The sequence below is a fragment of the Copadichromis virginalis genome, linkage group LG16 (assembly GCF_057382275.1).
Source record: "Copadichromis virginalis isolate Kocher_CV1m ecotype Utaka linkage group LG16, C_Virginalis_male_GT1.1, whole genome shotgun sequence".
In the NCBI taxonomy this organism is placed as follows: Eukaryota; Metazoa; Chordata; class Actinopteri; order Cichliformes; family Cichlidae; genus Copadichromis; species Copadichromis virginalis.
This window is the reverse complement of record NC_140633.1, coordinates 31,137,468-31,425,825: the sequence shown is the minus strand read 5'-3', so window position 1 is coordinate 31,425,825 and position 288,358 is coordinate 31,137,468. Positions and strand designations below refer to the sequence as shown.

Here is a 288,358-nt window from a genome sequence, read left to right as displayed (position 1 = left end):
TGGGAAATGACCAGTGTCTGGGAAGCCGGCTCAGATTAGAAGCGACGTTTCTAATTGATGGCTAAAGAAATCCCTGGCCGGATGACTGGGAAAAGTCACTTTGGAGCACATGTAATTGGAGTGATTGGACTTCTAACAAGAATCAGTGGATTATCTCTCCTGAGTTGATGCTTGCGCTAATGCAGACAATGTGCTTAATGAGAACTTCAAAATGTGAAAAACAACAACAACAAAAACCTCAAAAGTCAGAGGTTGGCACTGTTATGCCATATACAGTATGGAGCTGAGATGATTTCATCTAGATGTCCAAGAGAGGGGCCCAAGTATGTTCACCAAAAGTACTTTTATAGATGTATTATGAACCTAAGACCACGTATCATTAATATGTATTTTCCTCTTCTTGTATTTTTGTATTAAGTGATGTGAGTTTCTTCAGATAAAAAACATGAGGTATGTCAAATGTAAATGGCAAAGTCTGTAGCATGCTCCATATATGCCTCTATCTTCAGTATCAATGTCAAACCAACACAAAAGGGAGAACACATTAATATTCAAACAGTTACAATGAATTACAACTGAGTCTGCTCCCCATAAAATCTAACATGTTCTCGGTTCATATACAACATCCTGGCATCTAATATTATGCATCTGTACTGGAGCGTGAAAGTGCAATTTTAACCATGGTTCTCACACTATTCCAGAGTTTAATGGATGTGTATTTGCTTTAATCCTAAAAAGCTCCTTTGAGACAAATATCACTTTACTACATGAGGTCTGTTTTACCAAATGCTTTAGATTGAGGTTAGCATTAAACTAAAAGAACAACAAATGTAGCCACTTTTAATTTTACTCATTTTACTTTTTTTTAAGTTTTATCATTATTTATAAATTCTTGCACCGCTAAAGTTCATATATATATTTTAAGCCAATAAATAATAGTTTCTTTTAATGCTCTGTGTGAATCACGCACTATAAGAAACATAATTCCTCTTAATAATATTATGAGGACATTTGTCTAATATAACCTACGACAGATAATAATAAGAGAAGCATTATTAATTATGTGATTGGAAACTTTGAAACTGTACAGTATGAGGTCTGCTTAGGAGCAAAAGCTGAAAGCCATGCAGTAAGTAGCCAGGAGACAAAATCAAACTGCATCCATTCATTCAGGGAATACAATGTTTGCTGTCTTCGTACTATCTGTGAGTCAACAGGACAAGGACAAAGTTTCACAACATTACAAAATAATAAAAGAGTAACTTTTGCTTTTACCCCTTTAATTGAACCACAATAGACTGAGGAAATATCAGTAAACAGTGCAGTATAATATTTTTATTACGATTAGGTAAAGTTTAACATGAATAAAAATTCATTTCATTTCCAGTTTTCTTCTTGCGTTTATATCAGCAGTAATGCTTTGTGCTCACAGTGTCACTACACCTTTAAGACTGTCTGCGGCGAGCTGTGGATGTTCACTCTCAAATCCATCACTGCTTTCTGTCAGTGGTAACAAATTTGCTGCTCTTTTCTGAATGTCCGGTCATTAGTTGACATTGTGGCGCAGGGCAGCGGGATCTCTGACATTCTCCAACTGGTGCAAAAAAGTTGAAATGACAAAATAATAACAACATCTGTCTTGTGTCCAGTGGTATTGACATAACATTACAGGTACCAAATTGTTTGTGTTGTGAAGTGTGTCGCGGAGATACCTCAAGCTTATGACTTTTAAAGCTCCAGACGGTGACAGGGTTTTATAGGAGATGATGGCTGATCGCTGGCTGCTAGACAAATATGTAATGACATAACTGGTTTTGATTGAATTCATTAAATAAGCTGTCCTCAGCAATGCTTGTTCTGGTATTTCACTGGTTTGACATAGCCACTGCAATATTGTTATGTAAAAATATTGGAGCGCAGCCTTGAACGTCAGAGCATAATATTTCCCCACTTTTCCAAAGTGGGCCCTTAGAGTTAGAGTGCCAGCTGTGGTGTGCTCTTTGGATTGGATTTAGGGGCAGTTTACACTCCACTAACCCCAGCCAAAACTGTTTTCTGTGACAGCATTACAATTACTGGTTCGTTGTCCTCCTAAAATCCCTTTCCTTTGCAGCTTTAAAAGTGGAGCACACTAATCAGCAAAAACCTCTGTTTAACTCTCCCAGTGTATAAGCAGCGACACATACAACAATATATCTAATCATATTTACATATTATTTTCTTCCTATAATAGTAGGACTTACTACTAGAGCCAAATGATTGTCAGGAATTTTTTTAATTTTAACAGACAAAACTTACACACATTTAGTTAATAAGCATTCCAACATGTGAAGGGCATAAAAAAAATCCTGTCTACTGTCCACTGCAGGAGCTATCTGTTTTAAGACTGCCTGCACCTGTGCTTATGTTCCCATCACAGGAAGCACCCCTGAAGGACTTCTTTCAGGGCTGTTTCCGGGGTGAAAAGAGTACTTACTCCAGATGCTTCTGAGTTGGTTCTGAAAAACTGCTGGCTGACACTCAGTGATTGGTTTAACTTTGAGAAAATAACCACTACAAGGACCATTAAAAAAAGGAAAAAGCTAGCAATAAAAAACACATATTTTGTTAGCATCATCTATGGTATTACAAGCCAAACTGAAAGATTACTATGTCAACCCAGCTGGCTGGCCTTGGCATACACCATATTGCAAAGCAGAATAACCAGTAAAGTGTCTGAAGGACCACAGCCACTTAACATAGAAAACAAATGCAAGCCATAGAACAGAAACGCAGGGACTCGTGCCTTCAAAATACAGTAGCAAGGTACTGACCAGAAGATAAATGATACTGTTTAAATTAACCGTCCATGCAATTCATTTTAGAGATGTCCATGGTGAGCCTGTAAACATACAGTGGGCCATACTTAGACACAGCGTTGGTTTAAAATGCATTTAACTGAAAAAGGCCTAATAATTTGGCATTAAATGTGAGCCTCCAGATTGATAAACCCAAGTGTGATGTCACTGATATTTGCACAATTTATAAAATCTGAGGTTGTAATTTCAAAAGTTAAAAAGTCACTCGTGCAAAGTTGCTGAATGTTGCAGCGATCAATGTGGACCCTGCTGCTCAGTGCACAGGGTTAGTCCATTTGCTTTTAAACTGCAGGTGAACTCTCCCTCTCATATATATATATTGAAATTATTCTCATTTCTACCTGCGCTCAAAGGTCAACATTCACATCTTATTCAATGAGTATTTACTGACCTTGTCACCTACTTTATATTGTGTGTGGACAAATGAATTAAGATTCAAGGGCCTTGGTAATGGAAAAGTGTTTTAATTTCCCCCTGACATTAAGATGTTGTGCCTCATAGGCATTTGGTGGCGCATTACTTGGCGCCTGCTCTCTGGCTCTGCCATTGCCCCCCATGTTCCACTTAAACACTTCAATCACAGCAAAAGATCAAAGGAGCTGTTAAACTAATCAAGTGGAGACACAAGAGATGAAACTCCCCCTGTATTTGGTGTTTTTCCTATTAGCACGCTCCCCGTCTCTCTCTCCCTTTGCTCCCTTTCTATAACCCTATTAACAAACACTGTAAATCTGAGGAGGAGGTTTGCTGGCTCAATTGTCTGCAACACATATAGAGCAAACAATGATCCCAAACAAATGGCTTGTGCATTCTCTATAAGCTGCATTATTGAAAAAAGAGTGCGAATCATCTTGGGAGTGTTGCTGCTCTGCAGTGCTTATAGGGGACATTACCCCATCATCCTCTGCACCAGGCACACGGTACTGTGTAATACCTTTATACACAGAATGTACTTACAGCTATTAGGGGTGACAGCTCCATTAAAGCCAAGTGTATTTATTTCTGCAACAACCAGTATTTCCATCAGATTAAAAGAAGGCAGGTACATTCCCCTTTGTTATTAAATTCCAATGACACAAATAAAGGCATTGGCAGCGCTGATAAAAACGAAATGAGTGTTTGACAGTAATACATTTTCAGAATTTTGATCTACATCACCTCTCAGCTAGCTTCAGAAGCAGACCAGCGAAATATTTCCCTTTTTTTTTAATAATAAGCACAGAAGACGAGACCTAAGCTGAATTTGAAGCTGTGTGGTTTCACAATAAAACACTTGGAGGTTGAAGGACACTCTATAGCACTCCTTAAGAGTCCATACTCCAGCTTAATAATTCCCCTGTACAGACCCTCTGCCACTTTTCACCAGCTTTTAGAATCCATATTGGATAATAACTTGTTATCGAGCAGCTGAAAAAGAGGTTTGTTTGGGAGAAAAGGTCACGGGGTGATCTTCTGCTTATTTTCTTCCAGAAGAAAACACTCTGGGAGAGCTAACCGTCTAATTTGCTGTTAACTTAAAGAAAAATGTTTAAGAGATGTTTTTAGAAGCAAGGACAGAAAAAACAAGCAATAGAAATAAACTGTGCACCCATCGATACCATTTCTACATGAGTAATATCATTTTTATTCAGGTTCAGTAATTCTCATAAACTCCTGAGTGTTCTGCTACATTTAATAAAGCAGGAGATATGCTTTGAATATATTATTGATGCTGCAGGCCATTGCTCTCATTCACAGGAGCACATGATGACATCTTTAAACATTCGTTTTGAGAGCCTCATCAAGCCCAGACATGTCATTTTTTCAACTGTGACCTATATAGTGATATCTTGCGCCAACCTTGTAAGAATTCATTTTGGTTTAATTCAGAAGTGTAATGTACTGGAAAAAAAGGGTTAATTTGACAGGTCTTTGTATTTCGATCACTAATTAACTTGTTTCATTTAGGAGCCTAAATAAAGCAAACAGTCAGTGAATATATGCTATTGCAGAAATAAATATCTGCAGAAGAAATGAAATGAAGCAATTAATGGCAAACAACAGAAACTCATTAGTTTAATGGGAAAATAACAAAATAGAATAGTGCCGAGGGTGCTTTTATGCCATTGTCCATTTGTTTGTTTTGGCTCATGATAAATGTGCCTGCATTAATAATATGACCACATTTTTCTCTTTGTTCTTTAACTTTGTAATCACAACTCAAGCATTTGCTCTTTTATTGAATGGTGTCAAGATGAGATAATTCATTTCTGAGAATTTCAGTCATCCAAATATTGCATTTATACATTTGAATGAAGGACTTTCAGGACGCTGTCTTCCAATCTGAGAAAGCGAAAACGAAGAAAAACAATTAAAAGGAATAATTACGAAAAAACTATATAGAAGGGAAAGAAGTTTCAATCTGATTACAAAGGAGGGAAAGTAGCTCCTGACAAGGCACATAAGCTCTTTGGAGCCCTGCTTTGAGTCTCCTTCTGCCAGTCCTTTCACAAGGAAGTTAATGATGCTGGCAAGAAGATGAATCACCTCAGACAGCACACAGAGCAGCACTGACAAGTGAGCACTGGCGAGTCTGACACCTGCAAGTACCAGAAGAAAGACTAATAGTCATGTCAGCTGCTACCTGTAGGAGTTGAGCTATGTCTCTCTGAGCTGAAAGAAACTGTCCCCATGATTGTAGGTGAAAAGCAACCTGAGGGATATGGCTCACTGGACTTTAACAAAACATTAAGTCCTGCTGGTCAATGAGAGGAAGTCCTGGATGACTTCTGCAATAGATTTCAAAGGTAGTTTGAGGAAAAGTACATTGTCATGGAAACTCCATTAGGCATTTCACTGTATATATATATATATTTAGCTGTGCTTATTGGACCATAGCAAACAATATGGTACCAACAAAGTTAAACAGCCTCATAAATGAGACTTTGTTCACTCAGGATAACTGTCTGTCAGAGGAGACTCCATAATAACAAGGAATAGTTTCTAAATGATTGAAAGCTTGACTTAAATTAGTATGTACCTTTCACATTAGTATAAAATAAGAGACTATAGTTAACCTTCTTTTAGCCCCTCTGACTGTGGGTCACTCATTAATCTGCCTGCACAACTGTTTCACATTAAATTATTTACTGATATTAAATAGGTAGCATTTTCTAGGAAACCTTATCCCGGCACACACAAGTGCCTTTTTTATATTATCAGTCTAAGCCTTTGAGTGCATCTGTTTACGACGTTATCTCTCTCTCTCTGTCTCTCTCTCTCTCTCTCACACACACACACACACGCACGCACACACACACACACGTGCGCACGTACAATTAGCAGGTATGAAAGGTGTTTATATTTTGTCACAGCCTGCCTCGTAGACTGTGACAAGGAATGAGGAAACAATACCAGGTGGCGATTGAGAAAACTTGACGGTATGTATGAAAACACGATTAACCTACAATAACTTGCATTTATCAGCAAGTCGGTAGTGTAAAGCATGTAGGAATAGGTTGCGGTATATGTGGGAAGTGAAAGAAAAAACCCAAGGAGCGTGCCGTAGCACAGCTAGTCAGATTCTGAGACAGACCGCAGGGAGGATGGAGCATTTATCAGTTAGCACACTGGGCCAAAATGTATCTCAACCAGCCAATTACCCTCCAGTCAGCTCCTGCAGGACAAAACACAGCATGGCCAAACAAAAACAAAGACACCTTGTGCTCAGGTAACCTAGGGGTCTTTAAAGTGTATAATTTTCTTTTTTTTGCAAAGGTGGTCTTTGAATGTGAAAACAAATTCTTTCATAGTGTCAACTGCCAAATATATAATAAATCTACGGTTTTTAATTGGTTGCATCATCCCTTTTGTTTCTTTGATCTTTCCTAAATGTATTTTGCATATCTATACTGGCAAATGAAAATTAACATTTTACACTAATGTTTGCGTTCACACAGCCAACAGCTGAGCAGTGTTGAAATGTCTTATTCATGCTCTGAACAAGGTCCTTGGAAACCACTTAGCTGCATCAGCTCACTTTTGCCTCTTATTTGTATTTCTGCTGCGACTTCCAAGAGTCGTTTCTTATAGTATTCTAATAACAGACTAAAGCCTGACCCAAACTGAACCAACACAAGCACGAAACAGATTGTCAGAACCACTCTGTGACAATCCTGTTTTATCTGCATTAGAGGATGTCATCACAGTTAAAATCACAGCAACATTTTAATGAGAAATTCCTTCGTGTCATCTTTTAAAAGGGAGCCATTATCAAAAGAAGTAAAACAAATATGACAGCCTCGAGATCGTCCTTTCTCCCCGGACCCTCGTAAAGTCCCCACAGGGATGGCGTGATGTACGATTCAAGGCCGGCTCTGGCCCAGGGATGCTCCACTGAACCATGCTTTGATCTATCATGTGGCCTTCCCATATTAATGATGAGGTCACAGCGTCGAGGGTCATGGCATTGCTGATAAAAGCGCAAAGCCTGCTATTTGTTATGAGCCCAACTTGACTGATCATAACTCTTTTGATGAAAGGGGACATGATTTCACACCCCCATGCTGTCACTCCCAAGAGATGCCCGTGTTCCTGATAATATAATGTCATTTGAGGATCCCAGTGAATGAGGCCTATCATAGGGAATGTAGAACTAAATGAAGTGGTTGTTATCACTCATAGGACAACGATTATGGTCTTCCGGGAATAGTTTGCAACTCCAACCCTGCAGATGCACACACGTACTTAGACATGCACTGTTGAAAGTGTGTAAGCTGTGATTTGTATGAGCTGAATTGTAGCTCTGATCAAAAAAGGCACAACAGAGTAGAACATTAAGCTTTATGGGATTTTAGCATTTCTTCTTCCCCTCATTTCCGCTTTTTGGGGTTATTTACTTGCTTTACTTGAAACGGGTTGTAGTTTTTTAAAGTACTCAGAAGTTGTTAATACTCATAATTTTGAGTGTTTTATTGTCATGCGCCGTGGTGCGCGGGCACGAAAGGATCCAGGCGCAGACTCCGAGCTAACAAAAAGACACTTTATTAAAACAACGAAAGGCGACCCGGGGAAAGTAGAGAGCAAAACAGAAACTAAAAATCCGGGGAAACAATGACATGAGGAAGCCAGGATCGGGACGGCGGGGGGCTGCAATAGAAAGGGGAGATGATTACTAGGGAGCCAGGAAGCGGGGAGAACATATCAGGACTGAGTTAGAGTAGGGGAACCGTGGGAGCTCGGGAGGGAAGTGTGGCAGTCCGTGGGGGCAGGAAGTCCATGGGGGCAGGAAGTCCGTGGAATGGCGAGTGGGCCAGGTGAGCACCGCGAGATCCAGTTGAGCCGGAGGACAGGCAGGTAGCAGACGCCGAGTAGAAACCTGGACAGAAGTAGGCAGGTTAAACAAAGTTCCAAGCAGAAGAGAATGCACACTTTTCGTGGAAGTCTGGTTACCACTGTGGGGATGACTACGGACTGGCGTGGAGCATCCGTCAGCGCCGGATTAAGTGGATCTCCGTGTAATCACCGGGATGGAGAGCAGGTGTGCTGGTGATGGCCCAGCCCGGGGGTGTGGCTACCCGAGCATCACGCATTCCACAGACACAGGACCACGGACCATGACATTTATGTAGAAGGCCAATATCACTGTATTCTATTGTATTGCCAATTTCATGATAAACACTTAGATAAATCATTAGTAATAGGAATTCATCTTTATGGAAAAATATAGTCTGAAACAATGCATCTGAGCGTATGATGCTAAACACAGTAAGGGGGGGAAATGAACCTTACAAAGACTTATCAAAGCTCTGCAAACTCTCCTTATGAAAGCTGATCAGAATAAATTATGTTCACTTCAGCACTGAATAAATTCTTGTGAGATCAAGAAAGTCTGTGCCATATCCATTATGCAAGAGGCAAGTAAGACTGATTGCCTGTCATCTTATGCTTAATAAAAAGCAAATATTGGCTGTATGTATGAGTATTTGTGCAAATTGTGTGTTTGTGCTGCGACAAGCAGCAGTGTACCTTTACCACCATCAGGAAAAAGCTCCACGTGGTTTGCTCTGAGTCATTTAATTGACTGTTACCGTGCAAGCAGAATCACATGCCACTTGCATTGATGATAAGATATGTTAACCAATTTTGAATTGAAACATTTGAGTACATTTTTATTATGATTTTTCCAAACACATACGAAACAAAACACGGCTGCTCCAAATTTACAGCACTCAGTATTGGCATAGCAAATCTAGACAGAACAAAGCAAACACTCACGCACACACACTTGTTTTTATATCTTAGTGACCTAATGCTGACCTTAACCTTCAAAAATAAATGCCTAACACTAACCCTTAGCCTGAAACTAACCATCTTAATTGTAACCCTGACATTAAAACCACATTTTAACTCTCTAATACGCCGTCAAACTTGTGGGGATGGGTCTTTTGTCCCCATAAAGTACTGTTGGCCCCCACAAGTATAGTATTCCAAGTTTTGGTCCTCACAAAGATACCAACCATGGTATACACACACACATGCACGCGCGCGCACAAACACAAAGCAAAAACATTTTCCAATAGAATAAAAGAAACAAAATAGTCGAAAGCATCATATTTTGCTTTTTGTAGTCTTAATCTGGAGGTTAGCTGTTCCATGCATTAAATATATTTAAATATGCTCGATAGTGAGAGGTTCTTTGCAAAGCCAGTTCCTTTTTTAAACCTTCTTACATGCCACCTTAACCTCCTAGGACCTGCTGTCTACATATGTGGACATCACATTTTGGGTTATTTAGACCAAATTACTCAATTTTGCTCTACAAGGGCCTGATATCCACTCATGAGGACATTATACTGCCACTGTTCTATCAAAATTTTAAATGAATATCCTCATATGCGGCTCTTATTTTCTTAAAAACAAAAATAAGGTAAAAACAAAAATCTGGTAATTCTTAATTTTTACATTCATCGCGCACCAATATGCCCAAATATCAAAGAGAAATTAAAAATGCATGCTGTGGAAGAGTTCAGGTCTCAAGGAGGTTAAATATGTTTAATAAAGTAACCACCAACTTTCATCAAAATAAGTATGCTAAGCGGCTGGCATTCTAGTGATCAGCTAAAATGTCTGCTCTAAAACTAAAAACCTATCTGTGTACGTGGTTAATGTGCAACTCGGTGAATGACTGCCTGTCAGAGATCAGACTCGCTTTGAATCCATTTCCTAAAGGTTCACACAATTTCTGTATAGCAGGAATGAAGCAGAGGGTGTAAATTAGAAGGGCGTAAAGGGAGTACCCCATAACTAACGCTATTCAGACATGGAATGCACCATCGCTGGCTGGCTTCATGAAAAAGACATAGCTAAAACGGTGACGAAGAGGGCTGAAATATGCAGCACTCTTTGCCATGTAGCTGAGATTTGTCTTCAAGTCACATATAATGCATGAGGCCAGTTTTCCGGCTGCAACATGATGGACAAGCGAGTGCGCCGTTCAGGGTGTATTGAATTGCCTATTAAACATAATAAAATTCTACATCAGTTCATTGTAGTCTTGTGATGCCTGCCTGTAAGTGCTTCTGCATGCAGTCCAGACACTATGCTGAGAAAGTGATTAATAAATGTTACTGGGGTGTCCTAGTAAGAACGCTATTACAACTTTTATGGAAAAGTGACCAAGGGTTGTTCAGACTTGAAGCGAACATGTTCAGATGCCCTCAGATTAATGGAAAGGAGTTCATGTCTAAATAGGGAAACAATCAAAGTCAGCAGTGGGGGACCAACTCCAGCTGAAAGCTTGCGACCTGGTCACAGGTCACAGTGATGGGAGAAATAAACATTTTCTTTTCTATGGGTGTGGATCATGAAAACATGACACAGAAGGAAGTCCTGTGGGAAGCTTGCATGCTCAAACGGCTAAATGCTGTGCCGCCATGCTTGGGGAGACTACATAACAGTTTGAATTGTGGGAAAATGACAAGTGATCTCGGTGTTTTAAAGTGAAAAAACACTTTCACAGAGGCTGTGAAGTAAGTGACAACTAAATGATGTTGTGCTTGGTTATAAACATGCTGGACTTTTCCCTCCTCTTCCTGTTTCGATGCTGATATTTGAAGGCTGATGTCTGCTAATGAAAGGACAAACCTTTAATGACTCGCTGTGAATGTCAGCAGGGACAATGAATTAAGCCGTGTCACTGCACCATGACCTGTTCGTACTTGTCATCAAACAGGCTTATTACAGTTTGTACACATCACTCATGTTAGTATATGCGGCTCTTATTGTTGTGTCTTGAATGAGATCATGACCATGTAGTTTTTCCATGTCTCTCAATGTTTTCTAGCTAGATTAGATTATGCAAGCCTCCTCAAGGGCATACAGTGTGTCTCATGTGGTTGCCTGAGACAATTTTAAAAGGTGCATCACTGAATGAATTCAGCTACCAAACAAAATGTTTTTCCACCTTAATACCCGCTGCGAGTATGAACCTTTAATGTTTAATAAACTGCATTCATTTGGATCGGTATTAAACTTAGTCACGAGCATCATACCAATCACAGAAAGTTGTTTCTTGAGCTATTCTCTATATTACCTTTCTTGCAGCACAATCTTTCAGATTTCCCATAAACTGCAGCCTGTTCTCTCCCCCTCAGGGACATATTGGGGTTCATTGAATGAATCTCAAACATCAGAGCAATCACTGTCTTGGTTGAGTGGCATTTCTCTCTGCACTCTCTGTCTAGCAGCCTTGTTCTGCTTCATTTGAGCCCACATCCGGCCAGAGAATGATCGTGGCAGCCAGAGGAGTCTTCCCAGCCGTTTTGTGGGCGTCTGGACGTCCTGGGCTCCTCTGTATTCATTAGCAGGCTAGTCACAGTGGTGCGATGGAGCGTATCCTCTCAGTGGCTCACAGGGACTGTCAGCAGAGTGACGGAGACAGATCGCAGGTGGAGAAGCGAGGAGACCTGCCATAGATTAACTCGTCTGCCAGCAGGGGGACTCCATGGTACCATTTGTTTTCAGCTCAACAGATAATTTTTCTAATTAACCTTTAAGTGGATTGCTCAGTGTTGTATTCAGCATGAAAAAAGACCGCTGAGTACCTGTCAACTGTTCTTATATTCTTTGGTATTAGGAAAATAAGAAATGCTTTTTCAATTTCTGATGATTTTCCAAGCTGTATGTCACGACCGATACATGCACACACACACTGATTAGCAAATGTATTACCCAGTGAAAGGTTTATGCCACAGATGCTATAAATTAACATGTGTGCAAGCTCTTTAATCAAAATGATGCTTTTAATAATCAAATCCATACGAAAAAGCAGAAAATCTGTCTATCTATATTGTATTACTGAGGCAGTAGCACTGAATGAAACTGAATACATTATAAACTTTCACACTGAGTCTAGTCACCTATCACATACAATTTTGTAAGACAGCATGCCTGTGATTAGCGGAGAGTTCAGTTCTGTTGTTTTTCTTGCCTGTGGAGAAAGGGCGGGTACTGTGTGTGGACTTAAGACATGAAACTATGGAGAGTTAACTACAGTTGAATAATGTATTGTTCCCATTTTGACTATACCACAATACACTAAAATCTGTGTACTCTTCCCAAAGAAATCTTGAGAAAAAAAGGGGATTGTGTTGTCGTACTTTTGACAAGTACAATTTGCTTTCTGCACTTTCTGTGAACTGGAAGAGAAAACAGATTCCATTCTCATGCCCATCAGTATCAGAGTATCAATATTCTTCATGTATGTAGTTTAGTTTGTTCAGTACTTTTGTGGCCAAAAGTAGAAGGTCACAATGTCAAAATGTATATATATCACATATATTTCACCTCTGTAATATTCTGGATATTTATAACTGAGCTATTTGTTTATGTAAGAGCAATTTCTTATTGACTTCTTATTTTGCAAACTTTTTGTAATATATTGTATTATTTAATTTAGTTCAGTTTGTTACTGTTATTGTCTCGGAACAACTGTAACCACATAATTTCCTGACGGATTAATAAAGTATTCCGATTCCTTTGTGTCAAGCATTCAAACTTGTGACACAGGTACATATTAGGCCTTTGAAGGTTATCTAATTTGACATATCATGATGTTACGATGCTGCCTAGCAACAAGCGAGCATTGCGCTAGAGTGACCCTCTTTAAGCATTTATTCCCTCACTGTAACATCTAGTTACGGTAACATTCACAAAATTTTACTCAGACATTATACACTCCCTGGTTGCCTGGCAACCACCTAGCAATGGGCTAAAATGACCTGTCATTTGAAAAAAAAAAATCCTGTCATTTTAATTTCAAGGCAGATTTGTAGCCACAAAAGCTGAATTATACATTATAGGTTCACCCTGTTGCCTAGCGACAGCTTAACAATGGGCTAAATTGACCCATTTTTTATTTTTATTTTTTGCATTTGTGTACCTATAACATCATAGAAAAGCACTGCATCATTTTAATTACATGATCAATGGCAACTGTATTGGTTTACTTAAATATCCAACTATTGGTTTACAGGTGTAAGGCTAATGTTCATATCATCCACAGACTGATCAGACTAACAAAAGATGGTGTTTATTTTCTGAAATCATCCGAATACAGTGTACCATTAAAGTTTGACTTAACTCTTAGAGTATAACCTGGAAATTCAATTTTAAACTTGAAGTTAACAGTCAAATGTTGTCCCCAGGCCAAGAGATTTCCTCCTTTGCAAATAAATCCAAAATGGGCATCCTAAGATTATTCCCTTCCAGCCTCAAGACACTGTAGCTTCAACCAAAATCCACAACCTGGACCGCCTGAGGTCACAATATTAATAGGTCAAATTCCTATTTCTCACTCATGTTTATTTCTTCTGTGATATAAAAAAAATTACTTATTTGTGTTGTCGTTTTTTCAATGCTACACTGGCTAGTTTTTTTTTTCCTTTATGCTAACCTAAAATTAAGCTAACAAATAAGCTGGAAACAGTGTTTAAAGATGCCAAAATATCACACGACTGTTATTAGGATTTAAGGTGCTTATCATAATTATAAATGCTTTATAGACTATTCAGACCAATCAAAAACAAACCAAAAAAGAAGACATTGTTCATTACTGGACTCTCTTCGCAGCATGCTGTGAAAGTTTAAGTTATCTGTCAGAGTAACACCAAGTGGACTCAGGACATTCAGTGTCAAACTTCATATTAACCATCAAATGTTGCCCCCAGGGCAAGAGACTGCCTCCTCTGCAAATAAATCCAAAATGGCCATCCCAAGAAGATTTCCCCAAGCCTCCAGACGTTCATGCTTTAGATTAAAAAATGTGTAATTCCATAGCCATCTGGCTCGAGAAAGGAATTTAAGAGCTGTGTGGATGCCAGCCCGATGCCACATCTTGGAATGGGCTATTGCTTTCCAAATTGCTCTGGGCTGTGTCCCTTTCCATGTATTTGTGCAATAGCATTAGCTTGTTTTCTGTCTGCCCTCTTTATAAAGTTTAAAAAGTAATCTTTTCTCAGAGCATGGCTGTTTCTGATAAGGAATCTAAACTAGGTCAAGGACTCAGAGTAAAGTCATTGAACAGTAATTAAAGCACCCGCTGATGCTACAGTTCAAAATGTCTCCACCATGAGCTTTGAGATAGAAATCCATTCAAGGATTTGGAAAGCTTTTGTTTCACTCTCCTCATGAGTAAAATTACTTCATTCTTTTTTTTTTTGTCAGGGAAACTGAGTAATTAAGTGAGCAGAGTTATTATCGAGCCACTGGAGTGAATCGAGAATTCTGCCTGATCACCTACGTAATGTGATGCCCAGTCATTCAAAGGGGTGGCAGTAAGTTGAAAACAATTTGGGGGCTGGCTGATCAGCATATGAGAAATCCATTTTCCAGAAATGTACATTTTACATTGTGACATTGTGAAGGATCATCTTGGTACACAAATACAGTAAGTAGCAGTAAAAAACAGTCCCTTGTGATTTTAATTTCTATATTATCCTTATATCGGACTTCTATTGTTAGTAGGCCTACCATTAAAACATGTGTTGCACTACCTATAACTTAATGGTATTTTTTATTTACAGTACACTGAGCCAAATACACATGTATGTAAATTTACTGTATCCAAAAATGAAAAAGTAAAAAAATTGCACATACAATAAGTCTCCTTTTTAAAACCAGACTACTGCTAAGAAGTTCTGAAAGTCATGAAAAGAAAAAAAAAATAAACAGAAATATATGCAGATCTGGAGAACAATACACGAACTAATATTCCCACCAATGGGACCACCACTGCCTTGTGAAATACATAATCCCTTTCTGTAAGAAGATGATATTTGGCAGCCACCTCCATCTACTGTAACATTGTGCCTATGGTCTTTTTGCTTCTTTAGGAGAGCCACTGGCTGAGCATTTGAAGTTTTAATCTGGCGCTCCAGAGACTAAGGTCACCTTTCACTATCCCCCCCCCTCTCTCTCTTTTATTTGCTCTTGCTTAGTTCTGGCAACCCTGCCATTTCACACACTATTAAAAGAAATCTGCTAATGCAAGGAATGAGGTCCTTGGCTTGTGGAATGGAAAATGATAGCATTTCTGAATTCTGTCTCTCTAAAAAAGACCCTGGGCGTCTTGTGCAGGGTTTATGACCCTAAGATTAGTCACTTTTTGGTGCTGGATGTACTGCCTTGGGCTATTTCTGCCAGAAACTGATTTTCATATTGATGTGCGACGTTGAACCCTCTCCAGTCCACATATTGGCTCATGCATCACCTGGACTGTGCAGCTGTCAAGCCTCAGTGATAGCAAGTGAAGCAGACAATTCCTCTGTTAATAAATAAACAAGTGAGGGTGCAAGTACGTATAATATTCCAGGCTCGAGGCATCCAACTACGCACCGCACATTTCATTAACATTAACATTGCATGATGTTCAATTTCAATTTGTCCTGATTTCCTGTTACAAAGCATAATTATGGCATGTTTATATATTACTTGTGTCAAGAATAATAATACCACCACATCTTGAGCCGCCTTCACTTTGTCATTGAGTATTGTAGTCTTCTCTCCTGAGCAAATTTGTTTTTATTGGGCTTTTCCTTTTAAGCAACAGAAATTGGAATGAAAAAAAAAAACCCCAAAAAGATACATGCAAATGGATAAAACTTCTTACCAGTCTTTACTTGCACTTATATATCTGTGTGGATATATAGCAACATGGCTAAAAGTAAGACCAGGTTACTAACACTGTATGCGATATACTTTATACTACTGGCCTTTTTACACTTGTCAAGGAAGAGAAAAAAAGAGCAGTTGGGGAATTACATGGAGCACAGCTTTGCATGCATTACACAGAGAAGACTAAGGAGAGATTATCCAGAGCCAGATGTGTCTCTCTCCAAGGAAAAAACACGCAGTCCGCTAAGAAGCAGCAATATCCTGCCGCTAGTAAGCGTCAAACAGCAGGGCGTTGACGGTCGGCTGTCTGGAGCATCGTGCCGGCTGTCTTTGAATTTGCAAGATTTCAGGTTTAGGAAGCAGTCGTCTTTTAATGTTGTCGACACATCCTCCATCATACTTTAGACAAGTGTTTTCCAAGTTGACTGATAGACGGTAATGCAGCATTAACTTCTGTTTGCTCACAGGCAAATGTCATCTGTTTATTTCTGAGAAAGAAAATGTGGGGTTCAAGTTTGTCTATGAGCAGAGCAGCTTTTTCCCAGCAAAAGAGACCGTCATGCAAAGAGTCCGGAGCATTGCAACACTGAAACCCTTAAACTAGATCTGTACACACTATATTACTTTGGGTTCCTAACATTGCCATGCCCACTTCCTCTGGTTTAATTGTAATAAATGTGTTTGATGTCTTCGATGAGCATTTCAGTGTTATGACATTCTGTAGTTCATGAGCTATGACTCCATAGCACAGAAACCAGCATGCTTCTCTAGGTGCAGAATTGTGTTTTATTGAACCAGGGCTTGTCAGCATTTTTGGTGAGCTGGTAAAATATAATTGTGTCATCCTTTATAAAGCAGTGTTGGGTTGACAGCACCCACAGAAGCTTCATTCCTCTGCTTTTTATTGGGGTGTGAAGAAGGGACATTCTCTTGGTGATGAATAATGTCTCTCTCGCATGAAGTCAAGGTAAAACACACTCACAGTGGTGGTGTGCTCCACTGGATGTACATGGATCATTTAAAATGAAATCAATTCAGCTGAAGAATTAGAGCTGGTTGCCGTAATGGTTTTTATCTGACACCCATCAATACCTCTATTGATTTGCAAGTAGGATCGAATCTTGTAAGGACTGAGTGAAAAAAAAATTAAAAATAGATACAAATTTGGCACAAAAATATCAAAGTACTATTGCAGCAAATGCACTTAAGTAAAGTGACATCTGTTAATGATTTTCTCTGTTCCCTAATGCTAAGTGTTTGAATGTTTAATATACCAAAGTCAGAAATGTTTTAAATCTAAATCTCTTCATGTTTTTGTAACAACACTGAACTTGTGCATATATTCTCCAGTTGGTTCTCTGCTTATGTGTAATTCAGAAAAAATCTAATCACATTTTTCTATACAATTTAATCATTTCCTCTCTTAAAGAAACAAACATCAGATGACAAATATACCCCAGAACACCTGCACTACAATATATCAAGATCAGCGACCATCTTTGTGTTCAGGTTCTTACCGGGGCTATAAACACCTGTTTATGGATACAAAGAAACAACAGTTTCACATTTCTTTATAACTGATTTTGTCAGAAACACTATGAGGCCAAATAAGGACCAGAGGATCCTGTTCATAAGTTATTAAGGCAGGGAGGGGTCGCATCAGGGACTCCCGCTTTAAATAGAGCTCCAAAGTTTCCAACTTCATTTCCTATGCACAATCAAGCTCAGACCCAAGAGATGGAGGATATTTAAGGTCCGATGAATGGATGTGAGCCAGAAACGGCATTTAATAAAAGCAAAAGACGAGATACAAGTTGATTAATGCAATGAGGAATAATAAAGCCATAGCAGATCTGCGGGGAAATGTAAGGTCTTATTTTCTTTTTCTCTTGACAGGGATTAAGTACAAATATCCCTGCTACTGGTATTAACTTCTGGCAGGATTGCTCTGTTTCATGATCAGTTTTTACTCCAAGTCCTGTATCTCTTCACTAATACAGCTGCAAAAGAGGGAGAGAGAGAAAGACATCATCTTCAGTAATAACAGTAATAAAACATAGCTGATATCATCTACAGGGTTCAAACGATAAAGGTGTTGAAAGGCCTCTGTCGATACACTGAAGTCACTGATAGTTAGGATGGCAACATTCAGTATCTTTAATTTGGCATTTTCCAAGCCATGACTCAATGATTTCTCAGTGTTTCCTGCAGATTTCCTTTCTTATCCTTTGCAACAGCATCGCTAAACCTCTAAACATTACTTATTTATTTTCCATTGAATCCCAGACTAATTAAATTCTTGCAGCTCTTTCAGGCAGACTGACCCACATCACCAGTGTGGCTATAGAGCCCGGGATATATTAAAGTTAAACATATGAGTGTGCACAATCCATAGTTATAGTATTATGAACATTAAAAGTATGCAAATGTTTTTTTAAGATAAATAAAAAAATAGTTCTGCTCTAATCATGTCAGAGAAACCTAGTAGTTAATAAAAGCACAGCTTGTATATCAAACAAACCCTATTTGAGCAACAACTTCAAGAGAAAATCTCTTATTCTGCATTAGGTTTCCTTTTTAAAAAAAACTCTTCTTCCACTTCCCACACAATGACAAGCACAGCCCCAAACCCTGAACCTTGTGAGGGGCATTTAGTGGGGGTAAACGTCACAGAGTGTAATTAAAGAGGAGCTTGCCCTCAGGAACTCTCCCAGTTGACAAAGCGAGTAAGTGACAGTGTCTGTTTTTTATTTTTTTCCATCAAACCAGCAAATATTGACTTAAAAGAGCATGGCTTAGAGAAATATCAAGTTGTTTCACAAAATTGTTATCACTGTTTGTCAGACACATATAGAATTCTTCTAAAGTGGCCCGTTTTTCATTTCAACTTTTTTCCTCTCGACACAAGTTAAACGACTGTGCTAGAAAAAAGAAAGTCTAAACTAGTATGATTTATGAAATCATCAAATGTGTGTTATCTGTAATTGATCAAAAATATGAACAGAAGCGGTCAATTAGTGGCGTGTTTGTCCTGCTTTATCTGTCCCACTAATGGCACTTCTGGAATAAATATGGTGCCATATCTTATCTGTGGCAATTCTCCATATTCACACCCACAGGAACGGTCCTGTACATCAGGCTATAAGGCCTTGAATCGCTAGATTAATGAGACAGACAAAGGTAAACTTGATTAGAGTAGAGTCACCCCATTCCACCCTTTCTGATTTGTAGTTAATCGCCTTGGATTGATTTAAGCTTTTGATTCTATAAGATCACTTCTGCGCAGCAGAATTTGCACCGACTTGAAGAGAAGAGAAATTTTTCAGCAGGAATTTCCACCTTGTTTTCTATCGACTGCTAATTGACGTTAGATAAAATTCCAAACTAAGAAAAGTCCCGGGAATCATCAATCAAATAGCCATATTCTGCTGTACTCAGACCTATGGAGGACAGCTGCTATATAACAACGGCTGCTAAACAGGACTAATTCTCTAGAATGAAATATGCTGCAGAGGACGGCCATTTACAGGACCGGTATCAGAGCTATATTTCAAGGCCCAGCCGCAGCCTCTGCCCATTAAAGTGTGTGTGATGTATTTTAGGGCCGGTTTATGTCCTGCTCTTTTCTCAAAGAGGGCTACACACTGACATAATGGCTGATAGAAGATGCTTCTGGGCCAGCAGTGGCTCTCCATACAGAGTAAACCAGAGTAGAGGCTATATTATTAAAGAAGATAGACATCTGAAGAGTCAATTTGGCCAAACCGTGTGAATTCAGATTAGAGAAATACCAAAAATGTCATCGCTGCTTTCGTTTTTATTTGCCTTTACAAATAAATGCTAGCACTGGTATCATAAATGTGCATTTAGTGGCTGGGATTAGGTTTATCCCTACCAGCTTTAGTATTCTAGGATACACTAGCATCAGCAAGACTGTTGGAAACCATTTTACAGCAGAATAAAGGTACGCATATGGAAAACAATGCACATTACTTGACCTCCACAGTTGCTATATTTATGGGTTAACACTGCTTCTGTATGTGCACTTATCAGCACCTATTACACGTGAAAACAAATGGTGTGAAGTTATGGTCAACAAAATAACAAGGTAATTTCTTTATACGCGTTAGGTGCAGTAGGTGTGACGATGATATCTCCTAGTGAGCAAAAACAATGCTGTTTTTTAAAATCGTTTTTCTGTTTTACTCTGGTTTAGCTTTTAAATTTTACATGTGATACTTTTTAGCAGTGATATATTAAATTCATTAATTACAGGAGAATTAAAGCAGCTGTGAATGAAGCATATTCTCTGCCTAACAACACGTGCCAAAGACGTTTGCTGAGCCAAGAAAATAATTTTAAAAACAGCCCTACTAGTGGGTACAGCACATAATTTAAGGCATACCAGTAGTCACACTTTGAACACATGGCCTGTTTCCTCATTGCCCCTAAAGATTGAAGACACAACTTAGAAGTTCAGCTCTGATTGCCCGCCAGATGGCCATACCGGAGAGATCACTTTTCTGAGAAAGACTTTCACCTAGAGGCTTCCTCAATCATGTTAAAATTTTACTGCAGCATCTGACATCTGACCAGCGTGCTGCATGGCCAATATGGGAAGAAAGTAGTTATGGAACCCACAGCTTTCTCTGCATCGTCTGCATAATAAAAAGCCCGTGAGTTTCATAAGCAAATAGAAATCTGCATCACGCACCCTTCAAAGACGTGGCTTGTCATTATGGCATCAGCTAATAAGCAGGTGGCAGGAAGTAAATAAAAACAATATCCAGCTAATAATATGACAATACCCAGCTGTTCGGCACTTCTGAGTATAATCAATCACCTGAACAACAAGGTGATCTATAAAAATTTCATCACATTTATCTAGTGGAGAACTTCTACCCTGATAAGACACCAACTGCCACATGAAGTAAATAGTTCTTGAAGAACATTAGTGGCAAGCAGTGTATTGAGGTTGATTATCTCTGTGACTAATGCTCTGTCACTCTGTGGTATGAGAGGGCCCAGCGAGGACCCCCAGTAATGGAGCCTGAGCAGGTGCTGAAAGCCCATTGACATCAGGGGGGAGTGCACTGACAAGAATTTCTGATGAATTTCAATTACTGATCTATTAAAGCTAATGAGGTAAATGAACAGCCAGAATACATTTGCCAGATAGCTTGAGACAAGACCTCAGCCGTTCCACTGGATTTTGTGCGTATGTGGCCACAGCAGATGGCATAACGCCAGTGTAGAAATGAAATAACTGGGCGAGTGGGGGCTGAAAATGTAACAGTCAAATAACCACTGGTAGCTCGGGAATTAAATGCTTAATATTAAGCACACTGATATGGCTAATAAAAGTTTCCACCGTTTGCTGTCATGGCCTTACTGAATGTAGGGATAGCATGCCACCAAGTGGAGTTAGTACAACATAGCATAATGCAGGTTCACCTGCATTTTGAGAGTTGCAGCACCATCTGCAGGCTTTATTGTGAACAGCAGTTTATTTAAATAATAAAAAAAGATACCCTCTTTGAACTCATGTTTGAACTAGCTAATCATGTGACACCTCATGGATATCAGATTGTGCACAATGATAAATATTGATCAGCTAGTCACATTCTTAATCAGAGTTCAGCAAAGACCTGCCAGCTCAGCACAACTCAATATGTATGATCTATCAGTGATAATTAATGTTATAAAATAAATATTCTTTTTTTGTATTTAGTATCTTTTGGAATTTTTTTAATCCCATTTGAAAATACATTGTGTCAACTAAGACTATACCAAAAGTTGTCTTCATTTTGCTAATAAATAAAGTGCTTTGTTATTTTTTTATACTGTAAGATAAAAATGAAAAAGGTTAAATCTGCTGCAAACCATAATGTCATATTAACACTGATTTAAAAAAAAATATTACGGAATAGCTGCCTAATTAGGCTACAGATGCTGCATATGTGAAACAACACTGGCATCCAATGTTTCTTTAGGTTTAAGATTCAACTGAGAACAAAACAACCTTGATGGCTGAAAAAAAAAAATTGTAAATATAGAGCAATAACTGGAAAACTTTGTAAAGCCGGGTGATTATTTTCTGTGGCTCTATCACAAGAGCTGACATTTTCCACACATTAGAGCTGTTCTAACTGTAAAGATATAGATTATAGAGACTTTATCTTAAAAGGTCATACCGATACTAAACTTGCTTACAGATTCGAAAAAGGCCAACGTTTGATCAAAGCGACTTAGTAGCTAAACGTATGTGTCTTCTTGTACAGCCACAACTTTTACTCACTCGAGATAAACTGAACTATATTGATTTTATTCATTCTTTCTGACAAACTTACAGAATAAAGATCCAGCGGAATAGATGGACACTTCTCCACAGCATATATTTAAGCATGAACAAGAATGCAGCTCAGATCGCTGTTGAACAACACTTTGCCATCCTTCTCTGCGCTGCACTTTCTCCTTAGAAGATCTAACATGCCCGCTCTGATCTCTGGGGTGAAGGACTCGTGGAATTTGTCGCTTCCTGTCATGAAACTCAGCAGGCGTTCTCCATGGCAGCTGCCTGGATTGAAGCACTCGGTAATGTCGAAGGCGTTGGGAGCTGAATGCTCATCGTATTTCAGACCCAGGCTCTTCAGACAGGCAATGACCTCTGCTGATGAACGGTACTCTTTAATGACACCTACACACAGCTCCTTGCTGTAAGTCTTCCACAAGGTGTTCCATCCACTGTTGGCTGGATAGTGTGATATTGAAAATCACATACATTTCTGAATAAAAAAATACTTCAAACAAAAGTAGTCAAGAGGATTTACTCAAAATATAAAAGTAAAAAGTAGCTCCTTGAAGGCCAGCTATGTGCAAACCTAACAGAACTTCATTATAAATATAATAACTCAATATTATTAATGGAATATAAACTTTAATTCAACTTAAATTTAAACCTAAAGTAGCTGTTTTTAAGTTTCCCCTTCAAATGCATTAAATACAAAACAAAAATGCTCAGATATGGATTTTATATACAAAATATAACCCCAAGAGGGCACCATTGTTCCAGCGCAAAGAGAAAAATATGTTTGAAACAAGGCTCATCTCTGGTAAAAACAGGAGCATAAAACAAATATGTTCTCAAAAATGTATAGTATACTTTATTTACATTCACACAATCTGAATTTGACACCTTTAAACTGTTATACTGCGGACTAATTAATTAAGGATAATTAAAATCAAGTTCGGCTTACCTGCTTCGACGATGATCATAAGTCTGCCGTTAGCTTTTAGAAGGCTGTGGTAAAAGCTGATAGTTTCACAAAGGTTTTCCACATAATAGATCATCTGTACGGGGGAACATTATGGGGAGAACTTTCTAAAGCTTGAATGAATTAAGTGTTATCATTTACAATAAATCTGCTAGGACATTTCGTCAGAGGTTGCTTGACAATTTATCACACTAATTACACATTTATCTGTCAGAATACACTCTACTCCCACTGCGGTCCCCACTGAATTCAAGCAGCAGTACAGGATTTAGTGAGGACCCAAATATATCTCATTGTTAACAGAGTCAGACAAGGATATTACACTTTACAATACTTATACTTTATAGTTTGCAGTAGATTTTAGCTCACCACAATCCCACCTTAGGCGAGAAGACAAGACACCATAGAGTGACAAAGCAAATTCTAGAATTCCCGCTATTCTTTTGCCATGAATCTGCAGAAGGAAAACTCGTAATACCTGAATCATGTGTATGAAATCAAATTTCTTCATCTCGCCCTTCGTTTTCACTTGCTTTACATAGTCCTCGCTGCTCATGATGTTCCAGCCAAATGGGATCTTCTGAAGACTGGCAGTCTTTGCTACCAAAGCTTTAAGATGAACAAAACCAAATAGCCATCAATAACATTGAGATCTATGCTTATGTATATGCGATACATCAAAACACTGATTACACTGAGATAAAACGCTGGCAGACATCATTTAAGAGAATGAACTACTTTAAGAACATATAAAGAAAAGTAAAAATAAATATGGGGAGATGCGATTGTAGTCTTCTTCGTTGGTGTACATGAGAAGACCACAAAACAAAGAACCAAAAAACAGCTGATGCATTCACATGAAAGTAACATCAGCAGACGTATCAGTAGTTTGGGGTTTGTTCCTATGCATAACAACAGAGCAGCCACCAGGCCCAGGCTCTTCCAGCAGCCACCAGGCACAGGCTCCTGCAGCAGCCACCAGGCCCAGGATCCTCCTGCAGCAGCCACCAGGCCTAGGCTCTTCCAGCAGCCACCAGGCCCAGGCTCTTCCAGCAGCCACCAGGCCCAGGATCCTCCAGCAGCCACCAGGCCCAGGCTCTTCCAGCAGCCACCAGGCCCAGGATCCTACTGCTCCACCAGGCCCAGGCTCTTCCAGCAGCCACCAGGCCCAGGATCCTCCAGCAGCCACCAGGCCCAGGCTCTTCCAGCAGCCACTAGGCCCAGGATCCTACTGCTCCACCAGGCCCAGGATCCTCCAGCAGCCACTGGGCCCAGGATCCTCTAGCAAGGCACCAACAAGTAAATCAACAGTGACAAGACGGTGAACGGAGCGAGCAAGACAACAAGCTCAATGGGGCCTAAGAGAACACCGAACGCCGATGAAATTGAGGACATCAAAAAGTCATTGGACTTTCTAACTGAGGAAACATCAGCTATCAAGCTACAACAGAAATATATCCTAGACTTAGTCGAGGAAATAAGGTCGCTACGTAACCAGAATGCAGAGAAGGAGAAACGGATCGTCTATCTGGAGAGCAGGGTCGCGGACCTGGAGCAATATACCAGAATGAACGACGTGATCATCACAGGGCTGTACATAAAACCCCGGTCATATGCTCGGGCTGTGACTGCTGGCAGTAAAGAGGAGCAAGGAGATCTGGATGGGAGCTCTGCGGAGCAACAAGTAGCTGGTTTCTTGCAGTCGAAAGGGATCGACCTGGACTGTAATAACATCGAGGCATGCCACCCCTTGCCCAGGAGAAATGCTAGTGATAAACCAGCTATCATCATAAGATTTGTAAACAGGAAACACAAGAATGCACTGCTGAAGCAGGGGAGGAAACTAAAAGGATCGAACGTCTACATGAATGACCATCTAACCAAATCCAATGCTGACATAGCGAAGAAAGCACGATACCTAAAGAAACTGGGTAAAATTCAGAACACCTGGACTGCAAACTGTAAAATATTTATAAAGCTCAACGGTACACCGGAGGAAGCCAAGGTGCTGGTCATCAAATGCATCCAGGATCTGGAAAAATATTAACAGGTCACTTGACTACAAAGGCAAGGAGCGGGACAAACAATCTACAGTCATCAAAGCAGGTAATAGAAGACAACAACGGAAGCTAAAGCGTAACGTATTCAAGGATGAAACAATCAATTAATTCATTATCTGGGAATTATACATTGCTACCACAAAGGATTGCTAATCAGGAGATAAATTCACCAGTAAACACGGAATACAAAACACACTTCACAGAGCAGGACATTGATCCAGAACTGAACTTTTTTAACATCAAAAATACCTGCTACTATCATACTGAAGAACAATTCAACAAAACTGTCAAGGTCGACGGCAAAATATCTATAATCCACTTTAATAGTAGAAGTTTATATGCAAATTTTCACAAAATAAGGGAATATTTAAGCAAATTTACACATCCATTCAGTGTGATTGCAGTATCTGAAACATGGATTAATAAACAGAAAGGAGAGGACTTTGTAATAGATGGATATGAATTAAATCTTACAAATAGAAAGAATAAGAATGGCGGTGGTGTGGCCTTGTTTGTGGATAAAAATTTAAAATACAAGATGGTAGAAAAAATGACGGTGGCGGTAGATAATATATTAGAGTGTGTAACAATAGAAATTAGTATGGGAAAAGAGAAAAATGTCATTGTAAGCTGTATATATAGAACACCAGGTTCTAATATTGAAATTTTTAAGGAGTGGGTAGATAAAACATTCATTAGGACAAATCAAAAAGTCATGTTCATTTGTGGGGATTTTAACATAGATCTACTAAATCCAAACAAGCAGAGAGCGACAGAGGAATTTATTAATACAATGTATAGCTTGGGACTTTTTCCAGTGATCACTAAGCCCAGCAGGATTACAGCACAGTCGGCAACCCTAATAGACAATATATTTACTAATGAAATAGAAAATAGAACCATAAGTGGTCTCCTAATTAATGACATCAGTGATCATCTACCTGTTTTTATAGTGTATAACAGCAATTACAGGAAGGTTAAACAGCAAAACACAATAAAATACAAACGAGTGAGAACAGAAGAGTCAATAAACGCATTCAAAAGTGATTTACTCAAGCAAGAATGGGAGATGCTGTATAAGGAAAAAAATATTGATAAAGCTTATGAGATTTTTTTAGGAAAATTTAAACTGTTATATAATAGTCATTGCCCAGTAAAGAAATATAGTAAAAAACAAAAATATGCAGAGTGCCCATGGATTACAAAAGGATTGCAAAATGCATGTAAGAAGAAAAATACCTTATACAGAGAATTTATAATGAACAGAAGCACAGAAGCTGAAAATAAATACAAGAAATATAAAAATAAATTAACGAGTATTTTAAGGTCATGTAAAAAGGAATACTATGAAAAATTACTGATTATGAATAAAAATAATATTAAAGGGATCTGGAAAACATTAAATACCATCATCAAAAAGGGCTCGGGGCAGGCAGACTATCCTTCGTATTTCGCAAATAATGATAGAAATATTACTAATATGAGAGATGTGGTAAATGAGTTCAATAAATTCTTTGTAAGTGTTGGGCCAGACTTGGCTGAAACAATTCCTGATATAACAGATTCTGTAGAGAAAGAAACTAGACTCATTGACCGCAATCCTCATTCAATGTTCTTAACGGTGGTGGAAGAAATGGAAATCATTGATATTGTTGGGAAATCACAAACAAAAAACTCTACAGACTCTGACGACATTGATATGGAAATCGTTAAGAGAGTGATAGAGGGCATTTCCAAACCCTTAACACACATTTGCAATTTGTCCTTACAAACTGGTACATTCCCAAAACAAATGAAAACAGCTAAAGTAACACCACTGTTTAAAAATGGTGACAGACACCAATTCACAAATTATAGGCCTGTCTCTCTACTTTCTCAATTTTCAAAAATACTGGAAAAAGTCTTTAGTAATAGACTTGACAAATTTATAGATAAACACAAAATAATAACGGATAGTCAGTATGGTTTCAGATCAAATAGATCAACATCATTGGCATTAATGGAACTGATCGAAAATATCACCAACAATATAGATAAAAGACAATGTATAGTTAGTGTATTCATTGACCTAAAAAAAGCTTTTGACACAATTAATCATGACATATTACTTGATAAACTGGAGTACTACGGCATTAGAGGAGTGGTGTTAGAATGGGTAAAGAGTTATTTGAGAGACAGGCAGCAATTTGTGAAAATTGGGGAATATCAATCAGAGTGTATGGACATTGTTTGTGGAGTTCCGCAGGGGTCAGTATTGGGACCAAAGCTGTTTATCCTCTATATCAATGATATATGCAGAACATCAGATATACTACAGTTTATTCTATTTGCAGATGATACAAATATTTTTTGTGCTGGAGAGAACTTACAGCAGCTTTTGGAAATTGTCACACAAGAAATGATTAAACTGAAAACATGGTTTGATAGAAATAAGCTATCATTAAATTTGGAAAAAACTACATTTATGTTATTCGGAAATTGTAAAAAAGATGCAGGAGCAAAATTATTAGTAAACAATGTTGAAATAGAGCAAGTTTCGGATACAAAATTTCTGGGTGTGATAATAGATAACAAAATCTGCTGGAAACCTCACATAAAGCATATACAAGCCAAACTGTCAAGAAGCATCTCCGTACTAAGTAAAGTTAAATATTTTTTGCCTTCCAAATCACTCCGGGTACTTTATTGTTCACTTATATTGCCATATTTGGAATACTGTGTGGAAATTTGGGGAAACACATATAAAACTGCACTTCAACCAATATGTAAAATTAAAAAAAAAGCAATCAGGATGATTAATAAAGCAGGATTTAGAGACCATACTAACATCATGTTTTTGAAATTAAAAATACTGAAGTTTATGGATCTTATAAAATATAAAACTGCAAAAATTATGTACAAGGCCAGATACAATATGTTACCAGGAAATATACAGAGGATGTTCTATGACAGAGAAGGAGACTATGAATTGAGGGGGAAATTGAATCTAAGGATTCTTTAAAGCACGGTTAAAACCTTTTGTGTCACTATTTATGGGGTAAAACTGTGGAATAGTTTTACTATAGATCTACAGCAATGCTCAGGAATTAGTAAGTTCATGAAAATACTTCGAAAACTGATTTTGGAAGAATATGATACCGATAAAGATGATCACCCATTGTATGTATAAAAATATCAAATTATATCCAAATTATATCAATCACGGTAGCCAAGTTTATATAGGTTCTCCTCGTGTATCGTGTGGAGTATGTGATGATGGGAATTAGGTGAATTATGTGGGATCAATAAGATGTTGAGCAGGGGTAGGAATTAATAAGTATTTTCAGGTACTGCAACACAAATGAGTGCATGATGAATTTTAACAACACACAAAGTAACTACTTCTTTTGGCATTTTGAGAAAGCTCTAAATGTCAGCTGATAATGTTAGTACTTTCACTACTGGCACTAATACATCGGCTTTTCAGAAAGGTAAAGAAGAGCCTGAAGAGGAAACCCATCTGAAAATAGAGTAAAAATATTTCAACATGTGGTGTGAATGTGAATGGTTAATACCTTTGAAGTTGTCTGAGAGTTCAGAGCTGCCCTCCACAATGTCAGCAGTAATAGGAACAGCAGGGAATACAGACTGCAGCAGTGTGAGGATCTGAGCATCCACCTCACCTGGGGAAAAAAAAAAAAAAAAAAAATCAGGAAGTAAGAAGATTTTGAACACCTGTGGCTCCACATAACGCTTTAAAATGAAAATGCTCCAAAACATATAGTATAGAACACTTTAAAAAAACCCTGAAATTTATTTAGAAAAGTCAAAAATATATATAACGCAGATGTGTGTAATACTTCTTATCATTCTGATCAACAGAATCATTAACAGTTTGTTGTTTGATGTCATTGTGCAATAACCGCAGTGATCTATGACCTATATTGATCATATGTGGAGCCAAGTGCAATCTGCAATAGCTTTGACAGTGACTTTAATGTATTAATGCCCCCACAGACACTGTTATTATGAATTCTCTTTGTTGCACGCCTTTGAAGGGCATGGTAATCAGTTTAATTGGAGCTTTTTAACAGCGATTCTCAAACTTTTTCTGGCATGTCTCACTTCAGAAACCAAAAAAAAAAAAAAAGTATCCAGGATTACATTTTAGTGAAATAAAGGTCAGCATGACAACATCAGAAAACTCTTTTCTTCAAAAAACCCTGTTCGTTCAGCTGCTCCACTTTAATCTGTGGGGACTGCCACAGAGAACCACTGGTTTAAAACAAGTAAATATGTGATGGTCTTGAGTCTTTGACCCGTTTTTGAGTTTGTTATTTTGTTTTTGCAGAATATTAAGATGCTGATATTCAGTTTAGAGTGCCTCTGAGTTTTGTTAAGTTCTAGTTCCTAGCCCTTGTTTAATCATTTAGATCCCTCTCATGGCCAGTCTCTCAGTCTTGCTTCTGTGTCTTCTCCAACGTCTCCTGTGTAAGTTATTTGTGCCTCCTTGTGTAGTCCATCATGTCTGGTTATGCATGTTAAGTTCTCTCGCTCCCCCTGTTGCCTGCGTTTAGTCAGTCTGTGTCTCAGTGTGTGTTTCTCATAATTCCTTTGTTAGCCTCCTGTGCTGTGTGCGTTATGTTCAGTTTTGCTTCCTTGTCTCATTAGTTAGATTACTTTCAGCTGTGTTCCCACCTGTGTTCTGTTCCCTCATTTCCCCTTGTGTGCATTTATGTCTGCATCTCCCTCATACTCTGGCTGTTTGTTAGTTTCCTAGTTTTCCCCAGTTTGGTTTCATGTCCTCTGTATTTCCAGTAATAAAGCTTAAAGAGTTTTGAGTTCAGTCCTGTTTGTGAGCCTGCATTTTGGGCAGTGTTCCTGCCCACTTCACACTGCCACATGACAAAATAAGCCAGAACTACCACAGCACACATATACAATGGTCAGTAATGCTACTACAATTAATATTACACTTATTGTTATATTTGATCACATACCTCCACCACTTCCAACACCAAGAACGCTCAGGCTGCTTTTACCCTCTCCAATCCTGCATCAAAAATAAGAACGTTAATAAACCGTTAAAGAAAGTGTACAGTATGTGTGTCACAAGATGTATGCTGGAAAATTACGATCTTACAAAATTGCACTATGGAGCCTCTGTGTTATAGCTGTCTAATTTATTATGGCTGGTGCTAGGCTGGATCATTGAATAGATGGGTTGGCAGCTCAGTGGGTTGTACACAGCTCAGCTGCTTGCTTAATTTTTAAAACAGCTTCACTCCTGAATGGTGGTCTAAAAAGAGCATCTAAGAAGTGACTGTTTGAAAGCATGGATGTTTTCTTTTGTGAAAAAACTAATTACAGAGCTCAAAGCAAGAGCATTATGACAGCTGCTTTTCAAAACGATCAGCCCAAACCTCTAAACGATCACAAAATCTAAAAGGAAAATATGAAAATGTAAAAGCTGAAAGCCATACATCTTTTGTTATTAAGCATTTCACCTCTACTTACAATATGGAATTTAATCTATTGCAAACTATCAGACTACAGAATATCTCAAAGCATTTTTCATTTAATAAATAAGTTGGTGAGGTACATTTAGTTAAGTAAACAGTAGATGTTTGTGCTATCAAGTGAATAAAGACAAGTGTAAAGGATAAACTGCAAGTGTACTGTTGAATTCTTTCAGGGGGTTTATTAAAAAAATGACCAGTCTTGCTGAGCACAAGTTAACATTATTTCAATAGACAAATTGTGGATATTCAGGAGATCATGGTGAAAAGAAACTTTTTATAAGAGGGCTGTGCGGCAGTGAAAGAGACAAGAAACCCTTCTTCTAGTCTTCCCGTCTGTTTTAAATAGCTGTGTGACAAATATGGATAAAAATGTAATAACCAATCACAGCATAGCATCATCCATCAGGCTGATCCAATTTAGCACCAAATGGGTTGTTTTGACGTAGTAGGGACAATCTGAAAGAAATTGAGTTTTTGAATGAAAATTCAGATTGTGTGCGTGCACTGCAGCTTGCATGAAATTGTAGGCAATTTCTTCTGCCTTTAAAAAGACATTTTGAAGTTATCTGCACAGACCCTGGTGGGCTAAATTACCCCATTCCCTAAAACAGCACGTAACATAAGGAAGGCAACAATTTAAGCCTGGCTAACTAAATGGATAAATGCTCAAACGACTTTCCATAAACTAGCAGAGACCATACTGTGGTGGAACTTCAGGCGGTATAAAGCATCTACTGTTGACAAGTGGAGGACACAGATGCAACTTACGTCAAAGTTTTCCCATTCCAACCCTTGAGTACAGTCATTACTGTAGTGCTGCATGAGCAGTCTGTCCCCTACTCTTAGCTTGGAATATGGGTTATTACTTCAAGCATTTCATTTCCTGCTGTACCTTTTAAATTCTCTTGCTAGGAGATTGTTAACACACTGCACAATGGCCTTGTGCTCTCCTGAGTGTTCCAGATAGAACTGGAAAATGTGGACATTGTCACCCTCATAACAAGTGTGCTGTGCTTCTGCAGCCATGACTGATTCCTGCAATGCACAGAAATCAAAAACAACAACATAATCAAGTTGCTCACCACACTTTAATTATATAGTTACATCATAAGAATAAAAAAAAAATACCTTAAATAGCTGTAGCCTCTGTGGAAATCGAGTTCTTCCCCTTCTTTTGAGTTGCACACTTTACATTCCCTCCCACAAAGTGGGCTGGCTTCAAAGTAGTCTCTCTAAAGCACAAATAGTGGGCGTCCTGAACTGTTGGACTGGTTGTGGCGAATGAGGGCAGAGACCCAACTGCTCTCCCCCTTCTTTTAAGTTGTGGTGTTTCTCTTCTCTTCCACAAATGGGCTGGGCTTCAACATTTTCTCTGTAGAACAGAAATAGTGGGCTTTCCTCAACCTGTTCAATTGGCCTCACCTGCCCTTAACACTAACCAAACATATGCAAAGCATGCACCACTTTAGATGGTCTAAGATTCTGGTCCTAGATTTAGAACTGAAGAAGCTTCTTGAATGAGGGTTGCAGCATCTTGAAGCAACTTAAAGAAGTCCAGATGCTTTTCTTTCTAAGCTCTTTAGACTACGGTGACCTGGATGACTGAGAACCTTCACAGACACTGCTTTAGATGATTTCATACATTACATGTCATGGTTACATGGTTGTGTTTGCAGATCAGTAAGTAAAGTTGTCCTCAAGATGGTGCCAAAAGTTCAGCTATATCGTAGTGTCTGCAGAACATCTGCTGCCACAGCATACATCATCTTTACCATTTTATAAATATTAACAGCACAAGCTGTTGAGCTGAAAAGACATTCTGGAGCATAAATATATTTAAGCTGCAAAAGGTTGTAACAGTTATTGTAAACAATCCCCAAATCAGTCACAACGCCATGATTACGATGAATCTACTCATCTAGGAAAACAATTTATTTTTAATGTATAAACCATCTTAATTTCAAAATGCTATTGTGACAGCTTCATCTTAGAATCAGTTGTATAAGTAACTTACTTCAGCTTTATACACGTCCAGTATAAGCAGCGACTTTAATTCATCTACTTCTCACATTAAAATAAATATCATCTTCAAGTTTTTCTGTATAACAAACAGCTTACAACCTTTCAGCTTATCTAAAATAGATCAGCCTTTATGGAAAACTGAACTGCTTAATGTTCTGTTTACTTTTAGATTTTGATTAATACATGTTCCAATGAAAACAACATAATGGGGTTGGCAGTGGAGCACCGAAGCCTGCCAAATACAGCTCATTAAAAATGATACGACGGTGAAATCTAAAGCTAATGTCCGAAGCAGTTTACGACTTATTTGTGAGACTCATAACAAACAGTAGTTATAACCAATTCACTTATATACAAGCATAACCTTTGATTTTACAGAACTGTTAAGAAATGCTCTAACAACAGCAGTCTATGGAGTCATTATTTTATTAGTAAGTAGACAAAATATATAAATGGAAGCAGGTGTGTAGATATCCTCTACCCAGCTTATTATATACATCAAGTGCAAAATAAATCAAACAATGTGATCCACCTACATTTACTATACTGACAGTACATGTTTAGGAGAGCTGGTCTAGTGATATTGCTTCAAGGTTGTTGTTGAAGATAACTTTACCGTTGGACTCTACACTACAGTCTGGGTGCCGAAGCATCTCCAGGACACCAGCTCTGAGCTCAGGTGAAGCTGTGTTACTGAAATCCAGCACCTCAGTGAGAAAATCAAGAAGCAGCTCTCCCTTCTCATCCCCTTCAGTGAAACACTCAGTGATATCCATCTGAGATGGCAGCTCATAGCTCTGGTAACGCACTCCCTTGGAGTCCAGGAAGCTTTTGATGTCTCCAGTGGTCACACACTGACTTATGTCGGGTTGACACAGCTGTGCTCTGTAGGTCCGCCACAGCTTCCCCCAACCACTCTTGCCTGGAACAGATGAAAAAGAGGCTATATTACAACAATGACAATTTGACAAGCAGGTGTTTAGCACGGTCACCATCCTAATTTCTGTCTAGAATTGGCCAGAAACTGAATCATACTTGACTGAATAAGTATAAATGAATAATGACTTGCTGGTGGTACAATGCGGGGAGAATTCATCCTCATATGCATCAGAGCAATTTTTTCACCATGGAGATGCTTACATGGATCACGTTGCTACATCGCAGCTCAGGTATTTAATAAATTCAGAGGAAAGACTCAGAGGGAAGTAAGAAATAAGAAAAAGCTTTAGCTCCTTCAGGATTACACTCAGAGCCTTGTTTATTTTCCCTGTTTAAGGTTTTTGTCTTGAAGTTAAAAGTTGCATTTTTATGCATCTACACATTCACGGATTCACATACCAGGAGCAAAGCAGATGACACGAACCTCAGCATACACTGAAGATGTCGAGGAGATCGGTGTGTGCTAGCAAACTGTCTCTTTTGTTGTCTGCAATATTTATGGACTCATTAGTGCTGACATGGGGAAAAAGGTCAGACTAATATCAAGGCTTTTTTATTTTTTTTTTAAATGAAGGACTGGCTGTGAAGAATCTCATTTGGGTTGAGACTGGTTTTGGGCAGCATGGCAGCATGAGATGTCTGAGAGCAGGTGTCTTAGTAAATTGAGTTTTGGCCACTCTTGGTTTTCGCAGCAATAAATTTGAAAATTTTTACTGAATTAAGTGAAAATAAATAAGTTAAAACAGCAGTATAACTGCTGCTCTATATTCTGAAGTTATGTGCGTGTACTATATATCAACTGAATGCTGGAAAAGGTTTGGTTGTTTCTGTAAGATGCTGTTTTAAACCTTTCATCTCCAAATGTATTGCATGTATAAGCAGTATGTTCGTTAGCTATTTGCACCATAATTAAATCGCCCACATGAGAGAAAGAAAATATCCACTTACCAGACACTAGAATTATGAGAAGCTTCCCATTTTTACCAAGAAGACCCTGGAAGAATCTGACAGTTGCTTCAGGATCCTTCACGTAGTATAGCATCTGTCGATTTCACCACAGATAATGAGCTACTAACTGCATTCACAGAATGCCTAATTATAACGCTGTGCCAGGCAGTTGTTCTAATTGGATTTACTGCTGCCATTTGCCAGAAATGAATGTAACCCAGCTGTGTAAAAAACACAGGGTATGCTCATCGACACCGACCTGTATCATGTGAATGAAGTCCACCTTCTTGGTGGCCTTTTCGGCTTTCCAGTGCTCCTCAAACTCAGAGGCAGTCATCGTGTTCCAGTTGAACTTGATGTAATCTAAATCTGGTTTCTGTGACACTAAAACTGCAGACAGATAATTACTTAGTTATTTATTACAAGTTAACACCGAAATAAAGCTGGCATGAAATTTTACAGCTTAGAGTGGCTGATTTTTTTTTTTCAGGCCACAACGGAGCTGACACTTGTCACAATGATGAGAGCATTTCTGTAATTTGCACCCCCCCTCTAAAAACAACGCACTTGTTTTGCATCACACTTCATTAAAAACAATGGAGACCACTTGGCACAACCACACAGAGACCTTTGAGAATGATCACAACGCATTGAAATTAAAATGTTACAGTGTGTTTGAAACTCTTTGCTGTTCGTGCATCCACCACTGACTTCCAGCATGACAGGTATTCAACTTATCGTAAGTTCATGGATTCATTTACATGAGCTAATTGCATCTGCAGTCGTAGGCTGGTAGGTCTTTTGTGGGTGGAATGCTGCTTCTCCAACAGAAAATAGGAGGTTCATTTACTCTATCAATATGTCTCGGAGCAAAGTTTAAATGTCATACATTTTACTTTATTTCTCTATGTCGACATTACAATCCCCTTAGAATGAACCTTTCAATCATTCAAAGAGGTTTTTTTCTTACATATCATATTGCTATTTCTTACACACCCAGTCATCTGAGGGGTAAAGGCCATGAAGTACACCTCCAGGAGAATAGTCCTAATTGTTTCAAAACCAATTACCAATCACACTTTCACCAAATTCATAGTCAATAAGAAAGTCTGGAAATCCTCTGCAAAGCAGATCATTCGGCAAATTAGACCATCCAGTCTATAAGATGATAAGCTCACCCATCCCTTCTTGTAGAGGCTTACACTTCATGTTGCATCATTTGTAAAAACGCAGCATGTGTCTGCTATCTTGGGGAAACTTAAACACCTTTTGTTTTCTTTGAACTGCAAATCTAAGGGGACAATTATGATCAGTTCCACAAATAACAAAAGATTTCAACATGCTTTAAAACATTTTTAAACAGCAAAGGTGTCTCTCATTAGATTGTAAGTTGAACAATGGAAAGAACCAGCAACAAAAATCAACAATGAGGAACGGGGGAGTCCCTGCTTTATGCATTATTTTTAATCAGATATCGTGTCTATAGGAGTTTTGGGTGAATAATTGGTTGTAGCTTTAATGTATGCAAGGATCCTGGTCAGACAGCAGCAGACTTGAAACTCGTAACGATTCAGTGTTTTACTCACAGATGCTTTAGTCGGGTCCATTCTTACAGACATTAAGGCTAAACTCTACAACGCCACTGGTGGTTAAATGACTACTTCCTGCTAATATATGAACCGGTGAATTCTTAAGATGCTGTTTTTCACCAATAAAAATATAATAATATCCTGTTTTGCTTGTAAATAAATACTGAACCCCCATTTTGGACAGCTGAGAATACAATGATTCATTTTGTGTTGTGTGAGAGAAGTGTGTGCCTGTAAAGACTGTACCTTTGTAGTTATATAGCTGCTGGCGGCTAGGCTCCACCACCTCGTTATCCACCGTCACCCCTGGGTGCTTCTTATGGAGCTCAGAGAGCATCTCTAGGTCAATCTCACCTAAAGGCACAGGCACACTTTTTATTTGGAAGACAAAGTCGCAAACACAAATTTGACCCACTTTCCCACAGTTCCCGAACTGCTAAAAATAATTGAAAATAAAATTTCCACTTTTAGCCAAACAGATCAACATCAGTTGAAATGGTGCAGGAAGCATCTAACAGCATGTTTCAGTTTTGCAGAAAATCATACATTTTCTGTTGCAGTAATTACAGAAGTGAAAAAAAATGTAATTCAACACCATGAGAGATAGTTATCACAGCGATACCGTTTCAGTATCACGTAACCAGGGATTTGGCTCTAATTCTAACTGAAAGTGACAGGTTGCCATGTACAAAGGAGCTCATGTGGACACATGTTAAATCTTTTAGATTGAATAATATCTTTCAGGGGAGTTTCCAGTCATTCTAATGTATTTTGCAGCCGAAAAGAGAATCCGTAATGCTCCAATATGATTCTGACATGACAGCTCAGTAAATTAAAAGGATTGGCGGAGACATAACCAAAGGGTAACAGCTCTCTGGGGGCATGTACTGGGTTTGCTCAGGAAAAATATTAACCTTGCTGTATCACGGGCACTGAAAACAATGTGCAGTAAAGTTATAGAACAGCGAGGTCATGCTATCTGGCCTGGGTTGAAGATTAATCTCACAAACTGGACAGATGTCTACAAACTGCTGGCAGTGATAATAAGGGCAAAGTTTTGTTGTTTTTTTCCTGTTGCAACCATAAATGAAAAAAACTGCAGCAACAGCAGTAACAGATGGCTTACGCAATGTCTTGTCACTTTCGATGCTGCGCAGGTCGCGCTGCTTTTTAACGCGTCACATTTAGACCAGTGGTAACAGAATTTTCTTACCAGCTCCACTTCCAACTCCAATGACATTCAGATGTGACTTTCCATCTCCAATGCTGAGGAGAGAGCAGATAAAACACTTCAGAAAGGTTCACATCCTCCAACCTGTGACATGTGGGTCACATTTTTGGGCTTGTAACTGTCAGTTCTCCCTGACACTTGGGCATGTGAGATGTTCTGAAGTAGCGACTGAAGAAACTACAGATACCCAGGCTTTGATTATTGCTGTGGCATGTTCTGTCACTCACTGTATGATTTTTAATAACACCTTTTTAATTTACTCATGAGTCACATCTTTCCAGATTCCTCTCTGATCTGCTTTTTAGACCTGCACAGAAGAGGAGAGGGTCTGTTTTTCTGCTGCATGTCAATTGCCTCCTACATCAACAGAAAATAACACAGGAAGAGATGGAATTTCCACAGCAATCAGTCATTGTCTTTTACAATCACATATTGTTTGGCTGGTTAATCTAGCATGTACACTTGTGTAGGCAGTTATTTGATTCTGTGAGTGAAACGGTACTTACATATTCCGCTTTGGGCTGTAGTGCAGTCCTAATCACTCAGCAATTCTGACTGCTTTCAGCAGTATTAAGCAGAGCACATGTTGACTGATTGACACAGCTTAGTCACTAAATGGTCTGTGTGCTCCAGATCTTCCTTTTCACACTGTATTTTGTCACCTCTCGACATATTCCAAATCAGTCTGAAGGTATGAGTGGCTGATGCTTATCATCACAAGTGGCCCAACATTAAAACTAACCACGGGTGAAATGAATAATATTGATCATCTCGTTAAACTGTAATTATCTAGGGTCCAGGCATTTATGTGTATGTTTTTTAAACCTATATCACTGATCTAAACATTGCTCAACTGGTCAGGAATGCCATACAGAACATGACAGACACCCTAAAGTGGTTGCCCGGCCTTCAAACTCCCTATTTGCATAATCCATAAGGTGCAACAGAAGAATCCAGTCCAAGAAGGCTCCACAGATTAGCTGTAATTGCTAATTAATTGTAAATGCTCATAGGGCAATCATAGAGATCCATGCACAGAGATGTGTGTAGAGATGAGTCTTTGACACACGGGATACTTCAACAATATTGTAGTTTGGTTTTAATGTTGTGGCTTATTCTTAATGATATTTGAAAGGTTTCAAAATGACTTCATAGACTTTGCATAGTTAAGTAAAATAAGAAACGACACACAACAAAATATATACTTTATAATGCCTGATTGTATTTTTTTCAATTGACTCACATCTAATAAGATTACAATAAATGGTTGCCACCCAATTCCCACTTACTTTTAACCCTGACACTACCATGCATCTAGTCTAAGGAGCTTGGAAAGAAAGCAATTTTCTTCAAAAGAAACTTAAAGAAGTCCAGACTACCGTGGCTTAGATGAAGTCTACCATGACCTAGATGACTGAGAACCTATACAGACATATCAAGTGTCAAAGTTAATTGGCTGTTCTTAAGGGTTTTCCATCTATCAGTCCATTTTCTTTCACTTATCCAATTTGGGATTGCAGTTTTGGACTAAATCCAGATCACCCAGAGAGCACCCATGAGGATACAGGAAGAATATACACAATCTACACAACCAGCTGGTGGATTTGAACCCAGGACTTTCTTGCTGTCAGGAGATGATGCTAACCACCACAACACCAGACATGAGTTAACTTTTTATTCAATTATTTTACCCAATCTACATCTCAAATTACCATATTAAAAGGAGCTGAGGTTAAAGGTTATTAACGCCTCCTGACTTATGGTACTCTAGTTTATCAGCTTCATTTTTAAATCATATGTTTAATACAGTTAAACCTTACTGTATCAGGTTTTTAAGGCTTGCACCAAAGTTTCAGAGTTTTGACAGTAAATGATTGCTTAGCTTTAAATACTGCTTTGATTCTCAGATTCAGCTGTAGTATAATGCATGCCATGTTGAATGGTATGGTCGTGCAGAGTTGCTCAAAGCTGTGTGTGGTAGATTACCTGGCCAGTATATCTGGCAGTTTATTGTGGATGAAGTCCCGCATACACTGGTGTTCAGACGAGCGCTCCAAAAAAAGCTGGAAGGATTTCTGGTATCGGTCATCATCATTAACCAAACTCTTGAGGGAAGATGCCATGGCTCACAATCTGCCAAAAAAGAAAAAAAAAAAAAGTATTATTTCAAGTGAGCATTAACATGCTTGCTGTCATATAAAAACAATGACCTGCCACGACGTGTTACTCAAACACTGTTAACAATGACACATCTGGATCATTTTTGCTTTTTATCCCTGAAAAATAAGTTTTCTTACATTGAACTTCACCTAAGTCAACATCTCCAAAAGCTTTCCTGTATTTATTCTTCACTTCAGCTCCCATTGTACTTATCTATAGGAATACTAAAGCTGAGCATGCATCCATGACTACCAGATCTTAGCAGTCATTACAGAGCAGCCTGTGTATTTAGAGAAATGGCTTAAAAGTGAGAGCACAGATTCTGAGCCACTGCTCTCCGACGGATATGTTTCTTTTATTTTCCCAACACATCCCACTTTCCAGCAGTGAGAGCTGTTTGATGTTGGGTGCCCACTATTGGCTTGTGATCAGACACTTATGTAAATCTGAAACCAATGACCAATCCAGGAACTAAGACAAAGAAAAGAAAAACCTAAATATATGACAAGCCACCTACTATAAATGTGAATTTTCTAATTTATACATTTTTTGAGAGACCGTCCTAAAAATACCAGACCATGACATGTTTCTAGTACTTAGGTTTAGCAATAACATTTGAAATCATAAATCACTTTCATATGTCCATTTATCTACTTTCTTAAATGCAGCAGATGCTGACATTTACACTGAGCTCAGCTAACATAGCAATAGTTAATCCAGTCTACCTACACTGTTTGATCAATAACTGGTCAAGGGTCTTTAATCAACCCTGAAACAACACAAGTATTGAAACAGACAGCCAACAATAGCCGAAATCATGTTTTAACAACAGTCTGTTGTCAACTTACATGTAACTGAATCAATGTTGAACACTGCTGTTGAGTCCTACTCCCTTTTGCACCACTGATCAATATTAGAACAGCAGTAACATCACTACCAAAGGTCCACAGGACCATAGTGGTATTTCAGCTAATATTTAATACAGCACACTACAAAGAATACTTCAAAATATTAGCACAATTATAACATTTATCTTGGCTATAGATAAAGGATAAATATATTTAACTGTACAATTTAACATTAGGCTCTAACATGCAAATAACAGACAACTTCACATCAGTTAAAGCAGTTTATTTACTTTATTATCATCAGGGTTGGTTTAAAATTTTGTTTGTCAATTTACTCCTACATTTTCATCCAGACTCCCTTCACACCGTCTTGACCGTAGCTGTGAACTGCCTGGGTAAAGCAGACTTCACACTGCCACATTGACCAACTGATGAGTTAGACCATCTGGAAAAGAAAACACCAAAGCAAAATATTTATAAAAAATGAATAAAAATATGATAAAAATATGAAAGGAACACACTTTGTTCTGATTTGGGCTTAACTTTCTCCTAATTCACCCTAGCTAGCATTATTCTACCAGGTACAGTAACAGGCTGACTTCAGTATCTGGTCACTGTGACAGTCACAAATCTTTGTCACAGTAACAATGAACATAACACATAACTGGTAAAAAAATACATTTTACACAAACATTAGACAAATAACTGAATGCTTACCTGATGCACTTACAGGAGACATCTCTGGGGTTCTCAAATGTTGTCTACCACAGGATCAGCAACATTAATCGCTGACTTTTCAACATAATAATGTGGCAGAGGTGAAACCATCTTTAATTTCGACCAACTATAAATTGTTGACTTTTCAGCCTCACTGGTCAACTACAAAAACCCCTATGAATCAGTCCTATTCCAGTGTCGACACGCTGTTTGGCTTCACTGATATCTTAATGCTGATCCAACATTAAATTAACATTCAGATTTGACTCTCGACCACAGCCACGTTTCAGATGAAAAGTCAGTATTTCTTCAGTGACTTCTTGCTCTTCTAAAGGACCAAATATTCAATGACTGATCCGCAAATCCAGATAAATGTGGGCTGGGATTACCTCTGCGTCACCTGAGGCATGTTCAAACGTGCACCTGTTGCCAATGACAAGTTTCCAAAGCATATTACTAAGTTCCAGGAATAACCAGGAAACCTTCCTTTTCATGGGTGAATTAAAACAACGTTCACAATATAACGCTTGGCCATCGGTTTCAAATTAAACCACGTAAACGGGTGATGTTAGAAGGACAGTCTGATCAGCAGCACTGCGGTCAAGTGAGCCCTCACTTACGAAGTCACAGTGGGAAGTGAGTAACTGTGTCGTGGAAATAGACAAAATGCACACCATAAGAAAGTGCAAGAGAAGTGAGGACGGGTACATCATCGGCGGCTTTTGGCTGTCGGCGTCTTAGCGGCGGAAACACAACTACGCCACACAAACACGGGAGTCTGCTGCGTCCATCGACGCGTAGGCAGCTGCTAAAACAATTGAAAGCCAGCTGTTGCTCGCTGAACATGTGTCGCAGAGCCAGCTTTGCCATATTTGTTTATGATTTGTTAAACAGCAGGAAGATTGAGCTAAAACACGGCAGTTTTCACTTACATGTGCAGAACTGATGTCCGGATGTCTGCCCGGCTGGAATAAACCCTCCCACCAGCGTCTCCGCTTGGCTTTATGCAGAGCGAAGTGCAAAGGACACAGGGCGACAGTGCTGTTTGTCAGATTACGTTATAAAAGAAATACCGTGTCGTTATTTTACATTCAAGAAAAAATAGTGTTTAATGTGTTTGGTATGAAACTTGGACACTAAAATGCTTTTTTTTTTAAACCACAAGAGAAATTTTACATTTATTCTAATTTCATGACAGTTGTATAACCATGCACTTCCGTGTCAATAATTGTGTTTTTTTAAACAAATATTTTAGTAAGTTTTGTCTGAGTTGTTATGTAGGACATGATGTAAAAGTCTCTTTAAAGGGGGTTCCGTTTAGCATGAAAATGAGGATATATTATTTAATTTGAAGGAAAGGGAATTAAGTAAATGTCAAGTCTTGTTTGTGATTAAGAATTGCCATACACCGGAATCAGGACTAGAACTCAAATTAGACTGTTGTTATGCCACAGATCCCTTTTGATGTGCTTTAAAAGAGCGTACAGGGGAGGAGGGGAGGGCTGCTGGTCTTAGTGGTCTATAGCTAATAAATATAGGTCCGGTGGTCAGACATACAACTAGAACAATATTCATTTCATTGCAAGGACTCACATTTGTTTTTTTGTGGGGTTTTTTTTGGGGGGGGGGGGGGGGGGGGGCATCAGCATGTTATGCAATGAAAAACAAATGTCTGCAATCGCACTATCTAGGCAATTAATAACAACTGCATAACTGAATGAGCTAAAGTGAGCTGAACAAGATCATTCTTTGGTCAGTGTGACCCCTTGTCTGAGAAGGTGTAGTGAGGGGTTAAAGCGGTTCGGAACAATCAGAACAGTTTTCTGGCACTTCTAGTTAAAGAGTAATTAAATCTGATAGGCAGGCTAAGCATATCACTGTTGAATGACTTTAATTTTTTGTGTGCTGCAGCCTGTCGTTGCTTCCAGTGATGCCATGGAGATAACAGCTCAGGAATAAGAAATTTAGATATTGGAGCTATATGCTGAATTATGCTAAATTATGTGTTTGTCTTGCAACACAAATTGAAGTTTCTTTCTACTTTCTGTTATGTACCCTGCCTATCACCCTATGGTAGCTGGGATAGGGATAAGCAGAAGAGACTGGATGAATGGGCTGGTTTTGTGTTACATGAATAGGTTGGATGAAACATCAGGCTGTTTAGTGTGGGTTATACTGATTAGTTAAAAGTTTACAGTGATGCCTTGTGGTTTGCTGGTTACATCTAGAGTACTGTTACTAGGTTACATCAATTTATCTTTAAGGTGATGGTGCTCTTTAGATTCACTCACTGAATTCTACCTTTTGTACATTTATTGCACATTGTGTTGCAGAAAGTCTACAATTTATCAGAGTAATTTGACTCTGTTGGATGATTCGATCAGTCTGATTATTTCTTATTAAAGTTTTTGTGAAATGTAAAAAAATAAAATAAAAATGAAAAAAATGGTGGAACAGTATTTCCCAGCAGGTTCTGTTGCTAGGATCCTCCCAACCCATCCCAACATTTGCAGACCATATTATTACTGTCATTATTAAATGGATGATGAAAGCAGTACTTCACCTGCCACATAGTCTTTGGAAAAATCTTTATTTTAGGCCTTAAAAAGCACCTGTAAACTGTAGCTCTGTCACAAGACAACAAAAATGCCTTTTCATCTCTGGCTTCAAATGAAGAGTGTTTAAATAGGAAAACAAGGCAAATGAGTTAAACAAGGCTAAGATCAACAACTTGTCAAGAAAGATAGAAGCACTGACTTGATTTCTAATAAAAGAAATCCTTTTATTAGAAAATAATAAAGAAGCCCTTCTTTATTGTGTCAGTTGAGTCACTTACATCATTGTGTCACTTACACAACACAAGGATAGGCATTGTGTAAGCGAGCGTTGTGTAAGTGCACTCGCTAACACAGCTAATATCCTCGGTTCTTTTATCGTCTTGTATTAGTTGTGATCAATTAGTAGAAGTTTAAAAGGCTTGTTTATGAATTCAGGTTGGATAATTGGCACATCTTCAGCACAAGTATAATAACTGTGCATGAGATTAGAAGCGTGTTTATTGTCAGTTTGTTGATTTTTCTTTCTGTGCTGCTGCAGTAGTGAGATGAATGAGATCTAGGATAGAAAGTGCGACATTTATGACGTAATCGTTTCATTTTAGCAGTGATATTTTACAACCTTGGCTCCTCAGAGAGCATCGTGCCTTCACCTACCGACACACATAGCCTAATCACTTTGTTGGTTTGTGTGTCTCAGTTTGCAAATGTACCAAGAAATCATTGCATTTCACTGGGTTTACTTGACATCATTTACCTCTAAACACTGACTGAGGTGAATTTAAATCAGTACTTCATAATTTTTCCAGTTCATCATAAAAGAAAGTCTTGCATCCTTTTTTAATTTTTTTTAAAACATTGTGGAAGATTAAAATTTCATCTTGAACTAAATAATGCTGTCAGACGAAAATGAAAAGCACTGACCTTATAACAACAATTTGTCCTTATTTCAGAGACTCCATGTGGAAACCAGGATTTTTATTAATTACATAAGCTTGCACCAGCTCATCTTTTTGACCTCACAGTTCTCCGTGTTCCACCTTTGCACCCTCTAAGATCTCAGTGTGCTGGCTCATGTAATCACCAAAAATGGAAGTCAGAAGATTAGTGGGTGGACTGGCATGAAGTCCTTCTCTTCTCCTTCTTGATTAATTAGATACCCAGCCTGCCTAACTGTCAAATTCAGCACCAAATATTTATTAGTCTGTCTCACTTTCTCTGTCTTTCTATCCCTAGAAGGCCCAGCAAGACACACACTATTGTGCATTTTGTGCTCTGTGATAAAAGCTTCCTTCAGCTGCTCCCTTGCAACAAGGGGGTTACCACAGCAGGTAGCTCCACATTTTTGATCTGGCAGGGTTTTACGCTGAAAGCTGGATGCCCTTCCAACCCCAAAGGGAATTTGTTTCTCTGGCAGGACTCAACCTTTCACTCGCCAAGTGAACGTGTTAACCACCACACTATCGGAAGCACGCGATGCCAGGTCATAGTTAAAAAGAGTGTCAGCCGCTCATCTCTTCAATCTAGCTTTTAATGGTCCTTTGAGCTAAATAGCAATGTCAGTAATAACATGTTCGCAATGACAACACTGACATTTTTGTGTTCACCATTTCACTTGAATGTGTTACCGTGCAAGGATTTATATATTGGCTCTAAAAAGAAGAAATCTTTAGTTTGCCATTCACTTAGTTATAAGTACTGGATAAAATGCACTTTTGAGTTAGGGGAATGTAGAGAAACTTTTTACTTGGTTGTTCACTGAATCATTTGCTTTGACATTAAACACCACACTACAACATAGGGGTACACTTTAATACCCCTATTATTAAATAATAATGATAATAATAATAAATGGTTAATCAGTTGTCAATTTACCTTCAGTTAATAATTATTTGGGAGGCACAACAGCTGAGATCCAGCCTAACACTGACCCTGCGTTGGATATGTGGAAGAAAACAGATAGATGGCTGGATGTTTACTAATTAATAAACAGTTGGTTTATTACACAGTTGCAACTTTACAATGAGCATCCAGATAATGTTCATAGGTGATGTTGATAACTCTTGTTCTAAAGCATAGTGTAGCAGGTAGATGGACACGGAGTGGTACATCTTCATGGGTTAAGTGAAAACATTAACTTTCTGCTGCCACTACATTAAAGCATGGTTGAAAACACACTCGAGACAAATCTATACAATGTAAGTGATTAATTGTTAGTTTCAGTGAAACAGCTGAATCAGGCAGTAGTAGTTTTGGACTAGCTCCAACATCCCCAACCCCTAAACTTACAAACTAAATAACTTAGTGAAGTCAAAGATAGCTGCCCTTGTATTAAGTCTTCAAGAAATGTCATAATTTATCAGCTTCAGCAGCACTGGTGATTAAAACTGACTGTAGAGGAGTCTCATGCAATTAAATCCTGATCCTGATATAAACCTTGATGGGATTATCCTAAAGGCATGGAGAATACTGGTGGTCAAGAGACCTGTAATGAACACGATCTGAATGAAACTGGCTTCTTGTTTCAATGTCTGCTGGCCGACGATTCCTAATACATTCATAAAATCCTAAAAAGACTTTTTTTCCCCTGGAAAAAACATTAACAGACTTATTTTAGAGAGGCTGAACATATCAGAAACTAGATATCTCTAAGAACTGCTTCACTCCTCTGGGCTGCAGATTCACACATAATACATTAGTAATAAATGATAATAAGCATTATAATGGCCATTATTTTAAAGCATTAAGCACTGATGATGCTAAACATTCATTAAGCTCTGCTCTGCCCTGACAAACTGCAGGATACAGCATTTTATTAGAATCAGCCAGCTTTCATATGATAGATAAATAAAATTAATTAAACTAACCATTTTCATTCCGCTCACAAGCATCCACTGAAATGTGCAAATATGTCTTGAAAGCTACTAAAATGAGATGAATAGAACATGACAAGATCGGCCCACATCTTTGCCACAGATCAGATGGCCGTGACACAAGCATTTGAATTCAACTTTCTCTTAAACAAAAGTGACAGTCTTAAATAAATGAATTAGATGAGACAAAAGATTTAAACACTGTTTCCTTCGCAACCTGCGTGCATCCTGCGGGACTATCAGACTGGGAATCTGACTGGAGGGCAAGATGAATCTTATCAGCAGCTTATATATTCTAGGCTTTGCCTCTGAGCCTGTATCAGTAATTAGAATTTATCAGGACTCGATAGTCAAGGAGCCGATGGAGATCACAGGAGAACAAAAGCATCCCTCAAAAAAATATTTAAAAAGGTGCACCAAAGAGGAAAGAAAGCAGTGCATTGATTTCACATGGTTTCACAATTTATTTGCATTTTTGTCCAGCTCTCCATGTACACACAATAAAAACACAAGCAGCATGATGCTGTAAACAATGGGTGAACATACTTTTAGTTTTCTGGGACATAACCAGAGAGACGTCTCATCAAATCAGGCTGTTTTTTTCTTTTAAATACAGTAAATAATTAGTATGTCATGTTTTCAGAAAGGGGTTTCACTTTACTTTTATTCGTTATCCTTGTCATCATTTTCCACATGTTCCTTTGTGTCACTTTATCGGCCAAATATTAGAAACACTGTCTAAATTAAACGATTCTGAAATGTTCGGTAAATTGTAAAACAGAATCTTTGCAAAGGCCACTTGGAGAACGTTCTGCCAAAATGGATCTAGCATGCCTACATACAATCAGCTGTTGGAATACAGTCACGTAACAACCGTATTTGCACAACCGTTAAGATTAAAGAGTTCCCGATAAAATACATTCAGGAGGAGATCGGACAACACAAGACCAAATCTCCAGTTAGTCTTGGCAGAATGAGAAACAGCATAAACTCCGATCAGAGCCAAAATTAGCCAATACCAGGAACTTCATTCTCCACTGGGCTGTGTGAATATTGCACAAAAGGAAGGTGAAAAGTCTCGAATCTACCAAGATGCTATGAGTGGAAATATATATATTTTTAAAAAAAGACAGGGCTAGAAAATAAGACTAGAATAAGAAAATAAATAAGAAGCTGCCGGATTATTAAATTATGTGCTCATAAATATTTGGTATTTGCTATCTTTTATGTCTTCAGCCCTGTACTCATGGTACAAAAACAACAACAACAAAAAAAGACCTTGTATTTGGATGTAAAATAAAGCACTAAAATATGACAATTTATAAATAAATAAAGCGCATCTGCTCTGTTAAAGCACTGTGTGTAATCCAGTGGATAATTCGTCCTCTCTATGCTCCGGTATGTTTTGATGCTTAGTCCTTTCTTGCTTTGCATTTAGTGAAAAAGTGCTTAACACATTTATTAGACCACAACCCATAGAAAGGTTCATACCACAACTGGCTTAATTACACAGTAACGGTAATTACCAGAATAATATTTTATGTTTCTGTAACAGTTAAATCGACCTGTATGCGCAAACTTGTTATATGCTGACAAATAATTATCATTGATATCCACGAATTTTCACATTTAGTTAAAAAAAACAATAAAAAAGATCCCAAACTGCTTGTTATTTTTTTTGATAAAAATGTCAAATTACAGTTATTTCCTTGTGTTCCTGAACAGAGAAATTAGTTTTAGTGGTTGAATATTATGCTTCATTAATTTCTGATTTTTTTTAATCTAAAAATATGAATTCTTTTTATATTTGCCTAATAAATACTTATTTATTCGTATTATTCTTTTAATGGCAGGTGGTCTAATAACCTTTAAGCACTGCATATGAGGTATGGTCTTTATCATACTGGTATTACATACTGTAATTTGCATTATGTGCGATACCGCACTCGTCACCAAAATACTCGGACGTTTTTTGGTTTTGTACAAATTACTCCGCTCTGACTTACTTACTCATTTTTGTCCTCAGTGGTCGAGAATCCAGGGAGAATAAGGGAGGAGAAATTACTGCATCATTGTATCGTTAAACTCAAGGCAAGCCTGCATTTGGTTTTCACATATACACAACATATGGCATCATCAACAAAACACAATCTGACAGCAAAAACTTGCATTACAATTAAAACACTAGAAAAGTCATCGGAAAGGAAAACGGAATCAGCACTAACGTAGTGCATAGACCATCGTGTTTATTGTCGAAAATTCAAAAAAAGGCTGTTTTAGTTTACTCAAAAGGCTTGAGACGTTTCCTTTCACAAAGATCCACCACTGATGAGACAAAGTCAAATACTCCCACCTCTGTGGGTCTTTGAATATCACGAGCGACTGCTGACGAGTCAACCAGGATGTCCCTCGGATACTTGACACACACAAAAAAGAAAACAAAAAAAAACCCCTCCAAGAGCAACAGCTGTGCATTCATCTTCTTTCGCAGGTTTTAAATAGTGCTTCAACTGTGTGTTCATGTTGCAAGCATTAAAAAAAGAAAAGAAACTAGAGGTCCTTGTCTCATTTTTTCACTTTGATCAGCTCTGGTTCCTCTTCTTTGAGGAAGCGAGTGGCTCTAGCGAGATTTGTTACCCTTCAGCAGCAAATCATGTGTGATCGTTGCTATTCGCTGATCTATTTGAGACATTGCAAAAACCGAGCAAACAGTAAGTGACGGATGTGCTTCCTAACAATCTGAACACAGGCAGCAGGCTGTCTGATGCCGAGCGTGTCCTTGTGAGGTATAGCAACCTGGTTACATATCCATGTCACCATCATAGGCCAGGGTCAAGGGCTTCTGCGGTGGGGGAGACGTCTTAGTGGTTTTGGATGGCTTACTGAAAAAAAAAAAAGGACAGACAAGAAAGAAAAGCTAAGAGTTCATGTGGCTTAGTAGCACAAGGCAGCCCAACTTGATTTCAGTCCTTACAAAGAATTCCATTATCTGATAACAGCAACACAGCAGACAAAGTATAGAGTAGACTATAACTCATACTTGGCAGGGTTCTGTCCAAGGAAAGACACTTGCTTTCCTTCTTGATGTTCTCCATTCTCATACAGAATGCGCACAAACCACAATGAATCTTTTGTTTCTGAGACTGAACACCGAGTAGAAAACGGTACATACCAGACCAGGAACGATAACGCTATAATGAAGAGTATTAAGATGAATCCAACAGCAGTCACGGCATAAACCCACAGCTTTACTCTTCCATCTGTGCAATCAGAAAGCAGTTTTTAATAGAAAGTTTTAAATATATGTAAGTCTACATCTATTTTATGAATATCTTTTAGAACTTTTTCCTCACTGCTCAGAATAAATAAGTAGGGCTAGTCCTGACTACAGTTTTAGGCATTTAAAGTCTATTGAACATTGTCTTTCTTGTAATATATAATGAATTCGTGTAAAAACATGGACCTAAATTCCTCCCCCGTCCCGGTGAGCAACAAAGTTAGGTTCAAAGGTCGTAGCAGTACTGGTTGGTCTGCACACATGATTTCCATTTCAGTACCTGGGCCAACAGGTCGTAGGGTCCACTCGTTGTAGCGGTCTTTGGCCTTAGACGGCCCAGGTTTTAATCTGCCAGAGTTAGTTTTCACATCTGCTTTCTTATTGTTGTCCAACCCCGGAGTTCTGGTGCAGTAGTCCAAGAAACCGTGAGTGGTCATCACCTCAGTGTAACCCTTCTCACACCCACACACTCCACTCTGCATGAGGGGGAAAGAAGCCCAGAAAAACATCATTTACAGCGAGCTGACGATGACTGCAGTTGTTGCTTTCCAATTACTGCAAAGCACTGCTGACAAATGGGCTGCCACATATTTGGACCGTTCTGTTTTACTCAACAAAATATTTCTCACTCTAAACACAGGTTTACTTTTTCCAGCACTAAATTGTTCTCGTCGGGGGGTAGATTACACCGCTTCCCGGATCTGGAAACGGATAAGAATGCGCCCCGTCAGGCTAAAAACAGGCACCCTGAAACAAATGCAACACGTGATTTCACAGCGTTGCATTTGTGGGTGCAGTAACACGGGGGTACTCTAAGGGGCAGTAAAACTTCAAGCTAAATCTATTATTTGTCATTTTCATGCTGCTTGTGTGCAGTCCCCCCACCTCATAGGTGTAGTCTCTAACTGACATGGAGCCCACGTTCATTGGTATTAATCTGATTATTCTTTAATGGCCTGTTCTGCCAAATTAAAAATGTCATCTGTCAAAATCCATTTAACTCCCCACCGAAAACGTGGGGGCAGCAAAAAAATAAAACGGCAAAAAAAAAACAAAAAAACAGTGAGAATTACAGAGATCACAGCTGCCTGATCAAAGTGCAATGGTCTTACCGGCGTGCAGTGTGAGAACGGTTTTGTGCACGGAGGATGACAGTGTCTTAGCGTGGTGGGCCTTTTTTGTGGGAAACATCCCCCTGGAGAAAGACAGTGTGTTCTTATTTCTGTTCCTTTACCTATTGATTGCTAAATTAATGTACTGTCACATCAGATTAATGGGCTTAGTTGCCTATCAGAGCCCCCCACCAGTCTGTGAACATTTTAATTCCAACATGGAAAATTGCATGTCAAAATATCAAAGAGTAATGCCTGAGGTTGTTGCCTTCTTTGCAGAGGGAGGTTATTCCTTCTGGGCTCATATTTGCCAAAAACACTTCCTAGCAGTGATAAGATCACATTCAACCACTATTTACAGCACATCAAGCTCGCCTAAAGCTTTCATTCCCCCAATACCATTACCTTTGTTCTCGTTCTCTACGCCTGCTTTACTTCCCACAAATACAAATGCACGTATATATTTATATGGATTGAAAGCCTTGCAGCTCAGAGTCTGGCTTATTGATTACTTATGTTAAGAGGCAGAAATCAATGGAGGCTCCACTGAGACTAGGTAGATCAAATAAGGTGTTAAATTCAACTAGAACTCTATACTAAAGCCATGCTTTTTCTCTGAGTGTGTATTTATACGCATGTGAAAGAAACATGTGTTCCAATGGAAGACTGTGAAGTACTATCAGATGTTTTTGAGAGGGGGTAAAATAGCTAATCATAATTGTTACAGGATGTAACCCATGGACAGTATATTATCATAAACTCAAATGATTAACAAAGGCAAAAAGACATCGTATCCGATTTTGTATCGAGCCTTCTCAGATCTTTTCCAACGTCTCGTTTCCAATTATCTCGTGAACCAACAAGAAAATCATGATCTAAATTTATTTCTGAACCACCTGCTAAAGCCACCTCTGCTAATATTACCAGTGTAATAGCTTTCTTAGATGAATGAAAGCAGATTCACTTACTGTCATGGCAACGCTTACAAATTTCTTTTTGAGCGATCAAATTATCTGATATTGTAGCACATATCCGTGTGATCCAGACTGAATTGAAAAATGATTCAGTTCAGCATGGGGGAACAAAAACAGAACTGGGGCAGTTTTAGCTGCAGCCTGCATTAATATGATTTATATTTATACAAGAACATGTCTGCGTTTTCCCAGGAGCAATTCTGTTTGACCCATCTAAGGTGGCCAGAAGACCCAACGACTGTTCACCTGTAACATTGACGCCGTCTGAGCGCTGACACCATACTGTTCTCTCGTTGTTGCTCCATCCTCCTGTCCTCCACTGGTAACTGTGGCATTTTCCTCCTGTTGCAACAGCAGAGAGGCAGAGACGACGCTCATTAGCAGTTTGTGTTGGCCAAGCAGACCTGTCGTCAGGCCAAGATTGACGTTAACTACCACTCCTTTCTGCAACTTCATTATGGTAAGACATATTACGGTTTTAGTATGGGAAGAAAATGCACCTTTGTAACTGATGCAGTGTGCTGTGAGACAAAGGTGGTGAAAATGATCTCAAAATTGGTTGGAAATGTCTGAAAAATGCCATTTTTTGTTTGTTTTTTTGCAGGAAAGCTCATATTTTCCCAGAGGAAGCTACAGGGAAAAATTGATTTAAAGAGAGAAACAGTGAAAGGCACTTGAGCGTCATGTATTAAAGAAAATGTGCAGTGCTAAAATATGGGACAAATGATTAAAAACACTAAAGGAAAGGAAATAAAGAACAAGGTTAGGACAATTTATATATTCGCTGTAGCCCACAGTTACCCTGTTATGGTTTCAAAAACAACTAATTAATAGAAAAACAATCAAGAGGCAAAATAATTTGTAGACTATATATATATATATATATATATATATATATATATATATATATATATATATATATATATATATATATATATATATATATATATATATATATATATATATATATATATATATATATATATATATATACACAAATATATATAAAATCGGTGATGTGGGGAGTCTTTATCCTTCAGTCTTCTATCCTCTACCAGGCCTGGAAACTTGATCCTAGCTTGTTCATTCTCAACCACCCTCAGGACTTCCAGGTCATACTTGGCACAGATGTTCCGTAATACTATGCCAGACACTTGGTTATAGCATTCCATGTATGCCCTGCCTGTTAGCATCGTGTTCTCTAATGTGTGCCTTTCTGTTGTTTTCGTATATATTTCTCTTCTTTTGTCTATATGCACCTTGATCGTTTATATTTCTCCTGTTTGCTATTTAATTCCTGCTGTCTGCTAATTATATTTTATTTTGGGACAGCTGGTGTGGAGCACCCACAAATTCATTTTACATGTACAATGACAATAAAGGGACATTCTATTCTATTCTATTGCACCCTGCTGCTATGAGCAGGATTATCTCACAGGCATCTTCACGCAGCCTGCACCTGGTGTGCCCGGCTTTTATGGATCTTGTGCTTTGGGCTTGTTCGTGTGCTGCCATGATTAGTGCCTCTGTGCTATCATTCAGTCCAGCTTTGTCCAGGTTTTTTTATATATATGTACACATATATTATATATAAATATACATTAACTCAAACTCAGAGCTAAGTCACAAAGGTCTCTTGTGAAACACACATATCTCCAATTTGTGAATCAATAATCAGTCAAATGCATTGACCTCCATGTTTCATCAAATATTGGATAAGTGGAATAACATTTATGACCCTTCTATGGTTCAAATGCTGACTGTTTAATCGCAGCCTTTTTGTTGCAATTTGTAATTTTGAAGTGCTAACCTCCCATGACACAGTCTCAATGAGAACTTTGCAATTACAATCACCAGACTGCCATCTACAGCACAGATACCCATTTAGAAACCATTTGTAGTATCACCTTTTAGCCTTTTACCTTGAACAGAAAGGCCTATAAGAGTTCTGTCACACATACAGAATCATATAAAAATCTGTCTGTCTTTTATGAGAAGACATAAAGTTTACTGAATGTTTAACAGAAGGCAATATTCATGTCACTGATCCATTTCAGGGATAAGAAGCTTTTGTTTTTAATACTGAGTGTTGAAAATTGTAACAGATTCACTGTGTGCAGAAGGAAAAAAAGCAGTTTTTCTCACAGTAAATGATGACCTTCCATGTCACCATGGTGTTAATCTTCTCTTACATTTATTTATTTATCTGTAGATTTATGAAGACAATAAAGGTCAACTTGAAAGCCAGTGAAAGAGAAACAGCTTGAGTGGTTCAAAGGTTCGGGGGCATGTTTTTCAGCTTCTCGGTTACAGTTTAAAACCTGCAATAACTGATTTTTAATGCCTATTTAAGGACCATAGACACCAGCTGTTAAAGCAACACAGACATAGCGCAACATACTGGGAGGTAGGGTGGTGGTAGAAGCACAAACACACACAACTTTTGACTAGGAGACCATTAATTAAAAGGAGCCTACAGTATATGCTCATTTCCAGCTCCATATTTATTTACTTGCAGTATTCTAGAGTAACTTTGTAGAGTTTATGGTTCAAAAGCGGGAAGCCAACCTTCTTGTGATTGGCTGCCGCTCACAGACAGAAGGTGGGTGGGGCTCTTGTGTTCACATCCAGAGGTCTGGGCATAGATGGCACTATTAAGGATGGCTCCTCTCTATTAGTGCCTTCCATTTGAATCTGAGTTATCAGTTTAACTGAGTTACCAGGTAAGATTTTAAACAGGAAAGCTATTTCAAGGGAGATTTTCAACTTGGAAAGTCAGAGGAGCCCCAGCAACCCAGACTCAAAGATCCAGGATTGCTGCTATGAGCACAAAGATCAGTAAAACCGTAAAACATTTTAATCTGAACTGCAACTGTTTGATACTTTGCTACTTACTAAATAAGCCATATGCAGAGAATTGATCAGATTCTATCTATGAAGATAGAATAGAATCTCAATGGTGTTAAATAATTTTTTTTTAAAAGCCCTGCACTGTGTTGCTAGTGTTGCATGACTGGCTCCACCTTGCTAAAGCAAAACAAATCCGGTTGTTGTTTGCTTTTCTGACTTTACCAGGGGAACGCCCTTAGCTTGAGAGTTGCGTCACTCCCTACAAAATCTGACTTCCCAGGTCTAAAAGTTATGATATTAATGTAAACATCCACTTATTTGCACAGCTGCTAGAGGTCTAACTTTTAAAACAATAAAACAATAGGATGTAACAGAAGCTGGCACAAATGACTTATTTTCTCAGGGCGGACAGTCTTTATTACCTTGCTAATGCTAATTGAGAATATAGAGCTGGGCGATAGAACGATAACGATATGTATCGCGATATAACTTTTACTCGATAGAGAAATTAAGCTATCGCGATAGACCTCGCCGCTCTTGTCCTCTAAAAAAAAAATTAAAAAAAAAAAAAAAAAAAAAAAAAAAGGTCAGCCAATCCAAATTCAGTAGCGCAGAGCCGAACCAATCACAGCCGCAGCGTCACGTCGCGTGACTTGTTACGTACAGCACAAGTGCCAAGCCGCACGTGTGTTTGTTTGGGAAGCAGCCAGTGCATAATGGAAGAAATGAGTGTGCCGACTAGAAAAATCAACCGAGCGTGACCGAAGAGAAAACAGATGATGGTACCAATGCCGAAGAGATTGTCGAACGGAAGAGCCATAGAAGTTCCGTAGTGTGAAGGTATTTCGGCTATTTCAAGTCTGACAAAAAACAGAGTAGCCTGCACTGTAAATTGTGCCGAAAGCAAGTCTGGAAATACAATAAACTGGTGCATGCGTCACACTGTGCGCCACGTTATTGTTTCGGTGAAATGAATTTCTACAATACTGTTACTGTTAATTCTACTCTCTGCAGTGTTTAAATGCTTACATATACACACAGTTACTGTCCCTCCACACATACGACTCGGTTCTGCTTCTATGCCCCAGCTTTGTTTACTTTTTCCCACCGAGGCTTCTAGACTTCTGATTGGCCAACATTTCTGCACGGTTAGGAATCTAGCGCCACCTGCTGCTTTGGCATGTTCATAGCAGCGTTTTCCTTCATTTCTGCCTTTATGTGTGGACGGGATTATTTTTTAAAACGAAAACGGAAAATCTCCGTTTTCAAAAATACCCGTGTACGTGTGGACGTAGCCTCAGTCTCTGACTGGAAGCGCTAATTCGTCATTCGGCTTTTGTCAGACTAAAGTAACTGTTAAAACTGTTTGAAAAGCTAAGCTATACAACAAGGAGAGCTTGAGAATTTCCTTTTAGTTCTCAGTTTATTTGATATTGACAAAAGTTAGTCAGTTTTGTCTATTCTTCTGTAAAACAAACTAAGATTTATTTTTAGAATTAATATTTTGTTTCTAAGTGGAACTGACAATTTAGTCTGTTTCGTTTGTTCTATTTTGAAACTTAAACGCTTTAGCGGCTGCCTTTTGTGTAGTTTGCAATATTTGCCTTTATTTATCTGAAAAAGTCTCATGTTCCTTAAGTACATCTGCCCTGTTGAACTTATTATGGGAAATAAATATTTAAAAACAAGCTGCTGATTATTTCACATTTTACTTGTGAGCAACGGCACATTTAAATCTTACAAATATAGTTATTTGGCTTATATCGTGATAGATATCGTTATCGCCTGAAATGAAAAAAACATATCGTGATATGAAAAAATCTCATATCGCCCAGCTCTATGAGAATATTTACTTTATTTTTAGGAGTGGCGATCATGAGCTCTGTAATTGCTAGAGAAAATGCTGACTTTGTCTGTTAAGTCCTGACAAGAGAGATTGCAACATGCTCATTAAACGGAGGAGGCTGGAGGCACAACACCTTTCCAACACATCAAACCAACACCAGGCACTCAGCTGAACTGCAGCACAAACCTGAGAATTTAGCCACAAATATTTAGGTCACCCCTGAGAAAAGGAGGAAAAAAGGATTTGAGAGCAAACTTCAAAATCTGGAGTTGGAGTTTTATACGACACTATAGCACAATATTATTTTTTAACAGTATTTGTAGTGGAAAGAACATATTTCTGCAGTATTAATTAATTAATTTTCACTGACCAGTGTAAATTCATCAGCTGTTTGAGAGACTCTGTGATCAGTTGTTCTGATGCAGAAGTAACAAGGAATTTGTCCATTTAAATGACCCATTAATGCACACATGAGCTGCTGTGGAGAGGGAAGCATTGGTGATATATGGCAGCTGTTCTGAATGTTCTTAGCTCAATCCTTTACAAAGTAGTTGTTACCAAACTGCTAGTATTTGGTGCATTTAACTGATCAATTATTGTGCATTTTGGTCAACAGTCACTGTCAGGAAGAAAGAAGAAAGTCGTCTTTTGCCTGACACTGGTGACCTGATGCTGGTATGACTTTGCATGGAAAATGCATGGCATCCCGAGTACCTTTGCAGGGCTGGGTCTCAAAGACTTGATGAGGGCAGCTGTCCTGATTCTCCATGTCTTGAATAATCACGGCTCTGGAGCGCGCTTGGCGACCGGTGGTTTCAAAGCTCCGCCCCTCCAGGCAGGTCAACTGGCACGAGCTCCAAGACGACCACTCAGTCAAATGGCAGTCTCCTGAGGGGAAAAAAAGACAGTAAAACATCAGTGATAGCACAACTTGGTCAATAACACTGTCAGACTCTCCTTTCAGATACTTGCGGGTGGTTTATATTCAGCTTGCCAACACTATTTCAGGGATCGTTTTATTGGCTCCCCTGCTAGCTCCTGGAACATTAAAAAGAGATCGAAAACAACTTCAGCACACATCTGCGGCTGATAATGTAACAAATGCACAAACAAATTACTCAGACAGCCCAGTGGGTATTCAGAAGTAATAGACCAACCAGAGTTATAAATTATACAATACAAGCTATAACTCCAAGCTGGACTGTAAAGGTAAAACCCAATACTGAAATGTGTCTCAAAGGAGATGGAAAATTCATTTGGTTTAGTTTGGAATATTTTTTTTAAAGGATAAAGTCTGTTTGGTTTTTGAATGTCAAACACAAATATCTCTTGTATTTCTTGATAGGGTCACATTGTAGTGATAATATCACCCACAGCCTCAGCTACTCAGCCAGAACAACCCTCCGATTCTTTGCCCTGAACACCCATTAGTAACTGTCTGTGGATTGGAACATCTCATTATCTTTCATCTTTATATGGATACAGTCTATCAGCTCTTCACTCATGCTGCTAGAACCCTGGAAACATGCTGTAGCAATAGCTACAGTATACAGCAAACACACACACACACACACACACACACACACACACACACACACACACACACACACACACACACACACACACCCATCACAAGCATGTCAACAACTCCTCCTCTGGCCCCTACTCTGCGTCTGCCACCATCACATCAACACTTACATGAACACATACACACACATCTGCCCTTGCCATCAAACACTCCTGATCCCGAGCCAAGACTCAGAGCAAAGGCGGTTTGAGTGATGAATCAAGGAGAGGATCAGAGGAGAGTGAGAGGCATATGAACAAAAGCAAGCACTGCTCGCTCTCTTCAAAGCACAAATTAACAAAAGCCATACATGGAAGTAGCCATGCATAAGGAGGTCATTTTTTGAGGGGTGGTGATTTTACCATAATGACTCTCTCTTTAAAAAGAAAAAACAGAGAGAAAATCAAATATATTCTATAGAGTTTGTTCAGCTAGCATATGCCTAAAGACAGTAATGCTTCATTATAGACTCGCAGGGTGGAAAAGCAGACAGTGACAAGTGAAGCAGGTCAAAACTGTCAGCTGGCCAGTAACTCTCTTGGTTAAGGCAAATTCTACATTCACACTGTGGCCTAAATAAAAAAAACACGAGTTGAATGTCAGTTAACAATGATACACTGTCTGTCTGTTGCTATAGTGATTTTTACAACAATGAGCTTAATCAATTTCTATGCACAGACCCAATAAAAAATCATGACAAAGGTTCATTGTAGGGGTTCCCAATATCCTCACCAAAATAACAAACTAACAGCATGTCGTGCAAGAAGTCTACTATTATGTTGTTTATATTTTCCGTTTGAATTAATACATGCAGTGTTAATTTACTACAGACAACAAGGTTGAAAAGCTGCAACATGCCTTAATTTCGAAAAAGTCTACCAGAAAATTTGCATAAATTGATTTCGTTTAAAACAAGTTTTTGCATTTTAGGCTGCTGAGGTAGAGCACATAGCAGTGCCAAGATTCACCATCGCTTCTTATTTTTATGTTTTTCTTTTTGCTACATTACAGCTACAGACAGTTACTCTACCAACACTGGTGCTCTGCTATCGTTATCCATCACAGTGACCAACATGTGGTGTGATGTGCACTGCAAACAGCACACTGACACAGTGACATTTACTGTACTGAACAATGCAGTCTGGAGTCTCCAAAACATCACCTCACACTTTAGTGTAGATACACATGGTATAAGCAGAGGTATATTCATTTTTAAAGTAATGCAGTCCAGTAATGGGATTTGTCTAAGACTGAAATGTCAGCTGACAAACTTGTCTTTGATTGGACAGAAATCATAACTTTAAAAAAAATAACTCGATACAGTTGAACAGGTTCACAAGCTATGGCTAGCATTAGTCCAAGATACAGAATTATTTCATCACAATAATGTCAGAAATGATATAAAGACACAAAGCAGTTATATTTGAAAAAAGATGAAAAATATATGCTCATGATGAATTCATGCCAGCAACGGGGGAGACCAGTTACTGTACTTTTCACAAGGTTTTTTTCCCCTCATACTTACTTGATGAATGATAAATTTCAGGTTCTCAACAGTTTGCAGACTTCTTTGTCAGAGACAATGCTGATTTTTCAATAAACAACAGGTTTACAGAGCCATACTAAGGTACTATTATAGAGGTAGAATGGGGTTTGGCATAGTCTTTCTAAAATAAGCAATGCTTTTCTTAAAATTATGTTGGTTAGATGTTGTTCAGAAATCGGTATATACCATTCAGCAATAACATGGGCGTAACTTTGTGCTGAACATTGGGGGGGTGATTATACATGCTATTTTGTATAACTATGTTAACTATTTTGCTGTTAACTGAAATGAGTAAAGAAAATCAACAGGCTATTTATGCAAGGTAGTTCATAATTTTATTGGGGGGGGGGGGGGGGTTCTATTGGTTGGATCTGATTATTGGGGGGGGGCATAACCCCCCTAAGCCCCCTGGAAATTACGCCCCTGAGCAAAGGGGCCTTCAAAGGTGTGCAAATGACCCATGCATATGTGCACTATAGTATGTATTTCAAACCTGTTGAATTACATGCTATAGAATTACAACTGGTACAGATTTTTTTTTATTCAGTGCTAGTACCATAAAATATAATTTTTTATAATCCTTGTACATACAGATGTTTTTTCTTTTTCTTGATTTTAGATGTGCTAAGTAATAAAATCCCCCTAAATCCATTTACATCGGAAAAATAGTTTTAAATGATTAAATTAGATGGGTTCGTTTTTTAGAACCACACAACTTCTTCAGGTTTTTGTCGCCCATGTGTCAACATCATTTGAAGCTTGTGTTAAACTCAAAGCGACTCAGTGTACAAACTGTTATGCAAATAGGATAAAACGTTTTTTTTCCTTATATTTTACATACACTGTGTTTGCAGTAAACACTAAATGTATTGAAAATGCACTTTCATTCTCCTAATAATTGTTTTTTTTATTGGAAAATTATTACATTCACATTTGAACAAGCTTTCTGTGCGCAGAATTCCCATAGGCATTAAACTGCTGTGATAAGCTCTGGGATTGTTCTCAGCTATGTGATCTGCTAAATGCTTCAATTAGCAGATGATGGTTTTTCATGCCTTACGGAGTCATGTATTGTTACATAATGCAGTGCAAAGAAATAAAGTGTTCTCAGGTTATTGATTATAAAATATGTCTCTTTCATAGTTACTGAGCTCAGGCCCTGTACTGCTACTGTACAGGACGAAACTAGATAATGTAGAGCTACAAGGGTCATTAGTAAAGCTATGACTTTTATTGATTCTGCAATTATTTAGTGGCTGAAAATGTCAGCCAATTGGAAAAAGGGACAATTTATTGGCAGATCCTAGCAAATGAATTTCTGTTAAAAACAAGATTATTGACTGTGTTGTTAGACGGATTCAATGATTATGTAGTTGTTTGGTGAATATAAAAGGACTACAGTAATTAAAAAAAATCACTCAGTCATGTAATTTTGACATATTCGTGTAAAACTATCAAATCCAGTATATCCACTATGTTTGAATGCAGCTTTACCAGGGCAGGGGACAAAACAGGGCTGCTCCATCTCTTGTTGGATACGTTGCCTAAGTACGTCTCCACAAAGTTCCTCCTTCACTGGCTGACGAGGAGACTCGTGCCAGTTTCCCCAGTGGACAATGCATGATAGATTTCTTCTCCGAAGCCCCTCACCACATGCTGCGCCCTGCAGAGACACAATAAATCAACATTAATAAACATTTGCAAAGGTTTTCTTAATTTTATTTTAACCTATTTGTATATCGTTTTCTGTTGAAGCACTGCAGCAGGCTGGCGACAAGTCCAAATTGGAAAGCTGAATGTGAGATACTCCTTTAAAACTATGACAGAAGCAACAGCTACTGCAGCATATTCTTGAACTACACATATTAGATAAATGTGATGCTGAAAGTCTGCAGACCACAGGAAACACAAAAAGCTGTTAGGCAGTACAGTGCAAAGAACATCAACATATAGGCAGAAAAACCTGTCATACCGCTACTGTGCATGGGGACCAGTCACTCAGCACCCACATGTAGCAAGGCCTTATGGGGCATGGTTTGGTCTGGATGAGCTGGTTGGGACAGGGGCGACCCTCCTCTTGAGCATCCTGAAGGATTCTCCGACTGCGCACAGACTGACCTACACAACACAAGGCAAACATGCAAATGTGACAATAAATCGAGCAGAGTGCATTTGCATTGGATGCCTGCCTTTTATGTCCTTTTTTCCATTAATTGCTAAAACACAGTAACAACACAGTGGGATTGATCCTCTTAGTTCAGCTCATACTCTCAATTGCTTTGAGAGAGACAAAAATGGATCACTACACAAACATAAGACTCCATAAAACAACTGTTAATACAATGAGTGGCTGAAATGAGAGATGATGATTCATTTAGTAGTGAAAATAGGCTGTGCCTGCTCTTTAGCTCACAAAATATTTTCCTCACGACAAAGAGGAATTAGTGTAACAGCACTATACATCTGTGTCACTGTGCCACTTTATGCTCAGATTTTGCAGTTTCCAACAAAAGTGCTTCATTCAAGTGAGCCATTAATATTGTGTGAAAGGAAAAGTTTACTAAATGCCAGCAGGGAAAAAAGCAGCTTGTGCCTGGGTCCTGTAAGCCTCCATGAGCCATCCAGTTGGCAGAAGTTGTGCGTGCGCGCGCCTGTGTATGTAATGCCAGGAGAGATGCCGAGCTCCGAGAGCCGCAGGAAGATGCAGCAAAAAGGACATCCGGCTCTGCCATCTCAAAAATCAAACCAAAAACATTAACGCTCCCATGGCATCCTGACAAAACAAGATCCTTGCGTCGTCTGACACAGATACGACACAAATACGACACAAATCCCTCATCGAGGCAGAGAAATGCGTTTCACAATGTGTGAGAATGAAGTGATAGTAGCAGAAAGAGTCACAGCAATAGTGACTGAGCTGTGAAAGAAAGGATTTCGAGTTTATATTCCCAGATGAAAGCCTGGGCTAGTGTGAGCTCATTGGGATAAGGGGTTAACTGCAAGTAGAAAGTTAGCGAGTGACAAATTAAAATTAATAAACATAAGAAGAAGACAGTGCCGACTCTCTCTAATTAGCAGAATAACATGCATTCTCTTTGGGAGATTGACTTTGGGAAGCTGAAGCAACAATGTATGCATTTCGGTTTAATCATTTACTTTTGTATATTGCATGAGGTTACAACATGACTTGCACAAAGTGATACTAAGTGTGTCACTGGTTGGGGATTATCAGCTGCATGTTTGCACTCACGGAGTGGTATAGCTATATATTTTATTTAGGAACACTGAATCATTTATGGCGTCCACAAGTGTGAGCTATGGAGCTCACACTTATGGACGCATCTATTGTTAAAACATAATGTCACAAAGGAAGTTTCCAGTCTTAATTAAAAAATAAATAAATAAATAAACTTGGTGCATAATATAAAACAAAGAGGAAAAAGTAAAGTATACATTATTGAAAAAAAACCACAACCTGTGCACAGAGTTCCCCTGCATAATAAGGCATTGGATTACACATACGCGTAAATATTTTAATGCATTTAAATGTATTCATGCACTATTCAACATCTTGGTGCATGCCTGAGTAGATGGAATAATGAGGCGCTGCATATGTAGTCCACCGTGTGTCTGTTTATCAGGTTGTTGTTCCCATGAATTTAAGTTAAGGTTTTTAGCTCATGATGTTTTTACCTTGACTCCCACAGCTGTGCGAGCATTCTGCCCACGGCGACCACTCAGAGAGCACACAGCTGACAGGACAGTTGACTACGCAGCTCTCTGTTAGAATCCACTTGTTGATCAAACCAAACTGTAGAAAACAAGAACAGATCTGAGAGGAGGGCTAGCTAATTATTTCCACTAACAAGAAAAGGGGGAGCGCACACATTTCCATATTTTAAATATGCTACAGTTCATTTCAGACAGTGGAAAAGCAGCAGCTGAAAATAAAACCCTAACAAAAAACCTTCAGATGCTATTGAGCTGTTAATGTACATTATATTTAACACAGAGACAACATCATTGCTACATTCATCCCATTAAAATTGCATTAAGTGGATAGTGCAATATGATTCTGGATGTGCCAGAGATTACCCAAACATTTGGAAAATGTTTGGTTTGCTTCACAAAAATGAGAAATCTTTTTACGTCTACTGTTATTCAATTACAGTAACGTAAGAGCGCCATTTGTCTTTGCACAAATAAAGTCAATAACATTAAGTTCTGTTTGGCTTAGTGGCAAAGTTGGTATGAAATCAGATACAACATTTTCACTTAATCAAATTGGGCAACTGAGCTTTCAATAATAAATAAGTAATGAGAACAGAAGCAAAGCTGCTGCACTGCAATAGCTGTCAATATTTCAGATTTTGCAAACTATAAGTTAATTTTGTGCATTTTTTAAAACTTGTATGGCTTTGGAATTTGACTTGCACCCAAAATATGTATATATGTGTGATGAAACTTTTCATTTTTACATTAAACATCTTTAATTGTCTACACAGCGATTACCTGCTCACACTTCTGCACCTCCGTAACCTTGCCATCGCTGCGAATACAGTCCAGGAGACGAAAACGTGATCCCTGACCGCAGATGGCATTTTCACTCAGCTGGCATGTGCTCCAGTCTAGACGCACACAGCAACATATCTTCATTAGTCTCACTGTCAAACCGTCTTTTATGTCAACGCTACTGGTCTACAACAACAGCAACATTCTGCACAAATCCCAACAAGCTCACACTCGGCTGTTTCTTTGTTTAGGAAACTCCATGAAATCAAGATTTCTTTGTCAAGAGAGACCTGAGACCATTGCACAACCACAAGACCACAATAATAAAAAAGATTCACTCAGAACAACTATCCCAATCACCCAAACAACCAGACCAAATGAAGCAGTAACAAATATTGTACTCAGTAGTCTCTCATGGGGATGAGCGTCTCTAACTCAAAGCTGAGCTAACGTTTATTTCAGAAGTAGTGGTAATGAGGTGCACAGAACTGGGAACCAGTGTAACCATATTCAGTCTGGTGTACTGAAACCAAAGGATTTGCTGGTAGACAGCATATGCACTGCAAAGCCAGCTCTGGCAATTTAGGTAAAGGCAAAAGATTCTGGCTACACTGGGAATAATTAACAATTAATAGTTGTATTAATTATTCACTATTAATGAATAATTAAATGAAATAATTAATAATTAATTCACTTTATTTCAATCCTGGAATCCATTCTGGGGAGTCTTACTGATAACTTCTTGCATACAGGCATGTGTGTGCCTATAAAGCTCAAAACCCACATAAAATGAATCTGCAACTGTCTATTTGTTTATTATATTTCAGTTAACTAAAACATTTGAGTTGTTCTCTCTTTGAGTGTGTTATGCACCATCCATATTGGAAAAATGTAAAAAAAATTCACTAAAAATGAAAAAAGGAGAAAACAGCTGTTCCAAAAGGAATCACAGCTATTTTTCTCATAATACTTTTGTAAAGTTTGATAAATATTTTATATTGCTATTGCAATGATTACTGCTACTTCAATACAGGAGAAATCTGTGTCAAAAGGTCTAAATCTAGCTTTCTAGTATGGAAACTGTCTTTAGACTCGCTCGGTGCGCTGAATAAGGAAGAGTTAGGGAGGTTTCACAACTTTATGTTATGTGGGTAGATTCTAGATCTGGCTGGTTATCATCTGACAGTAATCCACAGACTGTGAAAAAGTAGATCGTTCTACAGCTTAAAAATGAGCATGCTACCACACTTGCAGAAAGTATGTAAAAATAGCTAGCCTACTTAACTCCAACCAGTGCGTAGCCTTACCTTTAAGCTGAATGCACAGGTGTTTACCTGCTCCTTATGTGAGAATGACTAACACTAAATTACAATATATCTGTCTTCTGGCTTTATGCATATGTTGAGAAATGTGTTTTATTGCTCTTTTTTCATCCCTGATGAAGCATCTTGCGATCTCCTTAATAAAACACTTTTATAAATGGGTTTTTTCATTGTTATAAAAACGTTATTTTTAAAGCAGTTTTATAATAAATAATAACATTTTTTATTAATATATTATTTAGCTGTAATACTGGCATTATAGTTGTTGGATAAAGGGACTTTGTTGTGTATCACTGTGTTACAAAATAACTAAAAATGACTTAATCTTGTCCCTTGCAGTATACCACGATAATGGATGCATTCTTATAGCAAGTAAACTTGACCTTTTGCTGGTTTTAGGTACGCACCCATCTTGTTTATGGGGCTAACAACAGGTTGTAATCATGTAACGTGAATTAGATCAGAAATGACGTGCAGATTGTCCTACCTGAGACTCTGTACTGGTAGGTGAAACATGTACTATTAAGAACACAGGACTCTGACTGGACCATCTCTGGACAGGGTGAGTTATCTGAAGCTGCGGGGCGCAGGATATGTCTGCTTCTGTTTCTTGATGTATCTTGGTCACATTGCTGCAGAATAACAACAAAAAAAGCAACAAAAAGAAAAAAGAGTGATGGGATGATCAGGCAGAAACAAAGCATCCTACAGCATCCGCTGTCTTTAGTGTTATGATCTACCAAGTTAAACATACTAATAGCTAGAAGTTATGAAATACATTGTTAATTTCAAAATATTTCAAATTTATTTGTGCCCCAACAGCATGCAGAAACTAATGATAAATACTTCTTGTCATTAGAAGTGACCTTTATGGCACTAATTTTATGTAGATTTCCAGTAGATTTCAAAATTTAACGTAATACCATTCAATATCAGCCGACAGCTGTACATCTCCCTAATGAATCCAAAGTGCTTACTTTTTGCAGTTATTCTCAAGGACAAACTTGTTTTTTTTTTTATTATTATAATCAGTAGCAAATAATCCAATAATTTATTCTCATAAAAAGAACATATTTTTGTTCATAACATGCTATGATAAACACATTTAATGAAAGAAAAGCAACCTGAATGAGCCAGCTCAAGGTGAAACCCTCGTTTTCTCTTGACATGAGTGTTATCAAATTACACAGCACAGAGCGTTTAGCGGCCTGATTTTCAGCACAATGTGTTAACCTTGGGCATAAGCTACCTAATAAAAGGTTTATGAGAATGAAAGCTGCAATTGTTCCTCTTCAATAGATCATTTCTATTGACATGATTATGGTTAATTGCTGTGAAAACATCAGTCTTATAAATAATAGAAACTATTTTGCAAATGGAAAACAAAACAAAACAAAATACCCGGAAATTTACTTAAATAACCCTTCATTTGTGTTGTGGTTTACAGATAATGAAAACCTCTAAAAAACTGATGCAGATGCTAATACAGGTAAAAAATTTGATATCAAATCCTGATTTCTGTATCATTCTCTGTTTTCTCTGTTTTTTTATCAGTATAAATATAAATGTTTTTCTTACCCAACATCCAACTCGACTGAACAGCAACACTCGTCAGCAGTAATTGACACATGAAACACATTTGCTATATGGCAGCTGCTCCCTTCACCCTGTTATAAATAATACATATAGAGACTGGGCATCTAAATAATCTTGCAAAGTCAGTAAGCTAGGAGAACTCATCGACTTTTATACCACACTGTTAAATAATCAACCTCTACACCACACAGTTAAAGGCAAATGAAGACAATTATTGAAAAAACTGCAAGAGTACAACATTTACTAAATAAGGAGCGTTGGCAAATCATTGGAGTCACAATACAGAGGAAGCGAAATCCATTAACAGAGGATTAAATGTGAACTGTCAGCTTGGTCTTTGGTTCAAATATTCTTCTAATAAAGGTCTTTGCATTGAGATGCATTTGTATCTCTGCGCCTGATGCACCACAACACACACGTCAGTCACTGCAACCTCCTAATGAGAAGGTGGTGGTGTGTGAATCTCATGAATCAGCTGCAGTCATTGTAGCTTTAATGTGTTCAGGCTCACGATCACAAAGCCACGTGCTTACATTTGTATGCTTCATACAGAGACTCAGAGATTAAGATTTCTCCTTCTTATTACAGCAACTCATTTACTATAAAATACACTGACTGTCCACTTCATTAGGTGCACCTTACTAGTACCAGGTTGAACCTCTTTTTGCCTTAAGTCTTAATGGCACAACAAGATCCTGGAAACATTCCTCAGACAGTCTGATCTATATTGACTTGATTGCATCATAATGTTGATGTAAATCTGTCAGTTTGCCCAGAAAATATCCCCCATGCCATTACACCACCACTATGAGCCTAAACTGAGCCTAAACTAAACAGGAAGCAGGTTGGGGCCCCGCTTTTATGTCGTTTAAGCGAAATTCTGACCATAACAGCAGAAATCAAGAATCATCAGATCAGACGTTACTATCTAAATGTGATGAGCCTGTGCAAATTTTAGACTCATTTTACTGGGCACTCAGTGTGGTCTTCTGTTGCTGTAGCCACTGTACGTCAAGTTTCAACATGGTGTATGTTCAGAGATGCTCTTCTTTAAGAGTTATGAATTATTTTGGCCCTGTGAACTGCTGCTCACTAGTTATTTTCTCTTCTTTTGGACCATTCTTTTTGAACCGTACAGATGACAGTGTGGGAAAATAAGTGAAATAAGCTAAAGCACAGCCCAACTAGGACCAGCAACCACTCGATAGTCTGTGAAATTTCTTCCCTTCTAGAGTAGATATTCCATGATCACATCTATGTGAGAGTAGGGTTCAATAATGAGGCATATAGTGCTTACAAGTCACTAGCACACCTGCTCTGGCATTAACATCAGCACAGAAACTGTGTGCCAGGAGCTTCATGGCAGGTGTTTCCCTGTTTTTTTACCCCCAATAATTTATGACGCACAAAACATTGCCTTGGAGAAGCAAAATTTCCACTTTGGCCAGTAATGCTGAAATAAAACCCTAGTTTCAAAAGAGCCTTAAAAACCTTCAAAGAAGTGTAATCAAAATCTACTAAAAACCATGCAGAGAAAATGATGTAGCAACTTGGTCATAATAGTAAAACCAATCTGGGCTTATTTCCACTGCTCTGCAATTTATGTCTTTTTAAAATAAACTTTGAGTTACAGTTCCATAAAAGTATTCGTTTAATCTAACTTAAACTAAAACAAGGCTGAGAGAAGGGAAGCATCAAACTGTTATTACCTAGTATGCTATCGTTTATCACTATGCTGCCTTTGTACCCCACACATCTCGTCACATACCTGTACATGCAGCACAATACCTTCATTCCAGCTGAGAGAGCAGAAATAACCTAAGGGTACAAAGCTTCTGCTAATTACAGTGGATGGGCATACTTTACATAAAATATCTCTGTTTGATCTAACATTATCACTTACAGAGGAGGTTTTCCTTTCACAGCATGAGGATGCAGAATCAGTGTCAAGCGTTATTTCCATCATCATCTCAAGTTGTTGAATTTTAGAGATTAACTTCAAGAAGCACAAAAATATTTGACCAAACTGCAGCGCAGTGGCAGTTTAAGGTTGACAGCAGAGACTGTAAATCAGCTGCATACCCCGGTGTGTATGAGTAGACTTGCTTCATCAATTCTTTACTTTATTACTACTTTTATGTAGGACAGGATAATGTAAGGCTCACATATTTGATTTAAAATGATTTAGATCAATTGTGTAGATAAAATGTTAAGCTTACTGTATGTTAACATTTTTATTTTATCCTATTTTTTCTCTGCATCAGTATATTTATGTATTACGTACCAGAAATATTCTTTCAAGTGGCTAAATTTCAGTTGAGTCAGTATTTGATTAAACAACAGATGCAAAAACAAACACCTACATCATGTGCAGAGCTTTCCTAGCTGTAAAAACAGGACTGTTTAATTAGCTCTCAGTTTGATGTGTTTTGCATTATTATTTCACCTACAGCATTACTGCAGTCCTTTAATGCTAAAGTGCTACTAAATACTGTAGACTGAAACACTGAATGAATCAATGTGTAGAGTAGACTAATTAGCTCGTTTCACCTCTTCTGACTCTAATGTTCCAGTCCAATGAACTGTTGCGTTTGACAGGAAACCTATAACACAGCTAAGAGGCCATATGACCAATAGCCTGTGGCTACAAACACTCGGGGACATATGTTACGTAGTTGCAGCCTGAGGGCTAACCTTCATTATAGAACAGAGGCGTATTAATAAAGTTCAATTTATCCACTTTACCTTAAACTATGCAGAAAATATTACAGAACAAGTACAGAACAGTGCTTCACTGTGAATATGAATATATATTTATATATATTAAGCTATACTGAAGTTAGATAAACACATGTAATGTGACATGTTACAAAAACACCTGGTTTCTAATGACACAAATAATTTTATGGAAGGCCATAAAGCTCATCTAAGCATTTGTGAGCCTGTTAACAGCAGATAGTTGATAGTTAAATGCAGAACTTAATGCACATACATGTTTTTTGCCCTTACTTTTTAGAAATAATAAAAGGCAATAATGAAATACGTTGTTTGATCAGCTGGGTATTTGTCCATTTTTACCTGCAGCTTATACTGTAAATGCTTCATATATATATATATATATATATATATATATATATATATATATATATATATATATATATATATATATATATATATATATATATATATATATATATATATATATATATATATATATATATATATATATATATTTGTTATTATGGATACAGTTGAGATGAAAACAACAAATCAAGCAACTTACTCCCTGACAATTTGTCAAATAACAGCAGAAACGGCCACTAAATTCTGTTTCTTACCACAGGGCAGTTGCTCCAAGGTCCCCAGGGCGCCATGACACAGTCATTGGGGCATGCCAGATAGCAGACCTGGGCTCTCAGTGGCATTTCCTCTTGATCACACAGACTATCCTCCACAGTGCTGTCTTCCCCATTCCCCGTTGTTCCTTTCTTTACACACCTATGAGCGCAGCAGATGCAGCTGTGTAATAAGTCTCTAGGGCCCCAGAAGCACAACTTTTTTTTGAGTTTTAAAACCCATTTCTGAGTTTATGACTCACACTAGATTACATGTTTATATGTTTTTTGGGTCAGGTAAAATTCTCAAGGTAGTTTGTTTTCACTCGAAATATAACTACAGATTTTTCCTCGTTAAAACGGCTTAATTACATTTCAGGAAGAGTAACATATTGTTTGTCAAGATGATATGGAATTGTTGTCCTGCAGCAGAGAGAAAAGATTCCCAGCTGGATGGTTGGCTTCAGTCGGATCTCCTGCTTAAACAAGTCTTTACTAGTGTGAGGTCATTATTTGTATCTCTCAGAAGTGGGTGAATTCATGATAACTGATGAACCAGTGACTGTTACCTAGTTTTACTCGCATAGAAGTAGTGATAATCTAACTTTTAAGTAATTTATTCAATAATGAACTCTAATAGCTCATCATTATCTATTATTAGTAGTCTTTTTTCATTCTTTAAAGGAGTAACAGTTAATCATGTAATAGATCATTCCTGTTACCCTGGTCATTCATTTGACAGTAAGTACTGATATTTTTACATCATTATTGTACATTTATCTAATATGATAAATGTACAAACCTTAAACATTCAATAATTATAGGTAAGGGAATTTAGAACACTTACATACAAAGTACAAACAAAATTTTGCTGACTATTCTCAGAAGAAGAGAATGTACATAAGGTATTGTAAAAACTCTTCTTTTTGAGTGGTTGATTAGCGCAAATTAGTTTCTGTTACTCACACTGAACAAGTCCAGATCAGTTTCTTTGGACACAATAACACAATTGCCCAAATCAGTGTCTATTCTCTCCGACGATGCTTAATCCAACAGCAATGTCAATACTTCACTCTTTTTCTCCGTGGCTTTTTAAAGTAGCACTAAAAGGCAGTGCACAAAAATCTATCGACACTCATTAGGAAGCTGTGGATTGTTTTTGACTGTTTATTTTCCCTTGGCATTGCGAGTGCTGGGGCCAGTGAGAGTGCCAGATTTAGGATCGTTGGCAGTCTTCTCTTTCCATTGTTGCAACGCTAGGCAAGCAGTCTTCTAAACCTAACCTACTCACTGACCTGATCTTGCGGCTTTGGACTCCCTCCCCACAGGCAGGCAGGTCGTCCACAGTGTTGATGGTACAAATGGACCATGGCTCGGCCCTCCACTCGTATTGGCTGCATTCACTGTAGCATGGCAGAGCCTCATACACCTGTATGTACATACACACACATACACAGGAGGAAAAGGACACGTATAATAAACAATAGAAGGAAAGCAACTAAGCATGTGACCTGAAAAACTAGACATGCATACAAATTAACTCATACACACAGTGACCCCACCTGCCCTCCACACACAAGCATGCTACAAAAGGAAGAGTTGGTTGTTACAATTATAGCAAAAATGTAGGAACACTTTTAGTTTTCACACCTAATGAGGTGTCTCTGTAGCAGAAACAGTATCTCACCTGGGTTTTCCTTTGGTAAAGATAGAAAAACACACCGCTTTGAGCTTTCAGGCTTAATTTCTTACATGTGGTAGCATTTACCTTCATGTTTTGTTTATTTTTACCATCAAGCACTTGTGCATTCTTGAGATGTTTTGAAGTCTGCGCCTGAGTTTTATGCCAGTCGATGTTCTTTATATTTTAGAGCATAAATGAGGCTTAAACATAATTAAAAGTTGACAAAATAATACAAATTGTGAGGACAGTCAGAGTAGCTAGAGAAAATGAAGGCTGTACTACAGAGAGGTGCTGAAAGACGTTTTATATACAGCTATAGATAAAAAGTCTTTTTTCCACACTAAAATAAACCTGCGCGTGAAATGGAGAGAACAGCATGGGGTGCGTAAAACGACAATGAGCATGGCAACGGGCCCTTCAGCTGATGATGTAATTGGCTCGCTTTTGAGGCTATTCACTTTTCTCCACTCAGCCACTGAATCTGGCATGTCTGTTGAACCAAGGGAGCAGCCAGCACAATGCTCCTGTAAACACATGTTTACTCTCAATCTATGTAACTGTCTGCCACAGTTAAAGGTGCACTCTTGAGGACAATTTGTGGAGAAAGCTATGACAAGCTGTAATGGGTGTCACCGTGGTGTGTGCGCTCACGAGTGTGTGTGTGCTGAGATAGAGACAGGGAATGATTCTCGAGTATTCCCTCCCCTGTGGGCCACACAGATGCCTATTACACACGTCATCATCTCCCATCTGTCCCTGCAGATGCCCCTAGCTTGGTAAACTGGCAACTGTTCTTCTCACACATGCTCCGCTACTACTGCAGAAACACAGCACCAGCTGAAGGGCTAATTTTTATCACCCAAAGAGTGATTTTTAAGCCATTTTCCTCAATTGCTACACTATTTATTCATCACTGATCCCAAACTTTTCAACCCGGGCTGGAGCGTCTCAGTTCAGGTTCACACAGGGAGTAAATTGCAGTTTAAAGCAGGTGCAGCGCAACAAAGAATAGGAACAGCCTCGCCTTTTTAGAGCGTATCGCTCATTCATATACATTCATACAGCACTCTGTTCTGTAATTCCCCCCCCACATGATTTCACACCAATGGCTAATTTAGAGTCAGTCAATAACTTTACATGTATGTCTTTGGACTGTGGGAAGATGCTATAGTACCAATAGGAAACCCACAGAGGAACAGAAAGAACATGTAAACTCCACACACACAGGCCCCAGACGACCGTGGGATTCAAACCAATCACTCCTGATATGTGGTTCCAATGCAAACCACTCCACCTTTCGAGTACAACTTTTGTCACACACACTTCATTACAGACGAAAGACAAACAGGCGGCTCTTTTATTCCTTTTAAAAGACTCCTAAAATCATTTTTTTTTAAAGATTAACAATACAATAATATCATCTGACTCAATTTCTTTTTAGAACACTTTAAAAAACTGTTCACGATATAATGAAGCCCTGACATCTTGGCAGTGTGAATTTCTCCAGTTAAAAAGCAGATGATGTATCCTCTAAATGCACTTCGGATAAATTACTTCTGTTCGTGTTGCACTCGCACCAATCAAACTATTGTTCTTTCTCTCGGCCGAAGGGCTAGAAAGGTCAGAAGTATATGTGACTTGGACAGATCCGGCATGCATTCTGTCTTCATTAGCTAAAGCAGAGTATACGTACAGAATGAATAGCACTGACCTGAGCCTGCGTGGATGTCCATATTAGCAGTGCATGACAAGCCAGAAGTTGGGGCAGGGGAGAGAAGAACAATGATATGATCATTAGTATAGATTTTGCCTGCAGTGACAGAAATGTATAGTTCTGCGTAAATTTAAAAAACTGCATTCTCCTCGGTGTTTCATTAATGAGGGTAAAGGATGATTAGGTACTTTATCATCTACAGTGAATCTAGGCGTCCCGGATAGTTTGCCAAACTGAATGACTAAAAATGCTGAGAGAGTTTTTAAAATGCTGCAGTTGGTTGTAACAGCTGTGCTCTGGCCAGACCTGCAGCTGAAGGCAACTCCAAGGAATTAATTTGTCTGGAGATGGTGAGCGGGAAGTCCGCGTGAATAAGCATATGCTCAGAGAGGCTGTGTGCTCTGTATCTAAACAAGGTTACTGAATATAAAGTGTTATCTCACTGACAAGTTTCTGTTTGGGTAATTCTGAATGAGTTTAATTAAAACATTCGAATAAAATACACAGCTTTAGATTTAAACATATAGTATATTCATTCAAAATGAATATTAACTAGACTTGTAATGCTTTTTTAAGCCAAATGATTCTTGAGATGGCAAATGTACCACTGCACAGTCATGGTACAAAGATTATATATTGTACCTTCTTTCAGTTATATGGCTTTAAATATTAAAAACAAATAACAGAAGTTGGTTGATCAGACAAGGTCTTAAAATTTGGTAAAAGCAACCTTAAATGAAGAGCAACATATGTCATATTACGCAGTGTCATTACTTATTAAACAAAAACTAAAATGCAATGTCTGAAAAACGATGTACACCCTTACTGCTTCCATTGGAAGAAGGTAAGAAGTAGTCAGATGTTGTTAATCAAATGCACTTGATTACTTGACAATCAGCCCACGCAAACACGTCTATATAAGCGGACATTTAGCACTTTGCTGGTCTGAAGCATTCAGGTGTGTGTTAACACCGTGCCGAGGAGGAAAGACATCAGCAATAATCTTAAAGAAGCATTTGCTGCTGCCCATCAATTTGAGAACTGTTGTAAGGACATTTAAACAATTTCTCCATCCTCCCACAGTGGCAAAGACAACTCACAAGTAGAAAACATTCAAGACAGCTGCCAGACTTCCTAGGAGTGGATGTCCCACCAAGTCCACTTCAAGTCAGGCTATGTGCCATAAAAGCAGAGATTGTGGCAATTTGCTGCCCTGGGGCATTCAGATGTGCCATAACACAATGCCACAATCTTTCCAGGAATCTCAAATTCACCGAAAGGTCAGACTGTGAAATGTTGAGAGGAACCACAAAAAACCAAAGCGCTACATCTCAGACTGTAGAGGCCTCAGTCAGCATTAAATGTCCATGACAGTACAATTATAAAAAGACTGAAAAAGTAGGGCTTGTTTGTGAGTGTTGTCATGAGAAATCCTCTTTTCTCTAAAAAGAACAAGGCTTAGCTTTGCAAAGTTGCATCAGAACAAACCACAAGACTTCTGGAATAATGTCTTTAGCCATTATGCACACAGCATCGCAACATAAAACACCCCATACTAGCCGTCAAGCACAGTGGTGAAGGCGTGACATTTGGTCATGTTTTGCAGCCACAGAACCTGAGCACGTTGCGTTCATTGACCCAACCATGATCTCCTCTTATACCAAAGTATTCTATTCTACAGTCAAATGAGAGCTTATCTGTATGACAGCTAAGTCTTGGCTGGGTTATGTAACAGGACAATGATCCCAAGCATACCACCAAATCCACAACAGAATGACTGAAAAACAAATTAATCAAGGTCTTGCAGTAGCTCAGTCAAAGTCCAGACCTCAACTTCATAGAAATGCTGTTGTGGAACCTTGAGCTATGCAAAAATGAAAGCCCACAAGCCTCAATGAACTGAAAGAAAGGTATAAAGAAGAATGTGAGAAATTGACAAAATCACAGAAAATGACTACATGCTATTGCTGCTAAAGGTTCTTCTAAAAGCTACTGCATCATAGGGTGCACTTAGATTGTTTTTCTTTTGGTAAATAAGTAAAGAAAAGATGGAAACTGTTGTGTGTTATTTTATACCTGAGGTGTTTTAGAAGCTCTTAAGGCTCAGAAGGGCTCTTTTTCCCCCCGATTATCATATCACCATACGTAAAACCTTGGAATTAAAAAAGGTTTAATTTCTTTTGACTGTATATTCTTGTGCTGATAAATCCCCATTAATGCCAATGCAGCAAGTTTTTCCTTGTCATTTTGAATCATTCTTTCATTTATGCCTTTTTCCCACTTGAATTGCATCAGAATAAGTAAAAATATTTAGCAGTGAATATAAAGTCCCATATTTACAGAGGAAAAAACAATCTACTTGCAAGACATGGAAATAAAACTCCATGGCTTCGCTAGATGCTAATTTGTACATGGCTCCTGCCCAAAAAACAAATACACACATAGCTACTGTACTCTAGAAGTTTACCCAGTGATGCGCAAGTGCACATAAAAAGACAACACACCTATACACGATCAGATAGATAAAAGACCAACACAAAAGGACTTGAAGCACCAGCAGGCCCTTCTGCAGGGATGGCATTTTATTGTAAACAGAGAGAAAATGGAACACGAAGCCTTGATGCTGAGCAATCTATTCTATAAATCTCTTTCATAGTGTCACTGTGTGCCTCCAACTTCAAATAGACTCTGCAATTATTGTCAGTAGGCCCATGGATGAGCTAAAAAACAATGGCACCACTGAGAAACACAGTAGGATCTATTCTGGGGTGATGATGACCTCTAAAATACACTCATGAGATGATAACTTAAAATGTGCCAAAATACAGTATAATAGAGCCTTGCTTTTGAAGACGTCAATTTGGGATTTTTCAGAAGAGAAATACAACACTGCTGAATGAAAATACAAACAAACTGATTTAAGATGACAGAAGATGAAGCTGGGATAGGAAAAGAACAGAACCAGAGGTGGCAAAAGTACAGACTTCTTGTACTTAAGTAGATACCTGGTTAAAAAATATTGCAGTAATAGTTGCAGTGCTGAAGCAAGTTTTTTACTCAAGTTAAAGGAGAAAAGTACAGGCTGTTAAATGTACTCAAAGAAAGTAAAAAGTTACTCTTTGAAGTATGATTCTACTAACTATTTTTGTGCAAAGGCAACAGAACCTTGTGCTATTTAAATAAATAACTAGTTTCTGTTGTCTACATTAACTCAACACCTAAACAGTAAAATGAGTCAGGAGATACCGGGGGATTCAGCAAGTGAGCTTCAGTAGGTTTTCTTATGTGATCTGCAGACCTGCTGCTCTTCGTGGATTTACACAACTGAATTCAACAAGATGTCAGTACTTTCACAAGCTATGGTGGCTGATGTTGATCCCCTAACATTGACACTATGCTGTTTATACTGGTTTTACACCAGACAGACTTATAACACTTTAATAAATTAATAGATAGTATAAATTTGGAATTCAGTTTATTAATCTGAGTCACAGGAATTCTGTGAATGTACTCTTTCAACACGCTATACTGTATAGCCATGTATAGTAGCCACAATAGAAGAGCATTGTTTAAGCATTGTTTAAACCACTGTAGTTGTTTTATGTTGCGAGCATCACAAAAGCACATGGCCGACAGAGACCTGACCATAGCTGCACTTAATTTTAACAGTTGGTCATTGACCATTGAGTTGGTTCTTATTATCCTCACTCTCTCTCTCTCTCTCTCTCTCTCTCTCTCTCTCTCTCTCTCTCTCTCTCTCTCATAACTGTCTTCCAATTAGTTTTCTTACTATCAAACACTTTCATGAACCAAAGCCTTTACAAGATTTACAGTCTGTCTAACATCCCCTTTGGACCCACTGCTGTGTTGGCTCTACTGCAGGGCAACGCCGTGACTTTCTGTAATTACACAAATTGATTGCCAATCATGCTTTGAAATAATCTCCTTTTCTCATTTATTTTGTAATCTATTACAAGAACCTAGCTCACCAAGACAGGAATACATTAGCAGAGACATTTTGCAAGTACTTAACCTTGCACCATAATAATAGATGTGGTCAAATATCTTTTTCCACATACAAGAGCCTCAGCATCCGCCCTTGTCTTTTGCAATTTATATCACTAGTGTATGTGAAGAAATTCTGTTTCAAATAAAAGAGTCCAACTGTAAACACTTCTGAAGCCATACATTGAGCTAAAAAGGACAAGTTCACACTGACTGTGGTGTTTAACCTTATCTATAACTTCTGCATATTTACAAAACTAGGAATATGTCTAAAAATTCACGTAATATGAGAATATGTGTATGTATATGGGAAATTTGACAAATAATTTGCAGACAGTAACCAAAACAGATGTGCATAAGCACCAGTCTCAGAGATCCCATGTGGGAGCAATGGCCATTCTTTCAGGATTTGTGGTCTGGCCAGCTGATGTCAGAACAAAGACCCATCCCTGTTTTGTCTGGCGGTCGTGGCATACAAATTTTTAAAAAGAGGTTGGTCAGTGGTTTTGAGGTTTCATTCCATTAACTAACAAAGGAACTACAAAAAGAAAACAATTCATTATTTATTATTATCTTTTCTCTATAACTTGCTTTGGACATGACAGCGGTTCTACCATGAGCTTCTTGTTCACTGCTGCATTTCCATTGCTTATAACACAAAAAACTTGCTACATAATTCCCATGCTCCGTTGTGTACGCAGCTGAAATGCCATGGATGATTCCAGGATGTGTGAGGGTAGTGGCTGGCTTCTGAAAAACATGACCTTTCTGCAGTATTTCCCATAAATATTGTAATTTCCTTCTATGTGAACTTTTCTTCTTCCACTTTCACCCATTAGTCACAAAAATACTACATCAAATAACAGTGCAAGAAAATAATTTATCTCACTACTGGGCATATTCCTCACAGTTTTGAAATGTTTATTAGTGCAAAATGGCTTTAGGAAGCTCAAAGAAACACACTGGAGGTGTGACAATGTGACAGCAACACCCTGTGAAGCTAAAGTAAAAGAAACACCTGGAAGTGCAGTGCTTAGCACCGTCACTTCACAGCCTTTGCCTGGTTGTCGCTGGATACTAACAGTTGTTAGGTTATTTAATTGGTACAGCTAACCTTTTTTATAACCCCATTTCTGAAAAGGTGTGTAAATATTGTGTAAAATTAAAAAAACAAAAACATAATGCAATGGTCTACATATCTTATAGATTCAATAGAACATTTTAACATACCAATAGTTCAAACAAAATGTACCACTTGGGGAAAAAAAGATGCAGTATGATGTCTGGCATTGTCTCGCAAGTTCTTCTAAAAAAAGATGTGTACAGCATTGATGGTGCTTGTCCGGATGTTCTGGGTATGAGCTCCTCAGGCACTTGTGCACCCCAAACTGGCTTTTGAACCCAGCATTGATAACAAGCTGGTTGGGCCCACTTACCTTTTTCCTGAGTTCTCAGGAAGTTATTGGTATCTTTCAGATTAACTTTTTTTGTGATTTCTTTTTGGAGCCAAACAAGGTCACCCAAACACATGAAATATCATTGGAAAGGCCACAGTCGTGATGTGTTAAATAGGGGACTATTTAGCACATCAGGACTTAGTGGGGAAACTCAAATAATTCAAAAGATATAGACCAAAAAGAAATGTCCATTACAGCAGACATAAATGAATAGGCTCGGTCTCAGGAGGGTAGTCCGAAGGACATAGTGTCCATCCATGTTTTACAAAAAGAATTTCAAATTTTAATTTGTGTGACAACAACATTTAACTTTTCCTCAGTCCATTTTTAAGGCGCTTAGGCCATGGACGACAGCAACATTTCTCTATCATGCTCACATAATGCTCCTTTGTATGATAACACTTTCACCTGCATTTGTGGCACAGTGAACTTTTATTGACCTGTTGCAAATGAACCTAACTATTTACTACTAACTACTTCCTCTTTAGTTCCACTTACTTTCCCAGCCTTTTATTGCCCGTCCCAACTTTTTTGAGATGTGTTGCTGCAATCAAATTAAAAATGATTTTTTTTCTTCAGATTTTTCATGAATTGTATCAGTTAAAGAATTGATATAGGGGTTTATGAGATTTGCAAGTCATTGTATTTTTATTTTATTTTACATTTCACACAGTGTCCCAACTTTCAATTTGCTTTTGATCATCTGGTTGGCTAGAGACTTTCGAAGGGCTTTAAAATGTAGCATGTTTGAGAATAATGGCAGCACTTCAAACTTTCTTAACAAATACGCAGGGTCTGGCTTACAGGGGGAGAATATCATTTACCCAAGCAATGCCCTTAGTTAATTACACCTCAATGGTCATCAGAAGCTCCATCAGAATATGACTACAAAAGTCTGTCTTTCTAATGAAGCCAATGATGAGTTCACCATCTGGCTGCAGCCAGGTAAGCACAAGATATCTAACATTAATCCTGCAGTTTGGGATCCATCCATTCCCTTGAGTTGCTATGGGCTGTGTTTGATTTTCAACAGAAGGATGAACGAGACTTGACTGAGGAAAATTAACTGTATACACTAATGATTCCAACAGAACGGGGTGTACCCATACACTGCATATAAAAATGAATGTAGGTTTTAGAGGTTTTAGAGTCACACTGTGAAACTTTGGTTCTCTTTAACCTTTTAAAAACATTCTTGATTTGCCTATGATCTCAACGACTAGTTTGAAATTTTATTCAATACAGGGCATTCATTTTGTCAGCTGTAATCAAAAGGACAATACAGCAGGGTATGCTTTAGGCCAGAATAATTTGCGACTGATGGGTCACTACAATGTCATCATGCAGTGTGCCTCGGTTCATCATACATAGAATTAAAAAAAAAAGACAATAGCTTTCTGTAAATGCTCAACTCAAGCATGTTCTATTTTCATTTCATAGTCTATATTAAATCTTTGGTGCAAGAGAATCGCTGTGTGTGAATGATATAATATAATAATATTCTAAATAAACTTCATGCAGTGATAAGATGAAAATGAGTTAACACCACCATACTGGCAAGGATAGATGCACATAGTATATGCCACAATAATATAAACACTCTCAACAAATTATTTACAGAAGTATGGAAATTACCAACATGACACACTCATAACTATAACATAACACCTGTCACGGCGATGAAGAGAGTCCCTAAGAACATTTACGACAAAGCAGAACAGCTAGTAACATCAAAGCAGCAGCTATCAATTTATTCACAGAGCCCGAAAAGTAAAATGCCTGAAAGTACAAACAATCAAGTGCTTTTACGGTAAGCATAGCCGATGCTGTACTTGCCAAATCTCAAATTTGCACTTGAATAAGGTAAGCAAAGCAGCTTATATTACTGAATAATGTCGCAATAATTGTGTACTTTGGGCTTTATTTTTGCTGCACTGTGAACAGTCATTATTGAAGATTTTCGAAACAACAAGACAGGGGTGCCTCTGTTACGGTAGGTCATACAATCTGGCATACAAAGAGCTCTCAAAAGCACTTATAGGTCGACACAGTACGTAGAAAATATTGCATATAATGGCTGATACAGTGTCTGTCACCACTGCACCCCTATTTACAACGGCCCACTTGTGTGTCTTCAGTACAAGCCAAGGTTCCTGCAAGATTTATCATATCAATATTGATTCATGGTACTTTTCACAACAGTACAAAGTGGTGACATATTACTGCCAAAAGCAGGTATAACCTTTGTTTTCAAAGTTCCGTGCCCCGGATGAGCATATGCACACAGTCTGCACAAAAATAATTAAATATTTGCTTATGGCTTCAATTTGCCTTCTGCTCAGTACATTGTACCACTACATCTTACATGCTGTGTAAACTGTTTTGCTCATTATATTTGTTGTGCAACCTTATTTGATGTGCAAATGAAGACAGACTTGTTTTATAAAATAAAACAAAAATATGTTAGACTATAAGATATATAACATTTCCTATTCGTCATATTAAAAACATTTTTCGTTATGCGGTTATCCTGAAGCAAAGGACATGATGACTCACAGCTGCTGGCTGTCACAGTAACATGAAAGGCTTTCTAGCTTGAGAAATTTTCAGGAAAAAAAATGACATTCTGAGATGACTGAATCTGACCTGACAAACCCAGCTAAAATGGCTAAAGGCATTACGGGCAAGTTTTGGCTGCTTGTGGAAGATGTATATCCAACACTGCTCGCAGAGTTGTGCATTCCCAACGTCATATGAACATGATGTGGCTCTCTCATCTCTGGGATATATGAAAGCAACTGTCTGTCAGTGTAGTAACCCCCGTGGGTTCTGCTCCCTTCATGCATCAGTATGCAACAACTGCCTCACGTTAAAAAGCTTGCATTTTTCTATTGATTACTCCATAACTGTAAGATAAATAACAGTAATATATTATTATTAATTTTAAAACATAATTTATCAAAAAAATAAACGATGGATGGGTAGATGGAATTCATATTAATTGTATTCAACTAGATGTGTATATATCTATAGCTAAAGACCACGTGTTGGTTTTATTCCTTGGGCAGAATCCTACAATTAGGTCCATAAAATTTGTGCTAAGAAATATAATTTTTTTTATATTTTACCTCAGCACACCACTGCAGTTAAGTTGAAGGAATTACAGCCATTTTTATACATAGGCCCTCATTTTCAAAGGCTCAAAAGTATCTTGACAATGAACTGAAATGACCAGGTTTAGGTGTGGGCAAATCGATAATCTGGTGCATTCTTAAAACAGGGAATGCACTGGCTAGCTTAACAACATCAAAAGGACTCCAGAAACATGGAATGCTAAAATGTATTGTTATGCAGTCTTGTTTATAACTAAGAACACTCCAGAGGAAGTAGGTATATTATTATAAAAGTCTGCAATGTGGATGCGATGGCAAAATGCAGACCACTGGTTACACTAAAGAATAGGAAGCCAGGCTTTTTCAGACATTTTCTGCAACCCCAGAAAACATTGAAAAGTCCTGGAAAACAAAAACAATCTTTGAAAACTCTTTGGACAGATCAAAACAAGATAAACTTGTACCAGAATGATAGGAATGAGAATGTTTTCAGAAGAGAAGGAACACCTTATGAGCTGAAATATATTCCATCATCTGGCAAACATAGTGGAGACAGTATAAGCATGTGTGTCTGCTAGTGGAACTGGACCAGTAGTATTCTTGATAATGTGACTGCATAAAGAAGTAGCAGGATGAATTCTTATGTGTACGAGGCTGTTCATTCAGATTCAGTGAATTGAAGGTTCTTTACAATGAAAATGGGTAACGACTCAAAAAACAAAACACAGCCAAACAACCCAACAGTTTCTAAAAGCAACTGTCAACATATTTAGCTAGCTTCAGCAGACAATGTGTGTTGGTAAGAATGTTAGATTCGATGTGTAGGTTGAACAGTATTTTATTTAATCTGGCTAGCAGGAGAACAGCACACAATGCAGGCTCTAAGGTAGGTAAAACTCCCAGAACTCCAATTTCCCAGCAAACATATGCAGACTCAATTATTTTTTAAACTTGTTTATAACTTCAGTTTTGGCATAGAGACAGTAATAACGGTCACATGTTCATGAAGTGTGATTAGCTAATCCTCACAACTTTAACGGGACCGTGGTTTAGGTTGAATTGTATAATGCATGAACAACAGACACATCTTTTAATCATTTACTAAGTGAACAGAGTTAATTATCCTTTCAAAATAAGATTTTAAATCTGTAGAGAAAATCTGATAAACTAACATACTTGAAGCCAATTACACCAAATGTATTAAAGATTTATCAACAAGAGCTAAGCCATGAGGGCAGACTAGATAAATATCAAAAACAAGTGCTGACAAGACTAGTAGAAATTTAATCCTGCAACAGCCAACTGCATCAAACATTTACATGTGTTACTGAAAAAACAGTGAGCTTGGGTATCATAAACAGTAGCACCATTAGAGCTTAGCTTGGCAGCAATACCAGCAGACACCATGACATTTCTCATCAGTAAATGTGTGGTTGAGATAAAAAACAAATTGTCAGTAAATTAAGGCCTATTTAAAACCGTGTGTCACCATTTTCATTTTCTTTTCTCTAAAGCAAGACACTGTTACCCAGTAGGATCAGCAGCCCCGTAGCTTACCGACAAATACATAAACACCCATGTGAACGGAGCCAAGAGATCAAGCAATGGCCAAGAAAGCACAACATACCTTATTTTGACTCTGTCAAAACAAAACAGAGTCTGGGAAATAACTGTTGACTGTTGTATTGTATATAGGATATGGTGGGTAAAATCTTAATCATTTACATCTACATATCATTTACATATACTTATAATTAAAATTCTGTCTTACCTTTTAAAAAAGTGGCATAGATTTTTAAAATAATTAAGGAATTTCTTTTGAGACTTTAAAACAACTGTGATGTTTGATGCATGCAACAAGCCCTATTCCCCTATCCTTCACACTGACATTCATACAGCACCTGCTGCATACATACAAGGCTTTCTCTCTAATAGACACAGTCACCCACATGGATTGATGCATCGGTGCAGTCTGGTGACAGAATAAGCCCAAGATTGAACCGCTGACAACTATTGAACTGTTTCCAATTCGCTACAAAAACAACACTGTTTGTAAAAACTTATAAATTAAATATAATTATTCATTCTTATAGACGGGATAGATGAAGCATCATCATTTGAGAAATGGAAGGCAATTTTATTAATTTTACATCTTGCTTGTTGTTCACCAAAAAATTCTTAAAACAGCATCCACAGACAAACCGCTTAGCACACATAGTGCATGCAGTGTAGACCCCAAGGCCTTAACAGAATGAAGACATGTGTTATATGGAAAGTGAATATAGTACGTGATGTCTCAGCATTTGGTGGTAAACAGTTGGAGTTTTGATGAAATTCAGATATCTCTAGTAATTATAGATCCAATTTGTGTTTGCCTTGGAGCTCAGCTTTGACATCTGTGAGCTCTCAGTGGCTATCTCTCAGGGCATCTTGTGTTTAGCAGTATGCTACAAATAGTGGTACTCTTACATCAATGAGAAGGGGTTCATGATTTCATTAGAAAGGTTTTTGGGTGAATTTATAATTATGTTTAAAAATGTGGGATATACAGTGGTGTGAAAAAGTGTTTGCCCCCTTCCTGATTTCTTACTTTTTTTGTATGATTGTCACACTTAAATGTTTCAGATCACCAAACGAATTAAAATATTAGAAAAAGATCCCCAAAAGTTGATTCTGTTCATCTGGTTTTCAGTTTTCAGTGAGAGAAACATTTCGTCACTCATCCAAATGACTTCTGCAGTCTCAGTTGAATGCAGGTTTCCCCAACCTTATAAACAATTCTTTTGTACAATGACTGAAACTAGCATCACTGACAAGATCTTCAGTGGTGCCTTCCTGCAGAAGGCACAGAGTCAGCTGCTCAATGAACGGGTGAGACAACATTTTTTTTTTTACCATTGATGTGCTAAAATCAAAAGAGGCGCGGATCTGACAGAGACTTACAATGTTTCCAGATGAGAATACTCTTCAAAAGGTGTTTGACTTCACTAAGAAGGCTCGTCTAGCACAGCATGAAAGTCTAAGACCAGGCAACAAAGGAAGTTTGACCCACTTGTTGTGTGTTGGAAACACCAGCAAAATACGGAAATTCTAAGCGTCCAGACGAGAGAAGGATGCCGCACCGAGGATGTGGACAAGTGGGTAAAAGATTTGTCTGACAGACAACTCATCCAAGCAAAGAAAAACATCCTTGCAAAAGGGTTGCTGTGACACAGAGAAAAATCCCGCTAGTAGAACTGATCACAGCCACAGAAACTGCATTGCTGAGACAGGCTGAAACTTTCATCTGCAGCTGCTCTGCTTCCACATCTGCAATGTTGTTGTTTCGAATTGCTAAGCCCCCAGTCTATTTACACCTAGAGGCCAGTGCCCACTCTTTCATCTTTTGCCATATTACAATGCTGTGATTGCAGCCATTCCCCAACTGTTTGGAATGGTACTCATGGCCATTGATCAATTGTCAGTGATCAATGAGCTTTGATCAGTGGTTGTTGATCAATGGTCATGACAGTTTGCATATTAGTGGCCACGTGTAAAAAAAGGGATTGCTCCCTAAACCTAATAACTGGTCGGGCCACCCTTAACAGCAGCAAGCATTTGCAATAACTCTCAATGAGACTTTTACAGCACTGTGGAACAATTTGTTCCACTCATCTTTGCAGAATTGTTGTAATTCAGCCATATTGGAAGGTTCTCGATCGGATTCAGCTTAGGTCACTCCAAAGTCTCCATTTTGTTTCTTCTAAGCCATTCAGAGATAGACTCACTGGTGTGTTTTGGTCCTACTGCAGAACCCATGTGCCCTTCAGCTTGAGGTCACAAACAGATGGGCGGACATTCTCCTTCAGGATGTTTGGGTAGAAAGCAGAATTCATGTTTCCATGTACCACAGCAAGTCTTCCAGATTCTGAGGCAGCAAAACAGCCCCGGACCATCACACTACCACCACCATATTTTAGTGTTTGTATGATGTTCCTTTTCTGAAATGTTGTGTTACTCATAACACCAGATGTAATGGGGCAGTCCCTTGCCCAGTCTCTTTCTTATGTTGGAGTCATGAACACTGACCCTAACTGAGACAAGTGAGGTCTGCAGTTCTTTAGATGTTGTTCTGTTCTTCTGTGACCTTCTAAATAAGTCATTGATGCACTTTTGGAGTAATTTTAGTAGGCTGGCCACTCCTAGGAAAGTTCATCACTTTTCCTGGTTTCTCCATGTGTGGATAATGGCTCTCACCATTGTTCATTGGAGTCCCAATCCCCTAGGAATGGCTTTTTTTTAACCCTTTCCAGACTGATAGATGTCAATGACTTTGTTTCTCAGCTGTTTCTTTGGATTGTGGCATGTTGTGTTGCTTTTTGAGATTTTTTAACCCGCATCAGTTTTTCAGATAACTTCTATTTAACCGACTTCTTCATTCAGCAGGTCTGGCAGTAAGTAATCAGTCCTTGGTGTGGCAGTGAAACTGATGTCAGGTTTATAAAAATGTGGTCAATCACTGTTAATTCATGATTTAACAACGTGGGGGTGATCACATTTTCACATAGGGCCATGTAGGTCAGGATTTTCTTTCCCCTTAATAAACACCATTTAGAATCTGCATTTTGTGTTTACCTGTTTTATCTTTGTCTAATATTTAAATTTGTTTGATGATCTGAAAGATTTAATTGTGACAAACATACAAAGAAATAAGAAATCAGGAAGGGGGCAAACACTTTTTCACACCACTGTATATACCTTTACTCCACAATTAAAAATAAGGGTATATATGAGACACTTATCATAATGGGGAACCCATACTAACTGTAATGAAAATGAACCAATAAACATCATATGTATGCAACTTTAAAATCTCTCCTAATTTAAAGCTCCCCCTCTTGTTTCTCCTATTTTCATAGCTGACAATATGTCGAGGCTTCAAGATGGAACTTATTTCAAGAAAATGAGAAAGACAGCCATGTATTGCCAGTGGTGACTTCACTTCAGTCTATGGCCAGGCACCCTTGACAGCAGTCATGTGTTTCCTGATGCAATGTTTAAAAAAAAATACTGTCAGTTCTGTATTTATAACTCCACATTCTTTGAGAGAAGTCACAAACACATAGTGTATTTCAAGGAGACATTATATATACATATATATACACATATACACACATATACACATATACATATATATATATATATATATATATATATATATATATATATATATATATATATATATATATATATATATATATGTGTGTATATATATATATATACACACACACACACAGCTGTATATGCAGCTGGATAGCGTAGTGGTTAAACTACACGCCTTTGGAACAGAGGATCGCAAGTTCGATTCCTGCCTGGGGCGTCTGTATCCAGTAAGGGTCCTAAGGCTAGACCCCCTATGCTAAGCAAGCCTACCGCAGACATGAGCGAGACAGATAAATATGAAGGCATGCCGGCTCGGACGTCGCCCGGATCAACAAGGTCCGCGTCAGGTGTTGAGGAACCAGGGCACCCTGACGAAAAGTGGGCTACTGGAACAAGAAGGCATCGGTGGGCAAGGGACGAAAACAGGGCGTTGTTGGAATGCTACTACGCAAGTAACCCCGGCGGAAGGGGCTACATGAATAGGATGAGGGACCTATGGATTCTTCGATACCCAACATCCACAATGACGGCGAAACAACTAGTAGCTCAGTGTTCCAACATTCGAAAGAAGGGACTGCTCTCACAGCTAGAGATTGACGAGGTACAACACAAATGCTACGGCAAGGAGGAGTCAGGACGCCAGGTCAGGGGGGAGATATCATCACCCCCACCCGAGATTGGGTACATAGCCCCAAGTGCGATAGGAGAAGGATCGTTGAGTGCGAGAGGAACTGACCTGAAAAATAGGATCATGGCCAAGCTTGAAACCTGGATCCCCCGTAGCCGGTTACCAAGATTACGTGAAGTACCCTCAGAAGGTCTGCTAGATGATGTTAATGCAGCACTACGGGCAATACCTACAACCACGATTACTGACACTAACAAGCTGATCTACAATACGGCATCAGTGAGATGCTTGGCTACAAGTTGAACAGCCACAAGGGGCAGTACCCTCCATGGAGAAGGAGGCTAGAGGGCAAGATCAAAGTAGCACGGAGGGAGGTTAGCCAACTAACGGAGTTGCAGAAAGGTGCGACAAATAAGGTGCCTAAGAAATACAGCAAGTTGTCCATACCTGAGGCCTTGGAAACTGCCAAGCAAAGACTCACAGCCTTGGCCAGCCGCTTGAGGAGGTACACCAGAGCGATAGAAGGCAGGAGAATAAACCAGCTGTTCTCCACAGAACCAGCAAAGGTGTACTCTCAGTGGCAAGGGAACAATAAGAGAACAGCACCACCAAGGCTGGAGACGGAGCAATACTGGAAGAGCATATGGGAGAAGGATGCAACCCATAACGGCAATGCTCAGTGGCTAGAGGATCTGAGGGCAGACCACAGCGACCTCCCTGAACAGGGTCCAGTAACCATCACAGTGGCAGATATCCAAGAAAGGGTCTCCAGTATGAAGAGTTGGACAGCACCAGGGCCCGACATGGTTCACGCCTACTGGCTGAAGAAGCTGACTGCACTCCACGAGCGTCTGGCAGCACAAATGAACCAGCTGCTAGTTAACGAAAGACACCCGGAATGGCTAACTGAAGGGCGGACGGTCCTGATCCCCAAGGACCCCAAGAAGGGACCGGTCCCCTCCAACTACCGACCAATAACCTGCCTCAGTACTACATGGAAGCTCCTGTCAGGCATCATATCGGCTAAGATGAACAGGCACATGGGTCAATACATGAGCGGGACACAGAAAGGAATTGGCAAGAATACCAGAGGTGCAAAACACCAGCTACTGGTAGACAGAACAATCAGCCGAGACTGCAAGACCAGACTGACCAACCTGTGCACTGCCTGGATTGATTACAAGAAGGCCTATGACTCAATGCCCCACAGCTGGATACTGGAATGCCTAGAATTGTACAAGATCAATGGGACCCTAAGAGCCTTCATCAGGAACTCAATGGGGATGTGGCGTACAACACTAGAGGCCAACTCCAAGCCCATAGCACAAGTTACCATCAAGTGCGGGATCTACCAAGGAGATGCTCTGTCCCCACTGCTGTTCTGCATAGGCCTGAACCCCCTCAGTGAAATCATTAACAAGACTGGCTACGGATACCGACTACAGAACGGAGCAGTTGTCAGCCACCTCCTGTACATGGATGACATCAAGCTGTATGCCAAGAGTGAACGAGACATCGATTCACTGATCCACACTACCAGGCTATACAGCAATGACATTGGAATGTCGTTCGGACTGGAGAAGTGTAGTCGGATGGTAACAAAGAGAGGGAAGGTAGTCAGAACTGAGGGGATTGAACTACCAGAAGGCAACATTGCAGACATAGAGGACAGTTACAAGTACCTGGGAATCCCGCAGGCAAATGGGAACCATGAAGAGGCCGCTAGAAAGGCTGCAACCACCAAGTACCTGCAGAGGGTCAGGCAAGTCCTGAGGAGTCAGCTGAATGGTAAGAACAAGATCCGGGCCATCAACACATACGCCCTGCCCGTGATCAGGTACCCTGCTGGGGTAATAAGCTGGCCAAAGGAGGAGATAGAAGCCACTGACATAAAGACAAGAAAGCTCCTGACCATGCATGGAGGGTTTCACCCCAAGTCCAGCACCCTGAGGCTGTACGCTAAGCGGAAGGAAGGGGGCCGGGGACTGGTGAGTGTCAGCACCACAGTCCAGGATGAGACAAGGAACATCCAAGAATACATTGGGAAGATGGCCCCAACTGACCGAGTGCTCAGTGAATACCTCAGGCAGCAGAAACCCAAGAAAGAGGAGGGAGACGAGGAACCATCATGGAAGGACAGGCCCCTGCACGGTATGTACCACCGGCAGATAGAGGAGGTGGCTGATATCCAGAAATCCTACCAGTGGCTGGACAAAGCTGGACTGAAAGACAGCACAGAGGCACTAATCATGGCAGCACAAGAACAAGCTCTGAGTACAAGATCCATAGAGGCTGGGGTCTATCACACCAGGCAAGACCCCAGGTGCAGGCTGTGTAAAGATGCCCCAGAGACAATCCAGCACATAACAGCAGGGTGCAAGATGCTAGCAGGCAAGGCATACATGGAACGCCATAACCAAGTGGCCGGCATAGTGTACAGGAACATCTGTGCCGAGTATAACCTAGAAGTCCCGAGGTCAAAATGGGAGATGCCCCCAAGGGTGGTGGAGAATGACCGAGCTAAGATCCTGTGGGACTTCCAGATACAGACGGACAAAATGGTGGTGGCTAACCAACCGGACATAGTGGTGGTAGACAAACAGAAGAAGACGGCCGTAGTGATCGATGTAGCGGTTCCGAATGACAGCAATATCAGGAAGAAGGAACACGAGAAGCTGGAGAAATACCAAGGGCTCAGAGAAGAGCTCGAGAGGATGTGGAGGGTGAAGGTAACGGTGGTCCCCGTGGTAATCGGAGCACTAGGTGCGGTGACTCCCAAGCTAGGCGAGTGGCTCCAGCAGATCCCGGGAAAAACATCGGAGATCTCTGTCCAGAAGAGCGCAGTCCTGGGAACAGCTAAGATACTGCGCAGGACCCTCAAGCTCCCAGGCCTCTGGTAGAGGACCCGAGCTTGAAGGATAAACCGCCCGCAGGGGCGTGCTGGGTGTTTAGTTATATATATATATATATATATATAATACCATATTTTGCATGGCAAAAAGTTACACAAGCTATGTTGACAATGTAAAAACGAATTTTTTCTTGTTTGTGGTCATTTCTAAAACACCGGTTCATGATAGCTGTTATCAAAAATGAAGGTTGGCTATGGTTTAAAACAATAACGTCAACAAAAGATTTTAGATATGTACTTCATTACAGTATACATGATATTTGGTTGGAGGCCTTTTGGCATAGATTTGGCAAGGTAGTTAAATTTTGGCAGATATTGACAGCATCTTGCAGTTGCTACAGATTTGCTGGTTTCACATTTATGATGTGATTCTCCTATTCTCCTGGTGTAGCCACTACCAGCTCCACCATCATCATTAAGTTTGCTGACGACACCGTCGTGGTGGGCCTGATCTCTGATAACAACGAGATGGCCTACCTGAAGGAGATTAGGAATCTGGAGAACTGGTGCCAGAGAACAACCTCCTTCTAAACATCAGTAAGACAAAGGAGTTGATAGTGGACTTCAGCACTAAGCAGGAGAGGAACTACCGGACCCCCGTCATCAACGAGTGCCCAGTGGAGAGAGTGGACAGCTTCAAATACCTCGGAGTTCACATCATGCAGGACCCGTCTTGGTCCTGTCACATCAACACTGTGGTGAAAAAGGCCCGACAGCATCTTTACCACCTCAGACGCTTGAGAGACTTCCGACTGCCCTCCAAGGTGCTCAAGAACTTTTACTCGTGCACCATAGAGAGCATCCTGACGGGAAACATCTTAACCTGGTTCGGGAACAGCACCATGCAGGACAGACGAGCTCTACAGAGGGTTGTGCGATCAGCTGAGCGCACCATCCGCTCCGAGCTCCCTGACCTGCACTCAATCTACAGCAGGCGGTGCTGGACCAAGGCCAGGAAGATCGTGAAGGACCTCAGCCATCCCAACAATGGACTGTTCTCTCTGCTGAGGTCAGGAAAGCGATTCCGCTCCCTGAAGACCAACATAGAGAGACTGAGGAGGAGCTATAAATATATATTTATATTTATATTTCTTCATACATCCTTATATATTTCTATACTGTGTATTTGTGTATTGTGTATTTTGTTGTACAGTTATTTTATTTTCAACTTTAATTTATATATTTTATCTTATTCTTTCCCAGTTAAATTTACCCTTCATTCTAATTTGTTGTTGTACAGTTGTTTCATTTTTAACTTCAATTTTTATATTTTATTTTATTCCTTCCTAGTTAAATTGACCCTTTTTAATTTTCATATTTATTTCCTATCTTATTCATAGCCTTTTTTTCTGTTTCTGTAGGTCACGAGCAATTGTGTAAGCATTTCACTGCATATCATACTGTGTATGACTGTGTATGTGACAAATAAAATTTGAATTTGAATTTGAATATTCCACCACATCCCAGAGACACTCTATTGGATTGACATCTGGTGACTCCGGAGGTCAATTGAATACAGTGAACACAAAGACATGATCCATAGCCTATGGTTTGTCAAGAAAATATCCCCCACATCATTACACCACCACCAGCAGTCTGAGGTAGATCCCTGTTTTACCGTCCAAATGCTGCAGCAAAAATTAAGACTCATTAGACCAGACAAGATCTTTCCAGTTTTCTTTTAGAAGATCTTCTTATCAGTGGTGAATTGTAGACTCAATATCCTGTTGATAGCTGCTAGCTGACAGGAGTGGCCTAGGTCTTATCCACTGGGACTGTCCGAGCAAATGACCCACCACAACTCACTTTGGGATGGGTGGGTCGATTTGGGAGATGGAATGTGTCCCATTGTGCTGGATGAGGACTAACTTGCATTATTTCAGTTAATGAGTTTTACACAGATATACTCGCTTTTTTTGGTAACCTGTAACTGAAATTATACTCAACTTGACCTTGGATGTTAGGTACATACTAATGATAGAAAGATGGATATGCGCCCATGAATGTTCACATTTTGGTCTATCTCTAATTAATCTAAACATAGTTTTGCTATGATTTATATACAGTCAGTGTTACAGCTGGATCCATACATGGATAAAATCAAAAACATTGGCTAGTTGTGACTGAACAACTGCTGTTTAGGGGTGGCGTTTATCAAAGTGCAAACAAGAGTGCCGAGTTTTTAGTATTCTTCAACATGAAGTTAATTCTTTACTTACTCATTTCCCACTTGTACACCACAGCTTGGGGACTTTTTTCAGTGAGAGTGATGCATGCATTATTCATCATGATTAACTTGTTCATGGTCATTCATTTATCAGTACAAAAAAAAAAAAAGAAAATATATACATACATATGGGCTTGCTCATTAACAGCACACTTTTGAGTTTACTTTACAGAGCAGCTTCTGCACAGCCTTTTTGACATTGTAGCCATTATTGCTCATTATTTCCATGGTGGCTCTCTCTCTCTCGCTTTCGTTTTCCTTCTTGCTCTGGCTCTTCCTTTCTCTATCTCTCCCCCTATCTTTTGCGCTCACTCAGCCGTGTGACAAGAAGATGATTTGTGGCATGCTGTAAATTTTATAACTGTCGAGCCAATCACTTCTGGCTGGGGCTCAAGGGGAAACATCTGCTGGTAGGTGTGAGGCTAGAGTTTGGCTACAGCGATTCACAGTTCAGAGTCAGCGACAGGAGAGCAAGTGTTTGTGAAAGAGGAGAGACCAATTAGGATTGAGAATTTTCGTTGTCGTGAAATACTCCTAACAGACATTAACTACATTTTTACAAATGTAAAAATAGAGAGCAATGGACAATAGTTACTTTAGGACAAAGCAAGGATAAACCAGAGGATAAATCTTTCTTTGACATCTTGTTGAGACCATTTAGAAGTTTCCTCATTTGACATAACAGGAGGAAGCACCCTCGCAGCTCTATGCCTACAGAACTAGCACCTAGGTTAGAGTATCTCTCCACCCACACTTTGGACAGATGTACTTCACTTTAAATGTCCAATTTAGCAATGTTAACAATGAGCCCCACTCCACAGTCTGGATAAATCCATGAGAACATGGGCAACAGTGAGCTCCAATTTAGGTGTTGAGGGTTATTACAGGGCATTACAACAGGGGCCATATAGACATTGTTAGTGGGCACTTAACCATCTGTACACAAATCTCCACTAGAACACATTAGAATATTTTTCACACAGCCATGCCTCATCTCCATACTGACCTCTACAAACTAAAGTGTCCTTTCAAGCCCATTCAGGCATAGAGGCAGCATTCATAAAACACTTCCCCTCTTTAAACCGTGACCCCACGAGAGATGTGCTGTCACAAAATATTCAGGGCTGTGCAAAAAAACCTGACTATGGAATATCAAAAGCTCCCATCTGTCCACTTCCCTCCTCTCTATTCTTTCTTTTTTTGTTACTTAATTTTCTTCCATTTTTATGTCAAGGAAAGGGCGTGTCTTGCAAGGCCATTGATTTGGCGACTCAAAACACCAGACAATGAACTGATCACCCCTGAGTCCCTCTGCCTAAAGGGTAATAAACCTTGTCATTGAAATGTGAGCAGAATTCATCAAAGGTATCCTAAAAGCCTAAATGAGATGTGTCAAACACACATGGAAACTGCAGCATGCACCGTACAAATGTTTCCTGTATAAGATAGTGTGTGCCTGCGTACAGCAAGGAGAACACTATTAGCACTAAGACGGTATTTGTTTCCACATTTAGCATAATTCTGTGTTGCATGTACTGCAGAAGTACACGTGACTTCCATTATTTGTTATTATTAATCTCTGGCTCTCTTTCACAGTCTGTCTTTTCTTCTGTCTTCTTCCCATCACCTCCAACCAGTCAAGTAGATGGCTGCTCCTCCCTGAGCCTAGTTGTGTCGGAAGTTTCTTCCTGTTAAAAAAAAGAGGTTTTCCTTCCCACTGTTGACACGTGCTTGCTCAAAGGGGGTTGTTTAATTGTTGGTGTTTTTCTCTATTATTGTAGTGTTTTTACCTTATAAAGTGCCTGAGATGACTGTTGTTATGATTTGGACCTACATAAATAAAACAGAATTGAAAACTGTATTATCCCTGAAAATGACCAAGTCTGAGAAAAAGGAACTTAAATAAGCAGCAAAAGAGCTGATGAGCACATTTCTGTGTGGTTTTACTGTGTCTCCTTGTGTAAATTTCTCCCTGAAAATTTTAACTGTTATTAATAAATATTAATAAAGATCAAGCAACAAGTGAATACGAATTCCACTTTGAGGACAGATTCATAACAAACAGTTACCTTTCAATATTTGCTTTTTCCTCTTGTATTGGATTCTATATACTACACTGGTGCTAGCCTTACCTGGTTCTTTAAATCCAGTTTGGGACATGGTCGTCCTCCATTGAAAGCTTTCTCTCTCAGCCACTTAGACCTGATCTTTAACCCGCTGCCACAGGATGCACTGCAGGGGGACCAAGCTGACCAGTCACTGAGCTTGCAGTCTATGGGGCAAGGGATGTGGCAAACCTCCACAATGTAGCCTGGAATTTAAATTGGCAGACAGAATGGGCAGGGATGATTCAGACTTGGTCTGCAGCTGCAGTGCAGATCACATTAATTATGTCAGACAGTCACGCTACTGGTGAGTGTTACCCCAGACCCTGGACTTACCCACCGTGAGACCGAGGGCTAATAAACTGACTAATGAGCATTTAATTCCTATGCTGTATAAGCTTTTTACAGTGTGTTAAAAAAATTGTTGTTCTCTGCGTTTGGTTTTTAGCTAGACTTACACAGCAAGGCTTCACGACACAAGGAAACGACCATATAGGACAAAGACTTACAGTTGTGTTTTAGTCACTGACATTTTTCTTTCACATTAAAAGTTAAATTGCTCATACTCTCATCAAATTTCATCATCAATTTACTATATATAGTGAAATAAATTAGAGATATAATCTATGTTGCATGTATCTAATACAATGTTGTATGTTTATGAAGGATACTCATTATTTTTAGCTAAAATGTGTAATTTGTAGGCATATCTCAATTAGTCCTACCTGACTCTGTACAGAGTGAAGGGCTAACCAGGTTCTCCTGCTGGTTAATGCAGGCAACAGCCCTGTAGCGCAGACCTTGGCCACAATCCTTCACCTCTCGATGGCTCATCCAGCCCTGTGATGATCCCAAGACCGAAGGATCAGGGAGTATGCAAGCAGACCAGTTCCCACAGGGCTGGGACAAAAACTCATCACAAGGACATGTCTCTGTCTCCTCCAGCGGGTGCAACTCCTTATTCAAGCAGGTTTCCTTTTTTTTGCTACGACCTAAGCAGAAGATGGACAAACAATGCAAAATTACTGAACTGGATGGGCAGAACATGTTTTGTAATAGGACACGAGGACAGCTTTTTTCCACATTAGATAAGAGTCTTGAGAGATGAATGTATAATAAGGTGTATTGTTTAACATAAACAGCAGTTACAGTAATTAAAAAGTGTTCATTAAATGTAACAGAATGTATTTATGTTAATAAATTTACAAAGTCAGCAGGTGAGAAAACTAAATAACCAGTGTAGCTATTAGCTGAGTGTAAATTGCTAATTTGCACCATTATAACTGTGAGACACTTACAGGCACATTGCAAGTTCGCTTGCTCTCTTAAATCCACCATCTCTACTCTTAAGAGACTTGTATTTGAGCCTTAGCTGACTCCGCAAGGCAGTGAATTGCTTTAGAAGCTGGCTTAAAGTTTCATTATTCTCACTCACATTTAAGCCCAAATCATAGTTATGTGCAGAAATACAGTATATTCTCTAAAGATGAACTAAGACAATGTAACCAACTGTTAAATCTGCCATCATACAATAATAGAGCATAAGGTGTTAACATGGAGTGACAGTAGCTGTGTTTTATTGTATAGTTATCAAACGCTATTATGTAGTATTTATTGAAATATATTTGTATAATACTACATTTCTTTCCTCTTACGAGTGATTCCACCACAAAATACTGCAGTCAAATGGCAGGCTTTTCCCATTATATACCACAAACTGCTGCGAGGCTGGATGTAAACCAATTTACTCAGTAGGTCATCTTTTGCGATTCTAGTTTATGTTTGTTGACTTCCTTTAGAAGAAACACAGCCGAGGCAGTAAAAAAAACCCAGAGGCAGTAAAAAAACAAAAAACAAATAAAATCATAACCAACAAAAAACACTTATTTGTTCCCTTTGTCGTGTGACGCCCAAAAAACCTCATTGTATAATTGGTGCTGTTCGCAAATGTATTATTGCTTAATTTCTCCATTTATTTTAAACCCCTTGGGGAAATGGTGCATGCTTAGTGTCTGTGTTATGACTCTACAGCTACAGCGAAGGTTAGACTTGACTAGAATTGCTTTACCATACTACTTAGACAATATTAAAATGGACAATACAAATAAGATTATTGTTCCATTCAGCTAAAACATAATTTCTATATTTATAACCTGTTGCAGCTCATTTGTAAGTAAATGCACCATCGTTGAATATAGCACATTCGTGCACTGTGTGCTACCGTGAGGAGCAGGAAGGATAAAAAGTGCTGCAGCATTGCAGTGTTCTCCCACCGAGCAGGGAACACAGAAAGATCTGTCATTTAAAAATCTCTTGAATGTGTTCTGGTAATGGGCATTTATTCCCTCTCATTCTTTTACAACCATGATTTCTCACCAGCACTTAGTGGTTGCTGTTTATTATTAATAATGATCAAAAGTGCAGAGTCTTTGATTCAAAGGGTTGACAATAGTGGAGAAATGGGTGGACAAAGCTGCACAGACACATTAGTTATATCATTAATCTGTAATGTTCTGCTCAGCTGTTACATTGCGATTAAGTGCTGTAATTGTGTTTGGAATGCCTACCTTCCTTCAGCCTGTCTCTTCTTGTTTTATATCACATAATCATTTTTATAAATTTGCCTTTTGGCAAGCTTTTTTTAATTGTACTCCAACAATTTAATTATTTATTTATTTTTTCCTTTTTTACAGCATGCTTACTTACAATCCACAGAACACAGCGCATCTTATGGGTTGCCAAGTTCTGGTACGGCTTCTTTTAATAGAGATTGTGGCACCAAAATGAGTCTAAGAAATGAAAGAGGATTTAACTGAAAACATTTTACACTATCATCCGTCTTTATCACTGGGTATTAGTACATGGGTTAAGCGATATACAGTGGATTGAGCATGAGTATTTTCACAGTTATTTAATGTTATTTAATGTTATTTAAAACAACAATAGTAATACAGTGGCTGGAAATGCCACTTTCAATATCTGGACTGGCAACAGATACAACCTGTCAAGCTGCCCAGCCCCTCAGAAGTCTACCTTATGATAGATTGTCTGCTGTGTCATATGATAACATAACACCTATAAATATCCTGCTTTCAGTGATGCATCAGTTAAAATAAAGAAATAGATTAAACAGTCCCCTCTGTTGTCACCTCTTCATGTACTCGTCAGTACTAGAGAAAAATTTAAGTTGACAAGCCCACTGCCCCCCACCCACACACCTCAAAGACTATAAAGGGACAATTCAAGCAAATGGAAGACAAAACGGTTACATATCTTTATATTTCATCTTCTTGCCATTCAAAATGAAAATAAAAATGCAATTTAGGTCATAATGAGTCCCTGACATTGTTTTGTGTGTTGCTTATTACATTAATATTAATATCATTTTGTGTGTCCCTTAGGTTTGGGGTATACTGTGTGTAAAATTAATATGTTTAGGGGTTGCTGTTTTTTTTTTTTTTACCAGAGAATCTCCAAACTCTGTTTAATAATACATCAGATCTGCAAATGTGAATCCCTTCTGCCAGATTAAATGCACTGTTAAACTGACTATGCTGAAATTGAAAAAACACTATATTGCAATCATGTTTACCTCCACGTTAAAGTAATAATAACAATAATAACAATGATTTCTGTATAGCACAAAACCAGCATTATAAAGTGCTCCACAGAAATACAGAATAAAGGAACAAACTAATAAAAGAACAAATTGGCTGCCACTCAAGCAACTGAGTGTTTGTATTATGTAGAGACAGATACATTACTATAGCAACATTGACAGCGTATTTAGCAAAACAATGTGTGTGCTGTGACAGTATGATGATATCTGAAGACATGTTGCTAAGGTGTGTAATGTCTATCACTGCTTTCCTTTCCAGGTGATTTTAATGCTTTACAGTAAAGCCTCATAGACTTGAAGAGATACAGACATTGACCCAAAATAATTCTGGTTATATATATAAAGATGAACAGGCTCCACTCTCTGTCAAAGTGCAAATTTACTTGAGACTGCTAGTTTTTAAAATTAGAGCCTGCCCCGAAGAGCTGCCTCTAAGTGTGGATTCAGAAAGCAGAGACCCTCTGTACTTTTTTCTAATAGCCACTTAAGTCTAATAACCTACAAAGTGTACTGAGATTACTTCAGTTTCCTGGTGTAGTATGACATGTTTACCTTATGTGCTGTTGTCTATTACACACAAATGTACTGTAATAGCACCTCCAAGCAAAAAAGGATTCCTCAAAAACTATCAGGAGACTTTTTAGTGATTAACATGATGAGTTTTTTTTCAATATATATTTATACATCAATTTTCTTTCACTCATTCAATTCAGAGTCATGGAAAAAAGAAACCTAATTTAAACGTCTTGCTTTAAAAGGAAGAAAATTCAATGTAACCTGCTGTACAAAGAACAGATGGCATTGTATTATTTGTAGGTTTATGCAGTACTGCTTTTGAGGTGGTTATTTTCTTGTTGTTTGGTTAAAATAAATCCTGTTAGTCCCACATGAATAGAACCATTCAACACTTTAATGAATTGCATTCCCCCAAGAATAAGCAAATTGCTACGTTATTGTTACAATTAAAGTAAACACCTCGTGCACTGTAAAATGAAAGCACTATAACAGAACTCCTTGACCCGAGCCAAATGGAGAGCTCACAAACACTCACAACCTGGTAAAAGAGTTGCACTGTGGTTGTACTAATCCTGCTATGCCTGTGCACCTCTGTTTATTTTGTGGATCCTGGGTGTCTTTAGCTCCCCGTGTGCCCAGTCAGTGAGCAGTCCATCTGTTTCGTAACATGATTTGATTGCAAACATTCCTTATCGAGTGTGAACCCACTGCTGTCACAGTGCAATTCACCAACAATCTGTTCAATCTATGCCACTGCTGGTGGTTGATTGAAAAGTGCCAGTGCAATATCACTTCACTGGCAACTTGACTTTGCAGGCAAATTACTAGTTAAAGATCTGCAGGCAACACAAAGAGTGCAATATCTAGCTTATTTTAATATTATGTATTTTGTATAGAGATTTTTCCTCTAAATCTTCCATATATAATGTGTCATAACCTGATGCTTCTTTAAAGCCATAATATTATGCAGAATTATCGAACAATACTGCCAAGCATTTGGATGTGAATGCATATCTTTGTATGTTCTGACACCCAACTGTTAAAGAACGATGGCTGTTCCATTGTTGAGGCTGAGCCATGCTCCCCTATTTCATCTGCACCTGTCTTTAAAAAATACATGAATTTGGCTTGTGAGATAAAGTATTTTCTTAATATTTACTGATTGGTTTATGTATATTTCAAAAGGTTGAATTGATTCATGGCTTACGTACGTTTGTTTTTTAAATGTCACCATAAACACTGAGAATATATTATATTTTTTCACACTGATTTTGACTAAAATGCTCTGACTCTTTATTCTTGATATTTTTTCAAAGCAAACCTAAGAAATAAAGTGTTTGTACAATACAATAAGAGTGCATTACAATGAATTACAAAAAATTCAATATGTGTTAAAGCTGCTATATAGCTTGACTGATAGACTTTATATTCTTACATATAATATTAACTTCCTCAAGTTGCAACACTTAAAGTGAATTATTCATGTCATCAGTCCTACAGTGGCTGAGTAACAGTTGTCATGAATGAAAAAGTCTGACTGTTCAATTTGTTGTCTGGCTCTCTAGCGGCATAATATTAAAACTTTTGTTATGTTACCCCAGAGTGTGTAATAAATCCTACAAATTTTGTCCTTTTGAATTCCAGCCCACTTCATTAAAACATTTTACCAACACACTTCTTCGCAGTTTGAGTGGACTTTTAAAGACTTTTCAAACCCATCACTTAGCAATCAAAAATTTTACCCATTAAACATAAAAAGTCAGGTCAGCTTTGCAAAGAAACTACTTCTTAACATTAAAATCATAAAAACTCACAAAGAAGAAAAAATACAAAAGAAAAATTATGGAATGAAATCAGCTTCTAGATAGCCATTGACCATCGGAGCGAGCATATTTCAATAAACGCCTGTCTAAAATGATACACAGGAGCTACTCAGAGTCAGAGCGGTTGTGAAATGCACACTAACAATGCCGGCTAAATCATTGAAATGCAGTTAAGGGCGATCGTGGCTCAAGAGTTGGGAGTTCACCTTGTAATCGGAAGGTTGCCGGTTCGAGCCCCGGCTTGGACAGTCTCGGTCGTTGTGTCCTTGGGCAAGACACTTCACCCGTTGCCTACTGGTGGTGGTCAGAGGGCCCGGTGGCGCCAGTGTCCGGCAGCCTCGCCTCTGTCAGTGCGCCCCAGGGTGGCTGTGGCTACAATGTAGCTTGCCATCACCAGTGTGTGAATGTGTGCGTGAATGGGTGGATGACTGGATATGTAAAGCGCTTTGGGGTCCTTAGGGACTAGTAAAGCGCTATATAAATACAGGCCATTTACCATTTAAGGTCTTCAGGATACTTGCACAAACACTGCTCTCGGATAAGTGGGGGAAATAATTCACAGAAGGTAATGTTTGAATACTCATTCACCACTCATTCTCCTGGAAAATATAGCACCAGCTACTACTGAGCACTTAAAAGGAAAGTGCTTAAAAAAATGATGATTTTCTAAAAGATTTTTTTCACCCAAGTTAAATTCTGACTGATTCAGTTTACAGCGGCATAACGATAATTATTTTCCCTATTAACATTTATATTATTAAGACATTGGTGTATTTAAAACTAGAATATTATCATTCCCTAGAGTTATTTTTTATAACGGGTTCAATTTTTCAGTATTTTACTGATGTATGAAACAGACCTTCAGCATTTACTATTAAGGTGTTATTTATTCATAGACACATGAGTTAAAGATGATATGTTCAGAATGTTTTCAACAACACGCGGTAAACCAATGCTGCTAACGATAAACACTAAACAAATCTGATGCACATCTATTCACAACCAGGCAGCCAAATGGAAATGAGTAAAATGATAATGTGAGATGTCCCAAAAACACTCAGCAAAAGATAATGGTGGTGTTCAGTATGCAGTATACTGGTGGATCGTATACCATCATAGTGATAGAAACAGACATTCACACCTATTCAGCATGTGTTTAGACGTTTGGGAATTACAGCACCTGCAAGAAACCTATACTGGGTGAACATGCAAATTCCTCACAGAGAGGCATCAGCCTCCCTATGGACAGTTTTTAAAGTAACAGTTCTAACAACTGAGCCGATGCTGCCTCAATGTGGAGTGTCATATACACTCCCATCTAATTGAAATGGATTGCTATTTTTGAAGCATGTGATATATAAAGTCAGAGGTGTAATAAATTAAATCTGCTACTTAAAACAACATGTTTGTGTCCTTTAGTATATAAGACAGAGGGCAGGGTAAGTGTTCAGAAGCTGACAGAACAGTAAACAGTGGGTATGGCTGTTCGTTTTATGCCTTTCTCCTTTCAAGCACAGCCTGTTTGTGAACATAAGTGGAATGGTACGAACTAAAATATGAAAAATAATGTATACAGAGCTTTACAAACAGCTTTTATTCTAAATAGAGAATTATACCCACCAGCCACTTCATTCATAGATAGATCTTGCTACTACTGGTTTGATCTCCCATTGTGACTTCACACCTACCTTAGTTCTATGTGGCACAGATTCAACGAGATGCTGGAGATGTTACTCAGAGATTTTGGTCCATAATGACAGTGTCACACAGTTGCTTTAGATTTGTCAGCTGCACATCCCTGATGGGAATCTCCCATTCCATTACATCCCAAACATGCTCTGTCAGATCGATATCTGGAGAATGTGGAGGCCAGTGGAGTACAGGAAACTCACTGCCATGTTAGAAAAAAATCACTTTGAGATGATTTGAGCTTTGTGACATGGAGTGTTATCCCTATAGAGGAGGCATCGGTCTTTAAGGGATGGATACACAGTGGTCTTAAAGGGATGGACATGGTCAGCAACAATACCAAGGTAGGCTATGGCTTTTGAATGATGCTCAGTTGTTACCTGAGGCCCAAAGGGTGTTGGGAAAATATACCCCAGACCTTTACACATTACACCACCAGCCTGAACTGTTTATACAAGCCAGAATGGACCCATACTTTCATGTTGCTTATGCCAAATTCTGATGCTACCTATAAAAATGTTGCAGCAGAACTCATTAGACCAGGCAACATGCGGCCAATCTTCTACTGTGCAAACTTGTCAGCTACAGTATACCATGAGATTGTAGTCTTATTTTACTATTGCAGCTGACAGGAAAGGGACCTGGTGTCGTCTTCTGTTTCTGTAGTGCATCACCTTCAAGGCTTGAAGGTTGTGCATTAAAAGATGATTTTCTGCTTACTGTTGTCTTTCTGTCAGTCCAAAGCAGTCTGGCCATTCTCCTCTGATCTCTGCAATAGCAAGGGAACTGCCACTCACTGGATATGATCTCCTTTTTTGCAATCCAGAGATGGTTGTGTGGTAAAATGCCAGTAGATCATCAGTTTTTGAAATAGTCAGAATACCCCGTGTGGCAACAGCAACTATGCGACATTCAAAGTCACTTCAATAACCTTTATTCCCCAATGTGATGTTTAAACTTCAGCAGGTCGTTTTGACAATGTCAATGTGCCTAAATGCATATTTACATTAGAAATCAATAAAGTGGCTATTGAATGTATATTTACTTTTGCAAGTTTTCCACCCTGTTTAACCTGTAATGATTAGAGGTTAGTTTTTACATTGCCTTTTGTCACTTGGATCTCCATCAGTGTATTACAAGCCTAGTGTCCTGGCAGGCCCAAGTTGAAGCCGCCCAAACATGATTGTCTATGTTTGTTTGTTTGTTTAAATACAAATGTTGCAGTTGTTAAGGTAGCTAATGCATTTTATTAGTTTACTTTTAATAATATGCAATATTAAAACCTTGTAAAAGCAAACCTAGAAAGAAATGTAGGGATAAAGATAAGGTACATGTTACGAATTTTAGTTCTCTGATGATATTTGTCTACTTAAGTCCACTAAATATAGTTTACGGTGATCTAGATCATAGATACCAATATGTGGTTAACCGTTTGGTGCTTCATGGCGTAAAGTACATAAAATACATTTTCCGGTTTCTCCCTCTCTCCTGCCACTCACTGAGTCTTTGTGCAGAGCTCTACATGTGCAATCCCTCTGTTCAGTTTACAGGCAAGTATAGTGCTTGCCACTGGTATATGAGGCTGGTATATGCTTCACCAGATAAAGGTACTTCAAAATACAATAGTAAAAATACATTAAAAATTTAAAAAGTTGACTAGATGGGAACAGAGAACACTGAGAACACTGAAAGCACTGGTTGCTTAGTACTCATTTCCAAATTCGACCTTGCTTTTAATGTCCTTTATCCACCTGTATCCTGTCAAATATCTTCAAATGCTGAAATCATTCTGAGAAAATTATTTCACTGTCATCCAGACAAACAGACATAAAATTCTTCCCACTAGAGTAGCTGTCTCAAAGATCAGATTTTGCCATGATGAGACGCACAAACAGACAGACCCAACAACTGAAAACCATCCAAATTCTTCTGCCCTGGTACCTATAGGCATACAGACACCTTGACTATTGGATGACTGACCAATCTAATACCAACGTTAAAAAGGATAACACCGGCTGCAATGACTGTATGCTGTAGTTTACAAACTTCTTTATCCTTACACTTGGTAAAGAAAGTAGGATCATTTCCAATCAAATGTCCAGATAAATTTGGTGATAAAAAGTGATAAAGACACAAGTGAATTGAAATATTCACATGTTCTGACTGCTATGAACAGACAGTTATGCTAACACACTTCCCCATGAGCTAAGCTTGATTTCATGTGGTGGATTATAAGAGCAATATAGAAGGAGACAGGACATGTTTACTGCAACCCCTCCAGCAACAGATAAAATATTAATGTAGACAAATAGTATCCTGCCTGGTCTGAAACCACAGCATGTAATTCAGATTTTGCCATCTGTACTAAAATAAGAGACTACAAGCTGTGAGGGATCAAATTTAGACGTGATATTAAACTACAGGAACTGTGTGAAGTCACACTGTAACAAAGTGCTGGAAAAACACATTTGAGTTTTTACAGTATTGTACATTTCTTCATAAATACATTTAAAATGCTATATTTGTTTAGTAAATTTTAGTATCACTGAGTAATACACTGTACTGCCAAAAGTACTCACTAGTCAGCCTTAACACAATTGACATCAAATTAATCCATGGGGTTTAATTTGATGTCGGCCCAGCCTTTGCAGCTATAACAGCTTCAACTCTTCTGGGAAAGCTTTCCACAAGGTTTAGGAGTGTGTTTATGGGAATTTTTGACCATTCATCCAGAAGTGCATTTGTGAGCCCTGATGTTGGATGAGAAAACCTGGGTGACAGTCTCTTAGGGCCACATCTCAAAGATGCTGAAGTCAGGATTCTGTGCAGGCCAGTCAGATTCTTCCACACCAAACTCATTCATCCATGTCTTTACAGACCTTGCTTTGTGCACTGGCGCACAGCAATGTTGGAACAGGAAGAGACCATCCCCAAACTGCTCACATAAAGTTGGGAGCATAAAATTGTCCAAAATGTCTTGATATGCTGAAGCATTAATAGTTCCTTTCATTGAAGCTAAAAGATCAGCCCAACAACCCCGTCCACCAAACTTCGCAACTGGCACAATAAAGTCAGACAAGTACCGTTCTCCTGGCAACTACCAAGCTCAGACTCATCCATCGGATTGCCAGATGGAGAAGCATTTGTCACTCCAGAGAACACATGTCTACTGCTCTATATTCCAGTGTCGGCGTGCTTTACACTATCTGACACTTTGCATTGTGTTTGGTGATGTAAGTCTTGGATGCAGCTGCTCTGCCATGGAAAGTCATTACATGAAGCTTTTTACAGACTGTTTCTTGAGGTAATATGATGGCCACATGAAGTTTGGAGGTCTGTAGTGACTCATTGTGCAGAAAGTTTGCGACATCTCTACACACCAGTATCTCTTAACCCCACTCTGTGATTTTACTTGGTGTATCACTTCATAACTGAGTTGCTGTCATTCCCATTCACTTCCACTTTGTTATAATAACAGTAATAATGGATGGTGGAATAATTAGTAGTGAGAAAATTGCACAACTGGACTTTCCAGTTCCACAGGTGGCATCCTGTCATGGTACCACACTGGAATTCACTGAGCTCCTGAGAGCAAATGTCAGCTGTTGCAAATGTTTGTAGAAACAGTCTGTGTGCCTAGATGCTTAGATGTTATACACCTGTGGCCATGGAAGTGATTGGGACATCTGAATTTGAATGGATGAGTTTTTTGGAATGTTTTTGGCAGTATAGTGTGCGTGTAGGTGTACGCTGGCAAGCTACATATATTTTGATTGCTGTCAATGTTCTAATGAGATTTTAAGCACAAACAACACACCTGTAGCAAATAAAGACTTCAGGACATCATTCATACTTATATTAAAGGCAGAAAATTTGCCACACAAGCTGAGATCTTGGCATAGTTCATTTGTTTTCATTTTTTTTTCAGATTTCAAAGTTGTTCTACTCTTTTAAACTATAACTTTGTAATTAACAATTAGTTAAAATAAAAACAAAACAATAAAAAGCTGTAGAAGTTGGTCAAAAGTTGGCAGTGTTCTACTCAAATTTTACAAAAGAATTTTTTTTACCATCTGCAGTAATAGAATATGAATAAATAAACAAGACTCATTAGTTTGAAGTAAATGCAGAAGGACATAAAAAGGTTCATTAATTTTGTAATTTAATGTAAAAGTGAAACAACATAAGTTTTTTTTTTATCTTTCACTAATATGCATTAGGTCTGAACTGGTATATTCTGACTTAAGAAAACTGCCACACGCTCAGACATTACAAAAGCTTTTATCCTCTCTGCTTTTATTTATTTCCAAATTGACTACCAGTCATATCAATAAAAATATAAAACAACAATGTGAGAATGCTTCACCTGAGAACACAATCCAATTGTTCTACCAGCAAAGATTAAACAGTTGCCTTGAAATTGCGTGTGTCTCACAATCCGTGAATAACGAGTCTTTACCTGCAAGTGAGCGCTTTCGTATTCGAGAGCTGCCACATCCAGCACATTCAGAGAACTTGGACCATGCAGTTAGAGTGCAGTCATCCTTGCAAGCCACCCGACACTCTCTGATCTGAGGGGGCAAGGGACTAGCCCATTGCAGGCACTCTGTCATATTGGCAGACTCTCCGCTCTGCCCAACACAACTGACTCCTGCAATTACAAGAATGCCATTTCAGTTATACATTGCACAAATGACAAGCCATTCTTCATCAAGCCAAAATTCAGTTGTCGCTACTGTAAAATAGTCTTCGAAAATTCCTACTATGCCTGAGAAAAGGTTCACAGTTTTATGTGAGGTTGCTTGGACTGAAGAAAGAAAATGCCTCCACAGTGTAGCCATAGTTAGAATATTCTGGTGCAGCTTTCATGTTAGCATCAAGTGAAATGGTAATTCAACCTTCAAGCTCAACACCATTATCAGACTTCTTTAGATAACTATGATTTATTGTATAAAAACAGGACATTCATAATAAAAGCTTAACATAAAAGGTTAATAGCTTTGACAGAATGATCTACATGTTTTAAAAAGAAATTATTGGAGCCTGATCAAACAGGGATAGAGACATTACAATTCAGCAATATGTGCCAGGGTGTGCCATGAATTATTACATTAGCTGCATAACAAAAGCAGATGTGTTATTTTTTCTTTTACTGATAGTGGGTCTAGCGCTCAGTTGAATAGAAGAAACATTTCACAGTCTAGCCTGTTACTTTCCTTTAGACATAAATAAATGGATGCAAATAAATGGAAGATGTAAGAGGTGTCTTTTTCAGAAAATGCAACAGCTGGCATCATCAAAGGTCAAGAGCAAAAGGAACAATCAATATAAGGGATAGATCAGAATGAGTTTTTAAAAGCTGTACTGTGAGACTGTATTTTACTTTAAACAAACATGTTTCAACATGCTCAATTAACAGTAACGTTAACATTTTGATGCTTAACAGGTTTAATATTAGCAATGCTTTAGCATATCAGGATCACATAGTAATAAATCAAGTACTTTTCACTGAAAATGCCCAATCCTAACCTGCAGGCAGGTTAATGGCTTACCAAAAATAATAGTTTCCATTCCTTTGGGTAAAGGCCAAGTTAGCACGTTAGCATGAGTTAAATGGTGTATCAATAAATATATTTAGACAAATGTTGCAGGAATATTGATATTTTATAGACAGTTAGTTATACACCTAATTATCTAATCTACAAAGGGAACATATTATGGAAGAAAGCACATCCATTTGTTAGAAATGCATGCATGACATTTAAATAACGTAAAAGAAATAGATTGTGTGATACGTGCTTTTGCAAATCAAATAGCATAATAATTGAAACACTACCCAGATTTACAGTTTTTGCCCACTGCTTGAACACATTTTGCAAAACCCCGCTCGCTGTGCCAAAACTGTACACACAAGTACACATGACACAACACTGGGAAATATACTATTCACATCTGTGCCAAATTGGAACTCTACTCCCAAAACCTAAACTCTGCTGTCAAAACCTAACATTCCTTTGTCAAAATGTAACTCTGTTGACAAAATGACACATACCTGCACCATATGCAAACACTCACAGATCAGGGGGAACACACTAGTCTGCTGAACATAAAACACTGCAGTCCTTGATTCCCATTGTTTATTCAGAAGGCACATTTACAGGAGACACATTTCCAAACAACCATAAACGCAAATAGACCTACTCAATACTGTACATTGCAGTACCATGAATACAGGTACAGCAAATAAAACAACAACAACACAATAGTACTGCAATAGAAAAAACACTATACTGTAAACACAAAAAACCATGACAATTGTGCATAAGTGGGCTCATGGATCCCGCCGTCTGTTGGGGTCTGGCCACAGGACCTCATCAACATCGCAAGCAATGTCCTCTCCCGCTAGGCACCGGGCTAAATATCCTCTTGCTCTCCCTCCATCCATGCTTGCAAAGTTCTTGGAATGGCTACGCTGAGGGCTTTTTGTAGTTGGCTAATTGGTGTTCGGTTTTGCAAGTAGGTGCCTTCAGGTGTGTATTTGAGTGGTTGCAATTACCCGATGTGTTTTGTATTTTGGATACATGTGTTTTCCGAATGGCACCCTGAGATTTCATTTTGTGAGCGAAGTGTCTTATGTATGAAATAGAGTGTAGCATGCAGGACCATGTGTGTTGCATGAGGGAGTAGGTGTGTTGCATAATTGGTACTGGGGTGCAAAGCAGCGCTTTTGTTTAAGGTAGGGGTACATGTGTTTGAGGTATGGTAACAACAGCTTCACGTTGTGTTACTTTAGTCTAAGCATGGGTTTATAGTGTTCAAGCAACGGGCAAAAACTGTAAAAACAAAACAATAAAACAAAGTAAATAAAACATCTGAATTACAATAATCAACACATCTACTGGTTGATAAAAGGAATGATTTGTCCCTCCCAGATTCATGAAACACATTTTTCAGACACTGCACACAAAGTAGCTGCATAAAAATAGTACTATGTGTAGAGTTTTAAATAAATTTAAAAAAAAAACACACAAAGAAAATGAAGTTAAAAAAACAAAACAATGCCTGTGGACATATTGGCTCGAGTTTGCTGGCTGATGGAAGGCAGAGGAACATTTTTAGCTTCGCCAGGTTCTGTTAACTGTGAAGGAAAGGTTGAATGGACTTTGACACCTTGAAAAAGGAATCCTCGTAGATAAACAAACAAACTGCACAGGGCATTATAATGTTCAAATACTTTGCACTGTCACTCTGGGATTTAAATAAATTATTGTTGCCAGTGAGGGGAACTTCTCCTCCCGCAAGACCTCCGAGTCTTTGAGGATTCACTGATCTACAAACATGCCTTTAATCCATTGTATTGATTTGTATTTGACTTTTAAATTTTGCCCTCTGACAAAAACTGTTTGGTTTCTACATGTCTGCTGAAAAGGCGTGGGATGGTCATTTACATACAAAGCTTCTGCACAGGCAGCACAAGGAGGATGGTAGCTGTTGTTATAGTGCATTTACGTAATGGTCAAATGCATAGCTATACAAAAGCCTGCATGTTTGTCTATAGGTTAATTCTGTAAGCCATCAAACACTTAAGACGTGAGAATATATTGAAAAATACATTTTTTTTATGTCTTGTCTTTTAGCTAGTCTCACTGAAAACCCAACTATGTGATCCCCAGAAGCTTCTTATTAAGAATACTATCTCGTTGTCATCTTGTTTTGACTTGGGGCCATCTAGTCTATCCATGTTTCTTTCAGGCTCTGGTTGCCTACACCCGCATCATCTCATCATCTCCCCTTACAAGTGGTTACTTTTTGTCAAGGCATCCCAGCAAATGACAAGGATCATCTCTGATTATATAGATACTTAGAAAGGTATGTTGGAGTGCCATTTATAGAAGGTATGCTTTCAAGAGGCTTGTCATATTGTATGAGGTGCCGTAAGGGACATTATTAATGAAACGCTCTCACACACACACTACTGAAATTTTAGCTCTCACACACACCACTGAAACGCTCTCACACACACTACTGAAACGCTCTCACACACACTACTGAAACGCTCTCACACACACTACTGAAACGCTCTCACACACACAACTGAAACGCTCTCACACACACTACTGAAATGCTCTCACACACACCACTGAAACCAGAGGCATTTCTGCTGAACAGGAAGTTGTTTCCTGACAAGGAAACTGATGGAAAAAGTGGTATATTTCAAAACACTACAAGGATTTCTACTCAGCAACCTGCTAGTACAGCAGTCCCCAACCTTTTTTGCGCCACGTAAATGATATAAAAATAAAAAAAACGATAAATACCATGAAAACCATAAATAGAAATGTGTTCGAATTTTTGTGGAGGAATAAAACCCATTACATAGAAAGATCTCAGCTTGTGAAGGGATACAATAAAGGTGGTATCAAAACTCCAGAATTGGAATTTATGGTTGGCACCCTTAGAATTAAATGGTTAAAATCTTGTCTGTCACAGCCAGACTCTACTTAGCTCCACATCCCATGATTCTTGTTTAATAAAATAGTATACAGGATTAGACTTTATTTTGAAATGTGATTTTGCGGCAAATAAAATCCCCATAAAGATATCAAACTTTCCAAAACAGACGTTGCATTTTTGGGAAAATGAGATTTTCAACTTCTCCCCATAATTCAACCTTATGGAATAATAGGGTAATAACACTTAATCAAAAATCAATTTTCAAGAGTGACTGGTTTGAACAAAAATATTATATTCATAACAGATTTGTTGGATGATAACGGTGTCATTCTAAGTTACACAGACTTTTCAGAAAAATATTGTCTAAACTGTTCTCAAAGAGAATATAACAAATTTTGTGAACTGGTCCCACTGCCTCTGCTTCATTTGATTAAAATTTTTATGATATACAATAATTTCTCATCAGTGCTCCCAAATTTATTGCTAGGGCAATGTCAGCTGTTTGATAAAAATGCAATAAGAAATTTGTTAGTAGTTTCTTCAAAGACAAAATATTTCATAGTTACAACAGAATGGTTACATGGCATGGTTCTAATTTAGTTATTTCATATACACTGGATAAAGCATACTAAAAATTTATGAAATAGCCTATTCTACCTAAAGTTAAAGAAACACACTTTAAACAAAACTAATACTGTGGCAGAATTTCTAAAAAAAAGAGATTTGGCTTTGAGGTGGATCAGTGTTCTTTTTGTACTGATGAAAATGAAACCCTAGAACATCTTTTTTTTTTCCTATGCCCTATCACACAATGTATTTGGTACAACTTAAAAAATTGGATTTCCCTAAATATTAATGATGTGCCACTGTTTGAATTACATCATAATTTTTTTTATATGGATCATCTAGCATTGGATGTCTCAGACATTATTAACATCATCATACTTGTTGAGTATTGCAGCATCGACAGCGATCAACTCGAAGGAAAATGACGACGGAGGCAAAAATGTCCTTAATATTTTTGGGAACTTTATTCCTCATCAACATGCGGCAAAACTTTTCTCATGGGTGCCATTTTCGTTGTGGTATACTTTTTTTTTTTCTTAGGGGCGTGATGACGCAGCATCCGTGCTCTTACAATGAAACAGGGCCTCCTTGTGGTGGCAACTAAAATACTGTCTCTGTTAAACCACAGTAACCATAATGCAGTTAAACACTGTACAACATGAGTACACACAATGAATATCTTAACAATACTTTTGAGTAAATATCATATCCATTGTGCTAAATGGAGGAACGCTAAGCCTTCTCTCCCTGGTTTTATTGATGATTTTAAGATATTTTTCTTTGCTAAAAAAAGACAAAAAGCACATATGCCAAAAAAATAACCAGGATAATGCACGTCTCCCGCTATTCTAAATTTTGACTTATGCTGAGGCTAATATATTGTTAAGTAATGCAGCTGTCTCACTAAGGTCCAGAATCGGTTTGTTCCACGATTCGATTCAATTCAATTCGATTTGATTATGGGGAATTTTGACAGTCAGAAATATTATAATTCAGATCAGTACATTTACATATTTTTGTATTTAAAAAAAGGAAGCTGACACACGCAAGACTTTATCAAAGGTGTGAGCATCACAGCAGATGCCTTTGTGTCAAAGTAGCTGAAGATAAAACACATAAAAACATGAAGGTGGTTTTCCTGGCCTGGGATTTTATAAAAAATATTCTGCAGTACATCAAAAACGAAAGAAAACCATTAATCAACATATGAACGTTACCTCTGACGTTACAGCGGTTTTATTAGAGACACGGCTAACGTTTTGCATTTTGCATAATTTTAAAAAGTTTAAATTTATTCAGTATTGAACGGCAGAAATTAGGTTTTCTTTTCGGAAGTATGTAAAATGAAACAAAAAAAAAAAAAAACAGCGGCCGACTGCGCTGTAAACAACAGTAGACTTGTGCATAACAAGCAAGCGAATAATACAGAAAACAGATTTTTAGACGGGAAACTGTTCTTGAAGTACAGAGAGAGAGAAAGAGAGAGAGAGGGCTGTGCATGACGTGCGATTTTATCGTGGTGGAAGCAAAACAGTTAGGGAATTCATGATGATGTTTATGTGAAGCGCAGTTTGGATCTTCTTTTGCTGCTGGTTCAGTCAATATTGTTTGGAGAGAGATAAAACTAACAGCTTTAGAATCGGCGCAAAAACGGGGTGAAAACAAAGCGCGGACCTGCCGACAGATCAGTCAGCGAGCTGTCGGCTTTCAGCCCCGACCGTGTCCGTGCTGTCGGTGAGAAAGGCGACATCTCACTGATTCTGATCCGCAGGTCCGCGCTGTGTGTTTATGTCTTTGTGCACAAGCCGTACCTGCTCTCATTTACTGTCTTAGCTGTTTGGTGGTTGTTGAAATTTTGTGAGGTTTCACCAGAGATTCTGGGATTTCGGGTAAAATAAATTTATATTAAAAAATCGATTCAGGATTTTAATGAATCGATTTCACGTTATCCAAGCCAGAATCGATTTTAATCAATAAATCGATTATAAAAACCCACCCCTAACTAACAGGTTGCTGAGTAGACATCTGTGTAGTGGTTTGTTTGAAATCTAACACTTTTTCCTTCAGTTTCCTTGTCAAGAATTAACTTCCTGTTTAACTAAAATGCCTTCCTGTTCAACTGAAACGCCTTCCTGTTCGACTGAAACACCTTCCTGTTTAACTGAAATGCCTTCCTGTTCAACTGAAATGCCTTCCTGTTCGACTGAAACGCCTTCCTGTTCAACTGAAATGCCTTCCTGTTCAACTGAAATGCCTTCCTGTTCAACTGAAACGCCTTCCTGTTTAACTGAAATGCCTTCCTGTTCAACTGAAATGCCTTCCTGTTTAACTGAAATGCCTTCCTGTTTAACTGAAATGACTTGGTTTTTCAGTTGTGTGTGTGAGAGCGTTTCAGTAGTGTGTGTGAGAGCTAAAATTTCAGTAGTGTGTGTGAGAGCGTTTCAGTAGTGTGTGTGAGAGCTAAAATTTCAGTAGTGTGTGTGAGAGCGTTTCAGTTGTGTGTGTGAGAGCTAAAATTTCAGTTGTGTGTGTGAGAGCGTTTCAGTTGTGTGTGTGAGAGCGTTTCAGTTGTGTGTGTGAGAGCGTTTCAGTTGTGTGTGTGAGAACTAAAATTTCAGTAGTGTGTGAGAGAGCGTTTCAGTAGTGTGTGTGAGAGCGTTTCAGTTGTGTGTGTGAGAGCTAAAATTTCAGTAGTGTGTGTGAGAGCGTTTCAGTAGTGTGTGTGAGAGCGTTTCAGTTGTGTGTGTGAGAGCTAAAATTTCAGTAGTGTGTGTGAGAGCGTTTCAGTTGTGTGTGTGAGAGCTAAAATTTCAGTAGTGTGTGTGAGAGCGTTTCAGTAGTGTGTGTGAGAGCGTTTCAGTATTGTGTGTGAGAGCGTTTCAGTAATAATGTCCCTTACGGCACCTCATAATATTCTGCCTTTTTAAAATCCCAAAGAGCTTGAAGGTAAAAGAGATTCTTTAAAAACATCACATTTCTTTCTCTTTTATTCAGTCCAATCCAGAAGATTTTATGTTTTACATCTTTACTTAATACAAAGTTTTTAATGCATTATATATCCAGCCCACACATCCACCATCAAACATCTTCATTTTAATTCAGTCATACTGCTTGTATAATGTTCTTCAGTATAATGCATTGTGAAGAGTAATGTGGACTGGATTCATCATAGCCATTAAGTCACATCTTTCCTGGAGCAAAAGATCATCAGCATGACTCACTTTCTACTGAATAATTACTCACAACGGTTCCAGTTCTACTCAGGGAGGAATATAACATATCCAGCTGGTTATGATACAAAATTTGGCTGAATTTAGACACAGTATGTAGTGCAATATGCACTGACAAACAGATCACTCTAGTGGTTATCAGCTACAAATTCACACAGGTAATCTGCAGTCAAGTGTTCTCTTTCGTTTAGTGTTTTTATTTTATTTGGAAAGGTTCTAATTCATCTTGTCAGATCTTTCATTTAGTAATGCCTCTTATCTGCGAGCACCTCAGCGGGTTAGTTGTATAACACAAACCTCTCCTCGTTCTGCACATTATGAGACATTAGCATTCATGCAACATGCCTTGAATCTGGCATGAGGCCAGATTCACACGGACATGGAAGTATTTACCCAAGGCAAGGAAATATTTGTGATTGGATTTGAGGTTTACAGAGCCAATATGTTGCAAATTCTGACTATTATTTTAATCTCATAGTAAAGCTCTGAGCCTGAGGTTCACAACATTTTGACTGGTTTTGACTAGGCAGAAAAGCCCTGGTTGCTCTTTAAGTTGTTCTTCTACCGTCTTTAAACTATTCATAGTGACATTTATCATCACTAGTCAGTTTCCAGAGGCTGCACGGTATTTGTATTAAAACATTTCTTTCTCCCAGTAGAGGCAACTGCAACTAAAATGCTGCCTATCTCAAGGAAAGTAATAGTGGTTTCTACATAGATTGTGTGTCTGTTTTTACTTTTCAGTGTTAGAAATTAAGTCAAAGAAATATGAGATAAACCCAAGGTTAAGTGCATAATTGACTGTTTAATACACTTACATCTACCTTAAAGCAAATATATTTCATTGATGTACAGATATAAAGTTAAAAGGAAACATGTTAATGGGTAACACAATAAGAAGCAGAGTTGAATTCTGGTGATTTAAAAAAATCTATGCCTTACTGTGCTGTGATCTGCTGCTCACTATCACAGATATGAAAGCTGACGTGTCAGATTAGAAAAAAACACTATGGACTGTTCGTGACCAGAGAACAGAGGACAAATTTCATAGTGCATTGCTAGTTGGTAGAAGCACAATGCAATGTTAATATTTTATGCTGATCATTTAAACAGTACATATGTTGTCAAGAAGATAGGATTACATTCATAGTTGTTGACCAACCTGGTAAACAGGTTAAAAAACGACAGTTACTCTTATATGTAATCTGCTTAACTACCATCATGCAAAGATGCAGCCTGATATGCACAATTCATCTTAGCATGCAGTGCACATATGCGCTACGCATCTCAGCACTCAGTACTGAGAAGCATATTGAGTTGCTATGGTTCCTAAATGCTTCCGCATTGTGATCATACCACTTACAGTTGATCATGGAATATCTAGGAGTGAAGGAATTTCACAAACTGACTTGTGGTTCCATCCTATTACAATTCCATGCTCAAATGAGCTCAGTGAGATCTTTAGTTCAATCCATTCCTTTACAAATGCTTGTAAAAGCAGACTGAGTGGCTAGGCAGCTGATCTTAAGCACGTGTGGCACTGCATCTGAAAACAGCTCAATTCAAAGATGACTTTGATACCTTTGTCCATACAGTGTATTCGGAAACATGATTCACTTCAAGCTGCTGAAGAAAGCCAAAGACAAGCAGCTAAAAGCCAGCCTAGATTTTGCACTGAAGGAGGATCAAGGTCTGACATACTAATGTTGCAACTTTTCATATTCAATTTTTCAATGAAGAGAAGCATTTGAAGTAGCTATCATCTCATCTCTCACACCCTTACAACAGGATGTGAGCAACTATAATTAATAGCAAGTCTGGGGGAAATAATTCAAAGTTGAATACTGTATTAGGGTCATGCCTTACCAATTCATCTCAACCTTCTAGCTATAGTCATGGATTATGTTGAAAAAATGTATATGAACAATTCAAGTTGAATGGACCTTCAAAGGTTTTAAACCTCTACTTAATAAATAAGTTAATAAAAACGTGTATATTTTTACACCCCAAAAAGGCTTTAATTAAAAACTAATATTTCCCCTATTCTTCATATTATTGCAACCAAAATCTGAGTCTGTATAATGTTAATAATGTTGTAGGAGTAATTCTGCTCTCCATAGGAAAACCGCCTGCCACAAATCTTACTAAATACAGCCCGAGGGCTGAAAAATTCACTTCTTAGCTTGTTGTGTGATTTTTGGACTGTGTAGATTCCTGTGTCATATCCTTGATGAACATCCTTATGCTTCTCAGAGGATCTGTGGAAATGACTGCTACAGGCTCAAATTATTAAAAAGCCATAGGTGTTAATTGAATCATTTTGCACTCATTTAAAGGCAAGCAGCTTCCTGATGCATTCCCGAAACCGGCTGTTCTAATGTACTTATATGGCTCAAGAGAAGTTTTCAGAGCATTATTTTACTGCCTTGAGAACTTTATAGCATTTCTGCTCTCGGCATCGCTGATTTCTACGTAGCAGTATAATTACAACTGACATTTCTCAAGTGACTTTCTATGACTTTTCGATGAAGATGGGAAAAGTGTTTGCAGTGTTCCTAGGTTAAGAGCAAGCCTCATTGACCTTTAGAGCTTCCTATTTGAATATGATTAGTTGATAGCCAAGTTAAATACCTGTGACATTTCAAAAACTGTAGTGTGAGAGTGAAATTTGCAATTGGTAAAAACACTGAAATTAAATGTAGGATTTAAACAACAAAGATTTCAGAGGCTACGTTCACTCAGCTTAGGCTTAACCAAGTCAATGAGAGGGCACATAAATGTCAAATTGTGGCATAACTGGAGCAAAGTAATTGGCAATAGAGCCATAGCTCGAGTATAGAAACAACGAAGGACATCTTTTAAAAAAAATTATTATTAGTCTGTGACTTTGAGATTTTCTGCCTTGCATGCGATATTTTGCAGATATTACAAAATATAATGTTCTAAAAGATTTGATTGGCTGCAAATAAAAGAAAAACAGCAAACAGAATAGGAATGCATTCAGCAAAATCAGTGTAAACTAGAGGATGACATAATGACAAGGACAAATAAACTACACAATAGTTTCCTCGTTTTAATGTCCATCTTTTTTAGTTTAAAGGTGAGCAAAAAGGTGAAGAAAAAACCTGATGCACTGCATCAATATAGGTTCTTTTCGGTCTGACTTTAGAAAAGCAGAGAAAGCTATGAAACCTTCAAAACTTTATCCAACATAAAATGCACTCAGTTGTGAGTCTACTTTGAAGTTGTGAGTCAGAACATATGAGTGCATGTAGGGTCTGCATGGTGCTAGCTCTGGCTTTTCATTTCTATTAAAGCAAATACTAAGTAGCCCGTGATGGCTGGACTTGCTACGTACGTTAATAAGAGACTAGTGACATGATGAAATTGTCAAGAAAGCACAGAAAGGTTCATCTAATGATATTCACTGAACAAATTGCTGTCTTCCTTAACGTTTCTGCCATTTGCTTGTTAGAGGAGCAGTTCAGAAAGGACTATTAGGTCTCATTAAGTAAAGATGGTATATAGATGGAAGAGCAACGCTGAAAATAGGTGAAATGGTAGCAGCTGGGAAATATAAAGTGAAGAGAATGCACTGATTTAGGGCTACAACTTGCCTCTTGTTTCTAAACCTTTTCCACACGTTTCTCCTGGTCCCGACAGCCCACGTCTCACAGATTCAGGAACTAGAGAACAGCTGCTCCATTTGTGCGTCCTCCACCTAGACCGAAACGCGAAGGAAGAAGAACTTTAGGCTGGCAGCGGCTTGTTACAGTTTTAAGTACAGAAATGCTAAAGGTGTCATTATATTCTTCTCAGAAGTGCGAGTTTGTAGCCGTGAACTGGACCACAGGCAGCACTGAATGTGGAAAAATGGAAGTGAGTGCCATTCTTGATTTTACAATGAAAATAAAAATATTATGGCATTGAATTTGTCCAGTTTGTGAAGGTCACAAATTAGGTACATGAATTCACATTAAATACTAGAAAAACTCAGTTAAACGCTTAACTGTGTGTTATGGTTAAATGCTCATTCTTGCACATGAATGGTTACTGTGAAGTGCATGTACCTCACCAGGCCAACTGCCAACAACTTTCCAGCATATCTATTGCTAGTGGTGTTTGAGACGGAGCAGTATGCTGAAGAAATGAAGATATAGGTGTTTGAAGGAGTTTAAATCTGAGCAGATTTTGGAGGAAACCAAACTGGCAACAAATCTGAAAGCATCACACTGAGCTGAGACATCCAGCCATTGTTGGGAAGTATCTCCAAATGAGACTATTACTTAAAAGTAAGACCATGAAGCCAGCAGCTGTAAATGTTTCTCTAAAGGTGTTTTACATTTGTAATGTCATTTGTTTTTTAAGGTATTTGTCCTGCGATTCTATAAACAGTATTTTTTTTTTTTTTTTTCTAAGCTTGGGACATGGTAGTAGTTTGAGAATTTATGACGAAAACAGGTTGGCCTTGTACTCAAAACACAGATGAATAGTTAGATTTTTTAAGGAATATAGCATATCAAGCAGAGCAAATGAAGATGAACACATATTTTACCAGTCATACTCCTTTAGTGAATGTCAAATATCAAGTTTCTGATGTTAAAGCTTGTGGCTATGTTACATAGCTGAAGCTCATTCCCAGGTAATTACACAGGTCTGCAACCGAAATGGTAGTTTGGCGGTGTAAGGAGCTCAGATGATCGTGTCCCAACAGGTTTATTTTGTTCATAGCGAAAGGTAAAGAATCTCAAAAAAATTATGCATTTCATTGCTTTTTTAAATTTAAACTCCACATATTTTGCAAATAACTGTACACGATGAAGGGAAATGGAGATCATTTTTGCATTCCGCACCGTAAAAAACATAATATTTACCAAAACTATCCCATGCAGCTGAAATTTTTTTTTTATCAACCTGTGTTAGTATCATATTATCATTCAAAATTGCAATTTTATATTTATGTGTTTTTAAACATGTATCGTAACATCTGAATATAAACCAGAATTTGTATTTACTTACCTGTTTATTCTTCCATCTTGTGCCATTTAAACTTCATCATTTAACTCTAATAATGCACCCTAGTCATGATTTCAAAAATAGCTCACTCACTTCTTACCGTGTGCTCTTATATGGCAAATAAGCTGAGTTAACTTGTCCTTGGATTAAAAACAGAAAGCAGTTCATTATAAATAGTGCTTTTACCTATACACTGGACATACACGAAGTGATTCACACTCTCTCTCTTCGTAAAGTGTGTCGGGACACTCTTGACCTCCATTAGCAGCCCTCTGAATGATGGTCCTGTATCGAGACTGTGTGGCAGCGGTTGCATTTTCTGTTAAACATGAAAGATAATCTTCACAAAAAGGCTGCGTTCAATGACAGATTATTTGCACAGCTGAATTTAAGTGAACATTTCCAAGGAGGAATAGGATGTAAAATGATACCGAGACAAGTGCCTGACAAATGTCTTGGTCGCAAAATAAATGATGCATCAATATCACCACTGTGCTCTAATATCTCAAAGAGGGGAAAAAAACAAGTGGTCTCGAAATTGTTCCGATGCTGATTAGCATGCCCTTGTAGCAGCGATGTCCTCCACTTCACTGCAGTCTGTTTTCGGACACACCACACTGTAATGGCTTCATTTGGCTCAGGCTCCAAGGCCCATTACACAGCACTAATTACTAAACATTGAAAATGGTGCAATTAAGAAAGAGATTACATCATCAACAGACCCAATGGACTACAGCATATTTACACAGATGAGATGCCTGCTCAATTCTTCTAAAAACAATTACATACTTTTTGATTTCCGAGACATTACAGTACACATATTGAAACCCATTAAATATCCATTCTTTTCTCTCTATGTGCTAGGTTAATGTAATGGACAGTTAAAACTGTTGTTTACAATTAAATGTAATTCTTGACAACACTTTGCGTGTATTGCACTGTACATTTTTCTAAGAAGCCTCTTGCCATCATTGTAAGCATGTGAAGCCAAGTGCATCATATTTGAGTTCTTGAGATTTTTACGCCATCAGTTTTTTCAATGAAAAATCTGAATATATCGCATCGTACATTACATTTTCAAGCTATTCATTGCAAGAATGAAGAAATAAATAAAAATTCTGTATGTAGCAACTATGATACAAAGTAAAACCCATGTATGAAAATATATATTTAATTTTGAATTTTCTGGCAATTATTTTATAGGTCAGGCTTAAAGGAATAACATATACAGTGATGTATACCTTCTTGAAGTTTACCTTATACAATCTACTGATGTGTCTTGATGCATGCTCAATCATCCAGGTAAGTAAATCCCAAAAGAATGATTCTGTTCATCTGGACGTAGCGTTTTCAGACCAAACCAAACAACGTCATCAGGCTCCGCAGTCTATTTACATCTACAGGCCAGTGGTCACTATTTCAATGATGAGGATGTACACATCCTGGACAGGGAGGAATGCTGGTTTCAGCAGGGATTCAAGGAGGCTATTTACATGAAAAGGGAAAGACCATCTCTGAATCGAGGAGGGGCCTAAGGGTACATCTTTCGCCATTTTACAATGCAGTGATTGCAGCCATTCCCCAACTCTCTGTGAATGGTACTCATGGTCATTGATCAATAGTCTTTGATCAGTAGTTGTTGATCAATGGTGGTGACAATTTGCATATTAATGATCAAGGAGCTGACCTCACAGCCCATTGCTCATTCAGTGGGCTAGGTTCAGTTATTGTGTAAAAGGTTGGGGAAACCTTCAGTCAGCTGAGACTGAAGAAGTCACTTTGATGAATGATGAAACGTTTCTCCCACAGAAAACGTTACGTCCAGATGAACAGAATCAACCTTTTGGGAATACACTGATGTCAAATTAAAATCAGTTTCTAGATAGATTATAAGTAATCAACTGATTACTTATAATCGAATCTATAATCTATCTATCTATTGTGAAAGTATGAAATGTGTTTTTATTTGAATAGGTTATTTGTGCTCCTGAAACAAGGTATTTATATATTCAATCCCAATATATTGATAATTTACCAATTTTAAAAGATTTTACTCTGGATACTGATTAATTTTAAAAAGACTTAAGCTATTAGAGAGGCAATTGTAAAATAAATTTCTAGAAAATCCTGTCAGTGAGCTACCTGGAAGGCAGGTTGATGGGCAAGTTGTCCATTCACTGAAAGGCGTCACAATGCAGTCTCTCTTGCAGGGTAGCAAACAAGGACGGACGGTTTCCGGACGGGAAGAATCTGAACATCTAAACATACAAACAAACAAACAGTGGTCTTAAATTCTCTTCAGCCCCCAGGTGATGAATGATAAACGTCCTGGGTCTCACTAGTAAGAGGATAGCGCAGTAAAACAAATGCCCTGTCCTTGACATCACACATCTCCCTACAGAAAACATGATTGATTACATGTGCCTCTGCCTGCATGCTCAAGCAAACGCTACACAAATATAGAAATTTACAGTGTTCTCACACATTCAGTTGCCTCCCAGTCTACAAATATTACTCATTAAAAAAAAAAAAATTCAAGCCTACAAAGTGCCTGCATGCTTCACAGTGCATTTTCACTTTTAAATCCCAGTTTTACTAAAACTAGACTAATCAATATTTCTTTATGCTAGATTTGTAGCCCACAGTGGCATCAACTAGTAATAATAATGGATTGTATTTATATAGCACTTTTCAAGGCACCCAAAGCGCTTTACAATACCACTATTCATTCACTCTCGCATTCATACACTGGTTGTAGCCACAGCTGCCCTGGGGCAGACTGACAGAAGCGAGGCTGCCATATCGCGCCATCGGCCCCTCTGGCCAACACCAGTAGGCAGTAGGGTAAAGTGTCTTGCCCAAGGACACAACGACCAGGACAGAGAGCCCAGGGATCGAACCGGCGACCTTCCGGTTACAGATACGCTTCCCAACCCCCTGAGCCACGGTCGCCCCTAGTGGCAGTATGTAGGCAATATTTTTTGAACTAAAAATCTCAACAAAATATCAGCAATGGCAATGTATCTATAAATAGTGGAAACAAATTTATGATCAATTTAAATGTCCCAGTGAGTGGATTTATTTTACATATACAGAGCCGCCAGGGCCATTTTTTGTTACCAACAAGACAAGCGAAAGAGTGCTCCAGGGGAAAAAATCAATCAAACACGGCTGCTAATTAACCTGAGAAACAAGGATATGCAAACTGTTTACCAATAGATCATTCCTGCTACACCAAACACATCATTACCAGGTTTTAATGAGCATCTGACCGACTTTTAACAATTTCCTTGTCTTAATTCATGCTGGCACATCTCTTGTGTAACATATCTGTAACAGCCCTCTGGCTGTGTTGTGTTTTGTGTGTCGTGCAACCTTGAATTGGTGCGGATTAATGCAGCTATGTAAAATCAAGTAATTCATAAGCTTTGATGTCTTCATCAACCAGCAGCCAACTCCTGTCCTCAATGCACAAACACACATGAAATTTCACATTTTGTTTCAGAGCCAGTGACTTCCTTTGCCCAACAACCAGATCCAGGTCTCACTAGAGACCCAGCATGGCGCCACATCCTACTGACTGCAAAAATCCAGCACGCACAGCAATGAGATCAAAGTATGCCAAAGCATAAGGGGGAAAGATACATAAAACCCATCATTCCCCAGCTTTATCCCTACTCTTCTCTCTCTCTCCCTTTGCAGTGATGTATGCCAGAGGGCATGACAACGCAACAGAGCAGCTGGGGTATATTGTGTGGTTTTCCCAAAATGAGGGAGTTAGATTCACTGTCAAGGCCACAGTGTTCAGCATCATTATTCATTATTCATCATTATTAATAATATTAATAGTATGTGTGTGTACTGTATGAAGTTTCATCACTGTCAGTTTTATTATTTACACTGTTTTTCTGGGGGCTCTGTATTGATACCAACAAAAAAAAAACAACGAATCTTTTTGTTGAGCCACTGCTCACTGCTGAGATTACTGCTCAGCATGAAATGCTACGATGTTTGCTGACTGAAGTGACCCTTCAAACAGAGCAGCAACAGCTGTATTCTGAAACATTTTCCAACTCAAAGCTTAACAATTCAGAAATCAGAGTTTGAGATAAACAGGGGTTAACGCAGAATTGCAGCTCGCCTACCTACTCAGTTTTCCTTGCTTTTTTAATCCAGAACATAATCTGTTAGAACGTATAGAATGTGTCTTGGGTATAAATATAATTTATGTCAAATCTGCGTTTTTCGATAGAGTCAGACAGTCACAGCATAATTTGGAAAGATGGCAGAAAGACCAGACTTTGGTGCATAAATACACTAAAAAACTGACTCTTACTGTGGCGGCAGATAGGACAAGCATTAGAAAAAAAAAGCCTCTACATAATCTATTTTACAGCCCTGTCAATAGCACATCAAGCTAAAGAAGAGCAATCTTTGTGAATTATTTATAAATCTGTCTTCCTGCTGTGAAGATCACTATAACATCATTATAGTGACAGCACAAAAGCCCTTAGCAGAGTTTGATATTGTATTGCTGAAAGAGGAGTAGATAATGGTGGAGCAGAAGCAAAATGAATCTCTGGTTCACAAAAACAAATGAAAAGAAACACTAAACACACAGAAGGAAAAAGGATAAAACCAGACCTCAATACACAAAACTCTGGGATATTATTTCACAGTGAAGCAAGTCCTCTGGGTCATCTGTTAGTAACTAAAAGCATACGCTAGATATCTACAAGTAAGGCGGTTTTGGAAAATGGAGACTGTGTTCTTAAGTGATTTTTTTTGTAAGAGAAACATCCCATCTTCCCCTTGATTTTACAAAGCTCCTTTTCTCCTCACCTATAATTTAGCATTCATTTCTCTCAGGGCCTATTTTCAGCTGCTAAAAATAAGCAGAGCAGCACAGTAAAAAGATACTCTGATACAGAAGTGCAATTTTCATACTGACAAAATAAGTCATCTCCCAGAACTGAAGAATATACGTTGTATAATTTGAAAAATATCTCATGTAACTTAGTGGAGAGGGGTAGCATGGCTAGTGGCCTTAATGAGTGCCCTTCAAGTTTTAATTTTAATTACCATAAACATCAGGTGGGGGGCTGAGACCACATATTCACCTCATTTGTTCAAGAGCAAATGCACGGAGGTCAAATTGTGACTCATAACAAGTCTCGTGAATATCCATCAATATGTTGATGACACAGTTAATTACTCATCAGCACCCTATTATTTGGCAAAGACCAAAAAACAGCTTCTCAGGAGGAGAACCTTATACCCAATGTGAAACATAGGGATAGAAATGTTACAGTTTAAGTTGGCTTCACGGCCTCAGGGACTGTGTATTTTGCAGCCATTGATTCAACTATGCATTCTGCACCTTATACGAGTGCTTAAGGATAATCTGAGGTCACCGCACTACAAGCTTAAGCTGAACTTAGAAGTACATCTTTCAAAAGGATTATGATCCTAAGCATACACAAAGGATAAAAAAGCCCAGTCAAAGTCCAGATTTAAATCCGATTGAAATGCTGTGTTAGGATTTGATACAACATGGAAGCAAGACAACGAACGGCATTGACATTATATAATATAGAAAAAAATATAAAATAAAATATAATATAAATATATAATAATATAAAAATTATTATATATATATTTTTTATATATTTTTTCCATTAAAGAGTTGACTTCCTGTTTTCAATATTCATAAATGCAGACATAATAAACAGGCAATTTCTGCTAGTTTCAAGATTGCATATTAAGAAATACAGTAACTCTTTTGCTCTACACTAAGAACTACATATAACTCAAGTGCTCAAATGTGACGGGCCAATGGAACTCAGACTACAAGAGAAACCAAATTTTGTAGCTGTCCTATGAAAATCTATATAAAGACATCTGTTTATGGAGAATATAGACACTATGTATAAGTGAGTTAAGTGTTTGCTAATTAAAATTAAACAAAATTTTTTTTAAAAAAGGGTAAAAAACGTCTATTTGATGTGCAATGGCGTGAAAAAGTGTTTGCCCCCTTCCTGATTTCCTTTTTTTTTTTTTTGCATTTTCACATCACTGTACTTACTTTTTCAAATGACTGGATATATAATTCTATATAAAAAAGTGACATTACAAAGAAAAATACTGAATCAGAGTACATAAAATTCAAAAAAGTCCATATATCAAATACTTTGCATAGACTCCACCTTTTATTTACGACTGGACCAGCATTCATCTTCACACAGATGACTTTGCGGATCTGAACCCCGACAGCACAGGTTATGGTCCCATTCTGGAGGCTGGTTCCATTGAGAGCCATAGAGGTATCCTCAATACATGGACCCCATGCTGAAGCTTCCCAGTGAAATACCACACAAGGATGGTCATTGCAGACTCTCCATTGCTCCAGAGCTGGACCCGCTGGACAAGCTTTTCCATCTGCATATTAACACATAAGAGTAGAAAATTGTGAAATACACAGAATGTACAACATGGCATTCAGAAAAAGCTGCACTAAATCACTCCAACACAGTTTCATTATTGTGCAGAGTACATGTGATTTGACCAAAACAAATCTAATGGATTCTCTTAAAGTACAAGATGTATTTGATCAATGGAAGGAAAAAAAGTGCCAATATTATCACTCTACCATGAGCTGTTTATTAACATACTGTAGCAAATATTTGTTTTTTGGGTTAGCTGAGCAAGCACTTTTCAAGTTTCAACTTCTAGAAGTTCAAATTACAAACTCAGTCACAGCAAGGCCACTGTGAAAGTCTTCCTTTGGTAATTCATTGACTGCCAAAGCACAACAATGTTTATGCTCTGTGTCCTGGTTAGTGTATGTGTATATATAGATATAAAACCTCCAAAGTAATCATTTCTTCATTTACAGTTTATGTAAAATACCTGAGTTCTATGTATGCATCATTGCTTTCTGGCTAAAGGATTGTTTACAGTGGTGTTCACAGTGGTAATTTACTTTTGTTTTGGGCCTACAGTAGTCAGGGCAGAGACTCTCTGGTTGAAATGGAGGTAAAACATGGACAGCTCAGTTGATGAAATATGATAAATAGGATATCTGGAGAGGGAACAGTAGTGTGCTGTGACTTATAGAAAAGTAAGGATGAGCTGAACCACAACCAAATATTGTATATACTTACACCTTCCAGTCCAATTTGTATTTCTCAGGGCTTCTACAGTATTCTGTCAGACGCTGTTACAAAAATGTATCCTTATAAACACAAATGCAGCATTAATACCCATGTATACATACCCACACACACATCAGCTCTGTCAGCAAGCTGATAGCCAGTAACATTGTAATAAGCAACATAGTTTGGAACCTGGCTTAATCTGTGAAATTCTTTCATCAGCTGTTGTTGCAGATATGCATTTAGTTACAGGGATTAATGGCTGCTAGCTGGCTGCCAAGGCTTTGCTGACTGACTTGAAAACACAACACAAAGTAAGAAAAGCACTGTTGGGAAGAAAAGAGTCTCTGATAATGAATGGTCAACTCAAACTTCAAATGTTTGTGACATGAAAAACGACTAAATGAGACTCGCACACAAAAAAAACCCAGATAAAGGTTCGAGCTCAATCAATATTTACTCTTCTTATTTGCCGAGTCTAGTCTTGTGTTAGCCGTGGCATTCCTCAGTTTGAGTCCCTCTAACAATAGCACTATATCCCAAAGACACTGAGCTCCCTGCTAATAAAAATGTTACTGGATTTTTTCTTTTATATCTGTAATTACAAGCTACTTCTTAAAATCTCCAAAGATCAGTGTTTTCATGCTTTCTGTCATCCAGTCAGTGTAGTACTGAACCTCATAGATACCGAAAGGTATACATTATTATCAACAACTACAGTAATAATACAATATAATACATCTTCTTGTTACTTCTGCCCTTTTTTCTGCAGTATTTCAGATGAGATGACATGTTAACGACAGTTATAATCTAAACCTTTTCTACCTATTTGCCATATATTAATATCAGCTTTAAAAATCTAGCTTCATTAAAAGTAAAACCAAGTTAAAAATAACTCCAGTAAACAAAGCAAAGAAGTTCTTTATTAGTATTAGATGAGAAAGAGTCAAAGAGATCAAAGGGAATTTTGGATTACCTTTTTGTGGGATGGCTAAAACAGTGCGAGTGCGGCTCTGTCTACCCTCTGCCGTCTTACTGGCACAGCTGTGTGAGCAGGTGGACCAGGAGGACCAGGGGCCAACCACACAGTCTGCAGAACAGGGCACTTCGCAGGTTTCTTCTGCAAGTGGAGGGCCTTCCACACAGTAGGCATCGGGCACATCTTCTCCTGAAAAAGGCAAGATAACTGAAATCAGCCTAAAGGCTCAAATAATCCAATTGACACTCGCTACACTTAGTATCTCATCTTGATCTAACAGCTATCAGATAGGGAAATAACCTTGTGCAAACTAAACCAAAACACACTGGCGCTAGAATGAAATCCCAGCTGAAGTATACATCAAATAACAAATGTATATTAGAAGCAGAAAGTGGTATAACCCAAGGCCCTATGACTCTGGGTTGATCAGATTAAAACCTTAAAGCCTGGTCTTGCTCACATTAAATGCAGAGGTAAATGAACCCACAACATACTGCGCTCCTAATACATCAGCCCCCTCCAGAGGATACCAGATCTTTCATCATGCTGAATGAAAGTATAAATGCAATTCACATGAAGTACAACACATAATGTGTTATTTGGTCAGCTACTTTATATTCTGTGCTCAGTTTTACCATTTTTGTTAGGCCTGAATTATCTCTGAAGAACACCCAGACGTGCACTTGTGACACTGGACAAGATAATAAGTGGATCCTGCTGGATCTAGCTGACACAATTGACACATGTTGATACCATTACATTCACTCTGTGACAAATTCAAGTCATGTCTACATCAGCTCTGAATGTGAACACATGGCAATGCACGTATAGGGGAGGATGATGTGTTTATTGCAATTTGGAGCACTTAGACTTTTTTCATTCTTCAAAATTAATCCCTAAAATTCTTTTTTTGTGCTATTGATAAAGTTTGCCAAGACCATGTTACAGATAGTAAAAGCAAGTAAGCGGGCATCCCTCCTAAGTGTTCTGTCAAACACAAATTTAATTTCATCAAAAGAAATTGTAAGGTCACTCCATTGGTATTCTGAGCTAGTTTTAAAAGCTATCCTTCAGCCTTCAGCCTTCATCTTCGTGTTATGAAATATGTATCGCAGCTGCTAGTTAACTCTTCTTTTACGAATGAAACAGCCACAGGAAACAAAGAGCAATTTCTTTCTACTTTGTTATATCTTTACTCCATTTTTTTTACAGTTTATCTAGGTTGCTTTAATACGTCTTGGACCATCATTAAGGTGTGCAGTACAGTAAGTGCAATTTTATTAAGCCACAAAATGAATTACCTGCAAAAGTAAATATTCAACTCTCTGAAACTGTCATTGGCTTGAGTCATTCTTTGCAAACAAGATGGTCAAAATACTGGTCACTAGACTGCCATGTTGTCAGTATAATGGTGTACTCTGCCTATGTATACTCTTGCATACTCTTGCAAGATTTGGCAGACAAAATGCAAAAGGCTCCACTTTTTTGACTCATATACAATGCCTCAGTTCAAGATATCTACCAAATATCTGCCAGGTCTCTCTTGGAAATGAGATTTTTAATCTCAACGAGAGTTATTTACCTGGATAAATAAAGGACTAATAATAATAATAAAAAAAAAATAGGATTCTTATATAGATTTATATAGAGAGAAATATAGAGAAAGGACTGTTGATTGCATTGTTATTTGCCACACACTGTTGCATGTGCAGTCTTTCCTGTATTGCAACATCATGGTTATGGGAATAGTATCAAAGATACAGTCACAAAAATAGTAAGCAAACAAAGAAAGAAAAAGAAACATAAAAGGTGAGTTGGGAATAAAAGTGAAAAAGACATGACCTTGCATATCAGTTCTCACTCGTTTTCAATAAGATCAAAGAATGAAAAATAAAAACAAGAAAACCTGCTTGATCCATCATGACAAGTGGCTCCAACATCGTCTGCATGACAATATCAATGACATGCAGATGTCACCAGATAACATGGAGACTGAACAAGTAGTTTTGAGAATGTCATTTATCAAATGAAAATTGCACAATAGCCATCGAGAAGAACTTTTACTGCATCTTTTAAAGCGTCCTTAAGCACCTTGAAAGGTACCTGTAGATTAAACATAATACAACAATAGCTTTCTTGTTAAACACTATGCACATAAGCTACTACTATATAGATAACCAGACATATGGTTGTATTTCCTTTTGGAGCTTTAAAAGAGTTTGCCATAGATTTCTCCAAGGTCTCTGTCCTAGAGAGACAGATCAATTTCAGAAACAGGAATGTCATCCTGTTGTCAAAACAATGCCAGCAGCTGCTGAAGCATTGTTTTCTGATATACACTCACAGAGAGAAGAATCATTAACTTGGTTGAACCCTGCCACTAGATCACGGAATATAGTTTAACAATAACAACCCCAGGGCAGATCTGTCATCAATTTGTCTCTTTTTTTTCATCTGAATCAAGCAAACAACCTTGATTCAGAGGAGGGCAGTAAACATAGAGAATGCAAACTTAGATGTTGCCTCATAAGAAAAATGTAAAAGACCCACCCTCGGGGAGTTTGGAAACTTTGTGGCCATAAAGTCAAAGCATAAGAGATCTCCAACCATCAAAGCAGCTAATGTGCATACAGCAGGAGTTAAAGAAAAATCAGCTGAATGTAACGATGACCCAAAGGCTACAGTGTGGGATACATTACGACTTTCATTAGCACAGATCAAAGTGGGCATAAGATGCAAACTTTTCCAAAAAAAATGTGCATAAACATTTGTAGAGCGAGACGTATATTTATAATACTGGACAAGTGGAAAGATGGTGGATGGTTATTACTGTAATGTTCACTAAAATTATATTTTCAACTAAAAGTAAAATTTTAAGTAACGAGAACATAGGTTTCACGATGGTATATATATTTAAACAACTCAGAGAAGCTTTGGAGGCTGCAGCACAAATTACAATGATCTTTAACGCGATTGTTTTGAACTGACAGTAAGCTGTGTGGGAATCCATTGTCACTGTTTTGGTTCGCAGTGACTCCTACCCAGGTGATTATTTCAGGTATGCATGCTAAATGCAAAGACAGCATAAAATAGAGCAGGGCATGCACTATAGATTTCAGTGAATCAACCTCACTGACCCACATTTAGAGCAATACACACTAGAAATGCAAAAATGGGCAATGATATACGGCGGTACTTAAAAAAAAAGAGCTTTAAATGGAAAATGCAAAGCAAAAAGTTTTAGCTTAAAGTAAAGTAAATAAATATTCTTTGTTTGTTCTTTTGCTTTTACTACTTTTAGAGAAAGAGCAGAAGAACAACAGTTTGTTTTTCCACCCACTATTACCTTTATGGGCAGTGACATAATTTACATACAATTTACACTGCTTTACAAGTAGAGAAGGATCATATCTGCCTATTCTAAGCATGGACAAAGTCTTATATAGTTTGGAAGTTGAATTTCTGTTAAACAGCATGGACAAGAGTATGAATCTATCAGTAGATAGCAGACAGCAGCATGATTAAAACCAGACAAGTCTGTGCAATCAAGGTGTTTGCAATACCAAGAGGTCACTTAAGTCTACTAATTTTTACAAGGGCAAAACTTTTGCAGAAAGGCCACTGACAAGGGCGCTTTGATGCATTTACATTCCCAACTTTAGGTTTTAAATCAAACTAATGCAACAAAAAGAATATAAAAGCATGACACTGGCTCCAGGCTTATTAAAAACTGATTAAAACAGATGCATTATTGCCAAAGGTGGAATTACTTACTGTGCTTTTATAAACAATGGAAAATCAGTAATTCAACAATCTTTCTGCTTGAAAATCAAAAGGGTTTAATGCATGTATTAGCAAACAAAGTAACAAAAGACTCACAAAACCTTGAAAACACTGCCTAAAGCGAAATGACATGATAACATGAATCCAAAGTCACAACTAATGTATTTGTATCTATGTGTGAGTGTGTATGTATGAGACTACTTGTGTGTGTGGGGGTGCTCTGCAAATAGATGGTTGCCCTAGGGGTCCTTTTGCATTATTAATACAGGAATTGGGGCTCTTACTCAGATATAATATCACTGGCTCCTGCATGCAATTTCCACATGATTTCTATTCTGCTCGCCCACCCACCAATTAATTTCTTCATTGTTATTATTCTAGTAGATACTGAAAAAAAGTCCTCGCCTTTGCTTAAAAGTTAATAATCATATCCAATCTGTGGAGGAAGCTTTTAAAGTAGAGCTGGGGGGAGGCAAAAGAAACAAGGTGCATTGGATAAAATAGCTGTGCGCATCCAACAAACTACCCTGGGTCACTAATTATTTTCTGTGCTTTACCTGCCTGTTAAACGTGTAGCTTCAGCATTTCAGCAAAAGTTAGTCACTTTCAGCACTTCTCCTAAACATAGCTCCTGAATATTGCTGACCACTTGAGCAAGCAGAGTCAGAATGATGCTGACCACTGTGCTCAGTTATTAGGTCAGAAATGTCAGTTCATCTGTAGGTTTAAGTATACGCAGCAAAGATCTGCTGTATGTGGGTCATGTCAACTGCCAGTCACAGGTGCACTGCATTACACTGTGGTCTATGGTTACATCGAGAAATTGGACCGACTACTCTGGTCACCGTGCAATTAGTGGGAGCTGTCAGAACAAGTTTACTGTGCCAAAAAGCTAGAGGGTGAAGCTATCACATCTCTTTGCTGAAGTAGTTTTCAGTAAATAACACATAAATACAGTAGTAACTGTAGCCAAACACAAAATAGTAAATGTAGAACACAATAAATGAATACACTCACATGTACATTTGGCACTATTTAAAAGAAAAAATGAAGAATTAACAATTTTTGATTAAATAGTGTTAAACCAGTGTGACTGGTTGCTTCCACTGACAGGTCACAAATAAGCATAAACAAACACAATGGGAATAAGCTATGTGCAAACAAACATAGAATTTCAACACTTTTAGTAGCTGGTCCCACAAATAAATACAGTTAGTCTCAGACTCTCATTTTTTTTTTTAGCTTTATTTAAAAACAGTGATCCTTGCTTACACAGAATCATTTTATATGCATGGGTTATTAGCAAAATCTCGTGAACACTAAAGTCAAACTCTTAAATATTTTTAGAAGTCAAAGTATCCCTAACCTACACTTCTAATCTAGCGTCACTGATTGGATTCCCCTGGTTCCAATTAGCTTTTGTTAATATAATTAACCTAGGAGTTTGCATAATTTTTCAGCCTATACTGGGAATATCTGTCTGTCTGCCTACCTGCCACAGAAATATTAAGGCATACAGTTAGCATGTGGTGTATAATTTAGCACCAAAACATACTTTCTACATATGATACTGATTGTGAAAATAACGGTATTACATGGCTACTTCAAATAGAACTTAACACTTATACAGCCACTAACATTTTCTGTGGGGGTTTTTCAGCTCTGTTTCCTTATCTGCTTAACCTCAAGTGAATTGGGAAATACAAGATATCCGATAAAGCGCATTAATAAAACATATCTAGATACATGATCTTAGTATGTGATGCACCAAAATGATTCATCAGTAAACAACAGCGCTTTATTATTTTCACCACATGGTTATCCCTCTGGGCATCTGTCTGGTTGAGTCCCAAAAGTGTCCTTGACCACCCTTGTATCACTTAATTCTACTTCAGTCATACCAAAATGATTTCTGCTGCCCTAAAATTATTGCCATAATAGAATATATTCCATGGCAAAGACACGATTTAGGTGATATAGGATTTTTTTTTTCCTTTGATTGCTTGAGCAAGCCTAGATAATCATTTTAATCTCCATCAGATTAACTTAGTCAGAAAAGTGCAGTTTGTATGCTCTCTATAGGCTTAGACTTTCCTCACACAATTTCATGCATCCTCAGACTTGGAATGCAGATTTTCTTTATGCTGGGAAACGGGAACAAAAAGCTCACTCAATCAGGGAGAATTTTTTTTTTCTTTTTACAAATCTCAGGGGTATCTGGCACATCACTGAATTTCATAATATTCAACTTATTATTTAGCTGAACAGAAATAAACCCAGCCACCCTATTCACAAGATTTATCCTCTTCTCCAAAGTGAAACTTGGGTCAAATGTAAGAAAGACTTCATTTGAAACTTTTTAATTGCTCATGTAATGTTACTGGAGTTGACAGCAGTTTATTTGTAGATTTTTTAAAAACACGGCAAACACAATCTGATGACAAAAAATTGAAGTGCTTTTTTCTATGGTTTCATACTCATATTGATTTATTATTGAAGAGAAGAGAGGCATTTTGGATATTCACTTTGCAGATATTGTCACCCAAAGGATTGAATGATGAACAGTTTAATGAGTGCATTTGTTTTGATTTGGGATTTGTATACTGTATATGGTAAAATGTTATACAACACTGATTTGTCCAAAGTATGAATATTTTTGTAAACTTTTATTTTATAATTGTCATAATTTTCTTAGTTTAAGTGATAATTTTGGAATATATATATAGATGGTTCGGTTTTCAAATCAGGTGGTGATTTTAAATGTTATTTGGGTTTTGGATGATGTCATTGACGATTCGAGTGGACTCATTAACTGATTGATTGCATGCACATGTGACGTCTAATAGCCAGGAATGCCTAATTGGCTGAATTATACTCAATGTATACATATGTGCAAATGTGCATGAACAAGGTTTCTTTGTACCTGACAAAGGTCACACAGACCAAAACCCTGTAAAGGAATAAAAAATAATGAAGAGCAGGACAGTGTTCGGAGGTTATATTATATATATTTTCCTGTAATTGATTGAGATGTGCAGAGATTACAAAAAGAAATGATGGTTATAAAATTTGAGAGGTTTAGTGGTATATAATGTCCTGATGATGTATATATCAATTTAATGAAAGAAAAGCTTCAGCTTACAATGGGGACACTGAAACTAGACCATAGTAATGGGCACTGACTGACTGACTTGTGAATTCCCTCCAACCTTCCACTTAAAATCATATGGTGAGTCAAGATAAGATGGAGAGTAGACATGGTCTGTTGTTTTTTCCTCTGGCTTGCTCTTTGTTATCCATAAATAACTCTTAAATCCAGCTCCAACATCAGAGATGAAAGAAGAGTTCCTTAAAATCTCCACCACCTTTGTAGACAAAGACAGCTACGTCAGCTAATGTTTTTATGATTTAGTGATTACAAGATAAGCTGCTACTATTTAAAAAAATTTATGTGCATCTACAGATATCACAGCTGGTTACCGTTTCTGACAGCATATCAGATTATAGCAAACAATCCTTTAAGCTCTGCTGATATGTTACTACTGCCTCTCCATCTTCACTGCCTATCTCAGCCTGTCAGAACAAAAATGATTGAAACCCAGGCAGCAGTGAATACGTATGCAGGAATTCTCCACTGTCGGTCTAAACCTTCCTACTTCCTCAACTCCAGATCCCCATTGCTCTCTCCACAGGACTGCAGAAGAACTGGAAAATTCTACTGCAAAGTTTCTTTATAACGCACCACAGGAACCCGGAGATGCCGCAGGTAATGTCATTAACAACCCACCTCCACTGCTGGATTTCATGTGCTTTGATTGGTGTGCTTTGATTGAAAATATATGTAAATATACTGCTTGATCTATAACCATTAAAAATTGAATGAGTTTTATTTATGTTCTTTGTGTTTTGTCTTTCATTGTTTTACCATTTAGTCTGAGAGAAAATCGATGCAAGAAGAGTTGGTAAAGAGCTTTAACTGCTTTTATATACAGTTGCAATCAGAAAAGTCATAATTACAAGATTTTCACAATTTTTTAATGTTTTTTAAAAAAAAAACAAGAATTGGGTGCGCAAGCTTTAATTTCTTTTGGCTATTCTATAATCAGCACAGTGTCAAACGTATGCATATACACAGCTGACATTTGCAATAAGTAGTGCTACACTGTTGTTTATCTTGACAAGGCCAAGGCCTATTAATTTCTCATTAGCTGGCGTGATTGACTACAACTGGTAGTTTCTCCGCCTGAAAACAGAGTGCCAGCATAAAAAGGATTTGTTTGATAGCACTCATTGGACTGACCAATACTTAGAACAATTGGAAAGTCCAGAGACTCCAACATCATCAGTTCAAACAACTGTACAGCAGCCTCACTGTCCACAGTGAAGTGAGTTTTACATAGCCATGAACTGGGAGGGTACCAGTCAAGAAAGAAGACCCTGCTAAAAAAGACGAAACGTGTGTAGTCCAAAACTACCATGACATGACGAGTGTGTGTAAACTTCTGACCACAGCTGTGTAAGGTTTATTTTTTGTTTCATATAATAAATTTATTGGCGATAACAGCGGAAGCTTCGACTACATCAGTGGCGTCCAAACCTAGGCGTAGGGGTCCGGTGTCCTGCAGGTTTTAGATGTGTCCTTGATGCAACACAGCTGATTTAAATGATTAAATCACCTCCTCAACATGTCCTGAAGTTCTCCAGAGACCTGCTAATGAACTAATCATCGGATTCAGGTGTGTTCACCCAGAGTGATATCTAAAACCTGCAGGACACCAGCCCTCGAGGCCTGGCGTTAGCCAAGGCTGATTTAAGTGAACCTTTTGTATGGTCTGCCCTCTTGTCACATACACTGAAAGAAATATGAGTCAAATGAGAACAAAACCTGAAGCAGAAGGCCTGATTAAAGCTGAGAACCACTATTATGATTTCTAATATTCTTGAGTATTTATTTATTTTTTTTTAATGTTCATGTAACCCACATAAAATGGGGGTACCACTTTAAGGACTGATATGAGGAGAGATGGACAGCCTGCCCAACCAATCGAAATGCACAGGTCCCAGTATGTTTTGACCAATGGGAGAGCAGCCTGCCGCTGTATGTCCCACCTACGTGCTCTGTGTTCGCTGCTATGTGTGGAGGTAGTCGCGTGCTGGCAGGAGAAAAGAGAGACTGAAGCTTTTGAGCTGGAAAAAAGTATTAGATATAAGTTGCAACCAACTGTGTTGCACATAAGTTCACTGGTTATCAGCTAACTTTCATGTTAGAAGTAGCCGCAGTGAGTAAATAGGCAAATGCTGCATTTTTCTGGTGACTTTAGAAAGTACCACGTGGAGCTAAACTGTTAGCCTTTGTTAGCTCTGGTTGCTATCAACTGCCTGGAAGTTCATCTCAATCTGCTTCCAGAAGCAAGGTAACACTTGAAGCGCAACTTATGTTTATTTTTCCTTCATGTCGTATTACGGTTATTAAAGAGAAAACAACATGTCCTGTACATTACGTTATTTAGAGCCCTGCATTTTCCGACCGAGAGACACTATGCCATTGTCTTCGGCCGTGATGCGCTGAGATCGGTGAGCACATGTTGTATGTCTCAGTTAGTTCATGTCTGTTTCACATTTTATCGTTGAGAAACTGAATTAATCTCAATTGTTTGATTAATACTTGCCGCATATGCGACATATATGCATATGCACTGACTTTACTTGGTTTAATGCATAGTTTGTGTAAGAGAGATGTTTTATTTTTGCAAAATTGAGTATTTTTATTGCAAATTTATGTTGAATGTGATTTAAACAAAATCCTAAGTTGTGAATTATAGCTAGAACAGCATAATTAATATTTGAATTGCTCTTCTGACCCTGTCTGTTGACAGGTCAGGTTTTTTCTGTATGCTGAATTGTTCCTGAGGTGGATTCCTCCAGTGAAATAGATGGCGAGCCTTCCCACCTGGACTTAGAGAGACTGAGATTCGCTTCTTTTCCACTTGATGATCTGCTGCACCTTGCGGTGTGGTAGGACTGTATCACTCACACTTTCACGCACAGCTGGTTATACATAAGACCACTGACTGACATTCTCTCATCCCTATTTTCTTTCACACCCTGGGAATTTTTTGGACTTTACCCCTTGGACATTTTTTATTTGGGACTTTAAATAATGAGCTGTTGTGTAGAGCATTCTCCACATGTGAAAAGAGTGTGAGATTTTCATTTGAATGTACATTGGATTTGTGTAATCTGTTCTATAAGAGTTAAGGAGTCAGGTTACTAGGGTGCACCCGAGCATTGAAACCCGAACATTGAAAACCAAAAATAACACTTGGCCAAGTCATTGCTTAGTAGTTTGTGTTTTACTTTTCTTTTAATTTTTGTAAGTTTCCTTTCTACCATTGTAAAGTGTCTTTAACCTGTGCTTGTCAACCTTATGGTTTATGTCACTAAAGTTGGCTGGTTCTTTTGAGTTACATTCTTGTCTCTGTGTCTCATTTGAACACACCCCTGTGCTCCTATAGTCGAGCCTATTGGCCCATTGATATATTCTTTTCAACAATTCCCCTTACTGTGTTACATTCACCTAGATCAGTGGTATCCAAACCCAGACATCGAAGGCCTGCAGGTTTTAGATGTGTCCTTGATCCAGCTGATTCAAATGGCTAAATCACCTCCTCGACATGTCTTGAAGTTCTCCAGAAGCCTGGTAATGAACTAATCATTAGGGCTGGGTATCGTCACTCATTTCAAGAATCGATTCGATTCCGATTCACAAGGTTCCGATTCGATTTGATTCGATTCAATTTGAATCAATTCGATTCAATTTGAATTGGGGAAATTTTGCCTCAGACAGTCAGACATATTATAATTCAGATCATGCATCAGTACATTTCTATATTTTTATATCTAGAAAAAGAAATTTGACACTTGGGAGACATAATCAAAGGTGTGAGCGTCACAGCAGATGCCTTTGTGTCAAAGTAGAGGATAAAACATAGAAAAACATGAAGGTGATTTTCCTGGCCTGGGATTTTATAAAAATATTCTGCAGTAGATCAAAAACGAAACAAACCCATTAATGAACATATGAACATTACCTGATGCTGCTGATGTGAAGCAGAGCAAAGTTACAGAGGTTTTATTAGAGACACGGCTGAGCATTTTGCTATTTTGCATAATTTAAAAAAGTTTAGTTCAGTATTGAACGGCAGAAATGAGGCTTTCTTTTCGGAAGTAAGTAAAAGGGGAAAAAAACAGCGTCCGACAGGCTGTAAGAACGGTAGACTTGTGCGTAACAAGCAAGTGAATAATGCAGAAAAAAGATTGTTAGAAGGGAAACTGATCTTGAAGTACAGAGAGAGAGAGAGAGGGAGCTGTGCATGTAGGGGAATTCATGAGGATGTTTATGTGAAGCGTAGTTTGCTGCTTCTTTTGCTGCTGGTTCGGTCAATATTGATTGGAGAGAGATAAAGGCTGCAGCTTCAGAATCAGGGCAAAAATGGCGCAAACACAAAGTGCGGACCCACCGAAACATCCGAATCAGCGAGCTGTCGGCTTTCAGCTCGTGTCCGTGCCGTCGGGTGAGAAAGGCGACATCTCACTGATTCTGATTTGTCGGCGGGTCTACACTTTGTGTTTACGTCTTTGTGCAGAATCCGTGTTCCCGCTCTCATTTACTGTTTTAGCTGTTTGGTGGTTGTTGAAATTTTGTGAGGTTAAACCTGAGATTCTGGCATTTTGGGCAAAATAAATTTATATTAAAAAAATTGATTCAGGATTTTAATGAATCAATATCACGTTATCCAAGTGAGAATCGATTTTAATCAATAAATCGATAATGAAAACCCACCCCTACTAATCATTTGATTCAGGTGTGCTGACCCAGGGTGAGATCTAAAACCTGCAGGACAACGGCCCTCAAGGCCTGGAGTTGGCCAAGCGTTGACTAGAGGAAGATTTAAATTAACTCTGACATTATTAACTAATAAATACAGTTAGTCGACAGTCTTTGAGACTATAGGAATCTTTATTTAGCACTTCATTTTTCAAGGAGAGAAGCTGCCTTTATGCCTTTTCCAGCAGACAAAATGTCCATCATTATTACTTGTGTAATAGCTTAGACGCAGAGCTTGAATCTGATGAATCTGAGTGTGCAGCCAGACTGGCAATTAGCAGTTACTTTCTTCAAGGTCTGCTAAATTTTACCAGTACAGAAATGAAGAACATTTTCTCTCTAGAGACAAACCAGGATGTGATTGTGGAAAGGGGGAAGATGCTTGCACAAAATAAATAATGAAGAAAAAAAAAAATCAAAGCAACAAAACTTGTTCCATCTATAATCATCTATTTTACATCACTCATTCAAATAATAAAAACAATGTACCAACATTACTTGGTGTGATTATTATGTGGTCTCATAAACACATGAAAGCAGATTTGAATAATGTAAATATAGATTCCTTTCAGTGTCACATACTTCTATCAAAATTATATTTTTCATTATATTGTACTTTTTCATTCATGTCTATTCATTACAAATCCTTTATACCTGATTCCTCTAACACTTATTTTCTATTATGCATTTGTTTTATTCTAATATGAAAAGCCAAATTAGTTAGTATCAGGACCTTTTTTTTGCATTTAACTGCAAGAAACAAAGTGTAATATTCTTATGACATTAACTGGTTTTCTTCCATGCAGTTGCAACTGTGAGAGTTTTTAAACAAAGGGGCTCACTTAAGAACTCAGCAGTCACAAGGCTGTCACTATGTGTGAAAATAACTCAAAATGCTAGAATCTTAAGTCCGATAAGCCAATTAAGGAGCAGCCACCAACTTTTTATAATTTCCATAGAAATCCACCACAGATAATTTCATGAGCCTTTTTCCTAAAACCTGGCAAAGCTCCCACTCTTAGCTGTCCTGTCAAAACTCATTAGACTCTCCTGTTGGCTAATTTATCTGGACCTTCCACTGCCTTCCTGATAAACACACACATGATCCATTTTGACAGAATAATAAAACACAGGCAAAAAAGGGTGCAATTAGATTTATAATCTATGGAGATGATCAATTAATGCTTGGTAGGAAGCTACAATTCTGACTTTTAATCAGGCCAATGTTTTCTGAGCCCACAAACGATGATGATCCCTAATGAATAATGCATGCTCCGTTAATGCTGATGTCCCCATCACCCAACATGAGGATATGGCTGATCACAACGGATCACATTATACTTGATAGTTTCTGCATAACTGATAAGATTGCATGTCAAGACCATAGCACTAATGGCTTTACCGTGAATTTGGATGATTTTCTAGTGATAGCTATATATAAGCAATATTACATTTAGTGATATTGTAATATTTAGTACATTAAGTGGATTTATAGTTAAAGGTAAAAAATAAATGAATACATACTATAACTAAATAGCAATCAATAATAATAAAAACCATAAAAGGAATTAATTTATTATGGTCAGAAACGGTTAAATCCGCATTTTGCCATAAATATGCAAATTCTTTTTCTTGCCAGCAACAGGAAGTAAATATGAAGTAAAGCTGAAGCCACTAACTAGCTTTGCTCAAAACCAGGATCTCCCCCACCTTGTATCAATACAGTCAAGGCTATTGCAGGCCTACTGTGTTCGTAGTGTTTCTTTCTAACCTCAATTTGGTGGTGCCCCGTTCTCCTGTGGAGTGAGCGCACAGCTGATTTCACTCAGCAATTAACCACCCTGTGCTATAAAAGCTGGGGAAGAGCTAATCTCTCAGTGTGGGCCAGCTAGTGTGGTGAGCTTTAGTGGCATGCATGCTTTGTGCTTTGGTAGTGCTGAGTTACTAGAAAGTAGTCAGTGCCTTCTGTTAACAGAAGTGCTTTTTTCTTTAGACTATTTGCCTTTTCTTTACTGGCTAACGAATGATTTGGTAATGCTTGACTGATAAAGCAGCATAGTCTTCTCATCTAAAAATCATTTCAAAGCTGAACCTTTTCATAAAATATAGATTAATTTTATTGCAGCTTTTGACTTTCACCTGGACATTTTATTGCTACTCCCCACATCCCCCACCTCTCCTCAGATATGTAATAATTTGGGGGCTCATCCAGGATGTGACTGAGAGTTCAAACAGCTTTGAACTTCTGTTACATTTTTCTAGCCACTGCTTTCGTGAGTATTGCTGGCTGGATCCTTGTTTAACTTTTGAGCTGCCTTTCTCTAGATAGAACAGGTAAATGCCTAGCTGAGCTGTCATTGCTCTCCCTTTAGGCACTCCTTTGTTATTTTGCCTCGTTTCAGAGTTATCTTGGACAAGAATGAAGTCTCTGAGGATTCAGCAATTCAAGACTCTAGTCACTAATGTCCTTGCCTTTTAAAATGCCTCAGGCATGGGATGCTCTAGAAGATAGTTGAGTTAAAAAAAATGTAAAGACAGTAGAAGGTGATTATTCAAAAAGTAAAGTATTCATTTTAGTAAGGTTTTCTACTTGGAATAAGGCGAAACTGAATTAAATGACCGATTTTCAGTCACAATGAAATGCATTTAATATGTGACAGGAACGGTTTATCTATGAAGAATATGTGAAACATTACCTTTAGCGTTGACACAGGTCACATTCTGGATCGCAGCTCCAGGACCGCAGGAGTTTTTGGTGGGAATACATCTTCCCTCTTGTTGGACCTGCCACAGGTAGCAGGCAGGATCGTCACAAGGAATGAACTCCGTCAGATGAGGGCATGTCCCCAGAGTGCCACTAGACTCCCACAGCACTTCTCTCCTCCTCTGTCTGAAACCTGATGGAAACAGGTGATGAGAAAGTACAGAAGAAGTTATCCGAGAAACCCTGATAATATAGTTACTATAGTATTCATAGACTTAAAGTCTATATATGTACATTGCTATTCTTCTTATCAGATGTTTCTTGCTGATGGAAAGCTGAACTAATCACAAGAACAAGCAAATTGCTAAGTCATGGCAACAGAATACCAGAAACACCATTGTTCTGCAAGGTAAAATAAGCATTTTTGTCAGTCTGGTAGATTTGAAGAGAGTACTATTATTACCATTATGGCTTTCATTCCCCACTGGAAAGGACTGTCTGACAGCAGAGTAAAGGGGGCAAATATCACAAAGATGATATACACTAAAACAAATATTGATTTCTTTCTTTGTTTTAATATTAGGTGGGCATTCTTTTCAGTGGCCAAACTATGTTTTGCTGCTGACCCCATTCACACCAGTACACTACTTTGTTTTTGTGCTGTTACTCGTATTTGCTGCAACAAACTTGGTTGGGGGCTGCAGGCATTCGTTTACAGTAGATAATATGCCAACAATAGATACCACATAAAATTCCTGAAAAGAACAAAAAAAAGCTATAATTGTCTTAAGAAAATAATACAAATTAAATGTAAATAATAAAGAAGGAGAAAATGTACCAGTTTTACTGTTGATTCTAGACAAGCAAATCTTACTGCCCTATCGCCATCTCAGGATTATTTTTATTTTGAGAATGTCATTAAACACATTTAAATTTGGAGTTTCTACGAGTGAAAATTCCATGTTTAAATGAGTGTTTTACATCGCTAGATCAATTCTCTGGTTCACTCTGACCTGGTAAACGGCAATCACAAAGTATGATCGAATTTGCTTGCTATAATTTTTGAGCCTGGCTTTTTTGGCTGCAAATCCAATCTGAGCCTGTAAATAGTTATGATCTCTTTTTTGCTTTTTATCTGTGAATATAGAGGGATATTGTCGTTTAAGCACCTTTGTAATCTGCTCTTTATTGCTCTTGCTTCATTAAATTGAAGTCTTCTTTTTGACTTGTACTGACTCCACAGTGGTGCTGAAGCCAAATGGAGCAAGATACTGTGATGTCGCATGATGACATAATGTTTCCAAGCTAGTATTATTAGACTACTTACTGACTGGTTAGATTATTAGATTGCCTAGTTGTTAGGATCTCTGCAGAGCTTTTAATAGTAAAATCCTGATTAAGGAGTTTTGTGGTGAATATAAAGTTATAGGAAATGACTGGCAGAGCCCAGAAAAAATTCAAATGCAGTGGGGCAAAAAAGTATTTAGTCAGCCACCAATTGTGCAAGTTCCCCCACTTAAAATGATGACAGAGGTCAGTAATTTGCACCAGAGGTACACTTCAACTGTGAGAGACAGAATGTGGAAAAAAAAAATCCATGAATCCACATGGTAGGATTTGTAAAGAATTTATTCGTAAATTAGGGTGGAAAATAAGTATTTGGTCACCTCAAACAAGGAAAATCTCTGGCTCTCACAGACCTGTAACGTCTTCTGTAAGAAGCTTTTCTGTCCCCCACTCGTTACCTGTATGAATGGCACCTGTTTGAACTCATCATCTGTATAAAAGACACCTGTCCACAGCCTCAAACAGTCAGACTCCAAACGCCGCCATGGCCAAGACCAAAGAGCTTTCGAAGGACACCAGGAAAAGTATTGTAGACCTACACCAGACTGGGAAGAGTGAATCTGCAATAGGCAAGCAGCTTGGTGTGAAAAAATCAACTGTGGGAGCAATCATCAGAAAATGGAAGACATGATGATCCACTTGGTAAAATAAATCCGCTTGGCATCTTTCTTGGCCTTAAGACAACAATTCTGATGGCTAAGGATCCAAACGGGACAAAAAAAATAAAAAAATAGAATTTCCATCCATGCATTCTCTTCCACTTATCCTTATCAGGGTAGCTGGGATAGCTGTCTTAGTGCAAGAGGCAGGGTACATCCTGGAGAGGTCACCAGTCTGTCGCAGGGCTTACACATAGAGACAGACAACCATTTGCACTCACATTCACACCTATGGGCAATTTAGAGTTACCAATTAACCTAACCCTACTAACTGCATGTCTTTGGACTGTGGGAGGAAGCCGGAGAACCCGGAAAGAACCCATGAAAACAACTGGTCATATGCTTCTTTAAATTATAATCCAAAAACTAAGTTGTCCTGACAAAATCAAAACGTAAAAGAAAGAACAATAGATAGTCCAATAGCTAGCTAGCTACATAGAAGGATCCATCCTTTGCACATTTACAAGTAATTTTTATGCAATTCAAGTTTATTTTAGTTAGTTAGTAATTCTCTTATATATACTTTAACTGCTAATTAATACTTTTCCCTATAATAATATTTATTTTATAATTTTCCCTATAATCAAGCAAAAGCTGGTCTAAAATGTCACATTTACAGAACTTTTATTTTAGCAAGATCGGGAAAGATGTCGTATTTTTGGTTGCCATCCTTTCCCTGTTTTTCAGTAAGGAACATAAACAAATAGATGATATGAATATTATATTTTCAGAATTGTAAAACCTTATTGTGGATGTAAGAGCCAAATTATGTGGATATTTTGCATCCAATTCATTGTGTAACATTTTATTCAATGGTATTTGATGGTTTGGGCACCAGGAACACTAGCAACCACTGTTGTGGAAGCTAATGGGGTTCCTTATAAATAAACAAATAAATAAACAAAAGCAGCATGATCACTGTCTGTCAGAAAACAAATGTATATCGATTGAAATAACATCTAAGCGAGAGCTAGGTGCAAAAGTGACACAACAGCAGTGAAAAGGCAGTGACTAGAGATACATTAAAGAGGGTGCAGCTTGATTCATGTGACATGAACAACACTGCTCTAAAGATGGTTTACACAGTAATTAGCAAATTGCAGAATGATCAACATTTTGACACACTCATTATTATTCAGCCAGTTACCCAATCACCCATCAAATTACATTCTTGTTGCCTATTAGGGCTGATTTGGTTCTAAAATGTTGATTATGTCACAGATGGGTTATTCTTAAAATATACATTTCTTTATAATCAGGTCTTACCTATCGAATACATTGTGATCCACATTTATAATCCATGGTTTCTATTGACTACCGAGCTCTTCCAGTTTCCTGATGATGCATTTGTGGATAAAAAGTTGAAGGATAAAAATAATATTTTTTAGCTGTGGCACTTTCTCCAGTAAATGTAGACGACACTTGAGCAGGGGCGGCTTTTCTTTTTGAGCAATACTCAATTTACACATGGCTGAAAGGTCTCACATTCTTTCCCTCCACAGGTGGACCTGTCAAACCCCTGGATGCCCACTCTGCAAATTACATCCCCGACCATCTATTGGTGTGAGGCACCAGTTCAGCGGCCAGATCCGAGCGATGCTGCCCAAGTGTGCTCTCGAAGAGCAAAGAGACTGTGGATCGATTGCAGTATTGCCCGGAGCACTTACTGTTACTCACATCCAAACCACAAAAAACAATTTGGCTGGGCATGCCCCCACGGATATTAATAATTGAAAGGTTTCTTGGTCATACCAGGTTTATTTCAAGGAAACAAGGGCCAACCGGTGATTTTTAGCACATATTTGTTCAGAAATACACCTCCCCACAGCTCTGTGATTTCTTGCAGAGACATTACCAGAACTCTGTCCAATAATCTCCCATGTTCAATTCATTTTTCCATAAAGCTTTTAGTGCCTTATGGAAAAGGCACTAAAAGTGCTTTTAGATCATTTAAATTCGTAATTTTCTGGAAAGCAAAGCAGCGGAAGCACCAGCTTGGCTCCTCCACCTGAAATTTGGGATCTCACAAGCCTTTCAGTTTGGATCAAAAGTTGTTTTAATATTGTGAGACACAAAGGCAGTGTGCTACCAATTCTTTGCAGCTCAGAGGGTGCAAGTTCAAATTTTATTTGCCACATGCAGTGGCAGGTTGCCCTGCAGTGGAATGAACCCGCCCCCCAACCTTACAGTCAAAGACACCGATAATAACAATACTGTACTACTCAATAAGTGTTTATTGCACCATTGCCAGCACTGCTTCAGCAAGTGGTTGTGTATTGGTTCATACGCTTTCTGCTGTGCACTCGTAGTCTTTATGAATACCATCAAAAAACAGTGTGCCACAAGAGACCCTGTGCAAAAAAGCAGATGCTGTGTTTTCCACTCCTTGAAATATATTAATGACACTGTCTGTGAGAGGAGTCGGCTCATCCCGTTGAGATCCAGTGTTGGAGAGTGTGGGCACTGACCTGAACAATGCACACTTCACTCACTCCCTGGGGCGCTTTCATGCGCATTTACTCACGGCAGGGACGAGGTCATGCTGCCCTTTTAACAAAGTACTAACACACTAACAGCTCCGACACTACTGGCACACTGACTGAAACACGCACACTGCGCACACACACACATTCACGACGCACAGCCTTTCCAAAGCAGTCAGATATGACACACTTTCACCTGTGCAAAAAGACAAGAACATCGGCAGCAAGAGTGTGTTGAATACTTCAGTACATCTGCTCTCTTGCACACAGACACACTGTCACACACACTTCACATGAGCAAACACACACGCAGACAGGAAGCATCTTATCTGCTGATACTCCTTTCAGCCTCCTGGGGCCTGAGAGCTGAAATCTAGGTGCTTCTGTCTCTCGTCTGCCGTGGTTTAAGCATGTGGCACCTTCTTCCAAAGCCCATTTCTTCCCAGACAACTGCTTATCAACAAACAATTTAAGATCCAAACGTATACTGCTCTCTATACTGCTCTGACAACATTGGTCTTTTTCACTGACACTTTCTCACTTAACCTCTGTCAGGAACAATACTTCTTTCTCTTCAGGATTGCTGAAGCACTGCGTAAGCAGTCTTGAGACAATCTAAGCACAAGGCATGTCACACTGCTAAAAAAAGCAAATGCATATGTATGTAACAGCTTTCAGGTTAATTAGAAGTCATGTCTATATACAAGTACACAACTAACTCTACATGTGGAACATCCCTGTAATAGAGTTAGCACTGTTTATTTTCTTTTATTTAATAGTTATGATTTAAACTTCCACATCAAAGTTAATTGATTAATTTTAAATATAATAGACTTAAATATTGTTCTCATTCTTTCTTTTTTTTTGTTTGACAATAAATATCTTCACAGAAACCAAGAATATCTGTTTGTATGTTGCCTCACTCCATCCAGTTTGAGCTGCGATATAACGCTTGTGACAGGTACACACATGTATACATGGAAAATGCAATGATCCAAATATTTCAAAAGCGAAAGCTTGTTCATTTTTATATAAATTTTTCAGCATACCTTTCTTCCCATGTGGTTCTTCGCAGCTGTCATATAGACATGCACCCCAGGGTGACCACCCGGTGAGTAAGCAGTAATGCTGGCAGGGAATGGAGCAGTGCTGGACAGCCAAAGGAGGCTCTTCACCATCACACAGCCTAGCATTTACAGGCCTGGACACTGAACAAACAAAAGAAGCACAGGGAAGGATAAACCGACCACAAGTCAAAACACATACAGGCAGTTGTAGAGTGTGTGTGTGTGTGTGTGTGTGTGTGTGTGTGCGTGCGTGCATGCGTGCAAGTAATATGTTTTGGAATGAAAGCCAAACAAACATACTGTACGTGCTAGTTGATATGAAAGTGATTGAATGAGCATATGTGTTATCAGAGCAGTTAGTTTTGATTGGCAAGATATGTATTACTTAAAGTAAAGTCTACAACTTAAACTTTCTCACTACAGCTGGTGAGAAATAGGTTACGAGTAGAGAAAAATGCTCATTTCTAACTTAAGAGGTAAAGTGGAAGGCCAGTTCAGTCTCACAGGAAAATCTGTAACAGCTGGGTTGGTCTACTGCATAAATGTACTTTGCAATAAAGATTTTTTTTTGCCAACATGGCGGCGCGTGCACACGCAGCGGCTTCTCTCTCTACCTGAATATTGTATATTGTATATTGCATAGCTTTCTTGTTAATTTGTATTGTATTTATTTATTTAAATTTTTACTTTTTAATTATTTTATTTGCATTTTTTAATCACTCTCTTATTTAAATGTTCATTTGCTATTTCATCTAGGGTTTGAGAGTAACGAAATTTATATTCTCCGTATGTCCTGTACATGTGGCAGAATTGACAAATAAAGTTGACTTTGACTTTGACTTTGACTTTGAAAATGGTAAAATCAGGAGATACCTAGAGTTTTAGAGGGACCAATTGTAGAGGCAGGAACCAGTAACCTTGCATAACGGGAAAATATATGGTGAAGGATGTGAAAAGGTCTACCCAAAATGTGGTAATTTTGTAACTCTAACAGAATAATTTTAGTGAAATTAGAATTATGGTAAGTGTAAAACAAAAATAAAAATACAATATGAAACTATGTCTGACAGTAATATATGAAAAACTAATTGGCCCCATAACAAGGACAAAAAGTCTAAAAACAAACAGCAGAAAATGTATTGTTACACACAGAATCAAACCTCAGTCTAATGAGAGTAGTTCCCATGACAAACCAACTAAACTGTCAAAATGAAAAACAAAATAAAACAGACTAAAAAAAACCCCCAAAGAAACAAAAAAAAAAAACTTATGAAAGGCAGAATTTTAATTCCTTTTTTTTTTTCTAAAAACTGTGATGTTTTGTGTTGTGCAACAATATAGCTTTAAAACATTTTGCATGGGACTCAGCTGAGAGGGCAACGACCAGCTAAGGGAATAAACAGCAGCTCAACAGGGAGATATTAAGTCAAGACACGGTACGACCAATTCACTGCTAAGCACAGCTGACATTATTTGAAGATCACAGTCGGCTCAGCCACCTGTAATGGGCTCTGACATTAGTCTTTCTCACAGAGTAAGTGACTATTTTTTTGCCTGTCCACAACATGGGGATTTATTCAATCTAATATTCCATTTTGATGCACCTCAGCACATTACTGAGAGGCAAATTTCCATTTAAATGAGAGCCCATAGAGATATTCACTAAATGTCCACTGTGCATTTTGTCTTTTTACCAAAAGTAATTTACATGGTATTTGATCTCCTTTGTAAAATGAGATGCTTGCCTAAACACGTTGATAAAGTGCAGTATAGATCTTTCTGCTTTGCTCCCTAAATTGTGTTTTCATGTTTGCCAATTGTGTTACAGTTGTAGGCATCTAATAAAACCTGATTGAGCTCTTTATATTCTCCACATGCCTTGCAGCCACATCTGTTTATCATGTAAAACTGTACGAGTCACATCAAGGTAAACACTGAACTTGAAGTATTGATGTTGTCTCTCACATCCAGTGGTTCAAAGAGTTGCTTTCATTCGTACTCTATACTTAGCACATTCACAAATATACAAGCATTTCTCTGAACACTTCCTTCCAAAGGCAACACCTCCATCACACAGCTCAGGACTTGGGTCAGAACTATATGAAAATATGGATGGAGGCAAAGTTAACTTGTTATTATTTAATAAACTGTTGTGTTTTAAGGGGAGGCAAAGATGCGATTTGCAAAAAGAGAATCTTACAGTTGGCAGCCATTAAAAACTACCAACTGTGTTTAATTAAAAAGATAAATTAAATACTTAGTATGCATGCTAGTCTATTCTTAAAGTGATTTATAAGCCTAACTTTAATTTTGTTAATTAGAAAGTATCGCCTTTCTGTTCATAAATATTCAGTAACGGTCTATGTCTTCCTGCTGCCACAACTTGCCATATTGTGTGTGAACACACTTAGGAGGGTTAGACTGGGTTTCTGAAGTGTTGATAGAGATTTTTGTTCCTTTGCTTATCTTTTTTTTTTTTGCATCAACTTAAACATGGGCAATATGCCAAATGTAGAACAATGAAAACACAGAGACAATTCCCTTCCCCGTTGTTGTGAGCTGCAAATAAACATGTTCTGCAATAATAAAGGAATCCCAGTCAGCTAAGCTGATTAAGTTCAGGGGAGAACCCCCAGGGCCATTGCATTGGAGACCAAATTGAAATCGGTTTAACCAACAAATAAATAATCATCACTGTTGTCTAGCATTATTTGGCAGTATATCTCTTTGCAAAATTACTACAACACGTAACGACATTTTTTTTAAGGATGTGTGACAAAACAACAAAGAAGTCTTTAAACAGATGCAATTGTTGCCCCAACTGCCTGAACCAAAATAATGAATCTGACTAGATTATCCGTTTTTGGGTCATATTTTAAAGCTAGACTTTACATTATTTTCAGTCTCTACCTTCAACTGAACTTCAATATAGCTCCGGCAATAAACAAGATACATTAAACGCACGCACAAACTATATATAAAAAAGTAGTTCTTATTATTTGACTAACAGCAGTTCCTTATTTTCTTCAAGTCTGTACCTTGACTAACCTCAGATATTTATGCAGTCTGTCTACATTTTATTACAGGGCTTTAATAGTTATACATTTCCTGATATTGCAGCCACAGTTCACAGTGGGAGGGATGATAAGTTCTTCTCAGCAGTTGAATTAAAGTAATATTTCACATTTACTTCAGCTTGTATGCCATATTTGAAAAAAACCATGAAAACACACTTTCCTCCTGTCTCTCACACTTTTAGGTCTCAAATTGTTTTACTTGTTTTCTGAAAAAGGAACTAGATTTCTGTTAAAGAAAAAGTTTGCTTGGTAATAACTGGTATGTATGCATTCTACCTCCTGACCACATTATACAGATTATTATACAGAGAAAGAATATTTCATTCCACTGCTATGTTGATAACACGCAGACATTCTTATATTAGAAATTGCTGGTCACATTTTTTGTTAATTAAATTCAAATAAAAGAGGAATTCTTATCACTGGTACAGACAATCTGCATCCAACCATGAAGTCCTCCCTCAGTCCTTTATCCGTTCATGGGCTTTAGTGACGCTCAGTGTCATTCATGGTTTTGGATTTTTGTAACGGTCTTTTAAACTCGTATCAATCAGAAAGCATAGAAAAATTCAGACTGTGCAAAATGTAGCAACCAGACTTCTTACAACAACCAAGAAAAAATTATATTACACTAATCTTAAAGACTCTACACTGGCTGCCCATCACTTTAAGGATCGATTTTAAGATTTTACTTATCACTTTTAAAGGTCTTCACGGCCTGCATTCAGAATGCATGCTGAAATTGCTGTTCCTGTACCAACCGGTGCGCAGCCTCAGATCCTCAGGCAAAAACCTGTTAACTGTTCTCACCTCAGTGAGTGTTAGCTGTGAGGCCTCGCCCGTTTAGGGATGATGTGCCTGAGAAAATCTGGCTTGCCTCACCAGTTTCTTCTCTCACTGCTAAAGATTCCTTTTTATTGTAAGGCTTTGGTGTGATTTCAGTATAAATATGATATTTTTGACCTTGTTTGTTTAACTTAAACTTAACTTAAAAGAATAGATAAAGCTCAATAAAACTGAATCACAATCTTATTCTTCTAAAGTGACTTGCCCAGGTACAGTTTACTATAATAGACAATATCATATCTGTAATATACAATCCAATGTACTGTACAGGGTAAAATAAGGATTGTAGCGGAAAAAAGAGCTCAGTTCATTTAGCATCGTTACAGGTGTATTTTTTTTTTTTTTTTTTTTTTACCTTAGCCTGACTAAAAGTAGATTTTTAGTCTTGTAAATTTCCACAGTACAGTGGGGAATGACCATAGACACACTGATTTGCTTACTGAAGAGGAATATTTCCCGCAGTCTTATACAGTGGCTTGTGAGTAAGGAATATCAGTCAAAAACTGTTCTGCAAGCACTTTTTTTTTTTCATTTGAACAGTCTCATTTAATTATTCATTTATTTATTTATTTTTTAAAGCAGAAATTCAAAAACCTTTTTACTGAACAAAAGCAACATTTGTGAGATGTGTGAGAGTTAATTTCATTAGCATCTTTAGTAGCTTTCCTGGTTTAAGTGCCATTTTATATTTGCTGTCTCTTAGTTTGATAATGAATCTGCATTATTTTCTGACCAAAGAGGCCCAATGCTTGTATGTTCATGAAAAAAACTGCACTTTCACACTTTCAGAGGTACAATTAGCAATTTCTCTGTGAAGGTTCTCAGTCATCCAGGTCATGGTAGTCTAAAGAGCTTGGAAAGAAAAGTGTCTGGACTTCTTTGAGTTGCTTGAAGACGTTCCACCTCTCATCTGAGAAGCTCTTTCAGCTCTAACGTCAAATGGGGGAGAGTCCCAGATTTAAGTCCTAGGGGAGTGTCCCCCAAGGGGGTCACAGGGGTCCTGTTGATCCTCTACCTAATCACATGAGCCAAGGTGTGAAAATGGGTGTAGGTCACAATCAAAAGTTTCGGGGGAACCTGCTGTGAAACCTGGCCCCACCCTATGATGTGGTTTCCTGAGGTCAACAGGCCCAGGATGTGAGTGGGCATTGAGGCATCTGGGAAGGGATCTCAAAACTGGGTTATAGATGGCAGACAGTTGGTGTCGTAAGCCACCGCCTCTGTTCAACGATGGTCGCTCACAATGGACGTAAATGGCTTCTTTCACTCCTCTTTCAAACCATCCGTCTTCTCTGTCCAAAATGTGAACATTGGCATCCTCAACAGTGACCTTTGTCCTTGATGAACAGCCGAGTCTTGTCCCATCGAGGTGGCTCTTCTATGTCGTGTAATACGTTTACGAAGTGGCTGTTTTGTCTCTCCAATGTAGAGGTTTGAGCATTCCTCGCTACACTGTACAGCATACACTACGTTGCTACGTTTGTGTTTAGGAGTTTGGGATGAACCAGTTTTGTCTGAGTGTGTGGCTGTGTCTGAAGTACACTGGGATGTCATGCTTGAAGAAGACTCTCCTGAGTTTTTCTGATAAACCGGCAACATGGGGGAAGACAATGTTGTTGCATTTGTCTTTCTGATCCTCCCTAGTTGGTGTCTGAATAACTAAAGAAGCTTCTCGGATAAGAAGTGAAACGTCTTCAAGCAACTTAAAGAGGTAAAGAGGTCCAGACACTTTTCTTTCCAAGCTCTTTAGACAAATAACAATTTCACATGCAGAACAGTGCCCCACTGTTGGTCCAGATCTTGGCTGAACTTGGCTGAACTTGGCTGAACCCAGCGATACCAGACCACGCCGTGCAGCCGACGGGGTTCTTTTCGGTTTACCGCATGGACAGGACAATGGAGTCGGGGAAGAAAAGAGGTGGTGGAGTGTGTTTGATGGTGAACAACAGATGGTGCGACAGCACAAACATCTCCCCACTCATACGCTCTTGCTCGCCCAATCTGGAGCTTTTGATCGTTAAGTGTCGCCCTTTCTATCTCCCTCGGGAATTCACTGCGGTCATTGTTTACATTTACATTCACTGTTTACATTCCGCCTCACGCGGACTCGGACACTGCCTTATGTGAGCTACATGAGGCTCTCACACATCAACAAACACTTCACCAAGATGCCGCACTCATTGTTATGGGAGATTTAACAGAGTGAATCTCAAACGGACATTTCACAACCTTCACCAGCACATCAACTGCCCCACCCGGGGCACGAGGACATTAGACCACTGCTACACCCCGTTCAAGAACTGTTACAAGGCTCAGCCCCTGCCGGCATTTCGAAAATCGGACCATTCCGCCATCTTCCTCATGCCTGCTTACAAACAAAGGCTAAAGCAGCAACCACCAATCAGGAGGGAGGTCGCTCGCTGGACGGACCAATCGGTGGCCGCGCTGCAGGACGCACTGGATGACGCACTGGATGACGCAGACTGGGACATGTTTCGGCGCAGCTCTGATGACATCAACATGTTTACGGAAGCGGTTGTGGGATTTATCGGGAAACTAGCGGACGACACAGCAGAAAGAACTATCATCCGAACGTTTCCCAACCAGAAGCCGTGGGTGGATAAAAACATCCGCGACGCTCTGAGATCACGCACCGCTGCCTACAATGAAGGGCTTGTCTCCGGTAATATGGACCTATACAAGGCTGCGTCCTACAACGTGCGCAGCGCGGTCCGAAAGGCAAAGCAGAGCTACAGGGAAAAACTAGAGTCACAGCTACGACAGTGCGACTCTAGGAGCCTGTGGAAAGGACTGCGGACTATAACGGACTATAAACGACCAGCTTCTTCAATGATGAATGCAGATGCTTCACTGGCTGATGAGCTGAACACGTTTTATGCTCGCTTCGACGCCGCAGCAGCAATTAAAACAACAAATGGCTGCGCGCGCTCAGAGTGCACCAGTGAAGAAAATGCATTCGTCATCACAGAGCATGCCGTGAGGAACACCTTCAGGAGGGTGAACACCAGGAAGGCAGCAGGACCAGATGCAATCCCTGGCCGGGTCCTTAGAGCCTGCGCTGATCAACTAGCACCGGTGTTCACGGACATCTTCAACCTCTCCCTGGCCCAAGCTGTGGTTCCCACGTGCGTGCTTCAAACAGTCCATTATTGTCCCTGTTCCAAAGAAACAACAGCCCCGCTTGCCACAATGACTACCGTCCAGTAGCACTGACTTCAATTGTGATGAAGTGTTTTGAAAGACTGATGAGAGATCACATCACCTCTTCACTTCCTGCCACCATCGACTCACTTCAGTTTGCTTACCGGACTAATCGTTCCACAGACGATGCCATATCTCACCTGCTCCACACATCCCTGAGTCACCTGGACACTGGCAGAGGGAATTATGTTAGGATGCTGTTCGTGGACTACAGTTCAGCATTCAACACAATAATTCCCTCTAAGCTTTTCACCAAGTTGACGGATCTAGGACTCAGCTCATCACTGTGTCAGTGGATCCTCAACTTCCTCACAGACAGACCCCAATCAGTGAGGGTGGGAAAACAAGTCTCCCCCTCCATCTCACTCAGCACTGGAGTGCCTCAGGGCTGTGTTTTAAGCCCCCTGCTGTACTCACTGTACACTTATGACTGTGTAGCCACATCCGACACCACCTCCATTGTCAAGTTTGCTGACGACACTGTTGTTGTGGGCCTGATCTCCGACAACATCGAGGCGGCCTACCTGGAGGAGATTAGGAACCTGGAGACCTGGTGCCAGGAGAATAACCTCCTCCTAAACATCAGCAAGACTAAGGAGCTGATCGTGGACTTCACTACAAAGCAGGCGAGGAATTACAAACCCCTCATCATCAGTGGCACGCCAGTGGAGAGAGTGGACAGTTTCCGATACCTGGGTGTCCGCATCACTCAGGACCTGTCATGGTCCTGCCACATCAACTCCCTGGTTAAGAAAGCCCGTCAGCGTCTCTTCTTCCTCAGAAGACTTAGAGACTTCCATCTGCCACTGAAGGTGCTCAAGAACTTCTACTCCTGCACCATCGAGAGCGTCCTGACGGCAAACATCTGCACCTGGTTTGGGAACAGCACCAAGCAGGACAGACGAGATCTGCAAAGGGTGGTGCGCTCGGCAGAACGCATCATTCATTCAGAGCTCCCTGACCTGCTGTCCATCTACACCAAGCGGTGCAAGTCCAAAGCTAGGAAGATTATGATGGACCTCTCCCATCCCAACAATGGACTCTTCTCACTGTTGAGGTCTGGGAAGCGCTTCCGCTCCCTTAAGGCCAAAACAGAGAGAATGAGGAGGAGCTTCTTCCCCCAGGCTATTCGGGGCCTGAACCAGGTGTAGGACTGGACTCTCCCAAACACGTCACTATAAGACTGGACTCTCACACACGTCACCACACATTTCCTATAATCCTATAATTCCTATAATTTATAATCCTTATCTTTATAATCTCTTCTGCTATTTGCACATTCTTTACTGTAAATTCCTAAGTTAATTTGTAAATTTTTGTAGTAAACTGTAAATTGTAAATATTGTAAAACTTTTCTTCTGTCATTTAATGGTCCGGCATTGTACAGCTACAAGCATTTCACCCCCATGTCATACTGTGTATGGTTGTGTGTGTGTGACAAATAAAATTTGAATTTGAGATCTTATATTGTATTGTACCTTGGTAAAAGACTCTTTCTAGTTGTACTTAGAACACATATCAGTTACAGCAATGAAGAATGTTTATCATTTTTTGTTTCGTACCTAAAACTATTTTGGATTTGATGGCAACAACATGTCTCTTAAAAGGCTGGAAAAGTAAGTGGTACTAAAAAGAAACAGCTGGAGGAACATTTTGCAACTAGTTAGTTTAATTAGCAACCGGTCAGTACCATGACTGAATATAAAAAGAACATCTTAGAGAGACAAAGCTTTTCAGAGGTAGAGATGATAGAGCTTCAACAATGTGCAAAAAAAACTGTGTGTGTAAATTTTGGAACAATTTAAGACATCAAATTGTGGATATCCCATCATTTACAGTACATAATATCATCAAAACATTCAGAGAATCTGGAGAAATCAAGAGAGAAGGCTGTAGATCCACACTGGTTGCCCATGATCCTATGGCTCTCAGGCCTCGCTGTATTAAAAGCAGTCATAATTGCATCATGGAAATCACTGCATGGGCTCAAGAACACTTCAGAAATCATTGTCTGTGAGTGCAGTTCAGCGTGCCATCCACAAATGCAGGCTAAAGCTCTATCATGCAAAGAAGAAGCCATATGTGAACGTGATTCATAAATGCCACCATGCTGTCTGGGCCAAAGCTCATTTAAAATGGACTGAGGGAAAGTGCAAAACTCTTCTGTGGTCAGAATTGAAATTTGAAGTGCTTTCTGTAAAATATGGATGTCGTGCCCTCTGAACTAAAGAGGAGAGGCAGCGACGAGCTTGTTATCAGTGCTCACTGAAAAAGCCTGCATCTTTGATAGTATGGGGGTCCATCAGTGCACCTTCGTACATTCAGACGACCCCCGTACCTTTCACATCAATGCTTAAAGGCATACGCTGGTTTTACAGCTACATACGCTCCTTTTTTCAAGGATGACCCTTGCATATTTCAGCAAGACGATGCTAAACCATGTGTTGTAGCTGCTGGAAAAGCATAGCTTTGTAGCAGAAGACTCCTGGTGCCTGCAGTACACACCTTCCCCCAACTGAAAACACTTGATGTATGATGGAGTGCAAAATATGACAGCAAACACCCAGGACTGTTGAGCACCTAGAATCTTTTATCAGGCAAGAAAAGGGCAACACTCCTCTTCTTAAAGTCCAGCAACAGGTTTTCTTGGCTCCCAGATATTTACAGACTATTGTTTAAAGGTTTTATTTACATTTTTTAATTTACATTTAAAACAGCATCCAAATATTGTGGGAATTAGGTTTGTATTTTTCTGCTCATTGCATTCACCTTAATAATGTAAACCACAAACAAACCATGGAAAATTATTTATGGTGCATCTCTTGAGTCACTGTGTTTTTCCAGCAAGCCCAAGGTCAACTGAAATAAAGGCATTTTTCCCCTTACCCTCCTTTCTGTGATGTGGTGCTGAGGCATCAGGGACTTGAACACAGTAGGGCTTCCTGGTCTGGATGCCCCCTCCACATAAAAGGCTGATGTTTGCCAGTCTCCGGTTCTGCTGGCTCAGTAAGGGTAGAATCCGACATTCGCCCCAGTCAGTGGTCCTCCACACATACCTAACAGAGCATGCAAGGATGCTAATTAGTTATATTTGCAATGTTAATGAGTTAAAAGCTGATAAATTGAATCAGTGATGGAGCCACTGTTTGATATGTATTACAAAAAGTCAACACTTGCTTATGTATTTTCAAAAACAAAGTTGTAATCCATTAAGAAATAAATTGATAAATGATCGTACTTAAGAAGGATAAAGCCTCAGTATACACAAAGCCGTGCCAGTTGCTTTCAAAGAGTCACACAAAGCAAAAGACAAATTAGTGAGAGCAGTCTCTGGCAAAAGCATCTCTCACAGTATGTCAGAAGAAGGGGGTGTGGGGGTGGGGGGTGATTATTTTGATTTCAAAACTTCTAAACAAATGTTTGGTTTCATCTATGAAAAATGCAGTGATGCAGAAAGCAATAATATTTGAGGAGTTTACCAGAACAACAGCCTGTAGTAATCTATCAAATGCTTAATTTCCGTAATGAGTTTTCCCTAATCATGTAAATCCTCTGCTCTCAGGCACTCAGTGTAGATTCAGCAAATAAAACAAAATCTACCAGCAGGGAAAGTAATTCTCCATTGACTACTTTGTTGTGTGCATGTTATATTAGCTAAATCCTATCGTAACCCAAATGCCCCAATACAATGGCATTCTGTCAAGGCCTCTTTTTATCATGTCATGTCTATGGGGCTCCCTACAGTACACAAGATTATTGTGGCTGCCACAAGATAATTAAAATGATGCTAAAAAAAACAGTGTGCACAAATCAATTCAATAGTAAAGTCATAAATATTTTAACCTCTAGGCTTTCTCTCATAATTATTAAGGTGAATTTGTTCCAAGAAGCCAAATTAAAAACCCTCATTTGGTCCTCAAGTTTATCGTGCATTGGTGAAACTGCAAATGAAAAGAACGTTCATTTGAAGATTGTGGCCTTAAGAAGCAATAAAGATGATCTCTATTTAAAAAATAAATAAAAAATTACCTGGGGCAGTTTGGAAGTAAATCGCCTATGATATTGCAAGCTTCTTTTTCCTCAAGGGCAGGACATCGCTTCCCCCCGCCAACTGTGATCTGAGTCATGATCCGTGACCGGAGGCGGTAGCCAGGGGATAGGTCGGTGGACCGGCAGGTCTTAGAGCAGGGGCTCCACGATGACCAATCGGATGTCTGACAGTCTTTGGGGATCACGCATGTTTGGAAGGTCAGTGGGGATTTGTCCTTCGTACAGAGGCTGCAGATTGAGGAGAGTAAATTACTGTCACGTCAAGGAAATTTTATTTCATAACATGATATCTTTGTGACCCCTTTAAAGTTTGAGAGTGCAGTTGTACACAAAGCAAGCTATAAATAGATGTTGTTGGAATTTAATTGGATTTGCCGATGGAGAGGTATGAGACCCTATGACCAAGTGGTTATGTTGATTTGTTGTTGAATAAATGACCTTTACTTCTTCCACTCAAGAATTTAAAGTACATCCTGTTAACACAGATCTCAAGACAAAGTCAATCTTTTACACAAGTGCCACAAAGAGCTGATATGCTCACTCAGAGATGTTAACCAAGCACAAGCACAAGTCATTAGTCATGATTTTAATGCTATTATCCCATTAAACTGCTGCTGCTGCTGCTGCTGCTGTTCAACCCACTATAGTGCCAAACCATGTAACTGACCCATACGTCCTCTGCATGATAGTCTTTTGTGTGACAAAAACTAAAAGAGTGACATGGAAATAAATGGAAATGAGAGTTTAAAAAAACAACAACAATATCACATGGCACAAACACTGATCTCCTGGGGAAAAGTACAGTCAACTTGTACCAGTAGTAAATCTGGGACTGCCAAGAATTGACTTTTGTCGCTCTATCAGAAAAAAGCTCTATCAGCAAAAGCTCATGTGTGATCTATTTCACCACTGTATAATGACCCCATAAATGAAGTCATAACCCAGTGAGCCATCTGGGTGGTGGTGGTAAGCCTAAATCAGCCATATCCTTAGCTACGATAACCAGACTATGGCCATTTAATAGGCTAATCCCAAACGAAAAGCACGTGTTTTCTCATCCAATTACAGTTTTTGTTGGCTAATCTTGGAAGTTGAATTAGTCAGGTTATTGAGATACAAGATAATTTTTAGACTTTCTCCTTGTAATGAGGCTGTAAGTTGAGAAAAATGAAGCACAATACACGTGGGAAATCTATTTCAAAAGCGCCACACCTCCTTAGATAAAATAAGTGCTAATCAAGCAATGCAAAATAAAATCCTTTTTTCAAACCACACACACAAAAAAAAAACATGTCAATGAAAAGAGATGTGTGGCAAGATAAACGACTTTTAAACTACTCTGTCCAAAATGGCAACAAGCAAGAGCAATCACAAGAAAATTGATATGACAATTAAATGCTGTACAACTTCAATGTAGTATGCCTTATTATAAATAAAAAAGCAATATGGAGCAATAAAAAGGCTTAATTGAAACAACATGATTGAAATGTGGTCCCTGAAACAATGATGGCAGTCAGAAATGGATTTTAACAGCCAGCTAATAGTGACACTTTACACCAAGAAAATGGTATGGTGGCATTTAATCAATGTAATATACATGCAATGATTTTCTTTCTGTATGAGAAAAACAAAACAAAGCAAAAAAACACAAGACAGAATGTTGTTTGTTACTGTGTATTTGTGTTTGTGTGTGTGTGAGACACAGCATGTGTAGGTGTGCATTTGTGTGTGCTCTGCTTTTTGCTTTGTGTGCGAGTACGTGCAGAAAAATCCATTCTTATCAAATCCAAATACCAAGGTTAGCTCTAACAGCAGAGAGTGGAACGGGGCAACACTTGACATTTAACACAATAATGCCTCCCTTCCTTGCTGAAATGCTGGTCAAACATCAGCCCTCATATAATCTAGTAATAATTGAATAAATAACCACCATCAATAAAAACCATTTTATTTCACTGAATACATCTCATGAGAGGTGGTGAGCATTGATTACGCCTCTCTTTTATTAAAAAAAATGTCCATTAGGATTATTTTGCCTGACAGACAACAACATTCAGCTCCTATAATTTTTAAAACTCTCCACACGCTTTATCAGAGGAAAAGTAAACTGATGAAAGAGAAACAAACTACAGGTATTTCCTTTCATTATTAAACCTGCAAACATTTCCGCTTGGATACAGTACAAAAAAAAAAAAAACACACAAGAAGAAAGAAATATTATACAGCACTGCTGTTTTCATATGAGAACAAATCAGGTGCACCACAACATTTATCACACCTTGAAATCCAGAAAATTAGAATCGGGGGTTCTATTTGGTGCAAATTATTAGAATGTCCTTAGGGGGTAACAGGTGGAATCAGTCTTTCTATACCATTGAGGTATGTGGTCTGACAGAGGGAAAAATGGGTTTGTGGATCCCAGTGGGAAAAAGAAACGAAAAGCAAACTTTTTTACATGTATTGTTGATTTCAAAGAACTGCCGATTCTTCCAGGATTGATTGCCCCAGCAATGTCAGCCTTAGAGCAGTGCATCTGAAAAACAGTTTCTTGTAAAACCTGCATTTTATTCTAGGATGAACAAACTGTCTTTGTCAAACTGTAAGTGTATACTATCTGATAAATATTTCAGAAATTTGAAAATCATGGGGGATGTGTCAGGAGAAAGTATTTTGCCAATGAACCATAGGGGGAGAGAAGGGTTTTTTTTTTTTGCAGTGGGGGGTTAAATAATGTACTCTGGAAAGACAAATCCAGCATACAACTTTTTGACGGTGGTTAAAGTAGATGTGTTTGGCGCAGACCAAAGACAGCTTTCAAAAAGAGCATTTTTCAACCAACTGTGAAGGATGGCAAAGAAAATGTTATAGATTCTAATGCAGCACAGTGCCGGGGACCTGAAGATTTAAAGTACAGTAAGAAATCTACCAAGAAAAGTTTAAACGATCGTGCAACTGATGGAATTTTGCATTGAAGAGTTGTGAAGTGGTAGGGTGGCCACTTTGGGGGCATAATGAATGAAAAAGGCACAAGTATTCCTAATTTTTGTGAAAAATGCATCAATATGTCTCAACTTCAATCCACATTACCATATTAAGATGATTTTCCTATTCTTTATGGTTTGAAGCATGTTGCTTACCTCAGCATAGCATTTTTGCCATCACTTCTTGTACAGCGAACATGTCGTGTCTGGTATCCCACTTCTAGTTCCCACGACGCGGGGTACTTAATGTGCGCATGAGCAAGGTGGTGGTGGGTGTGATGGAAATGCTGGTGAGAAGCTAGTGTGTGCAGCGTGGCTGTGTTGTTCTCGTTGGACATAGTACTGAAGTCCACTGTGGTCCTTCCACTTAATAGCGCATCCTTGTGATGGGGCATTCGGCACTCACTCCAGGCCCCTACTTTAAGGCTGTACTGGTACTCGTCCTCCCCAGCCGGGCAGTCAACATGGCTGGAACAAGTCCTGGTCTCAGTTAGGTTGGGGCAGTTTGCCCCTCCATACATTGATGTGGCCAGAACATGTCGAGTCCGATGCTGCAGGCCAGCACCGCAGGTTTTGCTGCAACTTGACCAAGAGTTGAAGTCTGAAACCACACAGTCCTGGGGGCAGGGGACAAGGCATGCCTGCTCCACAGGTGGTTTTTGGGAAAAGAATTCACATATCCTCGAACTGACTGTGGTCCGATTTGAGGTGCGTACGCAGTAGACTTTGCGCCTCTGGATCCCATGCTGTGCTGTAATGCACTCAGTTGCCCTCAACTTGAGCTCATTGGAAAAGAAAGGAACAAGAACACAGCTCCCCCACTCTGACGCCTCCCACTCGAAGAGGTCCTGGTGCCAGTCGCAGACTTTAAAACACTGTCTCTGGCTTTCTGGTTTCTCCATGTGATGGCAGTGGGAGTGATGGGTGGTCCAGCCCTCCATGTGGATGCACCATATTGTCCTTGTCTGAACCCCACCAGAGCCACACTCCTCACCGGTACACTGACCCCACTGGCCTGCAGCAAAGAAAAAACACACAGAGAGGGCATTTTCATTAAAAACTGAAGCTTTAGGGGAAAAATGATTTAAATTGCAGCAATCTGGCAGCTTGCAATCAAGCAAAATTCAAGGCCATTCACTTAACCTCCATGATTGCTTTATTCATGAACTGAGGAAAAAAGGAACAAAGGAACACAAAGTAATCAAACCAGTGGCGGACATCAATATAAAGAAAATACAAGATCAGTTTCTTTGTCACAAGGGATTAAATTCAATTGATCAGTATTTTTGGTCATGTATAGTATGGTTAGGAGTTCACTTGGGTATTATGATAAGATATGCTATTAACTTGAATTATGCGGGCCGTTATTATCATTATTATAATTTGTATTATTACTTCATTACAACAAAGCCTCTCCTTTAACAGTAAAAGCATGCAAATGCTTAAATGTAATGTCTGCAAAGGTGAAATGGTGTACAATGGTGATTTTAAGAGATCTTTCAAACAAAAATGATAAATTAGATGCTTTTGAACTTGTTTAACAAACCATAAGGTTGAATTGTCTTAATATGTCAATCAATTAACCAGTGCTAGCAACATTTAGGAAAGAAATTTCTGCTTAATAATTAAGGAAATGTAATATTGATCACTCAAAAGGGTCAGCTCACAAACACCCAGTCAGATATTTTTGTCTCAGAAGATCTGAGTCACCTGCTTTCAAAGAACTATGTGAAATGGCAATGAACTCTTTACTCACATTAAGGGATGGTGGCAAATAATGGGTGTAAATTCAGAGGCACACAAATAAATATAATTAATATTTGATGACCCTTGTTGTTGTGAACACAGAAATTCTTTGGTTCACATCAGGTAACTATAACCCAAAAAGTTAGAAAGAAATGGGTGTGTTAGGGGAGTGGCTCAAAGCTAAGACATTAATCCAGAGGACTAGGGTGTCTAACCTGTGTCGGGACTTTTTCAGTTTCTTGTTAATTAGCTAAGGGCTGCATCAGACCCTCATCATTTTATTCAAATAGGACTTTTTTTAAAATTAATGAGCCAATCATATTTGTAGTTAAATATGTGACAAATATATTGATGAATATTACCAAAAAGAGTTGTATCAGATGCTGGGGTTATTTTCTTCATCTGGGGTTTTAGTTACAAACAATGCAGTGACATTTGTATTTAAATGTAACAAATATATAGATTATGTCTCAACAAAAACAGTAGCCGATTGTCGGTTTTTATAAAATGTTAAGTTTTGAATACCAAGCCCAACAAATCTTAAATACATTTTTAACCTCTTTGTCCTCATCATTAAAAGAAGTAGACATAAATCAATTTCCTGATATGATGTGATTATCTTTGTCAGTCACGTTCTTAGTTATTTTGCCACATGCTATGAAAAAGATAATTTGATTCATTTCTTCTAATTGGAATTAAATTGATGTAATAATGAGATCCTACTGCTTCCCAAATTGCTTTCGAATGACAACCTGTTCAAACTGTTTTATGTCTTTTCATGCCAGAGAAATCTGTTGTTAACACTTTGCTTCCTGGCCTATAGCTAGCATTTTAAGGCTCCTTTGTTTGTTTGCTTAATGTAGGAATAGTCTAAAGTACACATTTTTATTCACAGTTCATTGAAGCACAATGTTGAGTTTCTTTGTCCTGGCACTGTGATGCTAATGAGACTGTCACTAATATATTATTCTGATCAAAGATCATAGATCATGTTTGCATCAAAGGTACAACGTATCAAACTGAAAATGCTGCTGCTGCTGAAGCTCTAAAGGTAGAAATACAGTTGATTGTGATACCATGTTTCTTTTTGTTGTTTGCTTGTTTCTTCTAACACTTTATTTTTGTTCTTTTTGTTAAGATAAAAAAATCAAACACAAGAAAGGGCATTTCTTTTCACTTGTTTTCAAAAAAATCAAAACATAAACACAAAAATAAACAAGAAAACAAATGAGATGTTTTATTTCATTGGTATGTTGGACTTGAGTGTCCTATTGGCTCTCTTTGGCTATTTGCTCACTTATGTTTGCACAGAACTCTTCAAAATAAAGTTTCTTTCTCTTTGCCGTTAAACAGTGAAAAAAACGCATGGGGGCATATTGAGAAACAAAGACAGACCCAGTAATTGCTTCAGAATTTGATTAAAAAAAAGAATGACAGAGTGTTTTAATCTTCCAACAGACCCACTCCCAGAACCACATCACGTATTGGCCACTGCAAGTCATACAGAGCATTTAAACTTAACATATTATGCAACTTTAATTTACAGTGAGATTTTAACACTGCAAGGATGAATAAATGAATTCCTGATTTGGCTAAAAACTCAAAAAAAGCTAAGTGCAGCATTTTAGATGGAAATAAACATATGGAGTTGTATATACATTTTCATGTAAAGAGGTGCAATTACCTTATCGTTTGTGTCTGGTTCAGTAAACACAGAGGTTGTTAAATGTAATTTGAATGTTTTCTGCATATTTCAAAGTGAAAAAAGTTTGCACCGTCTGTGCTTCATTAGACGTGCAGTTTGGCTTGTTTATTTGCCTTTTTATACCTCATTGGAGATACCATAATGATTTGGGATTAAGCAGAGGTTTATTGGAGAGGGGCTGTGGTTGTTTCTGTTACAGCACTACTTTACTCACTACTTACACTTTGGGACCTTTACACTTCAGTCAAAGCTGCCAAGAGTTCAGAAGTTACAGAAATACAATTTGAATAGTTAGTCAAAATTAAGGTTACAGATGTTCAGGGTCGCAAGCACCCATGTTTCTTCCAAGTATGCATACAGCCTTTGTGGTCACTAGTGGCACTCTTTCATGATAAACACCCTTTCATCGGCATGACCACCTTTGCTCAGTAGTGCTGTTTTCAAACTGTGCCAGGGTGTGAGTGCTTGATTTATGGAGGTGTGATTGGGAGTGATTCTGCTGCAAGGGGAGCCAGCTAACACAAGCACTAGTTCATCTTCTAAGCTCTGAATAATCACTCTCTCGATCTGTCAGCATCAGCATCTGTCAGCCCCTCAGGAGGAACCAGTTGCCCACAGCTCCTTCATTCCCGTCGCACTTAGTCACCTTGCTCACACCTCTGGGGGCCCCGGCACCCATTGAGCTCCTGCTATATTTACCATTCAGTTTGAAAACTGAAATTGAATGAAGCAAAAGCAGATAAGCAGACATCACTACATTATGGGAAAATGCAGAAATTAAACTTAGCCAGTGTAGTGTGACTGAACACGTATTATCTTCCTCAGCAGCGTTCAGTTCAACCCTTAAGTTAGACAAATGATGCTAAAGCTGTACGATAATAGCAAGTAACACAACAAAAGCAATTTCCACTCTGCCCCGAAACCAGACAGATGAGGGAAAGAAGCAGCAAAGAAAAGAGCAATAAACTGTCTCCTAAACAGCAACCGCACTCGCTACTGTTGAAATGCTTGGCTCTCTTGTCCATTTAATTACATTTGGTAAAAGCATCACTGATTCAGGTCAGTGGGGAAAAAAACACCCTGTAGGATCACAGGCTGGTGTACTTGCTGTATGAACTTCTTTCGGCTATTTTAGGTTTGTTAATGTATAACCTACAGAAATGCATATATGTATATGGATCTATCTATCAATCTATCTAAATTTAGAAATATTATTGGCTTTTTTCAGCTTGATTAGATAGATGCAGTGAAGACTGACAGGAAAGCAGAGGGAAAGAGAGGGGGAGACATGCAGCAAAAGGCTGTGGGTCAGACTCGAACCCGGGGCGGCCACCTGCTATGGTCGCCTGCTCAGCCCACTGAGCTAAACTGGCACCCCAAATGCATATATTTTTATTATTTATATTATTTTAGACAACCAAACACTATTCTGTAAAGACATGGTGGTATTTTTTCCTTGGTATACTGCCTTTAAAATCTAAGTCTAAGAGTATTTTTGTTGGCCTATGACTGATTATATAGTCTATCTTCTGTACTTTTTCAAACATTTGTGTAAATAATAGTATATAAAACTTGTTTTGGGCAAGCTTCTTAATTAAACTATTTCACTGTTGGTAATATTTGATTATCGGTCATTCTCTTATCATGCTGCAGCTTTTCGTACATTTCCTCACAAGGATGTAGTGAATTTACTTGCCATCCATCTTCAACTTATCTCCCTCAGTTAAGCTTCACTGTTTGTACACATGCGTCCTTTGTCACAACACTTTTAATTAAATACCTATGCCACCGAGCCTAATTATGCGCAAAGCTATCCCCAGTGACACACTTCCATCAGTTGTAATTTATGAGCACTGTGGTTCATATTCACTTATAACATTAATATATGCAGAAATTCATCAAATTATCATCAGCCACTCGATCCATCTCCCGAAGGCCTGAATCAGCTCATTTCTCCTTACATGCTACACAAACACGAATGCGCAGTGTTTATGTAGCAGGTTAGAAGGACATCCGGAGAAAAATATGTGCAAAATATCATCATCAGGCAAATTAAGTGACAATAACACTGATGACCCCGAGCTAAAAATAAAAACTGTGTGATGATAAAAAATGAGCCACTTCTGAGAGATGTTTGACCTTCGCGCTTGAATATAAATCATATATTTCCATAAATGCTCAATAAGTGAATGTATTATAGCACTTTTGTTTTGGATTGACAATGAGATACTTAATGTGCTTGGATTATCTGCAGGGGAAAAGCATCAAATGTAGCTTTAACATCCCAAACTTATGAATTATGTTCCTTGGGGCTGCAGTACTATACACAATGCCCCACTAAGCTTTTGTTATAATTTAGTATTCAGGCCCACAGCATCCATGCCAGACCTACTTGAATAGCTAATCACTTTTTAAATGGCCAACAGTATAAACACTAGACAACACTAACACATGCTGTGCCCACTGAGTGATGTAATGCCCACTTGGGCCAATCCATAAAAGTAAATAAATAAATAAACACTGTAAGACTATCCAGTTTTTGACCAAAGAATGTGCTTTTAAAATAAAATATAATGTTTAGCAAAGAGGAAAATCAAACATCCCTGCATGACACTGAAAAAAGATACAATAAAAACCCTAAAGTAGGAAACCACTGTCCTCTGTTCTGATTTATGTTTTTTTTTTTTTAAATCCAAGCTCCGATAAATCTTGATGATGAAGATTTCTAAGTGGATGATCAATCATGACTTCTTCAGAGTTATCACACAGTGAAGTGAGGAGATTTTCAAAAATGCATGGCAGGCAAACAGCAAAGTATGGTTCACCCCTGAGAAATAATAACCATCATAACAAAGCTATGCTCCTTCTGATATATTATATTTCTATTTCCCAGATATTTTCATTTTTTAACTAAAGCAAAACAAACTACTTAGTGGTGTTTCAGGCTCTAGAAATAATAGTACTTTGTGCACTACGGAAAATAACTGCACATCAGTTATAGGTATAAGGCTACAAAAATAAATAACAGGAATCTACAGTATGACCAGCTTGTGTTCAAATCATTTTTTAATTTTCTTTCTTTTTTCTGTTTAGAAGCACGTACAAACTTTTGTTTTCTGACTATTTATCTATCGATCAATATTGGAAGGTTAGTGGTTCGATTCCTGGCTGCTCCAGTCTGCCTCCCAAATATCCTTGGGTCAGACACAAACCCCAAGATTCTCTCCTGTTACACATCCCAAAGGAACTCTATTGGATTAAGATCTGGTGATGTGCACACTGTGGTCAGCAATAATGATCAGGTAAGCTGTGGTGTTAAAATGAAGGTCAATTGGTAATAAGAACCCTAAACCATGCCAAGACAATGTCCCCACACCATTACACTAACTGCAACTCCAGCCATTGATACAAGGTTAGATGGATCCATGTTTTTTGAACCAAATTTGCATAAGACCAGAAAATTTTTTCCAGTATTCTCTTATGCAATTTTGGTGAACCTGGCAGAAGGGGCAAATGTTGTGGTCTTTACCATGATGTGCATTCGGAGTTGCACATATCTTGGTTGTAACTAGTGGTCGATTGATTTACTTCCTGTCACCATCTTTTTTAGATCATTCTCTGTAAACCCTAGACATGCTTGTGTGGGAAAACCCAAGCAAACCAGCCCATGTGGTACCAACAACCATGTCGCATTTACCCTCCTAGGACCTGGCGTCCACATTTGTGGACATCACATTTTGGGTTATTTAGACCAAAATACTGAATGTTGCTCAAAAGGGCCTGATGTCCACTTACGAGGACATTATACTGTCCCTTTTCTATTGATTCTTTGTTTTTACATTCATCGGGTCCCAATCAGCCCAAATATCAAAGAGAAATTAAAAATGCATGCTATGAAAGAGTTCGGGTCTTAGGAGGTTAAGTCACTTAATAACCTTAGTTCCCAAGTCTGATACTCAGTATGATCTTTACCAGGTCACTGTCTTCATCATGTCTACATGTCTAAATGCAGTAATTTCCTGTCCTGTCATTGGGTGATTCAATATTTATGGTAACAAAGAGTTGAATAGGCGTACCTAAAAAAGTGGCAAGTGATTTAAATAGTTATGCATTATTCTTTCTGTTGTTTTTCCCTTATATAGATGTATCTGTGTGATGAAATCAAATATTATTTTTCAGTTGTGATCACCTTATTTTCCCTTCTAACAGTCATTTTTCCTTGCCAATTGTTGAGTTGCTTGTCTATATATTTAACCTGCCCACGGGTGAGAGCTCTCAGAGAATTTTAAATGGTTGCTGCTGAAAACAGTTTTCTGTTTGTTAAGTCAAGAAAGCAAACAAGCTGTAGGTGGCAGACATATTTGAAATAGCACACACAGAAACCTTTTTTTCCTGGCTTTCTATAGCTTCCTAATAGAGATCCTGGACTGACTTATTACAGGTTGCCTACTGACTGAGTTGTATGAAGATAGTTTCTTTATATTTGAGTCTTAGTGTATTTCTATAGACACTATCATTTTGTAGATAGACCCATTCCTCCTTGGGATGATAACAATTAACTTTCAAATATAATTGCTGATATCTTTGCATATATGATGACACTGTGAGACATGGCTTTTATACTAAAATAAGTAGCATAAAATACTGTGGAACTAGGGCCGTTAAAGGATTTAAAAGTCAGCGAAAGAGGACAGATTCCTGTAAGTTTTCTTCCTTAAAATTTTTTTTAAAACCAAAAGGTCCAAAAAAGAAAAAAAAAAGAAAAAAAGAAAACTGTTTAGGTGACCAGAGGGTATTTGGTCATGTGTCATATGATGTCAAAACAACACAACAGGGAACTCATTTTTCTTTCCTCAGTTTGAGCGATGAATCCAGTGACATTTCCTTTTAGCAGCGTTGGCATGTCATGCTGTCATACTAAAAATACGCCAATGTTTACACTCAGAAAGAACTTCTTCTCCCCACAGAATCAATGCTTGGTCATTCTATTAACTAGCCTTGCGAGACATGGTAGTTCATCTACCAAGCGGATATTGTATTTCCTCTAAGATCTCATTTATATACATAGATCCCACTTTGATTGTTTGTGAGATCCCCAGAGGGGTGCTCTTGCTGAAATCAATGTGTTTACACTTATAAATGCCACAGTACTTTAGTCAGCATCACTTTAAAATGTGAAAACAACAGTGGGGGATGTGAGGTGTGCTATGCCTCTGCAGTGATCAGAATCTTTTTCCGTGTAATTGCTTGTCTCATGTGGTCTTCTCAAGTCCCTGTGCCAGCCTATGTAGAGGTGACAAGTAATTGGATAGGATGTCATTCACTTCTCTGTCTCACTGCCTTCCGCTGACCTGGGATTTCTCTCTTAAGCACAGGAGCAGAACTAATGGCCGTATCTACAGACAGCAACCTGAGGAAAGACCCTGGTGTTTAGATAATGCAGGTGACCAGGGCATGAAAGAACAGAGATAAAGTGACAATTGTATCGCTGACAAATTTAAAATTGCACCCATGGCAACTGTTATGATGCAGTCCCTGGGGGAATTTGTGTATATCGTACAAGATTTAATTCTCTGCCCAACATCAAAAGAAAATCCATTAGATAAAACTGGAATACCAGCAGGGGAAACTGGGGATAAACTAGATTTAAGACTATGAATAAATACTAATCTTAATTGGTTGAAGGGGGCCATGACAAGGTTGCCTTCATGGCTAAAAACATCTGCTGTAACTTAATTTGAGAGCTGATTAATGATGTACCCGAGTGGCTTTCCTTGAGGTGCTCTTAGACTGAGAAGCAAGCAGCAATTCCTGAAGTGCTTCTCTGCGATTTTGTCTGAGGAGAATGCACTCCAAATCATTGGTTTAAGTTGAGGTTTAGACGACTAAATTGCCAGGTAATTGTCAACAAAATAAAAGCTAATTAATTTGGTAAAACATTATTCATACTAGAATATTTTCAACCGATTCTTGTAACATGTAGTAGCTTTCGTTAGCTATACAGCGTTTTTAACCACTGGCTTTATTCTTTTTATAGTTGCAGCTTTACTGTTTGCTTCAGTCTCACCACTTTTATCAACCAATCTTATCAACTCAACCTTTTTCCATTTGCAGCAGACAGCTTCCTTTTCAGGGAAAAGCTTTGATGCCCACTGCACACTACCTGCCATGTACCAAATAGCAATCAGACAAAGTTACAAGAGTTGATGGAAAGCAAAACAGAGGTAAGAGCAGAGTGAGCTGTGGGCTTACGGGTTGCCACAGTCACTTCAAATCAACACTAATATTCCTTCATGTGGCTAGATGTACAAATAGGGAACTCTTGTGAACACATTCACCATAACAGTTTTATATAGTAACAGACCTTTTTGATGACAGATTTGCTTTGTAGCAGGGCAAGCATAGGTGAAACTACTAGCGCTCGGCTCCCTTAAGTATTCCTATAAGCTTTAGGAGTAAACCAATGTTAGTGCAGGACCTTTGTGAAGTGGAATTTAGCCATTATTAAAACATATTATTTTAGGTTCACTACCAGTTGCAAAATATGAAGTCATCACTTGCAAATTCAATAACACACTCAAGTAGAAATGAGCAGCCAAGTGAACAAAGCAGCCACCATGGACATGAGTGTGTGACTCATAGGCTGAATTTTACTTGCACATATTAGGCCGTGTATCTTTGGATGTTCTGACAACTCTCACCGATTTACTTTGATGACAGAAAAGATTGACTAACCAAAGAATTCTAAAGCAAGTAGGTGTATTTAACACTTGTCTGGGGCAAAAAGACAAGATTTGCAAACTTTATGTTCAAATATTTTGAAAACTGTCATGTCAGACTGTTTTGCACAGGCTGAATTCAGCTTTGAAGGTAGAGCTGAGTCCTGCAGTAATTGTAGAGCAGACACTGTCACATGCACAGTAGCTAATTTGTACACTTTGTTGTACATGCACAATGACAATAAAGGGCTATTCTATTCTATTCTATTCTATTTTAGTTATATATGGAAGGTCTTTTCGAATTCGCAAACAAGTATGAGTGGCAGTGAATATCGGCACCTGCAAAATAACACTATTTCCTTATGACTATGTTTTATCAATCTTGCTGCACATGCTATAGATCGGATCTCATAGCCCCAGCAAATATCTCCCAAGAGTTGAACACAAGAGCTCTAAAAGTTCATTCAAGAATCTGAAGGTCACTCTTGGTGTGAAAAATCAAACCTCCATGGAATGGGTGCCAATAAAAACCCTTTAGCTATACAAAACCCACAGCCAAACTAAAAACTACAGTCTTCCGATGAAAAAGCAACCATTTGGGGTTTTGTTTTTGGTTTTGTTTTGTTTGCTGGGACCCTTAAGACTCGGTACTTAGTGGTCACTGACAAGACTATTTATTCTATATCGTATCAATTAGTGTTTTAAAGCTATGTAAGGCTGTCTCTCAAAGGGTTGAAGTTAAAGTTTCAGCAGGATAATGATCCTATGCACACTGGCAAATCTACCAAAAGAGGAACAAAACTAAGAAATAAAGCAATATGGCCATGTCTAAGCCAAGACCTGAATCCTATATCAAATCCCAGTGAGGTGGGATTTAAAATGAACCCGTTTATAATAGGTAGTATATTCAAGAAACTCCTGAAACATATTGCAACTGACGAGATTTTACATGGCAGAATGGTCAAAATTTTCAGTAAGCCAATGTTGGAAACTGGTGGCCAGTTATGCAAAAGTCCTGTAACAAGTTATTTCTACTACAAGTGACAATACGAGCTGCTGACAGCAAGGACACGCTTTTACACATAAGAATATTTCATTTAAAAAATATATATGCTTGAAAAAGAACATTTTCCTTGAACTGTCAAGTATACCACCTTGGGCAGGCTGTGACTCACAAGATAGATTGAGTTGTCCACTATTCAATTAGATCCCCAGTTCCTTCAGTGAGCATGTCAAAGTGTTCTTGAGCAACATATCCATGTGATCCATGTGCAAAAGTGGTCAGAGTCATCAATAAATCTAGAAAACCTGTATGCAAAGACCAGCATAGCATAACATGACTGTATTTCTAAATTTCCTAATTAAAGTGGACTGAAAGTACAGAAAAGGTTTAAAAAAATTACATAGGTCTAGCTGATCACAACTGCAAACTTTTCAATACCATTAAGTGCATTCAAGAATATATGGAATTATATAAGTGTATCTGTTTTTCAGTCAAAGCAGGCCGGTTCAGGAACCTATATTCACAGTAATTGCCATTGCTTTTCTTTGTGTCTCAAAATATGAGCCTTGAATAGATAAAAGGGAGCAAATGTTCCTGACTCACATTATTATTAGCTTCTCTTTATTTTATTTTTGCACTTGAACTAAAGAAAAGTGACTGCTATAAAAGGAAAAAATGTCTGCAACATTTAATTCAGAAAGACAAGAATCCTCCACACCACCACCACCCCTTCCATCCCTTTCTAAAAATACTGACTGGCACTAAACGTAATAGGAACTCATGAATTTGCTGTTGTTTTCGAGAGCTTCCTTCTCGACAGTGTTCTAGAGTCATTTTACTTTACAAAATTATTTTGGAGTACTTTGTTTGTTCCTTTAGTAGAGGAAAAATAGTGAATGGACCAATTCTGTAAGGACCCAAAATTTCCACAGACAGAAGTGCAGATTACCCGAGTCAGGTAGCCTGCAGAGTGTAACCTGTGGAGGCTAAACACTTCACCTATCCTCCATCTGTCATTTGCATCCCCTTTGTCCCTCAGTTATTAATCAGATACTCCCTTGTTTTATGACTATCTGTGGGAGGCTAAATAAATAATTACTGGAGAAAATTATAATTTGCCAACCTCCCTAACACTGCTCATCTAAACCTTACCAATTTCAGTGTGACTGGATTATTTTTTTTAAATCACACCTCATAGTGAAAGTAAAATAAAGTTAAAAATACAGTGTGCTTTCACTACTCTCACAAAGCTCACATTTGCTGTTGGAACCACACAGTCACTTTACCCAAAACACAAAACCTAAGAGTTTCTGGGTTTTCTTTATTGGACTTCCCAACAAAACCATCAACCACTGTGCAAGGTAGTTGTTATCAGCATGTCTATTAGAGATATGCAGACACTTCATATTTCTTTCCTGGACCCGCTCACAGGAATGGGCGAAAGACTAATGGATAGTTTGACAGTTCTGATGGCTGCTAGTGCCTTAATCTCTCTCTGATAACAAGAACAACACTGTGACTGCATCTTGCAAACAAGGCAAAAACTGGTAGAGGCGAAGCACTGTTGGGATGGTAAAGTAAGTCTGTTACTCTGTGATACCTATCATTTTGGTCTCGACTGAAATATGTCCACACGTAATTGGATTAACTGTCATAGAATTTTGTGCGGACGGTAAGTGTTTCCATTGATTCTCATTTTGCTTTGTTATCCTCTGGTTTTTTTTTCAGTGAATACCACAAGTAGGCTGAAGTGTTTTGGTTGAGTCTGCTGTATAGATTGCTGTGAAATATTGGACAAACACTTAGCTGTAAGAGCTTTAGTGATTTTTGCTATAGAGGTATTATTGGATAGGAATATTTTTTTCTTCTTCACCAAATACCTTTTGAACTTGTGGTATTTTGTCAGAGCTGCACTGGGAAAACATTCAGCACGGACATATCCAAGAGGCCAGCTTTTACATTACTGCAACCAAAAGGGACTAAACAGCTTTGGAACTCAGCTTATTCTATACATATTTTCACACAGTCCTGAACTTTTCAAGACATCACCAATGGATGTGAGAATGTGAATATTCAGTGCACTGAGATTGGACTTTTAACAGCTTTCAGCCTTCCAGCAGTGATGTCTGATTACTATATAAGAAAAGCACAAGTAATAGTCTAAAATATCAACACCAAGGCACTGAGCATCCTGCGTCCTGCCTACTGCATGCTCTACCAAGGCAGCTTCCTCATCTAAACCTAACAGTGGATTTCCTGTAGTGAAACTTTAGATTTTGTCCTGAAGTTTAAAAGGGCAACATCCGATGATGCTTAGACTTGAGTCTCCTGACATTGTCAAAAACTAAGCACACCTAAGCTGTGGTGAAAACAATATATTACTAGCAGCAGAAGTCCACATCCTTCGTCCGCATGTATATATGATACATTCACACACTATAGACTGGAAGCAGAGCCTAACAAATATTGTTATTTCAGACACAGAACACAGCAAAAAGAGCAATTGTGGTAAGTAAAATGCATGCTGTTACAAAGATTATGTAGATGATTGTAAAGGTTAAAAACAAGATGCCTGTGTGCTGTGTGAAATAATAAGAAGGAGAGCTGAAAATGGAAATCCTTGGACTTATAGCAGTGCTTATTCTGGCAAGTCCACTTGCTCCACAGAGCAACCGTAGCTTCAAGTGATCCTGACAAAATTGTTGACTGAATCACAAAAGAGCAGTCAGTCAGCAGCTCAGAAAAAAAAGTCAAAATGTTAAAAAGGCTTGGCTTAGCTATCAAACACATTCTTTCATCCGCAGTACTGTAATGCAACACTATATTTTGAGTCCTTCACAGATTGCTGTAGCTCTCACTGGAAACAGGGCTGCTTCTTTTTTCTTTTTCTCCCCCCACACTGTGTGAAAACAAAAACAAACAAAAAAACAAAAAACTGTTAAGTGTGCGCTGACTGTGTAAAAGATATATTCAACACTTGTGTCATTGCCATCTCCATTTTTGAATGCATATAAAATAAGAAGGGCAGTTATGTAAGCGAACATCTTGGAGGGAGATGTGGGTGTAATGCATAGATTTTAAATATCATAAAACCTGGTGCAACTCAACTGGTATGAGTGTGTGGCATGGATTTTGTGGCCCATAACTACACCCAACTCTCATTTAAAGCAACAATTAAAACTTCCACAGCCATTGGCATTCACAGCTCTTAGTGTGAACTGAGTATTCACCACCGTGCCAAATGGCTTTTTCTACCAAAATAAATAAATCTGATTTCCAAATTATAAACAACACAAGTTAATTTTCAAACTATTCTGCCAATACTCTATCAATACAATGTTGATTTGATCAAAAAAAAAAAATCAAGATCAAAACAATGCTATGAATAAAATTAATGCTAAAGTTTACTTCATACTTCATTACAGGCAAGAATGAAATACAGCTGCTTAGACTAAACAGTATAAACTGATAAGTACTGTGATCATCTCCTAATTTTGGACAATTTCGGATCATCTGCTAAGTATTTAGTGGTAAACAGTCTTCAGATGAAAACAAAATGTGCTTTGGTTCAATAAAAGAAGAAATGAATTATCAACAGGTTCTAGGCTAAAAGGATTCTCATAATGGCCACTGCTTGGGTTTCCCTTTAACATTCATTTTCTTGCTAGACATTCCTTTTATTATTATAACCCTTTTCTCTTCTAAAAAAGTTGACTTGCCTGTATTCACAGTTAAATTTACATCCACACAAATGCACACAAATATATAGTGTATATATATAGTGAGAGAGTGACCTTGTTACGCTAATGTTAAGGCTGTAGTTCACTTCTGTTTCAATAATGAGTTCAGCTCATTATATCAGCACACAGTCCCTCGTTGTAGCATAAGGATGATCTGACTGCCACCAGATTTCTTTGCCTGATGGTCGTGTTTTAATCATGAAAACTAAGCAGTGCCGTGCTTTAAAACAGAAATAATCTAAAAGCCTTTCCATATAACCCATGTCGGTGTCATGTATAAACATACATATGTTATTTAGCACAAGAAATGCACTGTTTCGGTTGTTGCACTTAGAATGTATGGTACCATTACCAATCAAAATTTTCAACTTAACATCCAGCCTTATTCTTAGTGGAGAGTGTAAACAGTTCCAGGATGCAAACCTTTGAGTCAGTGTGGTGCCAGTTCTTCGGATCATAGAAACAAACACCTTCCAGCTGCAAAGCTAAAACTCATTTAAACGAGTCAGAAAGAGATTCTTTCTTACTGGCATTTTACAGCTCACTGAACATTAATCAAGGATATTTCTACTTCTATTAAGAAATAATCCCCTGACCAATTTTCTCATGCAGATTAGTTTTTTAAAGGCTTATCCATTGAAACCTTCCGCAGATCCCACCTGTCCTCCACCTGCAGTCATCATAATCATAATAAGTCACACACATTCAAAGACAGCTCAATAATTAAAATATATGCGTTTCCGTTTTGAAGGTAACAGCTTCTTTGATGATGGGTTACCCTGGAAGGAACATGCCCGGTCATAACCATTTTCAATTTTTCCCTAATATAATTACTAAGCTCATCCATTACACAATAGGAAAGATGAATAGTTACTATTGCAAAAAACACAGTCAAGATGTTTTTTGTGGGCGACACACTAAAAAACAAAAAAACACGAATAAGTGCACAACTGAAAATGACCAAATCACTGTTAGAGTGTTACTGGTTTCTTCATCCTTGTTGTCTACACTCATATTAAAAGTGGATCATTAATACATTAGAAAATACATTTTTGGTTAACTATCAGCTGTTAACTGGGATAAGATTTGCAGCTATTATCTAATACGCACAAAGAGAGAGTCAATCCTGTTGCTTTCATAGTGAAGGTATATAACAGATCAAACATCACTCCACAAATACTAATTAAGAGTTCAACTGGCTTCTTTCCTCATGATTAAGTGCTGGGCGTCTGGGGTAGAAAATGATGCATAGCATGTCAAACTTATATTAATTATGTGCAATAAGTTTCTCCTGCAAAACCTTAACTTAAGTGTCCTTTTTGGCACTTTCCATTAAAAACAAAACCCCACACATGACTTTATAAAATCTGCCAAAGAAGATGTACTCATTTTTGTTTAAAGATCACAACAGTGGCTTCTGGAGCCATTTCTCCAGAGCTAATATCAAAATAGTGTTACTGTTTGTACTTTCACAGCTATAGAGGAGAACATTTCCAACTTTGATAAACTGAAGCATTACTTGTGTTCTAGTTCACGACAAATAAAGCAATGTATTCACTCTTGACTTTATTGAGTCTCGTCTGTGTCTGCTGCTTTATTTCATCTGATGTTTAAAACAAATCTTAGCTGAAATTCAATAGTGTGTGCAGGCCATAGTCTATTTTCATTTCTATAATGAGTTCAGCATGTGAGAGTGGCACTTCCTGTAGCACCTGTGGTCCACTAATGACGAGGATGATTTTATTGCCGCCAGATATATGTCTAACTTGTTCTAATCACGAACACTGTGCAGTTCTTTTTGTCTCTCCTAATAAGAGAATAACCTGAAGTAAATGCAATTATGCTCATGCTCTGATCCAAAATGTAATTGGACTGACCTTCTATTGTTAAATTTGCCAGGGATCATCATATATATGATTTTATATATATATATATATATATATATATATATATATATATATATATATATATATATACAAACATATTGTGAGATCCACAGTTTCAAACGTTTTATGTATTTGTTTTAAACTCTCCTAAGGATGGCTGTATGCAAACTCAGCTGAAAAAGCAGAACTACACATAACTTTAACAACTTTACAGTTTCCGCTCAAACTAGAAGTTCATTTGTGATGAGGAACATCTTTGAATAATCTAACTTTGTCATTGAGCTGCTTCTGCCATTCAGTGGCTCGGGCCTCATGCTGCCAAAAAGCCAGTTTGAGAGAGAGCATGATCCCTGATCAAGGGAAGCCCCCCAAGCATCCCTACAGCAAAACCCACCAGCACCCTTTTCCCACCACTGTCTGTTTATCATTACACTAGTGTTCTCTCCCCTAGTTACATCTTATTGAAATGAAACTTTGTAAGGGCCTCATTTAAATCTCTGTGAACTGTGCTCCCACTTGACTTCTACACAAGTTCAACATTACAACTTCAGGTTTATGAAATCCAATAAGATTTTTTAACACAACTCTGAGGTGGAGGCTGAGGAGATGTAATCCTGAGGTGGATCAATTTTGTTGAGATGAATAATTATAAAACCAGTTGTACATACTACCCTAGAGAGATTTTGAGACTTCAAAGATCAACAACATGGTAAATGTTACAAATTATTGGTTAAATTTTCTTTTACAAACATTCAAATATATAGTAGGCACATTCAAAGGTAATCGATTACCAATAACACTGTCACAGTGGCTCGTTTTGAGGCATAAGATCTGTGCGGTTCATGGGGTGTATGACTATTTGATCTCATATTAAAACATCTCAAAACCAGTTAGAAATACTTTCATCTTCAGCTGGAGTGGACTGATGACGCTGTCAATTACCTCGTTTTTAATTTAGCACTGATCTCTTTTTTAAATTTACTTTCAGTTTCTCTTAAATATCACTACTGTGAAATATGGTTAAAACATTCACGCTCCCCTCTGAGAAGTAGATAGAATATAACATTGTATCTTTGTTCTTGCCCTCATATAGCCCTGATCGTTGCTCACTAAATATAGGCCAGTTTTGCCCAGGCAGTTGAATTCTTTCTTACATAATTTAGTGACCAAAAACACTGTAAATATGTAACATGATACCTGGCCTTGTTTTTAAAATACAAAAGTTATGTATATATATATATATATGATACACACACATCACCCTGCTCTTTCAATATAACCCATAACGTGGGGCGATCGTGGCTCAAGAGTTGGGAGTTCGCCTTGTAATCGGAAGGTCCGACAGTCTCGGTCGTTGTGTCCTTGGGCAAGACACTTCACCCGTTGCCTAGTGGTGGTGGTCAGGCAGCCTAGCCTCTGTCAGTGCATTGAATTCTTTCTTACATAATTTAGTGACCAAAAACACTGTAAATATGTAACACAGCCCCAGGGTGGCTGTGGCTACAATGTAGCTTGCCATCACCAGTGTGTGAATGGGTGGATGACTGGATGTGTAAAGCTCTTTGGGGTCTTTTTGTCCTTAGGGACTAGTAAAGCTCTATACAAATACAGGCCATTTACCATATCAGCCTTTTCTGATGCATTTCTTCTGTCCCTCCCATTAATTCAGTGGGTTGGGTGAAGTGTCAGCAATGAAAGGATTACAAGCACCAACCCTACTGAACTGATTGCCTTATTGCTTTTAAAAATGAACATTTTATGTACTTATATAATATAAATTTGAGCCCAGACAGTTATGTTCTAGGCCTTTAATTGTCCAGCTCATGGATACCTGTGAAACTAATCAGAGCCCAGAAAACACAAAGAGGCAGCTAGAAAATTAGCTTTTAAATATTAGCATAAATTGAAGAACTTGACTAGAGACAGTGCAACAGTCCTTCAATACGTTTAACAGTATTTGGGGTTGTGTTTTATGTAACATAAACACTGTCAAGAGCATGAAACCATGCATGATATTAGTTTGTCTAGTGTATACCTGAAATACAGGGTCATATTACACACAGGCACTATACTACTTTTACTTTTGCCTAACTAACCCCGTGCTTTGGAAAAATACATCCATTTTCATCATTACACACATACTAAACAGCTGTATTCTCTTAGTTTCCTGCTTGCCAGGTTCCACCTACCCAACACAGATTTCTAGCACCTATCATGAATGCAGGACAAAGTTAATATGATTCAGCAGCCAGAGTTGGTCACATTAACCACATATGTACATCAATGCAGTGTATAGTTTAGAAAGATCATGAAAACACCGCAATCATACCGCTGCCCTGAATTTCCTGAAAATTAATATATGTTTAGAATGTGAGACCAGTGATGTCGCCTGGATTTAAATTTTTCTCATTTATGAAAAAGCCCTCTTTCACCTCATAAGTACAACACAAAATTGAAAACTGTCTACAATGTGATTAAGAAGTCACTCGTACAAAAAAGAAAAATCCGGCAGAGAATGAAAGCCAAGAATTAACAGAATTAATTAAATTGGGTTGTTGTGACCATTGAGTCCAATAGGTTGATCCAGCTCTCCCACTGCTCTCAACAACAAAGAATTATTCAGCTGCTCTTCCCAGGACAGGACAATTGAGAATGAACAAAATGATAACGCTGAATGAAAACAAATTACATGCAGCAGAAAAGTAAGTGGAAAATCATTTAAAAGTTGTGGCTTTTATAATGTTCCATATATTTCTAGAAAACCCTAATATTAGTTTCTTGACTGTTGACACTTAAGAGTCTGAAACTTGTGAGATCATTGATTTTTAAAGAAATTAGCAGAGACATTATGACTGAAATGAACTGAACTGAATTGAGGAAGGATTTTGGTCCTAGTTCATTCACTTCTACCATTTCGTTTTACATTTTACAGGAAGATTGGAAGTTGTATTCCTTCCCAAACACGCATTACATCACAGTAGTTTTATTTATCTCGTGAATCGTTCTTCAGAAGATTTTGGATGCGTTTAATTGTAGGAATCTTCAGGGAAATTATTTTACATTATTGATGTGAAAAAGAGAAACGGAAATGTAAACAGAAGTAGAAACAGAAACAGTGGGTGTAGAAAGTCACAGGTGGGACTCTCAATCACTCAAGAGTAACTCACCTCAGTGTAGAAAGTATGAAAAGAATAAAAAAAATTTAAACAACTGCATAAAGCACAATTATTAAAAACAAGATACAGATAAAAGAAAAAATAAGCCTTGCATTTAAGAGTATAACAATGGTTTGTAGTGTCTCAGACTTTCTTCTTTTTACTATTTTCTGTTTTTGTATTATTATTAATAATAATATAATTACATTATTTTATGATATACATGCTTGTGTGTACAATCTACATGATGTGCTCTATATAGATACTGCGAGTAAAGTTTTTAGAAGCTGAATCCACATCTTATAGCTGTAAGCATGATTTTCCATTTTCTGTTTAACGTCACATGTTCCACAATTAAAACTGTGTCATTTTCATTGGCTACTATTGCTGGCAGTATAGCCAGTCTACAAACCCCTGGCTCTCAGCCTGCCTTCACACTTTTCTACTCTCCTCTTGTTTACCTTCTGTTTTTACTTGTCTTTTTCAGCACAGCAGTTGATCAAAGGGTAAAATAAAACAAGCGGCCCTGATAGACAGCACTCTGCAATCAGAAAATGACTCATATGGGAGTGTTTCTCAGGTAAGAATGAAATCCATTTGGTTTTACCTCGCTGTCTCTCTAGTGCGTTCCCCACCGGGTCAAATACACAGTAAACAGACGGGGCTATTTTAACAGGTCTCAGTAGAGGCTGCTTTTTAAACACAAAGAACATTTTTAGCAGTTTCTTTTTTTTCCGTCTTGCTATGCGTAATGCATTACAAAGGAGTTCCCCTCCTTTATAATACAGAAAGGATCATTTTTGTGGAGTGAAACCTCCAGCTCAGGAAACAAATACCGCATCATTAATTATCAAACAGTTGGGGATACAGTGATAGAAATAAGTGTAACTTGCCAGGGAAATGGGAAATCTTATCAGTTGGTAACCTATTTACTTCTAGCTCTGTCTGCAGTAGGGGGTATAAACAATTGTGCTGACAAAGATACAGCACTCTAGTATGGAGAGCAGCTTGTCAAGGAAAATGCACTATGAGGAAGACGAACACAAAAGGTTTTTTTTTTAAGCATTTAGGTTTTTGCTCCCCTGCTATATTCTGCTTCTCTCTGTATTCATCCTGCCTCAGTCTGGTTGAGACTTTCAAGCTATTTTTTTGCAGAGCAAAGAGTTCATCTCATTAAAGCTAGTGTAATTACAACAGGCGTGTCATGTTTTGTTAAAGCAAATGGCCTTCTATTTTTTTAAAATCTGGAATTACAATGAAGCTTCCTCACTAGAGAGCATTTATAGAGCATATTAAGAAACCCAACAAAAAAAATGAGGAACAGAATGATAGAGTAATAATACTCTGTGACACCGAGGCTTAATTCATTTTGCAGTGTGCAACCAAGGATATCAGATGCTTTGTCCCATCATTCCATGCAGTGACAAATTACTTTTATGGTCTCTTTTTGTGCCTAACCTTTACACAGACATGCATAAAACACAAAGTACAAGGTCACTAACATCAGCCGCAAAACTCAATACTTCCAACTTCCAGTAAGACATCAAAGAGAAGGGCTTGCTCCTGCCTGACTCCCCTCACTGCTGATTTACTGAAATCTTTGCACTTGAGCCAGTTTGCAGCAGCAGAACAGGAGAACATCCTGTCAGCAGGTTTACTTCATTTGCATTCAAGAATCTGAAGATGTTGACTAACCAAATTTCACTATTGTGACTTAATGCTTCTGGGGTATAGCTGCATTCTCAAATTTCATTCTAAATGACTAATTAAGCTCTGCTTTTATTTCAGTCACAAGTATCAGCAAAAATAACTCCTTGGGCGGCACAGAAGTGCAGTAGTTAGTAATTTCACCTAACAGCAAGAAAGTTTAGTGAGGTTGACTCGTCTGGTCTTTCTGTGTGCATGTTCTCCTAGTTTCTGCATGTTTTTTTCTGGGTACAATGGCTTTCCCCTACTGTTTAAAGACATTTGTGTTAGATTAACTGGTAATTCAAAAGGAAAAAAAGTCCTTAAAGTGTATACGATGAAAGGCTGTATACATGCTTTGGAAAGTGGATGCTGTACTAAAAATGTCTTAAAATGCATTTCAGAAAGTACATTTCATCAAGCTATCAAGTGGCATTACACAATTAATGGACTGCAGGCAGGTCAGTTCAGCACTTGGACTATTAAGCCATGAGTAAAAGATCTAGGGAACACTGCCGGGGAAAGGGCCTCATGGACTAAGACTAGGCCCTAGTCCATGGGGCCCGTCCGGGCACAGCCCAAAGAAGGGACATGGGCCCACCCTACTGTAGGCCAACCATCTGCAGGAGTTACCATAGCGGCCGCTGGGCGGTGGCCAGGGTCGGAGATCCTAGTGGACCAATTCCTGGCTCTTTAAACTAGCAGCTGGGGCTTGGAATGTCACTTCTCTGGTTGGGAAGGAGCGTGAGCTAGTGCATGAGGACCCAACTATTTTGAGACTTGTTGGTCCCATCAAATATACTGATTACTGTGTTTCTAAGAAGCTAATTGCATTCCAATTGTATCTGCATTCTACACAGCATCCCAGCTTTTTCTAGTTGTGTTTGTATGATGTGTGATTTATGTGAAATTTGTATAACACCCTGCTAAAAAAGAACCAATGAATGACTGAGCTGGAAAATATGTTGTGTAATCCATATGTGATGTTCCAGAGATGCAAGAGCACAGCTGAAAATCCTGAAAGCGGTGCTCTGCATTGTTGCATTACTGTAGTAGAGATGTATCTTATGTAATCTATTACTTCTTAGTTCATTTTATTGGTCATCATACTATTTCTAAAGCATTCATTTGCATGGCATATGATCTCACAGACACTCATTTCAGCTCTCTGGAAATTGAACTGTATTTTGTGCATGCCTGTTATAATGGTTTAAATGGAATCTGGCTAACTGATTACAATCAGTCAAATTTGAATATATGATTATATTCTATGAATGATTCAATGATTATATAGAGTTATATAGAGACGAAAATGAAGCAAAGTTTCAACAGCCCTCACACTGCCTTCATTTATATGGGAGTCGTGTCTTAAGGAAGTTTGCACACATGGGGCTTCATCTGACAAAAATCAGAAGACCAAGACATGCCTTTTATGTATTTCAATATCAGTATTAATTGAAGCCGCAAGAGCTATTCAGTAATGACCTTCCAAATTTGATTCCCATCTTTTCTACACTCCAGGCTGGATATATCCAGTAGCCACAGGAGCTCTTTATAATTTCTTCTGTCTCCTGTTACAAACTAGTTATGGCTGTGTGTCACTGCCAATTCCTCCTTCAATCCTCTTATGGAAAATTTAAACTGGGGAAGATTTGTTCAGAATTGGAACATTTTGTATAAGAGTGATCTGAAAGGCCTTCGCTTCGTTTGAAAGAGACTTCAGAGAGGAGAGCTGCTCTGAAAGCTAACTGTTCTGTGAGAATATTCTCATAGGATTAAGGATCTGACTGCTTGGATTGTACTGCCTTGTAGCTCTCATGAGACTAGCCACCGGCTTTTATGCTAACCTCAGTCTGTTCCATTCCAGTCAAAAGGAAGGACGCAAGTTCAAATGAGATCTCACATCAACAATCAACATACAAAACTAATTTTGTCAAGGTTGTTTGATAGCTTAAATAATACAGCTTGCCATTAATAAATATCAGTTTTTTATGGTGATCTAATTGAAATACTTCAAGGAAATAATTTGTTTCCTATCAACTTTGTTCTTGGCGTTTTCTGTCAAAGACACACCCAAGGCAATGTTTAAAATACAATGAGTGGTTTAACAAAAAAAAAATAAGAAGAAGAAGAAAAAAATGGGTGTATTCAGCTCAATAGTCAATGCTACATTTTATTCCCCTTTGTCCTAATCAGGCTGACTTTGTGTACTAGGCTTACACAACCCAAGGGACATGTGTGAAAGCAGAAAAAAAGAAATTCAATTTTTAATGGAATAACACACTGCACATACTTGTAGCAATTTGCTGAATTGTTCCGGCAACCTGCATAATTAATAGCACACAAATAAAATACGAGAAATACTTTGAGTGTTTTTCTCTGTTTGCCTTTGATAAAAACTCTTAAACTTTCAGATTATGTACCTTCCACAGGAAATTAAGTTCATGCATAAATTTAGCAAGGAAGGTCTGCATGTTCTCTTATATTTTCCCTCCATTCCTCAATGTCATAAGAGCTATTCGTGCTGGTCTATTTTGTTGTCACTTCCATTTCCCCCATGCTGTAAATATCTCCTCATTGTCAGTTTCAGTGTCTGGCTAATGATGGGTTTGTCTCTGTTCTCCAAGGCCATCAGACCACAGTCCATGTTTTTTGTATTCATTATCAGTTTCAGTATCTGGCTAATGATGGGTTTGTCTCTGTTCTCCAAGGCCATCAGACCACAGTCCATATTTTTTGTATTCATTATTGTCTGCCACACTACCTTTTAGTACGTCTAATGAGCATTCCTCTTTCACTTCTCCTGGTTTTGCTCACTCTGCTCCACCTCTGTCAGTATCTCTGGGGGTGCTAACATTGTCTTTATCTAGGACTGTGCTGCATGACTTTGCCTCTCATCAGGGTTGAGAAGATTTAGCTTATTTCCTGCATTTTCTCACTGAAATAGTTTTATAAGAGGAAATTGATTTACCACAACCCATAGTTCAGGCCTGTTTCTGTGTTGCATTTGTTTTTGCCCCCCACCCCACATCTCTGTCTAGTTTTCTTTGAAGTTCTCCTAAAATCTGCTTTGTTAGGTTTAGGCTCTAAAAGGTTGTTGGCTAGGCTTTGAAAGGTAAAGGCGTTTACTAAATTAGGCAATTTAATTGCTGTTTGGTTAAGATAAAGAAAAAGATCTTTTCATACCAATGTTACTTTTTGGGGGAACATGACAAATTGGTAGTGACAGCTGCATCTAACTAATGCCATAACTAGGCACATCACGCACCACCACCAAAGGACATTTTGCGCATAACAGACACTTCTGACAACACAATATTTAAACACAAACGCCCTATTTTTATTCTTCTGCAAAATTGTATGGATGGAATTTTAAGTTCGAGAGGGACCCATTTAATAACAGTGTGATCTTGTTGTGCAGCAAAACAAAACAAAAAATAACCGCTGTGGCTTGCCGCTAAAGAAGAGTAATCTAAAACTTAAAATAAAATAGTTTGTTAAATCACTGCATTGTCACAGAGCTGTGCAGCACCAGCCGCTTTCTTCCCTGTGTGAATCACAGCTTATTTACTTTTAAAGCTCTTCATTTGCGGCAGAAGAAATCCCACTGTGACAAGGATCCACAGCTGTTGTCAAACTGCTGACAACGCCAGAGCCCGCAGGACAAATCACCTGGCAGTGGTGTTTGTTATGATTGCATTAAAATAAATGAGTTCTGTGAGCGTATTTTCTAAAAACATATTAAACTTTTAGGAAACCTGCCATCTCTGACACATTTGTATCTTCCCTTTAGATTGTTTAGAACAAACAAAATGAGAGTAAATAATGAATATCTGTATGTAATCCATAAACAAAAGCACAAAATCCTATCCCTGCTGGATCTGAGAAATAACTGTGGATTTGTAAACAGACTGTGCTTAGTCTCTATATCACAACACTCTACAGATACCATATTACTTAAAATGAAAACACGTAATAATTATTTTTAAACAACTTGATGAGTCAAAAGAAACCATTGATTCACACATATTTACTGCTATGACACAAACTAATGCATTATACATCGAGCGAGGAGGAAGCCATTAAATAACAGAGTGTGGACAAGTAGCTTTGTTAAATCCTGTTAAAATTCATGGTGAAAGATGATGAAAATGGTTTTTCCTCAGTTTGATGCTGCCAAAGTGATTTTTTTATTTTTATTTGAACTTTATTGAATTTTACTGAATTTTATTTTATGTTTTATTTTATTTTATTTTTTTTTTGCATGTGTGTTGTTGCTGCCTTTGTTTAATTGAGCCATTTCTGTAACTGTGAGACACTTGCTGCTGCCTATCTTGCCAGGTCTCCCGTGAAAAAGAGATTTTTAATCTCAGTGGGATCTTCCTGGTTAAATGAAGGTTAATAAAATAATAAATAAATATAATGAAGTGAATCCATTCAGTTTATCACAAAGAGACTAGACTACCAGGATTGTCTCTGAATTCACTCACTGAATTAAAAGTTACCTCTTGCCCATTTTACTGATTTGGCTTTTATGGGAATGATGTCGGCTGGATTAAGGAGAAAGATCTGTGTGTACACTTTGAGACTTTGTATTGAAATATAGTGGAGCAAATTTAACTGTTTGTCATCAACATAATAAAAATATATAACTTGCAATAACTGTCATTTTGGGTTTTCAGTTTGGAAGTGCATAAACACGACTTCCGACATGAAATCTCTTGATTTAAAATTATGCTCAGAGTTTACTTCAGTCATTTAGTCTATTTATTAAGAAACGTGATCGGCACATGAATTTAGGAGTTAACACTCTTCAAACACCAATCTGTTTCTAATTGTGTATTGATAAGGGTCTGTCTCTACAGGGAGCTGTTTTTGAGCTCTACAGCACTTGTTACTACACTACAAAAATCTCCTTCTTCATGGTTTGAATTCATGATTCATAAATAATTGAGCTGTCACTTACAGTGTTGTTGACAATATTTTTTTTTATTGTAAATTCTGCCACTTGTTCATTTTTGATTGTTTTGTTCAAGTCAGTTAATTGACGAGCAGTTTTCTGCAAGTGAGACTGCTCCCTTATTTTCCAAGGGTTTGCCACAGGCCATTTATCCAGGCTTGGTGCCAGTACTGGGAGTGCTGGGTGACCTCATCCATCCATCCATCCATCCATCCATCCATCCATGTTCTGACACTTATCCAGGTTTGGTTCATCGGGGCAGCAGAGAATTCTCTTAGCAGAAAATCACCCCTCTGCCCTCCCTGTTCATCTGGGAGGTCAATGAGGCATTTCCAAGCCAGCCAAGAAATATAATCTCCAGAGTGTGTCCTGGGTCGGCCCCAGGGCCTTCTCCCAGTACCACACGCCTGAAACACCTTGCCTAGGGGGCATCACGGAGGCATACTCTTCAGATGCCCAAACCACTTAACTCTTCTCCAGAAATTGACAACTTGTCATGATGGAGTGGGTTGTATGTTTATGTTTGTCACTGGTGGGGTTAAGTGGTCTTGGGTGAAGAAACAGAATAAGATTGATTGACCTCTATGCCGACATGGAGATCAAGCGATCAAGTGGCATGGGCCTGGGACAGGGTTACCAGGTTGTCACTCTAGATCCAGGTCTGGTAGCTTTAACACATTGGACCCAGTCAGGCATAACCTAAAAGTGCTAATGGGTCTGCCATCCACCCACAGGAGTTCAGTGTACTGTGGATTGGCTGCTCGTCAGGTGCAGAGTCATTTGTGACATAATTAACAACAGTATTAAACAACAAAGGAGCCAACGTAAAATAAAAGTTTGTATAACATGGTGTTGGTAAAAGTATGCATTATATATTTTCAACTTCATGTAATTTTGTTTGAGAGCAGTCCTTCAACTCTTATTGTTTAGCTGAAAAAAACAAGTGTAATTTAACAGCATTACTAACTCATGTTATCACTTGACTCGCGGGGAAATGATCTGTTTTATTGAATTAGGAAGCTGTGTTTGCAAAAGAGACTTGACCTCCTCCAGATGAGCCACGATTTTAGGTTTTAGGGAACAAATGACCATTATTATTTCTAATGCTGATTAGAAATACATAAAATCTAATTATATCCCTGTCAGCTTTGGTAGTGAAGCTGATCATTTGTGAGTAATAAGCGCAACATGATATTTATGTAGCATGGATAATGCACTAATGGGTGAGTGGTTTTGCTTTGTTGTTTGCAAACATATAAGATTGCCTGGTGTTGGCTACTACACTCGACCTCCTGTTGGAGCTTTCAGTTCAGCAGCCTCCTATAATGCTTTTTCCACCCTAAAACAAATTAGTGTGGTAGAAAAAGATCAATATTGCTTAGAAGTGAGGTTTTTTTCATGTTGTTATCAGTCTCTCTAATATTCATTTGAAGGGGGTTAAATTGCCTTATGCTAAAAGCAGCATCCTGCCTTTTCTTAGGATGGTTAGTCTGTGCTATTGTGTGTTTATTAATGTTTAATGTGAGAGTGACATTTCCAGTTTTGATCCCATTTTTGAAAAACATCTTTTTTGAGCTACTTAGCGAGGCTAAAACCCCAAAACCGTCACAGAATACTGGAGCCTAGCAGCATACCTAGATGAAATACAATAACGGCTTTCATAGATGTATCTAGATATTTTGAAGTATAAATAACTGTGTGTTCAAGGTGGAATGGCTGAAATCATGCACTCCAAATGGGTTGTGGACTATTTGGATTCATCTTCTGTGAGTAATCAGGTTACAGTGGGTGCTTGTGAATAGATTCTCTGATTTCCAAAAAGCTTTTCTTTTTTCCTTTTGAGCACGTAATTTGTCATTTTCAACTTATCTTCTTTGTCAAGGTCCTTTTGAATCAGTGCTACTGGTCACACCAGAGTATCTACTGTTTGTGTTATTCCCTGTTGCTACTTACAAAACTTCAAATGAGCACATCTCTAGCTAGTACTGTGCATAATAATTACTGTGCATATTTATGATGCACTCTTGAATGTCCCCCTTATCAGGCCAACTTTTGATGCCCAGTAAAAAAAAGGAAAACAATTTAACTACCTACTGTCATGGTCCTGGGTCGGTGACCCAGCGCTTTTAGTTTGTTATCATTTTCTAGATGATGATTGTTTAAGTTCTGTGTTATTTTCGATCTGCCTCTGAGTCTGCGTCTGTATCTGTCTGTCTATGGTGTCTCCCCATCTGTTTGTGAATCTGTCTGTTTAGTTCAATGTCTTGTCTGGTTCCATGTGTCTGAATTTCCTGTTTTATTGTGAAGGTCCGTGTCGTATGTGAGTGTGATCAGTTTACGTTTCCCCTGTCCCGTCAGCCCAGATTCCTCCCAGCTGTGTTGCCCTCCTGTCTCTCATCCCCTGATTACTGGTGTGTGTATTTAAGCCCTGTGTGTTCTCCTGCCTGTTGCCGGTTCGTCTGTGTAACTCCGCGTCAGTCTGTGTTCCTTGGTGTCCTGCTCGGCTCTCTGCCTCGCTTCCCTTTTTGTTTCATCTCAGGTTTGTCATTTAGCTTTCCCAGTTCAGGTCTTTAGTTTTGTCTTCCCTCTTGCCTGTTTTGCCTTCTCACCACTGTGTAAATAAACTCACCAGCATCTCATCCACTGCCTGCATCTTGGGTCCTTCTTCTAACTCCACACGGCTCGCCTCGGCAGCCGTGACACCTACACGCCATAGGACTGACTATAGAAGTAATAACTAACAGGTTGATTTGTTTGTGTCTGCAAAAGAAAACTACTGCAACTGAGTGTAACCTGATACTGTTGAATTGCAACATCTTATCAACTGATGTTAACTGCTTCAAAATACATTTGCCTAATGTGTGTGTGTGTGTGTGTGTGTGTGTGTGTTTTTTCTTTGCCACGGTAAATCAAAAAAAGACCTCTGTAAATTATTCAGTGCCATTTGGTTAAAAGTGAATCCCCAAAGATTTGATCCTTGCACACTGCCTCCTTTGAGCTTATTTTTGAGAAACAACAGAAGCTCTGTGCAGCAGTGATGTTTGATTTCAGCTTTGATGGTGCAACAGTGTGGTGAAATTGCAAATAAATACACTCAGACCCTGAAATGAAATGTAAATGTTGCCTGACTGTATCAAAGCACATATAGAGTTTATTTTTTCTTACAGTCAAACATCTCACATATGCAGCGCTGTAATGATTGTTTTAACCATAGCTCGTCAGCAAATCCATCGGGTCCCTATATTTATACGGGAATTAAGTGGGATCAACTAAGGTGATTATGTACTGTTGATTTCAAGTTGAATTTTAAATACATCTGTGCTGTTTTTGGAGGAGTTTGGATTTGTTATTCTTACACAACTTTAGAACTTTTCTTCTTTTAAAGTCTTTTGACTTTAAAACAATGTGCACCTGAAAGTCTCCCCATCATCCTTTGTTTTTTGGGAGCTTGAAGAAAACAGACATTTGAAAACAATACCAACTGAATCTCTTAGGTTTCTTTAACGTGATTCTCCAAGTTCCGTTAGCTCACATTGTTTTTTTAAAAAATTATTCTACCCAAGTTCAATTAAGTCACATTTTTAAAGCAGCAGGGACTCTTACGCTTTTAAGCTGAACCAATTTAAGATGATTTACAGACTGGATCCTGGGGCTTCAGCCCCGTAAGTCCTTTAAATAATCCAGGAGCGGCTGAGATATCTCTCATTAAGGAAAACCTTTATTGATTTCTCAATCTTTTGAAAATCATTGCCCTTCAGCTGAATCTTCCTGCTGAAGGTTCCCACATAATTTAGATGAAGAGTAGATTACATCCTGGAGTTTTTCAGCAGACTCCAGCCAACAATATAATAAAATAATATTTTGTGTAATAAAAAAAGGAGGAAGAACTAAGAGGTGTAAATAGGGAAATAATATTAGTTAAAAAATAGAAAATGCAGTCTCCAGTGTACTGTTAAAATACATCAGAATGGTAAATGGCCTGTATTTGTATAGCGCTTTTCTAGTCCCTAAGGATCCCAAAGCGCTTTACACAACCAGTCATCCACCCATTCACACACACATTCACACACTGGTGATGGCAAGCTACATTGTAGCCACAGCCACCCTGGGGCGCACTGGCAGAGGCGAGGCTGCCGGACACTGGCGCCACCGGGCCCTCTGACCACCACCAGTAGGCAACGGGTGAAGTGTCTCGCCCAAGGACACAATGACCGAGACTGTCCAAGCCGGGGTTCGAACCGGCAACCTTCCAATTACAAGGTGAACTCCCAACTCTTGAGCCACGATCGCCCCAGAATACCAATGTTGTCTTCTTCTTCTGGGATTTAAAGACATATCAATTTCCTGAACTAGCTTGGTCCTCAAGTCAAAGAAGGAAAATGAAAACTTAAATGAGGGTGTCGTTTTATTTTTGTTTTTTAGAAAGAAAATAAACAAGCTTTGATGTATAATAGAAATCATTTGGGATGAACGCTAACACGTACCCAGGAAGACTGTTTTCTTGTTTCTTTACTATAAAAAAAAAAGACAAATACATTTTGAGAGCTAAATCCCAACACCTTAGACCCTCTTTGGAACAGTTACGTTAATCTCAGTGATGACAACTGAAAACTTGGAAAAGAAGCCCTTACTTACTGCAGTAGACTAAAGCTGACACCGGATGAGCACAGTGGCATGTTTAAAAGCAGATGCTTAAATAAATCCTACTTAAAATGCTCCACTCACGATATCTGCATTCTGATGCAAACAGGACTATGACCCTGGAAATGTGGCACTGACTGCCAGGAAAGTTATCTATAGATGTTAAAGGGAATTTCTTTTAGCAATTTATTTTAAGGGTGAAATAATAATGCCATTAGCAGCAGTGTCTCACTGTTCTATTTTGTTCTTCAAGACACTGATGAAGGTCAAGCTTAAATAGCTCCAGCTCCCTGTTTCAGCCTGAGACTCGCAGCTTAGCCACAGCTCTGGGAACTGGCTCACACAAAAGACTTACCCCACAATGCTGCTGGCCTAGATAGACACGCCAGACATACAAAAGGGTGGCTGTGCTAATTGAGAACAGATCTTTGCTACAATGACAATTCCTAAAGAAAAAGATTTGCCTGTCAGCTAAATTAAGTATTCAAATGGTTCCTGTCAATATTTGCCAACATGAACCTAATAGTCTGAGTTAAGACATTAAGCTTGGAGCCGCTGCCGACATTAAGACAAATATGTGGCTCACATCAATGACATTCATCAGCACAATACAATGCGAATACAGTAAGTGTTCAATCTGTGTTTGTGCGACTCGAGTTTGTGTCGTTCCGCAGTTCAAATCAAAGCATTGTGATAACAGCAGTTTGAGACGAACAGTTTTCCTGCAGTCAAACAGACATTAGGAGGATTTATTCAGAGGTGAGGTATGTTAAGTTTGAGATTCCCTTTCTTCTTTGTAAATTGATTTTCATTTCCATTTAAGAAACAACTTATAAGCCATCTTAGCTCTGAAAGGATGTCAAATCCTCACACTTGGTGTTCCGGTTACATCCGTTTTGAACATAAGCTCTTTCAAGTGAAATTAATCAATCTCTTTATCACTTGGGCAGTGTCATTACCCAACCACAGAGTGAGAAATGAAAGTGCTAATCGCACAGCAAGTGGGGCTTTTGTGTGGGAAGGCCAAATTTTCCTCCTCAAGCTGCTTTGCAAATGCATTTTCAATTGAATTGGTGAAGCGAACAAAGGATGAATTCTGAGTTTGCCTCAAAATTCTTGTTAAAAAAGAATGACATCAGCTTACAGTACAGGTTTCCAAAAGGTGATTAATTTACAAAAATGTTAATAATTTGCATGGAAATTACCAAATGGATGCATAGATAACACACAGGAGATGTAAAACACATTTTAGGTGTGAGTGCATGTGAATGTGTTTGAATAAGGGATTTGTACAGCTCAATACGCAGCATGTTTTCCATTACAACAATGTGTACTATATATAACTGGGGCCATAAATTCACTAAGCATGCCAGGAAGACTATTTCATATGCCTCAATATCTTAATAACCATGCCACTCTGCTGTAACAACTGTAGCTGTCCTTGTCATTTTGGGGCTGTGAGTGAATACTCTACAAGAAAAAAAAAAAAAAGCATTATTATTCTCTTCACCCCAGGCACTTGAGCCTGAAGGCTTGATGATGTCCAACTGCAGTCCAATGTGTGTCAAAAAAAGAAGGAATATTTTCCCCACAAAACTGGTTTCACTGAAAATGCATGTGTGCAAATGTGTGCTTCCACGTGCTGCGTATCTTATCGCCATGATCCTCAACAGGTTCAAAGAGATTTGACTTTTTAAATTACCATTAAGAACAAAATTATGTTGTTTTACATGCAAGCAGGTGGATTGCATATCTTAATTTAAATATAAGTCAAAACAGGACCTTAATGCACTTGTAATAAGATAGAATAAATATTTTACCTGCTTTCCATGAAAAATGGTGGTCTCTAGGATACACGTTGTCTAAACGGACAGATATGGAAAAGAGAGACAAGAGGAGGAAGAGGCTTAGGTAGCTCCCAGCTTGCCGTGTCCAGGCAATGACCCCAAAGTCATCTTTTAGAGTCATAGTCCAGCCCATTGCTTCCTCTCTTACTCCTGTGGGAGGAAAATGAAATTCATCATCAGCTCATTCATAAATATGATCAGAAACCTTGGCCACCTTCCCACTGAATCCTCCAGCCCAGAAATGTAATATTAGGTGTCACTTTCCAAGTCCATCAGACTTTTTCACACATGGATCATAGTGCCGGATGGATAAGATTTGACTTGTAAAACAGCTTTGCTGTTGTAGTTGATAGTTGTGGGATACTATGGCTTCTTCTCCACCTACATAGATCAAAAATAATTAGACAGAGTGGCAAGAGTATCTCAGCGTCCCAAAGGAGGTGTGGAAACAAGCACTGATGGAAGGCGAGGCTCTAAGCTTGGAGTAATACAGGGTATTAGTACCTTTTTATTGCAGCTCATTTATTCCTATCTCCTGCTACTGTGATTCGTGTCCTAGGAGTGTTAAGGATTAGTCCTGGATTCACTAGGCCTCTAATTGTGTTGCACCAACAGCAAAATTAATGAATATGAAATTAAATCTGTAACACCTTATGCTTTGAAAGACTGGTGTTCATGACTGCAGTGATTCATTTTCCAAAAACAATTTTTGCTACACTGTGGCACTTGGGTATTGAGAGATTTGTTATTATTGACTTATCGTCCCACTGAGCTCCCCTGCAGTTTTTTGACATTCTGTAATCATAAAACATGAGACAAAAGCAATTTCTGCTGCATAGGTTTAGCAAAAAATTGGTCTTAATATCAAATACAGCTGATTTAGGCACCGTGGGAATTTGCAGCACATAAAGAATAGCAAAACATTTTATGTTTATGCAAGCCGAGGTATTAAGCTGGTGATCCACACATCCAATACTAACATCACTGAGAGTTTATTTTATTTCAAAGTCACATCTGTCATGAATTAGATGTAATCTGTGCGACTGTGGTAAGCATTTTCTAATCTACTGATTCTGTACAGGACAAGTTTTTAATTTTTCTTTTGACATTCCACATCAATACAACAGAGAGGCTTTTCTACATTTTGTCCCGATAGTATACGATAGTAAGTATCATAGAGAGTATCTAATGGTAGATTAACTTCTGAGAGGCAGCAGCCATTTGAGATTTAAGATTATTTACACATGGCGTGCCTGTGAAAGCGCTGGCAGCTGAATTATTTTTGCTTGATTTCATTCAGGGAAATTAGATTTTGACTTTGCTGCTTTAGCTATGTTTTGGTGGGGGTAAAATTTGTTTAATGAGAAAGAAATGCTTGGATGGAGATGGCTTGATGCCCAGAAGTGGGCTGCCAGATGCACAGTTTTTGATGGACTGTCCAATTCTCCTCTGGCTTTGATGTGTTATTCTATAGTCAAAATGGTTTGCTCTTTTTTGTGTGTGTTGGAGGGCTTCAGGCCCAAGGGTTTGGCAATTCAACACATAACTATTGTTTGTATCTATTCTCAATACCAATTTGCCTCATGGGGTTCTGTCAGGCAAAGAACAGCGAGTGCTCTTTTTCACTCCCGCTCTGTCTCCCTCTCCATCTCTTCCACTTTCTCCTTTATATAACTCATCCACTCTGAAGATAATGTATTCACAATTTTTATTAGAACTGCCTTTGTCTCACATTTTTTGATGGCTAGAAGATGTATTCTACTTGGATGAGTGAGCAGACCAGTCTGGCACTCACATAGCCATATGCCAATTAGATACCTCTGGTTGCTGATTACTAGCCATTCTCTTGGGCTGCACTGCTCTGGAAGCCATACCTGACTGCACCTATATTACACGCACCCTCCAGCCACTCTTATTTGACTATGCACAGGACAAGCAGCACTCTTCTTGGGCTGACAGACCATGTCACAACTGATTGGAAAACATGGTCTTGAACACAAACAAGCAATGGAAACAAGCATGACCCCAAGGCATGCCAGTTTTGTTTTTCAAAGTACAAAAAGGTAGACAATCGAGATTACTCTATTGTAAGATATCTTTGCGAGATTCAGCAGCAATTGTGCTCATCCAGCCAGCGCATCTCAGAATGGGTGAGTAATACAGGCTATCCTGAAAATCTTAAAAAAGAAAAGCTCTTAAGCTGCTAAATATCTGGGTCAAAGGAATCATGCTAGGCTCTCAGTGGCCGTAGAAAACCTGGCAAACAGCAGCATGGCTCAGATGCTGGTGTGAGTCTTATTAGATACTCCACGATCTGATGGAATGCAATCTGCTCCTCTGTCTCCTGTGGTCCTTGTTTGGGGCTCACTCATTGAATTCAGCGAGAAAAACCCTGCAGCTAGCATAAGGGAGCAGATGAGCAACACTCTACACCCCTCCCTTTCACAGGTGGTCACAATAATTAATGTTTGATTAGATGTTTCCAAATGAATGGCAAAAGCTAATTTGGTATGCCAAGGCTCTGAACAATCACCATGCGATCCTCCAGCCTCTCTTTAAATAAGCCAAACACCCTGTTCTGTCTGGAGTGAAAACAAAGGCATTTGATCCCAGTCTGTTTACCAGAGATGCCACCCTCTTCTCTGGATTTCCACATAATTATGTAGCCAACCAGCTCATTCCCGCTTCAGATTCTAAGCTTAAACTCCCATCTATATCGCTGCGCCATTCTTTGTGTGTTGCATCAAGTGGATTCAGGTTAACACAGCTGCGAGTATTTTTTTCCACATTGTAGCGCATGTAATTGTTTTTGATTGGGGTTGGCAATATGAAAACAGAAATCCATCTACATCCAAAGGAGCTGATTTTTGCAGATGTTTTCCTTGGCAGGAATGACCATGACAGCATTGAAAGAATCACAAATGCACAACACATTTTTTTGTATTCCTTTGATCCGAGGCTTATTTTAGCAGTCGGTTTCTTCTGTTTCTGTATAGATTGGTATTTAAAGAGTATTGCACTACATTTGATTCTTTAATTCCTTTGACACCAGGAGTTTTAGTCTATTCAGAACAGTAACAAAGACAGTGCCACTATTATGCTGCCTGAATGGATGGTGACAGCTCATTATATAAAACATGTTTGTCATTTCCAGAATGTTTAGCTTCTTTTGTATTTTCATTGCAGCTGTAAAACAAAAGAGCACAGATATATAGCTCAAAATGAGTGGAATTCAGTTCAATTTTGATGGAATCTTGGGAGTCAGCATCTTGATAGTTGAGCATTAGTCTCAATCTGATCATAAATTCTGAAAAAAATATTTTTTCCACCCTTAAAATAAAGAAAACGCACATTTGGATAACTAAATTCATAAACAGCTGCACTCTTAATTGGACACCATGCACATGATGTAAAATGTACCTGAGCAAGATGACTGCCAGTCATCCCTTTCGGTGATCTGGTTGTTACAGTAGCAGATGCTTTTTTTTAGTAGTCCCACCGAAAGCAGGAACAGGGCAGAGGATGGTCCAAAGATGTTAAGTTTGACGGGGAGAGTAAATCACCTGCACCAGGCCTTCAACCTGAAGCATCATGCAGTGGCTTAATCCTGTGTGAATCAATGTGTTGTGGGCTGGGACTGTGTCACACCTCCAGCAGTGACTGGTATTAACTCCCCGGTGCTGGCTCTGTCAAGCACTCACCCACTGATGTTCCTACTCTGGTTGGCACAAGGCAGCCCGAGCTACTGTAAGGAATCTGAGGAAGACAAAAACAGACAAGGAAAAAAAGAGGCAATGATGTTCACATCTTTCAACTACAGTGCAAAAATCTGACGCCTCATGCAATGACATTTTATTATTTATGTTTCACATGATACACAGTTGATAGCTAGTGAGCTGCAAAAGGCAAGAAGTAATGAATAACAGTGTGAAAATGCAGGGAAGCTCTACAGAGATGCATGACATGAATGCAATGTCTTTTTTTACACACGATCAGCAAATACTGGTCCAGAGGTAGGACTTTGCTGTGATTTATAATCCACTCATCTGTTCTTTCTTATTCGCTCTACTCTTCATCTCAGTGCAAAGATCCCCGAGAAAGTTTCTGTGCATAAGAAAAAAGGATTATTATGTTTCCAGTTTTCAGACGTACTGCTGTTAAAAAGGCGAAGGGCAAGTTGTGCATTATAGCAGCAGGTGAGTTTGCTGTCGACAAATTTTGCATAAATCTGCAAGGTTTGCAGTGATTATTTGTCTATCCCTCAGTCTCCAGGGGGCATGTAAGACAATGACAATTGAGGAGTTGAAGTTGCTTCCCATAATATTCAATGACAACCTGTCAACCCTCTAGCCAAGATCTTCCTGAGAGCTCACCCAGATGGAAATTGAGTCCTATTAACGCCTTCTGACTTTGTCTCAGTGCTTCCATGCTCTCTTATTGACCTTTCTGGTCATACTCCTGAAAACCACGGCTCATAATGACCTGATTTCCCAAGGCCTTTAAGTGCTTTGCCCTGCCATTCCATTGTGGCTCAAATGAGCTTGTCTCTGCAGCTGCACTCCTCCTCCAGCGGGCAACTAACTTAATAAAAGCCAACAAATAGGGTGGAAGAAAGGTACTCCTGGTAGACAGAGAAAAATCAATTGCAAACATTTCAATTTCAAGTATGTACACACAGTTCATTCATTTTTTATTCAGTCTGTTGTTTATTAGAGTCAAGGTGCATGTGCGACATTTTCTTACCGCTTGTGAATTTCTGCCTTTAGTTGATAATGAAATAAGTATTTTTGTGTGCTTTAAATCACAGCAGTAACCTTAAGATGGACAATACGGCACTTCGTACAATCCTGGGAGCTTTAAATCGACCACTTTTGTTTTTGCCAATGCAGCTTAAGGGATGTCACTGCCAGTCTGTTAACCAGTGATTCCACCACTTTAGTCCAGACTGAAAAATAACAATTAGTCTGCTCAAACACCTCCCACAAACTTGATGCAGAGTCCTCAGGTGATTAATCTTGGTGACTCCTTATCTAGCACCACAGTGGGGTGAAAATTTAGTGTTTCATTGAAATATCTCATCAACATTTTGACAGAATGGCATCTAATTTAATATACACATTTACATCACACATGAATGAATTCTGATTACCTCATTTCACATTTAGCAATTACAAAGAGTAATTAAAGCTGCAAGCAGCGTTATGAGGGCCCTCGCACCCCCGGCGCGTCGAGCCACGCCCAACACCTAAAACCAGCACCTCCGATCTGATGTCACATTGATGGAATTCATGCATTTAACCACCAGCTATCATTTCATCTCATTCAATCATGATTATAGTCGTCCCACTAGGTGGCTCTCTAACCATTACTGACAAATGGCATAACAAACATTTCCTAGCTCGAGTCTCATCACGCCTGCAACCTTTGGGAGAGATTGAACATTTTGATTTTGAGTGACAGCAGATTACTGCTTTTTGGCGAGTGATTGAAACTCCACGTGCCGCCATGACCACCCCATTTCCCTGAATGTAAAAAGGTTCGCAATTTAACATCACAAAGGTCTTTAGATTCCACACACAGGAGATTGCATCAATCTGATGAAATCCCTTGGAGGAGTACGTCAAAGCACGGTGCCTGAAAAGAGGAGAAAATGTCGCCAAAATTGCACGTTAATTTTAAAATGGCTGACTTCCTGTTGGATTTGGGATATTGCTCCAAGAGACTTTTTTGTACATCTTGATATCTCCTATAAGCCTACCAGGTTTCAGATTCATACATAAAACACAGAGCAGGGGCTGTGGTTTTGAAATTTTGTAGGGGGCGCTGTGGAGCCATTTTGGGATATTCAATGAAAATGATCACATGACAACAAAGCCTTCGTCACATTGGAGGTGTGTGCCAAATTTCAAGCCTCTATAAACTTGCCAAGACCCTCAAAAGCCACTTCATCTTTCATGGTGAACAGCGTTGCCACCAGGGTGCGCCGTTCAGTTTAAAGTCACAATTTTTGCACTGAAGCATCACGAGGGACTGATGGTGATATTCACCGCTTTTGAGGTGGCCACGATGAACCTGTGAAAATCAGTACAACAAAATTAAAGCCATGACATTTCCTGTTGCCACTAGGTGGCGCTGTCCGTATTTCCGACAATGGGCACATCAATCTGTTCAGGGCGGGTCTGACATCATGCCTGTAAAGTCTGGTACTGATCAGACTGGATTTCATTGAGTTATACTAATTTGTTTCTTCATGGCGTGACATCAAAGTTCGCCATGCTGCTGGGGTCACACCCTTTCGCGAAAACTCACAGTTTTCACTGTAACCCAAGACCAACTCCTTAAGGCTTTCCTGGAGAAATTTGAGGCTGCAGATGTCACCCATCACTATACTGTACCCCAAAGTGTAAAACATGACATTTCCTGTTCCCACTAGGTGGCGCTGTCCCTGGTGTCAAATATGGCAGTTGAAATATGTTCAGGGGTGGAGCCTTATCATATGTGTTCACTTTGGTCAAGGTCAGAAAATGTATGACAAAATGAGAGGCAATAAGATTTTCATGGCGAGTCATCAAAATTCGCCATGGCGCCACGGCCTCATAGTATTGTGAAAACTCAAAAGCTCCGCAATTTAACATGGCACAAGGGTGTAGTACACACTGTCCAAATTTGAAGTTTATAGGACCAAATCCCAAGGAGGAGTTCGAAAAAGTTCGAGGCATGAAAATGGCAAAATTAGAGCCAAAATGTCACCTTCACTTCTAAATTGCGGACTTCCTGTTGGTTTTGCATCAATGGGCCCACTGACTTTTTTGTTCGACTCGGCATGATACACATGTGTGCCAAATTTCATACATGTAGCTCAAACTATGTGGTCGTAGGGCTGCATTTAACAAGGCATAGGTGGCGCTGTAGAGCCATTTCCCAGTGCTCATATGTAAAACCATTAAAATACAAAATTTTTCACCAAACCTGGCATGTGTGCAAAATTTCATGAGTTTTTGAGCATGTTTAGGCCCTCAAAAAGGCCCTTGTTTGGGGTGAATAATAATAAGAAACGGAGCAGATACAATAGGGCCTTCGCACTCTTGGTGCTCGGGCCCTAATTAAACTGGGTGATTAAAATAAATTAGTATCTGCTTTAGCTTAAATAAGTGTAGTAGTTCAAACTCTAGATTATGTATTACCCTAAGCCACCACATCTATTTGACACTGGGTCAGTGCAGTCTCTTCAGCTTTCTCTGCTTAACATCTTCTACCTTTAAGTTAAGCTCAAAGGCAGAAGTGTTTGCCATCCTCTCTCCTGACAACAATTGCCTCCAACCTTAAACCTGCCTTATGCTTTTCACCCGCCTTCAGGAGCTTACCTCGCCTGGCTTGGCACTATACTCCAGTCCCACAGCTAAAAGCTCTCTTGACAAGGCAGAATGTTTGCTCTGCAATGTGTGCAAGTGTGTTTCTTGAAATTGAGGTCTGTAAATGACATTAAGGTTGTCTAAAATGTCCATCCCTTGTACAGTATTCTGGTGGTTTTGTTGTTTGCAGAGGTTCACAAAAACTCAATAAAAAAGAGAATAGAAAGAAAAAGTAATGATTTCTATCGTCTTTCATAGCTTTTCCAAAAACTGCTAATAAGTACTATTAATACTGTAAATGTACTATTACTATAAAAACTGTAAAACTGGAATCCCTCCTCAGCTACCTGCCTCACTGGTGGAAGTCAAGACCTTGATATTTTGCCAATATAAACTTAGGACAGATATATATAAAACAAAATAAATGTCTAATGTGTGCTCCAAAAACATCAGCTGATACACTGAACTTGGCCATTCCTTGTGTATTGCCATCTGCTAAATGATTTCTAGTTGCTGTTACATTTTAGAGATAAGACTTTAATCCAAACATTGAATAAATTAAATTCTGCATCTCAAAAGAAGCTCCGCATTTAATGAACAGGCTTGGCAGCATCCACAGACCCAAGCTTTTCACCATATCATAAACCAGTTCCCAGCTCGGTACCTTGGCAGACAAACATCAGAGACAGCTGCACTGCAGAGTCACTAATCACTTCACTAAAACAGACAGTATATTATGCAATGCGTACATGAATTCAGTCCCAGACTGTTAAGATGTTGTATGTGGCAGTATCTGAAAGAGAGAGGTATCTCAATTCTGCCAGCACCTCAAACAGACTGTTTGAGGTGCTGGCAGAATTGCCCAAGCAGCTGCTCCTGAAGCCAGGGTTGTGAACTCAATCAGCTGCATGTTTATCACTGTGGCACCAAACTTACTATGGCTCTTTTTCCCTGCCTCCATGAGCTATAGATGCAGTGGTATGGCCAGTTAAGCCAGCCAACGGGGGTCACAGTACTGATAACAGGAGAAAAAATACATATATAAATAAGCCACGCCCATAAGTGTCACCAAATAAAGATGAGCTATACAATACCACCCATCTTAATTCTGATCTATTCGTTGATTTTTCGGGTCTTTTTTTATCACAATGTGTTGATTGTTTTTCTCAGTTTCTGTATGGTTATTTAAAAAAAATTACTTTGAGCTGGGCTGGAAATTCAGTGAATGCCTGGAAGATAAATGACAAAGTAAATGTGATCAGACAAAAAATGCTCCATGTGATATTTAAATATGCACAAGCTGCAGAGAATCTCTTAATCAAATGAGTTATGTCACATGTAATAGGACATCAGACATACTCTCATACAGAGAGGATATCTTTTTGCCAGTCTTGTTTTGTTTGGGGAAGTATTTTAGGGGGAGTTTTGGTGTTTGGTGAAGTCTATTTTTAAATTGAGCCTTAATGTGAAGATTTTAGTTCATCAATGTTTCTATATTTCTGTATCTGATGAAAGGAACAATTAAACTAGGCAAAGCTGTAGCCCACAGCTGTCTGAACATACAAACTCCTCTGCTATACTGATCAAAATCAAACCTCTGACAGAAAATAATAATTACTGTGCCTCTAATGTTCATCCAAAAAAAATTGACAGAAATTCATTTGGAAAACTGTCTGATGTATTCTACTGCTGAAGGTAAAAGGACACCTTTGGGCATCAAAGTGGTTTTAGGCATGTAAAACCTGTTAAATTTCACCGGTAGATATTCATACACCTTTTAATTGTTCACAGATTTCCTTGTTCAAAGTGAATCAATGGCCTTTAGAAAAAAAAATTATTCCAATTGATGTAATGCCTAACACAAAGCCACAGAGCATTGTGTTGATAGCCAGATAATTCTTACAGAATATTTTCTTCACACCATAAATATTTCATCGCAGACATGAAAAAGGACCTCGAGAATGTCAAATTAGCACAACCAGAACAAAGCTGCAAAATAATGAGCTTTTTCCCTTTTACTGATGCGAACATTTTTGATAAGAATAAGATAAGTCTCCCTCAAAAACACTGTAAAGAGCTTAAGTTGCCTCACTGTACACTGTTAATTCCAGTAGCTTTCGTGGCTTACATACATTACTTACCTTTGTTTGGAAATGAAGAATATACTAGCTTGTATTGAGTTGCAGTTTACTCATTGTTGTGGAGCAATGTTAAACAAATTGAGTGACAACAAAGGAAACAATGACATTGTTTCATGGGGAGAAAGGAAACTGCATTAAACTGTGCTGAATCTGCCAAACAGATGGAGGAGAAGAAGAGCAGCAAATTTGGGATTGCTTCGTTAACTTCAAATATAATTGTGTATTGTGGACAGATGTGGAGAGCTAGAAACCCAATGGCCTGTTTGAAGTTCGCCACCTAAAGCGCATTCATGGTGCATTGTAATGTAAATTCTCCACAGACGAGTCAAGAGATTAGGATCATATCTGACAATTATTTTAAGTATAATTTGTATAGAACATGACTGTTTCTATAAGAGCCTGACTTCACTCCACAGATTGTTCTCCCATTATTATATTGAACTTGCATGGCTGAAACTATTTCTGTAATATTGTAAGTAAATTAGGATGTGGATGAAATGGCCCAATAACAACATTTAAGTTAAGAGCCTAAATCCTGCAGATTGTGAGTATAAACTCATGTAAAACTTAAATTGCTATTTTAAATTGTTGAAAATTTACATTATTTTATGAGCAGTTTTGTTCGTTACTGCTGATTACAATAAACCTATGAGTTTTCCTTTCTCCAGGCAGTAGTTGTTAGCTCAAACAAGATGGCTCTTTTACTGTTTTTGGAAGTTTTTTGTGCTATTGAATGTTTCATGATGTTGTAATCCATTTGTTCATTGCTTAGTTCTGCAAGCCAGATTTCACAGACAAGTGCGCCATTGTACTGCAAGACCTCCCTGTTCTACGTCGTGATGATCTTCATAACATCTACAACACTGATAAGTTTTTATAGTTGCATTTTAAAAGAGCGAACAGAGTTGCAGTGAAGTTTGTTTGGAATTTGCAAGTTTTACCAAGAGCTAGAAGTTAATACTAATTGTACAGGTGTGAAGTATGTATGTACAGTATGAAGGTTTGTTTTTTATTTTAGTATCTTTTTGAAGCATGTCAGGGTTTTACTTCAGGGTTTCCGTGAGGATGACAGAAGGGGGACACCGCATGGGAGAAGAAAAAAGAGGAAGCACCAAATTACAGCTGACTTCATTCATATACAACGGTGATACCACCCTGGTGGATGGACTGAGGTGACTGTTGCAGTGAATTGGTGCTATATTAATTTAATTTAATTGGGTAACAAATAAACATGTGAAAAACCTGATTTCTCAAGCTGTCGTTTCTTCACATGTTACTATGAACAGTTGTCTAATAATTGCATTTATGAAGCAGGCTTCTAAGAGTGAGGACGCCTGGGGTCTGTTGCAGGTGCAGCCTGTCACTGGTGAATCTGTGCTCATCTCTCCAAATCATTTTCGCCTTGATCAAGGGTCTTTCTATAAGAGATATATTAATGGATGTTTTCAAGAAGCTGCCTCAAGTAGTTTGCCTCTTGTTTGGGATTTTAGTGCTTTTTGCTTGGACTAACCTAAAGACTTATTCATTCAAATGACGCTTGGAAGAGACTCCTACCAACACATGTTTTAAATTACAAGCTTGGTCACTGTACTTTCCCACTTCAGGAGTCCACATGGCCTCCTGAAGTGGTTTTAAACCATTACATGTGAAACTACATCAGGTTTTGTGCACTTTTATATCTAAATAAATTAAACCCGTTTTCTGCATTTCGCACCTCTCCTACAACTGATATTGCCATAAAAAGTGTCACACATAACTTTCATACTGACTACTGATACCTCCACTTGTGTAAATTACATTTTCAGATGAGCAGTGTCACTTGTTTTAGGAAGGAGAGAAATAAAATACGTGTCTGTCTTTATGCGTTTATTTTTGGAGGAAGGCTCGTTTTTGTTATTCTTCCTCTGTGGATTTCTGACGCACTTGAATAACACAAGTAACACTTGCTTCTTTTTTTTTTAAGTGAATAAGGCTGCATGAGATTTTTTTGTCAAGGTTAATTTACACTTTACTGAGAGGGTATCGCTCATGCATGGCAACTATGATTTGGTTCATGTTACAGGTAGGTCATTCTCAATCAAGTTAAAGGTGCTGACAGTATGTGCAAAACAGAGCAAAAAAAATGCACAAATAAATAAGGATTTGGTGCAGAAACAGAAACTCTAAAAGCCAATGTGTGAAATGTTTGAAGCAGATCAGGGAAATATTCTACAAAAGGCAGCGATAGATGCTGAAGCTGAAAGAGGAAAAAACGGTTCCTGGATAATCGGATTTGTTTTGTGCAGCTGTTCCACCTGGCCTCCCAGCCTCCACCGCCCCTTCATTAAAAAAGCTTATAATTATCTCAGCCGTGGCTGTAATCCTGGTCACTCCATCTCCCCTTTTCAATTGATAGGCACATCTCGTGGGACTAGGGTATGCAGGTGAGTGTGTCTGAGTCCCGACTGCTTAGGATCCGGAGGGGATTGTCGCACAGAAAGGGAGCCATCAGTGTGAGCAAGAGAAGTAGCGTGACGGCGTCAGGATTAATTTCGAGGAGGCCTGGTTGCTGAGGTTGGCTGATAACATGGGTCAGCAGCTGCAGAGACACCTGGACCCTGAAGCCACGAATGTTACCCTGGAAAATAACTGTTAATGTACTGAGAGCTGTGTGCATTTATCTGCGTGTGTCCAAGTGTGTGTTTGTGTGTGTCCAAGTGTATGTATGTAGTAAAGGTAGAGGAGGAGCTGATACCTGCCTAGCCTGCAGAAGATGTCCAGAGATGGTTGAAACCTGTAAAAAGTCAATTATACAGAGGGGAAAAATGTGGAGAAGAGGGGAACCATGGGTGAAATTAAAAGCCTGCTTCTTGTGATAAGTGGTGATGATGGGAAGTCTGTTCTTTTTTGTAAGTGGTAATCTGGGGTGGTGTAAAAAATGTCAAAATGTTCCAGCGTGTTGAGGAAAGAAGAGGTTGCACGCTGTGTGAAAGAGGAAACCGAAAATGTAGCATTCTAGTTTGACACAGGACTTGATTTTCTTTGCAAAAATTAAATCAGTGGTAACAGTTAACAAAAAAAACAAAACAAAAAAACAAGCTTTGCTGGTTTTAGTGTCTATGAATATATCAAACAATACTCTGTCATATGCTCAGTACATCCTGCAATTGGCCAATATCAGCTAAAGAAGAAAGCTGCTCCACTGCAGGTGAACTTAGCTTTTAAATTCATCTTTGAATTTGATATTTACAGAGTCAAGATTTTTAAGACTGTCATAATAAGTCATTGGGAACAAGTCAAAGGACAAATAGATTACAAATGCTCAAAATAAGATCTGTAAGACTACAAAAAATAGGAATTAGTATCAGTACCTAAACAGAGCCTAAGACAAGGATTTAGCTCCTGTATAAAGATTATTATTATCTTTCCCCCTCTCAGATCTAAATGTCAGAACATTATGTTCACTTTGTTCACTGACCTTTCCAAACCCATCAACACTGACGACAGCGCTAATAATCCAGTCACACGCCACTATGTTTTTTTCCTCACACTGTGCCATTTACATATTTGAAACAATGAGATCATTTTTATGCAATGAATTATTGTGTTTATTAATGCCGTCATGTGCATCACTCCAAAACTGCGGGTGGGACTGAAACAAAGACGATGATTTCACACTTAATAAAAACACACATTATATGGGTTTTGCCATTTAGAAACGTTCAGAGCTAATTTCTCATGTTTTTTAAAAAACATTAAAGCACCTGCCCAAGAGCACAACATATTCAAATTTCTCTGCCATCAAACACAAGTAAAGTAAATCTTCAACAACATAAAGTCGTTAGGTGAGCGCAGTTCCACGCACGCAGACACAAACACTCACAGTTTTTGAAGTGTCGTCTATAAGCTCAACTGCGTCAGAACTCAAAGTTCACATTTAGGGATGTGAGGGGGAACAAGTTGACATTTTGTGCTTTAAGGTGGCACGAGTACTGTGCCAAGAGATAAGGGCTCAGGACAATAGATAAAGACTGCTTGAGAGACAGCATGCTGAGCCTGTAGCTGTATGGATTATCAAAGCGCAGCCATGGATGGAAAAGAGGAGGGCAGAAGATGGGGAGGCTGGCCCAGTGTCTCTTACTGGGAATTATGGTTCCACACAGAAGAAAGGCACTCAAATGGCTGACTTCCTGTATTGATTGGCGGGTGTTCCAGGGATTAAACCTTAACCTTATATTGATCCAGTTTTCTTTGTGAGTCTGGATATAAGGGAAGAACTCTGGCCATGAGACAGCTGCTGCATTTCCCCTCGCTGATTTCTTAATTTTAATTGCTACATAAAATTCAGCTTAAGCACCTACACATCTGATTTTTATCTACAGGCCAACAAAGAAAAGATTCAAAGTAATACAGAGAAATCCTAGAAAGGAATAGATGTGTAAAATGTGGTGCCACATGCACAATGTCAGGTAGCTGAACAAAAGAAAGCTATTATTTTCAAATGTTTGACTCAGATCTGACAGGCAGCCATGTCCACTGGAAAAAAGCCAGTGCTATCAGCTCACCATTAGGATAACTGATGTCGCTCGCAAGTGTTAGTGCCACACAAGGCTGATAAGCATAGACTTGAGAGGCAATTTGTCACTCACTCCTTGGGTGTTTATGTTGGGTATAGCATGAAACGAAATAAGTGCCTACTTTGTTTTGGCAATAACAATGAAGCTCTTTGCCGAGTGGGAGGCTGTTCGATAGAGTTGTATTCACCCGCTGTAGACTTGCACAAGAATGCACAATAATCAGAGATGATTGTAATGGCTGCAAAGTGTACATTGAATAACTCTCCCTCGTACATGATTGGCTACTGTGCTCCCTAAGCACACTTTAGCGTTCGCTATAGCCGAATCTCATTTGCAAGAGTAAGTGGAGTGTGATTGTGATCATGTTTTTGCAGTTGTTGCTTCAAGACTTTAAGCATTCTTCAAAATCAATAGACGTTACAATTTACACATTTTAAAATATACTTTCGCACACAAATGTTTAAATTGTTTATGTTTGTGATTAGTGTCAGTTATCTCATGCATCTATTCTATCTCGTTCTGGATTATGTTTATAAATAATTTTATTATGACTATTTTGAACAGCGCCGTGTACAGTTTCAAAGATAACGTCAACGTGAAAGTGAAACAGAAAACCAGGCCAAACTTTGTTCCAGCACTTGAAAGCACAAAACAATGCATACAACACAGATTGTGCATATCTGTGACTGTGAATGTATGCACACTCTATGACCTGTTGCAAAAATAACATTCGCATTTGCTGTTTCAACTTTTTTTTAGGCGATTTCCTATAAGGTAGTTAGATACTGCTCATACTTTTAACAGTTTTTTATCATTCAGTCTGTGAAAACATAAGATTTTGTGTCTTTGTTAACACTGGGCAAAAGATCGTGATTAAATAAATCAATGTAATTGAAAAAAAAACTACTTTCAAAAGTGATTAAATCAATTTTAGAATTAGAACTGGTATTAGGACTTGTGGAATTCTAATACAACTGATACAAACAACCACGAAATGCAATTGACTAATTGGTCCACAAAATGTGCTGGAAAATTGCATTCAAGCAAAAGTAAATTACCTTTGTAAAAATTTAATTATATAAAAGATAAAAGTAAATAATAACATAATATCACTTCCACTACTGTGTTGAAATATCAGTGTTTCTTTTAATGCAACATCATTACATCATCCTGGATGAACTGCATCAAGCTTTTAAGTCTAACCCAGCTATAAATCATGCTTTATATAGTTAAGTATTTTGCAGCAGTAGAAAATACAGTCCATGCATCATCCATGAAAACGTTCTTCTTCACGATTGTAGCTGATTAACTAGACAACAAATAAGATGACCACACTTATCATACCCTCACTTAAACCAAGGAAATAAATAGTAATTAAAGCCAGATGAATTGAAGTCGCATAAACAATATAAACTTTCATGTCTGCAGCCACAAACACACTTATCAAACTGAACACAATTATTCATTTTTTTAAGTCAATGGTGCATACAAAAAAGCTTTAATAAAGCATTTATACTGCTATTAATTCTAGTACAAACTAATACAATTTCCTTTTTTGTCACACACGTTTCCAAAAAACATCCCACAGTTAACTACTCGTAGAGAAAAACAGTTTAAACTATGGATACACAAGCTTTCTAAAGGAACCATATGTTTCTTCAGTCTTATCATTCTCAAGTGTGCGCAGAGGCTACAGGAAGTCATTTGGCTTGGTTAGCAAAAGTCTTAGATATGCATGCTGAGCTAAAGAAAGTGCCCAAAGGCAAATGTGCACATGCTTTTTTTGGTGTATGAAGGAGTTGCGCAACTTTGAAGACAGTATTCAGTTTATGACCAACATAGAGCTGTGGCCTCCTGCAGTTTCTTTGCCGCTGCAGCTGCAGAGCGACTCCAGCCTTTTGTTCCAGTCTAACAGTTTTCCCAGACTTTATTTTTACAATATGCCAAATGTGAGCTGTAATGTAGAAAAATATAGTCTTTCAGGAATAATGACATTTCTAGAAACACTCAAAATAATATCGCACAAAAGACAACACTCTTTCTGTAATATGATTTAAATTTATGTATATTAATAAATTTTAGCTTGTCCTGACCGAACACGGTGTACCCACAAACTACATCTGCTCTGTAACTGACCTCATCGACTGTTACCATGACACTGTTTTTTGATATTGTCATTAGCAAAATAGCTTTAAGGCTAAAAACGCAGTGATCTAATTAGGTCTGACACACAGCTACCATGATAAAGTCTGACTGATTTCTCTGTTATGTTTACTCCATGATCTGATGAAGAAGCGCTGCAAAAAGTGACAGAAGATGTAATCTCCAAATGGCCTCGTGCAGTTCTCATTTGTACTTTCCCACAGCTGAGGCTCTTTACATTTTCACAAATTAACAGTTATAAAGGGTTTTTTTTTTGTTTCTTTCTTAAATTGAGTTCAGCTTGGGCTTATTTGGCATGTGAGGCGCATGTGTTCCAAATTACTCAAATCACAACCAAGCGGGACATTATCATCTAGTTCCCTCCCTATTTAAAAATGCACACCCTCACCAGGGTTTTAATAGTTTTGCAATTTTCATTAGTTTTTATTTTTATTTAGTTTTGACTTCAGATTTTTAATTTTATATCAGTTTTAATTAGTTTTTACCAATTGTTTGTTAGTTTAGTTTAGTTTTTATTTTTTTGAAAATCCTTAGTTTCAGTTTAGTTTTGATTAGTTTCAGTTATAGTTTTAGTTGTGTTTGCAATAATTAAGTGTAACAAAATCCCACTTTCATCATATCAGTCATTCTCTTCTGCGTATGTTGCGATTCCAGCTGCCATCGGGATACATCACGTTGCCTTGCCTGGGGTTAGCTTCTGTTTTCTGGGGATGAGGGTTGAGTGTGCTCCCTTACCTTCTCAACGTAGGTTAGCCTTCTTGTGTGAGCTTTTCAAGTGCACTTTAAGGTTTGTGGGATTTTTTTCCCTTTAGAAATGTCCCTCATAATTTGTCTCTTTCCACTACAAGAAACTTGCTTTATCCAAAACACAGTCATATTCAAAGTAATCCCAAATTGGACTCTGGCGCTTTCTCCCAAACTTTCCTGACATGATTCTGCGCGTGGACGGAGCAGCGACACAGACGACTCGACTAACGTACTGCCACCTGCTGGCATAATGAGACGGCAAGAAAAAAATCTGGAAACTAAACTTCATTTTCACCCTTGACTATTGTATGACACGCACACATCAATGAAAACTAAACACATTTTTGCTATAAATTCAGTTAATTTTAGTTAGTTTTGTGAACACTCATTACAGTTTTAGTTAGTTTTCCTTTTTTTGTTTTTATTTTTATTTCCATTAACGAAAATGTTTTTTCACTTCCAGTTTTCGTTATTTTGTTAGTTTTCGTTAACGATAATAACCTTGACCCTCACTCCATGTTTTAGAAGTTAAATAAAAAACTGCAAAAGCATGCTTGAATGGCATCAGGCACTAGCATGTCCATGACGCTATTGCATCATACTTGCATTTTGCCTAGTGTCAGCTGGTGTCAGCCTTGTGTTCGCCTCTTTTACTCTCTGTGCTCATGTACATATATTTTCCAAGAAGTCCTGTAAAGCTGTTCTCATTTTTCCTTATATGATGTTTCCAGTCTAATATATTTCTCGCCCATCAGATCCAGTCAATTTCCTACCAGGTGGTCACTGTTTTTTTCCTAACCTGATATTATTTGACAAAATCAGTTCGCAAATAATTAAAGATGTTGTGTTGTGATTTTGAGTATATTTGAATATACAATGATGCCTAAAGAGAAAGGTCATTCACAGTTCAGCTGAATGTGCTGCTACCGGTCAAAAAGCAGAGTAGGAGCAGAGAAGAGTGCCAGCAGCTGGAGTTTTGTGGGGTTGTGCAATGTTTTACAGAATGCATGGTTAAGGTTGATCCAGGAAGCCACTGGGGGTCTGTAAAGTTACTAAACCTAGTACTAAAGTTTCAGACTTGGCAATGATGAGAAGAACTTGTGAGCAAATATGACCAAGCTTTCTTGCAGAGGTAGAGAGGGCAAAGGTTTGAGCGCAGAGTGAGAAGAAATGGACTGCCATGATTTTGCAGAGGTAGCGGCCTATATAATGCAACATCCAGCTATTTTAATATGAACAGTTTTGCCTCTCTCCATCTTAGAAAAATATATTGAAATAAGTCAATGTACAGACCAGAGCTAGAAGTGCAGTGTTGCGTCTTATCTTTTCAGAAAGATTCATGACAAAAAAAATAATAATAAAAAAACATGGATAGAGTTCAAAAGTGGCTTTCTGTATTCCAGACCTCTTCAATCTTGTACTAGTCACAATGTGCAAAGCACTTGGTTTGACAGGCAGCTGTCAGCCTTTTATTCTGTGTGTAAAACTGGGTAAGGGATAAGGAATTTCTGTAATTCAATTCAAAAGTGCTTTGACACAGAGAAATGATGGCTTAGGTCTAGCTTAGGGAAAATGACAGTGAATAAAACTGCTAAACCTAGCAGCTTGTTGAGCCAAGCATACAATAAGGAGGCCTTACATCAGCACTAGTGTGCATTTTAAGGGCAGAAAAGAACAAGTGACATCTTCATAAATGGTGCCATGCTGAACTCAGGGTATTGTGGTATTGCAAAGTAAGATTTGTGCAATCACAGTCTTGAAAGTGTTGGTATAAAACATTATTTTAAAGATGCATAATAAATTAGATTATTTTTTAACTAGAAAAAATGTCAAATGTTGAAAGTATACAACATAACCACATAGCTGAAAGCTGTACGATACTTTATTACTACCTTCAATGCATGGTTTTATGTTTTGGTTATGTGGAAGCAGCTATATATATATACACACACACACACAATCAAAAGAAATCAAAAGAAACTCCACTCAACCTGATCGGGATTAGGATTTAGGAAGTGGTACACCAATTCTACTCTAAGAAAGGCCAGTTGTTTTTTCCCTCCATTTTGAGAGCATAAAGGACAGAAACAGAATACTAAGCAAAATAAAGCATTTTCAGTGTAACAACAAGCAAAAATGACACATCAGTACAGCATTGCTTTGATACTATACCAGAAGAATGAAAATACCCAAGTTGTTTTATAAAGATCATTGTATTATGATTGGCAAGGCAACTTCAAAATGACCTTTACTTTTTCATTTCATTTAATGAATACGTCTGCAATGGTTTAACAAGATGTTAAGATGGAAGAAGGATGGAAGCTTGTATCTGTTTGTGCTTGCATTCATTATCTGATTAAATAATTTAATAAGTCAAAATGCGTTAATAAGAGCGTAACCTTTGTAAAAGATATTATGAATTGCTAAGTTGCATCATCTTTAAATTCACCGAATCTCTTGCCAAATAATGGAAATACATTCCTCTACAAAGGGCCAAGCATGTTGCACCACTTTACTGAACAACCCAGAGGAGTTCAAACTGATTTGTAGTTGGCTTCTGCCGTGAAATTGCATGTACATGTAATTACTGTGAATATCCCTACACTATCCAGCTATGAAATGGATAGATATTGTTGACAAAATGTAAAAGCAGATGTACAAATTGAACAGGAACGGAGAGTTTAAAACACAATGGGAAGATCATTTAGCTGAGCTTTTCCCCCCTACTTGTTATTACAGCCTTGTGGATTTGTTTAATATGATAGAATGTGCCAAAAATCATTTAAAAAGTTAATCAGGTTTAGTCAAAACCTTTCAGATGTGTCATTATTATTTTAAGCATTAAGCAATGTGCAGTTACATATCTCTTGACCACATCCACTATCTGATTACTTTAGGGAAAATTAGCTCTTTCTACCCTATAGCCTTATAACTTTTGGCAACAGAGAAATGTTTTCAAAATAACCTCAAATCAGAAAGATTTTTACCTGACGAAATGTAACATTTCTTGGTCTCAGTCAAGAAGATTCAACTTGAGCTAGAGACATAAGGTCAATCAGAAACACAGCTTATAGTTTTCTTCAGTTGACATACATTTTTAAACTAGGTCATGATCAAGCATCTAAGAATCTCACTAAGGAAGCAGGCTAAAGGAAAAAAAAAAAGGATTAAAATATTCCCACGTCAGACTTGAAAATGACAACCTCAACTTCCAGCAGCACAGTGGGATATGGGACTCATCCATACCCATAAACACACCAAATCTACATCTCCAGTTCAACTTAAACCAGGATGCCCCACAACGTCACAAATCCTGGTTTGCAATACAATCAAGATTTCGTAGGATCTTTCATCAAAGCAACTATTGTTGTAAGGAGAAGCTCAGAATGTCAGCGGCACAATACAGAATCAGTTTCAAGTAGCCAAACAATGCCTGCAATAACTGCACTGTGTTCAATAGGATTGTGGTTCTGTGATTCATAAAACTGCCTCTCTGATCTCCTGCCAGTGATCCATGAAATCTCTTTTGAATCCTCAAACATAAATAGAGCTCGGAGGATAATTCATGGTGCTCTGAGGTGTGAGCACTGAGATGAATGGCTATGCTATTGCTGGAACAAACTGTCTTCTCAGATTGGACACCCAACATAAAGATCAAGCAAATCAAGGTTAGTATACGCAAAGATTTATATAAATATATAACAGTTATTAACAGGTGACTAAAAATATAATGTGACTAATGTAACTTGGGCTACGTTCACACTGCAAGCAAAAGCGCATCAAATCCGATTTTTTGACCCCATGCGACCCATATCCGATCATGCTATGACAGTGTGAACAGCACAAATCCGATATTTTCAAATCCGAGCTGGGTCACTTTCGTATGTGGTACTGAATCCAATACATATCCGATGTTTTAGAAAAATCGACTGCTGTTTGAACGGTCATGTCGCATTAAATCCGTCTTTTACGTCACTGACACAAGACAGATGCCAATTATCGGGGTCGCGAACGCTTCCTTCCAGTGTAGATATCAGTGAAACTGTTGGGAAGACAACGTGAACATTTTATTTGTACTATATAATCTGCAGATTCTGACAGAAATCTGCAGCTATCCTTTGAAGCACCGCTCCTCTAAAACAACAATAAGGATCATTTTTAGGTTATTTACAAATAACTTAAAGCAAAAATTGGGAAACGTAAAGTCCGAAGTCTTTATATTAAGGGCCATCAGTCAAACAATATTGTTTGCTCTGGGTCTAAACAGAGCGCGTTGTGTGTGTGACGTCTTCTTTTGCGCATGTGGGCCGCTTTGAGCGTTCACACTAGAGCGCGTTTGCTGTCACATTTTATTTGTAGTGTGAACAAGCAGACAAAAAAATCGGACTTGATCAAAAAATCAGGATTGAGCATTAAGACCTGCAGTGTGAACGTATCTTGAGGTAGTATTGTGTTAAAGAGTTCTACACGAACTGCAAGAAAACCAGACTATGAGGAGAGAAAACAAAGAAATGTTAAATTGCAGACCAAATTGTTCCGCAATTAAATCAGATCTGCTTGCTGAACAAAAAGTTATCACAGCAAAAAGAAAATCCTGTCCACTATATTCTTTTCATTGAGTATTATTAAGTTAACATGCTTAAGGTAAACCTGCTTTTGCAAAGAAAAAAAATGCAATTTTAATATTACTTATGCATCAAGATAACAGTTGACTCACATGTCTGGTTGACGGAGGTGTAACACAGGAGGGGAGTTAAAAAGTTTCTTGGTATACTGTATATATGATCAGACAGGGGCTGTGCATCAGCAGAGCGCTCTGTCTGACCTTCCCTGCTGTTGAGCCCATTACGCTTCAATTAACGACAGCAGCCTGCTGCGACCAGCAGGAACAGCTGCTCAGCCCACATGGCGGTAATTCAATGAGAGTCACAGACAGGGGGACATAAAACTTGATCTACCAATCAGACACGCCAATGCACAAGAGGATACAAATTTACCCTGCTGTATTGGGCCTTGAGACAGGGGGAGTGAGAAGGATGACCTGGACACTATGAGCCTCTCACTCGTCGGAAATAATGCTGATCTTCGGCATATGTGTAATTCAATTTCACACGCATCAGAAATTTGATTAGTGATATGCTTTCGGTTAATGGATATTCAAAGTTCATGTTGACCTCAGAGATTCTTTTCAATTATATTTTTCATAATAGTTTTAATGGCCGGTTATGGTTTTGTCTTTTTAATGGGCTGACTGCTCCAGTCTCTACTTTTAGTCACACAAAAAAAGGGTTACCAAAATTCAAAAATGTTCTAATTCAACATCCAGTGGCTCAGACGCACACAATACAACTTAATGGAAATAAAAGGCAGAGACAGCATGTTGATAGAATAATAGGAGGTACCATTCAATAAAACGTGTTTACTTTTTTAAATAATTGATCAAAAACCACTCTTGTTTCATAACGGACCAACAGAAATTATTTTTGTGCAATTACTGTCTTCTTTTTAATGGATGTTTTATTTGCAACGAGACACAGGACAAACAGAAACCTTGCTGTTGTCTTTTCCATACAAGGCTCTAGAACTAGTACAAGACAATGAAGCAATCTGCAGGTGTGCAGTGAAAACATACATGGTGGAAAGCGTTCTTGGAAGCATCCCAAGCTATATCATACTTCATATTTCTATCTTGTGTTAAATATATATGCACACTGACACACCGATTTTTCAGAGAGGAACTTTGTTTCGTAACTTCTTTTTGTATAAAACCAAAATCAAAGCGTAAGATGAACACTTAGCAGTGAAAACAAACATAGGACAAAATGGAAAAAAAAGTTTTTCAAAACAATAACAGCTATAAAAACAACTTGACAACCAAAGAAATTGAAAAGAAAAAGAAAAAAAGAAAAAATGTTCCTGTTAAAGATAAATATTGCTTAACTCTAAGTTTATTTTCTTTCTTTGTATCCTGAATGCCAATAGAGAGCATTTACAAAAATTAACTATTTACCCTTTTTCAAACAAAAAAAAGTTTGCTTGCTTTTTTTAAATCAAAATTTCTTTTTGCAGTTATCCAAAATTCAGTGTTAGAGTTCATGGCTTGGGTTGTTGGTCATCAATGGTGATGTCTTAGACCTCAGAAAGTTAAAATACACGTACAAGCGCCTTAACAATGATCACAAGAGGCTTGGATTTATCACCCTAGGTTTTCCACACCACAATCTGAAAGCACAAAAAGTCACCTTGAAACTTTAAGCTTATGATGCAAAGCAACACCAAATCCTGACAATGCAATTAACATGAAAAATGTGAAACAATGTGTTTGTGTAGACAAGGCTTCCCAACGTCCCCTAACAATGCCCACACCTTATCTGTAACTTCACCAGGCGTCTTGGAGAGTGTAATTACACCAGGACCCTCCAGCCTGGGACAGTGCTGTTGGCCTGATTGGATCTCACCTTGGCTTGACCTCTTCATCCCAGGGTTACTGAACCAACTCGCTACATCTTGACAAAGAACAATGCATTAGTTAATCAACTGATAAAAGCTCTAGATAAAAGTGTCTGGATCCCATTAGCTCTGGAAATAACTCTCCACTCTGTGCTGGCAGTTTTACTATTGCTGAGGATGTAGTGTAGCATAGAGCCAGTATCTTTCACGAGGGGTGGGACTCTTAATGAGCAACTTCTTTTGGATGCAGAGTCAGCAGAACTTGTTCAGTGGACAGACAGATGCAGATATCAAACTTTAGGTTTGCAAATCTTGTCTGTGTTGCTCACAGCTGTCTGGTCAACTAAGAAAAACATTTTTGTTTCTGAATATACATTTTAAACACAAAATGGCAACTGCGAAAATCTCTAAATTCCTTTATTAAGTTAAATTCCTTTCATTTTCCTAGACTGACGTCTGCCACGGGATCCAATTTTACCCAACCATATCTAAGTAATCTATTATAGTTTTAATGCATATAAATTAGTCACATACTAGCTGTAACAAAAGAAAAGCAAATAATGAATACATAGAATAGCTCGTAATTTACTAAATTATTTGGATTAATTGCCCAAGTGCATCCTATTAAATATCCAATATATATTTGCAGTTTTCTTCCTATCAAAATATTTAATGTTAATATAGGAGTCTACTCTTAGGAACTCTTGCTAATTTGTAGTGTCATAAAATTAAATATATGCAGTTGGTAACCAACTGGTTACTTATAGCCTAGGCAGAGAGGGTGTATAAATGATTCCAACTCTCTAAGCAGGTGTTATGAAGGCAGATCTAGCCTTGCTGGAATATATTGCAGCCCACGCCTTCAGGAGAGAGGCCATCTTCAGAGGCCAACATAACAAATTTTGAAGTGTAACAAATGGCTTGTCAGAAATCCCTGACTGCCAAGAGAAGTTTTGCAGCAGCTACACAACTCCTTGAAACAACATTCAAGTCTTCAGACAGACCACGCTAACCCAATAGCTTTTTTCCAGAGGGAAAGCACAGATCTTGTAGTATTCCCTGAACTGTTCAATTCCAAAGGTTTTAAAATCATCATCAGGACATTGTCCAAGCATTTTTAATTTCCTTGTGATGAGCAACATTAAGAGGGAATTCCATGACATTGCTCGAGTGCCAGAAATTATTGGAGAAATGTACTGCACCCATGTGTTTGTGCTCCATCTGCCTACTTGATAAAATATATGAATACTTTTTCTAAAGCACTTATTCACCTTAGGTTCATGGGCAATCTGGCCTGGAGCCAAGCTGTCATAAAACAGTGTACAGCCTGCACAGGTCAACCCCGTCTATCACGGGGCTAACACAAACAGACTGACAAGCAAACGCTCACATCTTTACCTACGGCCAATTTAGAATCACAGATGAATCCAACAATCGTGTCTTTGGACTGATGGACAGGCCACAGCACACAGAGAGAACCTACAATGGCTTTGAGAAGGTGGAAACCAAACACAGAAGGCCTTTTGCAGTATGTAATTTACTAATTCTAAACACTGGATTCTCTTTGCCATATTTTTATCTGATAAACCTGGCCTGACCTGATTTGCTAAAACCATAACTACTCAAGAGATTCTGCTACAAACACTTCCTTGCACCATAACGCAGCACACTTTAGGCAGCTCAAGGGTCATTGGAGGTGTTTGGACGCAGCTGGGGTTACTTTACAGCCCTGAAAAGGTGTGCATGATCATTCTGGCATGCTGTGTCCTTCACAACATTGCAATAGCACATGACATTCCTTTACCATCTGGAACAGAGCAGCAACTTGTCTGCCATCTACATCAGCGGTCCCCAACCCCCGGACCTCGGACCGGTACCGGTCCGTGAGTCGTTTGGTACCGGGCCGCGAGAGTAGAGGCTCAGGTGTGAAATGTATGGTTTTTGGGGGTTTTATCGGTTTTCAGCGTTATTTTGTTATCGTTTTTATCTTTAACTCGGTCATCCTGGGTCTTTTCACGTGTGATATGAATAAATCTTCTTTTTTTCGGTACCGGTACTAGTTTTATTTTGTTGTATTTATCCGCAACACCTTAAAGGCCGGTCCGTGAAAATATTGTCGGGCATAAACCGGTCCGTGGCGCAAAAAAGGTTGGGGACTGCTGATCTACATGACACACAACCAATGATGGAACTGGTGGGGCAGCAATTCAGGCTCATCGAGACTTAGTTCAGTGTCTTTGAACTGAACTGATAGTCAGCTGAATGCCTAATGTTAAAATGACATTTTTGATAAAATCCATTATATACAAACATATATATAAATGCTTCACTGCAGCTGGTTGTAGGCAAGTCAATAAGTGGGCATCTCGATCGCATTCTTGCATGTCTTGGACAGTGGAATATATGGCTAGTGGCCACTCCATCCCAGCATCACACTGGCCTACAGTTTAAAATAGCTGGGAAAAAGTTTGTTTGCATCGCCTTTTTTTTTTTCTTCAACAAAATATAAACGTTACACCGATTGGACTGTGTTTAAGAAATTAGATGTTGTTGAAAGTCCTTGCTGGAACTGATTCCTTTCCACCACATGTCAGGCCACTCTCCTACATATAAATGTAGGAGAGTGGCCTGTTTTATCTTCTGGTCCATTATCCTGTTTCTGTTTTGGTTTTTTGTTGTTGTTTGTTTTCTTTCAATTCAAATTCTTTTTTTTACCTAAGCCCCAGTTCAGTCTCAGAAGACAAATAATGATGACTGATGATTTACATTCAGCGCATCAATTATTGCAGCACTTTAGAGAAGTGTGCCTTGCAGCATCCACCTCAGTCATGGTTTTCTCCAACTTTACTGCTTACTCCATACACCTCAAGACAACCATATTTTTCTATTTAGAGAAATGTGCACATAGCCCGCTGTTTTTTTTTCTTCCAAAGAAGGATTCTGTATTGAATTGTAATTATTATGAATCACTAACATATGCTAAGAACAAAATTAGGCCTTGAACATGTTTTAAAATGTTACATTAAAAAAACATGTATTTAACACATGCAATATATTCCAGCAAGGCTAGACAAATTGTCTAATTGTAAATTTGAATGTATTCCCATTTTCTGCTCATTTCTTTGGCCTCATTCACTTATATATGTACACATATGGTAATAAAGATCGAGGCCTATATTCATTTAAAATAAAAGTAGTTATTACATATCTGTGGTTTGTGTAATTGCTAAAGAAATAAGGAAAGGTCACTGTGGTCTATGAAGCTTTCACAACATAACAGTATGTGACTAATCTGTCTTATAGGAGCTGACAGTACAGAGACAGGAACATCTCTATATCGTCTAATCTTGTAATCTACTCAGACCTTCAGTTGCAGAGCGTTAAGCTTTTTCACAACTGTCACATTTGAATAAACAAATCTAGAACAGGAAATGGAGTCTTGGATCAACACTCAGTAACCAACTGCTGCACTGAATAATGCATTCCTCATAACAACAATGTGCCATAGAGACATATGAGACAGAGTAGAGGAGGGCAGTGCCTGCTGTGAGTTAGATGGTAATTGAAATTTTGACAAGTAACATTCCTCTCAATATCCCAGGAACATTTCTGAAATACACACACTGTAAATTGTTTACAAACAACAACCATAATTAGTGCCTTGCAGTTGTATGCCTCTGACAACCAGTGAAGTTATAGACTGCACGGGCTCTCCAGACTCACAGGATATATAACCATAGTGAAGATTACGATTTAATTGGCGTGCACCACATTTCTTAGTCAACAGTGCAATAGACTCAATACTTGAAATGTGCAATTCACTTGTATTTTTATTTTTTATTCCTATTTATTCTATTTATCCCCTTTGTATATTTTATTTATATTTGTCTCTGTATTTATATATATGTGTGTGTGTGTGTGTGTGTGTGTGTATATATATATATATATATATAACAATTCTGTAACTGTAACTTCGGTCGTTGCTGTGCTTTTTGGAAGTCGAATTTCCCAGAGGAACCCACCCGAGGGATTAATAAAGTTCTATCTTATCTTATCTTATCTCTTCTTTAGTTGTGTTTTTGCATTTTAATCATCAAAATCATCTAATGAGTTCATCTTGCAGTCTCTCAGGCCCCTCCCACTGTCTCCAAGGAAGTTTTCAATAATTGCCTTACAAGGGAGGGTCAGCTGATGCAGCTCTCCTTGGTCTTCAAGGCTACAAAAACGGACCCAGATGAACTATTTAGGCTCTTTCTTCCATTCTGGCATCGAACCTTTTGATATTAATGTTGCGTTGGGTTTTTTCAATAAATGTTTTATGTAAGGAAACCTGTTGTATGGACTGACAGCCCCAAAACACAATGTCTCTGGCCACGCCTGTCAGAGGCACAAAGTCATAATGCCATGTACTAGTTTAGAATATTAACTGTTACATCCATGCATTTAAATGCAGCTAATCACTAGACATTAGACTATCAGAGTAGATAAAGATGTATAAAATAGAAGTATAAAATAAAACAAAATGAAAGCAAAATAGCTATTAATTTTATTCACCAAGTCTATGATAAGAACAATACAATTTACAGTTTTCCTTATCTCCAGCAGGATGCTATATAAAAACTTACCTTCTGTCTCCAGCATAGCACCGATGACAATACAAGATCAGCAGACCTCATGCTGCAACCAGAAACCAAGACAAAACAATGCATTCTTAACCGTGGCTGCATTTAATCTGAAATGGCTACAAACAAGTTTTGTCAAAGTGGCAAACAATAAATTCAGAGGTGCAAAAGTTGAATTTTCCCCCACTGTTCCATCAAAATTAATCGTTTTAGAGCAGACTTTAAAAAAGTGGCCTGTCTGAATTAATATATTGGTTCATTATTGTGGCCCAGATTCCATTGCCTGGTACCATGTAAACACTTTTGTTTTCCTCCATATTTTTTTACAAAACAAATTAGAAGATTTTTCTTGATGCTCTTAGTTAGAGTTTCATTTCATTAACATTTTATATTCTGCATTGCACGGGAATATAGTACTGACTAAAAAAAAGTGTGCAGCTTTTGTGCACCAAGCAAAGCAACAAAAAATAAAAGATTTTTAAAAAATCGGTGCGTGATGTTATGGAAACGACAGTGCTGAATAAACATGCAATTAAACCGAGAGCAGCTGACATTCATTAAGCATGAGCCTCTCTGAGAATAACTCTGTGATATACGCCTGGATTAGCCTGGATTAGTTGTTTACCACTTTGTGAGTGACGTCTTTGAGATGCTTTTTTGGGAAGGAAATACTAAAAGGGAACAAAATTATTTATTTAATAAGGCCTAAACTGTTTGAAGTTTTCCTTGACTGATCTAAGCAGATGCCTGCTGTCCCATTCACTGACCCAATCTAAATAGTAAGTTAACCTTTCAGTTTACATTGAGTTTATTAAATACTACACCTCTTATACATGCATATATAGAATACATTTGCAGCTATGTGCAGTTAATGTTTAGAAAAGTTTATCGATGACATGCTGTGCAAAAAATGGTACCTATAGTTTATTGTAGTTGGGATGAAACAAAGACAATACAGCGACACTGTAATTGCAGCATAATTAAATATGGTACTTTGATAGGAACCCCTCAGGACTATATTACACATTGATAACAATTACAGGAAAATTTAACCCCCCCACACTAGAGGTCTAATTGATGCTCTATCAACTCTGGGGTGGAAGACACAGCATGACATATGGATTCACAGTGTGAGTGCTCTATCGCCTTTGTTGGGTGAGGCACTTATCTGGTTGTGCTTCCCAGATAAGGGAGGAGGGAGCAAGGGAAGGCTGAAAGTAGGACTTTATTGAACATTCTGTCTCTGTGGAAAACCCTGCACAGGTTCACTTTGTGAAAGCAGAGACCTCACAGTGGCCACCAAATCCAATCAAATGTTTCGAGGGCTGACAGGCCCAATCTGTCAGTGGCTGGTTTTTGCCCACCTTCAGTTTTGGAGATAAGCTCCAGGTGGAAGATATTCACAGATGCAGAAGCCAAACAATGCTGGTGAAAAATTACAAGGCAAGGCAGGAGATAAAACTAAATATTTCTCGAACTTTTCCAATATTATTCTCTTTATTAATTAGTTGTAAGAATTTGAACAATTCCATTAGTCCACCAAACGGGAAAAAAAGTTATATTCAGAAGCTGTTTTGCAACCATTATGGTAAGAAGATTATCTTTTTCATATGCTGCATGATTTTTTGCAGTTCATATTTCACGGTATTGTGAAAGGAAATGGACTGAATAAAGTACAGTTGTGCATGTGCATGCATGTGTAACTGCACTCTTTTAAAAACTACAATAAGAGGTCAAGTAATTGACCAAAAGTCTTCATTTGTAAAAAAAAAAAAGAGAGAAAAAAAATATAACACTGTAGGTGACTTATTTTAATCAGTGTGCAGTGAAGTTAATCTCTTAACAATTAATACCCTAATGATTATTTTTAACAGGGGAGTTAATGCGTAATCATAACAATATAATCTCATTATTTAATCAGTTTATCACACCATGCTTTCTGACTGTCAGTTTGTGGTGAGTGATTGGAATTTAAAGCCAGTAATTATTACAACCTTCTTGCTTTTCTAGTAATTTCTAAGATGTAGCAACGTAGAAGAGCGGATACATTCCGCTTTTATGCCGAGGTTGTAAATGATACAACTAATTACAAGTAATAAATGACCGTGATGGCAGAGTTTATCCGTGAGATTAAATGCTGATGCTCCATCTGCCAGTTAAAGAAAACACGACGTAAAGTCAATGAGAACACTAATATAGATTCACATACCATCTGTGGCTTCAACATGACCACCTGAATTTTCCCCAACATTCCCAGCACAGTGATTAAATCAGCTTATACTCTCAGACAGTGTCACAAAGAACTCTAATGATTTCTTGCTATGCCCCTTCCTTTCTAATGCTGTAATTCCAAAAAGAGGACTTGAAAGAGCTTAAACACAATAATTCTCTCTGTGTAATAAAATGCAAGGAACTGACTTATCTTATGTAACTTGTTTTATCAATGGTGAGGCAAGCTTTCATTTCCACACAGAGTGAAGGTCTTTGAAATACAAACAAATGAAATGAATTCCATGTCAAATAACATGTGATAAGAGGTGTGACACAATCGTTAGTACTCTCACTTCACAGCAAGACTGATCCTGATTCAAACCTCATGGGCCTTTCTGTGTTGAGTTTGCAAGTTCTCCCTGTGCCTGCGTAGGTTTCCTCTGAGTACTCCAGCTTCTTACCATAGTTGAAAGAAATGCTTGCTAGGTTACCTGATGATTCTAAATAGACTTTGTGTGATCGTCTCTTTATGTTAACCCTAGGTGCACCCTGTCTCTTGCCTTATGTAGAGCTCCAGGTTCTGGTGAAGTTGGATAAGCTGATAAGATAAGAAAGCTGATGGATTATAAATTCACATTTTAATTTTTTTTATTTTCGACTTAATAATGCACAGTTTTATATGTAAAATGTCAAATAGATGGTAAGTAAAGGCAGACTGTAAGCTGGCTGCAGGGGTTGCTGCATCTTGTTTTTGGAGTTGACAACTTGGAACTGGCACTGTGGATTAAGCCGTGACTCTGTCAAGTAGTATGCTAATGTGAACATATCTTATTTTTATAGAATCATGAATAAATCAACTAGAACTGCCATGTGGCACTTGTATGCCAATCAGTGCACCTTTGGTTTTCCATCAGCATCATTTGGCACTTTGGACAGTCTCCAAAGGGACTGTTACGGGTTTTTTAGATTTTACTTTTTTTTTTTTAGATTTCCCAATAGGCCATGACTGTGATGACATCATCTGCCAATATATGGTTTGCTTTAGAAACAACACCTTGAAGTCCAGTGTGAGCCATTGACCAAAAAGCTGCAAGTGTTGTCAACAGCAGCAATAAAGCATTTTTCCTTCTATTTAGGTTGTGCCCACTGGAATCTTATTCAGCTGTTATTATTTACTCTAAATAATTATTCAACTGTAGCACCAGCAATGTGCTGATAACCCTTTACATATTTTTCTTGACACGACAGAATAGACAAACTTGTATTATATTTTACATAATGTTAGTAAACTATGTATATCTTTGTGAGAGCTATTACAATGACACGTTTTAATTGCCATGACTAAAGTTGATGCACATGATGTTACCAAGAAAGAACAAACATGTGGTTTCTTAATAAGTTCACGCTCAGTGGTTGTATCCAAGAAACCAGAATTTTCATGCATATGTACCTACAAGGATATCTACTTCATATTTGATTGTGAATTACTGGGTTTGTTAACACACACAACATATATCACGTATATATTTTTGATCTTTTCCAGTGTCATTGCTAAAAATGGCAGATGTGGTTATTGTTAACGAGAGCAAAGAGCAGTTATATCTTATAGAACATGCAGTGTGACCATGACTTGGAGGAGGCATTACTCATCAAGGTTACCAGCCTTATATTGAAGAGCCCTCCTGGGTTTGATAAGAATACAGAGTGCATGTTCTTAGCATTTGTAAAACTAATTTTGCTGTTGCAAAATACATTCCAATGTGTTCAGCAGTGTACGCTTTCATCTATAGCTCTTTCTGTATCTGTCCATTAAGCTAGGATTTGCAAACCTAATTGCAGCTTTTCTCTGCAAAGTATAAAGTTAATGTACAGCCTCCCTTTAAAAACAAGCAATTTAACATTGTAACCTTTATATGCATAAATTAGATCGTTAAAAGCCCAATTGATTAATTAATTCAACAATGACAAAAAAAAAACCAACCAGTTTTTAGTAATATTTCTATCTAAATAATGCAGAGAAATGTAATAATTGAAAGATTAAAATTAGGTTTTGCTTTCCAGATTGACCTCATGATGCAAGTGGTGCCTTATGGGTAGACAGTCCTACAGCTGAGTCACAAGTTTTGCTCGAAGCAGGATTTTACTTGGCATTAAAGCATTTTAAGAAAAACAGATTCGAGATTAAGATTAAGTTATAATACAGGAGAAGTTAGTTGTTTAGCCATTCATGGATCAGAGCATTTATGAGAGTATTAACATTAGAATACCAATGCTCAGGGGTCAAAATGCCTCCAATTATCTCTCCAAATGCAGGTAAAGACTAGGATGAGTTGTCAGCAACTGGCCAAGTGCATCACTACTGATTTCTTTTTCGCTCTGACTCTTTACATGGTTGTTACTACGTTATGTTGCTAAACTAATGGTCTTCTTCCCTGAGAATTTAAGCCTATAATGCCCTTGATAGATGATACATGAGTTTACATGAGTTGATATTTGAAACATGAGTTTCTGAGACCTCTATCTCATCGGCATGATCAATACTTGCTATAATTTCAAAATGTTATGGAAAAAACTCTTTTTTTTGTCTGAAATTAACACTGTTGTTAACAAAAAAGTTGCCAAAAACATGTATCAAATGCGTTACAAAAAATATAATAAATGTATAATAAAAATATATCGTACACAACAAGATATAGCAAAAAAAAAATGTTATAAGGGTTAAAAAACATCTCAGTTCCAAATAAATCAGAATTTTTTGATGGGTTGGGTCTTACAGGGTTAAGAGTCCAAGACAGTATTTTCTTCAGTTTGTTGTGATACTAGAGCTGTCACAACAGAGACAACTGCACTGACGCTGCTCTAATGAAGACACTTGTGCATGACAAGGCAATGTATGGAGACCTGCCATTGGGAAAAGAATGTTAAGCAGGGGAGAACAAAAGACCAGTGTAGAAGCCTCCAGTCCTCTGTAGAACACCTTTCTCAGCTAAAACTCTTTTCAGTGGCACTAAGCAATTCACATGTTGCCACACCATCAAACATTACAGCTTCTGCACCCTAACATGCTATTACAACCTGCTTTTTCATTTAAGGGGTGCGAGGCGTATAGCTTGTTTATAAATAACAAAAGATATAATTTATGAACAAGAAAAGAATGCACTCGAAAACGCTGGGTTGCAAATTATACAATTTATAATATATGGCCTCATATACCTTATTTAAGATAATAAATAAGAATGATCCAGACATATTATCCAGACATATTTAATCTCTCATTTTTAAATGTCTTTTTCAATCCATTTCAGAATAACATCAATAGGAAAATGAAAAACTATGAAAAAATAACAATGTATGAGCACGAGAAAGGGTTTGCTCCAGGAAAGTAAAAGCTATTTGAGAAGAAAATCCACAGGGTGGCAAATTTGAAACTTTAAGTGGTCTAATCCTTGCGCCGTTGTATTATTTACTGAGGCTGAGGATGACATATTGTAGATAGATGACAGAATGGCATAGCTCTTTTTTTTTAATTTAAAATCTCTTTCATGAAGGCAATTCATTGCTAAACATTCATCAACACAACAAAGGGTCCCATTGATGAATAGTCTAGCTCTTAAAAATCTAAATTGCCTTTGATTAACCAAAATTACTGTAGGCAATTATACAGCAGCATGATATGAATTGACGACATTTTTTATTATTTTGTGATACTAAAAGGCAAATGTCAATCAGGCTTTTAGAAACAACAGGATTTTTAAAAAAATCGGTTTCATATGAAAATATATATCAACAAACTAATCATGTTTTGATTTTCTTTACTTTCTTTCTTTAGTTCAGGGTCAAGGAGGGGGTGGAGGGGGGTCACCTGTTGTTGACCCTTAGGTGAAAGGCGGGGTACACCCTGGAGAGGAAGTAAGGTCATCACAGGGTGAACTCAGGCAGATAGGGATGCATTCTCAGATCTATACCAACAGCCAATTTAGAATCACCAATTAGCCTAACAAGCTATGTTTGGACTGTGGAAGGAATCTGAAAACAACTCATCCAGGTACAGGGAAAACGTGCTAAGTGCACACAAAAAGGTTGCAGCCAACCAAAAGCTGCAAACCAGGACCCAGGACCTTGTTTCTGTGAGACAAATGTGCCACAACAAATATTTTTCTTCTCAAATCTTCATGAGCTATAAACTGAGTAAAATATTTAACAATTAAAACACCAGGCAGTCTAAAGCCCCTCCAGAGTCCATGACGTGGATGTGATGTGGATACCAATAAGCACCAGCATACCCTGGCACTCGTAACTGTGCCACATTTGTGTAAGGAGAGATTTCCACTCCAAGGTTCTGGTGCTTGGCCAGAAGGCACTCAGCACCAGCACAGCCAGTGAGTGCCAGCCATTATCCCATTGTTTGGAGGCACACAGCTTGTCCTAATTAGATGCAAAAGAGCAGAGAAACTGTATCTAGCACTACAAATGAGGAGAGAGAAACATGTCTCACAGCCTGTTGCTGCAGGTTGAAGTGTAATAAAATAATGAACTATCACAGGAGCTTCTCCTGTAGAGAGCAGAGCACATCAACAGACGGCCTTTTGAAGCAGGCAGCTGCCGTGGAGAGCAAAGGGCCAATGCAGCATCGTGACAATGCAACACTGATTCTTGCACCTCAGGTGTCAGGGCAAAAGGGTGAAATACGATCGCTAAAAACGCATCCTCGCAGCATCTCGTCCACATGTCAACACAAGACCCAAACAGCAATAAGTGAATCAGTAGATGTTTTAAAAATGTTAGCTTATCTACCGTTAATTACATGTAGTATGAATGAAGACAGAGTGTATCTACACAGAGAAGGAGTCCAGGAAGATAAGGACAACACTACATCAGAAGACAACCAGATGGAAAGACCAGAAACTCAAGCGACCAAGAAAAATGCACAAATCTTTTAATATCACCGATGGATTTTTCAAAACTTTTTAAAAAGTTGAGTTCTCATTGTCATTATACTCAAGTTATATAAAATGCAATATTCAAAGACAGACAAAAATGAGGGTTGTTTAATGGAATGTACATCTGTGTGTGGGTGTTTTTGTCTGTTTATGCATAATGACACCGTGCTAGCAATGTGGATGGCAATTAAGTAAATGAAGAAATAGGATTATATGGACTATGTGGATTTGACCAATATAACCATATACATCTGTGCTTGCATAAAGCACTAACGTACAGCTATACATCAGAGGTGTGGACTCGAGTCACATGACTTGGACTCATTAATTTTATGACTTTAGACTTGACTTGAAAAAATGTTCTAAGACTTGTGACTTGACTTGGACTTTTACACCAATGACTTGGGACTTGAATTGGACTTGAACCGGTTTACTTGAAAAGACTTGATATTTCACCCCAAATATAAAATTTAACATGCATATTATATAGAGATTGAAAATGTGACGTCATTCACGGGTAGAACCGCAAAGGATTCTGGGAACTCGTGGCAAGCGGTACTAGCGCACGCAGGCTTTCAATTAAAATCAGTTATACAGCGATAAAAAGAAACACAAAAATGTCAAGAAGCTGTTGTATTATTAACTGCAATAGCCGGTCGCATGACAGCCACGGGAAGCCGACGGGTAAAGAGATCGGTTGTTATCGGATTACGTCGTGGAAGAGAAATTGTTCGAGCCATGTTTCCGAAGTAACAAAGAGGCGACTGGATTGCAGCCATTCAAAGATCAAATATAACGTCCTAGAACACTCCAGCTCACAGGTTAGTCTGCTCCAAGAATTTACACGAAGGTCAGTCTGCTGTTGTAGTTAATGCGTCATTTTTCTTAACATAATTGGTGATATAGGTTACAAGCAAGTCTGGCGCTGAACAGAAATTGTCGCGCTATGCTCCTTTGTTTATTGTGCATAAATAGTAAATTATCCTGACACAATATTGCGTTTCGCTTCTGTTATTATGGTACACTGACAAAAACACATACTTTTATTCACAGGATAAAACAGGTTTTTTGTATCACTAATTGCCCAGTACGATTACAGCATACAATATTATTGTCACTGCTACATTTCTGTGATGCTACCAGAAATTATTTCCACTACTAATTAATTACCGTTGAGCTCAAAGGTTATATTAATAAACGGTTAACGAATGTGTATTTATGAAGACGATTTGTGAGACTGGTAAACTTATGATACGTACGATGGTCTTTACTTTCTACACGGTGCATTTCAAGGTCCTGTACCCATCCGTCTGTACCTGGGCTTGTTGCAGTGACCGGAAGTTACTAAACTTCATGAGTGTATGCACTCACTCCAAGAACCGTATGATTATAAATATGCATATAAATATGCTAAGATGAGATAGCTGACTTCATCTAACTAGCAAATGTTGTCCAGGCTACGTTGGTGATACAGTTTTTTTTAATGTGTATGATATTTTTGTCATGCGATTTTAAAGCTGGTCCTACAACCGCATCCAAGAATAACATGCAGCGTATCTCAGAACTGTCGGTGAAAATTATTCTTGGAGCTAAGTTTAATTGAGCTGCATTTTAAAGAGGTGCAATTTCACAATTTGTGTATATTTTCTAAGTTCACTATTTTGTCATGTGTTGAGAAAAACACAGATTTAAAAATTACATGGTCTAATATTTACATTTAGCATATAACTGCAACATTATTTTTTCGTTTGTTTTTTTTAAAGACTCGAAAGGACTTGAAATTCAAAGTTTCAGACTTGTGACTTGACTCGGACTTTTACACCAGTGACTTGAGACTCGACTCTGACTTGCCTGACATTACTTGAGACTTGACTTGAGACTTGAGGATAAAGACTTGAGACTTACTTGAGACTTGCAAAACAATGACTTGGTCCCACCTCTGCTATACATTAAGCAAAATATATTTTTTTGGAATGGCAATTTGCAGCTCCAGTACTAAATAAATACTACCTGTGTAGCCAAAGCTACAATGATAGTGTTAAGAAAAAGCACGCACATCCATGAGCCACTCTATTGTATGCTGAGGAAACGCTCCCTTTCTACTGTTAATTTAGAGCTTGTCCTACTTTATTTATCAATAATGACAAATACATAGATGCACAGTTCGCCTCTAAACTACAGCAAATGAACTACTTCCTCTTGCTCATGTAAATACACATATTGAGGACCTTATACATAGTTTAGAATAAGAACTGGGAAAAAGTGATAAAAAAACGAATTCAAAACACAAGCCAGTAACACACAAGGAGGATTAACAGACTCTCTGAAACAAGGAAAGGGAAAGGTTTGCCTTAAATACTCCCACATGAGGTTGTCAAGGAAAGTGGACACGGGAGGATGACGAGACACAGCTGAAACTAATTAGAACAAGGCGGGAAAGTAAAACTAAATACAACGCACACTAGACAAACTACTATCAAAATAAAACAGGAAGCAGTAACACAAAATAACTCCCCACTAAAAAAAACAAAAAAACAATCAAAAACAGACCATACTAATGGATGGCTGTAGATAATAACTGTTGTACCTCTTTTATAACCTCTTCCATACATACTGACAGTGATTTGAACTAAAAATTCATTTGAACAAATATTTTCACATTTGGATTCATCACTCCATGAGACCTGTTGCTGCTTATTTTCTTTTCTTCTATTTATGATTTGGCATATCTTGGCCTCACTGTTACCCTTCAGCATGACTTCTTGACAATTTAATGAAGTGGATGGATTGACTGAAAGGCCAGATGTTTCTGTGTCAGGTCTTTGATAGATTTTTTTCTCCTCCTCTCCTCTAGTTTCCTCATTTTTTTTAAAGACACACTGCACACCAAGCTGAGCTCCTAAATCTAAATCTAAAATTGGTTGTTTGCTAGATTGTCTATTATGTGTAGGCTTAACAAAGTAGAAAAACATTTCTGTGAAAATTATCAGGTACAAACACTCGACTGAATGTGAGTGAAAAAGTAGCCAGTGTCCAAAGAAAAACTGAAAACTTTTCAAAAAGTCCAAAGAAATATTGCTCAAGACCACTTTAAAAATTACAAGAAATTCTGACTTTTTTTCGAGTGAAACATAAAGTACACAGTAGTCAATGTAACATCAGTATAATTAGCATTTATAATAAGCATTAAATAATTAAAATGTAAAAACTCAGAAATATGATGACTTCTTTATCTTTCAGTTTCACGTCAGATGATGTTTCCACTCACACCACAGATCACTGCAAATACTAAGTCACTGGATGAGATAGAGAGTAAATGCATTGCAAGGGAAATCATATTTGGCTGTGGTAACACCAAATGAGCAACACCGGATTTTTCTTAATACACTTTTTAAAAAATATTCCCATCTCATTAGTAATTTCAGCTTGAAGACAGCTTCTTATCATGGTAAATTAGACAAGATGCAACAGCAGCATTTAAAAGAGCCTCAGCAAATCAAAAGAACGTTGATCTTAAGCAGCTCACTCTCACCTCTTCAGTCTACATTACTAAGTCTTAAAGTACACGCTCCCTTTAGTTGCCAGTCATTAGTTGTGCCATCGCCTCTTTCTGAATCCATATCGCACAAAAGACTGTTCAAAACCGATTCGAACCCCGAATATCAGAGTAGCATCGCAACTGACTGACTGCACATTTTCATAAGCAGAAACGGCATTCTTTCATCAGAGGTCGTGCGTTCTGTTCAGGTGAACAACTCCATTCCTTTCTCATTAAATGTAATTACCGCTGACACCTCAAAGACAGCAGCAGAATAACCAAGAAAAAAAACGCCAATTGAGACAGAATGTCTGTACAGAAGGCCAAGAAAAAGACACATTTGACCATTAAGAACGAATTGTATTGCTGCACTAATTCTATTACACGCTAGGAAGATTTAGTGAATATAGCAAGTGATCCAAAGTTAATTGGGGTGACAAAAGCAGGAGATCTAAGCTAAAGGCCAGTGAGCTGACTGGGTTTTGTGACAGACTCCTTCAGCTGCCTGACAACTACAAAACAGCCAACGAATAACCTGTGTGGCCAGATGGAAAGAACTATAGACAAATAAGCCGGCTACTTGACAAAGACTCTTAAGAGAAGGCTTGTTCAAGCTTCTGCATTTGTATTCCAAGTGGATTGCAGTGTGGGGGCTAATGTAATTGAAAACTGTTGGGGTGTTGGGGGTCAGCAAATTCAATAGACTCTGGGGGAAAAAAAAGTGTTTGTGTTTTGGGTAGCAATGTGAACTAACAACAGCCCTGCAGAGAATTATGATTCTTCTGTCCAAATAATAGCTTCCATCCTACCCTCTATCAGTTTGATGTGAAGAGGAATAGGAGCATGAAATTATCACCACTAACCATGTCAAGGGTAGCATTTTCTAAATGGTTTCCTCTAAGAAGGATTTCTTTATTTTAATGGAGTCAGGTGTTTTTAAGCTTAGGTGAAAAAGGGTACATTTTTTAAGTTGAGGTCAAAAGAGGTAACAATTGTTTCCAAGAGCCACACTTTGGTAGTTTATTTGTGAATGGGATCCTAATTCAACCACATAATTTTTATAGAAAATTAAAGGAGCAACAACAAAATAAACCATTTGGGGGAAAAATAAAATTTTTAAAGTCACCTTTTATAGTATTGTACCTCATAAAAGTTACACCATGATGCAAGTCTATATACATATCTACAGTATGTCAGCTAATGTAGCAAGATAAATGACTCACTGGAAGCTCCAGTTACTCAACAAGCAAACACAGCAGCAACCTCTCAGGGGTTAGAAATGAAGACAATGTGGAAGTGCCAAAAACTTTAGTTGTCACGAGTGGCCATCTCACGCTGGCTCTAAAAGCAGGTCTGTCCCCACAGAATTCCATGTAAAAATGGCTAACTTTGCAGCAGGAATAAGCATATTTACAACCTGGTTCAATTTGGTTTTCTGTCTAATATACAGACTATAGATGTACCTTTTAGGCTCTCTAGCATTAGTTGTAACTTAGCATTCTGCCTTCGCTAGAATGTGCTCACGTCTGGCTCTAGAAAAACCATGTTTCTGGCAGCCACAGTTTTGAAACTGAGGTATCTGAGTGCATATTTTAAAAGTAATCTTTGAGGATAACCTGCATATACATAGCCAAATGCTTGCAAGGTTTTTAAGTAATCTAGAATTCACCCTAAAATGAAACCAAACTCATATCTCCATTTTCCAGGGATAACTATCAAAGCAGTTTGTTAAGCTCCTTATTTATGAAAATCCATCTGTGGATTTTCTTAGGAGTTTATCTAACTAAGGTCGCAGGGTTGTGAAGCCTATGCCGATGCCCCATCTAAACTGACATTTCCCAAAAGGCGTCACTAGTTCATCACACAGAGAAGCAGGCAATCACTCACACTCACTGCCAATTGATCCATCATAAATGTCTTTGGTGGCACAGGAAGAACACACAAACTCCACACAGAAAGTCCTCGGCAGCAAATTCAAATCGTCTTCCTCTGAGGAGACAGTACTAACCACTGTGCCAGAAGTGTAAAAAAACTACATTTTAATATCACAAGAGCTCATGAATATAGCAATCAGACAAATAGTTGCTTATATAAACTGCAGTAAATGAACACATTTCTTTCTCTATTACTCTTCCCGAACAGTTTATGCCGTAATGCAGGTTACCCCAGATGAATGTAGTAGCTGTAACTGTAATTTATACTCTGTGCATACAGCATGTTTTCACTAGATGTGAGAATATTCTTTTTGTGGAGCTGAAATATGGAACCACCACTTGGTTCAGTTGTTAAGTATAGGTTTCCATTCTATCCATAGACATTTAAAAAAAATGCTAAAATAGCAATTGCTTTGAAAAAGCTGAAAATTGCAGCTCTCTAACATAAAGGAGAGACATGCAATATTTTTTCCCCCAAACTTGTACCTTAAAATGGTACATAACTGTAACAGCAAGACATTTCTTGTGTTATCACAATGTTTTTGCTTTTAATGTGCCATGTTATGGCATTAAATTCTCGACCCCAACCTGACCTAACCCAAAATATTTCGAATGCCAAGTAAAATGGCAGGAAAAGGTTTAAAGAAGCACCAGATGCGCCTAAAATAGCATGATATTTATATACAATCCCATGTGATAATGTAGAAAAAGAAGAATTTAAACTCACACAGCAAACAAGCATTCATTTAAAACCACCTGAAGACAGCAGGGTGTAAGTACATACCTAGGAGGAAAGAGTTTTTTAAAGTTATGTAACTCTTTAAAAGCCATACTCAGAATTGGAATTGAAAACATATCCTGGAAACATCACAGGGAAGCTGCAAAGCAGGGTGGAATATGAATTACTTTTCCATGAATGGCCCACACATGCTCAAATTAAAATAAATGGCAGCTAGCTTAATGATATAACTGCATGTGTCATGAGAAAGGTGCTTTCAGATGGAAGCAGTCTCCAATCTGAGGTCCACACCCTGCCGCATGTAAGAAACAAACACACCATCTGGGGTATCGATACAGTACATGTGCGCAATGAAGTAACCATGGGAACAGCAGAGTAATCAAACCATCATGAAGGGATGTTTTCAATCAACAACAATGTATTCCCCACTCACTTTACTAGAGCAGTCCATAACAATATATAAAAGACATCATGCTCAATTCTGCCACCAGCTAATTTGATAAAGATAGCTAACTTTGGCTAGCATCAACACTCAAGCTAACCGTTCGCAATATTTAGTTTGTACAATCAGGATATCACAGTTCTACTTTATTGCTGCACCATTTTTCACTGACACACACATTTACAATATTGCTAGCTGTTGACACAATAAGAGCTGCTTTGATAGTACTCTGCCTTTACACAAAACATTACCAGAGGACACGGTCACAAGAGTACATTCTTCTCGTCTCAGAACAGACAGCTCGCTGAGCCTCCCTTTACTGACATGTGCCTTTTAGTTTATATCCCTGTAAATTTAAATATGTACATTACAGCTCCGGGGCAGTCCAACCCGGCCAAAATTAAATTCTCCTCCTTCTCGTGACCTCAACATAAAATGTGATCTCTGACAATTGTGATAAATCCCATGCTTCCACGGTGCGTGCACACAAGTCCCTCACTGCCCGCATGCTTCTCATTAAAAATGAATTGAATAGTAGCGGGTGTCGCTTTTCATGTGAAAAGGGTGTAAAGCAGTAAAGTGAGTGAAGGGGGAAATATATTACAGCCCAGAAACATTTTGCAGGCATACCAAACCCCTGAAGTGTTCCTGTTCAAGTCAAGTCAAGTCAAGTCAACTTTATTTGTCAATTCTGCCACATGTACAGGACATACACAGAATAGAAATTGCGTTACTCTCAAACCCTAGTGATTAGAAAAATGCAAATAAAATAATTAAAAAGTAAAAATTTAAATAAATACAATACAATTTTACGTATAACAAAAAAAAAAAAAAAAAAAAAAAACTGCTTTTGAACTTCCGTGATTTGATATTTCTCGAGATGAAGACATTGTCAAAACACATCCTGGCAGTCCTCTCCACAAAGTATTCAAATTAAACCATCAAAGGAGATACGTTATATTTTCTTAATGCAAATCTGTCATATATAGTAAATAGCTTTTAAAAAATTCAAGGGGATGCCTTTTTTGCTTTGGTTTGTGAATGCATTAAGAGGGGAAAATAAAATCAAAAACATGTCTGCTATTTTTTTTTTTAATATTTATCACAGTTGCATTTCAATCAGGAAAAAAACAGGACTTTCTTCACTTCAAACAAACAAACTGATGGACATACTTTCAAAAGGCCAATTTGGTTTCACCGCCACACAGCCTTCTCTAAGAAAAAGATTTCTTTGAGGGAATTTCTACTATTTTATAGAATCTCTAACAATCTGTTGAGATGGTTGATAGGTTTGTAGCTTGAACCTATTCGCTGGAACGTTGAAGACAATATAATTACACAGCAAAGCAAGACACGAAGTAGGCAAAGTTCTTCATGTTTCTCGTGCACGGGAGAGAACCGGACAAATGCTGTTCCTTCGCTTGACCCCAGTTGCTCTCGTCCGCTCCCCCATAACACTGCTCTTTTATTGAGGTTACATGAATATGCATAGGTTCATTAACATACGACGTCTACATACAAAGAGTACCTTGCCTGTGTGTGTGTGTGTGTGTGTGTGTGTAGATATAGATATAGATACGTTTATCCTACCATAAAACAATAAGACAAGGTACGACCTCTTCCCATTTATAAAACTCTAAGCATATATAAGTAGATATTTCTAAGCATAAATGACAATCAACAATACAAAACCTAACAATGGTCAATACAACCATCCAGTATTATGTTGGGAACATATGTGCACATGTTTGTCTTGTTGTTCACAAATTTTAATAAACCAAAATGAAAAATAACGGAGAGGTTATCCAGTTAAATGCATGCCTTGACTATCAACTGACTGATTAAAGTGATTATGCATATATATCATTTGAGCACACAACAGTGTATCCATCCTGGGAAAGTATTCCTAATTTACCAACCGTGAAATTACGTCATCATTTTTGTCTGAGTATTTAAATTAAAATAGTACAAAAAACCCCACATATACAGACTGATGTACTCTTTACAACCAATAATCAACTTTCCTCCAAAACATTGTCACAATGTATTGCTCATAGCCTCAGCATGAGCCGTGCCTCTCTGTCACAGTTGTGAACACCATATTCACTGCAAACAACCCTTTTGAGAGCTTTTCAGATGCATCTAATCCTATTAACAGGGAGGTGTAATTGACAAATAACTTTGTACTTGCTCAGCACTCTCATTGCATCATATTACGGCAGAATAAACTGTAATATGAAGAGCCCTTAGCGATAAAGAAGTATGCACTAAGCCATCTGTCCTTTATCATTTTATAATGCCAATGCTTTCACATAAAGAAAACAGTTGTGTAACATTTTACTTGCAGCCCAGAACACTTGCTCACAGTTCATGACTTCAAAAGAGAACTTATGTTTATTATTTAATACAAATGGAAGTGGCCACATGTGCTTGCTATACAGACGGAGAAACTGTGATCACTGTGATTTAGTCAAAAGAAATATTTTAATGCAAATTTGTTCATAAATATCACTTTGATTAGCTATATTATTTGAAACACCATAGGCATTTTCAAATACAGCATACACCTACACAGTGGAGAAGTTGTACTCAGTTAAGTTGCAATCACTGACTGCTGTTTTTCTCTATACAGTTACTTAACAACAGCCTGTCAGATCAGAATGTGGGGCTGAGACACAAAAACTTTGGAGAACGTTTCTTAAATTATATTTTTAGCTGTATTTTATTACACGTGATCTTTCTAGTTTGTGTGTAATCGTCAATCATCGACCACGGTAAAACCACCTGCTATCTTTTTCACATCTTTCTTATGCCAGCTCTGACCCATCAGAGCATGGACACAGTGGGTCTGCAATATCCTGTGGTGTGTGTGGCACCAGGCTTTTGGCTGTATATCCTTTGGTTCCTGGTTGCAGTATGGGGCCTCTGTGGATCTGGCTTACATCTTGCAGATAATTGATCAGATTGGGATCGAGGGAGTTTGAAGGCTGGGTCAATGTCAATTCTGTGGGAGTGTGATTGATCTGGAACAATCCTTAAGTGGGTGGTCAGCCACATGAATACCAGCACACATGGAGAACATTGCATTATAATGAGATCATTTGTTTCACTGGTCAGTAGTTATAATGTTGTGGCTGGTCTGTGCATGATTTTGTAGGTCAACTCCCAAGACTGAAAAAGGAAGCCAATGTAAAATACCAATAAGTGCAGTATCCATCGAAATCTAGTTCAGTCTGACTCCTAAATACAGTCCATTGCCATAGACTCCTTTGTTAAAATGACATCTTTACAAGGTTAAGAAACTTTACATGCTTCATATATGACTTACATGGTCCACAAAACTGGGCATCTCTCTGGATAGCTTCCTTCATAATAACTGTAATATAACTGCACTGTACTTTTGTGGGCTATGGGCATGGCCACTTTGTTTTGGGAAACCTGCCAATCAGTTTGCTGTAGCTACAGGTATCTGATGCACTCAACGTCCACTAATGGGAGACACTGGTAGACCTTTCCACCACGTTTTCTGCTTTGGTGGCCTTTGGAGCTTTTTAATGGACCTATCTGACAAAATCACTGCCTGCTGTGGTACAGACCATCCACAAAGTTTTGCTAAGTGAAGTTCTACTATTTTAACCTCTTACGTTGTGCTTATTAGATGTCTGTACCTTCATGTCCACCCATGCAGCTTCAAAATCAAGCTGATAGCTTATCACTACATCTTATCCCAATATAGCAATATCTGTCTTTGAAAACTTAACAAGGTGCTGAGTGGTGAAAATGTGCAGTCTAAAACCAATGGGTGACTTTATGTTGGGTGCATCTATCTTCTAGACCCACGCATGTGTGGAAATGTACCTTCAGCTCATCTCAATCTGGTGATCAGTCAGACAGCAACTATTGTATGGATTGCCATGTACAGACATTCAGAATAGTAATAAGAAGAAGGTTTATTGTGCTTGAGTTGCACAAACGCTAGTATGCTATAATGTTAAACCCAGATGGTGAACATGGCAAACATGACATCTACTTTAATAGCCAAACATGTCAGTATCCCTGTGAGCATATTAGCTCAAAGCACCTAACATGTGTTCTTTAACAAGTAAAAATGGGCCAATCTGTAAATTTAAATTATACAGGGACTTTAAATGACATAGGGGCACACTGGAGACAAATATACCTTAAATTGGAGAATTCATTGCTCAGTTAGCGTTTCCCTGGGCTGACTGACTGCCAGATGAAGTCTGATTGCCAAGAAACGCTTCCATCTACTTTACAAACTGTAATCTAATCCTCCTACCTTGACTCCTAGTTATGTGCCCTTATAGCCTTGTAAAAGATTAATTATTGCATAAAGCCACCATTATTAGTAGCATCCCGCGATGCTGCAAAAATGGATCCAGCACACAAGTGATACCTCAACCCCATGCACATGTGCATGCAGACACATGCGCACTCAACCTACACAGAAGTCACACTTTTCATTCCAAATATTTCTTTTTTGAAATCAAACCAGTGAAATCTGTGGGGTCCCTCTGTCTGTAATCCAGCCACCTCCACCAGTATAAGTGGGCACAACACGCTGCCTGCCTCCTTGAGTCCAATATACCACCCTCATATTTCAATCAATAATCAGGTGGGGATACAATTAGTAACTTGGAAGGCTTGTGAGAGTCACGTGACGGATCAATCGAGCAGAGAGGCGGCGCACTCATTGAGGTGATTCACAGCCCAACAGTTTGTCCCACGCTCAGCCTGAATCCATGCCGTCTATCTTCTTTATATGAAGCTTTCAAGGCTGGAAATATGCATCTGTCAAATGTCCCCCATTACTCCGGCTGCCTGTCACACCTGGGGCAGCTCACAACCAACCAGAAAAAAAGACGGAGTGTAGCTGTCAGCACAGAACCCTCAGCGGACTGAAAAGGCACCAGCTTCCCCATTTCTCTGTCTCTCATTTCCTCAAAACGCGGATATTTTTCTGGGTCTCCAGCTGAATGCTGGGTTAATGAAAGAGGCTGTGTCAGGCAAGCTGAGGCAGCTTCTTTTTGCTCTAGAAAACATTAACACAGCACATACTGCACAAAAGACGTTTACATCTCTTGGTTTGTAGTTCTGTCACTGATTTTGTATCATTAACAGATGTCAAAAAAGCCTATACCATGCCTTTCCTCGTTGCTGTGTGCAGTGTGGGTTGCATTGCCAAGCAAACAGCATAAATGCCTCAGAACTGTTGTGGAATATGGCAAGTCTGGTGAAAATGAGCAAGTTTTCTGTGTGTGTGTCCATAAATTAAAATGCAGTTTCAGCTCCAGCTGTTAGTGTTTCCACTGCAGTGTATCTGGTTGTTCTCTCACCTCAACAACCAGTGTCTTTTCACATCACAAAGCTATTTCTCTCATTTCTCTCCACAGTCCAAGAGAGCGCTGCAAACTATGTCATGAATGAAATATAAGCACACCGCTGTATTACTTATGAGACCCGACGCAACTTTGCTCAGAGCTATTTTCAGATTTCATTTAAATTCATCAGTATGATGAATATTCTTACGCCACAGAAACAACCAACAGGGCATCGGTCCTCGAGAAAATATTAGCTAAAGATGAACTTGAAAGATTACTTATCAGCAAAGACCACCTTTCAACATTCATCATTACAGCAAAGGCTCTCTTGCAAAGGTGCTCCAAAGCAGACAAACCCACCATGAGACATGATTTAAGTGACACTAATGTGCTTCACTGTTGCATTGCACAAGTACAATTGCATGGTCCTATTGTTTATTTAAACTTCAAAGGCTAAGCGTTGCTCATGGGGCAGTCTTAAACTCATTTTAACATCTCCGAAATGAGGGAGGCAAAAAGCACGGTCTGCTTCTGTAATTTATGCAAATTTATATAGTCATTTGCATTTATAAAGATTACACTTTGAAAGGGAACTGTTTTCACAAATGCTATAACCATGACCAGCAATTACTATATAGTTAACACTATGACCTAACCTTCTCTTATAACACGCAGTTGTAGAAAAACCTACTGATTCTCTCACTTGCTCATTTCAGTAGACATAGATTTTCAATGTAACCATCTTAAGCCAAGATTAAAAGAATACATTAAAAAAAAATCTAGTCAGTCATACTGTATAGCCTCAGATGTTCTGACACACTCTGAAGAAGAGAAAAACTGTTCTTGCATAGAACACTAATAGCTTTACTATCGTGTTTTTCTTTGCTGTACACAAAGTCACATGTGATCACTCTATAAATATACCAAAGAGAAAAATATCTTTGTTCAGGAAGGATGACAGGTCCTGATAAACTGTGTCCGCTGGGCACCTGCCAATCTGTGAACACTTGAGCTTCCCTAACTCTTAACTCACTTTGTGCCACCAGCTTCGACCAGCGAAAGCCCTTTTGCTTCTCTGTTTTGTCCCATGCTGCAGGCTTTATTTCTCATTCTTTCAGCCTCATTGCACATCTTTGTTTAATACATAATATCCGTGTTTTCCTTTCTATCTAAGGGTATATTCAGTCCTACCTATCAGGTACACTCCTCTGCCTGAAGTAAAATTCCTGAAGTTGTTATTGTCACAACTTATTTGCAATAAAAGCGCTTACAAAATGACATTTGAGTTCCTCAACTTTGCTCAGACTGTCTCTCTTAAAATAATCAGACCTCCACTTCAAATTCATCACGGCAAACAGAGCAAGGAGAAACTAGAAATGTGGAGAAATCAATTTGTCCACTACGGGAAGCAAGCAACCAGGCTTTATGCTTTAAATTTTATGAACCCTCATTGCAAAGCGAAGAAAAAACAAACCAAAAAGAAAAAAGGGTCTTACCTGAGCTCTTGCTGATGCTGATGCTGTAACAGATCCTATCTGTGTCTATGGTTCAGAATCACAGAGAAAGAAGGAGAAGAGAGAAGGGGGGAAAGGCAAGGAGAGAGGAGGGGCAAGCAGAGCGCAGAGAAAGAGAGGGAGCAGGAGGAATCAGGGAGAAGGCGAGAAAGTGTCTGTGGACCAAACGGGAGAAATAGCCAGAGAGGAGACAGCAGGGATAGTGGTGCTCTCACACAGCGCGGCGTTACACTGAAGGGGATGTGCTGGCTCTCGGAGGTGGTACTTCTCAGCCAAATGACATCTGCCTCCCTCTTAAAAACCATTGGCTAAAAGGAATGATTTCCTAATAAGCCATCCCTGCTGTCTCCAAGTGAACACACCCCCTCCTTCTTTCCCACTGCATATGCATACGCAGATGTATGCACACCCACCCACTCCAACACACACATAGACACGCATACACACCTACACATGCACAAAGACACAGACTGATATTCTTTTTTCCGTGCAGTTTGCAAAGATTGTCTTTGCCACTTCATTTGCCCTATTTTTCCTCCTCCTAGGCACTTTCCCGTTTCTTTATTCTCTGAGGTCCCCCGCTACACACGCATTGTCATTTATCACAATTGTTGCAGAAAGTGTTTTTGTCTTTCAATTCAAAATTGCTTCCCCTTTCAACTGTGTCTTTTTTTTTTTTTTGCAGGATACTCTTTGCCTTTTCCAATAGCTTTCAAAAACTTAGACACTATAAGTGGCGCTTTGTGATCTATATATTGTAAAGACTTACCCTTTTTACCTATGTTGGCTTTTTGGCCATTATGGAGAGAATGGCTCTTTAGCTCTTTTAGCTTGTAAGAAAAAAATAACTCATTCACTGCTTTTACTTTTAATAAGCGTTACTAACTTTTGGAAGTTTCAAATGCTGGTATGCAAATTTGTTTTGCTTTTTCATTGTTTTAATCGATTTATCCAGATTGTGGCAGCAGTGTACTGTTTATTACAATATTTTGCACACTCAATATATGCTGGGATTGTGCTTTTATTGCCATTTTTACTTTCTAACATCCACGGTGCAACATTAAATGTACTGCAATTAAAAAAAGTCTACAAAAAACAAAACTTTGAAAGATTTTAATCTGGCCAGTGATCCACACTGAAACTTGGAATGGTGGTTGTTTCACATCATTAACATAGAAGTGCGCACCATGAATTTGATCGAGAGAATTACACGAAAGCAGCCTCCACCATTGTGTTTCCCATCCAGCATCTTCATTCACTGCCCTTCTCACCCTGATTGTCATTGCAAGTGTTCCCTCTTCCCCAAAATACAATCACAATTTTAACACTGTGAAGGAGATCTGGTGCACATCGCAGCCATTCAACTGCAAATCTTGAGACATGTCGCAGATGATCTTTAAAACAAAATAATCTCAGTAATAATTTACTCTTTCCATTCGTCTATGAGCCTGCAAGCAGTAACTGTTCAAAAAGAGCCATTACAGCAAAACAGAGTTATTTGTTATTTAAGCAGCAATTGGATTAAGTATGGATTCTGAAAACAACAAATATCTGGTCTGATAATCAGCCAGGGCAGTAATGGGGTGATCTCTGCTAATAGTGTCAAATTTACAAACAATTATCACCCATTTTTCATTTTCCATCAGTTCTACAGCTTAATCTAAAATAAACTCAAAGTGAAATCATCAGCTTATCTCGTTAGCGCTCACTGGCATGCGTAGGACTGACTTTAATGCTGTAACACCTTGCCAAATATGGAGTTTTTTCTTCTTCTGCTACTCCCTTTATGGGTCACCATAGCATATCATATGCCTCCATCTCACCCCGTCATTTGCATCTTCTCCTTTCATGCTGACCTCTGCATGTGATCCTTCACCACATCCATGAACCTTCTGTGTGATTTTCCTCTTTTTCTCCTGCCTGGCAGCTCCATCTTCAACATCCTTTGCCCAATAAATCCAGTAACCATCCTCTGCACGTGCCCATTTCGGCCTTGCCTCTCTAGCTTTATTTCCAAACCACTCATCCTGAGCTGTCTCTATGATACACTCATTTCTAATCGTGTCCAACCTGGCCAGTCCCAATGAAAACCATAACATCTCCAGCTATGGCTCCTGTCTTTTTGTCACTGCCATTGTCTCTAGCAGATCTGGTGTTCTGTACTAGTTAGTGAAAATAATAATGTTGAATATTTTTTTGTTTTTTGGTTTGTTTTTTGCAAACCAAGATCATCCTTGTCTACTATGATGTTTAGACCCAAGCTCAGAAACTCTAATGACATTAGTGACACCATAAGCAGTTAGCCTATTTTTCCACATACTGTACAACTTTTTACAGCCGCTGAGTGTAAAAGGTCCCTGTAATTAAATATTAACAATGGAGCTGTCAAATTATGGCTGGCATATATATCACTACTTTGTATGCTGCAATTGTCTTTAGTGTATTTTTATTCCCAAAGCTTTTTCTGTTTATTGGGTTTTCATTCATCATTTCTAATTAATGAGCACATCTGTTAAAATATCACTAGTGTATTTAGTGGAACTGTTGGACTACCTCCCTGTTGGGACACAACCTTATCTGTTGGCAGTTTCGTTCTATAATTGCATTTTTGATGGACTCCTTTTGTTTGACCCATGCTTTTCTCTCTGGCCCACTGTGGAGTAATTGGCTGTGCTACAGATAACCTCTTTTGAGTTCCTGTCATTCTGCCCTGACATCATTTATACCATCATATCCTGTAACCAAAGAGAAATATAACCTAAGGTAATTGGGATTTTTTTTCCCCCTTCCCTCCCTAACAACTAACCCCGCTCTTCAGAAACAAGAAACTTCCATGTGACAAGAGCCAGCTAACAGCTGACCCACAACAGAATCTAACAGAATTATTAAGCTATGCTTGGATTGCTGCCTCCTTATATTTGTACTTTGGTCACAAGGACAAATAGTGGTTCTTACTCCTTGCGCTCAAATGATCAGCTGCTGTTGTCTGTTCCCCTTGTCCGCACAGAGCTGGGTAAGAAAGCCTTTGTCCACTCTGCGCCTTTTTCATGGAACATGTTACAGAAAGACTGGAAACTAACTGAATTGTTGTCTTTAAATGTTTTTAAAACTAAACTCAAAGGCCTACAGGCTGCCTCAATAATGTGTAATTGTTTTGTGTAATTTTAACTTTGTTTGTTCGTATGTATTTGTCTTGAAATGTGCTGCCTCTTGGCCAGGACTCCCTTGAAAAAGAGGTCTTTGATCTCAACGGGACATTCCTGGTTAAATAAAGGTTAAATAAAAAAAAAATTAAAAACAGGACAGTTCTAATTAATTTGACAGCAAAGAGAGACAGTCATTCCTTTTTGCTTCAGAGGACCAAAAGGGGAAACGTTTGCTAATTTATGAAGTGGAAAGCATTCGTCCTCAAGCAGTGACTTAAAAAAATCTGAGATGTCTTCCAGTGTCATCCTCTCTTTATTTGTTATCATTAAGAATTTCACTTTGAGCTTCACATGTGACAAGGCTGTAAGAAGCTTTTGTGCAAGTTGAACATATTCCTTTTTTGAGGTTCTTCCATCACAAAAAGATACATGGAGAAAACTCCAGCAGTATTCTGCCTAGCTACACAGACACTTTCAGTCTAGTCGCTAACAAACGAAAGAGCCACATACCAAATCGAAATCTAGGGATGGCATTAATCCTGACAGTAAATTCAAATCACCCGGTGCTGCTGGGGCTGATAGCTGACTCACTGCATCTCAGCCTCTGGATGCTCTTTCCTATCCATAGAATCACATGAAGTACTATGGCTGGCTGCCTGCGGTTTGCTATCTGATTATGCATTTTATTTAAGCTGTTCTTTCCAAGTACCAATCAGGCTTCCCATCGGGTTGCCTGTCTGTTTGCCTTTGAAGAATTAACCTCAAATGTCAGTGTCAGCCACTAGCAAGCTCCTAGATCTCTATCATAAAATGGCTGTGGTTAAATTTGCTTATCATATTAGGTACTACTGGAACTCAATGCTATCAGAGTCCTCCAGGAATAAAATACCTTCTTAATTATAAACCATCTTATCATCAGTTTTTAAATATAATATATCACATAATTACTGGAGTGATCAAACCAAGCATTTTGTAAATAGGAAACAAAGTTTGCTAAAAGAAAAAGATAATGAGAAATTCATATCTAATCAACAGCATTCATAACAGAGATTGTAATTCACACACTTTAAAGTATTTTAGAAGGTGCACTGTTCAAGAAGACATTAAGTCATTAAACAAAGTAGAAAACTGAGATATATTAAACTATTTCAGATTTATGATTTCTCTTTATGCTTCTTCAGTGATTATTAAGTTTCCATTATGTTATTAAGTGATAGGAAGTGAAAAGATATTCAAAGCTGTGATCAGTTTACTGGAAGATTTTAAAAGAACATTAAATGTAAATGCTGTTTACGAAATACTAGAAATTACATAGAAAAATGTATTTACAGCAAGAAACAGCAAAAGTCAAACTTGTGTTGAAATTGGTTTATTAAACATTAAAACACATTTTTTTTTGTATTTAACAGAAGAATATCCTGTACTTTTTTCATAGTTTTCCCCTTTTTTACCCTGGACGTTTCTTTTGACAGAACTCTTAAACATTTCTCAAAATAAACATAATAGACATCTCTCTCGTTGTCATGATAGTGGTCAAATTGTTAAGGGGTTCAGATCAAGCTATTATTTAGCATGAGCTAAATGCATAGCCCTTTTTGAGCTACACACACACACACACACACACACACACACACACAAGAAAAAAAAGTGTAACTAAAAGGTTAAATCTGAAACACTGTGCAGAGTCTGTTCCCTTACTATTAATGCCATTGTGTGGAAATTGGGTGCAATTCACCTAGAGAGCACACATGAGATATTCCTCAGTGAACAGGAGTGCATGGAGCTTAATGGCAAAAATAATTACACCAAATTTGAAAATGTATTTATTTTAAATGTAGTACACCATAAATATGTGTAAGAAATAAAATCTTTATATTTGCTTAAAGCAACGGATACATTTTTTTTGCATTTTTGGCTAATATATGCAGATTCTACTCACTCTCTTGATGGCACCCATTTTCAAATATTAACTATAAGAGACAAAGTGAAATCAAAACAGAAACTTATATGTGGGTATATGAAGCAGCTGGTTATGGTGGTCTATTGTGAGAGATGTGAAGCAGCTGCTGTTAGAAATTCTGTGCTCGCTTGATGTGAGAAATCAAAAAGGCAAATCCTGTAAAGGGACTTCTGATGCTGTAACACTTAGAAAATAGTATTGAACTACAACTGAAACCTTGTGAATAAAAAGGAGGATTGGAGGATGGTCTATACGTCCATGCCTGTGTTAAATTAGTTTTACAGCTGTTGGGATATAAACATATTTAAAAAATCCCTCACCCCTCTGATTTTTAGCATTCATCTCTGAACATTTTACAGCACAAAAAGCAATCAAATCAGAAACTGACTTTCACTTTCAGCACTCAATCGTGTGACAGTGAGATGATCCAGTCCATCCATTCCAATTTTTCATTATGCTACTAATCACCAACTGTTTCAGATCAGATCAGACCACTTCTGAATGAAAATTACCGTTAACTAAACAAAAGAGAAATGAAATGGATTCAAAGCAACAGATTTTACAGGACCTCACAAAATAGTCCTAGAAACATTCCTACACAGCATCGAAAACACACCTGATTATTCACATCAGAATTCCCAACATCTGAGTTTCTCATTTTAACGTGTTCAACAGCAGTTCTGCACCAAAACTGCTGTTTCTGACAAACTGCAGTTATGAACTCTTGCTATGAAGGATTCATGAAGAAATGTTATGTGCACAGTTTGTTGGCTTTGCAACTGACAGGGCAGCCACTTCTGTGTGAAAAGATAAATCCTAACCTGAAAATCATTCATGACATCATTCACAGATTACAACCTGCAGTACATAACTATAAAACACATTACAGAGTCGTGTCGGTTTCACATATTTACTGACTTTTGCACTTGATCTCAGTAAATGAACAGTTTTCAAAGCACTGTATGGAGTAGGGGAACATACTGCAGATGATGCTCTTAGACTTTGGTTTTTAAGCTTTAAGTTTGTATATAGAAATCTATTGTATCTGAATATTTGTTTATTATATTTTAAAATGGCTGAATTTTTTGCTGTTTAAATTATTTCAAATTATTTCAAATTAAAGTGTTTGTACCATTAAGTTTGACTGGATCTCCTGTGTCTGAGGAAACATGAGATCAATGATAGCAGTAATAAATACTGTCTTCAGTTTATAGGCCATTTCTGAATCATTTCTGTAACCAAAAGCCAACTTCCCCTACTTTTTTTAATGTCAGCTAGTATTCCCTGCATATTGCTTTATGTATTTTGTGAGTACCGCTTGTAAGCATACATAGACTTTTTTACCGAATTTCCCAGAGGAACCCACCTGAGGGATTAATAAAGTTCTATCTTATCTTATCTTATCTTATCTTAGACTAGGAGTACCACCCAATTTAGGAATGATCTGGTGAAACTGAGGTTAATGTTAGCTTACAGCTAACCCAGCTGCAGTTTACATCATTAAATTTGATGTTCAGTTAATCAGGCTTTAATACAGAGGGTCTTCTTATCACTCAGTGGTGATACAGTCAGTGAAGAATACAGTGAAGCAATGAGCAGTGTACCAATAATTTAAATCAGCAGAGGAAAATTAGACACCGCAAGCTAGGAGAACTGTGTTTAACTGCTAGTGATTTTGAGAAAATCTATGGTTAAACATAAAAATAATGACTACACACCAGGACAATCCAGCAGTTTGTGTGTTACACACACACATACCTGAGACCAGCAGCTGTTTTTCATGGAAGATATATCACAGGAGAAAGCACACATGTAAATAAGAGAATTCAATTTAGCTGTTTCATTTCAGTGTCCTGATATCAACCTCTTTCATGGCAGACCAGGAAACGCACATGTACAAATTTTATTAGCAACGGCTCACTTCCATTAAGTGTCCCAATAAGCCATGACAGTGAATCAATATGCCCACTACTATCACCCCAGAATGACAAGGTATATAGCATTTTCACCTCCATCGGTGTGCTTTTCCTTTACAAGCTCCAATGTCTGCTGTGGAGAAAAAGAATTGTTCATGCCGGCACTGAGACTTACTGAGGCTTAATGAAATAATAATAAAGTTACCATTAAATGTGACAAGTGAGAATTATGCTTAAATATTTAATCTTAAAAGATGAAAAGGTTACTTTTTGCCTGGATTTGTGTGATTTTATATATGCTGTCTTTTGTATTTTTTGATGTGCCTTAGAATTAGTATTAGCTTTTTTAGCATTGTTTTTTTCTTTTAAATGTCTGTTTTTAATCTATAAATTAAAGATTGTGCATGCACAAATAGCAATCTCAGGCAATGTGAGAGCCAAGGCAGCGGCTACAGAGTTTCAGAGATGTCATCAGAACATCAATGTAGATAGCTTTATTTTATTTAAGCTTAGTTAATTTATTTTTATGGGACTCATTCTAAAAGGTGTAATGAAACAGTGCTGGCAAGAGACAGTGAGTAATTGCAGGCTTGGCAGTGTTATCCATTATAGCTGAGAGTACCAGGAGGAGAGTAAGCTCACCCAGAAATGCAGTTCCTATTTACATTTAGACAAGCCTTTCTCTGATGCCAACCCTGCTCTCTCTCCCTCATGACAGGGTTAACAGTCTTTTAATCTGCTGCTGATGGGAAGAGTCACATGATTGATAAAGCCAAGGTCCGGGACAGTCTACAAGGTGGCAGTGGTATGTCTAAAAGCGATGCAAGTTTAATGTATAATTTGGGTTTTCCCACAGGCTCTCATTGTTTTCAAAGAAAACATTTGGCAGAAACTGCCATGCTGATAAGTGCAATCCATCATTATAAATAACTAGTTTTACATTTTTCCAGCTACGATTTATAAGCTCATCCATAATCATAGCAGATGCAATAACGTCAAATTTAAAATCATTCATGCAGCAACGTGTTTTTTCACTAGCGTGTCTAAAGTTTTTGTTACGACTTTTCATTACCAGCTGAAGAGCATCATCAACTGTCATCAACTCCATCACAACTGACACACCTGACTGGAAAATGTGGCATGACATTTCTTATTTTTTTAAAAATTAATTTACCAGTTACACTAACAATCAATTCAAATATGATCATCAAATTCCATGGAAAGCAGTATTAAATGTCTTTTGAAAATCAAGAATTTAAGTTTATGTTTCAAAATTGTTAAAGAATGAGCAGATGCTGGCAACACCTTTTAAAACTACATTAGGGGGTTGTACCTAATTCAACATTTTGTAGAACCAAGGAGCTCATCGTGGACTACAGGAGGAATGCTGACCCACATCCACCCATCCACATTAAGGGGACGGCTGTGGAGCGTGTGAGCAGCTTCAAGTTCCTGGGAGTCCACATCTCCGAGGATCTCACCTGGACGACCAACTGCTCCAAGCTGGTCAAGAAGGCTCACCAGCGCCTCTTCTTCTTGAGGACTCTGAGGAAGAACCACCTGTCCTCAGACATCCTGGTGAACTTCTATCGTTGCACCATCGAGAGCATCCTGACCAACTGTATAACAGTCTGGTACGGGAACTGCTCTGCCTCGGACCGGAAGGCGTTGCAGAGGGTCGTGAAAACTGCCCAGCGCATCGCCGGAGCACCACTTCCTGCCATAAAAGACATCTACAGGAAGCGGTGTCTGAAAAGGGCTGGGAAAATCATCAAAGACCCCAGTCACCCATCACATGGACTCTTCACCCTCCTGCCCTCTGGGAGGCGCTACAGGAGCCTCCGGACTAAGACCACCAGGTACCGGAACAGCTTCTTCCCCACAGCTGTCAGACTCCTGAACTCTGCCTCCTGACATCTGACCCACGTTAACACATGGACTGAACATACACACACCTACAATGGACAACTGTACCCTCAAACACACAATAATAACATGGACTGAACCACCACTCACAACCACTAGCACTTTATATAGCCTCTGTAGGAATTATATCTCACTTATCTTAACTGCACTACTGTATAGCTCTGTGTAAATAATCATTCTGTACATACGATAATTTTTAACCCTACAACTGTTTACAACTTGCATAGTTCCCATTTCTGTATAACTGTATATCTCAGATTTCTGTAAAGTTATTTATTTCATATATTCATATATATATATATTCTGTATAGTTTTTCATATTTATATCCTAGCCTGTACATAGCTTGTACTCACTACAGCCTGTACATACTTATAGTTATAGAATATTCACAACATACTTCATACCGTGTACATTATAACATGCCATAATAGACCCATTTCTGTAATATACTCACATATCTATATTATTGCTAATATATATTGTAATATATCTATATCACTAAAGCACTTCTGGATGGATGCAAACTGCATTTCGTTGCCTTGTACCTGTGCATGTGCAATGGCAATAAAGTTGAATTCTATTCTATTCTATTCTATTCTAAATAGCTTAACCTAGGAAGGTATGACTCAAGTTATAGTCCTCTGAATGCACAAAGCAACTGGGACTCATTGTTGGGAACTAGTGCCAATAATAGGACTGGCTGTCAATCAGGCAAGTAAAAGCAGTAGTTGGTAAATCCCCCTCAACAGTAATAGCAGATTGTCCATGAATCCCAGTGTTATACTTGTGAACTACAGTGTAACAGCACAGGTGAGTGTTAGTGGTGATCATCAGTGTTGCTCTTACCACACCGAATCAAACCACCTTTTTATAAATCATCGTACTTAGGATATTTAAATAAAATGCTTTTCTCCAAATGTATTTATTTATGATTTAACCTTTATTTAAAAGAGAACAAAAATATTTTTTTTTAACAGATGGAGGCACAAATCCCTTTTGTGGCTGTATCAGGAAGGGTATATAACTGTGCCAAATCAAACATGTGGACCTGTCCACTGTGGTGATCCCTTGTGACGAGGGAGCAGCCAAAAGTCACTTTTTCTAGTAAGATGTGGACAAAAAGACATGTCAACAAAATTACAACTGAGAAAATAAATAAAGTACAACGTAAATACACATAAAACAAAACACAACAAGTCAACAAGTAACCTAATACAAAATAAAAAGTCCAAAAGACAGAAGACTGTAGAGCTCTGAACTCCCGGAGGCAGACAAAAGCATTCAGCTTTAGTTTACTCTAAAGGTCATTCCACAGCCAAGGTGCAAAATTGGAGAATGCTGTTCGAGCACATCCAGAAAAAAGTCTGGGTACGAAACAAAAAAAAAGCCAAAAAAAAAAAGAGCACAAATCACAGCATTTGTTTGAAGGTTTTAGACAGATAACAAGAAAGTTTACCCAATATGGGTTTTTTTTACATAAAGAAAATATACCAGTGCTGTTGTTTTCTTAGGCTAATGAAGACCAAAGAGCCAAATTTAAATTACATCATGATATGTGCCATACAGTGACTTTTATATAAAACAAACAACTAGGATGAAAATATTTCCCAAACTGATAAATAAATGCTGGCTCTGTTTTGAGAATAAAATAAAAATTTCACCAAGTGCTCTATGTACTCAAGGAGAAAGTCTATCATTCATCCAGATACCAAAATATGTATAGGATCAATATGTTTGATAAAGTCTCCTCCTGGGGTAAGAATATTAACGTCATGTTTCCTTGTATTTTCTTTTGGCCTTTCTTCTGGCTTTATTGGATAGGTGCAGTGAAGACTGACAGGAAAGATGATGGAAAGAGAGAGGGGAAGATAATAATTATATTTACAATTATATTTATAAAGTCAAAATGATCAGCTACACCAGCAGTCACTTCCAAGATGATGCTCAAATTCCATATAAAGCAGTATGAAATGACTTTTGAGTTCATGGACCAAAAAAATGTACAAAAAAAAGGTACATTAAAACCTTTTAAAAAACAAAAAAGCAGCTGCTGGCAACACCTTTTAAGTCTACATTAGAGGGTTGTACCTCATACAGTGTTTTGTAAAATTAGTAGGGTAAGGAAGCTATGACTCAAAGTTAATCCTCTAAACACACAAAGCAACTGGGACTCAAGCATGAACAACACCATTTGATACCAACATTGCAGTTGTTATGGTACCATGACCCAAGCTAAAGCCAGACTTAATTTCACTTAAAATATTATTGTTAGCCAAGTAATGTTTCAACTGAGAGTTTATTTTAGATTGGACAAAAAAAAAATTGAACACGGGAGTGACGAAAACAGTTCAGTGGCCTAAATCTACAATTTAAAACAACATAGTTCTCAGTCCTTCATGCGTTTTCAGCCATTCCATCTATTTGCTTCCACTTTGCAAGAAAATGGATAGAGCCTATCCTAGCTGTCATAGGTTGAAAGACGGGCTACTCCCTGGACAGGTTTCCAGTTTATCAGAGGGCTAGCACAGAGACAGACAACCATTCACACTCACATTCACACCCAACTTACCAATTTAGAATCGTCAATTAGCCTAAGAGGCACATCTTTTGGGTTTTCTTCAGGTGCTCTAGCCACCTCCTACAGTCCAAAGACATACAGGTTAGTCTGATTGGTGATTCTAATTTGCCCATAGGTGTGAATGTGAGTGTGAGTGGTTATCTGTCTCTGTGTCAGCCCTGTGATAGAAGAAACTTAAACTGGATATGCTTTTACAGTCCCTGTAAAAGCATATCCAGTTTAAGTTTCAAAGAAAAAGAAAAAACCTCTTCAACCTGAGATGTAGGCAGCTAATAATACTTACAAAAGTTTACAAAAGCTTAAAAATTACTTTTCCTGACTCCAAGGTACTACAAAATTAGTGCCACCTTCCTTCTCCTGTATCTTTTATAACTCATATTGCCCCTGTCCTTAGTCTTTTCTATTGCATGATTATCTTCAGGGCTTTTTCTAAGTCATCTATGCTCTAGTGCAAGCAGTTAAAGCTCTGATCTTTTCCACCATTTCTCCAGACGGCCTAAATCCTCCCACAATATATTTGATATTGCATAGAAGAACTGATTTTAAATATTTTCTGTCCAGTGATTATGCTTTGTCTGTAATTTAATGACTAGTACAGTATATGTTTATCTAAAAGGTACTGGATTTTTTATGCCCCCCACTGCAGCATGCAGTATATTGAGAACTCCATGACCAGTACACATCACCGTGGTGACACTTTGGTCTGAATGTTTTTTGCAATTACAAGAGAGTGAAAAAAATTCAACCACTGCAGTTTTTCTAAGCTCTGCAGAGTTTTATGGTCTTTTAGCTTTCTGTTTGGGCATTACCAAAGCTTCACTGCCTATTTTATTGTCAGTAATCAAGTAGGGTTATTAAACTACTGTATCATTAAACACTACCTGTCCAGCATTAACCAGCAGACATACATAGTAATTAGCTGATGAGCATTTAATGGTTAAATGGCCATGAAGAGTTACAAAAGGGATCAAAAGCAGAGCTAAAAGGGCAGAGAACAATGACTTCAGCTTTCCTCTATGAGGAATATTACTTTATGCTACTTTATAAATCCATGTTATCTTTTGTGATTTGGAAGCAATATCTGAATGCTCACAAGTGTAAATGTGCCAGCCATTACTTATCAGCTCTAACTTACACAAATCTTTATCAAATAAACAGTAACAATAACAGTATTTAATATTTTCAGCAATGCAAGTAGCATGCAGTATGGAAATTTATAGTTATATACTAAAAGGGTTAACCATGTTATACAACATGACATGTGAAAAGCATAAATACAGCAAGGATGGGAAAGCTAATTACCTTTAATAAAAAGGGAGCTCTAATAGATGCTTTCAAATTTCCTTTTCATGTTTCCTATGATGACACACACTTATACAGGCTCCTGCATAGCATACATAACTTCTGCAAATTTTGCGATATATGTCCTTGGTGAATGCTGTCACAGATGCAGCATTTGCAAGATTGAGATCTAACAAAAAGTATTTGCTGAACAGCTGGGTGCGGTATTTAAGCACAGCACCAGTGAGCTACAATTTGTAAAACACAGACATCTATTCCCAGAGTGAGAACAATTACAAATGTGTTTACAGGGGAAGTACTGTAGCCATTCCAATTAATCCAATGTACCAGAAAATAACTTCTATTAAATAACTGCTCTGTCTTACTTGCATGGGTGCCTCTGGGTCTAAATTTCCCCCCTTTTGTTCAGTGGAGGATTGTTCTTCCTCTTGGAAACATAGAAGTCACAGTGTGAATGAGGTACAAAAGACTAAAAGAATAATGTGTTCAGTCTAAAGGTATCATGTTTAAAAACAGAAACATACTGTAAACTCCACGGAATCTTAAACCTGAAAGCTTTTAATACTATTCATCCGTCCATTCATCCATCCATCCTCTTAAACCCTTTGGGCTTCAATCACACAGGCCTAAAAATCGCTCAGCCACCATGGCAAGCTCCCACCTGGCAACCTGCCTCCACCAGGGAAAAATATTTTTTCCCCCAACTGGTTGGCAAGTCATTTGAGATTGGAGGAAGGCGGGTGAAACCGAAGAGGGTGCTACAAAAAAAACAATTGCTTACAATAAATAAGCAAAAATAATCATGATTAATGGTCACTAGCAGAATGATGTAGTTGCCCGAAAGATGCATGAAAGACTTGTCTGCAAAGTTACTCTCTGAGCTGCAGTGAAACTCGAAAAAGGTTGAAGCAAAACACAAAGTAAAAGTTGTGCCCTACTGCTATAACCAGCACCCTTCAACATTCTCCATTTCCAGTTTGCTTCAAACTACTTCCTGGTGAGGACTTTGAGTGTTTGCTGACGAGTCTGTGTCTTTCATGCAAATTACTTGTGACCATGGCAACCTGTTAGTGACCAGAACATTTGCAAAGAAATTTCCCGTGTAGAACTATATACCTCTTTGCAATTAATTTCACTTTGGAAACTTCCAGCAACTAATCAGCACCAACTTGCCAGCTGGTCATGTAATACACATTCAATAACTGGTCTCTAAGTGATCAGGGTTTAGCAATTTTCACAGCATCTGCCAGTAACTTCCACCAAACAATTGATGGTTTCAAGATAGTCACTGACTAGATGTGACCAGAGCCTTATACAATTCAGGGTTGTGAAATTCTGGATAGGGCACCAGCCTATCACAGAGCTAACACGGAGACAAAGATAACCATATTCGCTATGGGAGGTGTAATATTGTCACGCTTAAATGTTTCAGATCAATCAAATCAATAAAATTTAAATATTATACAGAGATGACACACGTGAATACAAAATTGAGCTTCTAAATGATGGTGTGAAAAAAATCCAAACTTACATGGCCCTGTATGAAAAAGCGATAAGTGGCAATAAGTCTTTTACAGCACTGTGGAGGAATTTGTGCTTACTCATCTTTGCAGAATTGCAGCCACATTGGAGAGTGTTTGAGCATTAACCGCCTTTTTAAGTTCATGCCACAGCATCTCAATGGGAGTCAGGGCAGGACTTTGACTAGGCCACTCCAAACTCTTCATTTTGTTTCTCTTAAGCCAGTCAGAGGTGGACTTGCTGGTGTGTTTCAGATCATCGTCCTGCTGCAGAACCCAAGTGTCCTTCAGCTTGAGGTCACAAACAGATGGCCAGACATCTGGTTCCATGGTTCCATTTACCACAGGACATTTTTCAGGTCCTGAGGAAGCAAAACAGCCCCAGACCATCAAACTACCACCATTATGTTTTACTGTTGGTTTGATGTTACTTTCCGAAAATGCTGTGTTACTTTTACATCAGATGTAATGGGACACGCACATTCAGCTTTTGATTTCTCAGTCCACCAAGTGTTTTCTCAAAATTCTTGGGGATCATCAAGATGTTTTCTGGTAAAACTGAGACGAGCCTTTATGTTCCTTTTGCTCAGCAATGGTTTTCATCTTGAAACTTTGCCATGCAGGCCATTTTTGCCCAGTCTCGTTCTTATGGTGGAGACATGAACACTGACCTTAACTGAGGCGAGTGAGGCCTGGACTTTGGACTTTGGACGTTGTTCTGGGGTTTTTGTGACATCTTGGATGAGCCATCACTGCGCTCTTGGGGTAATTTTGGTCGACCGGACACTCCCCAGAAGGTTTGCCATGGTTCCATGTTTTCGCCATTTGTGGATAACAGTTCTCACTGCGGTTTGCTGGAGTCCCACAACTTTAGTAATTAATTTATAACCTTTTCAAGACTAAGAGATCTCAATTACTTTGTTTCTTATTGCTCCTAAACTCCAAAGTCAGCATGATGCCTGACTTTGGAGGATCTTTTGGTTTACTCAGGTCCTGTTTAAGTGATTTCTTGATTGAGAAAAGGTATGGCAGTAATCAGACCTGGGTTTGGCTAGAGAAATTGAACTCAGGTTTCCAAAGATGTGATGGAGGAATCACTTTTTCACATAGGGCCATGTAGGTTTGGATTTTCTTTCCACTTAATTAATAAAAACTGTCATTTAGAAACTGCATTTTGCGTTTACTTGTGTTATCTTTGTCTAATATTTAAATTTGTTTGATGATCTGAAGCATTTAAGTGTGACAAACATATAAAAAATACAAAATCACAATTGTACTTGTAATACATTTGTATATTTACTTTAAATTAATAGGGTCAGTTTAACTCAGGGACATGAACATAATTTCTCAGTAATTGTGTTGTCTATCAGTTATCTTTGTCCTCTTAGGGATTGGGAGAAGCTGGACTTTGGACTTGTTGCCAGTACATTCTGAGGTAACGACACACACACAGGCAATTTAGAATTACTAATTAAACATGAATGTTGTTGCATTGTTGAGACACACCTGAAGTAGTTGGAGAAAACATAGCAGAAACTCCCCACCGAAAGGCTAGTAAATCTGAACATAGAGCCATCTTGTTGTAGTAAACTTATAGTACCAGCTTCTTTACAATATTAAAAGCAATATTATTAATCTTTTTACCGTTTTACCGTTTACATACATATTTTAACAAATATAATTTATTTTTGCATGTCACAATGAATGTTATTTTAAGATAAAAAAACCTAATTTTATTGTACAAACTGTTATGCTTCTGTGTAGCACACAGTAAAATCATACCACTATCATCTTCATAACCATCAGCTCACTCCCCAAGACTCTCCATTCTGTGTAAGGTTTATCTCTTAAAGCGCTCTGAGAAAAAATACTGTTTAATCAATGTCCCAAAAGAACTTTGGTCATATCAGCTCATCCACCTCAACCTCATCTCCCTTGACAGTATCTAGGTGACTGTTTGTCCCATTATTTTATTTCTGATACCTCTTCCCGTGTCAGTTTGGTCCACAGCAACATACACAATTTCACCTTTGTTACGACCCTGCATTAGGTTGGGAATTCATGTGGGCTGAGAGAGATTGACAAGTGAAGGAGAAAAGAATCTAAGGTCATGAGATGAGATAACATGACAAAAGGTTAGCTAGAAGCAAGCATCCTGTAAACACACACTCGGGGATAACATCATTTCTTATATAAGAGCTTAAATTCAAATGGAAAGTAGCTGATGGAAATAGATATGACAGGTCACTGCACAGTTACATGAGATGGACAGAAGAATCGCTAGCTGGATATTTTTATAGCTTGTTCATTTCCATGGGCCAGCTGCTGTGCACTGTGCACACCTGCACATTCATAAATATATTCTCTCTTCCTTGCAAAACTATTATCATGCAGCTACCTATGATGCAACGTTAAGCTAGGATGGAAATTTACTTCCCATCTCCCTTTAACCCCTCCATGGCAGATGGTTTATAGTATTGTTTGTGTCACACTTCTTGTTTTTCCCTTGGTAACCTTTACAATTAGCATCTATAGATTACAATGGGTCTCATCAATAGCTACAGCATAAGCAAGGCAGCACAAGACTGAAACTGAGAGATGTGAAAAATGTGATTCTGGAAATACTCGTTTATAAATTGCGGAGACTTAAATTTTGGAAATGCCCTGCTTGTGCTTCTTCACCCTGCCAAGGCAATTTCCTGAGGAAAAGAGTGGTAGTAAATATAGTTAATGTGCTGAGGCGGCAGTGTTACACCAACATGCCATTAAACAAGACATGAGATATTGGTGTGATTCTTCACACAATTGGGACATGAAATCCTGAATTGTAAAACTAGGCTTGGATAGGATTACCCACAAGAGGACCACCCGGGGATATAAGTGCTGAATCCCTCCCCAGAAAAAATAAATAAGGGCATCAAACCTGAAATTAAGAAAAATAAGACATGTCCGTACATCATTTTAAAATGCCTTGTAATTCTATCAAACACTATAACACATTAAAAAATGTTCACAATATCTGAACATCACCAAATCTTGCTTTCTGAGGAAGGGGAGCGGCTACGCTTTGATGACTTTTTGAGTTTTCAATTGCTTTTTGACTAATTTAGGTCATTTAAGGCATCTTGATTTGCTGCACACTTCTTTGCTGCATTCACTTCTTCCCAATGAGAATTTGGCTTTATCATCAAGACTTGTTCTCTATGACTTGCTATTTGGTGAGAAGGGTGGTGTTTCAATATTAACGACTCAACATGTTGTGTTGAGAGTTGAGCACGAAGTAATGAGGAACATAACAGTCCCAGAATATGAAAAGCATGTCTATATGTACACACTAAAATTGTTTTGACACAGATATTCTGTGTAATCTGTTGCGGTGGCTGTAGAAGCTCAGAAGGTGGAGCAGGTTGTCTACAAGATCCAAGATGCTGTCCGACGAATCCATTAGAGTGTGAATGTCTGTAAGTTAGTTTTAGAAAGCACTGCTTGTATGGATCGATGGGAAAGGGTGAGTGAGATATGTTGTAAAAAGCTCTTTCAGTAGTCAGGTAGAGTAGAAAAGCACTATATAAGAACCAGTCCATTTACCATTTTTGCAGTTTGTTGGGTGTGGTTGTTCTGCATCAGTGTTTGCGTGGATAGTACATTTCCAAACGACATTCACATGAACACCCAAGATTTCCCAGCGGAACATTATACTGAGATAATCGTGATTTTATGATTTTAATGTAGCTGATCTGTATGTACTTTCATAGAGTGCTATGCAAATGGTAAATGGACTGATTCTTATATAGCGCTCTCTATTCTCCTGGAGTACCCAAAGCGCTCTAAACAACATGCCACATTCACTCATTTACACAAGCACTGTTTCTATCTTTTGAAGTGCTTTCTAGCTACCACTCACGCACATTCATACTCCAATGGATGTATCAGAGAACAACTTGGGGTTAGTATCTTGCCCAAGGATGCATGCAGACTACCCCTATGCAAGACGTTCCTAATTTAACATTTACCATGCTGAGCAAGAAGGACGCTATAGAGTTTGACATAATTTAGATGGATTTCTCTTTATCTGACATATTTGATTTACATGCACACTGCGCTGGCTGAATAGAGCAACTCACCCATGAACTCTATCAATATCTAATAATATAATACTGTTCTGCAGAATTTTCCATAACTGCCTTGAGACCGCCACAATTATTTTAGATGATCAAGGACCACAATAATAGTATTCTGAGCTGAGAACATCTCTCCTACAGCAGCTGTTTTTCCAACTGCTCTCTCTGGAGAGGAAAAAGGGTGAACTGCAGAAGACTGAGGATTCCAGTATTTTAGGGTTGAAAACTTGGTCCCCTTTATCCTAACTATCTATAGTCTGAAATACACCCCTACATGACAAAGACGGTCAATAATTCAGAAACTTCAACTTTTTTCTGCAAACCCAATTCTGACAAAGTTGGAACGCTGTCTGAAGTGTGAATTAAAAGTGAATACAATCATTTACAAACCTTGCAAACCAATACTTTATTTACAAAAGAACAAAGACTGAGAAAATGTACCAAATGCTTTCAGTTGATGAACAGTCTGGACTGCACCCTTCTACTGTGAAGTAATGCTGTTGTCATTGATGCAGTATGGACTTTTGACTGAGATCTTCCCTGAAAAGAAATCATCTGGATGAGCACATATGTTGTTCTAAAACCGGTGCATACCTTTGAGTGTTGATGGTGCCTTTCCAGATGTGCAGGCTGTCAAATTCTATGCCATCCAAGCTGCAGGCTTTTAAACTGAGCGCTGATGTTCCCTCTCCTCCTTAGTTCACAGGATACAGCATTCATAGTTATCAAAAAGAATTTCCACAGAACAGATTTCCACTGCACCTCAGTCCATTTTAATTGAGCTTCGGCCCAGACAATCTGGATGATGTTCACATATCACTTCTCCTAGAGCTTCAAAATGCATTTGTGGCACAGCAAACTGTGTTAATAGACAATGACTTCTTAAAGTATTCCTGACCTTATGGAATGATTTCCATGACAGAATCTTGAATCATAAATATTTCTAATGCATTGCCGAGGGCCCAAAGATTACAGGGCATCTAAGATTAATTTTGAGCCTTGTGTTTTACACACAGAGATTTCTTCATGTTTCTTGAAGCTTTTGATGGGATTATGCTCTCTCTTGACACCTGATGTTACTTGTTGCCAGTCCCAGTGCCAAAATTTAACCAAAACCACTGAGCTGAAACTGAACGGTCCTTTTTTCATGCATATTACAATATTTTGCATGAAAAATGATCTTAAACCTTATTTTTAGGTAAAACCATGAAACGTTTAAGCTTTTCATCACATTTGACTAATTTATTACAATCAGTCAAATATGATTCTATGACTGAGCCTGTGAATATGATTATGTATATACTGTTTTTACCAAACTAGAGCAGGCTTTAGTTTTATATTTATTAGTTCAGCTGCCGTTATACAATCTGCCTTAATATGGCAGTCATATTAAAGAAGTTTGCACACATCAAGGCTTCAACTTACAATAATCACAAGCCCAAGACATGCCTTTAATGTATTTCAGTGCCAGTATTAATGGTATCCTTAAGGCGCTTATGAGTAATGACCTTTTAAGTTTAATTTCAGACTTTATTTATTTACATTTTACACAGTGTCACAACGTTTTGTCAGAATTTGTGTGTTTGTAAAACCATCACATGAAAATAAAATGAACCTCACAGCTTTCCTGTTTGAGACACTGTGAGAATTTTTGAGACACGACCTAAATGATAAATGAAATAAATAAATGATACTTGATATGCCACAATATCAGAATACCTAACCAAGTCCGTGACATTCAATTGAAATCAAGTCGTAAAATGAATCTAAAGCAACTTTAAGACCAGACAGTACAAAAACTGATGTTTGACCACTGCTGGCTTGAAGAAGAATTTCATTAGGAAGAACTGCTGTCTCAGTGCTATTGCCTTTTCTATAACTGGACAGAAATCTATCAGATAGTGTTGCTGTTCGTCTAATTATATGAACTGCTCAGTGACTTTTTTTTTTTTTCCAAGACTGTAGCCAAGAAGAGAAGTTTGGAGTCATTTAAAACCAGTGGATGAAGTGGCTTTTAGAAAAGTCGTCCAACTCCAAATAATATTCATGTCCAGGTACTTGAACAGATGTGCTATGTGTGAAGAACTGATAATAGCTATAATAAATGGACAAATTGAATGAAATACATTTTTGAAGACGTGAGCTAAAACATTGACCAGTGAACAGGAAAAGGATTAACTAATTATAGCAATTATTGGTTCGATGGCTGATTTGAATTCTACCATGGAAAAGAATAATATTGAAGGGATGTCTGTAATTCTGTTTATAAGATCAAAGAAATATTAACAATGTGCAGTCCCCTCCATTATTTGCTACTTTGTACTTTTCCACTTTTCTTTGAGCCTCATTAAGCCAGGCCTTATAAGTCTATAAGGAGCAATATTTTCTAAAATATATTTCTACAACAACAATTTTCAGAAGTTCAAAGATTGCTGTTGTACAGTATTTTTGGTTTTTACTGAATATATAACTATGGGCTCATTCTACGTATATGGATTAAAGCTTCAGCTATCCTGGATATTTCAGTTCTTCAAAGGCGCATAGCCATGAAGTTGAACCATGGAGCTGGTTTAATTAATGTAAATAAGATAACATCATTACTTAAGTGTTGTCCTGCCATGGCTGATGGTTTCTTGTTGGAGCAACCGGTTGCATTTGGTGAATTTATGAGATGTAATTACAGCATTTCAGGTGGAGAGGAAACTGTAGGAATATCATGGACCTGTAGTATATCGTAACCTTACTTTCATAGAGATATCAGGAGTAAATCATTTAGATATTAGATAGACAGTACTGTCTAAAAGTCTTAGCACTCATTTTTATATTTTTTCTGGAAAAGTGAGAAATAGATGCAGTGATTTATTGAAACATATGCAACATATACAAGGCCTTGTACAATTTTAGCTTTCTTCAGGAATATATTTTTTGAGGCTTCTTAAAAGCTCTGGGGAGGCCAATCCATGGCTGGTAGTTTTCCAGTGTGTGTTTTTCTATCAGTATGTTTTACTGCATTGATAGTGTGTTTGGAATCATTGCTGAAGGCAAAATGAAGGCATTGCCATTACGATTATTTTCAAGATGGCATTTTGTGGTGTATTAAAATTAGATCATGCTTTTCTACATTAAATATTTCCATCAGATATAACAAGCAACAACCAACACGCATCACCATACCATGACAGTCTTCAATGTGTTTTACAGATAGCAGCAGACACTCACTGTTGTAGCTCTCTCCTGACCTTGTCCATGACAAATATGTCAAATTTGGATCACCCATAAGTCCTGTTGCCACAGAGTTTCAGTCCAGTTCATGTGTATCTTGGTCTACTACAGCCTTTTCTTGATGTTTCTTGCTGTTCCCCTTCCTTAAGAATGATTTCTTGACAGCCACCCTTCCACTGAGACCATTTATAATGAGGCTTCAGTGAACAGTAGATGGATCAACCGAAGGGCCAGATGCATCTCTCAGGTGATTATAGTAACACATTAGGATGGAACACATTACATCCAACAGTGCTGATAAATCCGCTTAAATTTAGCTTAAAAAAAACAAAAACTATTCATCTAAAAGTGATCAGGTAGAAAAACTTGTGTACAAATTTTAAAAAATGCAAGAAAATCTGACTCCTTAGCACTTTACAACACCTTATAACAATTGCGCCAAAACTTAAAATAAAGAAATGACACCACAAGATCTGTGATATGACAGGTGGGAATGCTGCCTGAGTTAACTTTACCCGACAAGAAGTCACCTCTGCCAAAAGAGCTCTCTTCTTTCACACCCTCTAAAAGCAGCTAATTAATATTTTCATTGCACATAAAGTAATAGGTTAGTAGTTTTTTCCCCCAAATTTGTCCTCTTTCTATTTGCTTTTAAATGGCAGACAACATTAATTGCTTTGGAGCCTATTAAATAGGTCTAATAGAAAAATCCTACCTAGCCATTTGACAACTATTTGTGTATTTTCCCTTTTTTGTTCTGATGTCCTTGGTGTGCTGCTACTCGGTTTGAATATTAAAGAATACATGATAAGACTGTATAAATAATAAGATCATTATTGCAGTGGACAAACAAAGGGTACTAGAGCTAACTTAAAAGGGACACACATTTATCTAGCTTTCTGCTTTTGAGATTTTATTCTCCTACGCTGTTTGTCTTGTCTTCTTCAGTGCGTATTGACCTTCACTTTGATTTTTTGACTAACTATAATAAAGTATTGGGCTATGTTATCTGAGAGTTGATAAAATAGAGTTTTTGATTCGCTTTTCCGTTTTAATTATAGTTAATTAATTAATAGTCCAAAGAAAAATTAGAAATTAGAAAATTGTTTTAGAAGTGTGTGCAGAGGATTGCATGTTTTTATTTTGTTACCACTTTTTGTTCTTACTGCCTTTGTGATTTGACCTTTAGTGCACAGCCCTCAAATAGAATCTCTTGTTCCAGTAAAACAAGAAATCTCCCATTCGTCATTCCTCTTATTAGAGTTGCTAATCATGGTATCCGGTAATTATGGGATTTGCCAAGTCAGTGATCACAAGAGCACACAATCATCTCGATTGATGAATGCAGCTTAGATAATCCAATTCTCTTGCGGCTTTAAAGAACTAAATAAACAGGATTAGATGATGTTTGATGACCCGGTAGATCTCATAAGTGGCATAGAGAGAAAGGGCCCCCGGTGTCACAAGAAGTGTGAGAGTGTTAAAAGAAATGCCTCATCTTTATTTATTTTCCTGACATTCAAATTGTCATTATTTCTTTCATTTCTGTGTAAAGTAACTTGCCTTTTATAGAAGAATTTACTGTAATTCCATAAGCATAAACAAACTCATGTTAAGTAATACATAATAAAAACATCTGGCTGTCTCAGTCACTTCATTTAGCTTTTAAATGTTACGCAGTTGTTACTACAATTAACTATTTTATACTAAAAAGTAAAACTGTGCGCTTGAAAGAAATGTTGAAAAAAAAAGGACATAAATGCGAAAAACAAGAAATGGAAAATGATGCTGCTCATACCAACCTAACTGAAATTAAATCAAAACATGCAAGACATGTCTTTAGTTTTACTCTTTCAGTGTCAAAGTTTATTACAATCTTTATTAAGACTTGGGATGTCTACACAGCTGTTAGTCAGATGTCTTAAAAAGTGAAAAATAGCACTGGGTTTGTTTTTTAATATGTATTCTAATATCATGAAACTATAATAAGGAAAACTAGAAGTTAGATACTAAGAAACTAAGATAAACTGAACTGGAATTGAAGTTTTAGGTTTTGAAAACTAATCATCAATATGAATATGAATAACAATAAATTAGAAAAAAAAACATTGATATTTCTGGTGTTTAGGGTAGAGGAGATTGGAAGATTGCAGTATTTCTGGAGTATTTGAAATCTCAGCAGCCTAGAAAAAGAGACGTGGGATGACTGGCATTGATCAGCAAAGCTGGAAAGCTCTTTTGGGGTTATTGAGGTTATTTTGTGCTGGTGTCTGGTGAAATATTACTGAAGAGACCATTAAATGAACACTGTGGTACAGTTAAAGGATAAATCCAGTTTATTTCAAGCTGGCATATTTCCCTTTAATGTGGCTATTATACCTCTGTGGATCATTCTCAATTTCCACTCACCCACTGTCGTCTAAAGATTCAGTAAAAGAAGGACACTCGCAAAAAACGGTACACAACTATCCGACTTTCCATCTGTCATTTTTAATATTTCTGATTAAGTCTCACTAAAAGTAAACACTGAAAAACGCTACCTGAAAATAACCACTTTGCCAACTGCGTCAGGGATCTCCATCAGGGGCAACTAAGGCGATCTGATCAGCTGTTTGTTTATGAGCAGTCTTATTCTTGCTGGCAAATTCTCAAAGAAAAGCACAATGTATTCTTTGGGATTGGTTTATGGAAACAACGAGATGGATCTAGATTTCCTAACTCATCACATTTGGACTTCTTCAGGACCCCCTTGGCGTTGTGAAGAGCCCAGGGTTGACTGGGGGTTTTGATCTTTTTACGTTGAATTTTTTGTTTGATGTTCATAGTTTTGTTTACTCATCTTTATGTTTTCTTGATTATTTTGGAGTCTTTAGTTACTGTTAGAATTATCAATTTCTTTAATTATCTTCACCTGTGTGTCATTTCCCAGCTGTGTCCTTCTAATGACCCTCGTGTGTGACATATTTATATATATAGTGCCGTCTTCCCTTCAGCCTTTGTTCCAGCATCTGTTACTTTCCCTGTATGTCTCTCTGAACATTTCTGTGGACTTTGTGATTTTGGATAGTTACCCAAATCATTATATTTTCCTAAAAATCCCAACACTGTTTAGTGCCTAAACCAGAGAAGTAGTTTTTGGTATCGAAAGTAAACCAGTGTGTGAAAGCAAAAAGCAGGTACAAATGAGCTAATCAGCCAGCAAAAGCAAAATGATAAAAAGCTCCTAAAACACAAAGCTAACAAATAAGACACAAACTGAATTTTCCTAGCTGAAAAATGTTTAATCACTCCACCACAAATGTTCTAACCTCCAAATGTTTACTATGTCGCTCATTAAAAGGGGAACGTTATCTCTCAGCATCCAATTTTGCATAAAAGGATGGACACCAAAGTCCTGTCCTATCTCTGAAAAGCCTACAGTATCTGACAACAATGTGCTGGCGCCTGTTTTTTAACTTCTCTCTGTGTGTGTGTGTGTGTGTGTGTGTGTGTGTGTGTGTGTGTGTGTGTGTGTGTGTGTCAGTACCATTCTCAAAATGCAACAACTAATTACAACTGCTCAGCTGGAGAGTACAAAGTTAGTATTACAAAAAAACACATTTATGAAAAATACGTCAAGTTGAAATAAACTAAAATGATCTTTTCATGTTTGTTCTTGTGGTACTGTCATAATTTTTAATTTAATTTTTTAAGGTGCCAGTAAAATTATAAATCAGTCCTGGATCTTGGACATGGCTTCAAATAAGACTGTGCAGGGAGAAGGCTAAGCTAACCCTAGCTGTGCTCACTATGGTGCGACTCCATCGACTTCTGGTCAAATGAGTTCTCTGTAACAAGGACCCATGCTGCTCTGTGACAAGAGACAGAGGGCATTTGACATGTGCAGCATGGGTGACCTAAGTATGAATTCTCTCCGGCACTTGCAGCTCTCAACTTGTCCAGCTTTTCATTATTCATAAATAACTCATTGGAAAGAGTGCAATTGCACAAATTACAGCCTAGTGAAGCTTAAAGATGATGCAATTTAAGTTCTGAGACATTGTATTAATGGCTCATCAAACTAAGGAAATGCAAGCTGGCATATGCCTAATGTAGATTCAGTGAGTCCATTAAACTATTGTCATTTCACACTGTTTCATCATAAAAGCCACGGTCTGGTTTCAAACATTTTCTCCCAGATACAAGAAGCTAAATGCAATTTTAAATGTTTTCTGTGACAGAGCTATGCAAGATGTTGAAAGACATGAGGTGACATGAGTGAAATGAGGCATTTCAACCACACTTGAAAATATGGAAAGCTGGAGAAAGCTGTGCAGAAGAATTTTGAATAACTTCTAAAGACAATGACCCTGACTGCAAACTGAAAACTCATGTTCAAGGTTTTCTCGTGTATATTAGAGTAAGAAGAAAGTGCAGATAATCTATGGTGGACATCGTTTTAAACTAGCCTTCGTCTCTGAAAGATTGCTGCTTTGTGATGCCTGCATCCATTTTCTCATGAGCATTTCTTTACAAAGTACACTGCTTGGTTAACGTTAGCTGACCGAGGGCAAGTGCTTTTACTTGCCTGTCTGACAGGCAAGTAAAAGAACCTCTCAACAATAAATAAGCAATCTTCAGTTACTGGGCTTTTCAAATGGTTTGTAAACAATGAGTCAATTCTCATTTTCACAGTAACCTTACAGCACCTCCCAGCATTAGGAGACATTTGCAATTGTGCCTAGTAAGCGTTTCAACACTAACTTTGCTCATGTTTTTTCAATAAAGGGAAATGAAAACAGCTGAATCTGATAATAGCCCATGCAGCTGCTAAAGGGGGTAAATGAGTGAATGGAAGATAACAGCCTATAGCCACCAGAAGAGCTATTTAAGAGTTGTGGCAAGATACAAGGGGACCGTGACAATGGCAGGCCTTTTGTTCTCAACCTTCAGTGCAGTGAGGGCTCCATTCTCTCTGTCTGAGGTTCTTTCCCTCCATCAACAGCACAGATAAGTGCAGGTCCCACAGAGAATTGAGGGAAGAAACAGATTAGAGAGAAAATCTGATGCAGAGAAACACCAGCCTTTCCCCTAGGACAGAGAAGGACTGGTTTAATGTCAGCCCTGCACCTCATCACTTTGACAAAGACACAGTGTCCATCATCACAATGAAACAGGATTCACTCAGCCTAGTAAGACTTCAAATTCAGAGAGTTTGGGTGTAGAGCTGTATTTATTCTGAAGCTTTTGCAAGAAAAACAAAGCCCTCAATACATGTGGAAAATATGCATCAAGAGGAAAGAAACACTTTTTTAGCTAAATCATAGCACAATCTTTTTTAATCACACTTGTCTGTGAATTCAAACCAATAGAAAAAAAGAACAAGAAAAAGATTTAATCTGAAGTCCTCGGTTCTCTGAGCAGAGCCCTGTACGCTATTGTTACAGAAATAGATTTCAATGGCACCTGTAAATTTATACGTTCCAGGTGGGAAATGTTCAGGGCAAAATGATGAATTTACGGACAAATGAACTGATTATTCATGCAGTCTTTTTCAACATATTGCTTGCAGTATATGTGGCTCTTGATTTGTATGACTTTATATCCTGTCAGCCAAAATATTTCTTGTTCAGAAATAGACTGGCACAGATTCTGAGAGGTGATATTGGATTTAAATGTGTAAAGGTATTATATTTGATTCCTAGGAGAGAGAAAAAAAACAGAAAAACTATTTTAATGTGACTAATTGAAAATAAATAAATAAATAAAACCCCACGATAACAGTAGACATCATTCGAATTGCACTTTTTTTATTGGTGACATTTATGTATTTCTAAGCACAGATTTTTGAAAAAAGTAATGAATCTTTTTGAACAAAAGACAAGAAAAATAGTTTTTCCTCATTACAGTCAGTACTGTTGTTTGCTGTTTACACTTCAGTTATTAGTGTCTGGTATACTGATATGTATCCCTGCACGCAGCTTCAAAACAGAAAATATTTCATTATAGGTTAAATGTGGGATTTGGCGGATGAATGAATCCTAAGATTGGGTGTAGCAAAACACTATGATGAAAGAAATCACTTACAAGTAAGTCATGTAAAAAAATTATTGTATGTTCCAGTATTGCTCTGAGATTCAGTTTTCTTAACCAGCTGAATACCATAAGATATAAGCAGATGTAATTATATAAAGATAGAATTCCAGGAGTGAATCTATGTAACCCAACTGTGGTGGAGTACAAACCGATGGGAGTCAGACTCAAATGCCATTTTACTGCTATCTTAAAAATGGCAGCTGACTGCTGCTAGTCTCAGACCTGGTCCCCATCTTCGAAGTAACCATTTCAAATTCAACAAAACTGCACATTCATTGCACACAGTCGTGATAATTTTGGTCGTGCCATTCTGCTTTTCCTAGTGTGACAACAGCATTTCAGACTGCTGATGAATTACAGGTTTTACATGATTACCTATTAATCCAAAGCAGGTGACACATCTTAATATTTTAATTATTTACAATTTAACAACCGTTAACAATTTCTATTTAATAAACTGAATCAAAACAAAATAAATTGTGAGCTCTCTTTTTTAAACCACACTTAACAGAACATTATCATAAATACTGGAATGTATAGAAATGTGTGTAACAACATCCACAAGAAAAAGAGGAAGGACCTGCAGTGTCAAATATACTTAATGTTTAGCAGTCATTAGCAAATGTTAGTATACAACCAGATGTCCCTCCGATGGTATCGAAGGGACATCTAGTTGATATTAAACAGGATCTGATATTAAATACTGGTATATTACCAATACCAATATCAATACGCTATATTGCCAAAAGTATTCGCTATCCAAATCACTGGATCATCCCTGTGGCCCCAGGTGTGTAAAATCAAGAACCTTGGTATGTAGACTGGTTCTACAAATGTTCGCTTTCAGGAGCCCACTGAATTCCAGCATGGTACCGTGATAGGATTCTACCTGTGCAAAAAGTCGAGTTCAGAAATTTCCTTGCTACCAAATGTTCTACAGTCAACTTTTAGTGGCATTATAATAGGCCACGGATAATCCGCAGAGGTTACCAACTTTCTGCAGAGTCAGTTACTAAAGACCTCCAAACTTTATGTAGCCTTCAAATTAGAACACCTTTGGAATGAATTAGACAGGAAACTGTGAGCCAGGCCTTCTTGTCCAGCATCAGTGTCTGACCTCACAAATGCGCTTCTGGAAAAATTGTCAAAAATTCCCATAAATCCAGTCATAAACCTTGTGGAAAGCCTTCCCAGAAGAGTTGAAGCTGTTATAGCTGCAAATGATGTGCCGACCTCATTATCCCCCTGTATGAAGAAAGGGATATCACTGAAATTCATATGCATGTGAAGACAGATCAGCACACAGTGTGGGCGATATAGTGTATCTGAACATGGCAACAGTATCATTTATCTAATTGTAGTTCCTCGCTGAACTTTAAGTACCTGGTCTTTCCTTGAAATGTTGTTGTGCTACTGGCTATCAGGGAAAATTATGTGACCTTCATCGACAAAAGTACTATCGTAACTACTGTAACAGAAAATGATTAAAGGTGCATTCATAATGAATATTAGCAACCTACATTCAGTACCGCATTCACAACAGATGGCAAAGCGTACACTTCACTGCAGCCCTGATTTTCGGCCCTTTGAAGGAACAGCGAGTCATCACTTTGCACTCTTTTGCTCCCACCACTTCCCTACTGTCATCTCCCACAGCACGTTAAATGTATTGACCTGAAAAGAGGACTGCATCATAGAGAATGCATTTCCTGCATCAGCACACACCTGTTTCACTTGACATTCATCTAAGTAAGAGAGAAAAAGGGACGAAAATAACTTTGAAGTATAATAGAGCTCATTTCACCACTTAACCTCCATCCGTTTTTTTCCCTTTTCATGTGCAGATGTGAAACTTGAAACTAAATAGATCAATATCTATTGATCTATTTAGTGCAGCACTCATATGTAGAATTAACAGTTGTTACTGATTGCAAATGTTCAACTCTACAGTAAGTGAAGTGAAGGAAGTGATAAAGTGATAATTGAATAGTCTATTTAACACTGCAGAGTGTGAAGAGGATGTTTTAGCATTGCAATTAGAAATTTTGCATGATGTTGATTGTATTGTAAAGGTGTCCATTTTTTCATCAGCCTTTCATGGCAGAGTTGGAAAAAAATAAGGAAGGGAATTAATGCAGCTAACAAGCACAGTTCTTAGAGCAACAATGTTTTGTCCACAGCTTGGCAGTACAAATGCCATTTCATTAGATGGAGAAGGTCAATTGTATCCATCACCCTTGTGGAGATAAATGAACAATTCTGTGGCAGCTAAAAGATCATCAATTGATGAAAGACTAACATTGATCTAAAGGAAAAAAGGCCAGCTTGTAACTGCCTCAAAACTAGTTGTTTCTTTAACAAAATTAGCCTCTAAGGCACAGCTGTAAATTCTAAGCCTTTAATTAGCATAATAAATGAATGCGATTCTAAACTATTACACGTAATTACCAGGTGTCTGTGATTATTAAATGCAGAATCTTCATTCATTTATCTATATTAATTAACTTAGGGGTGACCCACGTATTTATAATATTGTTGCAACTGTAGACAAGTGCTTGAAACTTTATGATAGTTTCTTTGAATACTGCAGACTACTTTTTTACTGAATATATGCAGCTTTTGTTCCCATTACTAGATTCTGATACATGGTTTATTCTGAGTGGTAACACCCAATAAATATGTAAAAGATAAATATAGTGTATTTTCCTTCCAGGTATGCTCTTTAACCTAAACAAAGATGACATAGACACAGGCTAGTGTGAAATCTCTGAGGGAAGTCTAGTTGGGGAAAGTCGTCCCCCCAGTCGATGTTTGAATAATGTATGAAGGATCTGGAGACATCACTTAGAGATGCTGCCAATATCAGCTGGGGCTCTGCCCACCCCTGTGGCTGCTGCCCTTTACCACAACCTTTAAAAGGTGGATTCCCTAATGCGAACGCAGTTGTTTTCTAAAATACCCAAATGATAAGGATACAAATAATCTATTCAGTTGTCACGTTGTGTGGTGCATTTTGTGTGAGGGACACAAGGACATTCCCTTATTGAGATAAAAAAGATGGAGCGATAAGCTAATCTTTTTTTTCCCACCTGTGTTTACGTGGTATGACATTTTGAATATCGCTCTGTAGACCTGTAATCTTTTTCAACCCACTAATGCAATTATTGCTCCTCCTGCTTTCTGTTTACTGTTAATGCTTTTGTTAAAAGAGCAAACCCTTTTTTTGTTCTTTATGTTGCACCATGTTAACAGGTCTGGTCTGTGTCCCATATAAGGTAAAGGAGTTGCATGGCTGAAGAATATGAATCATAAATTGACAGTTTATTAGGATTATTAGGATTCAGTTGCCTAGATCTGGGTTCTCATGCCAGAAGGCAGGTCCCCAGGGTAACTATGTTGATCCCTAAAAGAGAAATTCATTTTGCTCATGTTTCTCAATACAAAGAACTGTGCAAGGCTTCAGCCAACCCTTCATTTCTTTATATTTGAGTCCTGATGACCCAGACTTTATTTTCTATTTTTTTCTAAGTGGACTGAGGCATAGATCACCAGGCTTTCTGAAGGTATTTCAAAAAATTTCTTTGACTGCTTTTCGACTCATTTACAGTCCACTGTTTGCACCTGACATATTTTTGTTGCTGTTAACACTGATCTATTTATGTCATAGAAAGGACCCAAATGTAGAACTCAAAACACGGGGATTAACTGAAGGAGGCTGCTTTATTGCAGTGGCAAAACCTGCATAAAAAACACTTACAAAACCAAACAAAAACCTAGAAACTGGTAATTAAAACAAAACAATGGGACACTAGATGTGGCAATCTCAGGGAGCACAACAGGAGAAACCCGGCATGAGGAGACAACATGACGCTGATAGAGAGAAACACAGGGCTAAAATTCACTGAGGGATAACGAGGGAATCGGACACAGGAGGAGAGCACAGCTGCAACTGATCACACTTGACGAGACTAAGGGGAGACAAGGCTAGAGACACACAGACATGAAACAAGAGACCGTCAAAGTAAAATAACATGAACACTAGGGGAGCACAGAGAACGCCTAAACACTGGAAAAATAAAAACAAAAAACAAGAAAAATTCAAAAAATTGATAAACACAAAACATTAACATGGAGTCACCAGACTCTGAAAAATGACAATTAATCATTCAAGAATAAAAAGGCATAAAATAGACATTTATTCAAGCATGAAAAAGTCCAGCAAAGAGTTGATACATGACCTGAGAGATGCATCTGGACCAGGGTCGACGCAAGTGCGTTAGGAATGGACACGCATTCATACTCCAATGGATGGATCGGAGAGTAAGTTGGGGTTAGTATCTTGAACAGGTGGATTAATGAACTCACCATCAGAAGAGATGGAGATGCTGGGTGCAGCTGCTAAATCTCCTCAACATAACATCCTTCTACTCATTTCACAGTTTTCATGTTAGATCTTGTTTAAACGCTAACTGCACAAGCTGAACTTAAAAAACGTCCACTAGCTGCTTAATCCCAGCAGCACTCGTGTAATCCTGGATGCTAATGCTACCTCCATTGCTACAGTTTAGCTGGGTTTCTGGGTCAGGTGTTGTAATTGCGGGGTTATAGTTAGGTGAACCATTAACCCAGGCTTGGCGGTCACTGCTGTGACATATTCCTGATGTGGATGCTCCAAACCGCTTTCTGATATCCTTTTTTATTTACCGAGTGATGCACTTTGTGCACATAGCTTCTGGCATATAGCATCTGAGCTAACCTTCCTTACCGCAAAGAAAATCTCCACATTAGTACCGCACACTTGACACTTCTACCTACAAGGTGATGATCAAACAACGTGAATATGGTAGTTGATTTTAATTGGCTAAAGAAGTGTTAGCTCTATAGCTGTAAATGTATTTCACTTTTCTTTTGTCAGAGGACATACTAATATATTGCACAGGCCTGCCCCCCTATGGCCCTCCATAGCACCAATGCGGATCTTGACCTCCATCAAAAATTTCTCAGTGGAAGTTTGATGTCAAGAAACCAGTCTAAAAAAAGGGAAGCAGGGAGAAAGGGCTAACGCATTCCAAGTTACTCAGACTCTGAATTGAAAACAGGTCTAATGGAGCGATGAATCTAAATTTGTCCTCACTCATGAGAGAGATACAAGAGTGTGTGTCTTCTGCCAACTGTAAAACACAGCCGCGGCTTTGTCATGGTTTGGGGCTGCATTACCAAAACTGATGGTGTTGTGATATTTTGATACCATGATAGCATTTACAGGATATTGTTTTATAGTGATATCATACATGAAACTGTTACTCAATAAGGCCCATTTACTAGTTGTTTTTCTCTTTCTCTCTGACCCAAGAATTAATGTGTAAGACTCACAGGCTGGTACCCCAAGGTCGAAAACACCACAGAGACGAGACCACTTCCTTACTCCCATCCTCCCTTTTTCTTTATCTCTTAGAAAAAGGCTCGTTAAAGGCCAGGTGGTTTGTTTCAGAATTCACTAATGAAAGAACTCTGTATTCTATGTCTAGGAGTGTATTTTGCTGGGATGATCATAAATTGTAGCTGAACTGATAAACTACACACAGGATACTTCTTTGCTCACAAGGCAGGAAGACGTTTCCTTATTTGGTCTGTACCGGTTTGAACTGAGAACTTGCTGACACACGAACCTTTTTTTCCTCTATATAAGCTGTTATGTACTAAATAAACCTTTGAGTCGATTGGGAAGGCAACCTAAAGCAGTCTCTGTTTTCTTGTTCTCCCAAGCTGCTCCCGAGCTCGTACTAACACGCTGAATGGCATACCTGAGTGTTACTTTAAATAATTAGGAATCTTAGAAGGAAAGGACAGAACTCTGCTTATCGCTCGTGCCTTGGAGGGAAAACCGGGATGGACATTTTTTCCTTCAGATGGAATTACAAAAAAGTACCATCAGACTTTAATATACCATGTAATGCTATCAGCAAAGCATCTGATTGGCAATGGCTTAATTTTCACTGATCCCAAAGACACTGCCAGTAAAAGCACATCTGAATAGAAAAACATACATTTGAACACTGTTGGTCATAGTTAGTCTGGATTAGGCTGTGTTGATGAATAAAGGTGGTAATATCAAATATTAACTTTAATGCTTGTAAAACTGTAAAAACTCAGTTTTCAACTGAACTTCTAGGAGAAGTGGTTGGATTCTTTATTTGCTGAATTATTTCAAAGTAAAAAGTGTATTTAAAAACTGTTAAAGCTAATTGCAATCTATTGTTCCTTCAGTATTCCTCTTTATGTAAAATTTTAAATTTGCAAATGGATATCCATTCTTCATTTGTTCACTAACAACCTCAAACTCAAGGGAACTCCTAAATGTTAAGAGGGGAAAAAAAGGTAAGTTTCAAATAAATGATAACATTTTACACCTCAGTTGTATCTAATTCTGCTCCTTTGTGAAATGCTGAAAAATGTGGTTTTGACAAACCTTGTGTAGCCTGGCTAAATTAACCAGCCCAGAACACAGATTATCTTTGGGGTTCTTTTAATCTGAATGATAAAGTAAGTGCTCAGAAGAAAATAACAAGGTTGTAAAAATAAAGAAATAAAATTGTTACAGACAGCTCCTATCCAGTAACAGCTTTGTGCTCTGGTAACCCACTGCTACTGCAGGTTATTTCCCCAACTTTATCAGCATCTGGAACTCAAGGACATCTAGCGTCATTTCGTGTCTGATATAAACCCAAACATAAATAAAACAAAACTTAGCAGTGCAAAAATAACTGTAGTGGCTTCTCAGTGCATTAATCCAGCAGAAAACGGAATATGGATCCCTCTGAGACGAACGGCGAAGTTGGTGGCAGCTACTCCTGGTGCCTTAACTGTTGCACACTTTGCGTTCAAAACAGATCACGCAGCGAAAAAAGGCATTGCACACCCACATAACACCAATGCAAGCTAGCACTCGTGCATGTCTCCGTAGATCCCCATGATCCCTTCCGCTCTCAGAGGTACCCCAAAAGAAAAACAGTGCCATCCAGTGGCATGTCCCATAATATCGAACTTCCACCCGGCTACATACTCCCCTGCTTAAGAGTCAACGTCCCCGGTGACTCAATTGGTATATCTCAACTCATGCACTGCTTCCTTAAAGAGAGCAGTACCCAAATTAGTCAACAACTGAGACAGTACCTCAGGGCTCAAGGTGATGGCATGACATGCTGATACAGGGACATGGTAAGGGTTTGAATGCACTCCAGCATTAGCTCTTTTACTCCGACGGGGCACTGGTGTTGGTGGAATGACCCCAATATCCCTGTTAGTTTCAGTAGCAACTGTCTCTGGTGTGGACACCTGCTCAGAGTCAGATGGTACAGTAACACGAGCATCATCAGTGTTTACAGACTCAGAAATGTCACTGCTTTGAACTGCTTCATCAGACCCCTGCTCTGCACTTGGGTATGAGGTTTCTCCGAACAACACATACTCAGGATCTGGATCTGAACAGCCTGTTTTCTCTTCTGTCCTAGGACTCACTACCACAGGGGATTCATTATTTTTCTTTTTCCTGGGTGCAGGAATTGGGCCAATACAAGGTCTAAGGTTAGCTCTGTGAACCCGTTTTACTGGCCCACCCTCCACCGGCTCCACTGCATGTGTGCTGCCCTGGACTTCGACAACCCTATAAACCACAGGGCTCCAGGCGTCCTGAATTTTGTTCCTGCCTTGGGGCCAGTGTCGCAGATAAACTAACTGACCTACTTCAACAGGGGGGCAATAGACTCGGGTTTTGTCCAGCTCAAGCCTTTCCGCTGCTTTCTGCTCCGTGTACTGCCTTGCTCTGTTATGTGCTTCATTTAAGCGCTGCTGATGCACAACCAGCCAGTCATGTCTCTTATCAAGCACCTGCTCTTGCCCCAGTAAAGCATCTACAGGAAGGTGGGGGTGCACTCCAAACATGAGGTAATACGGCGAGTGCCCTGTGGTGGCATGGGGAGTCACATTGTACGCATAGACCAATTCTGGCAAATACTCAGGCCAACGGCGTTTCTTGTCAGGTGGGAGGGTACGCAATAGGTCATGAAGTGTCCTATTGAAACGTTCACATTGTGCATTACCTTGGGGATGATGTGGTGTAGTACGGCTTTTTTTAACCCCATATAACTTGCACAGTTCCTGAATCACATCACTTTCAAAATTTCTGCCCTGATCAGAATGTAACCTCTCTGGTACGCCATACCTCATGAACCACTCTCTAAGCAAAATCTTAGCAGTTGTATCAGCTTTCTGGTCGCGTGTGGGGAAAGCTTGTGTGAACTTGGTGAAAACATCTGTAACCACCAACACATTTTCCCGTCCATCTGAGGCTGGCTCCAACATGCTAAAATCTACTGCAACCACTTCAAGAGGTCTAGTGGCCAAAAAAGGCTTGACAGGGGCATGAATCTTGGGCTGTGGCAACTTAGTAAGCACACATCTGTAGCATTTCTTAATCCACTGGTCCACTTCTTCATACATACCAACCCAAAAACATCTCTGTCTTAACAGATTCTGGGTCCGCTCCACCCCCTGATGCCCCATCTGATCATGCACACTCCCCAGTACAGCTTCCTTTAAACAAGCTGGCAAAAGGAGCTGCTGACACCTCCCCAAATGTCCATCCTCAATGACCCGATACAACAATCCCTCCAACTCCATGATACGTGACCACTGCCGAAGCAGAGAAATCACAGACTTAGCCAAACCTCTCCTCTGCTGGTGTGTGGGTTTCTTCTTTTTGTCCCAAAACTGCCTAAAGGACTTGATAGTAGGGTCAGAGCACTGAAACTGTCGCAACTCTTCCTTAGAATACCCTGGCAGAGTGGGTGTATTCCCTTGGGAATCAGTAAAATGGGTGTCTTGCTCAACTGCTGTGACCCGGGCCTGCCTCACCTGACAACATTTTACACCTGCACTTACTAAGTCCAGGCCTAGCGTTGTCCCTCTGCTGACAAGGTTACAGATGGATATGCATCCATCAAACTCCTCCTCATCTCCTGCAGGCTGGGGCTCCCCTGCTAATGGCTGTCTAGAGAGGGTATCGGCTGCTGTGTTACACCGACCAGGACGATACTGCACCTCAAAGTCAAATGGCGCTAACTGGGCAACCCAGCGCTGTTCAATGGCTCCCAGCTTTGCTGAGTTCAGGTGGCAGAGGGGGTTGTTATCTGTCACAACTGTGAATTTGGAGCCTAAGAGATACCCCCTAAACTTCTCAGACACAGCCCATTTAAGGGCGAGGAGCTCTAATTTCATGCTGCTATAGTTTCTGTCATTTCTCTCTGCATTTCTCAACCTTCGGCTGGCGTATGCTATAACACGTTTCCTGCCACCCTGCACCTGATAAAGAACTGCTCCCAGTCCTAAACTGCTGGCATCCGTCTCAACAACAAATGGCAGTGAGAAATCAGCATAAGCAAGTAGGGGGGCACTCGTGAGCTTCTCTTTCAGCTGTTCAAATGACTCTTGACAAGATGGCGTCCACACACTTTCCAGCAAGTTTTTATATTTAGCTGGACTGTCCTCCTTGCCCCATGCATTAATCAGATCATGCAAAGGACCTGCCAGCTGCGAAAATCCATGGAGAAATCTCCTGTAATAACTGCAAAAACCCAGGAAGGATCTCAGCTCTTTAACTGTGGTGGGTACTGGCCACTGCCTCACTGCAGCTATCTTGTCTGGGTCCGTACCTATCCCTTCAGCTGAGATCTGGTGACCCAAAAAGCGTACACTAGATTGGAGAAAATGACATTTCTCCACCTTAACCTTCAGCCCAGTTTCCCTGAGTCTCTGCAACACTGTCTGAAGACGTGTCAAATGGTCTTCAAAAGTTGATGAGTAGACTAATATGTCATCTAGGTACACGAGCATGATCTGAAGGATTAAGTCACTCATAGTGGCCTGCATGAGTCTTTGGAAAGTGGCTGGACCGTTACACACACCAAAGGGCAATCTGGTATATTCAAACAACCCAAATGGGGTTGTAAAAGCAGTCTTGTGCCTGTCTCTTTCGTGAACTGCCACTTGATGATAGCCACTTGCCAGGTCGATAGTCGAGAAAAACCTTGCACCATGTAATGCATCAAAGGATTCATCTATACGGGGCAAAGGAAAGGCATCACGTCTGGTCTTGGCATTTAGCCGCCTGTAATCGACACATAACCTCAAGCTGTTGTCTGTCTTCCTCACCAGCACAATGGGCGATGCATAGGCACTAGTGCTTTCTTTGATCACACCCTTTTTCAGAAGCTGGGTTATGTGTTCTCGCACCTCTTTGTACTGTGTTGGAGGTATCCGTCGGTAGGCCTGAGTGACCGGGACATCATCGACTAGGTGTATCTCATGACTGATCTTCTCTGTATAACCTAGATCTTCATCCTTGAAAGCAAAAACATCTGCATACTGAGCCAAAAGTGCAGCTAATTTGGTCTGTTCCTCTTGGGAGCCACTAATGCTCAGCTGCTCTATCAGCAATTTCAGTTCACCATCAGATTCTTTAGCCCCTTCCTTATTCAGTGACACTTCCTCGTGGTCAGCAGAGATACGATTAAACTGCACCTCAGCTGCATTTTCAACACACTCCACTACAGTAAGCATACCAAGTCTGGTCCGGGGAGCCAACCACACATCTTCCTGAGAGAAGTTCACAACTTGAACTGGAAACACGTGCCTGTCAGTTTCAACAAGAGTAGGAACAACAACCAAACCACTGGGAACGAGCGTGTTGGTTGGCTCAAGTAACATTAAGGTCTGGTCATCTGAAACTTTCCCAAGCCCTCTAGCAAATACTGTGGCCACGGATGATGCTGGCACGTGTACAGTATTTTTACCAGCTAACCGGGCGATGGATGACCTCTCTAATACTTCGCAGGCTTGCACCCTCTGAAAAGCTTCTCCCCAAGCAGCATTTAACTCTCCTCCGAGAGTTGAATCAAAACTAGCAATGGCTAGCTCCTTACATCTCTTTATTATGTTCATTCCAACAAGAACAGGGGGGGATCCCTCTAGTCTGCTGGCACCTTTTCCCACCTGCTGTTCCACATCATTTTCCTGCACCTTAACTTTAGCTGACATTAGCTCTTGGTCCTGTGGCCCTCCTGGTTCTGGGGCGGGGTCCCTGACTACCAAAAACCCACACTCCTGCGCTGTTAACCCCATGACCTGCACATCCAGCTCAATGTAACCTATATAAGGAATTGGCAATGAGTTAGCTGCAGTCAATTTAAGCCATTTAGCTGTAGGGGTTACATCATCATCTTCACCCATTAGGTGTTGTCGGAAAAATGCCTCTGAGATGGTGCTAACCTGGCTCCCTGTATCCAAAAGGGTTCTAGCCTTAATCCCTCCCACCTCAATTTCAACTTCAGGACATTTACCAACTGCTCTGTCAAAAAATCTCTCACGAGTTAGGGTCTTTGAGCCAGTAGTCTCCCCTCGAATTGCCCGGCTCTTGGCAACCGAGGTGGCTAGTTTCCCTGACCAGGTGCAGGAACAGAAACTGGAGAAGCTCCTTGCTTAAGGGTTTTGCACTCCCTAGCAATGTGTCCAACTCCCTTACACTTGAAACAGATGGGCTTCCCATCATCAGTGAACTGGAACTTTGATCTGGGAATCCCACGTTTAGGGGCCCTTTCTCCGGATGTAACACTCTCCCTAACCACACTGAGTAACTCCCCAATAGCCTTGCCCTGCTCAGAAACCACCTTAAGGATTTCATCTAGAGTTGCAGATGACCTATCTGGAGCCTCACGGGTACTCTGATCCCTTGCAACCGCACTGTCACTTAATATGGGCCTGCTCTTGGCAACTCTGGTGCCACTAGGTTTTTCTTCCATCGACCAAGCAATTGCTTCCTGACGTACATCAAAAAGCGTAGACTCTGGCTTTTCCCTCACCATCTTGCGAAGCTCCCTTCGCAGAGTGGAGTCTCTTACTCCCTCCACAAACTGGTCTCTAACTGCCATCTTTGTGTCTCGTACTGCATCAGGCCTTTGTTTAAGGGCTAAGCGGAGGATCTGGGACAGAGCGTGTGAGTACTCAAAGAAATCTTCACCTTCTAGCTGGAAACGGCTAAAAAAGGTTTGCAGTAACTGTGCTACACTGCGCCTCTCACCATAAGCTTCTCTGAGAAAACAAAATATTTCTTCGGGTTCAATTTGCTCTCCCCCAGTACATAACTTGATCTCTTCAAGTGCAGAACCCCTGAGGAGGGAAAAAATGAAGTCAACCTGATCATCATTACCCAAGCCTCTAGTTCTGATACCCCTCTGTACTTCATCAATAAACTCCTCTACAGAACGTCCATCTACGGTTGCATCCCCACTAAAGGGTTGAATAGGTCGCTCTCGCGGCAGATATACATATGACCTACTTGCCCCGTCACTCAAAGCAGTTATCCTGGCCATAGCCTGGTCATGTTTGTTACTCAGTTCTGACAATTTTGCCTGAAGCTCAGTGACAGGGTCCCTTGCGGTGGCCCCCGCCAAACCCTGGTCATCGTCACTGTTTGTGTCTGACATAATGAAATGTCTGTGTCCAGATTAGTCTTTGGTCAGGATGCAGAAATTGCCTTAGCAGTCTATTCAGCTAGGTGCCACTGATGTCCTCTTCTCCTCTGGAAAGAATCCTTCCCTCGATCGAAATCACCCTCTTCTGGAAAGACTGGCCACTGCTCCTCTGCACACCTCTGGTATGGCCTCAATCGTCCGATCCTTTCCAATCCCTCGCGTCGCAGGTGACCACCACTACAGTTATTTCTTGCACCGTAAAATAACCTACTTAAATGGAAACCCATAAAAAACAAAATCGCTGAGCTGCCACTTTTGCAGATACCCCACTCCTGGTACCAAATTGTGTAGCCTGGCTAAATTAACCAGCCCAGAACACAGATTATCTTTGGGGTTCTTTTAATCTGAATGATAAAGTAAGTGCTCAGAAGAAAATAACAAGGTTGTAAAAATAAAGAAATAAAATTGTTACAGACAGCTCCTATCCAGTAACAGCTTTGTGCTCTGGTAACCCACTGCTACTGCAGGTTATTTCCCCAACTTTATCAGCATCTGGAACTCAAGGACATCTAGCGTCATTTCGTGTCTGATATAAACCCAAACATAAATAAAACAAAACTTAGCAGTGCAAAAATAACTGTAGTGGCTTCTCAGTGCATTAATCCAGCAGAAAACGGAATATGGATCCCTCTGAGACGAACGGCGAAGTTGGTGGCAGCTACTCCTGGTGCCTTAACTGTTGCACACTTTGCGTTCAAAACAGATCACGCAGCGAAAAAAGGCATTGCACACCCACATAACACCAATGCAAGCTAGCACTCGTGCATGTCTCCGTAGATCCCCATGATCCCTTCCGCTCTCAGAGGTACCCCAAAAGAAAAACAGTGCCATCCAGTGGCATGTCCCATAATATCGAACTTCCACCAGGCTACACTTGTGTTGGCAAGCTGAAATAAATCGAAGATTTACTCAGACCAATCTCAGACCAACAGCAGGGATACCTAGTTTTGACAAAGTCTAATGATGAATACAGAGCCTATCTACACATAGAGCAATGTTAAGTAGATTCAGAACAATCCTGGCTGCTTTTCAAATATTCAGCTTGAAGTCAAATTATTTGCATAACTTTATTACTTTGCTTTCCTATTACGATTTTCACTCACATATGGCACACACAGCAGCATTTTGAAGAAGGAGCGTCAAAAGTCGTTGTGGAATAATAATTTTGCCAAACGGTGTGCAAATAAGTTCAAACAAAGCTTTGCACTCTGTATATAATATAATTGGTCAATGAAATCTGTGTGCAGCTTTCTCCATTGGTTAGCAATGGATCCCGTATCAGGAAGGTCACAGTATCCATCACCTCTTTAAAGTTGTTGTATCTGTCTTTCTGTGAGTGCCTGATGAAAACCCTAAACTGCATGAGGTCTATCAAAAAGTCCACCATGAACTCTGGCTTCTGCAGTAAAGTGTAGCGATATTGCATTTTTAGACTCACAGCAACACTAGTGAAGGCTCAAAATTCATGCTGTATTTGTGCACATTCTGAGTTTTGACTACCTCATTAAGCAGTCTTTCTTATAGTCATTGATGAGACTTTCAAATTTGGCAATAAGAACAGCTTCTGTTTAATAGCATATTAATAGTTATGACTCTAAATCTAAGCTATATAATTTCTAAGAGAAAAGACATCCTTTAAGCCACTGGCAGATGTGAACGTCTGGTGTTCGTTGCATAACAATCTGCTTGTTAATCAGTACTGTGAGGTGTGACTGCATTAATGAGGATTCAGATATACCCTTTGTCACTTGTCAACCACTGTTTCCTTGACAGCTTGTTAAAATAAATAGAATCTAAATACTCTTTAATGCGGTTTTAATCTGGATCCACTTTTGCAACACAACAAATACTGGAGTTCCCGTGTCTAGGAGGCGTCTCGTAGACAGACAAATGACAAAAGATAAGATAAGATAAGATAACCTTTATTAGTCCCACACGTGGGAAATTTGTTAAAACTACAAATGTTAAGAATCAAATATTCACAGTGTGCTTAAATCATCCCCGGGCTGTACAAAGAAACAGGTGAATTTCATGCAGAATTTTTTTTAAAAACCCAGAATGCCTTTAAGCACCGCCCTTTACTTTCCTTGACAGGTGCATGTTTGTTTTATTTCAAAGGACTGTTTCTGTTTATGAAGCTCCTTTGAAAAATAAATATATCCCAAACGCCACTTCCTGCCATATGCTCCATTAATGGGGACCATCTTCTGATACCCTTTTATACCGATATCACCATATTGCTTGTCATCATCTCAGTGGAAAGTTTCCTTATGGTTATTCTGGAAGCTGAGCAGAGTTAGGGTTAAACACAAACTGTGTCTAAATTGGGCCGGCACTGTCTTTACTGAGCAGATGAATTCTGTGACAGCTGCTGTACTTGTTGTATGCCTTAAATATTTCCTTGAGCCTTCAAGCCTCACATTCAACCCACAGCTGTGCCTGCACCAAATTCTGAAACCAAACAGCAGAGTGCAACATGGCAGAAGCGATAAGAAGCACTGCTTTCAGTTGTTTCTTTCAAATCTCCCTAGATAATACAAAACTAATTAATCATTTATCATTAAAGGCAATAAGAAACAGCATAATATTTCATTTTTATGGTTGTTTGCTTAGATTTCATTGAGGTTTAATTTTGCAAGCGGTGAGCAAATAATAAAGCATTTTCTTCTTTAAGCAAATGCTGAGAAGAAGACATGTTGACAAGTTTGAAGTCGTAGCTGAGGGAAGCGGTGCGGAGGATCTATCGGAATCACATTTGACAGTTCAACAGAGGCAGATGATTCCAGAGCTGAGGGGGGTGGGGGTTCATTATCTCCTAATTACATGAGATAGAGCGGAGGCTTACTGAGCTGGTGCAGGAAAACACCTGCAGACTCGAGTGTGTCTCCCCAGATTCCAGCGCCAAGCCTGTTAAAATGCTGCATACAATCCGAACAGAGCAATTATGCCAGGCAGCTTTGGAGACAAGTAAATGAGACACTTAAACAGGAAGAGAATGGGAAGGTGGTGATGAATGTCATCAGCTGGGAACTGGAAAAATACATCCAGCGAGTCAGCTCTGTGTCTGAATAAACATCTGCTTTTTTCTCTTATTTTTTATTTTATTTTTTATATTTTGTCATTTTCATTGTTCCGCAGCCAAAATCTGATTGTCCACCAAATGGATCGAGGCACTGCAGTCATCAGTGCTACCATCTGCTCTACCGTCATTGTCTTTGAGAGAGTGTTAAACACATCTGGTACAGAAATAGCTACCAGAAATGTGCAGAAGCAATACACAGCTTGACTAGAGGCCAAGTTGCATTTTAAAGTAGTGTAAAAACTTCCAACACCTGCATGCATCGGGATCAGTTTAATGCTTTTTTGAGTGTCTGACGCAGTGATAAGGGACAAGGATGATATCGTTTGTTAAAGCTTGAAA

At 38.5% G+C, this 288,358-nt stretch overlaps 4 protein-coding genes and 1 long non-coding RNA gene across 8 annotated transcripts; 2 read left to right on the top strand and 3 right to left on the bottom strand.

Moving 5' to 3' along the window:
* Positions 1-17,398: 17,398 nt before the first annotated feature.
* Positions 17,399-32,170, bottom strand: LOC146691116 (histamine N-methyltransferase-like). The gene is made up of 8 exons (XM_085434405.1): positions 31,974-32,170; positions 31,738-31,880; positions 30,324-30,376; positions 28,899-29,006; positions 23,763-23,893; positions 23,267-23,360; positions 22,361-22,761; positions 17,399-18,010 (listed from the first exon to the last, which is right to left on the bottom strand). Exons 2-7 carry the CDS (start codon positions 31,869-31,871, stop codon positions 22,409-22,411), a joined length of 873 nt encoding a protein of 290 aa, XP_085290531.1. The 5' UTR covers positions 31,872-31,880; positions 31,974-32,170; the 3' UTR covers positions 17,399-18,010; positions 22,361-22,408.
* Positions 24,460-27,523, top strand: LOC146691117 (uncharacterized). Its single transcript, XM_085434406.1, has one exon. It carries the CDS (start codon positions 24,636-24,638, stop codon positions 25,329-25,331), a length of 696 nt encoding a protein of 231 aa, XP_085290532.1. The 5' UTR covers positions 24,460-24,635; the 3' UTR covers positions 25,332-27,523.
* Positions 32,171-33,277: 1,107 nt separating the features above from the next.
* Positions 33,278-42,314, bottom strand: LOC146691115 (histamine N-methyltransferase-like). 4 transcript variants are annotated; one of them, XM_085434401.1, is made up of 8 exons: positions 42,232-42,314; positions 40,924-41,027; positions 39,561-39,707; positions 37,557-37,609; positions 36,590-36,697; positions 35,014-35,144; positions 34,755-34,848; positions 33,278-33,789 (listed from the first exon to the last, which is right to left on the bottom strand). In XM_085434401.1, the coding sequence occupies exons 3-8, from the start codon at positions 39,695-39,697 to the stop codon at positions 33,428-33,430; spliced, it is 885 nt and encodes a 294-aa protein (XP_085290527.1). In that variant the 5' UTR covers positions 39,698-39,707; positions 40,924-41,027; positions 42,232-42,314; the 3' UTR covers positions 33,278-33,427. The 4 variants fall into 4 exon arrangements, with proteins under 4 accessions (XP_085290527.1, XP_085290529.1, XP_085290528.1 ...); XM_085434403.1 differs by lacking the exon at positions 42,232-42,314 and adding an exon at positions 41,300-42,196; XM_085434402.1 differs by lacking the exon at positions 40,924-41,027.
* A 5,518-nt stretch (positions 42,315-47,832) lies between these two features.
* thsd7ba (thrombospondin, type I, domain containing 7Ba) lies at positions 47,833-244,778 on the bottom strand. Its single transcript, XM_085434400.1, has 29 exons — positions 244,566-244,778; positions 199,313-199,648; positions 195,866-196,042; positions 162,961-163,819; positions 159,803-160,051; positions 158,660-158,829; positions 148,611-148,769; positions 143,065-143,265; positions 128,695-128,886; positions 126,771-127,002; positions 122,707-122,822; positions 120,751-120,883; positions 119,166-119,269; positions 107,757-107,948; positions 96,376-96,642; positions 95,678-95,856; positions 71,960-72,093; positions 70,668-70,827; positions 66,221-66,365; positions 64,412-64,527; positions 63,593-63,710; positions 61,872-62,017; positions 61,394-61,562; positions 57,501-57,674; positions 52,337-52,432; positions 51,117-51,199; positions 50,285-50,480; positions 49,900-49,987; positions 47,833-49,609 (listed from the first exon to the last, which is right to left on the bottom strand). Exons 3-29 carry the CDS (start codon positions 196,023-196,025, stop codon positions 49,528-49,530), a joined length of 4,920 nt encoding a protein of 1,639 aa, XP_085290526.1. The 5' UTR covers positions 196,026-196,042; positions 199,313-199,648; positions 244,566-244,778; the 3' UTR covers positions 47,833-49,527.
* LOC146691114 (uncharacterized) lies at positions 137,493-138,947 on the top strand. The gene is made up of 2 exons (XR_014915529.1): positions 137,493-137,894; positions 137,991-138,947. It is a non-coding gene; the product is annotated as an uncharacterized LOC146691114 (long non-coding RNA).
* Positions 244,779-288,358: the final 43,580 nt, after the last annotated feature.

Excerpts from the sequence above, each read along its gene's own strand:
- LOC146691117 (XM_085434406.1), top strand. The coding sequence starts at position 24,636 with ATGGGGCCTAAGAGAACACCGAACGCCGATGAAATTGAGGACATCAAA.
- LOC146691116 (XM_085434405.1), bottom strand. The coding sequence starts at position 31,871 with ATGGCTGCAGAAGCACAGCACACTTGTTATGAGGGTGACAATGTCCAC. Across the intron at positions 30,377-31,737 it reads CTAGCAAGAGAATTTAAAAG|GATTGGAGAGGGTAAAAGCA; the intron begins GTACAGCAGGAA and ends TTTTTGATGCAG. Across the intron at positions 23,894-28,898 it reads ACTCTCAGACAACTTCAAAG|CTTTGGTAGCAAAGACTGCC; the intron begins GTATTAACCATT and ends TTCATCTTAAAG.
- LOC146691115 (XM_085434401.1), bottom strand. The coding sequence starts at position 39,697 with ATGGCATCTTCCCTCAAGAGTTTGGTTAATGATGATGACCGATACCAG. Across the intron at positions 37,610-39,560 it reads CTGCCAGATATACTGGCCAG|CATTGGAGATGGAAAGTCAC; the intron begins GTAATCTACCAC and ends CTCTCTCCTCAG. Across the intron at positions 36,698-37,556 it reads TGGAGTTGGAAGTGGAGCTG|GTGAGATTGACCTAGAGATG; the intron begins GTAAGAAAATTC and ends CTGTGCCTTTAG.
- thsd7ba (XM_085434400.1), bottom strand. The coding sequence starts at position 196,025 with ATGGGCTGGACTATGACTCTAAAAGATGACTTTGGGGTCATTGCCTGG. Across the intron at positions 66,366-70,667 it reads CTTGGAGCAACTGCCCTGTG|CAATGTGACCAAGATACATC; the intron begins GTAAGAAACAGA and ends GTTATTCTGCAG. Across the intron at positions 50,481-51,116 it reads CGTTCTCACACTGCACGCCG|AGTGGAGTGTGTGGGTGTGA; the intron begins GTAAGACCATTG and ends CCCCTCATGCAG.